Raw genomic sequence first — 276,303 nt, 5'->3', positions numbered from 1 at the left:
AGGAGGTCAGTCAATATACCTTTGGAATCCACATCTTTGTCCTGGGTACAAGGGGGAGCAGCTTCAGCCCTTCAGAACTATGAATTTTTAAAGTGAAAGTAGCACCAAAAAACACTAAGGCGGTCATTCCAACCGCGGCGGGCGGCGGTAGCCGCCCGCCATGCGGTTACCGCCGAATGACCGCACAGCGGTCCAAAGACCGCGGCGGCCATTCTGGCTTTCCCGCTGGGCCGGCGGGCGACCGCCAAAAGGAGCCCGCCGGCCCAGCGGGTGAGCCCCAGCAACGATGAAGCCGGCTCCGAATGGAGCCGGCGGAGTTGCTGGTGTGCGACGGGTGCAGTGGCACCTGTCGCGATTTTCAGTGTCTGCTTTGCAGACACTGAAAATCATTATGGGGGCCTGTGAGGGGGCCCCTGCACTGCCCATGCCAGTGGCATGGGCAGTGCAGGTGCCCCCAGGGGCCCCACGACACCCGTTCCCGCCATCCTGTTCCTGGCGGTATTTACCGCCAGGACCAGGATGGCGGGAAGGGGGTCGGAATACCCATGGCGGTGCTGCAAGCAGCGCCGCCATGGCGGATTCCTTGGGCCAGGGGTAAACCGGCGGGAAACCGCTGGTTGCCCTTTTCTGACCGCGGCTTTACCGCCGCGGTCAGAATGGCCCTGGAAGCACCGCCAGCCTGTTGGCGGTGCTTCATCGGTCCCCGGGCCTGGTGGTCATGGACCGCCAGGGTCGGAATGACCCCCTAAGAGTCAATGATAGTCTTCAGAATGTAGGCATAGAAGATGCAAAAGGCGGAAATGCATAGTGGAGTTTCTGAGGCCACTTGACCGTCACGCAATGTGGCAATCATTTTAGCAGCATTAACTTGTGGTACACATGCAAAACAGGCACTGGAAAAGCCAAAATTTCTCGCCTACAAAATGATGCAGATGTTTTTTTTTAATTTTATTTACCATTCAGAGTTGGATCGTTAAATTAAAAACAAAAAGTTGCAAGAAAGCGTTCTTCTTGTTTTTTTAGGCTTGGATGGGGGAAGCAACACAGCGGGTGTAGGTGGGACGAAGCCACACAGACAGCACAGGTGAGTGAAGAAGCGATACAGGGGGTGGGGGGAGGGGCAAAAAAATACATAGGCCTGTGGGGGAGCAGAAGTAACACAAAGTGCCCAGGTGGGAGAATCAATTAAGCAATATGGGCAAGAGAGGGAGATAGGAATGTGGAACATGGGGGAAAAGGAAGCACACAGGCCAAATAGAGGATGGTGAAGTTGTTGGAGGGAAGCACACAGGCAGAAAGCAACATGGGCCGAGAAGCAAACAAGGGTGATCAGAACACAGAAGGGGTGGGGGGAGGAGCACACAGGTGAGAGAGACCAACATGGAGTGCAGTGGAGGTGGGAAGAACAGTACATGAAAGAGACATCTGGAAACACATGCACTCTCATGGAGTGCTTAAATAATAAGAAAAATTAGCACTTCAAAATTGAGCAGTGTAATGACAGCAGACCTGACAATCAGCAAATAAATCTAATTGTGTGAAGCGATGTCGCCTCTGCTGAGAGGTACCTACGATGCACTCTGCCCTCCACCAACCCCACCACCTCTCTGCCCCATAAAAAACAAAGGGTCGTTGAGTCTGTTGCCAATGTTGTGGGATGTTTTCACACCTCTTAATGGACTTTGGCTGCTTACAGCTGCAAAAGATGAGCCGGAAATCCACTAAAGTGGCATTTAACTTTTCATGCACTATGTAATGTGGTCTTATAGGAAAGTTAAATGTGCCAATCAGATTTTAAGCCAATTTTGATCTGCTTTAGTGGTCAGAGTATATACTTTGGACACTGGATAGCAGTGTCACAATATGCAAAGTCCAAGATTACCACAGATGAGAACTGATGAGGGTTAAAATTGATGACCATCTCTTTTCACTGATTGTGGTTGGACAAGGGATGCCACAGAGGTCCACCCCTGCAGCGACCCTATTTAACCTATACATTGAGGCCTTTGGAGTTCTTCTTAAGAAGGCAGGGATTTTCTATAATGTATACGAGCATGATACAAAGATGTATCTAAAGGTCTCCTCACAAAACAATATGTCTCTGCTCGTCACCAGCCTAAACTCTGTTCATGATTGGATGACCTCTCATAAACTATAGGAAAACCCTTCTAAAACGTAATTTCCCCTTATCTTCAAACTCAACAACTCTACTGAAATCCTAGATGAACACACACAATATCTTCAACAGTAAACCCACCTTTGTTGACATTGAAAGTGTCTGGGAGTCATCCTAGACAAAAAACTCAACCTACAGTCTCAAATCAGCGCTATGGCCAAAAATGCATGCTATAAACTATGTCTGCTGTGTGGAATCTGCTGCTACATCCCAGAATTAGATCTTACATCTCTTACCCATACGCTGGTGCTCACCAGAATAGACTATTGTAACTCTCTCCTGACTGTTCTCCCAAAAAAAAACATCTTACCCCCTGAAAACGATACTTTACTGGGAGCACGGTTCGCCTACAGGGCCAAAAGAAATGACCACTTCACCCTCATGCTGATCACCCTCCAATGGTTACCAGTTGCAGCAAGGGCTATCTGCAATCCTGCCTGCATCCATAAAGCCCAGCACACATCCTTTTCCTGCTACCTGGCACACAAACTCCTGCAGTTCCAGGCCCTTGTGACACGCTGAAGCAATGCTCCTTGAACCCTCATCCTTTGAAAAGGAATGACTGATGGCACAATCCTTCTCGGGCAGTGTAACCAGAATATAGAACCCAATGCCTCCAAATCTGTGCACAACTACCTCACTGGGAACTTATGAAGGGAATGTGAAAGCCCTTCTCTTCCAGCAGTATTTTAGCTGAGACACTACAGTCACCTCCCGCCACAGACCTTTACACTACCTCACACATTTCACTGCTGTACATACCCCCTGTACATTCTGTTTTATGCAATGATCCACTATGTTGTGTTCTCAAACTTTATAATTAGTTACAGTAGCATTTGTTCATCTTAAACCATCTGTAACTTCCGATATATATATATATATATATATATATATATATATATATATATATATATATATATATATATATATATATATATATATATATATATATATATATATATATATAAATGAAAGTTGCCCTTGGAGTCTGTCTTCTAGTCCCCCGAGACCTCAGGCGCTTCTTCCATTGGTCCCCGTGTAGTCATTTTTCTCTTTCCATTCAGCCCTTTGCCCTCCGTGGCCGCGTCCCCGTGTCATCTGTGAGGCGCGCGCGCTCGCTAATCGCCTCCCTCAGAGGGCGGACAATGCTGCGTGACCCTCGCTGGAGAGAGTCCAAAGTATCGGCCATCTTAGAACAGGGCTTGTGTCCTTGTAAAGAACCAACTGATACAGATTTCACACATCAGCAGACGCATATCTGAAAAATAATTAAACCATAATTCATATTTACACAAAACGCTCTGTTAGTGAGGATATTAGTGATTCAACGTTAATAATTAGTATACTAAAAAAATCGTTTTTTTTTGCATTTGGTACATAAAACAATTTCTAACCTGTGTGAATATAATATCGCTTTTAAGAAAAAATTAAAATGCTGCTTGTGTTCTGTCCGCTTCTGTTCTGCGCGGTAGGGACGGCGTCCGTTCCAAGATGGCGGGCGGTCGTGCGTCGGCCGCCAGGGGGCGGTGCTCAGGGGCGTGCCTGACGTCAGTCCGTCATCGCTGTCTCCCTTCCATGGCCCGCCGCTGTCACCTTGCCGCTGTCCCCGCGTCACCATGGGTTCCCCGGCGGAGAGCGCGAAGCCCCGGACCTCCCCCAAGGCCATCAAGTTCCTCTTCGGGGGCCTGGCAGGGTAAGGCACGCCTGGGATGGAGGGTCCTCGAGGCAGGGTGGACTGCACCCCAAAATGCTGACCCCCCAATACTGGAGTCTGTGACCCCTGTACCCAGCCTAGAGGGGCTCACACTGTCCGCAGGGTCATGCACCCCGCCCCCCCCCCCCCTCCCCGGGTAGTGTGCGCACCCCCAAATGACTGTACCCCTAGAACCCCTAGGAGACAGTGCACTGCACCTCAGGGCGCGTCTACCGAGCACCCCACATTCTGCATGCACTGGTACCCTGGGCAGAGCCCGCTGCCTCCTACTGCTGTATACTATGTGCACCCCCAGAAGACTGTACCCTAAGAAACAACCCCTTGGAGGCAGTCCACCGCACCCCAGTACACACTCTACTGCTTCCTCCACACTACTGCATGCACTGGTACCCTGGGCACAGCCTAGTGCGGGATACTGCGTGCACCCCAGAAAACTGTACCCCAAGAACGCCGAGGAGACAGTGCACTGCACCTCAGGGCGCGTCTACCGAGCACCCCACATTCTGCATGCACTGGTACCCTGGGCAGAGCCCGCTGCCTCCTACTGCTGTATACTATGTGCACCCCCAGAAGACTGTACCCTAAGAAACAACCCCTTGGAGGCAGTCCACCGCACCCCAGTACACACTCTACTGCTTCCTCCACACTACTGCATGCACTGGTACCCTGGGCACAGCCTAGTGCGGGATACTGCGTGCACCCCAGAAAACTGTACCCCAAGAACGCCGAGGAGACAGTGCACTGCACCTCAGGGCGCGTCTACCGAGCACCCCACATTCTGCATGCACTGGTACCCTGGGCAGAGCCCGCTGCCTCCTACTGCTGTATACTATGTGCACCCCCAGAAGACTGTACCCTAAGAAACAACCCCTTGGAGGCAGTCCACCGCACCCCAGTACACACTCTACTGCTTCCTCCACACTACTGCATGCACTGGTACCCTGGGCACAGCCTAGTGCGGGATACTGCGTGCACCCCAGAAAACTGTACCCCAAGAACGCCGAGGAGACAGTGCACTGCACCTCAGGGCGCGTCTACCGAGCACCCCACATTCTGCATGCACTGGTACCCTGGGCAGAGCCCGCTGCCTCCTACTGCTGTATACTATGTGCACCCCCAGAAGACTGTACCCTAAGAAACAACCCCTTGGAGGCAGTCCACCGCACCCCAGTACACACTCTACTGCTTCCTCCACACTACTGCATGCACTGGTACCCTGGGCACAGCCTAGTGCGGGATACTGCGTGCACCCCAGAAAACTGTACCCCAAGAACGCCGAGGAGACAGTGCACTGCACCTCGGGACCCCCTATACTGCCCCCCTCACACTGCTTGCACTTGTACCCTGGACACAGCCTGCTGCCACCTACTCGCGGATACTTTGTGCACCCAAGAAGACTGTATCCCAAGAAACAACCCCTAGGAGTCTGTGCTACTGCCCCTTCGACACATACTGCATGCACTGGGACCCTGGACAGAGCCTACTCCCCCCCCCCCCCCCCCCTACTCCTTGATGCTGCATGCAGAGTACCCAGGAGGCTGCCTACTGTGCCCTAGAAGAGAGGACTGCTCCAAACCTAATGCTTCACGCGCAGCACTCAGGTTACTACGCACTGCCCCTGAAGAACATATTATAGGGACCCCTAGGAAGCAGTACATTGCACCCCAGAACATCCTCGGCAGACACCCCCCCCCACACACACTACATACACTGGTATCTTGACACAGCCTACTGCCTACCTGCTCCTGGATACAGCATGCACAGCACCCAGGATACTGCCTTCTGCTCCGTAGAAGACAAGACTACCCCTAATCCCAGAGCTTCAGGCATGGTCCCTCCCTAGAGTGCTGTCTACTAAAGAAGATCGTCCAGTGGCCCCTACTCTTAACTCCCAATACGCCATGCACAATACCCTACGCTACAATTCCCTCTCCACATAATACTCTGCCCGCCTAGAGTGCACTGTTCCCTAACTCGTTACGTCATGCGAAGCCCCTAGGAGTCTCTGTTTCCAGCCCCCAGTACTGAATGCACAGCCCCCAGCACAGACTACTGCCCCTGAAAACCTACACATCTCTCCTTTTCACACCAGGACTCAGAGTACTCTCTGTACTCCATTCCGTCCTCTGCTTCAAGGTGAAAATACGCTGCCTTTCCCAAGTACTAGACACTGCCGTGGGACACATTCTGCTGCTCATGGAATTAAACAAAAGTAGTAGCATCTGTATCACCAGCCTTTGTTATGGACGAGGGTTTACAGGGCCTCGAAGCACAACACCCTGCAACAAGGCGCGTTCGGAAAGAGTAAACAGTAGATGTTATTAAAACCAGGAAGGACACTTGGACAAATAATATGTGTTCAAATGTTGGAATCTGGCTGCAGTTCACAGAATAACAAAAGCATACAAGTGTCCTTCAGTGCCAGGGCGAGCTGTACAGAATTAGTGATGGGGTGTCAGTGTTACAATAAATAGAACATGTCCAATTTGCTTTAATTCACATTAAGCTGCAACGAGGTTGTTCTACTAAATTATCGACTGCGCTTCACTCTCTAAAATTTGGTGGAGCCTGGAATGATCTGATCTAATCTACCCCTCAAAATCTGTCATACTTTACAGTTCATTTCTGGCCTTTAAAGACTTTTCAACTTTGACCTTCTTCCAGTGTCTTCTTTACTTCAGGGGGACATCAGCACTGCCCACCCGCCCCCTTGTTCGGAGAGCAAAATGTGACCTTATGCCCTGCCCTTCACAGGCAGCTGTCGTTGCAGGCTCAGTCCCCTTTGCCCAGCAGTTTTTAGTAAATGGCCACTGGAGGACCTTGTGAATTCCTCGCAGTTGTTGCCTTTTGCTCTGTTCCCCCTCGGTCTGCCCAGCTGACTCGTTAGTTTCGGCTTCTTGCCTTGTACCCGCGGAGCGTCTTGATTGTGGGAGCATAGGGATGTTATTTTGAAGATTGACAATGATCCAGGACACCACACAAGCAGGCCGTCCTGGCCATTCGACCCCTGGCCCTGTGCTCACTTTAGAAACCAAACTGATCGTTGGTGTTCAGTCCCTTTAAATCCAGCATCATAAACACACGAAGAGACCTTGCCATCGTCTTTTACATTACTACTCCAGTCCGGCAGTGTCAGCCTTCAGGTACCATCTCGTGAACTTTGACCTTAGATTGAATAAAACATATAAAAATGTTTGTATTTTTTTTAAATAAATAGGGCGAAGCTTCACCACACCTCGCTGCGTCTCCTTGAGAGCCAGTGAGGGGGAGTGTGATTGCATGCCAGTGACGTTACCTTCTGAAAATGAGCCCCCTGGCGCGGGCTGTCATTGTGGCCAGGGATTGTTACTGTCTCCAGCTTCTGAAGGAGCAGCTGGCTGTCCAGGCTGCATTGTGGTGGCGCCTATGTACCGTGACATGGGGGGTGCAGATGCCCTCATAGACATACATATAACACGATCAATAAATATGTAGTGCGGACTAGATCCCAGCTAGGGCGACAAAGCGCATTGTAATAAGGCCGACATTTTTACAATAGCTAGTGATAATTAGAAATGCTTCAACGTACTATTAAAACATAAACGAGAAAGCATAACCTTAAATACCAAAACACAAAGTATCAGGGCATCTAACCTGGAAATGGAAAGCAGTGATGCAGGAATGATGCAGATTAAAATGTGTTTTTATGGCTGTGTAATCATGGATCTGTGGTGTTCATGCATGCACAGGAGGTATTTTTAAGTATTTCTTGAAGAGGGCATTTGAGGTGGGTAATGCTTTACATATTTCATTGCACGTCCATAGAAAGAGTATTTTAGGTAGAACTGCAGAGAAGAGTGTGGTGGACGTTGTATGGAAGGATGCATGTATTCCAGGGAGCCACAGACATCTGCATTTGATGATGGTGAGTCTATCTGCAGTGTTCTGTACAAGAGAGGGATTACAGAAGAGTGCAAGAAACAACGGGTGTGGGGGGGAGAAGGTGAGAGAGGGCAGAGCGGTTCACAACTGTGATTGCACTGGGCTTTGGGTGGGTGGCAGGCGGGTGATTACAGATGAGATGAGGGAAGACATTTACAGGGGGCGCTGGGAGATGCTGATCAGGTGCCTCCGCATGAGTAGGTAAGAGTAATAATGTAACTCTGAGTTGTCAGTCGCGTTGATAATGCTATAAAGAGAGCAGAGCGCTCTCCAAGGTGGCACAAGTAACCCTGGAGTTACACAGTGATGATCTGCTTCTAAGAGCAGGCTGATGGGGAGAAAGGATGGGGCGCGATGCATGTGGACTGGGGTGTATTTCCAACCCCTGGGCACAGGAGGAGATTGCTTGGCTTCTGGTCGTGGTGGTCTTGCACATCTGGGATTCCAGCCTGGTAGTGCTGATGTGCATTTTGCATGCCCCCAGAAGGACTTTGTCTTGTTTCCTGGCACGCTGGGGTTCCAGATGGCTTTGTAGATGGTGGAGTTGAATGTGAAGCAAACCGTGCAGCATCAGGGCCTCATAGACCTTTGAACAGATGAGCTGCATCATGCAGGATTCTAGTGAGGTCCGGTGGGTCTCTGGTATCCCAGCAAGTGGTGTTTCTGCTGTCAGAGTGGCACTGGGCTTGTCACAAGCAGTCATCGCAATGTCTCCTGGTACGAAGGGCTACCAGACCTCATGATACTGATGAACACAAGTACATCAAAGTGGTGGTCTAAGAGTGGTGTGCGGTGTTGGTATGTTGAGGGTCTAGACTTGGTTCTCCTTCACCTCTGATATCCTCCTCCTCTGATTCTGAGGTATTTCTCCCAAGAGCTTTAGTGAGCTATGTTAAGGAGTCTGTCTCGAACTCGCTCTACCTCTGTTGTCTCAGAACATACTAGCGATAAACAGTGGTTTTCCACAAGAATGTGATTAGCTGGTCTGGGGTTGAATTGCCAACTAGGCTTTGGTTCATAAAACGTGCCCTCTTCCAGGACTCACCTTAGCTCCCTCTCACCAAGTGTTCCGGGTTACACACATGACCCCGAGCAGTAACTATGGTGGCTAGATGCCACAAGCACACATTAATTCCACTGCTACCTTGTGCTAGTGACCATGCAGAGAAAGTATGTATGCAGCTGAACTTTTATTTGATAACAACTATGCTGTGAACAAGAAAACCTGCTCAGGTAACTTTGGGGAAAGGGGCGGAGACCCCCCTTTCCACAGAGAAATAAAGACAATGGCCCTCATTCTGACCTTGGCGGGCGGCGGAGGCCGCCCGCCAAAGTCCCGCCGTCAGGTTACCGTTCCGCGGTCGAAAGACCGCGGCGGTAATTCTGACTTTCCCGCTGGGCTGGCGGGCGGTCTCCTTCAGACCGCCAGCCAGCCCAGCGGGAAAGAGGCTTCCACGATGAAGCCGGCTCGGAATCGAGCCGGCGGAGTGGAAGCTGTGCGACGGGTGCAGTTGCACCCGTCGCGTATTTCACTGTCTGCGCAGCAGACAGTGAAATACATGTAGGGGCCCTCTTACGGGGGCCCCTGCAATGCCCATGCCAGTGGCATGGGCACTGCAGGGGCCCCCAGGGGCCCCGCGACCCCCCCTACCGCCATCCGGATCTCGGCGGTCCGACCGCCGGGATCTGGATGGCGGTAGGGGGGGTCGGAATCCCTGCGGCGGTGCAGCAAGCTGCGCCGCCGCGGAGGATTCAATGGGGCCGCGGTACACTGGCGGGACCCCGCCAGTGGTTCCGGTCCGACCGCGGCTTTACCGCCGCGGTCGGAATCCCCATTGGAGCACCGCCGGCCTGTCGGCGGTGCTCCCGCGGTCCTCCGCCCTGGCGGTCAAAGACCGCCAGGGTCAGAATGACCACCAATGTTTTAATACTCAAACGCACCCCCTGTCGGTAAAAGACTAAAATGGTGGTATGTAAAAAAAAAAAATGCCATCCGGATGACCCCAGGCACATTATGAAAAACAAAAAATGCTTTACGCTACCCCACAAATATATAAGTAGAAAAAATTAGAAATCTGAAATCCGCTCTGCAGAGACTTTTCTTATGACACTACAGATCTCATCCGTTTTGCTGATTTAAAAAAAAAAAAAAAAACACTCCGTAAGTGGGGTGCTAAAGAGAGATCTTCTCTTGGCTCCACAGTACCCCTCCCCCTGAACAGGTATTCAGAGGTTTTTATTGGTGCCTGAGGGAAAGGAGTTTGTTTTTTGTTGTGACGACCAGGCGAACCTGTTGTGCTGTAGCCTGGCTGCCTACCTGTTTTTCTCAGTAATTGAGTCCTTGTGTCAAAGTAACTTGGTATTTTGTACCGGCAAAGCTTGTTTGTGATGCATAGCCAGAAATATGTGATGTGGCCTGTAGTCAGGAGGGGGGCGGTGTGCGCAGTGCTGACACCGGAACGACGTCTGCTTGAAGGGAGAGTAGCTCTTACAGTAGAATCGGTGTGCACCACCCGGAAACAGGCCTCGTCCTCACTATAACTGCTGTGTTCACTTATGGTTTTCAGTTGTAGTGATTGCATCCCATCGTGTCTGCGGCTGACCACAAGATTCTTTACCTCCTAATGACACACTGGCTCTCTCACTTCTCATCCTCTCTAGTGCTGTGTTTTTACAGATTTTTACAGATAAGTACAGAAATTAATACTGAAAATTGTGCTTCTAATGAGCGAGTTTCCATGCGGTCTGTTGGGAATTTCAAGACAACATATAAGCAGACAGACCACACAGAGAGTTAAAAAACAGACTAACATAACTTTAAATACAGGCATATGTTAAAGTATATTTGTAGTAAATTGCTAATAATTATCAGTGAGTGTATTGTAGTACATTTGGCTGCTGAAATTGCTAAAAGGCGACGGGATTCAAAATAATAGTACGTTTATCATTGAAATATATGTAGAAATATACCATCTTTAAGTCCACTTGTTGGCAAACCACAAAATAAATACTAATAAGATGACCAAAAGAAGGATATATGGATAAATACAGACTGACATATTAAAAAATAACTTCCATAAAAACGGGAGCTGTAAACATAATGCATCTGTTGGTAGCCCTGGATGCTTTTGTGTTGGGCAGTTATTCGCATCTTTGTCAAGAAGGAAGAGCAACTGTTGAGCCAGTCATTTCTGAGGGCACTGACTTCTCATTTGAGGTACACTACTGTTGTGCAGATGGGTTACTATATGGAGCGCCACATAAGTGTACTCTACTCAGATGAAGTTACTGAGACCCAATGGAGAGAACATATGGACTGGCCAAGAGTTTGCTTTCAGCGGGTGGGGAGGTCGAAGGATCAGATGTGACTCTAGGATGAGAGCACCCTCAAGTCCTGAACCTTAGGAGAAGGAGCAGCATCCCCAGGCACCACCGCAGAAGCTGCTGTCGACCCCAGAGTAACAGTCGGAGGCACCTGTGTTGAATGAGCCCAACAAGGTGACGTTTATACCACACAGGTTAAACGCCAGCAGGTCACACAAGAAACGAAATATGAGAACTAGCGAGCAACATGTTGGGAGGGATTTTAAATATAAATGAAAACATTTAATAGAGATACTTGCGGGTGGTGCAGGAGGAACTAACGAGGGGGGATTGATAGAGGAGAGTCCTTCTGCCCAAAGGCAGATGACAAAGCAGGGTGGAAGATGGGTGGAAGATGGGTCGGTGCGCTGACGCCGTGATGTACATTTGTTTTCTGACCGGGATGGAAAGGGGGCGGTTTGTGCTTCAGAGTCTGGTGACTCTGTCCACGACTTCCAACTTGGTGACTGGGTGGGGCAAGAATGACGGTGGTGGTTCAGACCCACCTCAGTACAGATGTGGCGGGATCTTTTTGAGAATAGGTCTTCTACACGGGCCACTGTTGGCAGAGATTAGGGATGTTTTGTGCACGCTTACCCCCCCCGTGTTTCATGGAGACCGAGGTTGCACCAGAAGCCTGCTGGCAGTAGCCAGATTGATGTTTAGGGAAGTGTCATATGTAAAATCTATTTTGCATAACAGTTGATTCACTGAACATCCTAAGAGCGCTTGTGGCACTCTGAAGATGTTTCCCTCTAGCGTGTTCTAATAAAGATCTTTCCTGAAGAGTTTTTTCGTCAGATAATGCCTTGTGAGATAGTTCTGTTAAGTAGTGGAGGCTTTAGATGTGGAGCGATCTCTGATCTCAAGCGATCTAAAACTGGGAGTGAAAGATCAGGACGTTCAGAGGATTTCTGTGCTGATCTCCACGGATGGGAGACATGCTCTAGGCACCTTTCTCGTCGTAGTATTGGAGCTCGGTAGTTTCTAGTTATTTAATGCAAAGTAATTGGCTTAAGATTCACTGAGCGTTGCCCAAAGAGCATCAGAGCAGAAACTTGTATAGTGAGGCTACTGTCAGATAGCAATCATGAAATGGACATTTCAGAAATGTTCCATCCAGGTGGGTGGTAGAGAGCGGTCTCCCAGGCATTGCAACAATCTCATCCCATTTCTCTGAACCCACTTATTTTACCTGTAGCTCGTTTGGATTCTGTTTAAGACACTTCCACACGGATGCACTGGTAAGTGTTTAAACACCAGACCATGTTTCAAGACTCTTCTGTGGAACCATGAAGGACCTCGCAATCTGTTGTCTCGATGTAACTGCAGCCTTCCTGCTGTTATATAATTTCTTCCAAAGGTCAGGCTGTGCAGACGCAGATTGAAGAATAAACGGCTTACTCTTGCTGTAGCTGTCTGGAGGGAACAGTGACTTTATTAATACTGATGATGAATGTGTGCGCAGATGTCCAAACAGGGGCTGAAGAAGTGCGAGGCTCGTAAGGAAGGGAGGCTGTGGTACTGTAGGATGCCGGCTGAACATGGAGAAGAGGTAAGGGGGAGAGGAAGGGCTAGACTGGTGCTCCAAGGTTCAGAAAGGTGAAGAGGCAGGAAGGGAATGCAGGGGTATGGATGAATTTGCAAGAGATTCACTCATCACTTCGCTGCCCTCGTGTGATCATCCTTTCCCTTCAAACATTGATTCCCTGGTTAGCTATCTATTCACTTGAAATAGAGAAAGTGGCTGTGAAAGTAATCCCATGGTTCCTTTTTTTGGCAGCGATGCGATGTTTATACATCAACAAGTCAAGAAGCAGTAATTCACTTGAGTATTGTATCCAAGGCAGGGAGTCTCTGCTCGTGTTCCTCTGGTCTAGGGTTGTGAAGGAGGTAGGCAAGCAAATTTAGATTCTGGACTTTCTTTCTGCCAGTGTCCACAGCGTACATGTTGAGTATAAGAACTGATGACAGGCCGCCTTTATGCACATTTGGCTAAATGCGTCAATCAAAAGCAAAGCAGGGTCAACCACTTTTAGGAATGGTCTTGCTTGTGTTTGGGAAGTCTTGTATGTGAGATTGTACTTGGGGTGCTTTCATTGAAACATATTTGGATCCTTCCAGATTCTTTGTCTGGCTCCTGCCTAATCTACGCCCTCAGGACACCTCTTAACCCAGCTGGCCCTCCCGGTTAGTTTGTGGTCTTCCGACGCTCCAGCGTTGACGGCAGCAGATTAGGTTTCTGTGTCTGGGTGGTTAGTACACTTGGGGACTGTTGTATTTGTGTCAAGAGCTTCTGATGCCAAGAGAGATTGAAGGACAGCAAATGTAAGTGGTTTAATGTGTCTTCCGGACTGTTGGACACAGGGTAGTAAAGATTAAACCTGGAATGAAACATTTGAGCTGAAAGTAAATCCAGTTCAATAGCCTTTCTAGAACTCACCCCCCTGCTAAGGACGGAGGGCAGTTTGAGACATGATAAATAAAGGTGCAACTGGATCCTCGTCTCTCTTTAGAAGCCCATTGCCATGTTGGCAGTCCATGCTGCTTTATTGGTGTGAGGTTATCAGGTGCTGATTCTGCGTGCTGTCATAAGGGTGTGAGACATCTGCTTTTGGTCCTGTTTCAATGCTTTTACTGGTCATCTAAGTTAGGTAAATAGTGGTGATTTCAAATGGCTGCTGTCAGTAGATTGGAGGCTGTGAGTTTGGGTTATAAGAAGAAATCTCTCTTATACTGTGTCTGAAGTCACAGGACCCAACCCTCCTCCAAGAAGCTCGTTATAGCAGCATCCAGTGCCTGTAATCCATCTTCGTTCAAGGCGGACCCTATGTCACTGGCGGCGGGCAGTGATGTTGTACTCTGGCTCTGTCCGCTGGTCCTACAAGCCATCATGCCCACTGGGTGTGCACCGAGTAGAGATTGCCCACAAGTCGTTGCTGGTGGATAGGGGTGGCGGAAGGTTAATGATGGGTCTGGCATACAAATTATGGTGCACCCATGTTGTGTGCATGCAAAGAAGTCACTGCTGGAGATCCTGGGAATATGTCCTGGCTGGGATGTGATGTATACACCATGCAGACCTGACAGCCAGGCACACACTGCTCTGAAGCTGCTGTTCTTGGGCAAGGATTGCAGAGGGCCAGAACTTGGCTGGGCATGTGACAAGATCTACACAACATCACCCAGTTGTGAGTTGGCACTGAGCACAGGCTGACCACGTCCTTTCTGATGGACAAGGATTGCCAAGTGCTGTGCTGGGTGGAAAGCTTTCTTATGTCATTTTCCTGCGACAACAGCTTTTTTTGCACAGAGCCCTGCATAGGTGAGCTTCCTACTTGAGCAAGGATAATTAAGAACAGTATTGAGCAATTCTTCATTTGAACCCCATGAAGATGCAGGAGACCAAGTGCCGCCTTTCTGCAAAATTTTTTGAACTGGGGATGAGCAAACTCAAGTTTAATGGAAAAACTGAAATTGATTTTACATCTCCAAATTATTCATTTTACAGAGCCGGAAACCCCTAATATCAAACATAGTAGATTTTAAAGTGGCGTTTGTGGAGCTTTTTGGTACTGTGTAGCTCTTCTCTCACTTCTGGAGGCTCCATGAAGTTAATTCCATGCAGGTGGGTCTCTGAGCCAGAGCGCTATTAGCCAGAGGCCCAACAACAGCAGGCCTTCCCACAGCAGACTCCTTTGGTCAGTACGAAGTTGGGTCATGTGTAATACAACATCCATCTCACCTGGTGGGACATCTACGGAAGTACTTCTTGTGTAGGTTGTGTGAGACATCAGGGGATGGTTGTGAGAAATTCTCTGGGTGTTGTCAATGCATCTCCGCATCTTCCCCATCTTTGTTGTCCGTGTTAAGCAAGCTGGGTTTCCACTGGCTGTGATCATTGTTCAGATGTTTCCATGGTTCGTTTTGGTTATCCCTGCCCCAGAGGGTCTTCACTGTACAGAGATTCTGTGACAAGGAGATCCAGGGAGGGAAATATTCCATCAAACTGTGATTTTTGGCTTCTGCCTGAGGGTACCGTTTTCTTGGCAGAACAGGTACAGCAGCAGCTCTGCTGCAGCTCCACTCCCTGCTGCAGCGTTGTTCAATGTAAAGCAAAACAGGTGGCTGTGGGGTCGCCTAGCCGCACTGTCTAAAGCCCAGAGTGTGTACTGAATTGTCAGAGCAGCAGACATTGTAAAACTTTATTTGCAGTGACTGGAGCTTTGTTCTGTGCAGGTCAAAGCATTTGGTTTCTTCCTGTTTTGTCAAGGCCCCATAAAGTAGGGATCCGTCGGAAGCTCTAGTTCCACTAGGTTTCCACAAGCGACCGGCAGCAGTGACCAGCATGGCCATTCTGAGGTGGGCACTGGTCTCCTCTTGCACTCGCTGTTGGACCGAGGAAGAAGGCCCGGGGGGCTTTCGCTGCTAGCGGCTTTTAGGCGCACTCTTTCACCACTGGTGATCCAGTGCCCCATGTCAGTCCCTAGGGTGAGTAGTGAAGCCTCACTCTGGGAAGTGGCAACAGGCTTGTAAATCAAATACAGGGGCCACACTAATAACATGTAATAAGGTCCATTTTCCAATCAGGGATACACCTATAAGCAAGAATGGCTTTACCTACATATTGGAATCAAAAGGAGGTGGAAATGAGGAACAGCACTGAAGGTCCGGGCACGTTTAGTGGCTAAGTTCTAATCCCGAAACACACAGTGAAGAAGCTGCAGTTCTAGTGATAGGCCTCTGGTGGCGGAGAGAGGCCTCTGTTGGCGGTGAGAGGCCTCTGGCGGAGGGGACAGGCCTCTGATTGCAGTGATAAGTCACTAAAGATGATGTCAAGCCCCTGGTGGTGGTGACAGGCCCCTGGTGGTGTGAAGCTGAGGAGCAGAGTTTTCTCCTATGCCACTATTTGCAGACGCAGTCTGCTGCGCTACAGGTGTGAGGCAGTATCATAAGAGGTATTGCTTAGGCCGCAATGTGTCTGCCCTGTGCTGGTGTCTCAGCGCCCAGATGTGGAAGCAGGAACTGCCTACTTTGTGACCAGGCCTCTTGATTCTTTTAAAAATAGCCCAAGACCCAAAAATATTTTCAAGTGGCCAGGCACTCACCATGTAACAGAGAGCAGGGATTTCTACACACAGGAATGGTGATGGGCCAAGGGTGCCACAAACTGAGCTATAGTCAGAATGTATGTGTTCAGATAAAGGGACTCCAGTGGTTGGAGACAAAGGAGGCATTAGCAGCAGTTTGATGTTCAACCGGTTGCCGCTCCATGTTATCTCCAAAGTCTGGGCTATAAACAGACGACTCCTGGTCTTGGATGTAGGCTGATCGAGGTGGTAAGAGCCCCTGTCTCATGACAGTCTGATAGCAGCATACATCTTCAGCCTGAAGGGCTAGGTAGAGGGATCTTTCCCACAGTTGCAAGTTCAGTGCAGTCAGGCTTCATACAGGTGCAGAAATCCTTGTTCCCTCCACCATATAAAAGGTTCAGGTTGATGCAGGTTCACCACACTCAGTCGTGGAAAGTTTCCTGCTGACCCTTGATCTTCTTGCAGGGTCAATGTCTTTATTTTTGTTCTGGAAAGCTTAGCTGCAAGTTCCGTGTGGCTCCTAGATGTGTCCCTTGCTGAAGACAGTTAGCATGTAGCCTTCGTCTCCTGGCGACAGGTCATCTCCTTTCCTTGCACCGGGTGGGAGTGGACCGCTCTTTCAGGCAAGCATCCTGCTCTGGGCCAGGTATTCTGCTGGCTCGGAGAGTTGAGCTTCTCCAGAAGTCTGTATTAAAACAACCTACTATCTCAGTGAAGTAGTTCAGAAAAAGTGGTGGTACTAGTGGTAAGCCATGGCTATTTAAATTAAGAGTACAAGGCTCACAAATGGCGTCCTCATCGGACCAGTGGAGAGAATATTTTCCCGTTTCTTTCCAAGGTTTCCAAGGCGAAGGGTAGGTTCTAAATGGACCACAAAATGTTGCTTCCAAGAGAGACACTGCGGGCTCCTTGAGTTGGCTTCTGCTACTTCCTTCCAAACAATCCTTGGCACAACACAAACTGAGGAGACCACAGAATGCCACAGGATGTGGACACCTTGCGCAGGCTGGTCAGTTTGACTCCATGAAGATCAGCAGGCACTGGCGCTGATCAGTTTTGTGTTCTGGTGCGGTTCTTGTATAAATTGATGTTTTACTCCCACAAGACAGGGTGAACTTTTTATGAAGTCGCTGGGGTGCTGAGGTTGACTGATCTGTTAACAAGAAACTAGTTTCTTACCCATCACCTTAGAAACAGAAGTTTTCCAGCAAGCAGTATGTCTTTGGAAAGGGCACCAACCATGCCACATGAGGTGGGTACATATGTTAACCACATGTAACTCAAAACATGAGCAAAAAACACTCAAGCATGGTACATGACACAGCCCATCACAGATACGTGGGAGTGAAGGGAAACCAAATGGATTTGAACAGGGCTTCCTTCCCCCGCTGGGGTAAGAGTAGAAGGCCTGTGCCATGATTTCCTGGTTACTCACAACCAATCACTGGTCTCCCATAACCTCTCTTCCTTTGGTTGAAGGTCCCCTCTCCTGTGCTCGAGTCCATGCTTGGGATGCACCCTCTAGCCTGCAAAGCCTGGAACGTTGCTTGGGAATGTCAGTAAACTCACAGGTATTCATGCACACCGAGAAAAAATCGGGGGGGGGGGTCAATTAAAAGATCCTGCATCAGTACAAGGACAACACCTGTAGCTCTCTGTCTGTTTTATTATTCATATACCTTGGCATGTCTGAGGTGAGTGCTCAGTATATGCAGTTGCTTTCTTTTCTTAAAGATTAAATATGCTGCATTAATGCCCAAAAAAGCTTTAAATGTTTTTAAGCTTGAGTGTTTGAAATGCTGTCAGTACACCATACTCCAAGCAACCTGATGTGCACATTATGCACAGTAACAGAAATGCTCTTTGCGAGTCGCCCACAAACTGAAAGTTTCTTTTAGCATAGTTCACTACCTACATTCAGGAGGAGTGGGGGATCTCACTTATAAGGGACCTTTGTCAGGGGGTGGTAGCGATAGGCCTCGAGTGTTCAGTCTCCCATTAGCCCGATTCTAGGGGGCAGGCACTAGACTACACTGTGGTGCAGTGGGGCATGTATGCCCTCTGATATTTCCCTAAATAATATTTATATTTTCATGCCTGAGAAAGTATTTAAGTTAATTGTTAAGCATTAATTTGTATTAAAGAGGGTCACTATGTCCTGGCCACAGGACTGTGCCAGGAAACTAGGTTCAAAGCAGCCGACATTCTCTTTGTGAGAAGGAGTGAAATTTCAGGCTTCATGTAGCTCCCCACCCCAGGTCCTTTTCTTTCAAGTTGACACACAACCTTCTACATACACACGGGAACTGGGTAACCCAGATTGTAATTGCTTACAAGTTTTCCAGGAGGGAGGGTGTTAATCCATACTTACAGTGCACGCTGCAGTTTACAGCTTGTTACGAATAGGCGAAATATCTGAAGCCCTGAGCACCACCCTTCTCACACCAACACAATAGTTTTCTCCTGCTTATCCATGCCAGTGACAAGTGCAATTGTGGTTTAGCCAGTTCCACTGCTACCAAAAAACTAAACTTCTTTCTTCCTTTATACCAAACCTTATGCTCCCTGTGGCGTAGACCTTTCTCTCTGGCAGGTGGTAAATGAGGGTGTTACTTTTGTACTCCACTGTAGTCCTGGTTTCAGAGTCTTGTCTGAATCAACAGTTGTGAGAAGGTGTAAAATTATAACCGTCCCAAATAGGAGGAGAGAAAAGGTTTACTTTGAGTTAGTTCCACATGTCATCTATTACATCTGTAATCCAGGAGAGGGAGCCCACTTATATTTTTTAGGAAAGCCTTTCTGTGTAATCTAGTCGGGACAACCCTATTTTGTTAAATGGACCATCGCCTACTACGGTTAGTTAGTAGCATGCTTCATCGGGTTCTCACCCAGGGTATCTTGTCTACCTTTGGGGGCTCAACATTATCAGAGCACTTTGTGGGTTTTCTTCGGGTGGGATCTAGGATTAAAATTGCATTTAGGAATCCAATATGTCTAAACCTTTATTATTTTCTAGATCGCTTTGCAAGAATTAGTTTGGGCTCCTGCATCATCAAGGAGCTACATTTCAGCCACTTGTTTAATGCCTTGCGGTCAAATGGGTTCTTCAGGACCAACAAGAATAATAGATCCCCACTTCTGCTGCCATTGATGGGGTTTATGTGAATCCCACACTATTGGTGCTTGATCGTTCATGCATTATTCACACTTCCATGCCATGCTTGCAGACCATACTGCATATTCTTGTCGGTTGGTAAGGTATTCTTTTTTAGACAGATACTTCGTTAAAACATTATTTCATTGTATAAGTCTTTCTTTTTTATGTGTTTTTGTGTTGGGCACTGCACACTGCTAAATCGTGAACTCGCAGTGATGCGCATGCATTTTCCTTTTCTTCAAGACTGTGTTTCTCCAACTCTGAATCTTTAAGAGGTTCTTATTCTATCCTCCTATATTGGTGACATGGTATTTCCAACTTGTGTCCAGCTCATGCGGTTTTACCCACCCATATCACATACTTTCTCAAAACTTATATTCAGGTCTCTTAGAAGCCTTAGAGGTGAGACGACCTTCTACTTACACTATGCGGGATACCAAGTTTGAGAGATTTCGAAATTAAATGAGACCTCAATTGCAGGGGTATGCTAATTATTATAACACCCCACCACTTAGTATTTCACCGGCAAATGCCTTCCTAGGACCTACTTGCAGACGCTGCATGTGCCCTTGTTTGCAGCCCAGCTCTATTTCATTGTCTTCTGGGTCACATGATCCAGCAAGACGTGTTCACGTCATTGCATTTGTGTTTATTCCATGCCTTACGTTCTGTGGCTTTGCTCGTTTGAGTGAAAACATTGTATTTTCCCAGGACAGGGAACTTACATTCAGGATACGCCAGTTCTTCTGAATTATCTTTTTCACCTGATTTACGTCTATGTTGTAATTAGTGACACATATCAGTCTCTGATCGTGGTTGTTCATAAAGCTTCTTTCCAAAAGTGCATGTCCGTTCTGGCTCTCTTTTTAGCTTTCTGTATAATCTGTTCCGGGTAGCGGGTCATTGTCTGTGTTCTAAAGTCAGAGATCCTGCTACAGTTCCTTCTTATTGGTAAAAAAAATCCCTTATGAAAAATTATCTCACGTTAATCTCTGGTGAAAACTATCACATATCACTAGGCTGTCTTTAAATCTGGGTTTATGATGTATGTCCGTGTACAGGACACTTGGTTCTGGGAAGATCTGCACTTAGAAAGAATGTAAGAGACTAATTGCTGACAGTGTAAATGTAATATGTTATCTGCAGTTATTTAATCATTGGAAAAAGGGGAAAGCCGAATCTATATTACCTTTCAAAATTAGCAAAATGTTGTCTTTGTTCCTCTTCCAGGTGACTGTTGGTTCTGAAAGGATTTGAGGCATGCTGGATAAACTTGTTCAAAATCACCCACAGACAGGTCCCCTCCACCCAGGGAAGTACCATACCATTGTAGATATTATGTGCTCTTGTACTATTCTAGTAAATGCTAGTTTTGCACACTCCATCATGAAGTCTGGTGAGGTGGAATAGTTCAATTTCGCAGAACAGATAATTTATTTTATGACACCTAGTATCTACTCCTGGGGAAGGCTTGTATAGAGACTTTCGGTGTCTAAGCTTATAAGGGACTTTCTGCTAGAGCAAAATAATGTCATTCAGGAGGATCAAAAGATTTTTAGTATCCTTTAAATGGCCTAAGGTCCCCTCTACCATGGCTTTAGAAATAAGTCACAGAACCGAGACAAAGGTTTTAAAATGGACACTACTCCAGAAACTATCTGGCATCCCGGGGGACTTAAGTTAGTTTGTTTTATCGAGGTAAAAAAAAAAGTATGGTGTTCTTGGGTTTTTAGTTATCAAGAAGTCTCACTCCTGTTTAGATATCTTCCCATCTGTTTCCACTTCCCCTATCATTGCATGGATCTCCCTTGTCAGCTGTGCGTGTATTTTTGGCTGACATTTTTCCCATTGGAGTTTTATGCTTTTATTCCTCCTGCCTCTGTATCCCTGTCCTCCTCCTGAAAATAAAGTCTAGAATTCTAAGTTGAACGTCAAGGGTAAACTTGTATATCTAACTTGTGAAAAAATGTTGGGTGTGATGCCATCTTTAACCAGGAATGGTCAATTTTGGTAGAATTTGTTGGCACAAGAAACATAATCCCCATCATTTTGACTGAGCAGCATGGGAAAGAGACACAGATGCAGCAATCTTTTATTTATTGGGATGAATGCCATCCAGGAGGACCTTTGGTACATCTCGGGTTGACCCCTCCCTCCTTTTAGTGGAGAAAGTGGCACCAGACAGGTGTATAAAGACTTTCTGGTCATTCATTGGTTCACCCAGTGAGAAAATTATTGAGCTACTAGTGAAAAATATGTAAATGTGTAGGCAGCGACTTTGTTCCACAAATTGGATGTCTCCGTGCAAAGATATGTTCAATTCCTGTAGAGATGGGGCAGCCTAAAAGAAAAGCTCACCAGTACCCTGAGACCTCGTTTTTAAATGCAGATCACGGCCGGTGGTTGGTCACTCCAAGCAGTTCGTACAAGTATGGAAGAACAAAACACGGCGTATAGTTTGTTGTGAGTTGAGAAACCAGTGAACAGGCCAGTCTCAGGAGTTAATTGGATCTCTCTCTTAGGCCTAGGATAGATGGTAAGCTGAGTTCTAACTGAGGCTGAGATTTAGTCTATGGTAGAAGCCGCTTTGTGTGTTATCTATGGAACCATTGTACATCGCTTGTCTTAGATGGGATACATCGGATATTGCAACTGCCGGAAGTTTGCAGATGGTACACATAGCACATCTGTTCATTGTATGTCAGCGTGCAAGGGATATTGAATAGCTGTGAATTCCAAAAGGGAGCTGGTTTAGAAATCCCCCCCCCCCCAAGGGCATGAATACACACAGAGGACAGTGAGGCGGGAATAAAGTCCTCTTGGGCGTAAACGTGCTGGTGGTACGCTGAGTCCCAGATACTAAGACGCTTACTACAGAAGAAGCCAAAAATCCCATTAGTTGTAGCAAACTTGGAGCCAGATACTCTAGGCTGAGTGGGCAGGAGGAGAGTCGGTGCCGCCTGATGGCACACAGATACCCTGGCACAGTGGTTCCTAACCTGTGGAGTGGGGAACCCCCTCGGGGTCCACAGCGCCTACTTGAGGGCTCCTTGACTGCTTAGAAACTAAAATACTAACAGATCATTACAGTGTATATAAATAAAGAAGCAACGTTGAACATTTTAAACCGTTCTTTACATGTGAAGGATTTTGAAATTGGAGGCAAAAAATTAAGTTGCTATCCTCAGATTGATTTTGAGGAACAGTGCAGGTGCATCAAACTGAATATATTATGGACGATGAGTGGCTTTAGATATTTGTTAATTAAAAATAATATTTATTAATTTATGGGTTGTTTGTTTTGTACTAATGCTTGTTTTTGTAATTTTGAGTATTGTTTTCTGGTCCTAATCATTTAAATTAATCAGGCTTGGCCTCCAAATTCCAATAATGATTTAGTGGGGATCACCAGGTTCCAGTACTGAGTTATTTGAGGGTTCACAGGAGTGTAAGAACCACTGGCCTAGCAGAGAGGAAGGTTGGTTTTGAAAAACACTGCAGAGTTATTTATTGAAGGTTTTCTCTAGCTTGTTATAGACCTGGGGAGGTCCACTATGCTGACAAAATCTGTAAACAATTAAACATCGTGCACCAAAAGATTTATCTTTACAGAGTCTTTCAAGAGTAGTTCCTAGTATTGATTTCCATACAATTTATGAGAACAATATTGAGGTGTAGTAGTTTTAATAACTCTTTGGAGGGTCATGGGTGCAATATGTTTTTTTTTTTTTACTGCGTTCCAAGAGACGCCCACCTAAGAATCCTTTCTATGTAAGATTACTTTGGAACCTGTAATGAGCAAGGCAATCTGGAGAGCTGACCTGGCTTTAAATGGTGGTCGCTAATGTAATACCTATGTGGTTGGGTACATGTGCACAAAGGTGTGAGCCCCCTGTCAGCAGGTGAGCTGCTGCGTGAGGTAAGATCTGGAGATGAGTTGTACTCTGACTTTCAACAAACATGGCTTTGACACGCATGACTCTTACCAGAACCAACACTTGGCCTGCTTTTGAAATCCAGCCCTGGCCCGCATGTTTGGTATTGCTTTGCAACTGGAATAGAGCTGACCCATTTATTCATGTGGTTTTTGAAGAGCTTTGATATTTTCGGTATCACTCAGAGGTGACGACAAGGACGGGACATCCTCATTAGTTTCCTTCACATGATGGTCACGGTTGGGGGTGCAAGCAGCAGCAGTATTCCTGGGGTTGAGTTTTAGGTTGTTCTACCAGCGACCAGGCCCCAGACATGGGTTGAAATATTCAGTGTCTTAGACCAGCCAGGCTTTAAGACACAACTGTGTCATCAGCATAACCTGGATACCGAGGCTGTGGATTTGATACCAAGGCTATAGATTGAATACCCAGGATGTGAAATAAATAACCAGGGTGTGAGTTTAATACCCAGGCTGTGAACTTGATCCCGTAGCAGCTTCGAGTGTAAATGGAGGTGGGATGGAGAGTGTTCCAAGAGTTACTCCCCGGGCACAGAGATGGATGTGCAAACCTCATTGGCAACCAGAAAACATGGCACCTCATAGTCATTCGTATCTAAAGCTGCTTGAAGACATTGATTATCAGATCAGTCTGTTGTGATGTAAGAACTTAAGATGCTGGAGTGCCCGCCTCTTAGCTGCTGGTGTTTGTGGGGCATGTTCTAGCGCCTTAATAGCACTAGAAATAAAAATAGAACAAAGCATGTTTTGTGATTGTGCAATTCCTTGTGGTTGGTTTTCAGTTCCCAGTGTGAGTGACCCTGGATATAATATCAGCTTTGAATCCCAGGATTGCAATCTGGACCCGTCCAGGTCTCCACAAAGCACCTGTATGCCTTGATTTTGACAAGACAGTGTACTGAACCTTTGCAACCACAGTCAGTGTGACAGGACACTGAAGGGTGACACGTGATGGGCTGTTAGAGAAGATTATTGTGGGGTTGATTCATTAAAACTAAATTACAGATACCAGGATGTTAAGATGTGATGGCAAGGCACCTACTTGTAACTGGAACAGTCCATATGCAGATGTTTCTGCTAACATTACAAAGTTAAACAACATTTTGAATTTGGGGGACATATATAAAAAGATTTTCACAAAATCGCACAATGTTTGATGAAGTGGTGAAAATAGGATGAGAAGATAAGCATCTGGCTGTGAGGTCCTTGCATAGCCTTACACGCCCATCCTGGTTTGCAGTGCTGCGCTCTCTAGTCTGGTGGCCACTTGGACAATCAAACTAAACCTGGTCATAGTAGAGAGTGACTCAACATGTGGTTGCTAGTGCATCACCTTGAACACTGTTCTTGTCCCAGCCTGTGGTTCATCTCACAACAATATATTTACTCTCCACAACCCTCATATTCACACATCTTCACAAATCCTCTATTATCGTGCCCCAGGTCTAGTGGTATGTCAGGGGGAGCCTGGGCTATGCCTTTTGTACACATGCATATCAGACCTTACATAAGGCATACCTGCAGAATCCAGGGCCCTGCCTGTCCTCAGATGCCACATGACTCCTGCAGCTCTCTAGGACATCCCTGAAAAATTCTTATGTGTGCTCTACCTCCAATCCTTGTTCTCTGTTCTCTCTGACTAATCTTCCCTCCTTCCATCTCTCTGACACAGGATGGCCGCCACCGTCTTTGTGCAGCCGCTCGACTTAGTGAAGAACCGCATGCAACTCAGCGGGGAAGGTGCCAAGGTGAGGGAGTACAAGACCAGCTTCCATGCAGTGGGCAGCATCCTGCGGAATGAGGGGCTACGCGGTATTTACACCGGGTAAGATGAGCTCTAGAAGACAAAGTCAAATGGAACCCTCCTCAACAAGCACCCTCAAAATGCGTATTGATGTTCATTGAAAGACATACATCAGACCGGTTGCTCTTAGGTTCTTTGTTAAAAGACAATATTCACACGAACTTGAGTGTGCTTTTATGGGGGCTGGTTCTCATGGGTGGAGGTTCTGGTATGACCTTTGCAAAGGACCTGAAAGTAACTGGGCCGCAGCATGCACTCATCTTTTTACAGCGGTCGTCCGTCATATGTAACTGTGTCACTTGAGATAAACCAGTGATATCATAAATGATGTCATTTTTTTTTAGTTCAAAACGTAAATGTTGTCACTGACACATTGGCTTAACTATAATGTAACTTTAACCTTTGTTTCGTTAGTAAATTTCTAAGGTTTTTCTTTGAAACCAAAAAAGATCTTTTTTATCACACCTAACTATAACGTTACTGTAACCTTTGTTTTTTTTTCCAGTGAATTTCTAGGGTCTTTTTAACATAAAGTAATATTTAATACCATACATAGAGCCAACACCCCGCCGCACACCGCCTTGGGCTGTGCACATGGGGGTGGGTGGGCTGGCCACAAGTCCTGGCCGCATAGAGTGGTGGGCAACACAAAAGGTTGATGGACAGAGTGGTGAAACTTATCAAACACTCACCGAGTCACATATCTGGGTTAAATTCATCATTCTTTCGCTCACCATGCCAACCCAGCTTGGGCCCAGCCATATGCAAATCAGTCTTGACCCTTCTCACCATGGGAACTGTCCAGCCCGAACTGCCAGGCCAGGTCCTCCGTGGAATGGAATCAAGGATCCTGGGACCAGTTTCGATGGGTATCGCCCATCATCAGCCAGGCTAGCTTGAATCCAGTGGCATAGTAAGTAAGGGAACCACGTCTGGGCATACCCTGCCACTTAGGGCCACCTTAGCATGGAGGGTGGGTCCATGTGGTGTCCTTTTCCGAGCCTCATTAGGCCCTTGGGACCCCATCCCACAGGGCCTTAGGTTTTTTAACGGTGAGGGGGCCAAGTGACCCCCCTCTCTGGCCCGAGCCTTACTAGGCCCTGGGGATCCCATCTCCCACCCCAGGACTTTTTTTTTCTCCCCTTTTTAAAGGGATGTGAGCCATGTGCTACCCCCACCCCTGAGCCTCATTAGGACCTGGGGATCCCATCCCAAGGGCCATTTTTTTCTAAGGGGAGGAGGGCTACATGCCCCCCCTCCTCGAGCCTGTTTTGGTCCTGGAGACCCCACCCCCTGGGACCCAATGGGATAATTAATGGGAGGGGTGGCCACACTGCCCCCCCCCCCCCCCCCCCCAAGCCTTAAAAAAGCCCTTCAGACGCTATCATCCCCAGGGCAGTTTTCCACCCCTAAGTAGGTGCAGGCTGTGTGACCTCGCCCCCCCCCCCCCCCCTCAATGTTTTATGACCCCAGTGACCACATTCCCAGTGGCCTGCACTTAGGTGGATGGATGCCCATCCATATGGGGCTGTGGGCGGAGCTCCAGGACCCCTGTGGCCCCCACCTGCATTGCTCCCACCACAGGGAGTAGCTACTTATGCTGCTCCCTCTGGATGGGACCAATCTCTTGATCTGTTTCTCTGTCCTTATCAGTACAGGTATGCTCCCCCAAGGCACAGCTAGTAAGCCGGCCCCCGCAGGGATGGGGTCCATGGGGCCACAGAAGGCTCAGGGAAGTCCCCCTACCCTTTAATGTGAATAACAGCCCTGGGGGGATGGGGCCTGGGGGCCTTTTAACGGCTCTGGGAGGTGGGTGTGTGGCCCCCTCCCCTTCTTGGAACATTCTGGCTCCAGAGGTGGGCTCCTCCTGGCTTATGATGGCTTGAGAGGGCGGCATGATGAAATTGGCCCTGGGGGATAGGGTCACAGGACCTCTGGAGGCTCTTGGTGGTGGGGTGTGCTTGGTTCCCCTCTCTTTACGCAAATTCCGTCCACATGGTGAGCTCCTCAGGGTCTTTAATTGTTCGACCATGCAACCCCGTCCCCTTAAATAAACAATGCAGCCCCTAGTGTGGGTTCCCTGAGGCCTTAAATTGAAGATTAAGGCCACGGTTGCTGTTTTTTTCCGATCCTGCAGGAGTACTAAGGGATCGCGGCAAAAATTGCTGTGTTTTTTTATTTTTTTATTTTGGTCCCAGGGGGTGTTTCTGTGGGTCCTCCACATGTGGCCTGTGGGGGCAGGGTATCCCTAACCTGCCCACTTATATTATTTTTTAATTTGCGTCAGAACGAGGGGCTAGGAAACTAAGTTCCAGAGTCCTATAATGGCTGCCAGCAACATTTTTCTCATGTCGAGTCTGGGAGTTGATTGTGTCTGCTACCATAAGCCACCGATTCCTGCAGTCTATTTTACCTTTACTAACTGTACTTCCCCTTCCCAGGCTCTCAGCAGGTTTACTGCGGCAGGCGACCTACACCACAACACGCCTGGGCATCTACACCATCCTGTTTGAAAAACTCACCAAGGCAGATGGCACTCCGCCCAACTTTTTCATGAAGGCATTGATTGGCATGACAGCGGGTGCCACTGGGGCCTTTGTGGGCACTCCAGCAGAAGTAGCCCTTATTCGGATGACATCAGATGGCAGGTGAGTCACTTGTTGGTTCTATGGGAGTTATACCACATGTAGGAAGGTGTGTGATCAGACATCTCTGAAAAACACATCCAGTGCATTGTTCAGGAAAAGTAGCATTCCTAAGTTTATTTTACCACTTTGATTGCCCTGGTCTTGCATCAGATGATGGTGATGGGTATCCCAGCTCTGGTGGTGGTCCCTGTGGGTTGATTTGGAGCCATTAGGTAAGATAGGGGCTGAGATGAATATTGAGGCTCGTGTTCCCTGGTTTTGGCAGTGAGCTTCCATGTATAATCTGGCAGTGGATATGTGATGGAACTATGTATGCTTATCCTCACGGCGGTCGCCTTCTGCGTCTATTCGTAGATAAGTACAGGAGGACTTGGAGGAAGTTCTAGCAAGATTGCCAAGAACGAACTGTAGGCACACTCTCAAATTCCGAATACTGAAAGACCTGAAGGTGTGGGGTGGTGTAGGATTAGAGGCCCGAAGACAGGGATGGGTTGCGAAGGTAGAATGCAGGAGGCTGAAGGCACAGTATGTATCTGAAGGCAGAGAGCCCAAGGCATGGGAGGAGACGTGTGATAGAAGGGGCTGGTGAAGCCCTTTGGACAGGCAGTGCGATACCCTTTGTGCACCAGATAGAGAACTAGAGGGGCATCAGCATTTACTGTGGTGGTCCAAGGATTTACAGAAATAATGACCATTCGCTCAGTTTGGGAAAAAAAATGATTTCTGTAATTTTGTTATGGAAAATAACATAGGTAACGAGAAGTCACCCATAAATGGTGCTTAAAGCAGAGGTTGTTGTATTGTTTGCAGTGTTTTAAGATGTTAATGGAACACATGAGGTGCAGGATTGAAGCTTTGTGTACTGATTACTTTATATTTAGTTTCTTACCAAACAGTTGTCCTCATTCAAATGTCACCGGGTTCCCCCTGGCAAAGTGTGGGGGTTATTACCCAATGTGCTTCCACCCCTCACTACTTGAAATCGCAGTAGAGGCAGAAAAACCTTTGAATCGTGATTACAAGAGAGCTCAGATCGGCCCAATTAGATGCTTATTTTTCTCCGCCCACTTCCACAGTTTAAATGATTTCTGTCAGTTGGGATATTTGTTTTTGGGCAAGCAATATACCCTCCCTGTAAGGTTCTCTATTTCTTCCAACAAACAAAGGCAGTTGATCACAGGCTAAACTTAGACTTTCTCATTGATGCAGTATTTCATGTTTGTAATGGTACAGAGGTAGTATTTTTTTAAGAGCTCATGCGTGCCCAGTAAAGTGCTTAAAGTCTAGGCACAGCAAGACAACAAAATGTGAGCTCTACTCCAGCGCGTAGGCATAAACATTTTTAATCATCAATTTGAAAGTAACATTTTTTGAAGTTTATGTTGCAGTCCATTCTTCCTCATTCTTTGTTGTGTCTACCTGTATAGCTGGCTAGTTGGTGTCAAAATTAGTCTGTTGGTAAAGCCCTTCTAAAATGAAGTGGCCAAGGTAAGAAGCTGGTCTAGCATCTTCCCATAGGTAGTCTTAACACCTTGATGAGGAGCCAGTGCTGATCGAGTGAAGATCCCTCCGCTCTATTGCTCAAATCCACCATAACCTGTGCTTCACACTTAGGAACCTACACAAGATGGATTCAATCATCCTCAAAGCTGAACATTGTTTCTTGTCCTGTAGAGACCCACCAGAGGTCAAACAGTTCTTTTATTTAGATCTGTTTTACAAGCCAACAATTAAGATGTTCTAATCCACAAAAATGTTATTCAAATGCCACTCTACTCTTGTTTCAGTTAGCCTACTACTCTACCCTGACAAGCATCATATTTTGCAAGTTAGAAATCCACTTCCTACCACTTTTTTAGGACAGTGCAGTTTTTTTTGTCAACAGGCTGTTCACCTAAACTGCAAAGCGTTAGAAAGCAAGAGAAAAGGGTTCTCTACACCGCTCTAATAAAGAAACATCTATGCTATGGGTCAATTTTCAATAGTATTCAGACCAATGTCTACATCTTCAAAGATAATGCAACGGGGCAGCATCCCAGAGCAAACATCTTTGAAATTCCTCCAGGAAGGTTAGCAGTGAAGTTGTTAGAATATTTTGATTTTGTGAAGTTCCTCTAATGGACTTTCCTTGCGGCCGTGGAAATTGTAAAATGATTGCTGTGACGAGAGGGGTGCAGTTGTAGTCTCCCTGGGAAACCCGTGTTTCATAGGCTTGCAGGAAATTTTCTTCACAAGGTTTCTTCTCTATCTTTGATGCCTAAGGCGATTAACTTATTCTGGATGGGTAGTCGAGATGCGGTGTATGATCTACTACTCTGAGACGTGCAGACAAGTTTAGTATTCAGATATTGTTAACCTCTCAAGTCTGCTGCTTTGCATCAAACTTCACTTGAGTGATGCCTCTATTCATGCGTCAGAGGGCGATTGATTGACTCCAGCCTGCTGCTTTATCCATGTCAGATTGGCCCCTGAAACCCGTAATACTGTCATCACGATTTCCTGCAGGATTCAATAAATAAACTGAATTTGCCTGGGTGTTCTTGCACTGGCTTGAACTATTGCACTGGCTCGGGTGTTCGTGCACTGGCTCGGGTGTTCGTGCACTGGCTCGGGTGTTCGTGCACTGGCTCGGGTGTGCACTGGTTCGTGTGTGCACTGGTTCGTGTGTGCACTGGTTCGTGTGTGCACTGGTTCGTGTGTGCACTGGTTCGTGTGTGCACTGGTTCGTGTGTGCACTGGCTCGGGTGTTTGTGTGTGCACTGGCTCGGGTGTTTGTGTGTGCACTGGCTCGGGTGTTTGTGTGTGCACTGGCTCGGGTGTTTGTGTGTGCACTGGCTCGGGTGTTTGTGTGTGCACTGGCTCGGGTGTTTGTGTGTGCACTGGCTCGGGTGTTTGTGTGTGCACTGGCTCGGGTGTTCGTGCACTGGCTCGGGGGTTCGTGCACTGGCTCGGGGGTTCGTGCACTGGTTCGTGTGTGCACTGGTTCGTGTGTGCACTGGTTCGTGTGTGCACTGGTTCGTGTGTGCACTGGTTCGTGTGTGCACTGGCTCGGGTGTGCACTGGCTCGGGTGTTTGTGTGTGCACTGGCTCGGGTGTTTGTGTGTGCACTGGCTCGGGTGTTTGTGTGTGCACTGGCTCGGGTGTTTGTGTGTGCACTGGCTCGGGTGTTTGTGTGTGCACTGGCTCGGGTGTTTGTGTGTGCACTGGCTCGGGTGTTTGTGTGTGCACTGGCTCGGGTGTTTGTGTGTGCACTGGCTCGGGTGTTTGTGTGTGCACTGGCTCGGGTGTTTGTGTGTGCACTGGCTCGGGTGTTTGTGTGTGCACTGGCTCGGGTGTTTGTGTGTGCACTGGCTCGGGTGTTTGTGTGTGCACTGGCTCGGGTGTTTGTGTGTGCACTGGCTCGGGTGTTTGTGTGTGCACTGGCTCGGGTGTTTGTGTGTGCACTGGCTCGGGTGTTTGTGTGTGCACTGGCTCGGGTGTTTGTGTGTGCACTGGCTCGGGTGTTTGTGTGTGCACTGGCTCGGGTGTTTGTGTGTGCACTGGCTCGGGTGTTTGTGTGTGCACTGGCTCGGGTGTTTGTGTGTGCACTGGCTCGGGTGTTTGTGTGTGCACTGGCTCGGGTGTTCGTGTGTGCACTGGCTCGGGTGTTCTCGCTCTGGCTCGGGTACTCTTGCATGTAGGAAGCAATGTGCAGAGGGCCCTGGTGGATGGGACACTTAGGAAAGAGGGAGGGTCTTCACATGGATGGTGAATGAGGGAATGGTCTTTTCGAGCTTGATTTCTGTAGCGTCTGCACTAGAGAATCTGATAAAGTGCTTGTAGTGGAAAGGACATGAAAGGACTCGCTGTTTGCCCCAAGGCTTCAGTTTTCAAAGCAAATGAAGAGTGGAAGAGCTGAGAAAGTTAAACCTTTCCTGAAATCTCAAAATCCGATTACGTTGTTTTTAGACACTTCGCTGCGTAGATGAGGAAACTGAAAATTAGCACCAAGGAGCGGTGTTGTGAGGAAGTAAATAATAAAAGATTGTCTCTGCCATACGTTTGTTCTTTTCTTAGCAGCGAAGGAGCAGATAGTGAAAATCCTGAGGGACAGTTCACCTGCAGTGTTCTACACTAGATAGAAAGGAAAGGCCAGACAAATATCCTTTCCAAAGAGGTCCAATACTCTGACCGCATACAACTAGAGCATCTCCTAGTGCTTTGCAGACTCGCCCAGGAGGAGTATCCTGGCCTTTCAACAATGGGAAACAGGCTCTCAGCAGTCCTACCAACTGTTCAGTTCAACAGGGCACATTGACCATATCTGTTTTCAGCAAATGCAAAACATCAGAGAATGCTCACAGTTGGCAGCAGATGCAGTCAAGAGAACTTCCTGAGAAAAGCGTTTTCTAAATTCTCTTCAGGGAAATGTATTTACCGACCTCTGATTTGATGAGACACAATTAAGACAAATGCAGACTGTTGCACCTTGACTTATAAGGCTGCAGCCTTTCCCCACATCACATGATCTTCACTAATTTCAAACAAGCGTGGGGATGAAAATGCACCCTCATTTGCTGACCAAGGAGAGGGGCTGGATTCTCCATATGAATTTAAGTTTGCCTAGGATCTAACGAGCGCTCAAATCATATCTTACCCACGTCATATTTATATGGCTGTTCAAGGTATGGTGATCTATGAAAGATGCTGTGCAGAAGGTGGAAAAGGCACTTAGATGTATTGACCAGTCCTCTGGCATTGGCGTGTTCCACAGATTTGCAGCCTCCTCCGTTAGGAGGGTAATGTAATTTGCAATTTGAGCTCTGTATTCGAAGATGGCCTTTGTAGTGGAGAGGGTGAGCGAGTTGGAAGTGGTTCCTGGGGAGTAAGGGACAGATGAAGGGGAGAGGAAGAAGATCTTAAGGGCCATCAACGCTTGATCTGGGGTTGAAACACATCTGTGAAGTAGTTGGATTACTTGAACACTGCTTTAATAATAATGAAAAAAAATCCGCACCTATTCCCAGCCGATTGATGAGGAACTATTCAAAGAATTTAAACTACGACAGATTCTGAAAAACTGTAGTTTTAAGTATCAATGTATCTGTTCGCAGACCCCCCTTGAGTTCCTAGACCTGCTCGTTCAAGAAGCAGTAGCGTAACAGCAGGGTCTTGATAGTTCTTTATGAATTTCCAAAAGGAATTCATCTATGGGGAGATTTTTCCACACTTGAATTTGCTTTATGGCTCATGCTAAGGTGGTTCAAAGTACCCTTGAAAGTTCTTTGTGTGAACAATGATTCATCTGTGGCCTCTTCTCTTGAAACTCACTGTGTGGTCTTCTGGCCTAACACACCTGACTCTAAAGAACATCTGATACTGGGGAAGAAACTGGTAACAATGGTGCTTCCTGTTACAGTCACTTGTCCTCACCCTTCAGAATGTGCTAGGGTGCCACCCTATCAATCCTTTCTTCATAATAATATCTAAGAAACAAATACTGTTCAAGAGATTTGTTAAACTTATTGTGGTCATTAGAGCCTAAACAAAGCATCACATCCTGAGCCTTATTCCCTAGCCTTTATTATTAAGGCCTCTTCCTGGCCTCATAGGTGAAGAATATTCTCATAGGTGTGTCTTCCAAAGAAGCTGCCCATGCAATGACTATTGTTAGTTGTTATTCTCATAGGTAGGAAGGCGGATTCTAGAATAAAATTCATAGTGATCGTTCCAGGCAGATCTTGCACATATTTGTGACTAATTGCTTTGTTTTTCTCCTTCACAGGCTTCCTTTGGATCAGCGGCGGGGTTACACCAACGTCTTCAATGCACTGATCAGGATAACACGTGAAGAGGGCATTACCACCATGTGGCGGGTAGCGTAGAATCTATACTTTAATTACCTTGGATGCCTTTAATGTGATTGCTTACACTTGGAAACAGATACAGTTTTTTCCTTTCAACCCAGGAGAATAACATTTGCTAAATTTGAAGACCTCTTTAATTACCAGAAAAGCTAGCACAAACCGAAGCCTTCATTCTCTATACACGCGCACCTAGCAAATGCTCAGAACCTCTACAGCTAGCCCACTCTGAGCCCCAGGCTGAGTTCAAGCACATGCAGCGCACACACTCTTAATTCAACAACAGCTAGTTCAGGTTCAGCCATCCTCTCAGTACTAACACAAACTTAGTACCTCTCTCCCATTACACACACGTAGCACATGTTCAACCCCATTAATCTCTTGCACTCATAAAGTGAATGTTTCCCTGTGAGCATAGCTGTATTTTTGGCATTAATGTGGTATTTTAAAAAAAAAATCTATTCCGATGTTGGCTACAAGGCATCATCAGTTCACTCTTCTTCTTGAAGCAACCTCTTGTAGTGAACTGGAAGACCTGAGACAGCTTTGAGGTGTGGGTGTGGGAAACCACTCCTTGGCCCACCAGGAGTGTTCAGGAACAGCCTTCCAGGAAGAAGGCAGTTGTGGTGCAGTGTTGTGCAAAGAAAGTTTTTGGGTCCTTCTATTTTAGTTAAGGAGTTGGGATCACCCGGGTTTCACTGCACTGCTGCCATGCAGATGGGAGTGCTCAGTCACCTGTTTACTGAGTGTAAAGACCACAGATCACCCTTGTGGGAAGGTCCTGTATGAAGAGATGAGGGATGGCAATGAAGGAAGGGCCCTTCCTGCCTTCCTTCTGTGTCTTCCTTGGTTCTGGTCTGTCTTTGAGAGCTTCATCTCCATTAGGTAAGTGGTTGTAGTTCATAAAAGAACACAGCTCTGTCCTGAACAGTAGCACTTTCCAAATCCTCCTTCAGGGAGTCTCTCCACTCCTTCTGTCCTTACATCTGAGATGCACCTCCTGGATAAAAGGCTGCAGGGAAACGGGGTGGGGTGACAACCTTGTTTCAGTATGATCCACTTCACTGTCTGTACATGATAAAGGATTATATTTTCTTGTACTCTCTGTACCGTTTACGTTGTTTGACGCTAGCCACCTCTTGTGATAGGAAGCTTCTGACATGTATACCCTATCCCTCGCCGTCCACCGTTACCTTGAGTACCGTGCTTTCGATGACTGTGGCCATGTCTTTTTCAGGGTTGTGTTCCCACCATGGCACGAGCAGTTGTGGTGAACGCGGCTCAGCTGGCCTCCTACTCCCAGTCCAAACAGTTCTTACTGGATTCAGGTAAGCCCCTTTATGCCCCTTTATTCATCTCTCAATGCACCAGTGGGATCGTTCGCATGTGATCCGGCTCAGGTGGACTCATGATCTGGGTGGGAGTGGGGCAGGGTGGACTCATCCTTGGAAAGCATCAACGAGTGCTAATCAGAACAATAACCACAAGGATACTGCTTTCTGTTGTAGATCAGCCTGATTGCTTTGGATTACAAGTGAGCCTGTGAAGAGCAGAGTAACAGAAAGGGGGCTTCTGTAGTGTTCCCTTTCTTGTCAGTATAAGCTAAAGCTCCGGCTTCTTGTCGGCATTACAGCTGTGATAAACCATTGAGCCTCTTTTTAGGATTTTGTCGGAGGATTCTGTGTCAAGGGAGCTTCCACTCAAGATGAAGGGTTCCCAGAGAGTCTGCTTTACTGCACTGGGTGCTTGGCCGGGATACTTGAAGACCAGCTAGACCCATTTCCTGGCTCTGAATCATCGAAATCTACACAGACTGGCAAGCTTTCTAGGCAGGATCCTCGCACAACTTGGAGGTGTGCAGAGACCATAGACACTAGAGGCATACTTGGTGGGAATCTGTCACAGACATCTGTGTATGACAGTCCCTACAAGGTTTAAACCCTGTGGTCTTTAGAGTAGACCTATTCCCTTGCGCACTGAGAGACAATGTTTAAAACAAACTTATCAGGCGAGAAAAAGTTGACGGGGCAAGTTTCAGATCAGTGCCCAAAGATGCATAAATAAAGTAACGGACAGCACACAGGGGTGGCGCATATATGTGGCTTCGGTGTCACTTCTGGGGTGTGGAGGAGCTGCCCAATGCCAACTTCCAGCAAATGGAAGCAACGCTGCAAAAAATCTCTGGATGCAGTTTGGTGCCGGGGGGGATGGTGGTTCACAAGGCGAAGAATCTATGGTTTAAGTATCCGCCAGAAAGAGATTACCGAAGGTAAGATACTCGTTCTTCATGGCTGTGGGTCCTAGCTGTAATGTAAAATAGATTTGCAGAGCACTGCTTGTCGCCCATGAGGGTATCCAGGCCCTGAGCAGGAGAGTGTAGCTCTGTGGTGAGACTGGGCCCGAGTACAGTCTTGATAGTCTTGCAAGAAACGAATTGAAAAAACAGGTCTTCAACATCTTGCAGAATTCAAGAAGTGAGGAGGAGACCCTGATGTGTTGGGGGAGGTTGTTCGAGGATTTGGCAGCTTGGTAGGAGAATGATCGCCCCACTGTGCTTCTGTGTCGGTGGGGTGTGTGCGCGCAAGTGGGAGTTATGTTGAGCAAAGTCGTCTGGTGGGTTGGTGGAAGTGAAGCCGGTATGCGGGTCCTGTGTTCTGTAGAAACTTGAATGCCTGTGTGAAAAGTTTGAACTGGCAGCCCTTGTGGCTGGGGAGCCGATGGAGATCTCTAAAGCGCGGTGTGGTGTGAGTTTTGCATGGGAGATCGAGGACGAGTCTGGTAGCAGCTTTTTGGATGGTTTGAAGTCTGTGAAGAAGGTGGTTTGGGATGCCGGCGTATAGTGTTTTGCCATTGTCCAGTCTGCTTATGATTAGGGCCTGCGTGACGGTGCGTCTGGTTTCCAGTGGGAGCGGCTTTGACCTGCGACTTCATGGTGAGATTGATGTCCAGAATTAGGCCTTTGCTCTGTGCGTGGTTGGGCGTTAGGAAAGCCACCAGGTGGAGTCCCAAGTTGAGCTTTTATTCCCAAAGATAAGTACTTCTGTTTTATCTGTGTTGCGCTTGAAGCAGTTTTCTTACATCCACTTGGCCACGCATTGTTTGAAGTTTCTCTTGGTGGTGGCGGCGTCATCTGAGAGGGAAAAAATGAGCTGGGTGTCGTCAGCGTAGGAGATATTGATTCCTTGGAATCTGACGATGTTAGCCGGGGGAGTCATGTACATCTTAGAGTGTGGGGCTGGGTGATGATCCCTGTGTGGCTCCAGAGAGGAGGTCCTTGGGTTCTAATATGATCAGCACAAACCTGACTCATTGTGCTCTTCAGGAGAGGAAGGAAGCTCTCCATTTGAGTGCTGGTCCTTGTATTCCTGCTGTGTGTAGTCTGGCGATGAGTGTGTGGTGGGAGACGGTGTTAGAAACGTGGCAGAGAAGTCGAGGACCAGGAGGATGGGATACCCAAAGAGTGGGGTGAGCCTCATTTCATTGTCGTGGCTGCCTAATAAGATATCCAGAGACCTGTGTGCCTCTTCCATGGTGGTGGGTGACTATCAGGATTCCCAGAGACCGATGAGCCTCATTTCAGGACTGAGGGAACGTAGCTGGGTATACCAGAACATACAGCTACATTTGACTGCTGTAGATACCCATCTGGGTATACAGAGACCAGTGAGTTACATTTCATGCATGTACATCAGTAGCGGTATAACCAGAGATGATGAGCTTCATTTCATGGCTGTGAGTGCCTAGCAGGAGATGCATAGACCGGTGAGCCTTATTCCGTGGCTGTGGGTGCCTCACAATATACCAAAAGACCGATAAGCCTCATTTAACGGCTGTGGGTGCCTACCTTGATTGCCAAATATTGGCGAACCTTACTTCATGGCTTTGGATGCCTAGCCCAGATAAACAACTGATCACGTTGATTGCTAACTGTAGAAGGATCTTACAAATCCCACAAAGTCTGAGTATCATTTGTGTGCATTTGAAACGCCAGTCCATCAGTCGACGATGGAGGGAATTACGTACATGGTAACTAGAAAGGGTGAAAGAGCATAGCCTTGTGTAAAAATACTGCACAGAGGGTGGACAACTGATCAAAAGTGACCACACAGGACACACTGCATTGGGTCATTTGAAAATGAATGGATCCAGTCCAGGGTTGTATGTTGGAAGTACGCATGCATTTACTACGCATGCCTTAACAAAGTGGTCTGAAGCACAAATATGTCTTTAAAACGCATTCCTTTATCACGCATGTCGTCACAATCACTTACCTAAGTGAAAGCTCCAGACTTTGGAATATTATAATTTACTATTCCAACTCCAGACTGGCCGCAGTAGGGAAAGTACTTAAAGTCCAACAACACTTTCCTTAAGGAAGTCGTTGCAGTCACTTGCATGGTAAAGAAATGCCTTGTAAAGACGTGGTTTGGACCACATTGTTATGTCGCAGTGGGTTTCGAGCAGCGTTGTGAAGAGTTTTTTTTCCCCCCAGTCCAGTGCTCAGACCCCCACTCTTACCTCAGTCTCTAGTCTGCACACACCAGCCCGTGGTCAGCGGTGTCCCATTCAGGATCACTGCCGCAGAAACCCCCTATGAATACAGCCGACGAATGACGCTTGTTTCCCAGGGTTGCTACCATCCAGAGGACTGGCGACTGATAGACAGGCAGCAAAGATCAGATTCTTCTCACTGTAGTTCTATATCTGATTTGTTAATTTTGTTTCTGCTAATTTTCCCCCAAAACTGGAAATTCAAAACAGGCGTACTATTTTGTGGTAGCTTAGGGACAAGTCTAGGCTTTTATTTATTGTTTTACCAACCGTACCACTGTCTCTTTTTTTTTTTTTTTTAAATAAAGTGGGAAAGTCTCCTGGTTTGAAAATAGCATTAATCCAGATGGAAATGTAATCTGGGAATAATTTGATATAGTTTTTGTTCAAAGCATCATCTAAAATGTTCCCACGAACATTTAGACCTTTGTTTGTTTGCATTATAGTGAGTATCGTGGTGACTGCGCAGTAGTGCTCCGTGCTTGCGGTGTGTTGTGCACTTACCCCTTGGTCTGGCTCCATCTCTTCCATTCATTTGGAAGGATCTTCCAATTTAAAATTACATTATAAAAAGAAAGTGTGCAAATGGAGCGTTAGTGACTGAAAGAATATATTGTTAAAAGCAATATTAGCCACAATGCCTTTATTCAGCTAACTCATATTTTAGATTGTCCACTTTCAAGATCATAGATGTCCATTTCGCAGGCAGTTCCATTTTATGCCCTAAAACATGGAATATGAGTGCTTTCGCCCCTTCACCGTCCTGCAAATGTCTGAGGAAGAGTCCTAGGTGGTCTTGGCAGCTGGTATTCTACAAATGAGTTGGTTCAATAATGGGAATCATCTCTGCTGGGTTGCAGCCTATCTTTTTGCTTTAAGAACCTGGATTATATCTGTGACGGTTTACTGATTTTGAATAAAATACCATTCATTGTTTGCTCCAGTACATATCTCAGAAAAGCAAGCAAGATCTCAGGCTAATACAATTTATGAATTGCAAAGGCCCTCTGTGGAGCAGAATTTAAAGTGGAGTGTGCTTCCAGAGTTAGAAGCTGTCTGATAAGTTTGCACAGAGAAAGGACTAGTAGGAAGTTTGTGTCTTTCTTTTTTTAGAAGTTCAGAGTTGTTATAGGCCAGTGTGGCAGAGGTGAGCACTGACAATCTTAATTCTTTGTGTGCAGGCTACTTTCGCGATGGCATCCTCTGCCACTTCTGTGCCAGTATGATCAGCGGGCTCGTGACCACAGCGGCCTCCATGCCAGTGGACATTGCAAAAACGAGGTGAGTAACTGAACGCGCCCTACAAGAGAGAGTGGTATTTATGGCTGACAAAGCCCCACAGTAAAAATAGATATTTTTGTAAAGAGCTAGCTTGGTTCATGGAGACTTGTGGTGCTATAAGTTTGTTCCTGAAGTAACTTTATTATAGAGATAAGACAACATGAAAGAGAAAGCAAGCTTCAGCAGAAGCAGGCTGCTGTGGAAGGGTTTGCGCAAGAAAGCGCACCCCGAAGTCTGGGAACTATCTTACTGGAAGGACACGGATCCGAGGTTTGAAGGCAAGCAAGAGAACTTCAGACTGCACATGTAGTGAGACTCCATCACCTTGGTCCAGCTGCACCATTTGTAAGATTGCAACAGCCTACATCACCCCTTTTCCACCCTGAGAAGGTCTTGAGGGGTTTTCAACCCCCCCCCCCGCCCTCGGGGGCTTGACTGAAGCTGATGCTTAGATTTCAGAACAGTTTGTACCATTTTTTTAATCATACGGTTCTGGAGCGATTGTGGTCAAAGGATAAACGACACAACTCAAATTCAACCCTAAATTCTTTCTCCACCATTTCTCCTGGGAACTGATGGGCCCGCTTGCCGCCTGAGGTCCTGTGGATGCCCCCATAATCCAAAAGGTGTTTACTGCGCCAGCACTTCATGAAGTAATGTTCCAACACTGTCTGCTGCTCCATTTATGTCATCAATATACAAGTCCTCACCATCCCCTGGGTCGGGAGATCATTTTCTACAGTTTGTGTCCATCGAATTATGACCCTGCCGTACAGCATCTCACCCATCATGTCAGTACTCCTTCTAAATTGACTGGAAATTTGGCATTTTCTTTTCTTTCAGTGTGGATCCCAGTCTTTCTTTTTGGTGACGTGTTTTGGGCTTGGGTTTTTGATCACATTTTTGAGGATTTGCTGACCCTTAGAACTGCCACTTCCACCAATGTTTCACTGAGAAATTAGGATAGAGGGCATACGTATCGTAGCATGTTACATGCATTGATAGCACGCGGTCTGGCACTTTCAGATCCAGTGACTGGGACCTGTAAACGTCCCTAGTGAGAGAATTGAGACCCAAGTGTTTCTGAAGCCAGCCAGGATCTCCCAATCCTTCCCCCAGAATAAAGCATTTCACTTTGACCACAATGTTCTTTTTATTGTAATGAATATTTTGGGTTATTTCTTGGTCCCAGTAGTGTTAGAACCTTGTAGTTTGTTGTATTGATTACTGTCTTAATGTATCAGAGTTCCTGGCCTACTGACAGCTTATAGAATAAGCATTGGATTTTTTGCTTAGCTACCCTTGGAGAAAGTGTGCGAGGAGAGTAGCTTTGTTCTTCATTGGAAGTGCAGTAGTAACTGGGGCTCCAGGGCATTTACAGGACTCTGAGGCATCCATAGCTGCAAGGGGGTCGGGTATGGGGGCGCGGTCATTCACGAGTGCACCACGTAGGACCACCTTCTACTATGAGCTTCTAAGGCTCTGTTCCTAGTCCTGCCATTGGGTATCGTACAACCCCACGTACTAATGGACAAGCGGGCCTAGTAGGCATGCACAACCAGATGCACTCTGGAGAGTATCACACCGAAATCTGGATATAATGAGTCCATTTTGAAAACCCAGCTGTTTGCAGATTTGCTAACAACTTACACTGGAATAAATCATAATGGCAAAAATGAATACCCAATGACTCAAATGATTTTTCAACAACACTGGTGTTCGCTGTTAAATAACAAGCTGTTATGTAGCAGAGTTCTGTGATATTCTATTTTTTCTGCAAGTGTTTAAAAGTAACAGTCACTTCGTTTTCTGTTTATTACTTACCTTCAGTCTTTCATCCTTACACATCTTTCCCTTCCTGGTATTTGGCGTTGTCTGTGGCCCCTTTTGAACTCTGATGGATTCTGCATGTCTGCACACATCAGGATGTTTTCAGTTGTATTTCTAGTGCTTCTGTGCACTGGTTCTCCAGCACTGCACCTACTGTTTTTTATTTTTTACGCTCGCATCTTTGACTGTGCACTGCAGGGTTCAAGAAGTGAGTAAGCTGGTTTTCCCAGGAAGATTCCTTGCTTGGTCTGCATGTGTGTGTGCCTTGGTTATTAGTTTTTCCATCCTATTGGATTGTGTGTGATTCTGTACATACTCTGTCTGTCCCCCTCTGATCCTATTTACTACTGTTTTTTATTTATTTCCCAGAATCCAGAACATGAGGATGATTGATGGAAAACCGGAGTACAAAAATGGACTGGTGAGTGGCTTTTCCATGGAATAATTGAATGGAAATTCAGGCAGAATATTATATTTCTGGGTATCTCAAGTGGACATATCACATTCATTACAGACATCCCAGTGCACAAGGAGTTTTCTCGTCATACCATAGACATTCAGAGCTGGCATTTGGTATAATTCCTGCGAGCTGTAGACCTGCACGGCCCCTTGGAGCTGCCTAACAGCACTTGGAGGTTACAGATGGGCAGCTCAGAGCTGCAGTAAGAGAGTCACTCATGTCTGCTTCTGCTTGTTGGTACGAGGCACGGTAGTGCGTGCCTCAGCAGCATAAGGTTTGGAGTGCTGGATGGGAAAGTAGTTGGGACAAACATTGGGTGAAGCTTGGCCGCACCCTATTGAAGTGCTCCTTATGCCAGCTATTAAGCACATGCAGCATCCCCAGTCAATATCTCTTATACTTTTCAAGAGTAGCTAACCAATCAATGGCTACCGAGGTATTCAGTATAACTGGTGCCCGTAGACCACTCTACGCATAGCCAGCATGCCTTCCTCCCATCATGTTACGCAGTCCCCTTCTCATGACTCTTTGTAGATCTGAAAATTATTGAAGCATCTCTCGGGACAGTCATGATTTGCTGCCCATCCCTCCCCCATTAAAGCGGGCTACATTGGTAGCAGAAACAAGAGAAGTGAGTCTGAAGTGGAGCACCACAAGGTGAGTAGATGAGAGCAAGGAGGGAAGTTGCTTTGGAAAGACCCTAACTGAAATCCTTCTGATGCAGGGATTTTGGGGGGCTTAAGTGGAGTCTAAAGTAAGATTCTGAAGAAAAAAGGAAAGAAAACAGCTGTATTCAAGAGGCCGGCCCAGGCATCATGTCAAATGGACCACTTCATCTTAGGGCTCAGCTTCTCAGGACAGGTCATTGGGAATCCACACAAGTCCCACCAGCAAGAGTTCAGAAAAGCAAGAAGGTTCTGCAGCGAGTTAAAACTTTGTGTCAGAGTATATCAGAAGTAAGGGAGGGAAAAGTTAGGAAGATGTAAAGCAAAATCGTTTGTATCCATTTGCACCTTATCCCCTCCCCCTTTGCTCCCAGACTTCTGCAGCTCCTAGTTGAAGGTGCATCCCAGAGCTGTGAGTGGTTGTTGCTTTCATTGTGTTTCTGTGTTTGCCTACTGAGCCCTTGCGGCCGTCTTCCTTGAGGCCACAGGGAGGAGCTCTTGTGTGACATTTGCTTGGTCTGACTGAGAATGGTAGCACTGGAAACAGTGAGATCAATTTTTGTTCATGTTTTGCAGGATGTGCTGATGAAAGTCATCCGTTACGAAGGCTTCTTTAGCCTCTGGAAAGGATTCACCCCTTACTACGCTCGACTGGGACCCCACACTGTCCTGACCTTCATCTTCCTCGAGCAGATGAACAAATACTACAAGAAGTTCTTCCTGAGCGCCTGAGGAAGGCCAGGCACTGAGCCATCTCCAGCCACGGGCCGCCTGCCGACACTCCTTACGCTGGATTACAACCACTGACACAAACACTGACGGTAGAGATGCGGTCATCAGGCACTTGGGGTGGTCGAGAACACGAAGCGACCAACCAGTGTGGGCGAACGTTGGACCCAAAAGTAGTCACTTTGAGGAGCTTTCCCTCGAGTAGCTGCCATGTGTGGTTCTCCGCGAGGCTTCGCGGGGAGGCTCGAACAGAGTTTTTGACCATCATTTTCCTTGAGGAAGAGTTTCATTCTTTGCAACTGTTAAAGGCGTACCAGAGCTTGTGATTGCAGTGGGCTACAGAGCAGGGTGAGAAGGCGCGATGACCAGCGCATGCTAGCTTCGCACTCCAAAGGCCCCAGAGCTTTTGGCAAAGGCTCGTGACCACTTCACGAAACACACTCACCAAACGAGGAACGAAAAAGCACTTAACTTTCCAAAACAGAACCGCATCAGCTTCCGCGCAACAAGCTGTAGGGTGCACAGTTTCAGATATAGGCTTGTTAATCCTAAAGAGTGGAAGACTCCATCTGAACATCATGGTCACTGATCACTGGTCACCATGAGCCTCCATTAAAGCAACTTTTTTTTAAAGGCTTGTGCACTCCCCTTGCGGGCCACGGCAGCAGTTAATTTTATGTATAATGTTCACACTCTGAGAAGAATAACCTCTAGCGACAGTCAAAGAAGAGCAACAAAACATATCAATGACTAGATGAGTTGTAAACCGCTGCCTGGCCTGTTATCTGCAGGTGTTGTTAATTTAAGAAACTCACAGTGCAGTGTGCATGGCCTGGCTGCAATAGCTCCTATGTACAGATACCGAATGAGCTACCTCTGTTTATTGGTAGACACCTTCTCTACTGGTAGATGCTCGTTGGGCTTTCAACAGTCCTTCATCTGTAGACATAGCTGACTTGGATTTCCATTAAATATTCACTGTCGTGTGATGCACGACCCGTGTGGGCTTTCACCGGGTCCATGCCTCGCCATGCTTCTCCCTCCATGTGCTGATTGCTGATGTTGTTCTGTTGGTCAAATGAGCCTTTGCCTTGAGCCGACCAGGGAAGGACTGACAGTCCTGTACAGCTCTTAGACAATAATGCTTTTCTAGAAAGGGGCTTAACACCATTTCACTGCAGCTCCTGGACCTTGGTACGATAGGCCATTCCGCTTTAGGAGACAATCCTCGGCTGAGATGCCGCTCTAGCGTTTCCACGCATTACGTCTTATCCCCAAGAGTGCTGGTCTTTACCATGCCTAATTTGACATAACTTAATGTCCTCTGCCTCGCCTCCCATGGCTCTTTCTACCCAGAACAACTATGTGCCTGGGCACCATGCCTGGAGCATCCTGGGGCAAGATATACATCTTAGGAAGAGATGCCCTGAACATGCCCCTTCCTAATACCGAATCACAAACCTAATTTCGGTCCGGTAATAGATGACTGAATCACAAATGGGGCTTGGTACATCAAAAAAAGCTTTGTACATCTAGCCCTAAACTCTGATTGTGAAGCTCTCTCCTTCACTCATCGAAGGTTTGGGGAAGGATAATTTAAATGCCAAGCTGTTGAGTCAAAAATACAGGGCAGAGAGCATTCTGGGTAATTATGTGGAGAGACCAGACACACACTGGTCATTAACGAACTAGAAAAAAACTGATGCGTTAGATCCTGGATATTTGGTGGTTCTCCTAAAACAAGAGACTTCTCTTATCTCTGGACTTGGGTTTTGTGCATAATAGACGTTTTTTGTTTACTCATCATTTTTTTTGTTTCTTCCTTCCGGAGGAAGTAACAGAAAGATGGTATTTTCCCATCTGCCTCCTTGACACCCACTGGTCCAACCTTCACACGCATCATGTGAGCACAGTGTGTAGCCTCTGTTTGGCTGCATTTTATTTTTTTCTTGGAAAAGCTATTTTCTCTGTAAAGATTTCGTCCCAAGCTCTCCACCTCCTCAACGATCATTTGCAGTCCTTATACTCCCCTCCCTGTGTGTGTGCTATTGGTTTTCTTAAGTGGTGGAATTGCAGTTTGAAACGTTTGGTTCATGGGGTGGAAGATACTTTGGAGATAAAACGCACACCCAGATTGGGGATGCGGAGGTCCGGCATTAAAACAATTTCAAAGTGTGCTGCGGCCACAAAAATGACGACGTAAGCTACTATACACAAAAATACTTTATTAAAAGCATACTGTAAAACCACTTTGGCTGTGTTTGTGTGTCTTGGTGTTTCCAAATGGGTCAGAATGGATGAGGTTAGTGGGTGAACAAAAACAGGACTGAAGTTATAATGTGTCGGCAGATTCTGCTCTGTAATTATCGTAGTAAGGCTGTTGGTTTCCTTAACTTGTTTTTGATCCAAAGGTAGGTGGCCACATTTGTTTAGATAATAAATCAGAGGCAACCTAGAGTTCCTTTTACGCCGTCGGTGTTAAAAATTCACTAGGTCATGGGCCCAGGATTTAAACTTTTTGCTCAGAAATGGGGTTACATTGTGTTTTTTTTTAATGTTTATCATAGCAGGTAAGTACCGCACTAATAAAGCTGGTCTCTGGTTTTTGCTCGTGTTGTCACAGGAAACAGGGCTGTTGGCAAATTTGAGCATCTGATCTGATGTTCTCCGCTAGCCCAGTAATTCACGACCGGTGTTTCGAGGTCCTTAAATTTTGTGGGCTACAATCTCATAGACAAAATTGAAATCTTTCCTTTTTCTGTAAATAACCCTGCTGGGCATTTTATGCTTTTGGTTCAAGGTATTTTGGTCCCGCATGTGGACGCTTCACGGTCATCCGGGCACGAGAGGAAGGGGTACCGCAAGATTAAGTCAGGGATATGACCTACATTATGCGCTGGCCTTGGGCAAGTTATTTCTAATGCAGGTCAGACAGGCCAAACTTTCTGGTTGGGCATTTGCCATTCATTGGCACATCTGGCCCATGGCTCATTCAGTAGGGCATTTACTGCCAATAGAAGTCCTTTCCCCCTTTAAACGGGGCATGCTCCTTACTAGAGCGTAGCGCTGTTATTCATTCATCCAGGTGTCCTTACCCCCTTAAACGGGGCATACTCCTTACTAGTGCGTAGCGTTGTCATTCATTCATTCAGCCAGACTCGGTATACATTTCAGCACTGCATTAAAGCATCTCCATTGAAATTTCGTCCATCAGAAAGCCGAAGCATTAATGACTGAGCAGGCACGAGGATATAATTAGATTTTTAATACTTTATCAACTCAGTGGTCCTCATTCTCTGTGGTGCTAATAATGATACTTCAAAGTCCTGACCTCCTTAGGATTGTATGAAAGGTTTTCAAACACAGAGAGTTGTTCGTCTGTAGTACAGCTAAATAGAGCATAGTTTCCAGATAGTTAAGTCTGGATAAAATGGAAAACTTGCCACATGGTGTTATGTTGCATATCCAGATTATGAAACATAACATGAGATCAGTTTATCAGTTTCACAATTCATAGATAGCAAATACACCACCAGCGCTCAGTGCCTCGAAGATACAAACGGTAAGACTGCCCAACTCAGTGTTTCACCTCTGCACCATGGTAGAAAAGTGTCTGGTACCAAATCACCACGTGAAGCGAGAGAGCTGTTTCTTTGGTAGAGGGTTTTCTCGTCTACAGGTCTTGCATTGCAGTCATTGAATGCCAGTTGCCATCTAGGATGGTATACGCAAGCCTTATGGGACTCCCCTACCCTAGTCTCGCCGGTCATCCCAGATGAGGCTTGTGCCGTAATTTCGTAGGCCATCCAGGATGGGTATCACGCGTCTAAATTCACGATTTGTTCTGGGCGTGGAACCACCTAATCTGTGGACAGTCATTGGCACCAGTGTGGCCATCCGTGTGCATGACTGGATGCAATCTATTGGATTTTAGGGAGATCTTCAAGCTGGCCTGATGGGCATGCAGTTTGACAGCTCCCGTCTGTTTGATGGTAAGGCAGAATTGGCTCTAGAGCTCTTTAACGAAAGGAGGGCCACATTGCCTTCCTCGGGCCCGTGTCCTCCACCAGTGCCAGCATCCTCAGTTTCGTCCCCTTCTTGGCCATGGTAGTGGCTTTTCACATCTCCAGCAGGGGCTACCAGCTCCACATTCTCCTCGGCCCTTTCATGGCTGCCTCGCTGTACCCACAGCTATCATGGTCATTGAGGCAGCGTACCGCCCAGATGCCCGCCCTTCCAGCTGCCCTAACCCCTAAGAATTGGTGTGTCCTTTGCGGCACACAGCTACCCTGTCTCTGGCAGGATCTACCATTTTCTGACCAGGTGGCAGGCTATCACTTTGTACAAGTGGGTGTTGCAGATTGTCCGATGAGGTTACACTTTACCTCTGCTCAAAGCCCCACCACCCTTCCCACCATCCTCAGAACAGCTGACTGAGAACAGTTTGTCCCTTTTGTGGCAGGACATGAAGGCTCTTCGGCCAAAGGAGCCATAGAGAGAGTGCTGATGCCAGAAGCACATTGTGACTGCTGCTCCCGCTACTTTCTTTTGCCAACAAAGGATTTTACACCTTCGCTCTCCCTCTCAATGGATTCCTCCTGAGGGAAATATTCAGCATGCTCACCCTGACCCAGGTCTTCTCTGCCGTCCACCCTGGAGACTGGGTGGCAGCGTTGGCCTGAATACCAGACAGACACTCTTCTATTTTCAGGAGTGTGCTTTCATTACTTTCACATATGCAAATCAGACCTAGTCCTGCTCCAATAAGAACAATCCAGCCCGAAATGCTAGACTATGTCTAGGCTAGACTTGGAAGCTGAAAGCAACCCTGGAAATGTTTTAATCTCAGTCCTTTGTTGCACTGAGCAAGCACAGCATGGCAGCCTGACACTCTCCCAGAAGGTTTGTGATAGCCACCCACCATTTGAAAGAAATCTGGGGCCTAACTATTCATGCCATATCACAGTTTTATTAAAAAAATAGTTTTTGGACATAAAACTAATTTCTCCAATTTAAAAAGCCACACTCTCAGGTTTCGACCTCTCAAGGGTCCTGTACCCCTTGGTCAGCTGAACCCTCTACCTTGCCGCCCACCGCCTCCATACCTGTAAGTAAGATGCCCCTAATAGCCAGAGATGGTGTCCTGTATCAGATCTTTGGTTGTGTGTGGCTTTAGTACTCCGAAGGAAAGGGGCTTTTGCTCCAATCCCACAACTCCTTTCCTTTCCTTATTGATAATGTGTGACGCTATGCATTTCTCTTTGTTTGTTTCCTACCTCTAAAAAAGTGAGATTGCAGCGGAACAACTGAGCATTGGTTTAAAGTACTAATTAAAAATGGAAGCCAGTGTTGACCTTTCGTTCAGAATCAGTTCTGCATTGACCTTCCCTCGGAATCAGTTCTGCACTGACCTTCACTCGGAATCAGTTCTGCACTGACCTTCATTCGGAATCAGTCCTGGAAATGGTGGCGAGAGGTGGCTGATTTCCAGCAGGGACATTTCCAGGTTCCTGGGCCCCTGCCAAGCCCTGTCTGACAGGTACATGCACACTTCGCTGTGTTTGAGAGCCCGGCTCCCACCTCTTTCTAGTGACAGGAGAATAGGTCGCTCTAATCTAGAGCTTTCCCTCAAGGCTGTCCCTACACTCACTCACAGCTAGCGCTTTACGTGGAATTATAGAAGTGCAGGTAATCAGTTGTTGGGCCCTCATTCTGAGTGCTTGGCTGGGAAATTTTGATCGCAGCTTTGAAAATCCAATACCACGGGGATCGGAATTTAAAAAGTGAGATAATTCTTGGTGATTACACGTTATTCTGTTTAAAATGAGGCATACCCAGTGGAATCGAATTTTACCACCCCAAGTACTGCATGTTTTGACTTTTTATGGGCCTCTCCCCCGATACGTTTCGTCAGGTTTGACCTGCTGGAATTTATCAGAGAAAAACTCCGAGGGAACAACTTGTAATTCCAGTCCTTGTGCAAACACACGTTTGTGAAGTGCAGGTACTCTCCCATTAAATGTACTGCAGCAGTGCTGAAAGCGCCAGTACTCTCCCATAAGTATGTCTAAGCAGTACTGAGAGGTGCTGGAACTCTCCCTTTAACTGTACTACAGCAGTGCTCTGAAATGCCAAAACTCTCCCATTAAATGTATTGCAGCAGTGCTGAGAAGTGCAGGTACTCTCCCATTAAATGTATTGCAGCAATGCCAAGAAGTGCAGGTATTTCCCCATTAAGTATATTGCAAAGGTGCTAAGAAGTGCAGGTACTCTCCCATTAAATGTACTGCAGCAGTACTGACAAGTGCAGGTACTTTCCCATTAAATGTACTGCAGCAGTACTGAGAGGTGCCAGTACTCGCCCATTGTGTGTTTCAGCAGTACTGAGAGGTGCCGGTACTCTCCCATTAAATGTACTGCAGCAATGCCACGAAGTGCCGGTACTCTCCCATTAAATGTACTCCACCAGTACTGACAAGTGCAGTTACTCTCCCATTAAAGGTATTACAGCAGTGCTGAGAGGTGCCAGTACTCTGCCGTTAAGTGTATTCCAGCGGTGCTGAGTACTGCTGGTACTTTCCCTTTGAAATTAGAGAAGTGGAGGTACTCCCAGTGCTTAATTTGTGCTTCTTGTTTCCGGTGCTGAGCACCGGCACGTGTTGTGGGGGGCCGACGCTTATTCCTCTGCCTCAAGCAAATGCTGCGGGCAAAAGACACAAATGGGAAAGGCGGACGAAGACAAAAACGAAAAAGTGTCACAAAGGGAGAAAGCTGTAGGAGTGAGCTGCAGGGACAAGGAGTGGCTTCAAATGGATTAAAGAGGCCCGATATGGTTTTAGGATTACCTGCCTCAGTATTCCGTGTTCCCGCATTTGATTGCAGCAGCCGCGTGTTTAAGAGAAGGGGTCAGAGCACCGGCACGTTTTAATTTACAAATGAAGCACAGGGTACTCGTACCGGACAGCACCGGCCTATTTAAAGCACTGCTCGCGTACATCCCTTCCCGGGTATCCTGGCATGTGAGCGGTGTGTAGTATTTCAACAGACCAGCCCTAGACCGTGGACATAGTATACTCTGGCGAGTGGCGTAACTCCCGCCTCTGGACCTGGCGGAGTGCCTTTTCCGGTCCTAGCCGTGGCTACATGTCCTTTGATAAATACTTCAGGGCGTTCACTTTCAGCCATGGGTTTGGTCCCCAGGGTTACATCCACCCCTTTAAGTCGCTCGCACCTCCCGCCAGCCTTCTTTGCAGCTGCAATCCCGAAACTTGGGAGCTCCTCTATTGGCTTGTGTTGGGATATGTATTAACAAAGTGTTTTTTTGTTGTTTACAGTTATATATAGCGCGAACTCGACCCGGGGTTATTGGAGCGCTTTACATGGCACCAGTCACATTACTCAAGGTCACATTCGTTTTAGTAGGGGGGGGGATTAAGTGATTTGCCCAGAATCACAGGGTGTTGAGCCGACGCCGAGACTCGAAGCTGGCAGCTCGGGCCCTGAGGTCCGTGTCCTTGTGCCAGCAGAGGGCAGGCATGGAGCTGTGGAGGGAGGGCTGCACCACAGTGGCAGAGAGCTGTGTCAAAGTGTGAGATCTTAGGACCAGGGCCTGTAGGAAGGGTTCGGCCTACAGCTGGATCACTAGCCGGCCTCCCAGCATGCTGGTGCCCGGGTCCTGCCAGACACCGATGGCACGAGGTCACCCCTGCCCGCTCCAAGACCAACAGGTAGAGCCGGATGTGAGCCTGCAGGGAGAGGGCAGCTGGGCAGCAGTGGGTGGCACGCACGAGGGGTGGGGGCCCCGCTACACAGGGTCACACATTCTGTACCTCACCCCGGGGCCGCCCTGCAGCATCTCTCTGGGGGCCAGACTCGAAAGACACCAGTGTCCAGCTGGAACAGGACAGAACCCACCCCCGGTGGAATGATTCTGGTCTTTAGAAAACTCAAGAACTCTATTCACCAAAATGCCATTGTGCGACCTTTGACCCACCCTCTCCTGCCCTGATGACATCAGGCAGGGACATCACATGAACTTCCACCATGGTTACCCCACAGACAGTATGTCACATGACTAGTGACATCACCGGAAGCGACATCACAGACGTTAAAAACAAAATACACAAGTGCAACATTAATAGAAACAAAAGCAGTTATAAATGCAGACGCGAATATAGTTTACAATTAATGAGGTTGCTGCCCCTGTTGGCATGGGCTCAGACTTCTAACAAAAGTATTACAGCGAACAGAATCCTGAATTACAATGCGGCTGAATATTGTTGGCAAAGGTGACAGTTCTTACATTGCCTTTAGTATGTGAACTTTGCATAACTTTTCCTTCAGGTACATTTTCCAGCCAAAAAAATAGTTTCTTGGGTGAAAATCCTCACAAAATTCTTCTGAGACATGTCTTGCTTAAAGCAGATTTTTACATCTTCTCATCAGCAACGTCACTTTAAGGAGGTTTTTTTCACCCTCTATTCTTTAAAACTCTGGATACTTAGCGCAGTCCTGGGTTTCACCTGCCCCTGGTTAAGACTCCACACCCCTCCTCATCGCCAGTCCCCAGTAGCTGTGACAGACATCCGGGAGAGCCACCGCGCCCCAAACTTTCCCTAATTCCATCACCGGTCACCTGACCCTGGAGGCCGACCCCTGACCACATGAGGTCGCTGTTGCAAGGTGGGGAGAGTTCTCTGTGTCATGGGGGCGTCCTAACTCAGCCCCTTATTGGTGATTGGATTGACCTGGTCTATGTGCTACTGCTCTTCAGAAACTGTCCCCCTCAAACCACCCTCCTTACCACATCATTTCCATCTTCTTGCATGCAAAACTCCTGATTAAGCCGACATGACTGCCACTCCCCCGACAAGTAATGCTTGAAGTCTTGGTGCTAATTGTCCCGTTCCAGGAAAGAAGCATTTCCTTCACCTTGTTGCAGTCTGTGTTGGACTGTGTTACAGGTGAGATGTGGGCAGCAGGTACCACCGTCCTGTCCGCACTTAAACATTTGCACGCTTGCACAGTATTGAGCACTGAGTGAGGAGCCAAGTACCTTAAGGACCGGTCCTACAGAGTGGACAAGGAATATTCTCTGACGTTGGTGGCCAGCGGCTGGAGTTCTGCCTCTGGACTTGGGCTAGAGTGTCTCTTCCGGTCCTGGCGAGCGCCCGCTGCTCCTCTGAAGCTTGAGAACGTTGGCCTGGAGGTGCCCGTCGCGCGGGCCGGCGTTCGTTGCAGTGACCCCTCTTTATTCAGCAAAGTGTAGCGGACCAGCCAGATGTTGGGTGGTTTCTGCACATAGACCTTGGTGGGCTTGTAATATTTAACATAGACCCAGCACATCCAGATGAGGAGAACCAAGATCTCCACCAGAAGGACCAGGAGGCAAATCAGATACAAGATGAGATGCAGGAAGCAGCAGTATTTCGCCACGTAGGCGGCGAGGGTCCCTAGTTGTTTGTCATGACTCCCAACCACCGAGAAGACATCAATGGTGTCCAGGAAACCAGTGGTGAAGCCAGTTGGCTTCATGGTGCTCATGTGGACTGTTGCTTCCTCATAAGTAGAAGCTGTTTGAGTGAAGCTTGTGTGTTGTTGGGTGGTGGGTCTCGTTTTTCTCTGGGTGGTGGTGGTGATTGAGGTGGTGGTTGGCCTCACGGGTCTGTGCGTGGCTGTCTGTATCATTATTTTAATGGTAGTTGAGAATGCAGTTGTCAGTTGTGTCAATTTCTCAGTAGTAGTTGGGAGTGCTGTAGTTGGCTTTGTCGTAGTGGTATATGGGATTGCAGTGGTCGGTTCTGTGGTTGTTATAAGCCGCATGGTCTGTTCAGTCAGTCTCTTTGTTGTGATGGTAGTGCTTGATGTGGTCACTTGATCTGTTGATATGAGCACAGTGGTTGTTCTGGATGTGGTGGTTGGTTCTGTCGGTGCAGTCGTGGGCACTGGTCGTCTCTCAGTAGTTGTGGGAAGCACAGTGGTAGGTTGCGTTGTGATCACAGTAGTGGTTGGGAGATCAGTGGTAGGTTCTTCCTGGTGTACAACTTCACCATCTACGGCTTTTCTGCAGTGATCGGTAGAGAAGTCTATGACCGGTGTTCCCTTCAGCTTGCGAGGGGACGAGCATTTCACACTTTCCGGTTCATTCTCTGTGCGGGTCCCATTCATGATGTAAATATTAAAAGAATTTTCTGTAACCCACTTTTGAAAATTCTCCAAGGCACAGTTGCAGTTCCAAGGATTGTTATGCAGGTAAACATAATTCAAGGCGTCCAAGCCTTCAAAGAACTGGTCTGGGAGCTCGGTCAGGCGGTTCCCGGACAGGTAGAGCTTGTCTAACGCCTGTAGGCTACTCACCAGGTGCCTTGGGAGGCTCCTCAGCTGGTTGTAAGACAGGTCAAGGGTCTCCAGGGCATGCAGGTCCTCGAAAACCTGGTCAGAAAGGAAGGCAATTTGGTTCCACTTGAAGTCTATCTCCTTGAGTTTGGCCAAGCCCCGGAAGCCATCGTCTGGAACCTCTGTAATTGAATTGTGAGCCAGCAGGATCTGGGTCAACTTCTTAAATCCAGTGAGGTTGGGGAGTTTAGTGAGAGAATTATTCGAAAGGTTCAGCTCCTCCAGCGGGAGCGGGTAACTGGTGTCCAGCTGGGTCAGCTCATTGTTTGAGAGGTCCAGCTTGGCGAGCCCTGGGAATCCTGCGAAGGAGCTGGTAGAGATGGATCGCAGATTATTGAAGCGTAGAAGTAGTGTCTCAGTACCCTTGGGGATGGAGGACACCGGGACGTCGGAGAGGCTCTGTTGGCTGCAGTTGGTTTCACTCTTTCCATGCTCGTTTGTGTCGGTCCTGCACAGGTCCTTCACCTCTACAACTCCGATCATGGCAGAAGCAAGGAGGAAGAGATGGAACATATTCCACTGGTGGGGAGCCATGTTCTAGAAGTACGAAAAACAAGAAATGAGATATCATTGATTCGTTCTGTCAGTGGATATTCATCCCTGACTCGCGCCCTGGACACTTCATATGATTTGAAACCAACATTTGGCCATCTCCATGAGAAGTAATTACTCAAGGAGCCACGGTTGGTGAGACCCTACTAATTGTATTTGTCATTGTATTTATATACTGCTTACTACCCCTTTTGAGGCGTCCAAGTGCAAGTAGCACGCTGCTCAGGAAACCAAAAGGATTAGTGTTGGATTAGTAGTATGAGTTAGAGTGGTGGACATGTGAGTCTGTAGGTTGGATTGAACCGGATAAAGGAGGGTTAGAAGAGGGAAGAATCTAGAAAGTGTTAATTGGGAGAACATAGTAGTAAGATTAGGTTTGGGATGAGCCAGGAGGGATGGCGTAGAGAAGAGTCTAGAAAGTGTTATTTTGGAGATCATAGTAGTAAGAGGAGGTTTGGGATGAGTCAAAGGATGGATACATGAAGGGAGAGTTCAGAAAGGGTTGTTTGGGAGATCATAGTAGTAAAATTAGTTTTGATCCAAGGAGGGATAGAAGAGGGAAGAGTCTAGAAGGTGTTATTTTATAGAAGTAGAAGTAGAGTCCTGTTTGGGATGAGTCAGAGAGTGGAGATTTAGGGTAGATTGAGAGAGGTATAGGGTGCGAGTGATTTTTTTTGGGGTGTATGCTGAGGGTGCCCCGTTCTTGTGTGAGTTAATGGGCTGGTTAAAGGTCTCAGACATGGGAAAAGGTTTGGTGGGACTTCACAGAAGAAAGCTTGCAGGTTTGGGAGCATGGAGCTGCTCAGGACTGCAAAGCAGCATAAAACAAATCACAGACTGGGCTCACTGCTCATCCACAGAAAAGGCTGACCACAGAGCCATCCATTGTTGTCGTTCTGGACCTTAGCGGTTATTGACTCCATCACAATTTACGAAGTGGTGGAAACTACGCAATCAATAGGATTGGGTTCTGATTAGGACCCTTCTCCCCATTGCAAAGTTTTGTCCAATGCTACCCTTTTTAGTGCGCATTTAAGTAAGCTTTTCAACTTGTCTCTCCATACTGCCGACTTCCTGGCCGCTTGGAAACAAGTATCTCGCCCTAGTCAGAAAACCATCCACTGGCCTTTTCAACCTGTCCAATTCTCAACCTATTTCCTTAGTCCCCTTTCCAGCCAAAATGTTTGAAAAACATGTAAACGCCCGTCTAACGTCATATAATTTTATGGATCCTTCACAGTCCGGTTTTAGGGCCGCTCACAGTACTGAAACCACCCTGTTGGCAGCAACTGACGATACTAGGTTAAATCTGGTCAGTGACCCTCATCCTACTTGACCTCTCTGCAGCTTTTGATGCAGTGTCACATGCAATATCAGTCAAAAGCCTGCGTGAGATTGGCATATACTGGAAGGCGCTTCAGGGCTTCCAGGCCTTCCTCTCTGGGACATCCCAGTCCATCCACCTCTCTCTGCTCAAATATCACTCAGTATCCTCTCCTTACGGAGTCCTTCAAAGTCTTCCCCATGTAATAAAGTACCCTCTTTCTTGGCATGTTTACCCCCTTTTTCTGCCTGATTTCAGTGTGCTCGACTGTGTTCACTGGGATCCTGCTAACCAGGACCCCAGTGATTATGCTCTTTCTCCCAAAACTCTGTATTTAACCCACAGTTGGAACACTGGTGCCCCCTTAGAAGTCCCAAGTATATGGTACCTAGGTACCCAGGGCATTGGGGGTTCTAGGGGATCCCTATGGGGCTGCAGCTTATATTTTGCCACACATAGGGAGCCCATGCAAAGGGTTCTGCAGGACTGCCATTGCAACCTGCGTGAAAAGGTGCAAGCACCCTTTCACTGCCATTCTTCACTACACCAGGCCACTTATAAGTCACCGCTAAGGTAAGCCTTCTGGCACTGAGGGCAGGGTGCAAAGTACCTGTGTGTGTGAGGGCACCCCTGCACTAGCAGAGGTGCCCACACAAACTCCAGGGCCATTTTCCCAAACTTTGTGAGTGCGGAACGACATTTTAGGCGCGTACTGGACATAGATCACTACCTATGTCCTGCTTCATGTTTGGGATCAAACATGTTGGAATCATACCCCAAGGCTTTCACGAGCATTGGTTGTATGATTCCATGCAATCTGGGGGCTCCTTAGAGGTCCCCCAGTATTGCCAATTCAGCTTTCTGAGGGTTTCCAGGCAGCCCAAGCTGCTGCCATCTCCTAGACAGTTTTCTGCCCTCCTGTTGCTTGAAAAGCTTGAGCCCAGGAAGGCAGAACAAAGGATTTCCTTTGGGAGAGGGGTGTTACACCCTCTGCCTTTGGAAATAGGTGTTACAGGCTTGGGAAAGGGTGGCCTCCCCAAGCCACTGGAAATGCTTTTGAAGGGCACATTTGGTGCTCTCCTTGCATAAACCTGTTCATACCGGTTCAGGGACATCCAGTCCCTGCTCTGGTGCGAAACTGGACAAAGGAAAGGGGAGTGACAACTCCCCTGTCCATCATCACCCCAGAGGTGGGGCTCAGAGCTCCTCCAGAGGGTCCCTGAGTTTTGCCATCTTGGATTCAAGGTTGAGACGTCAGAGCCCCCTCCTGATAGATGGTCACTCATCTAGGTAACAATCCCTCTTTCAGGGCTATTTAGGGTCTCCTTTGGGTGGTTTCTCAAATTCGGATTGCAAGACTCCAGCAGGAATCCTATGCATCCTCCACTATGACTTCTCACTGAAGAAACTGCATCTGGACTCTTCAGGACCCCGGAAGCTGCAACAAAGAAGCAAGATGCCTTCTGCAACTTTATAACTCCGGCTCCTTCTAGCAACTGCAACATTAGCCAGGTTGTGCAACCTCAGAGGACAGCCCGTCCTCAGACACCATCTGAAAAACAAAGGATTCTCCCTTGGGATGAAGGAGTCACTCCCCTGCTTCTGCAGGCACCAATTGCGACGACGACCAGCTGCATGGATCCCCTCTTCTGCTGAAGTGCATGGATCCTGCATCACGGGTGGTGGACTGAAGTGGTCCCAACGGTCCTCTCTTCCAACTGTCCAACATTGGTGGAGGTAAGCCCTTGCCTCCGCACGAAGACAGTATCCCCGTGCTCCACGTCTTTTGCAGCTGCCAAGGCTTGTTGGCATCCCTCCTCCAAAATCTTAATGCACCTTGAAGCTCCAGCCCCCAGCATTCTTTTCATGCAATGCACAGCTCCCTGAGTGGTTCTCTGGCGGCATGGGAGCCTTTTTTGTAGTGCTGCGTGGGCCTGTTCTGCAACTTTCATGTCCCCGTCCTGTGGGACTTCTGTGTGCGCTGCTTGGTCTTCTATGGGCTCTCTGTGTTGCTGAGGGCCCCCTCTGACTCCCCCTCCTGGGTAGAGTCCACCCGGTCCTTCCTGGTCCCTGGCTGTGCCACTTTCCACTAACTGTGAGCTTTGAGTGTGCCAAGGTTTGCTGGTGGACTCCAACAACGCAAACCCGACTGCTATCCTCCATCCGGTGTGGGACATCACCTGCACCCTCCAGGAACCAGACTCCATCTTCTTGGGTGCAGTGCTGACTCTCTTCCTCACCGGTGGTTCACCTTTTGCACCTTCATCCTGGTGGGTAGGGGCTCCTGCACTTTCTGCCTCCTCTGTGCTTCTTGGTCCCCATCTTCCACACGTCTTCTTGTCCAGGAATCCACTGTTGGTGTCTTGCAGTCTCTTCTGGGTTTTGCAGTATTCTTTACTGCTCTGTGTTTGTTCTGGGAAACTTACAGGGATTTACTCCTGTTTTTATGGTCGCTGGGGTGGTTTGTGGTACTTAGCTTTGGATATTCTTAGTATTCCCAGCTCCCCTCTACACACTACACTTGCCTAAGTGGGAGACCGACTTTCGTATTCCACTTTCTTAGAAAATGGTTTTTGCTCCCCAACCCAGGCCCATTTCGAACTATTGCGATTTTCACTAACTATTTTTATGCCTATTTCTGCATACTAGTGTATTTAATTTGTGTATTACTTACCTCCTAAGGGAGTCTAGTCTCTAAGGTAAAGTACCTTTATTTTAGTAACATGTGTTTTCTTTCATGTGTGTGAGTACTGAGTGTGACTTCAGTGGTATTGCATGAGCTTTGCATGTCTCCTAGATAAGCTACCTCTAGAGAGCTTAGCTTCTAGACTCTGACTAAACAACACTAATACGGGATAACTGGACCTGGTATAAGGTGTAAGTACCATAGGTACCCACTACACACCAGACCAGCCTCCTACACCCTAGCTCTACACTTTTTAAACATTTATATGTCCCCTCTTTCAGCCATTGTCAGAAGTTTGGTTTTGCATTGCGTCATATGCTGATGATACACAATTCATCTTTTCCATCGCTGATAATGTAGAAGTGACAAAGTGGACTGTTCGAATAATGTTGCCGTCTGGATGAAGGACAAAGCCTTAAGCTGAATGGCCATAAGAAAAAAGTCATTCTGCTTGACAGAGCTTTCCTCATATGGTCTGCCAATGGGTGGCCTAGTGAACTTGGCTCTACTCCCACTCCGCTCAGAGCCCCGAGGAACCTTGGCTTCATCGTAGCCAACACTTTATCCTTGAAGGAGCAGGCTACAGCAGTGTGCAGAGCCTGCCATGGAATCCTGCACAATGCTGTGCACATAGTTTAAGCGGCTCTCATTTCAATGTTGTAAAACCATCACTCCAGCTCCTATAACACCTCTGTTGGAACACAGAAATGCCTGATATGTGGGCACTGCCGATTGTCTCCTTAACTGACTGCAGACTACACAAAACACCACAGCTCGTAGGAAGTGCAGTGATGCTCCTACATCCCCATCTCTTCCCATGCTAAGAGCTCCTCATTGGCTCACGGCTTGCAAGCGCGCCATCTTCAGGCTTCGCCGTCACTCTCATAAGGCTCATGACTCTTCAGTCCAGTCTGTCTCTGCAAGAGAGTACCTTTCTGAAGGCCGACCAGAGCCCTCAGGTCGTCGACTCTGCTTGGCACAGACTCATCAAATCTAGCACGCCCGAGCACGGGGCCACTCTTTCTCCCATCTGGTGGCCCACCTCTGGAATACTCTCCCACTGTATCTTCTCACGACCTTCAGTTTTCCCTTGTTCAAGCAACTACTCACAACTTGGCTGTTGTAATGTCTCTGCTCTTTGCTAGGTGTACATATTGAGGCGTAGCTCCTCTGTTTTTGAGATGCTTAGCCCCAGGATACCCCTTCAGGGGCAAGTTTAGTGCTTTATAAATCTCACTAACATAACATCAGTTACCCATTGATTCCACGTTGGCTGGTAAATGAGGTGTCTGCGGTGCAGGGATTTTTACCACGCCAGATCCAAACATAGTTTGGAGCATTATCGAAAGAAGGACCACGTTGCACCAGGAGCCACTCGGTGCCAGGGCAATGCTTCTCTCCGATTGGAGGATCTCCTTCAGCCTGCAGCACTCAATAAATTATACACAGATGTTCTGCTGAGGTTTGAGGGATCTTCTGTTGATTGTGTGAGGGGTGTTCTGGTGATGGTTCGAGGGATGCTGGTGGTGATGGTGTGAGATGTCTTCTGTTGATGGTTTGAGATGTCTTCTGTTGATGGTGTGAGGAGTGTTCTGTTGATTGAGGGGTGCGCTGGTGAGGTTATGAGGGGTGTTCTGCCGATGATTTGAGGGGTGGTCTATTGATGGTTTGAGGGGTGTTCTGTTGGTGTCAGGGTTGTTCTGTTAGTTGTTTGAGAGGTGCATCGGTGAGGATTTGAGAGGTGCTCTGTTGATGGTTTGAGGGGTGTTCTGGTGAAGGTTTGAGGTTGTTCTGATGGTGGTTTGAGAGGTGTTCTGTTGATTTTTCATTTATCACCTAGTTGCGGTACCGTTCAGCATGTATCCCTCTAGTGGTTAGCTGATAAGCAGCACGCACTTTAAAATATTAAACAGCAGCCCGAGTTTATTGCACAAACCTCGTGCAGAGGCAGCACTGCAAGCTTCTCTCCCTGCATTTCTGAAATATGACGGGGAGCAGCACATGGAGGAGCAGGGCTAACCTTCCACAATGACTGCTTATGTAATACAAGCAAAGGATGGGCAAAGTCATCTCACACAGAACAAGTACAGCACACGCGGCAGTGGCTCTGGGGTCTTACAAGGACCAGGTACTGAATATCACCAGCAGCGGCAGCAGTGCAAGCTTCCCTCACACATGAGATGGTTGGTGAGCATTGGTGCAAAAGTCACACACACAGACCAGGTGCAGCACGGGCATCAGAAGCATAAGCTTCATTCACTTATTTGACACACAGCAAAAGACGTTTTATCTCACACATGGGACCTGTACGGTATTGAAATCAGCAGTGCAAACCTCACATAGTGCAGACATAACAGACAGCAGCAGTGCAAACCGTACTCGTACGTGGGTCGTGTGCAGCATAGACAGCTGTGGTGCAAGTCACACACAAAACAGGTTCAGCATTGCAACCTGCAGTGCAGACTTCACACCGACCAACCGTGCAAGCTTATGCCACACGAGGCATGTACAGCATAGTCAGTAGTTGTGCACTCATCACACACAAAAGAGGTGCAGCATTGGAAATGGCAGTACAAGTGCCAGACGTAGGGAGCAGATATAACACATACAGCGACAGTGCACTTTTCCCCCACAAATGCAAAACGTTGAGCATATACGGCAGTGGTGTAAACTTCACTCAAACACAAACCAGGTGCAGCATTGGAGACAACGGTGCAAGCTTCAAACACTCAGAAGAGATACAAGGGCAGGAGCAATGCAAGCTTCCCTCTCACATGAGACATGTACAGCATAGATAGCAGTTGTGCAAGCGTCACTCATGCAGAGACCACGTACAGAACAGGCAGCAGGAAAGCAAGGGCCCATCACACACTTCTAACCGCTACATTACAGGCAACAGAAGTGCACAAACACACTCAAACTAGGTGCAATATTGGAAGTGAAAGCAGTCACAAACAAAATAGATGTAGTGTGATAAGTGTGCAATGCAAGCTTCCTTTACACATAGAACAGGTATAGCACAGACAGTAGCTGTGCAAGCTTCCCTCACACAAGGAACGGGTACAGCACAGGAAGCGGCTGTGCAAGCTTCCCACACACACAAAACAGGCACAGCCCAGGTAGCAGCAGTGCAGGCTTCCTTCACACACAGAACAGGTACAGCCAGGCAGCAGCTGTGCAAGCTTCACTCATCCAAAGAACAGGTACCACACAGGCAGAAGTTGTGCAAGCTTCCTTCACATGTAGAACAGGTACAGTACAGGCATTAGCAGTGCAGGCTTTGCTTACACAGAACAGGTACAGCCCGGCAGCAGCTGTGCAAGCTTCCCTCACAAATAGAACAGGTACAGCCCAGCAGCAGCTGTGCAAGCTTCCCTCACATAGAACAGGCACAGCACAGGCACCAGCTGTGCAAGCTTCACTCACACACAGAACAGGCACACATATGCAACAGCAGTGCAAGCTTCCCTCACATAGAACCGGTACAGCACAGGCAGCAGTGGTGCAAGCTTTCCTCACGCACAGAACAGGTACAGCACAGGCAGCAGTGGTGCAAGCTTTCCTCGCACCGAACAGGTACAGCACAGGCAGCAGTGGTGCAAGCGTCCCTCACACACAGAACAAGTACAGCACATGAGACAGTGGTGAAAGCTTCACTCACATAGGACAGGTACTGCACAGGCAGCAGTGGTGCAAGCTTCCCTCACATAGAACAGGCACAGCAAAGGCAGCAGCTATGCAAGCTTCCCTCACACACAGAACAGGTACAGCACAGGAAGCAGCTGTCAAGCTTCCCTCACATACAGAACAGGTACAGCACAGGAGGCAGTGGTGCAAGCTTCCCTCACATAGAACAGGTAGAGCACAGGCAGCAGTGGTGCAAGCTTCCCTCACACAGAACAGATACAGCACAGGAGGCAGTGGTGCAAGCTTCCCTCAAACAGAACAGGTACAGCACAGGCAGCAGCTGTGCAAGCTTCCCTCACACACAGAACAGGTACAGCACAGGCAGCAGTGGTGCAAGCTTCCCTCACATAGAACAGGTACAGCACAGGCACCAGCTGTGCAAGCTTCCCTCACACAAAACAGGTACAGCACAGGCATTAGCTGTGCATGCTTCCCTCACACACACAACAGGTACAGCACAGGCAGCAGCCGTGCAAGCTTTTCTCACACATAGAACAGGTACAGTACAGGCAGCAGTGGTGCAAGCTTTCCTCACGCACAGAACAGGTACAGCACAGGCAGCAGTGGTGCAAGCTTCCCTCAAACAGAACAGGTACAGCACAGACAGCAGCTGTGCAAGCTTCCCTCACACACAGAACAGGTACAGCACAGGCAGCAGTGGTGCAAGTTTCCCTCACATAGAACAGGTACAGCACAGGCACCAGCTGTGCAAGCTTCCCTCACGCACACAACAGGTACAGCACAGGCAGCAGCTGTGCAAGCTTCCCTCACACACACAACAGGTACAGTACAGGCAGCAGCCGTGCAATCTTTTCTCACACATAGAACAGGTACAGTACAGGCAGCAGTGGTGCAAGCTTTCCTCATACACAGAACAGGCACAGCACAGGCAGCAGGGGTGCAAGCTTCCCTCACACACAGAACAGGTACTGCACAGGCAGCAGTGGTGCAAGCTTCCCTCACGCACAGAACAGGTACAGCCCAGGAGGCAGTGGTGCAGGCTTCCCTCACACAGAACATCTACAGCACAGGCAGCAGCTGTGCAAGCTTCCCTCACACACAGAACAGGTACAGCACAGGCAGCAGTGGTGCAGGCTTCCCTCACACACAGAACAGGTACAGCACAGGCAGCAGCTGTGCAGGCTTCCCTCACACACAGAACAGGTACAGCAGCAAGTAGCAGTGGAACTGAATCTTACCATTTAACGTCAAGCCTTAGTCTTCAAGGCACAAGACTGGCCTGCTGCAGTCTGAGGATCACACAGATCCGTCTGAAGTGCTTTTTGTGCCCAGAATGATGTACATCCAGCAGGGACCTCCAGCAGTCCAGGAATCTCACATACAAAAGTTGTTTCCTCTCGCCGAGTATGGCACACAAGAGAGGACTGGTCTCCAGTGCTCAGTGTAAATACAGTGTCATGTACAGGACTGGCCTCCACTTGTGCGTGCCATTAATATGTCACACAGAGGAGTGGCCTCCTACAGCCAAAGGATGTCACACAGGACTGTCCTTCAGTGCTCAGTGTCCTTAACTCGTAACAGAAAGGCAGCTTTCAGTGATCTGTATTACACGCAGGACTGGCCAGCCTAAAATGTTATGTGTCCTTAGCATGTCACATACAGGACTGATTTAAATGGTCCGTGCCAGGACTGGCTCCAATGCTCCGTGCCCTTAGCATGAAACAGAATTAATTCGAGTGGTCCCTGTCACATGCAGGACTGGCCTCCCATGCTCCGTGTCCTTAGCATGAAACAGAATTGATTTCAGTGGCCCTTGTCACATGCAGGACTGGCTCCAATGCTCCGTGTCCTTAGCATGTCACATACAGAACAGCTTTCAGTGGTCCACGTCACACGCAGGACTTGCCTCCAATACTCCCTGTCCTTCGCATAGCACATACAGGACTGGCCTCCAGCGCTCAGTGTCCTTAGCATGTGACAGCACTGGTTTCAGTGTTCCTTTCAGTGATGCGGGTCACACGCAGGACTCCAATGCTCCGTGTCCTTAGCATGTAACAGACAGAATGGATGTAAGTGGTCCATGTCACACGCAGGACTGACCTTCAGCGCTCCACGTCTCTAGCATGTCACACACGATGGCCGTCCCTGATGCCCACTGCTGCAATGTCTAGCGGTCTCCGGGTGGCTCTGGTCTGTGCTGGTTTCCTTTTCACTCCCCTCTCCTTCTCACACGCCATCCTCTCACGCCCCTCTCCTCCCTCACACGCCCCTCTCCTCCTCACACGCCCTCCTCTCCTCCTCACACGCCCTCCTCTCGCCCCTCTCCTCCCTCACACGCCCCTCTCCTCCTCACGCCCTCCTCTCCTCCTCACACGCCCGTCTCCTTCTCACACGCCCTCCTCTCACGCCCCTCTCCTCCTCACACCCTCCTCTCCTCCTCACACGCCCTCCTCTCCTCCTCACACGCCCTCCTCACGCCCCTCTCCTCCCTCACACGCCCCTCTCCTCCTCACGCCCTCCTCTCCTCCTCACACGCCCGTCTCCTCTTCACGCCCCTCTCCTCCTCACGCCCTCCTCTCCTCCTCACACGCCCTCCTCACGCCCCTCTCCTCCCTCACACGCCCCTCTCCTCCTCACACGCCCTCCTCTCACGCCCCTCTCCTCCCTCACACGCCCCTCTCCTCCTCACGCCCTCCTCTCCTCCTCACACGCCCGTCTCCTTCTCACACGCCATCCTCTCACGCCCCTCTCCTCCCTCACACGCCCCTCTCCTCCTCACGCCCTCCTCACGCCCCTCTCCACCTCACGCCCTCCTCTCCTCCTCACACGCCCTCCTCACGCCCCTCTCCTCCTCACGCCCTCCTCTCCTCCTCACACGCCCTCCTCACGCCCCTCTCCTCCTCACACGCCCGTCTCCTTCTCACACGCCCTCCTCTCACGCCCCTCTCCTCCTCACACCCTCCTCTCCTCCTCACACGCCCTTCTCACGCCCGTCCCCTTCTCACACGCCCTCCTCTCACGACCCCATCCTCACACGCCCCTCTCCCACCCAGAGACGTTTTAATGCGTGGGGACGGCGGGCTGTGGCCCGGGGTCCCGCCCTTCAGGGTCCCCGACAGAGCAGCTCCCTTCTGCAGACTCTTGCCCTGGTGACTTTCAATAGTTCTTAAACGGGTTGTTTTAAATACCGTTTACCTTTAATTCTTGTTCAATGTGTGTCTATTACAGACATTCCGCAGAGATATGTTGTGTTTATGTTTCATACATCTATGAAAAAAGTATTTTTTTTAGCTCAAACAGGACCCCACATATGAGAAATGGGAGGGTGTCTCGGAGATTATTCGCAGTAATTAGTGAGCGGCTGCGGTGTTACAATATTGAGAACACAGCCTTTGTACTAGGGTGTCTGTGTGAGAAACCTGGTACAGCATGAAGGAGCTGAAATTGGAACATAAATTCAAAGCTGTTCGAAAGGGGGTCCCAAAATACGTTTGGCCCCGTCCCCCCAAATCCTTAACATATCCCTGCTCTTGCTCTGAAAAAGTTGCACAAGCTCTTATCTGCCTGAGGTCCCTCCACATCTTCCGGTCTTCTCTTCCCGCCACCATGGCTCGAAGCCCCTCCTAGGAAGGGGGCCCTGGGGTTTGTGCCAATTCTTATCGTCAAAGGCCAGACCCTGCCAGAAGTGTGTGGTGTGGGGTGCATGGCTCCCAGGGGATCACAACGGGGTGCCCGGCCCTGCCCTGTGAGTTCGCCTTAATTCAAAGGAACAATTAAACAACATGGTCACAGTTAAAAGTCCACATTGGCGGTCCCTTGTCCTATTAGTAACGTTTTACAACTTCAAACAATTAAAAAAAATGTACCTCGTTGTGCATTTTACATGTAGTTAGAGCACTGCTGACCAAAACTGGGCGGAATGCCAGGGTGAGGTGAGGATGACACTGGTAGAGACAGGATGGGAAAGGAGTCTTCAAGCAGTCAAGAGTCCAAAGGAGCCTTGAGGGTCACCGGAGGCTGGGCCTTAAACTCTAAAGTCCAAAGAAGACTTGAGGATACCTAGAGGCCGGGCCTCAAACCTAGAGTCCAAAGGAGCCTCGAGGATTACTGGAGGCTGGGCCTCAAACCAAGAGTCCAAAGGAGCCTTGAGGGTCACTGGAGGCTGGGACTCAAACCAAGAGTCCAAAGGAGCCTTGAGAGTCACTGGAGGCTGGGCCTTAAAGTCTAAAGTCCAAAGAAGACTTGAGGATACCTGGAGGCTGGGGCTCAAACCAAGAGTCCAAAGGAGCCTTGAGAGTCACTGGAGGCTGGGCCTTAAAGTCTAAAGTCCAAAGAAGACTTGAGGATCACTGGAAGCAGAGCCTCAAAGCCAAGAGTCCAAAGAAGCCATGAGGGTCTCTGGAGGCTGTGCTCACAGAGCTCAGATGGGAGTCTGTGCCTGAGGAGTTTTGGGAGTATGTAAGAGTATGCTTTAATACTTTTTTTTATTTTAGAGGTGAATTTTATCGTCTAGTTTCATGCCAGGAGGAAAATACACTGATGGAACAGAAGAATTTTTTCACAGGTGAATTATATAGCAAAAAGTGTTTCTAGTGCGCATTAATAAAGTAGAGTATGTACTCGAAGACACAAAAAAACATTGAACATTTTTCAAATGGTGTCTTCTTCGTGGGCTTAAGATGTTGAAGCAGCTTTTAAAAGAAGCTTTGTTTTGGATGCGTGCAGGCTGCAGGGAAGCCCCTCTTGCTCAGGAAACAGCAGCCTATCTGCACCGGGTGTCTGCTAATGCAAGGGAGGGCCAGGAAGTGGTACCAGGCTTGGGACCTCCGATAGGGGGGAGCGGTGCCTCAGCTGAGAAGAAGGGCCCGGTTACTTACTGGTAATCTGCACTACCCCGAGTCCAGGTTTCCTCGACACAGTCCTAACCATAGTGGTCACAGCAAACTCACTCTTCTATGCAAGCACAAAAAATTAATAATGAAACAAAACAGAACATTACAAATATATAATTATGTACATTTGAAGGTTTCCCAGGAGGTAGCAACCTCCTAGTTCACTGTGAGTATGAGAGACGTTTTAAGTGCTGGGCAAAGTGGGCTCTGGCTTGGGGCCCCAGCCTTTCAGGGGGTCCCCTGAAAGAGCCAGCTCTGTTCTACAGAGAATCTTGCCCACAGGACCTTTAATAATTCTTTAACAGATTGTTTTATATACCGCTTTCCTTTCATTTATTTTAATGTGAGCAATGCGTGAAAGTCTATTACAGGCATTAACAGAGAAATGTTGTGTTTGTTTCGTGCAACACCACTAAAGGAAACTTTCTTCTAGATCAAAACAGGACCTCACATGTGAGAGATGGGGGGTGTCACAGAGATTATTTGCAGTAATATTAAGGAGCTGTTGCTGTGTTACAATATTGAAAACACACATCAGCATCCCTGATAGATGTTAACACGTTTAGAATTTGGACCAGTGTGTCTGTGCACTGTCAGTGACCTGACCAAAGAGGGCCTGAAAGAGCTGAAATTGGATCATAAATCCATAGCTCTTCAGAAAGGGGGGGGCAAATACATTTGGTCCAGGGTACCCAAATCCCTTCAGATGTCCCTGGAGAGTAGGCTACCTTATGGAATGCTCTGTGTCTGGGAATGGCTGACCTGTTTACCTGAATGAGGCAGCTAGACCCACACTGTGCCTAAATTCAACCCACTGGCCTCGACTATGCAAGCAGGCCGCATTCTAGTTGCTATGTTATGTTCACAAAGCACTATACGATTCTGGGCCTGCCATCCTATGCGATCGAGTGCCTTTTTATGAGGCTAGATGAGCACTAAGCTCTGGAAACTTAACTCTGGCAAGCACTAGGCACTCTAAAAAAGCCAGAATGGGTGGCCGCCCTGTCTCTCAACTGGCAGCCATCTGCCGGCACGATTCGCCCACAGATCTTCCCCTGACTTCGGACCTCCTCAGGTTTCAGGATTGGTTGAAAACCTGGCTTTTGCACTCATAACTGGATTTTGTGGAAGGGTGCAATATAGTCCTGGATGTAGCACCGTGATATCCCTATGGGGATGAGCATAGCGCTTTACAAATACAGTAAATAAATAAACACGTTGATCGACCCAGTGCAGGACCCAAAGTTCTGCTTTTTCTGCATCACAGCCAGCAGAAGCCATAAGCTGGAGCCTCAGAGTTGGTGTAAAATGGAAAAACAACCTTGATTTTAAGAATCAAAACTAACAGAAAGAGCATCAGAGATACGGAAAAATGCAGCGTGGTGTAAAGATATAGGCTGTGTCCTATTTTCATTCTGAATAAGCGACTTCCTTTCTTCTTCAGAAGTTGGTGAAGATGAAAATCTGACAGTACCAAGTCCTGTGAGCAATGAAAATTAGCTGGAACCTTGAGAAGAAACTTTGTTTGAAAAAAGATGGTAAGAAAGGAGAAGTGGAGAGAAGGGAAACCTATTGTGCAATGTTGAACAACCGACCACCAAACATAGTGCTTAGGCAGATAAATATTTCACGTGCACCCCATACAGTGATTGTAAGTGAGCACAATGAAGTGATTGCAACACTAAGGGAGGATCCCAGGGCGGAACCGGAGAGTGGATTCTCAGAAAACACCTTCCCAGAAGTCCCTTCCAAGTCAGAAATTGAAACCACTTCTACAAGCCTGGAAAGCCACCCACCGGCTTTTAACCGTGGAAGGTACCACACCTAGGAGAAGTCATAACTAAAGTCAGTGGACTGACAAGAATCTTTGTGAAGGTTGCTAGGCAAACACCAGGGGCCCTAATATACATAGGGTGCCCTTTCTCTGTTTGCACCACGGCCCTTCCCCCCTTCAGAGGGCTGCCATCAGGGGGAGCATTATCAGTGTGCCGCTTGATATCATTGCCTCTGCGTCTGCTTCTATAATACGGCGCGGATGAAGAGGCAAAGGGTTTACCTCACTCGCATGGGGCTGCGCCCCCATGCAAATGAGAGAACATCCTCCGGTAATAGCAATGGCCCTATATGTGCATCAGCGTGAAGCGCCTGCGGTCCTTTCTGTAATACCAAAGTGCTCCGGGAGCGTGCAAAGCGGGTGTAAACGTCTGTTGCGCCCCTCAGGACACTTCTGAAATACGGCCCCAGGACTCCAACTGATGCCAGTATCAAAAGTAAACTTTGTGTTGCTGGTTGATGGGACTGTTGAATGCACAATCCTACCTCATTCAAAACCCTCCAACCCTAAGTCCTAGCCTTTCAGTATCCATTCCCTCAGACCAGCTCTACGGAGCACTGATACTAGGAGAAGGGGGACTCTGCGAGGAGATGGGTGGACTGAAAATGCCCAATGATGCTCGACCGTCTTCTCCACAAGCGAGGTGCACTATGGGCAACAAGGCAAGCATGGGGCAATTACAGTGCTTCTACTTGGTCATGCCCAGGGCCACTGGAATTATGCGCCAGAAGAGGGCCACACTATGCAGCTGAGTTCAGTAAATTATGCGGCAAGAAAAAGCTAATTGTGTGCCATAATGGGGTACATTTTGGTATAGTATTCCTTCATTATTTTAGTCATTTTAAAAATTGGTAACCCTATCTGGGCCATGGTAGCACCTCATTAATACAAATGTAATGCCCAAATAGACTAATAAGCAACTGGAAGTGACCAGTCAAGCTTTGTGAAGGGCCTTCCACCACACAACAACACATCCCACTTCATTTTTAGTAACTTTTGCTTTTGAGCTAGAAACATTTGTTGTGTTAATCTCCATATTATGTGGGAGATGATGGGTTATGTGACAAGTGAGGCAAATCTATAAGTATGCGAAAATCGCCACAGCCACGCAATGGCATAATTCCAGTTGCCCTGGTCATACCTCCTATTTTGCGTTACCTGAAGTATCAACAGGAGTAATGGAGGGGCATAAGCCAGTCCTGAGGCCACTGGAGGGTTAAAGCATTGAACCCTCATGCTGCCACTGATGGAGTCAGCATGCAATACCTGGGAAGGACAGTATTTTCCACCATTGCGTTAACATGTAGCAAAGGATATCCGTACTGTGTTGTCAGTTTCTGAACAGCCTAGGACTTTGACACAGATCGAATGAGGAGGGGAATATTCAAGTCATATGAACCCCATGCCCATTCTCTTTCTCTGGAAGTCAGATACCCATCAGACTGGACTCCACCTGGTGCACATATCCCTTGGGCTGGGGAACGCAAGCTGAAGAACCTCAACGGAGAAGAGTGACAGCCCCATGGTTGCTATTTTGAGAAGCGTGGTCCCGGCTGTCTTGGCTTCTGCAGGGATTATTTCATGGTCTCACAGGGACAGACCTGCTTTGGATGTTGTCATGAGTGAGATCCCCAAGCAGGTTGCCCTTAAAGTTTGAATGGGCTGAATACTTCACAGGAGTCAGAATCTGCCCAGCTGGCAGTATTTTGATTTGACCTTTATTGAACTGTTTGAGATTCTGTAAGTATGGAGAGTCTTAGAAGTTAATTCAGTCCTGAGGAATCTGCAGTAATGAAGCAGCGAAACATGTCAAGATATGTTTTTGCTTCTAATTACGCGGTGCTGGCACACTAGGGCGTGATAGGCAGGGTCACCCCTGTATTGGGCATGGGTTAGAACTCGTAGTTGCGTAACTTCACTATAAGGTGACAACACCACTCAGCAATAGCAAGACTGGGGCCGTATTAGCAGTAAGTTGTAGGGTAGGCCACGCATAGGACCCTCTCCGTTGTGGTACAGCCATGCCAACTGAGCTTTTCACTGATGAAGAGAAATCAAGAAGCCTGAAATGTTTAACAGGTCTTCTATCTGGTGCTCCTCTGAGGTGTTTCCTGACTTTCTTATCTTCACATCTGTTATGCCTGTAACATCCCTTTACAATCATCTATGTGCAGTACATAGGATCCACAGTGATACACCAGACTCTGGATTAGTGAGACCCAGGCCAAGCTGCCAAGTGGCCCTGAACTGTTAGCCAGTCCCCAGTTGTTGACTCTTTGACTTAAAAGAGATCATAGCCTGGATATTAATTTTAATCTTCTTGCAGGAGGCAAGTACTCCGGCCCCAAGTCTGTCCTAGGAGGCAGCTTCAATAAACTGTAGATTTTGTATGGGTGCCGGGGGAAACCTCTGAGGGTTGACAAGAAGTTCAGAGTCCTGCTGCGTTCTGGTGACTTTCTCTACAACTAAGGAAGCCTTAGAAAAAGTAAAGGCACAGATCGGCCAGTCATCTTTATACGGATAACGCTGTAATCCTGGAGAATGTAGCACACCTACCAGCGCAACCAAGGCTTGTTGTTGGGACTGATGAAAGTACAACTGAGAGAACTTGAATCTGATAATGTCTCCTCTACACGCACAGTCTGAGGTAGCTTTGATCCAGAATGAATGGGATTGGGTAAGCATGCATCTGAAAAGTCCAGACAAGCAATATGGCATGATCACTAGGATGATAGACTCGAGTGTGGCAATCTTAAAAGCCTGAGTAAGCACAAAAGAATTGACTGTGTTAAAGTCCAGTACTGGACGATAGATCCCCAATAGCTTTTGGATTAGAAGTAGGATTCAATAACATTAATGATTTAGTTTTGCAAAAGGTACTGGACTAATTAATGCCTTTCTTAACTAATTCTGAATCCAAGATGTTCTTGGTGGTGATGAGAACCTGGGACATTAAAATAAATCCTGAATGGGTCTAACGGAATCCGCAGATAGTCTTGAATTTGAAGGGGGAGACACTTGAGCAGCTGAAATTTGTCTGGACTTGTCTGAGAAAGAGTCCCTTAGCCACAAATCCTTACCCAGAAGCGTAGAAACCTTAGATGTATAAGCAAGACCTCAGAAATTTCTTGCACCAAACACCTTCCCTCTTCCTGATAGAAGAACTTGTGCCATGGGTTTTTGTGTTTCTTCTTATTGTTTGACTGTGTTCTTGAGCCAATACCAAAAAAGGCTTTTTTCCATTAAAGGGAAGTTGCATCAGACTTCTGAGATGCATCATCTTTCTAAGGCTGCTATCAAATCTGCCTTCACGGTGCTGAAGGTGATCCATAAGCAGCTGCGGCACCGCACTGTCCCTCAAGAGGAACGTGGACAAGAATCTAACTTGTTGCTCCGTAATAGAGAAAGTGGCCGGACAATCCACTCCCTGTTGGTTTTGTTCTGACAAACCTTGAAAGCCTCTTACAGTGATGGTGCTGTATAAACTGCATAAGTGGATAATATTAACATGAAGATACATGCTGAATATGCTCTTTTTATAGCTTCTACTACTTTTTTTGTCTACTGGGTCAGCAGGACTGGCTGCCTTCAAAATGAGGGTGCTGCTGCACCAGAGGAGAGTGCTTCACTGGTTAGATGTACCTTGAAGTGTGAAATGTGGCTTGAGATCCAATGTCCCTGGGTAGAGTTCCAAGCAGACCCCAATTTCTTTGTAAGTCGAGGTTGTCGAGGTCTCTGCTACCTGTTTCCTAGAAGTAAAAACATTTCAGGGTGTTGCTGCAAGCACAGTACCATATACAAGTGGTTAACAACCTCATATTGTCAAAGTTACATTATAGTAGGGCTGTATTCTTAGTGGATTTCTTCAAGATACTGAAAATGATATTTCTAATTTTTAAATAATGGGTGCTTAACACCTCAAACGTTTTTGAGTTAAAAATAAAAACACTGCACTGTGCAAACAGTGTGTTCCTGTGCATGGCCAAACTAGGCCAGAATTAGCCCTGACTCCATTTTGAATTTCAACGCAGCCTTAATGTGTGCTTTCACGTCTCCTCTCATTGCTGTAGTGAAATGTGCACTGTTGGCATGCTGTTCTCGAAGAACTCCGGAGGAAAGCTTGCGTCCCTTTCTTTTGCAACGATTCAAGGTCCTTCCTGCCTCTGCCACTGTAAGGCTGTTTGTTATACGAGTCTGTCGTTGTCGTGAAAGTAATTAGATTTCTACTGTCACATTCAATGACAATAGATCAAAAGGGGTGTATTAATATTAATTTAGGGGATAATATTAGAGTTAGGTTAGCTGTTGCTTCATTACAATCTGTATTCTGATTTGTTAAACCTGTGTCTCAATTTGATTACCTTAAGCTAACACTGCGATTTTCTCTTTGAATTATATTACTAAAGGACTCCTTCCAGAAGATGAAACAAGTCTAGTTTGTCCCGTCTCTTGAGAACAGACCCTTGTCAGGCTTTTGCTTACTTAAGACTTAGAATATTTTTTCCTTGAAACTCAACTTCATGTCGGACTTTTTGCTGGATTTGATTAAGCCTTATGCTAATTCCTTATTTGATTTGTCTGGCTCATAATTAAATATATATGATCTATTATCCCCTTTCCTGGAGTATGTGAACACTCTTGGTTCCTATGTTCTGTCCAAGTTGCTGAGTTATGGTGCAACTCATATTGGCTGAGCCTCTCTGGTTAGGCTCTTTACTAAATATTGGTATAATCCACACTCTAGACCTGTAGTTTAAGATTTGTGTCAATGGTGCATTGTTTGCCAGATGAACAATGCTGGGAAGAGAATTTCAATGACAGTGAGTCCCACAGGCAAGTTTGAGGGCCATTTTACTAGGGCTCAATTAGACTTTGTGGATATGCCCGCTCATAATGGTTTAGGTACAATGTTGTGATTCCGTGCTTGTTTTGCAGTTGGTTGGAAGCTTACCTAACTAGGCGAGCCAACAGCATGATAGCAGTCATATTATTGATGAGTGAATCAATCCCTAGATTTGGTTTGCCAACTTCTTTAGAGTCAGATAAATGTACTTGCTTTAAGAGTGAGGTGATGAACCTTTTGTGCACAGCCCTGTGAAGTGAGCATTGAGTTCCATCGTAATTACAGACAAGAAATCTCAGGAGTTGTGGAAAAGGTTAATGGCACCCTGGAATCCAAATTAGCGAAGTCTATTCAACGTCACTGAAATGGTTAGGTGCACTTTCATTTGTGCTAATCAGCATCAGATATGCACAAAATAAAAAATAGGTCTCTCCTTCCGCAAATTTCTCATGGGGAGAGCCATGAGGATTCTTGTCATCCCTTCACCTGCGTTTGTGTCTATAAGTGATCACATTATACTGGATATGCAAAGTCTGGCTGATGTTGTTCGCTTTGTCTCTCATCTGGTCAGCTCTCTAACACCTTTGCCAAAAGAAGAACTCTGCCACATCCTCCAGAATGGGGATTGGGTTGTGGTGAAGACATATGTAGGAAAGTGCTTCTTTTGACAGGGTAACCCCCCTCCCAACTTTTTGCCTGGTTTCTTGGGTAATTTCAACAAAAAGTGCACTGGGTTCCTGCTAACCAGGACCCCAGTGCCAGTTCTTTTCCCCCCAAAACTGCTCAGCCGTTTTTCCCAATTGGCAAAACCTTTAGCACCCATTGTTAGTCCCTAGTAAATGGTACCCCTGGTACCTAAGGCCTGGGGTACTAAGGAGGGTCCCAAACGGCTGCAGCATGAACTGTGCCACCCTAAGGGACCCGTTACCAAGCACACTACAGGCTGCCTTTGCAGGCTACGTGTATTGGTGAGGGCAAAAGTTAAAACATGACATGGCACACAGTCTGTGTACCATAGCCCCTAAATACTGAATGCAGTATATGTAAGTCACCCCTCTAGCAAGCCTTACAGCCCTAAGGCAGGGTGCACTATGTAATGCATGTGAGGGCAAATCTGCACCAGCGGATATGCCCCTGCAATGTCTTTGTAGATTCTCAGACATAGTAAATGACCAGGGAAGCCATTTTAAATGCATGTGCTGGACACTGGTCACCACGAGTTGCCCAGCTACATGATGGCTTCTCTATATATAGGGATGTTTTGTATCAAACATCTCAGATTAATAAACTCTCACTGATGCCAGTGAGGAATTTATTAATAACTGCACCCAGGGAGCACCTTAGAAGCTACCAGCTACTAGTGTGTTGACCGACTGACTGACTGGTCTTGACCAGTTCAGCCAGCTTATACACATTTCTGGCACCCCTAGTGTGTGAGCCAGCGCTCTTGAGGGCCGAAGACAAAAGCCTGCATTGGGTGGGGGTGTTAGTACCTCACTCAGGCAGGATGGACATTCCAGTTTGGGAAGCTTCAAAGGCCTATCTGCCTTTGTAATGCAACCCATGTCTCTCCAGTTGGTGGAGATGACCGACCCCACCCTGTCCTGAACCCACTGGTGGTGGCAGAACAGGTGGGAAAATTAGTCAGATTGGGGAGTGTGCACGCTTCATGCCAGTCCCGACTCTACGGTGGACGAGCTGAAGTGGACACTACTTTTTAAATTCCTCCATCTTGTTAGGAAGGAATTATGCCACTAGGGTTACGGTTATGCCCACTTCCCCGCCTTCCACAAAGACTCGGACTCCTGTGCGCAGCAGATCTGATCTGCAACAAAGTCTCAAGAAAGGAGTCTGCAGCCTCCGACCAGCATAGACCCAACACCCGAAGTGACCTCTGCAGCTGACATCCATGACCCTAGGTGAAGCCATCCAAGAGTGCAATCAAGATTCCCCAGCGGTCCAGAGTCCAAGTCGAATCAGGTTTCAACCCTCTTGGACTCCCCCAAGTTGCCTGAAGGCTCTGCACACAGGCCCCCTCTCCCGTGGCCTAGTGGTGAGAGGAAACCCAACACCTCCAGCAACCACTGCACCTGTCGCCTACAACCCAATCTGATGAAGGTCACTGGTGCCAACAATGTCCCCGCCTCCCCTGAGCTCAGGTCCATCCTGGGTCCGCCTTTGCTGGACTCACCGATGACACCTGCAGCCTCAACACACAGGACCACCCGGCCCGCGAGTGCTCCCGACAGAGAAACCTGATGCCTAAGGACACCCCTGGACCCTGGAGAAAAGGACCAAAGGTGCACCTACGTCCACTAGCACCCCAGGTCTATTACCGACCTGCCTGTTGCCCATGACTGGCTTCCTTGCCAAAGATTAAGTCAAAGTCTGTCTTCACGAAGACCAGTTCCTGATGAAAACCTGACGCCTTGCTGCACCTCTACACCTGGCCGCCCCAGTGCTGCCCGGAAGGACCTACTGACGTGGTTCTTATCAGTGCCCAGTAATATCATAACTCTCTGTGTTTGGCCTCATCAGTTGTTGTTAACCATGTGTTTGCTGAACATTCTTTTCCTCCATAGGTTAACATTGAAGAACTCAGAAATTGTGTCGATTTTCGAAAATAAAAAGTATTTATGCTTAAAAGTCTACTTATCTGATTATGAAGTTTGGGTTTCAAGGTATTTATAAAAAGAATTATTTTTCTAAATTGGTCTCAGATTTATTCTTTGTGTGTTTCATTTATTGTCTCTGTGAGTATAACAAATTCTTAACACTACCCTCTGATAAGCCTAACTGCTCACCCACACTACCACAAAAGAGCATTAGTCATATCTACTTTTACCTCTGCAATACCAGTTGGGGGATCCACTGGACTCTTTGCACAGTCTACTTCATTTTAGTGCACTATATTGAGAGCTTCCAGCAACGTACATTTGAAACTCTTGTTTGGAGCCAAAGTGGACAAGCTACCAAGTTATCCTTGTGACTAGCAATGTTGTAAAATGTGTTGGGTCCACACAATCTCACACGAAGAGAGTGAAGACGGCAGACGAAGAAGTGGTGACAACAAGCACTGATTCACAGTGTGAAGCTCAGATTCACCGCAGACATCCAGAAGGGGTGAATATCAAGTTCAAAATCAGGCTGAACACAAAGATCGGGCAGAAGATCAAACAGAAACACAAGAAACTCCGAATCAAAGAATGAAGCTGAAAATTTTAGTTTCTAGATCTCCTAGGGAAAGGAAGTTGCTGTGGAAAGAGAGAATAAAACTGTTCCAGACAGAAGTTTGAACCAAGTGGCAAGTGAAGATGAAAATACAGCAGCAGTCATAAGACAATCTGAGGAAATAAGTGGCCTGAACCTGTGAGAGGAAAAACAAAGTGTACACGTTTAACGGACAGAGACAATCAGAGAAGAACCAGAGCAAGAAGAATTAGATTTTTGTTACAGAAAAAGAGAGCAGCCATTTGTTAAGTCACCAACAAGAGTGTGCCAAAAAGACCATAAAAAGACCATATGCAGCTCCTGTATGGCCCTGCTAAGCAGAAGTTTAATCGGATGTGGAAGATTATGATCTGATGAATTGGCAATTTGATTTTAGGTTTAAATCTTTTTCTTGATTTTACCAGAATTTCTAAAACAGTACAAAACACTCACCTACAACCTCTGGTCGGGAAAGAACAATAGAGAGGAGAGATAGAAATAGTTAGAGGCAAAGAGGTAAAGAATAAAATACCTATTGCGCTGAGTAGGTGTCTACAATAGTGTGGCTTGTATGTAAAGCTAAGCAGGTACTGATTCTGTGAGTGTAAGATGGAGTACCTGCAAATAGGCAGGGCAGGTATGTTTCACAAATTCTTGTGAGAGGTAGGACAAACAAGGCCCCCATGTTTTATCAAATTGAGGCAGTCTTTGTTCACCTGTGGCCGTCAGTTTCTCCATGCCTATTAAGTCCCAGGGTCTATGTAGCCAATCTAAGTGTGTGGGTATGGTGTTAGTGCCCCACTGTGTTATCAAAACTTGCTTAGCTGCACAGATAGCCAGGGTAATAGTCCGTCCCTTTGGTGGTTTCAAAGGGTTGTTTAAATCATCCGGGATTGGGGTGTAGCAGGTCCCCAAGCCCTGTGAGTTCTGTCCAAAATGATCTCTTTGAGTGCGAGTTCCAGTACGACGTGGTGAAAAAGTCTGCGGACATATTCCTCCAGATTCCCTCTGGCTGCTTGCAACGGAATTCCCTTAATTCTAATGTTGGCCGTCCTAGACATATTTTCAGGATCTTCCACCTGATATTGCAGTTCCGTGTTTTTGTCTTGCAAATCCAGTATTTTGTGGCAGTGGGCGTCCAGTTCTTCTCCCTGCGTTTCACAGGTTTGTTCAAGGCTAGCCTCTCGGTCTCCCAGTTCATTCATGTCCTTCATTCGGCCCTTGATATCCGTAGTATTATCCTGTTTAATTGTTGCGCTATCCATGGGTAAAGCTCCAAAGAGGGTCTCCAGGAAGGCGTGTAAATGGTTTGGCCCTTTCGGTTGTTCCCATGGCATCGCCTGCTGTAGCTGGGGGTGCCGGCTGGGTGACCTCCTCATGCTGGTCTACTTTTTTCCCCTGTGCCTTTGTTAGTAAATTGCTGATTGTGGCGTCTTTCTCATGGGAGAGGGGGCTCACCATGATCCCCCCTGTAGTAGGCTCGTACCTGTCTCCAAGGTTCTGCAGGGGGTGATTCCATCAGCCACCAAACGATGGTCCACCACTAGCGTCCTGGAGCCGTCGCGATCCCCCAGCCACCTCTTAAGTGTTCACTCAGCTGTCTAGCAGGTCACTCCGAGAAGTCTGGTTCGCCTAGCTCATTGGCTGCAGCTATGTCGGACTGTTCAACTCACCGGCATGCAGGACTTATCACCCAGCGTGTCCGCCTCAACCCATGTGCCCACCATCCACCATGAATGTGGGCCGCAGCAATGCTGCCGCCAGCTGAAGATGCGCAACCCCCGGGATCCCAAGCAGCGCTTCAGACCATCCAGTCACCGCTGCGTCTTATGGGTGCAACTTCCTGGTGTCACTCGAAGGTGGCTCCCATCGAGCGAGGCCTCATTATTCAGCACCGCCAAGGACACACTGTGCCCCACCAGTGGTCCCCAATGCGGACCCCCGTGCCGCCGCACGAGGCCCCGTCTTCAGGGACCAGACATGTCTCCTATATGTGGTCAGGAGCCCTGTGGGGTGGTGTTATGTAGATTGGGGTCCTTGGCTTTGGATGATAGAGCCCTGTGAAGCCTGCAGGCCTCTGCTTGCAGTCAACTCTAGCCGGCTGCCATTTTGAAGTCAGGTGGGCCACGGAGTGCGCCATTGAAGCCTCAAAATGGGGGCTCAAGGCTCATTTTCAAATGTTCTTGCGCTCCCCCATCCGCCAGCGATGTACTAGACTCCTCTCCTCCGGTCCTTGGTGCTGGGAGGCCCGATCTCCGCCACTATTATCGGCCCGACGGCGGAGCTCCGAGGTTTCACCCCGTCCAGGCGCCATCTGGCAATTTCATTTTAAGGAAAAACCACCATGAAGTAATTGAATAATAGAAAAACCAGAGTTTATTCTTTTGGATCAATTAGAATTTTTGTGCATTGAATTTTATCATAGGAAGTCTGTTGTGTTTTGTACTTTAGGTTTCCAGTCGAACTCTCAATATATAGACTAAATCAAAGAACTGAACTTTTTACTTGAAAGGTTTTCTGAAGTTTTTGATTTGTGTTGTACCTTAAAGCTAGCTGTTAGTTTTTTATTTCTGATTTTTGTTTTGTTGGTTTTTTTTTAGAGGTATAGGACTAGCAAGCAAAAATGCTGCTCAAAATTGTGCAGAGATCTACTAGTTTTATCAGTAATATTTCTAGTTGCCTTGCTCTTGTGTTTTGCTTCACCGGTTGGATTCGATGATTGCCCCACAAATAGGACTGAAGAATGAAACGACCTCCCACAGCACATCTGAGCCCCCTCGCCGCTTCTTGAGCTCTGCAAGAAGCCGAAGTCCTGGCTTTTTAAATTAATTTTCCTTAAGAGACTGCCTACCCTCCTGTGAAGCGCCTGGATTACCTGATGGGTGATTAGAGCACTATACAAATAGGCACAACATAACAACATGTGGGCCACTAAAAGAAATACCTTCATGGTTACTTGTCTTTAACCTATTGTGAGAGTGGAATCTTGGAGCACATATTTTAAGTTCCCTTTTAGGTCGATCCTAGCAAACAGCACAAGCTGTCTGGTTGCAGAAGATCTATGGTAACTTTACGGTGTGCTTACCATTGGTTGGTTTTATTGTCACTCTCATGTGCTTGCTTCTTATTCGATGGTTTACCTTCCTCTTCTGTTTTCCCCTCCTTGGAGCATATTATCTTTGTAATCCTTTGATTAGCTAACTTGTATCTTTTCACCACTCTCAGTTAAGGAGCTACTTTTTTTTTTTTAATTCAGCACTCCATGAGAATGCATGTGTTTGCCAGCTGTCTCCCTCATGTGCACTAAGGGCCATATTTATACTCTGTTTGCGCCGAATGTGCGTCAAAATTTTTGCCGCACAATCGGCGCAAACCCTGCCCCATATTTATACTTTGACGTCCGACGCCGCGGGCGTCAAAGTTCCACCATGTGCGCCATTTTTTGGAAGGGGGAACCAGCCTTGCGTTAATTATATGCAAGGTAGGCGTTCCCTTCCAAAAAATGACTTTAAGGCCTGTGCCCCATATTTATACTCTGACGTCATTTTGACGAACAGGAGGGGGCAGGCCTTAAAAAACGGCGCACAGCCTGATGGGCGCCGTCTTTTAACGCCTGGGTCAGGGCAGGCGTTAAGAGACCTGTGGGCTCAGAAGGAGCCCAGAGGTGCCCTCCCATGCCCCCAGGGACACCCCCTGCCACCCTTGCCCACCCCAGGAGGACACCCAAGGATGGAGGGACCCATCCCAGGGAAGTTGAGGCAAGTTGGGGTAAGTATTTTGTTTCGTTTTTTTTTTTGTGGCATAGGGGGGCCTGATTTGGCCCCTCCTACATGCCACAATGCCCAATGACCATGCCCAGGGGACATAAGTCCCCTGGGCATGGCCATTGGGCAAGGGGGCATGACTCCTGTCTTTGCTAAGACAGGAGTCATATCAATGGAGGTTAGGCGTAAAAAAAAATGGCGCAAATCGGGTTGAGGCCTGAATTTTGCCTCAGACCTGACTTGCCCCATTTTTTGACGCCCAACCTCCATTTTCCCATACGCCGGCGCTGCCTGGTGTGAGTCATTTTTTTTGATGCACACCAGTCCACAGCGCCGGCTAACGTCATTCCATAAATAAGGCGCCCGCATGGTGCGTTGGAATGGCGTTAGCCGGCGGTAAAAAGTTTTACGCACAACTGCGTTGGCGCAGTTGTGCGTCAAAAAGTATATATATGGGCCTTAGTCTCTCCCCACCTGCGTTGTGTTGCTCCCCGCACCTCCCAGCTTGTCTGAAAGCACAACAGGGATATTTTTTACAGGGGTTTGGCTTGGACACACAAAGGCTTTCATGGCACTGAGGCAAGAAGGATCAGGAGGCCAGTAGATCTCCTCCTTGGGATAGGGCAGAGTAACAAAAAGGCTGAAACCTGTGAAAAGTCATTTGTTTTGAGAAGTGTTTTTACCTTTACATTCTGTTTTTAAGCTTTTTAAATTCTGTTCAGAGGTATTTGATAGAAACGTTTTTAAGCTGTCATAAAATATGTTTGCTCTTCCTCTAGTATTTTGAAATATTTTTTTCTTTTGATTTTTTGAAAAACGCTTTACAGACAAATACGTTCAAAGCCAACAGATCGGCTCTCTCATTATAAAGGCAAGACCTATTGTCTTTGCGAGTGCCTAATTTAAAGTTTGCAGACTTTGGCGGAAGAAATTTACAGATTTGTGTAGGAGGAATACTGACAGCTTCATACAGCCTTCTTGTGTGACTGTAGGAGAGCGGATTGTAGGGTTCTTGCCCCCCGTGACCCCATGTTCTGTCGCCTGGTAACTTTTACGCCACCTCCTGAGGCCAGGGGCATCCGTGGGCCCAGAGGTGGCTGAAAGGAGCTCTCCCTGTGCTGGCACCCTCTGAAGACTGGAATCAGTGGTACCAGGGTCAGTGGAAAGAAACTGCCTCACAGGTAACTTTTCTGAAACTTGAGAGTAGAAAGGCCAATAGTCCAGATTCCGGCGGGAAACTCCCGATTTTTGAAGCACAAAAATAAATGTTTTGGCCCATATTTATACTTTTTGACACAAAACTGCGCTAACGCAGTTTTGCGTCAAAAAAATTAGCGCCGGCTAACGCCATTCTGAAGCGCCATGCGGGCGCCGTATTTATTGAATGACGTTAGCCGGCGTTAGCCGCCGGCGCCGTCTGGTGTGCGTTAAAAAAAACGACGTACACCAGGCAGCGCCGGCGTAGGGGGATATGGGGCTTGGGCGTCAAGAAATGGGGCAAGTCAGGTTGAGGCAATTTTTTCGCCTCAACCCGATTTGCGCCATTTTTTTTTCACTCCCAACCCCCATAGAAATGACTCCTGTCTTAGCAAAGACAGGAGTCATGCCCCCTTGCCCAATGGCCATGCCCAGGGGACTTCTGTCCCCTGGGCATGGCCATTGGGCATAGTGGCATGTAGGGGGGCACAAATCAGGCCCCCCTATGCCACAATTTTTTTTTTTTTAAACTTACCTGAACTTACCTTGATGTCCCTGGGATGGGTCCCTCCAGCCTTGGGTGTCCTCCTGGGCTGGGCAAGGGTGACAGGGGGTGTCCCTGGGGGCATGGGAGGGTACCTCTGGGCTCCTTCAGAGCCCACAGGTCCCTTAACGCCTGCCTTTTGCAGGCGCTAAAAAACGGCGCAAAAGCGGCCGTACGTCATTTTTTTTGACCCGCCCACTCCCGGGCGTGAATTTTGCCCGGGAGTATAAATCCAACGCACATGCCTCGGAGTCGATTTTTTAGACGGGAACGCCTACCTTGCATATAATTAACGCAAAGTAGGTGTCCACGCTAAAAAATGACGCTAACTCCATGGACTTTGGCGCTAGACGCGTCTAACGACAAAGTATAAATATGGAGTTAGTTTTGCGTCGGAATTGCGTCAAAAAAAAGACGCAATTCCGGCGCAAACGGAGTATAAATATGCCCCTTTATTTTTGCTGACTCGCGCCTGAAACTGCGTGTCCTTCAACTGAAGTCAATGGGAAAAAGATATTCTTCCGTCTATTATGTTTTTTTAAATAATCTCCCACTTTCCTCTTCTTAAATGTGGACATGTGTGCGAGAGAGAGATGGGGAGAGGGGGGACAAAGCATTGCCCTGACCAGTAACTTTTTCTGAGTGTGAAAAGAAGACGCCAGGGAGAGTAAAGGGAGAGTAAAGTCGAGGAGTACATGGGACCCCCCCCTACCCCGGACCTCCCCACCCCCCACTCCTTCCTGGTACTTGTCTAACTGAGACCGGGGGTGGCAGGGCCCCTGATAACTCCTCTGTGGTTTCAGGGAGAATGAGTGTGGAAAGCTGATCTGCTGGGGTGCAGATAAGGGCCAGCCCTGCAACCTCTCCCCCCCCGGGTACGTGCTGTCTCACGCACCCCACATCCGTCGCTCCCTCGCCGATAAGAGCCCACGTCCGCCCGTGAGTGACAGGCGAGTGTGAGGCCTCTGAAAGATGAAAGTCTGAGATGCTCCCGCACCGTGAGCAGGGCCTGTGCGGTGTAGAGACTTCTGATGGATTAAAGGCTGAGCGGACCCCCCACCGTGAGCGGACAGGCACAAGCAGGGCAGACCTCTAGTGAAGGATGAAAGTCTGAGCTGCACTGACTCCCTGAGCGGAAAGGCACAAGCAGGGCCTGTGCATCATCCTGGGAACGTGCAAAAGACGTCTTCCAGCAAACACACGGAATATTAACTTGTCTTATGTAGCACAGTGCAGCGACCTTTGAAGGATGAAGATTTGAGCTGGCTCTGTTTGGACTGGAACATGTGACCCGCAGGTTACAGGCAGATCTGACCACTGAGTGTTTTACACATGGTGCAGAACTATAACACACTGGAGAAAATTAAACATACACGGTGAACATATCAGCAACAGAACTGGAAAGGGAAATATGTCCTTTTCAACCTGTCACCGCAGTGAGGCCCACGGGCTCCCGCCCTCTAAAGTTCCGCTGCTGTGTGCTTAACTCACCCTTGGCCTACATCAGTTAGCTATGAAGTGCTGCGCAGTGTGTGCATGGTCATTGCATGTACTGGTTGTATAGTGGTGTGCAGTGTGTGCATGGTCAGTGCATGTACTGGGTGTATGTGTGCCTGCGAGGAGTGCGGTGTGTGCATGGTCATGTACTGGGTGTACGTGTACCTGCGAGGAGTACAGTGTGTGCATGGTCAGTGCATGTACTGGTTGTATAGTGGTGTGCAGTGTGTGCATGGTCAGTGCATGTACTGGGTGTATGTGTGCCTGCAAGGAGTGCAGTGTGTGCATGGTCAGTGCATGTACTGGGTGTATGTTTACCTGCGAGGAGTGCAGTGTGTGCATGGTCAGTGCATGTACTGGTTGTATAGTGGTGTGCAGGGTGTGCATGGTCAGTGCATGTACTGGTTGTATAGTGGTGAGCAGTGTGTGCATGGTCAGTGCATGACTGGTTGTATGTGTGCCTGCGAGAAGTGCAGTGCATAAGGGATATAATGGTGTGCAGTGTGTGCATGGTCAGTGTATGTACTGGGTGTATAGTGGTGTGCAGCGTGTGCATGGTCAGTGCATGTCCTGGTTGTATAGTGGTGTGCAGCGTGTGCATGGCCAGTGTATGTACTGGGTGTATAGTGGTGTGCAGCATGTGCATGGTCAGTGCATGTACTGTTTGTATAGTGGTGTGCATGGTCAGTGCATGTACTGGGTGTATGTGTGCCTGTGAAGAGTGCAGTACATAAGGGATATAGTGGAGTGCAGTGTGTGCATGGTCAGTGCATGTACTGGTTGTATAGCGGTGTGCAGTGTGTGCATGGTCAGTGCATGTACTGGTTGTATAGTGGTGTGCAGTGTGTGCATGGTCAGTGTATGTACTGGGTGTATGTGTGCCTGCGAGGAGTGTGGTGTGTGCATGGTCAGTGCATGTACTGGTTGTATAGTGGTGTGCAGTGTGTGCATGGTCAGTGCATGTACTGGGTGTATGTGTGCCTGCGAGGAGTGCGATGTGTGCATGGTCAGTGCATGTACTGGGTGTATGTGTACCTGCGAGGAGTGCAGTGTGTGCATGGTCAGTGCATGTACTGGTTGTATAGTGGTGTGCAGGGTGTGCATGGCCAGTGCATGTACTGGTTGTATAGTGGTGTGCAGTGTGTGCATGGTCAGTGCATGACTGGTTGTATGTGCGCCTGCGAGGAGTGCAGTGCATAAGGGATATAGTGGTGTGCAGAGTGTGCATGGTCAGTGTATGTACTGGGTGTATAGTGGTGTGCAGCGTGTGCATGGTCAGTGCATGTCCTGGTTGTATAGTGGTGTGCAGCGTGTGCATGGTCAGTGTATGTACTGGGTGTATAGTGGTGTGCAGCGTGTGCATGGTCAGTGCATGTACTGGTTGTATAGTGGTGTGCAGCGTGTGCATGGTCAGTGTATGTACTGGGTGTATAGTGGTGTGCAGCGTGTGCATGGTCAGTGCATGTACTGCTTGTATAGTGGTGTGCAGCGTGTGCATGGTCAGTGCATGTACTGGTTGTATAGTGTTGTGCAGTGTGTGCATGGTTAGTGCATGTACTGGTTGTATAGTGGTGTGCAGTGTGTGCATGGTCAGTGCATGTAGTGGGTGTATGTGTGCCTGCGAAGAGTGCAGTACATAAGGGATATAGTGGAGTGCAGTGTGTGCATGGTCAGTGCATGTACTGGTTGTATAATGGTGTGCAGTGTGTGCATGGTCAGTGCATGTACTGGGTGTATGTGTACCTGCGAGGAGTGCAGTGTGTGCATGGTCAGTGCATGTACTGGTTGTATAGTGGAGTGCAGTGTGTGCATGGTCAGTGCATGTACTGGTTGTATAGGGGTGTGCAGTGTGTGCATGGTCAGTGCATGTACTGGGTGTATGTGTGCCTGCGAGGAGTGCGGTGTGTGCATGGTCAGTGCATGTACTGGGTGCATGTGTACCTGCGAGGAGTGCAATGTGTGCATGGTCAGTGCATGTACTGGTTGTATAGTGGTGTGTACTGGTTGTATAGTGGTGTGCAGTGTGTGCATGGTCAGTGCATGTACTGGGTGTATGTGTGTCTGCGAGGAGTGCGGTGTGTGCATGGTCAGTGCATGTACTGGGTGTATGTGTACCTGCGAGGAGTGCAGTGTGTGCATGGTCAGTGCATGTACTGGTTGTGTAGTGGTGTGCAGTGTGTGCATGGTCAGTGCATGTACTGGGTGTATGTGTGCCTGCGAGGAGTGCGGTGTGTGCATGGTCAGTGCATGTACTAGGTGTATGTGTACCTGCGAGGAGTGCAGTGTGTGCATGGTCAGCGCATGTACTGGTTGTATAGTGGTGTGCAGTGTGTGCATGGTCACTGCATGACTGGTTGTATAGTGGTGTGCAGTGTGTGCATGGTGTGTATGTGTGCCTGCGAGGAGTGCAGTGCATAAGGGATATAGTGGTGTGCAGTGTGTGCATGGTCAGTGTATGTACTGGGTGTATAGTGGTGTGCAGCGTGTGCATGGTCAGTGCATGTCCTGGTTGTATAGTGGTATGCAGCGTGTGCATGGTCAGTGTATGTACTGGGTGTATAGTGGTGTGCAGCGTGTGCATGGTCAGTGCATGTACTGCTTGTATAGTGGTGTGCAGCATGTGCATGGTCAGTGCATGTACTGGTTGTATAGTGGTGTGCAGCGTGTGCATGGTCAGTGCATGTACTGGGTGTATAGTGGTGTGCAGTGTGTGCATGGTGAGTGCGTGTACTGGGTGTATGTGTGCCTGTGAGGAGTGCAGTACATACGGGATATAGTGGTGTGCAGTGTGTGCATGGTCAGTGCATGTTGTGGTTGTATAGTGGTGTGCAGCGTGTGCATGGTCAGTGCATGTACTGGTTGTATGGTAGTGTGCAGTGTGTGCATGGTCAGTGCATGTCCTGGTTGTATCGTGGTTTGCAGTGTGTGCATGGTCAGTGCATGTACTGGTTGTATCGTGGTTTGCAGTGTGTGCATGGTCAGTGTATGTACTGGGTGTATAGTGGTGTTCAGCGTGTGCATGGTCAGTGCATGTTCTGGTTGTATAGTGGTGTGCAGTGTGTGCATGGTCAGTGCATGACTGGTTGTATAGTGGTGTGCAGTGTGCGCATGGTGTGTATGTGTGCCTGCAAGGAGTGCAGTACATAAGGGTTATAGTGGTGTGCAGTGTGTGCATGGTCAGTGTATGTACTGGGTGTATAGTGGTGTGCAGCGTGTGCATGGTCAGTGCATGTCCTGGTTGTATAGTGGTATGCAGCGTGTGCATGGTCAGTGTATGTACTGGGTGTATAGTGGTGTGCAGCGTGTGCATGGTCAGTGCATGTACTGCTTGTATAGTGGTGTGCAGTGTGTGCATGGTCAGTGCATGTACTGGGTGTATGTGTGCCTGCGAGGAGTGCGGTGTGTGCATGGTCAGTGCATGTACTAGGTGTACGTGTACCTGCGAGGAGTACAGTGTGTGCATGGTCAGTGCATGTTCTGGTTGTATAGTGGTGTGCAGTGTGTGCATGGTCAGTGCATGACTGGTTGTATAGTAGTGTGCAGTGTGCGCATGGTGTGTATGTGTGCCTGCAAGGAGTGCAGTACATAAGGGTTATAGTGGTGTGCAACGTGTGCATGGTCAGTGCATGTACTGGTTGTATGTGTACCTATGAGAAGTGCAGTCCATTTGGGGTGTGGAGTTGTGCAGTGCATGCACGGGTGAGTGCGTATACTGGGTTTATGTATCTCTGCGAGGAGTGCAGTAGAATGAAGTATATAGACTGAAGCCAACAAGTACCCTAAGGGAAAGTTGAAAAGAACTCTGGACAGTTCAAGAGGGCGAGAAACAGTCAAGAGGTGAATCGGTGGGGTCTGTGCAGTAAGGATTCAACATGGAGGGAAGGTGGTCGCCTGGGAGGGCGCATCGCTACAGCCTGCTCGCAACAGCTTTGCCGTGTCTACGGGCCGAGGGAGATTCAACCCCCTCCGCACCCTTCCCCAGCAACCGCCCCTGGCCCCCCCTTGAGGTGTGCGGACTGTGGTCACTATGCCCCTGGCTGCATCGCTCTGCTGGGCGGGGAGGGCTACGCTGGGCACCAGGGGTCTGTGGCAATGTTGTTACCCACCTGGCCCATCTTGAAACACACACAAAGGAGTCCAAAACTTGTGTGAGTCGGAGGGCCGAGCAAAATTACGGAGCTCTCCCTATGATACAGAGGGACAGTGCACAGCCCTGGGCTCTACCTATGATACAGAGGGACAGTGCACGGCCCCGGTCTCTATGTATGATACAGAGGGACGGTGCACAGCCCGGGGCTCTACCTATGATACAGAGGGACGGTGCACAGCCCGGGACTCTACCTATGATACAGAGGGACGGTGCACGGCCCAGGGCTCTCTTCCTATGATACAGAGGGACGGGGCACAGCCCAGGGCTCTCTTCCTATGATACAGAGGGACAGTGCACAGCCCAGGGCTCTCTTCCTATGATACAGAGGGACGGGGCACAGCCCGGGGCTCTCTACCTATGATACAGAGGGACGGGGCACAGCCCAGGGCTCTCTTCCTATGATACAGAGGGACGGTGCACAGCCCAGGGCTCTCTTCCTATGATACAGAGGGACGGTGCACAGCCCAGGGCTCTCTTCCTATGATACAGAGGGACGGTGCACAGCCCAGGGCTCTCTTCCTATGATACAGAGGGACGGTGCACAGCCCAGGGCTCTACCTATGATACAGAGGGACGGTGCACAGCCCAGGGCTCTCTTCCTATGATACAGAGGGACGGTGCACAGCCCAGGGCTCTCTTCCTATGATACAGAGGGACAGTGCACAGCCCAGGGCTCTCTTCCTATGATACAGAGGGACGGGGCACAGCCCGGGGCTCTCTACCTATGATACAGAGGGACAGTGCACAGCCCAGGGCTCTCTTCCTATGATACAGAGGGACGGTGCACAGCCCGGGGCTCTATCTATGATACAGAGAGAAAGTGCACAGCCCGGGGCTCTACCTATGATACAGAGGGACGGGGCACAGCCCTGGGGCTCTACCTATGATACAGAGGGACGGGGCACAGCCTGGGGCTCTCTACCTATGATACAGAGGGACGGTGCACAGCCCAGGGCTCTCTTCCTATGATACAGAGGGACGGTGTACGGCCCGGGGCTCTATCTATGATACAGAGGGACAGTGCACAGCCCGGGGCTCTACCTATGATACAGAGGGACGGTGCACAGCCCGGGGCTCTACCTATGATACAGAGGGACGGTGCACAGCCCGGGGCTCTCTACCTATGATACAGAGGGACGGTGCAAGGCCCAGGGCTCTCTACCTATGATACAGAGGGACGGTGCACGGCCCGGGGCTCTCTACCTAAGATACAGAAGACAGTGCACAGCCCGGGGCTCTACCTATGATACAGAGGGACGGTGCATGGCCCGGGGCTCTACCTATGATACGGAGGGACGGTGCACAGCCCAGGGCTCTACCTATGATACAGAGGGACGGTGCACGGCCCAGGGCTCTACCTACGATACAGAGGGACGGTGCGCAGCCCAGGGCTCTACCTATGATACAGAGGGACGGTGCACGGCCCAGGGCTCTACCTACGATACAGAGGGACGGTGCGCAGCCCGGGGCTCTACCTATGATACAGAGGGACGGTGTACAGCCCAGGGCTCTCTACCTATGATACAGAGGGACAGTACACAGCCCGGGACTCGCTACCTATGATACAGAGGGACGGTGTACAGCCCAGGGCTCTCTACCTATGATACAGAGGGACGGTGCACAGCCCGGGGCTCTACCTATGATACAGAGGCACAGTACACAGCCCGTGGCTCTCTACCTATGATACAGAGGGACAGTACACAGCCCGGGACTCGCTACCTATGATATACAGAGATGGGGCACAGCCGGGGCTCTACCTATGATACAGAGGGACGTGCACAGCCGGGGTGCTACCTGTGAAACAGAGGGACGGTGCACCGCCCGGACCTCTACCTGTGATACAGAGGGATGGTGTGCACAGCCCGGGGCTCTACCTATGATCCAGAGGGACAGTGCACAGCTGGGGCTCTACCTATGATCCAGAGGGACGGTGCACAGCCCGGGGCTCTACCTATGATACAGAGGGACGGTGCACAGCCCGGGGCTCTCTACCTATGATACAGAGGGACGGTGCACAGCCCGGGGCTCTCTACCTATGATACAGAGGGACGGTGCACAGCCCAGGGCTCTCTTCCTATGATACCGAGGGACGGTGCACAGCCCGGGGCTCTACCTATGATCCAGAGGGACGGTGCACAGCCCAGGGCTCTCTACCTATGATACAGAGGGACGGTGCACAGCCCGGGGCTCTCTACCTATGATACAGAGGGACGGTGCACAGCCCAGGGCTCTCTTCCTATGATACCGAGGGACGGTGCACAGCCCGGGGCTCTACCTATGATCCAGAGGGACGGTGCACAGCCCAGGGCTCTCTACCTATGATACAGAGCGACCGTGCACAGCCCTGGGCTCTCTACCTATGATACAGAGGGACGGTGTACAGCCCAGGGCTCTACCTATGATAGTGAGGGACGGTGCACGGCCCGTGACTCTACCTATGATACAGAGGGACGGTGCACAGCCCAGGGCTCTACCTATGATACAGAGGGACGGTGCACCGCCCGGGGCGCTACCTATGATACAGAGGGACAGTGCACGGCCCCGGTCTCTATGTATGATACAGAGGGACGGTGCACAGCCCGGGGCTCGACCTATGATACGGAGGGACAGTGCACAGCCCGGGGCTCTCTACCTATGATACAGAGGGACGTTGCACGGCCCTGGGCTCTCTCCCTATGATACAGAGGGACAGTGCACATCCCGGGGCTCTACCTAAGATACAGAGGGACGGTGCACGGCCCTGGGCTATACCTATGATAGTGAGGGGCAGTGCACAGCCGGGGCTCTACCTATGATACAGAGGGACAGTGCACAGCCCCGGTCTCAGTGCACACAGTGAACGTGCCCTGAGGACGCCTGCTCACAGCGCCATCCCTCCTCCCACTGATGAGCTCAGGTTATATTTATATTAAACCGGGCGTCAGGGCCTCTCTGGCACCCATCTCACTTCCTCTGCACCGAGGGGTCCCGCTGCCAAGTAGAGCAGTGTTTGTAAATCCCAGCGCATGCTTCCTGTGGCAGCCTGTGTGCCATTCCTCACGGCGGCGTCACTTCCTGCAGTTCCAGGTCTTGTGAGCCTGGCAACAGGTGTCTGAGCGCCCTGCTCCCCCTCCCTATTCAGCTGAGGCATTTACCTAGGAAGCTACCAGTGAGACAGCTCTGTGGGTCGAGTACCTGCTGCAGAAATGTCAGCGTGGGAGCCAGGTTCACCGAATGATTGGAGGGGGCCAGCTTCATGACATGCAAAGAGCTCTATGAGGGGGGTGGGCTGGGGAGAGTGCCCTGCACTGGACACCCAGGCTGCCTCTCCTTTAAAACTAAGGAAGGAGTGCATAAAGAGATGGGAGCTAATTAGCACAAGCAATTATGTCACACCGTCCAAGGGGGGGCTCACAACCTTATCAGGCCTTCTTTTGCAGACATCTGCACATATATGTTAGGTGTATGCTTTTATGTACCAACCAAACATTTGTGTTCAGCCCTGTGTCACTGCAAAGCAGTGAACATGTGAGGCTGCAGACGCGCCTGCATATGAAGAATAATTCATTCATCGACAAACATTCAGACACACCTGCCACGCAAGAAAACATTAACTAAAGCGTGCGAATGTGGCTTGAAATAAACTCCTGCACTGCCTCCAGCCTTATATTTCTGGCTCATCTAGGTAGTGTTGGTGAAGACGTATCGTGTAAAATGTCCTTATTTGAGACTCATCATAGAAAGCGTGCCATCGAGCAGGAGTACTGTGTACATGCAGGGAAAGTGTTAAAAACATTAAAAATAGGCTCGACCCAACTATTGTAGTTCCAGCATGAAATGTATTTCTATCGATGGGCTTCTGTAAACCAAATCAGAAAAATAGAGAAACTGTTAATAAATAAGATAAAACCACATAAATCCAGTCATTATAACTACAGATATGCAATTTCAAAGTTTTAGGTAGTTATATCGCCTAAAGGTACAAAGTGCCTGTTGAAAATGTCCCTGCAGGTTTTCCCCTGACTTTTTGCCTCTAACCTCCTGTGTTTTGATCCTGTGCTGAATTTAGTTGTTGCTTGCTTTAGGACTCGTGGGTACTTTACCACTGCTGACCAGTGCCAAAGTGCAACTGCTCCCTGTCTAAAACATATTGGTGATTGGTTTATCCATGCTTGGCACATGTGATTTACTGGTAAGTCCCTAGTACAGCGCACTAGAGGTGCCCAGTGCCTGTAAATCTAATGCTACTGGTGGGCCTGCAGCACTGGTTGTGCCACCCACCTTAGTAGCCTGTAAACATGGCTCAGACCTTCCACTGCAGTGTCTGTGTGTGCAGTTTTAAACTTCTAATTCGACCTCGCAAGTTCAACCACTTGCCAGGCCTAAACCTTCCCTTTTGGTACATATAAGGCCCCCCTAAGGTAGGCTCTAGGTAACCCCATGGGCTGGCTGCAGTGTATTTAAAAGGAAGGACATGTACCGGTGTGTTTTGCAAATGGGATAGTGAAATACTGCTAAATTCGTTTTTCACTATTGCAAGGCCTCTCTCACCCATAGGGTAACATGGGGATTACCCCTGCACAACTGAAGATTCCATGTGATGCCTGCAGGAAGGTACCCTCTTTTTAGCATGGTTACCCCCACTTTTGTCTGCTGTCAGTGTGCTTTTGACTGTGTTCACTGGGATCCTGATAACTAGGACCCCAGTGATTATGCTCTCTGCCTGTAAATTTGGTTGCTTAAACAACACACACCGCACATTTGGCATACTGTTACCTCTTTCTAAGTACTAGGATATGGTACCCAGGTACCAAGAGCATTGGGGTCCCAGGGGATCCCCATGGGCTGCAGCATGTATTATGCCACCCATAGGGAACCAATGTAAAATGTGATTGGAGGCCTTCCATTGCAGCCTGCAGCAAAGTGTGCATGCACCTTTTGACTACAGGTCACTGCACCAGGTCACTGTAAGTCACCCCTGTGGTTGGCACACCTAGCCCAGAGGGCAGGGTGCAAGTACCTGTGTGTGAGTGCACCCCTGCATGAGCAGAGGTGCCCCCATGAACTCCAGCTCCATTTTCATGGACTTCGTGAGTGCGGGGACGCCATTTTACCCGTGTACTGGACATAGGTCACTACCTATATCCAGCTAAATAATGGTAACTCCGAACCTAGGCCTGTTTGGTATCAAACATGTCAGAATCATACCTTAATATTGTTGCCAGTATTGGTTGTTTGGTTCCATTTACTCTGGGGGCTCCTTAGAGGACCCCTAGGTTTGCTCGTACCAGTTTCCTGGGTTTTCCCAGGCAGACCGTGCTGCTGCCATCCCACAGACGGGTTTCTGCCCTCCTGCTGCTTGGGCAGCTCAAGCCCAGGAAGGCAGAACAAAGGATTTCCCTTGGGAGAGAGAGACAAAACCCTCTCCCTTGTGGAATAGGTGTTACATGGATTGGGAGGGATAGCTTCCCCAAGCCACTGGTCTCTTTGAAGGGCACATTTGGTGCCCTCCTTGCATAAACTGGTTTGCACCAGTCCAGGGACTCCCGCTCCTAGCTCTGGAGTGAAACTGGACAATGGAAAGGGGAGTTACCACTCCCCTGTCCATCACCACCCTAGGGGTGGTTCCCAGAGCACCTCCAATTGACCAGTGATTCTGTCATCTTAAATCCAAGGTGGGCAGAGGCCTCTGGGAGTATCTGAGTGGCCAGGTCAGGCAGATGACGTCACAGCCCCCTCCTGATAGGTGACCAGTGCCCCTTTTAGGGCTATATAGGGTCATCCACTTGCAAGATTCCAGCAGGACTCCTCTGCAACATTTACTTCAACTTCTGACCACTGGAACCGCAACTGACCTTCACAGGAACCTACAATCTGCAGCTCCATCAGGACTTCGCTCTGCAACATTGTTTCTCCATCTCCTACCAGCAACTGCAAATGTCCCCGGCTGTGCATCCTCTGAGGGCAACAAGTCTTCAGTCTGACCAAGAAGCAAGAAGGAATCTCCCTTGGAGTGAAGGAGTCACTCCCCTGCATCCGCAGGCACCAACTGCAATGACAACCGGCTGTGTGGGTCCTCTCACCTGCAACTCTGCGTGGATCCTGCATCACAGGTGGTGGTCTTGAGTGGTCTCCTTGGTCCCCTCTATCAGCTGTCCAACTTCTGAGGTGGTGAGTCTTTGCCTTTCCTTACAGGACCGTAACCCTGTGCACCCCAACTCTTGCAGCTACCAAGGCTTGTTGGCTCTTCCTTGAAGGCATCTTCAGGCTCCGTGTAGCCCCGGCCTCCAGCACTCTTCTCTGCAACGAGTAGTTACCTGCCTGCTTCTCCAGCGACGTGGGACTCCTCTCCAGGTGTGCTTAGTGGACGTCACAGTATCTCCTGTGCCTGCTGCCTGTGAGTTGCCTGTGGGGAGCTACATCCTTGACTTCTGTCTCTCCTCACTGCTGAGGGTTACCTGGGACTCCCCTCCTTGGGTTGAGTCCCCTCGGACCTTCCTGGTCCGCAGCAGCTCTGCAACTCTTCATCTACGACTCTTGCCTTTGCCAAGGCCTTTTGGTGGTTTTTCCACACCACTGATGGACTGCAACTCTTTTTCTGGCATGGGACATGTACTGCATCACTTCTGGAACTCTTCTTCTGCTCCGGTGCTGCATACCCAACTCCTGGTCTTCACCGTCGACCTGGTCCTGCATCCACAGAAGGGTGGGTAGTGGCTCCTGCCCCAACCGGACACTCCACCTGGAGCTGGACATGGCCCCCTTCATTTGCAGGTCCTCTTCTGTCTGGATCCATCTTCTGTTTCTTCCTGTCTTGCTTGGATCTTGCACAGTCCTTTTGCAAAGTTTCTCTGTGGGTTTGGGAAAAAAACAGGTACTTACCTCCTCTCTCCTGGTCGCTGGGGGGCACTCCGCTACTTAACGTTTGGGTTCCTAGTTCCTCCATGCCCCCTCTACAGATTCCACTTACCTGGGTGGAGGCCTGCCTTTTGCATTCCATTTACTTAGTTTATGGTTTTGTCCCCCCAATGTCTCTATTATTTACTGTTATTTCACTGTTCTCATTGCTTTCTATGCCCATTCCTGATTACTAATGTGTATACAATAGTGTGTTTACTCGCTTGCTAATAGAGTATTGCCTATATAGTATTTTAGTATTTGTGTCACAAAAATAAAATACCTTTATTTTTGTACAATTGAGTGTTTTCTTTCATGTGTGTAAGTGCTGTGTGACAACAGTGGTATTGCATGAGCTTTGCATGTCTCCTTGATAAGCCTTGGCTGCTCATCCACAGCTACCTGTAGAGAGCCTGGCTTCTAGGCACTGCCTACATTTCACTGAGAGGGGAGATCTGGACCTGGTATAAGATGCAAGTACCATAGGTACCCACCACACACCAGGCCAGCTTCCCACAGTGCCCATTGACCCACCACCAGACCCCCCCTGCCTCACGCTTGCAGGCTCCTGTTACCCCTGCCTTCTACTCTTGTCTGTTTTTCCATCTTTCTCTTCGTCACGTCTCTCCCACTTTTGTCTTTTTCCGTTCCCTGCTCTGCTTCAAGGGCTGTTGAATAAGGCTGGTCCCCAAAAGTAGCTGTGTCCCGCACTACTTGAGACCCGATCCCCCTCATTTTCGCTGTCTAAAGGGGCCCCTGACCTTGCCTGGGAAGAGGTGAGTCTGTCACACACTCTCTCCCTCTTCTCTCTTCTGTCTCTCTCTCTTCTCCCTCTTCTCCTCTCTCTCTATCTTCTCTCTTTTCTTTCTTCTCTCTCTCTCCCTCTCTCTCTCTGTCCCTCTCTCCTCAACACTGCCTCGAGGCGCCCTGGCCTTGCAGCAGCTCCAGTGATACTTAAGGGTCTCTGGCAGCAGCTGCAGGGAGCAGTGGGGGGCTGGGGCGGTGGGAGGGGGCCCAGGGCGAGGGTCTGGGACGCAGGAAGTGACCAGGGTGTCTGGTGTCCGCCAGCCCTCTCCCACTCGGAACTAACGCCCTCAGACGGAAATAGCCCCCGAGAGAGACGCCACCAGGGAAGGGAGTGAGGGCCCCCGAGGCTAGGAGCCCCCCGGCCTCTGCCAGCATGAGGATACCGGCCCTGCTACTCGCCCTCCTCTCAGCAGCCCTCAGCGGTGAGTACTGGGCCCTTGCAGGGGGCGGGAGGACCGGGGCTGCGAGTGAGACTGCTGTGCTGTCTCTTCCCAGGTGGACTGGTTTACTGCCTGTTCCCAGCATGAATGCTGTGCTGTCTCTTGGGGCACTGTCTCTTCCTAACATGACTGCTGTGCTGCCCCTTGGGGTACTGTCTCTTCCTAGCATGACTGCTGTGCTGTCTCTTGGGATAGTGTCTCTTCCCAGCATGACTGCTGTACTGTCTCTTGGGATAGTCTCTCTTCCCAGCATGACTGCTGTGCTGTCTCTTGGGATACTGCCTCTTCCTAGCATGACTGCTGTGCTGTCTCTTGGGGTACTGTCTCTTCCTAGCATGACTGCTGTGCTGTCTCTTGGGGTACTGTCTCTTCCTAGCATGACTGCTGTGCTGTCTCTTGGGACACTGTCTCTTCCTAACATGACTGCTGTGCTGCCCCTTGGGGTACTGTCTCTTCCTAGCATGACTGCTGTGCTGTCTCTTGGGGTACTGTCTCTTCCTAGCATGACTGCTGTGCTGTCTCTTGGGACACTGTCTCTTCCTAACATGACTGCTGTGCTGCCCCTTGGGGTACTGTCTCTTCCTAGCATGACTGCTGTGCTGTCTCTTGGGATAGTGTCTCTTCCCAGCATGACTGCTGTACTGTCTCTTGGGATAGTCTCTCTTCCCAGCATGACTGCTGTGCTGTCTCTTAGGATACTGTCACTTCTCAGCGGGACCTCTGTACTGTCTCTTGGGATACTGTCTCTTCCCAGTGAGACTGCTGTCCTGTGATGGGCGTGCTCTGCATGGGCCATTCTCAGAGCATGGGATGGGCACACGGCTTTGCAATGGTAGTACAGGCACTGCTCCTCGAGGCTTTGCAATGGTAGTACAGGCACTGCTCCTCGAGGCTTTGCACTGGTAGGTCAGGCACTGCTCCTCGAGGCTTTGCACTGGTAGGTCACGCACTGCTCCTCGAGGCTTTGCAATGGTAGTACAGGCACTGCTCCTCGAGGCTTTGCACTGGTAGGTCAGGCACTGCTCCTCGAGGCTTTGCAATGGTAGTACAGGCACTGCTCCTTAATGGTAGTACTGGCACCTCTCCTTAAGGCTCTGCAATGGTAGTACAGGCACTGCTCCTCGAGGCTTTGCACTGGTAGGTCAGGCACTGCTCCTCGAGGCTTTGCAATGGTAGTACAGGCACTGCTCCTCGAGGCTTTGCAATGGTAGTACAGGCACTGCTCCTTAATGGTAGTACTGGCACCTCTCCTTAAGGCTCTGCAATGGTAGTACAGGCACTGCTCCTCGAGGCTGCTGTTGTTTTTATGCTCTAGGTACAGAACCAGCCTTGCAAGTTGAGTAATAATAACCCGCTGCCCTCTGCCAGGAGAGGCCGTTATGTTTGTTGAAAGCTGCAATTAGACCGGGCACTTGTCAGGGCAGCACTGACAGCCGTCAGCAGGGGCACCTTACCTTTACCAGGCTCCCCAGCGCCCTACAGCGCGGCTGCTGCTGCCCTCTGGGGCCGGCACGCGTCAGGGCCCCCTCCCTCCATGGATAGGTGCTGACACCAGGAGCTCCTGCACTGAGCCTCCGGTGGCCTGAGTGCCCGAGGGTGACTCTGCCACCTGGTCCGGAGGCCTCTCCCGGGCACGCGGTGCCGCCGGAGTCTGTCAGTGCCAGGCCCGTGGGTGCCCTCAGAAACCAATCTCCCCTTCCCTGGAATGGGGGCCGCAGGGACCCTCGCATCTGCCTCTGTCCATCAGGCTTCCGGCCAGTGCCAAGGACAGGGGCGTCTTAAATGCAGCGCCAAGGTCAGGCCTCTAGCAGCCTTGATGGGTAGCATGCGCCCACATCTTTGCCGGGGGCTCACCTTGGTTTGCAGCAAAATCCATCTTTAAACCCCGCCTATGTGGAAATAGTGACACAGCCTTTATAGAGGGGTTAAAGTACCCCCTGCCCCACATTATAAGGATATTGCAAGTCACCCAAGAGTTCCATGGCCCTACAGACGAAGGAGGGCGAAGGTCTCGTTCCGTTATAAAGTAATGGAATTCCGAAGTGGCTTGCAATATCCCTATCATGTGCGCCAGGGGGTACTTTAACCCATATAATACATGGCCACACCATCACCTGTTCACAAACCATTTTAAACCTTGGTGCGTAGCTCTTTCCTATGAAAGGGAGAGCATGTTTGCAAACATGACGAATGAAAATAGAACTTCTAATGCAAATTTAAACACATCAAAATACCTGTTACATATTTGTTGCAAACAGATATTAGAAACAGTTCACTGCAAGTTCGTTTTTTTTAAAGGCTGCACTAGTTTGGAATGTGTAGAAACCTGCAGAAAGATTCTAGCTTTTCTCTAATTATCTAAGGGGTGTGAAAAATAAACATGTTCTCTCTGCTTCTCGTGAGCTAAAAATTTGAGCAGGAGAAACAAAATTAATGTTCCATTTTTTGTACTCGATGGTAATAACCTATAATATCTGAGTTCTCCCATCTTTGAGACTCGATGCTTCAGAACTCACCGACTGTAACCCAATTAAAGACTGACGATTATGCAGGTATTAGAGAATCCCATGTATTACATATAGAATTATAGATGTGTTACGGTGAATAATGGTGTTTTTTTCACCAAGGGGTTCTGAGTGATATAAAATATACAACTAGAGCAAATCTTGCGTTTTTTATGATGTCACTCAGAACCCTGAGGTGGATAACATCCCCATAATTCACTTTTCCCCATCTGTAATGGGGTAAAAAACAAGAAAATTCCCAGCCATCCTCGACCAACCCCCTCCACATTCCCTGCCTTCCGCCCCCTCAAGCAGCTGTATTTTCTGCTTCCATTCAAGGCTGACAAGCAGTGCTCCTGGCCTGGAAGGTCTTTTTGGTGAAGCAATGGTGGGTAATGCATTTTGTACGAAATCAATGTGTAACCTGCAGGTTACAAATGTGAACACTAGTAAAATAGCTCAGTGAGTTATGCACCAGCTGCAAAGATCTGCATCCAACCTGCATGGCTTATGTTTCACCTCTCCAGTCCTGCCTCAAACTTTCAATCTTTTGAGGGCGTTTAAACGAGTAAAGTTCTTTCTGGGAGTTTGTGAAAGTTTTTGCAGAGCTTTAAGTGGGCAGGTAGAGTCAGTTACTGATTACCTGCACTGCTAGATTTTGAGAAGGTGAACTAATCATATCATTGAGTCCACAAGCTCTTGGGTTTGTTTTTGTTGTGTCTGGTCCTCGCCTCTCAGGAAAGGGAGCACAGAAGCTCCCCGGAGGTACCTCTACCCGAGGAGCACCACTGATGCTACTAGCAGCATCTTTCTTTCAAGATGTTGTTTTTTAGTTCCAGGGGGCTTCATTCTTATCTTCACCAACTTAGCACTGCTATGAGGCAATGATGACCATCCCGGTGGTGCCACTATGGGTCCCGGGGTGGGTGTCAGCCCTCTGCCCTGGTCCCGACTGGATGCCTAGTGCCTTAACATCTTATTCCGTGGTCAAGTGGTTGACCCTGTAGAGTGCTCCACTGTCTTTTGACTAGGTTTGCGCTACAGAAATACCACATACATAGATACATACATCCAGCCTTGTTTACTTTCTTACTAATGCATGAGCCAAAGATGACAGTCCCTGTACCCTTTAGCTGAAATCCACTACGTGGACCGGGGGGACAAGTCCCTCCGTCTCCCCTCATTCACCCTGTCTTTGTAGGGTTTTTGTTTACCCCGTGAGCTCAACAATCAGGCGAGCTAATCGAATGACTCCCTGATACACACGAGCTGTGAAGTCGAGGGGGGCCACAGTGCACTCCTCTTTATGTGGGCACATTATAAAACAAAATCTGCAGGGACCGCAGGAAAGCCTTTGAGGGCACCCCTGCAGTCCCAGCTAAAAAAATATGTATTAAAAAAATATATGAATGCTCAGGTGTGAAGGTCACAGACCTTCACCCTGAGGGTTGAGGGTTTGAGTCCAGCCGCAGTCACTTCTCTTCTTTATTTTTTTTTAAAGATCAAATGTTTAAGGCTTATACTGAAAGGTGCTCGTACTGGTTTTCAATGACAAATTATTCTTTTCAAATTGTGCAGCAATATCTCATTCTAAGTATATCATTCATGAAACCTAAAAACCTCTATCTCTCTCCCTCTCACTCCCTTTCTCTCTCTCGCGTTCAATCTCTTTCTCCCACTGACAAACCCACTCAGACAACTCACGCACCCACTCACAGACCTTGTCAGACACGCGCCCACTCACAGACTCATACAGACCCTTGTGCACCCACTCACAACACCAGTCAGACTCCCACGCACCCACTCACAGACCCACTCAAGACTCACACACCCTCTCACACCCTAATGCACCCACTCACTGTGGCCGAACGCTGCTTCGGCGGTGGTTGAATTAACGAACCGTAATGAAAATTAGTACGTTAAAAAAAAAAATTGAAATTTGCTGAAAAATCAAAGGTTACAGGGGCATTATAGTTAGGAAATATAATTTTTAAAAAACGAAATTCACTTAACAAAACAAAGGTTAAAGGGATTTTAGAGTTAGGCTCACATTTTAAACGTACAAAGCAATTGAAATTCACCAGTTATATTTAGAGTTATCTCAAGCAATTATAACTCGGGCCCTAAGGTATAACTCCCTCTCTCGCAATGCACTGCTAATTAACCCACAAAATCTGGCACTCATGACATCTTTGACAACACCATTGATAATAACAATGTAAATTGTCCAGTAAAATGTTTCGCAAAAAAACTGTGTATGGTGGTGGTGCGAGTTATAGTTACCTTAGGGGAGGAATTATAGTTACTTGAGGTAACTCTAATTATAACTGCTGAATTTCTATGGTTTCCTACATTTAAAATGTGAAATTAAATATAATGTCCTTGTAACCTTTGTTTTTTAAGAGAATATATATATATATATATATATATATATATATATATATATATATATATATATAGATAAAGCTTTGTACCTATATCTAATCTAAACAATATATGTGGTTTATTTGTTTAAATGTGAAGAATATTTGGAGATTACATAGTACCACAGTCTCAATTTTTAGCATGATTAAACCACTAAAAGGAAAAGGTGCTTAGTAAAATTATTTTGGGCCCGATTTGGAAAGTTAAAGATAGACTTTTGGTGTAAATTTAGACTAAAAGTCTAACTTTACGATGTTTTGGTATTCTGAAAGGTAAGATACGAGTAGTATCTTTACGTCCACTCTCGGGGTGCCCTGAGGGCAGAGATTCCGTCCCGAGAGTGGACGTAAAGCTACGACTCTATATCTCACTTTTCAGAATACTGAAAAGTCATAGAGTTAGACGCTGGGTCTAAAAAGTCTATCTTTACCTTTGTGAATCGGGCCCTATGAGTTGCCTGTGTATAATAAGTAGGACCTGAGGGGGTGGCACATGGGAGCTGCGGCGACACCAGCCTCACGCTCCCTGGGCGGGTGGCACGTGGATTCAGCAGTGACGTCATCCTCACCAGACTCCCTCGGGTGGTATAACTGATTCTTTGTCCTTCTTTACTCCAGTGAGGGCGGCCACCGAGGAGCTACAGCTGATCAACGACTTGTTCGCAGACTACGACAAGAGCACGCGGCCGGCGGCCAAGGTGGACGACATCATTGCGGTGCAGATCAAACTGACCCTGACGAATCTCATCTCGCTGGTAAGCTCCCTTTGTAAGATACGGCAGACCACGTCCCTGGGTTGAGGGTCACAACCACATATGATGGGGCAGGGGTGACCCAAGTCAACCTGTGTCCCTGGGGGCCGTGCATGGTCTTTTCTCGAAGGAGTCCATGGGAAACGCTGCTTGACCCTGCTGGGTGTCACTGATGGCCTACACCTCTGAACTCCAGAGGCCGTATTATGTAAAGTGCCCCGGCGGTGCCACGGACATGTGCACCCGCTTTTAGTTCCCCTGGGCATTTTGGTATTACAGAAAGGGCCGCAGACGCTTGTGCTGCCCTTTCTGTAATACAGATATCACTGGTGCACGTATAGCGCCAGAGCTATCCCAGACCTGCCAACTTGAATACAGATCTCACCATGTGAGAGAGGATGGGCCCTTGGAGGGGGGCGGGCCTTGTGCAGAGTAGTACCTAAGCTGCATTTTTGCCCCCACCCTACCCCTAAGCCCCTCCGAAAAAAACAAAAAAAACAAAGGTTTGCTGAGGCTGTTGCCGATGTTCCAGGGTGTTCTCACACCCGTTAATGGTCATCAGTTGAAAGCATCCGAAAACGAGCTGAAAACCATTGCTTAGAGTGGTTTTCAGCTCTCTTCCCTGCCACCGTGTGATATCAGCTCCTCAAGGGGTGACCGTGTGATGGGAGCTGATATTGTGTGTCAACCGGTGGCACGGTGTGAGTTGCCAGGTGTGCTATTCACAGAGGGTGTCCCCACATTTGCATGGGCCGGGGCCGCCTGGTAGGACAGAATGGCTGCTTCAGAGCCGCTCCATATTTCACTTGAATGCGCTGCCCCCAGGGCAGGGGTGGGTCGCGGCTTCCCTGTGAGTCTAGCATTCAATCTAATAGGGCGCCCTTTGCCTATTTGCGCTCGGCGCTCTTCCTTTAAGGTGGGCCATAGTGCAAACAGAGAAAGTGCACCCTATTTGTAATAGGGTCCCAGGGGTCCCGTGAAGAGGGTGAAGGGTCAGATTCAAGCACAGGTGCAGCTCTGGCTGGTCTGAGGCTTCTGTGCCGAGAGAAGGTCTGTCTGGTTAGTAGAGAAGCGAGTGGACCTTCTAAAGCTGGGTCCCGGGGTGAGTGCTGCACCTCACTCAGTTTGTGGGGTGCAGTGGAATCTGGAAGACTCATAACTATTCCAGATTAAAAGTAAATCCAGAGAAACGCTGAAGCCTGGGTCGGCGACTGCTGCTCCTGTCGAGGCTGCCCCCGGGTCTCTCCCAGGCCAGACATTAGGTGAGCTCCAGGCCTGTGACGCCAGTTCCTTTAACATCTCCACCCACTCCTGGACTAAAACACTGCAATCGATTGCTCAGTGAAGGACAGTTCACAAGAGAATGACTAGGGGGGATGCCCCGGTCTAGGAACACAACCAGTCGCACCTGAGAGGACAGCTTTTAAGCGCTTAGAATCCTAAGTGGCAGCACATAGCACCTCCACCCTACAGGGTGTGCCTCCGCGGTGGTGAGAAGGCAGGAGTTCTTAGCCGGGGCTTAATATGTGCTGGTGTCTTCTGGAGCTGGGCGCTTGTACTTATTTGTAAACACCGGCACATATTTACGAGAAACCACCACAAGGTGGCAGTGTGCGCGTATTTTTAATAAACATTAATCAGTAGAGCATAGGACTATTTAATATGTATTCAAACAAATGATAAAATCTAAACTCAATAAAGTGACGTGGGTTGTGCCATCCACAGTGGACCAGTAAGTAATACCTTTGGCCCAGGCACTTACTTGTTTACAAATTAAGCACTGTTCTTAGCCCACCCTAAATAATGTGAAATAAGGCGCAGTGCGGGCATCCTCTGCGCAGAGAAGGGACTGTGCAGGTGAAGAGAGTTCTGGCGACACCTGTTCTTTGTGTCAAAGTTCCAAGAGACAGGAGGCCAGTGACTGGTGCCAAACCACTTGTTGAACGTGCCATATGAGTTTTAATTACTCCAAAGAGCAGCTGAGATCACGTGCCGGAAGCTTCAAAGGACCGGTGGCACCCTTCCATGCCAGGCTGGCATTCTCTAGGATTCGGACATGGCACATTCCCCAGTGACAGCCATCTGCGTGAACGCCCAGAGTGGACTTGGGCAGCGCTGCAGGCCCCTGCATCGTTGGCAATGCTCCGTCCTCTTCACACACCCGAGCAGGGGAGGGCACATCAACAGGTGCCCGCTCCGCAGCGGCCTTCCCCGGCTCATTCGTTCATCGTGGACCCCCGAAGTCCAGCCAGGACTCATGAGAACAGACAGAAAGTCTCCCCGGAACCTTTGAGTAGCCCACGCCCAGCAGGGCACTGTTGGTGCCTCCGCAGGGGAATCCTCCTGTGTGATTGTATGTCTTTAACTGGTGTTAGGCACAACCTGCAGCCCGGCCAAGTTCCCCAGGTCCATCTGCAAGCCAGGTTTTTTCTTTGAATTCTGGGACTTGTAGTCCTGTTTATCCCATTATAAAACATGACTTCAAGTCCCAGAATTCAAAGCAAAAACCCGGACTGGAGCAGCGCGTCACATTTGGACCTGGGTAACTTGGCAGCTGTGTCTGGGTACATCTGGGTACCCCCTGGAGGCAAGTGAAGGGCGGTCGCTCCCGGCTGAGATGGGGACGGAGGAGTGTGGTGTGACATGGACAGTCCAAACAACCTCTTTATTAGGAATTAAGAAGATTTCTGCGAAGAACACAAGCGTATCCGTGGTAGTTTGGCACAAGCAGCCTGGCCACCCAAGAACAAACTGCATGCGACAGAAAGACAACTCCAAAACAGCATTACAGTTAAGAAATAGGTTCTAATTCATAAACCAATTTAGATAAAAATAATACCAAATGATGATAAAATGACAGCAAAAAAAATACCATAATGCGACGAAGGGAACAGAACTGATAAAACATCGAAAAACATCAAGCATGGAAGTCTAATAATCTAGTGTAATCCAATGTGGTGCGGTTGACAGGCCCTAAGCACCCTCCAAGGCCACCCATGAGGAAAGGAAGGGGCAAGTTTCACTTTCTGACTTAAGACCTCATTTGCAGGTGACAACTGAGCTTCCGCTGTCAGAACTCTCCAGCTGGCAGCCCTGACACTGCTGCAAGCTACAAATGAGTCTCAGGGCCGCAGGTATCCTTAGGACCAGTTGCAGTTCGCACCACTGACTGCCGGTGTCAGCGGCCTGGACACACTGCTATTATTTTTGTGTAGCGTGCTCGTCCCTGGTAAACTGATGTGCTCTGCTGAAAATAGGCAGACCGCACCACCATGTGGTAGACTGCCAGAATACAGTGCTGGTGTTAAAAATCAAGCGCCGCTGCCAAGCACCAGCAAACAGTAGCACCACTTAAACACTGGCTGACACCCAAATGCCAAGGCACTGAATTTCCCTGTTTCCATTTGGCATGGCTGGCTCAGTAGCTACAAACAGATAAATATTTCCAAAACCAAGGAAGAAAAGTCCCTGCCTAGAATGAACAATGCCTTGTTTTTAAACAACAAACAACTTTCTGAAAAACAAAAAAAATGCCAAGCAGGCCATGATGTGGTGACCTGCCTTGCACTGCGGCCCTGGAGAGGACTGACCGTGCCCCCTAAAAATATGTGTCCTATTAGTGGGGATCTCTTACATGTAGGATTTACCGCCACTTAGGCAGAGCCAAGGCCTCTGTCACCCCCGCACTTTAACGCACCATGTAGGATGCTCCAAACAACACATGTCACCGGGACAATGTGAAGAGCTGAGCCATAGTAAGGCTCTACAGGCGGAAATCTTCAGATTTTGAATCTCTGCTCTGTTGGAGCCTTGGCCTTCACTGCAACGAGCTCTGAGTTTGACAACCCAGAAGATTATGCTCGCTGAACTAGCATCTTCGGGTAGACGTGCACCTTGACCTGGCTCTCAAGAGATGGACACTTTTCAAAGTCACATCTCTTCTGTAAGTTTTGTAGCTTCGCTCTTGTTGCTCTAAAAGATCTAACTCTTTCATGGAAAGCCTCTTGGACACTAGTTGGTGCTTTAAAATAAGATCAAGATTTCGCTCACTTCTTTGTCTTGTGTCGCAGCTGCTAAGCGCACTCTCCACAGACCTGGACCACCTTTGTCCTTCTGTGGTCAGCAAGAGGTTGTTTCCTGATGTCCATAGAGATGGCTTCTGCTCCCAGGGATTCAAGGCAAGACAGAAAGCATCCATCCTTAAAACTTCAGGTGAGGTTTTTTCCCTGCAGGAGGTGGCCTTCAGTCTTCTCTTCCAGTCACTACTGATCTTTAAGAGTGGATGCATCAGTCCCTTTAGGCTGCGGTCAGCTGAGTGGGAAGTCACCCTATATAAACCCAGCTAAAGGTTCTGCACATTTCCCACCTGCCTTTTGCTGCACCATTACTAAGTACATATACAAACAGATGACCTTCCACCAACCAACCAAACACCTGCGATCCTCCTCCCTCTTCCTCGCAGACACTCCCAGGATCCGCCGATCCAACAGCGGAGGGCACTCGTCCTCTCATATGGCGACCAAATCCTGGAACAGTCTTCCCGGTGCACCACAGGAACACTGCATCGCTCCGGGAATTCAACAAAAGGACCCAAGACATTGCTGTTTGAATAAACAGAGCACGGCGAAGCTGCTAGCAACTCCGGCACCTTGAGACCCTCAAGGGTGATTTGCCACACTTTATAAATTGTGATTGACTGGCTGATTGATAAGTTCATGTGTCTCACAGCTGATCAACTGCATCCCTCCATGCCCATTTTTCAAAACGACAGAACTGGGCTTGGTCTATGAATACCTCTTTCCACAAACCCCCACCAGAGCCAAACCATTTTGAGCCCTGCAGGAGCAAAATAAAACCCCACTCTCCAAGTACATCTGCATCCCCCACCTGGAGAAAGAGGTTATTTCCTGGATGCTAGATTCCTTCTCTCGAGGTAGGCATGTATCCTGGGTCCCATGGTCATGCACGTGTCAGAACAGATGGGACTCGAAGGGCAGGAAGCCTGAATAAGAGAAACTTTGATTCAGTGTCACTTGGTGTCCTCATCCATTGCATGAGGAGATGTGAATGGCCCTAATTATAACAAGCCACAGGGGTCTGTACTGCAAAGAAGGGAGGGAGGCCACAGCACGGTCTGATGAAAGACAAAACAAACCTTCGTTGGCTAAAGATTTAAATTTTCCTTTTGAAAGTGATACCCTTTCTGGCTGTTTCCCAACTGGTGTTAGCAAATAATCTGCAGGAGTTTTAAAAGACTGCAAAGCCCCTGTTACTGTTCCCCTAAAGCACAGAAGTAATGCCTAGATGTGGTACGCGGACCACACCCCCTATTTCCGCCGCCTGTTTCACTTGAATGCAAATTTTGAAGCCAAACCATATCAGTGCATTATAATTGGCCCAGCTTTGTGACGAAAACTACAGGCGTTTGTGCAGTTTTACCCCAGACATGCCCTCATGTGCATGAATTAGTGCCTCGTGGGGTAGAACAGTTTGGAACTGGGCAAGACTCTCCCTGGGTCCAGCAGGCTGAGTGTCACGCACGAGATGCTGGACGCCCTTCTCTCCACACCTGAGCAGCAAACACAGCTTCGAGAATCTCCTCGAAGCAGCTTAAAGCCAAAATCAGGCTAACATCCACAATTCTGTTGCAGACTATGGGTAAGTTGAGGGTGTACAAATATTGACCATGAATACTTGTACAGAATAAGAAACCACAGAACGTGCTGTATTGTGTTACACGAGTGTGAGTCTCTGAGGCACCAAACCACAGCTGACATCTATCCTTTGTGTTCACAGAATGAAAAGGAGGAAACCTTGACGACCAACGTATGGATTGAGATTGTGAGTGTGAACATCTTTACGGTTGTGGGTCGGGGGGCTGAGGCAAGGACGGCGCTCGGCGACAGAGCTCCCAAAGTGTCGCTTGGATTGGAGGCGAGAATAGGGCAGTAAGGTGTGTCAGAGACCGCTTACAAGATGTAGCAAATGTGCTTAGGGTAAAGTGACGTCACTGTTGGTGATGGAGCATAACACTATAGATGCAAAAAAGACCCTGGCACTGTCCAGTGGTATAGAGGATAATTGTATGAGACTACAGCGACAGCGGCAGAAGGCTTTAGTGGCAGGAGTTGCTTACAACCAACCAACCTAAATAAATAGAGGTAACACAGTTCATAATGCTTTATTAAATAATATATGCAAGCAGTGAAAATGTGGACAAAGACAAAGGGCCTGATTTAGATAATGGCAGATGGGTTACTCTGTCACAACGGTGACGGACATCCCGTCCACCGAAACCTAAATCCCATTATTTATGCATACTCTATCTTCTTGCAGACTCCTCCCCTTTGATTATCCCAGCACCCGACAGGACCCGCTAACTCTTCAGTAGCTCTTCCTTGCAGTCAGGGGGTCTGACTCCATGTAAGTGCCAGACACCCACTCATCATGACATCACTGGGGGTCATAAAGAACCCACCCAGGTGACCTGACATCAGTTTCTCATCCATTTGCTCCACACCCTGTAAGGTGAACAGGGCGAGAGTGACAGGGTCTGTTAGCACACTCCTAAGGTCGTTAGAGCGTTTTTTACATCTTAACACTCTAAAGCTTTTTATAGGCGCTAAATTTTAACAGAAGCAGTAAATAGCAAACTTGTGTTTCCTATTTCTTAAGATGGACTGCACAACATACCTTTTTGTGCTAGAAACTTAGCAAATCAGCTATTCTCTATCAGAGAGTTGTACAGGAAATGACAAACCGGTCTGGCTGAAGGCCACTTAGAAACCAGTGTGACCTCTGCCTTGATAGTCCTAAAGTAAACTCATTTAAGCCTGTGGTCAGTAGCTGGATTTTTATAGTATCTGAATGCCAATCTCGTCATTATATTTATAAAATAAAGCTGTAGTTGCTGATGCTAAAGAATCAAAAAGTCTAAATACGATGGCTATAAATGTGTCATCTCAAATCACTTGTTGGTTGTATTCTCCTGTAGCTAAAAACAATAAAAACCTGTCAACTACTACAGAGTGCATCCATGATATTATGGCAGCGTCCAAAACTGAAAACCATAAAATATGTCAGCCTAGATAGTAAGTAAATATAACGCTAACATTTGTCCGCATGTCTAGGAACTTCACACTTTCTAAAAAGAGATAAAATACTCTGAAAGCAGACATAGGATAAAAAACATAGAAGCGGCATAAACGGGAACTCTCATGGTGGTCACAACACCTGCTCAGCGGCCGCAAATCTCAAGTGGAGGGGTGGGCCCGGGGAGGGACAGGATTGGGGGATAAAAAATAATAATAAGGAAACAAAAGTACCTGCTCCTGTCGCTGCCGCCGGCCACCTCGCTCCATTTTAAATCAAAGGGCCTCCTTGCACTTTGCTACACTAGAGTCTACATTTTTATGTTAAGTGTAGCTAAGAGCAACAATAGCATAAAAAATGTTGACACTATTTTTCTAACTACTGCCACGGTGCGCTGTATCTTAAACACGGCACACACGTGGTGGCCTTAGGGGGCGCAAGAAGAGTGGCACTGCATTGAATGCAGCGCCACTTTTCTTAAATTCGGCCCTTAGGAGCATATTTATGAGTGGGTTGAACATGCTTGCAACACGCAAGGGGGTACACGTGTGGCGCAAACCACTAAGTCATATTTCTGAAGCCATGCAAAGCCGCTTTGTGTGGCTTTGAATGGCTTCAAAAAGTTGGAGTAAGGCAACGCAGCACAAATCACTGCGTTGTCTTGCTCTGCCCTGGGTAGGTGTGCCATTGGCGTTGCGGTGGGTGATCCCACGCAACTCCCATGGATTTTGATCTATTCCCAGGCACTTGTAAACCTGGGAATGGCCAAAATCTTCTGCCTACCCAGTAGAGGCGTAACAAGAATTATCTTTATTCTGCGGCACACATAGTCAGGCGTGTTTTGTGCAGGAAGATGCCTATTCCTGCATACAAATAATCCTGCCTGCAACGTAGGCACCCATGCACCACACTGCAAAGGTGCCTGTGTTGGCCTCAGGCTGCCAATAGGGCACTAGTGCAGGGGGAAAGGACAGGAATGCACCGTGTTGGATATATACAGTGCATTTCTGCCCTTTCCCTGTGACTCAGGGTAGCGCAGCACGGTGACTTGCTGGGCTGCCTTGCACCGCAAAAGCCTGTCCTAAAATGGACCAAGTCTCGAGACAGAATAAGATACTGCTGTAAAATCAATGGACAGCATGTGAATCTAGAAGATTCACTTTGCAAAATAAAGATTTCTTACTGATAGAAGTTGTTTTGAAGCTTGAAGAATTTTCTGAAGTAGAGTTTACAACAGAGGACAAAAAGAGCAAATCAAACACAAAAAAGTTGCAAAGTGGAAAAAGAATCTGAAGATGGCGACTACGTCAGAGTGTTTCTGGGGTGTACGTCTGATTTCATGCAAGTAGGGAAATAGCACCATATGGTCAACAACTCCACGATGCAGGCTCCAAGAAAAAGTGGAATAACAGAGTAAAAGAGACGATTCCAGACTCAGCCACTAGATTGCAAAATAATGCACAGCACGTGAATCCAGAAACTTCTTCATGCTGCGGTACACTTTTTGCTACAGCTTCTTGGATAAGGTGTTGGAGTTTTAGAGCTTTAGAGCATTTTTAGTAAAGGACTCAGCTGTTGCGCCAGAGTTGCTTGAGGGACCAGAGTGTATGCCCTCTGTGTTTTTAAACAGGGCAAGGGCAAAAGGGATCTCAAATGTAGGTGCTGTAAGGCTTGTGTCTGTATCATTATTGAGGTCGGTACTTCATGCCATGTAGGTGTCAAGCAACAATGTAAGAGCTGGCTCTGACACGCTGGCAGCGAGCTGTCGCTCCCGTGAGATTGTTAGGGGCCTATAGGAGTCATCGCATCCGGGCCATGAGCCGCGAGATGAACCAGCATGCTTTGGAGAGGTACTACCAGTGGCATTTCAAATACCCAAAAGCCTACCTGCTCCCTTCTGATGAAGAAAGTCAAGAACCCAGAAACACATATCCCAGGAATCCAAGCACTGATTATTCCCACACTGGCTTTAATCATTTCTATACCTGTGATGCAAAAACACTCTAAACTGCAACTACCACAATGCATTGGGAGAGCTTGTACTGATGTGCTGGCAGTCTGTTCCTTCTCCCATCACAGTGTTTGTTGTGAGTAGTAAAATAAACTTGGGGAACAACTCATAAGGGAGTCCTATTATTCAAAACCTGTTGGCTTAAAACATAGGAGTTTATTCCAGTAATAATAAGGGATAAGTGTGCTGGTTTCACTTCTGGCAAGAGGCAGAAGTGTTGGTGTCACTTTTGGTAACACACTGGACCTGGTGTTTAGTGTGTCACAATATTGAGTATCGTCTTTGGGCAAAGCTGCCTGAGGCACAAATGAACAGCCAGGGTACGTTTAGTTCCCTGTGCTACTCTCTACCTAGCTTACGTATTCATTCATCTGAGCCTGTGTGGTTTGCTTACCAAAGCACTAGAGTGAATCTTTACAATATGCATCAGACAAGGGTCACCCCAATGCGATTCATTTGGGCAGGATATGATGTTTCTCGAGCGTAGTACTTTGTTGGCAGAGAAATGGAGGGTTGTCTTAATTGCCAGTAACTCCTTGTGTATTTCTGGCTTTCTTCAGCAGTGGGAGGACTATCGCTTGGCCTGGAATAAATCGGAGTACCATGGCGTCGAAGTAATTCGAGTCCCCTATGACATGGTGTGGCTCCCGGATATCATCCTGGAGAACAAGTGAGCAGCTACTTGGTACTTCTTGTACACCCAGGCATGCACTTACCCATGTTGATTCAATGTGATCTCCTTTAAACACTTTTTGGGCTATTCACAAAGGTAACCTGAACTTCTCATTAATGCACGCGTGTAATTAACTCTGACACTTTTGAGTAACAACTACTTTTGGCCGCTCACAAACTCAGAGTGTAAAGTTCCTCAGTGGTGTAGAAATACATGTCCCCATATTTATGAGTGTAAGTTACTACTGCCAAAAAAAAGAAACAGTATAAGCCGAACACCACAATCACTGGTATCACAACACCCCCCGTAGCACACTAAAGAGTCAGGGACTTAAAATAAAAGCTCAAAGAAACAATTCTTATGCTCTTCTCCTCACCACTCTCAGCATCGATGGGAATTTTGGAGTCGCCTACTATGCCAACGTGCTGGTCTACGAGAGCGGCGCCATGTACTGGCTCCCGCCCGCTATCTACCGGAGTACCTGCAGCATCGTGGTGACGTACTTCCCGTTCGACTGGCAGAACTGCTCCCTGTCCTTCAGGTAAGGCCGGCACTGTGTCAATGGTGTTTTTGTTGCATTTATTTGCAGCCCCACCGGTTAACTCCTTCATTCCTGTTTCTTGTGAATACCTTTGCCAAGGCAGTGGAAGGCTCAGGCGCTTTGGTAATTTTTCATAGTGATAGGTCTCTTTATATTCTTGAAGCAGTGGAAGATTTTGGTAACCATGGCTGTATGAGCACTAGGACCCTTGGGGTTCTGGGCAGACTTTAAACAGGAACCACGTGATATGAGGGAAGGTGTCAGGGTGTGGTTTTAGGAAGTATGATGTAATGGGATATGTGTGAATGGATGTTGGAGAATAAAGTCAGGTTCAACTGCAACTCCAGTGTGTGGCATCGTTTATATGCGTGCTCCAGGGCTGTGGTAAACGCTACAATGGTTATCAGAATATCTGCTTACTACGCATATTTGACACAGGGGTAATCACAGTTAGTGGTAAGGCTGATCTCTTAGAGTACTTGAGGATGCACAAAAGAGAAGCTGTTTGGTAAACATCTCTAGCAGCAGGCTATCGCTCACTGATTTCATGAGACCCTGGTTTGATAATCGTCAGTAGCAGCAGACAGCTTCTCACGGTGTATTGGAGGCAAATGAAGTCCTGAGCCTTTTGGTGCCATGGTAGCAGTTACCAGTAGTAAGTCTTCTCTTATTTAGGAGCATATGTACGGAGCATTTTTCGAGTCACAAACAGAACGATTCACAGAATCGTCCCGTTTGCAACTTGAAAAATGTTTTTTTGGGATGCACAAAGCCCAAACTACATTTTGGTAACTTGTTACCGAATCGCAGTTTGGATTTTGCAATTCGGTATTAGGAAGGGGCGTGTCAAGGGCGTCCCTTCCTAATACCGTATCCTAATGGTATGCATGATTGTTTTGTGATCGCGAATGCGGTCACAAAACAATTGCAGTTAGCACCAGTTTGAAACTGGTGCTAACCCATTAGCAAACGGGAAGGGGTCCCCATGGTACCCCTTCCCCTTTGTGAATGGAGGCGAAAATATTTTTTCAGAGCAGGCAGTGGTCCTACAGACCACTGACCGCTCTGAAAAAAAATGAAAAGAAAACTTTACATTTTTGAATTTGAAATGCCTCTCGTTTTCCTTTAAGGAAAACGTGCTGCATTTAAAAAAAAAAAAAAGCTTTATTTAAAAGCAATCACAGACATGGTGGTCTGCTGTCTCCAGCAGGCCACCATCCCTGTGAGGGCAGCCATTCCCAATGGGGTCACAAATTGCGACCTACCTCATGAATATTCATGAGGTAGGTCATTTGCGACCCCATTGGGAATTGCAAACAGTGTAAAGTACATTGTTGTACATCCGGTTTTGCGATTCGCAAATTGCAAGTCGCTAAGACTCGCAGTTTGCGAGTCGGAATACCGGATCTTTGTACATGTGGTGTGGCCTTCAATGTCTTTAGGCAGAGGAAAACTTGAACAGGAACCACAGGGCTTAAACCCCATGATTTTGTTAACGGAAATCATACACACAATGGGAGACAAAGCCTGAAAACTGAGCTCAATAAAATGCCGAATATAAGTCAGTCACAAAAATTACTGGAACTATCTCCCTTTTCGGATCTGTGCTGACTGCCGCCGAAATAAATGATAGTGCGTTGAGGGCACCGCTGTAGGCACCATGCATGCACTTCATCGTAGATGCCGCCGAGCTGAACCATGTCCTCTACCGACGCGCACAGGTACTGCTCGAAAAGTTTCCAGAGCCATTCTAATGGGGCAGCGACTTAAAATAAAACCCCAATCGGCAATATTGTTAAAACAAATTAATTTATTTTGACATGTTTTTTTTTTATTTAAAAATAAATGTAGGTTTATTTTTTTTAAAGTTAAAATAATTTAAAGTAATACTATTCATAACTTTTGGTAATTTGTGATACATAATAAATAACTATAAACATTTTACTTTAGGTGAGATTATTTAAATTAAATCATTAGCAAAATAGCTTTAAATCAATTAAATGTTTAATTCAAACTGTAGGATATTTACTACAAAGTGTAAGAGTAAATTCACACATGATGATTTACTCAAGTGTAAATTTATCATTGTGAATAAGCCCTATAGTTGGTAGCTACCTACAAGTGCTGCTGAGTCCTTTTCTCACAGCACCAAAGGGTATGCACTGTTGATGGCCTACAGAACAATTCTCAGGCAGTTCTCACCATCATATGGATGGTTCTGGTCCCAGCTACCTTACAGAGTGTTCCCCCAAAGAATATTCTAAGTGTTCCTGATCACCTGGGGAGACTCTGTGCAGTACACAGATGAAAACCACCATCCAATCGATTCTTGAACAGCTGCAGTGTTCTGGGTTTGCTCCAGATCCCATGGCCTAGCTACTGCTTCCCAGTAAGAGTCTTTGCTCAGTTTCTTCCTGTTACTTCTTCTAGGTCCCAGACGTACAGCGCCAGTGAAATCGATATGCAGCTGACACTGGATCCAGACTCACAGTTGCCCATTGAGTGGGTGGATATAGACCCGGAAGCCTTTACAGGTGAGAGGCCAACAGGTGGACTTCTGCCGCATTAGTTGTGTTGCGGTTTCTGCAAGAATGACTTTCCATATCACAAGGAGAAATAATGAAGGCCCACAGGGGCTCTTGGAGGATGGGACTGTAATGTCATAGTCTCCCCTCATGCCAGCACTCACTCTGCGTTTGACAAATAAACTGAATGTGCCCATTGTTGAGTGGCATCCTTTTTCCAGAAGGTGTGGAAACAAGAATGTGTTTTCAGCTGGAAAATACACCTTGGTGCATGCAAATCCCAAATCCCTCTCTTGGACACAAACACACTTGTGTATGTCTGCAAAACACTTATAAATAATTGTTAAACACTTTCTTTCCTAATGGCATAGGGAATCCAAGGCTCACCTCTAGCTGGTTACCTTAGTGTGCACGGAGAAGTCTGTGGAGGGGTTGATGCAGCTTGTTACAGAAGGGAGCATAGCGGGGACTGGGCATAGCCCGGAGAGGGCACCCGGCTCTCTTATAACCAGGGAATGGATTTCTAATTTGAAAGAAACAGCCCAGACTACCAACAGAGAGATGTCCTAAAGTGCAAGATAAGGCCTCCATCTTCCAAACATCTGCTTATGAAGTGGTTAACATAAAACACAGAAGGCCTCTAGAGCAATGCTTTGGCATGTCTATTTATTGAAGATCAGTCCTTTCTATGTCCTTCTAATTCTCCTGTCCACCTTCGCAGAGAATGGCGAGTGGGCCATAAAGCATCGCCCGGCCAAGAAAGTCATCAACAAAAACTTCTCTCCGGATGACCTGGAGTACCAGGAGATCCTCTTCAACCTGATCATTCAGCGGAAGCCCCTGTTCTACATCATTAACATCATCGTGCCGTGCGTGCTCATCTCCTCCCTCGTGGTGCTGGTCTTCTTCCTGCCCGCCAAAGGTGAGTCGGTCCAGTGGACAATCAGATGCATCTGCCTGTCGCTGAGCTTTCTTCAAGGCACAGTCCTCCAAGGTGTCTCTAGTAACCTGGGCCTTCTACCAGGCCACTATGACCAAAGAGTTGAAGCAGTGGGCTTCTCAAGGAGAGGCTGACTTGGTCATTTACGGCCTGATTTAGAGTTTGGCAGATGGGGTCACTCTATCACCAATGTGACGGATAGCCCATCCACCGTATTATGATCCCATTATATCCTACGGGGATCGTTATATGGCGGACAGGATATTCATCACGTTTGAGTTGGAGTAACCCGTCCGCCAAACGTTAAATCAGGCCCATAGTTCTGCTCAGAGATGGGGAACGGTAACTGTACTAATTTTAGCAGTTGTGCCCATTAGGAAATGAGGGCAAGTCAAGCGCGCCCCCATGCCTGCATAGTGTCAGGATGCTGGTTTGAAGGTAAGTCTCCCTCTTAGTGTGGTTGGATGCGAGAAAGCAGAACATTAAACCCACTTGCACTGAGTGGATTTCTGAAAAGGAAATTCTGGTCGTCATCACATAGTGATGGCGTGGACTAAATTGAGATTGTACATGTTGAGAACGCACTGTATGGCAGAGCATGGGCAGTGAACTACAAATCCCAGCAGGCCACAAACTCTTGCATATCTAGCAAGATAGGAGGCACTTTGTATCCTCAGATATAACTGTCCTCAGGATGGCATCCTAAGTGATACAGTCTTGCTGCCAGGACCTCACTGAATGGATGCTGGATTTCAACTATCAAGGCCAATTGCTTCCTAATGCTGGGGACATTTTGTTTTACAGAGAAGAAGCTTAAAGCCATTTGTGACTGAACATAAACAATTTTTTCTAATTTATTTTTAACTCTGAAGTCTTGGTTGCTCCTAAAAATTGGATTATTTGTTCCGCTAAAAGTTCCTGAGATGGAAAGAACGGATTCCTAAATGATTACACATGCATATATATTAATAATGTAAATTGTGCACAAGGTATTAGATTTTCAGCCTGTGTACATATTAATAAGAGTAAAGAACTATTGGATATTACTGATGTTCTTTATTGTGCAATTTCACAGAAGCCATGATTTCTTTGGAAGAAATAACCTTCAAAGATTTAGATTTAGTTTGCAAAAGTTCAGATTTAGTTTGCGATAAAGGCCTCCACCACTAGATGTCACTGTAGGGCAGTAATTATGCCTGTGCAGACTATGCTTAGTCTTCTTTGAAAAAGTTATCTGACTCTGAAACCCATTCCCAGTCACTGGTTCCCAAACAGCTGTGTCTTCAACTGCCAATGCTTCCTGCCTTGATGAGGGAACTGGGGCTCCAGAAGAGTAAGAGGAGTCTTATTGCGGGCAATGCGATTTCGACAAGGTGCTCCTCCAGGCAGGTGCTAAGGCGCAGAGGTTTGCTTGGATGGCAAGCTGTGAGGCAGCGGAGCAGTGTGGTTGGTGCTGTTCCAGCACCCGCAAATCTCCCTCTGAAGTGGAGCCACTGGCAGCACGCATGAACTGATGCTGTTAACCGGCGACTGTGCAACATAAACATGTAAAGAATTAGCATGTTTTTTTCACAACATATTAGTTTGCTGTCTGTTCCATAGGTTTTCATTACTGACAGCGGATCCCACTCGATTTCACAATTCTGGTCTGTCTTGTGTTGGGAGATGCATATGTAGGTGCACCTCGCCACCATCGTATCTTCCTCAAATGGCTGGGCAGAATGAAAGATTGAATTGGTGTGTTCAACAATATCCGAGATATCAGGTCTTGGCACAGCAGGATGATTTCAGCAGTATATTATACATGGCAGAGTTAACATACCAAAACACACAGCGTTCAACTTATTTCTTTGTATGTATGGTATACATGTATCCGTGGTTAGAAAGAGTATCCAGCAGACAGAGCATTACCAAAAGTAAGTAATTTGTTTTTCTGATGGATACTTGTAACTGCAGATTCCTAAGCTTGTGAGTAAATACCAAAGCATTACAAGCCCAGGTGGTTGGTCTGTGGAATGGTTCCGATCAGGAAACCCTGCAGCACAGATCAATGCAATGGCAACAGCGTTTGTTGTGGAAGAATGAGTGCAAAAGCCTTTCAGAGGATGTTTCTCATCCAATCCATAACATGTGTAAATTGGGTCAAAGTAACACCCGCAAATTTTATTTCCAACATGACCTATTTCTGCTTGGTCGTTACTTCAGAGGAGAGGGTCTTCCTACCAGACTATATGTATGTGTTGAAATAACAAATTATTTACTTTTCAGAAGGGTGCATCTCAAAAGACACTATTTCCATGTTTCGGATCCCACACACCTTACAAGACCTTATGTAATCACCACATAAAGACCTTAGGCTCCACCCACATCTTGATCTTCCTCGACCAAGCAGATGGTGTGTGCTTCCTCTGAAAAAAATAGTCCCTATATTATTATAGTCAATAAACTGCTTGGAGTTGGTTATGGTGACAAGTCGATGATCAGGGCAAGAAGCCTTAATGGTTAATTGGGAAAAGTGATTATATGTCATAAGCCTGATTTGCTCGTTATGAAAGGTTATGACAAAGACAATAGGCTTGACCTATTTAATGTGAAAAGCAGATGTGGATTGTTATTACACTGTGAAAGCCTGCAGAAACGTGTTACGTTTGGTGGACTCTCACAAATTACTGTAGCAGGCAAGGGGTTTGATGTTGGTAAACTCCTGACAAACCTTGAAAGAAGGTGTGCAGTATGGGAATTCTTGTTAAGCTGTTTTAGAAGGGTTGCACAAAGTTTTACCTTGTCATAGGATTTCACATAGTTTGGTGGCTGCCTTGTCATATTCCTTATGCTTAATACAGTAGACAGGAAGCTGTGTCTGAATTAAAATACCTTTTACACCCATTATGATTATCAATAACTATTCATCAAGCATTTGTAATAAAAATACTTCTCTAAAAGAAAAAATACATACAACATTAGCATACATAGAGGGGGATTCGGGTCAGCCCTCTTCAGCGATTGGTCTGTTTGAGTGTCATTCACATTCTGCATCCTCCCATGGTTGCTTTTTGCATGTGGCAATGGGAGAACCCATTATTACCAAGCAGCGTCCCAGACAGTGTTAGTGGGTTGGTCATGCTGCTAATTTCAGTGCAGTGTGCCACATGACAAGTCTTGGTAGCAGTGGGTTTAGCCGTCGTGTTGGCTTTTCCTCTCACACTGATGTTGGGACTTGAGTGTCCTTACTCAGATGCCCTTCTTCCAAAATCAAAATGAGTCTTTCAGAGTACCTTCCTTTCTCTCCTTACTAGATTCCCCAATCCAAAAGGGTGGATCCATTTCATGTGACTCATTCTTCCTGTATGGAGAGTATAAAAGCAGAAAATATTGGGAATGTGCTGCAATGCAGCCGAAAACTGTTTTTTAGTTAGGTTCACCCCCACTCTTTCAATATTTTCCCCCCGAATTTTTATAGTTTTTCAGTTTTTTATCTAGAAATTTTAGAGATTTGTCGAATTACTATTAGGATATTAAGAATTCTTCGATATTCCAGTTCCTTCTCAGCTCCTGAAGGGCTGTTCAGTATCTGGCACCTTTCTTCTGTAATCCTCAATCAAGTTTCACCTTTCCTAGATGTTTCTTTTTTATCATTTCCTGCTTTTTCCTCCTATTTGAATCTTTCCAAGAGACAGTTTTTCACGTGTACTTGAAACATGTTGAGACAGTGGCTACTGAAGGGACTCTATTTTACCTTGTGCAAGGGAACAAGGCTTTAGCGCTCCTCATATTGACAAACTGACCGCAAATAGGACAATTGCTTTTCTACCGCCTGTCTTAATTTTTGGTAGGTTACGAACCACCCCATCCAAATTCTATGTCTGCCTCAAACTGTCATCCTCGAAGAGAGCCCCACCCTGAAAGTTTACCTCGATTCAAGGCATAGTGTTCCACCCAAGGCTGGGTTTCTACAGCTCTGAACAGCTTTCTTGCAGAGTTTTTACAAAGGTTAAGAAGCACCCCCCCACTGAGACTATCTGCTCCTCTAGGGATGCTCTTCAAACAGTCACTACCTCCAAATGTCCACAATGGCTTATTTTTGTAATTGGCTGTCTCTACTGCCTGTTCGGAGCAGACAATTTTGTTGGACAGTGTGCTATCTTCTGCCATCTCTGCTCAGTGTGTGCCTTCCCTTTCTTTGTGGCATAGGGCCATCAGGTGGTACCTAGATGGCTTGCATGTGGTCAGGGTGGAAGGAGAAAGGGGGGATGTGTATGCATGTGTTTTATCTTATCACTGTTCAGTATATTTCCTAAATTCCCCATGTTTTTCCTTCTTCTCATTGCCAGCTGGAGGTCAGAAGTGTACAGTGTCTATCTCTGTGCTCTTGGCACAGACTGTTTTCCTCTTTCTGATTGCACAAAAGGTTCCAGAAACCTCCCTCAGCGTACCACTCATTGGCAAGTAAGGGCTGTGGCCGGTGTGTGCATGCCAAGCTGATATTCCTTACCAAACCCTGCAATGCCTTAGTTACTGCCCAGCTCCAGCCACAGCACCTTGGCACACTGCATTTTCATGGCGCATTGATCACCACAAACAACAACTTTCAGAGGTCCCACACTTGAAACCCAGGGGTCTGTCTGATGCTGCGGTTTTGAGACATGACTGTGGATATGCTACCAAACCCCATAGACATCTATAACAGTGGTTCCCAACCTTCTGACTTCTGTGGATCCTGACTTTATCATTACTGGGACCCCCACTGAACATTATTGGAATCCGAGGACCCCCTTCACTGAGTCATTACTGGAAACCGGGGAGCCCGGCCCAAACACCGTTCATGATTTGAAATGTAAAACAACACACACAAAATACAGAAACATGCATTCCATCAAACACATACACAAACAATAACTCATTTTATTTAATTTGCAAATAAATAAATCTAATAGGAAGGTTGGAGATTTTCTATAAGCAACTGACGCATCACATCGTCCAAACTATATTATATTTGTTGCACCTGCATTGCGCCCGCAAATCAATCTAAGGACACTAGTTTAATTTTTAGCCCCCATATTCAAATTCCTTGAAATTTACAGTACGTTTTAAAAATGCCAATTGTACATTCAGCCACAATATTTATATACACTTTATTAATCTGTTAATATTATTACATTTTCTAAGCAGTCATGGACACCATGAGGAAGTTTCGCAGATTCCCTTCAGTACCTGCATAATAGGTCGGGAACCACTGATCAATAACAATATTCTGCCCTTAGCCGGGCCTCGAGACAGCCTCAGTATGGCATCCCTTTCTGTCGGTCTTCAGGTTAGCAGTGCATCTCTGTCAGATCCCAGTGGCCTCAGGCTGCGGTGCATCTCTCAGATTCCAGCAGTCTGAGGCTGCAGTGCATCTCTGTCAGATCCCAGTGGTCTCAGGCTGCGGTGCATCTCTGTCAGATTCCAGCGGTCTCAGGCTGTAGTGCATCTCTGTCAGATCTCAGCGGTCTAAAGGCTGCAGGGCATCTCTGTCAGATCCTATCGATTTCAGGCTGCAGTGCATCTCTGTCAGATCCCAGCAGTCTCAGGCTGCAGTGCATCTCTCAGATTCCAGCAGTCTCAGGCTGCAGTGCATCTCTCAGATTCCAGCAGTCTCAGGCTGCAGTGCATCTCTGTCAGACTCCAGCAGTCTCAGGCCGCAGTGCATCTCTCAGATTCCAGCAGTCTCAGGCTGCAGTGCATCTCTGTCAGATCCCAGCGGTCTCAGGCTGCAGTGCATCTCTGTCAGATTCCAGCGGTCTCAGGCTGCGGTGCATCTCTGTCAGGTCCCAGCGGTCTCAGGCTGCGGTGCATCTCTGTCAGGTCCCAGCGGTCTCAGGCTGCGGTGCATCTCTGTCAGATTCCAGCGATCTCAGGCTGCGGTGCATCTCTGTCAGATTCCAGCGATCTCAGGCTGCGGTGCATCTCTGTCAGATCCCAGCGGTCTCAGGCTGCGGTGCATCTCTGTCAGATTCCAGCGATCTCAGGCTGCAGTGCATCTCTGTCAGATCCCAGCGGTCTCAGGCTGCGGTGCATCTCTGTCAGATTCCAGCGGTCTCAGGCTGCGGTGCATCTCTGTCAGATCCCAGCGGTCTCAGGCTGCGGTGCATCTCTGTCAGATTCCAGCGATCTCAGGCTGCAGTGCATCTCTGTCAGATCACAGCGGTCTAAAGGCTGCAGGGCATCTCTGTCAGATCCTATCGGTTTCAGGCTGCAGTGCATCTGTCAGATCCCAGCGGTCTCAGGCTGCAGGGCATCTCTGTCAGATTCCAGCAGTCTCAGGCTGCAGTGCATCTGTCAGATCCCAGCGGTCTCAGGCTGCAGGGCATCTCTGTCACATCCCAGTGGTCTCAGGCTGCGGTGCATCTGTCAGATTCCAGTGGTCTCAGGCTGCGGTGCATCTGTCAGATTCCAGTGGTCTCATGCTGCAGTGTATATCTGTCAGATTCCAGCGGTCTCAGGCTGCAATGTACATCTGTCAGATTCCAGCGGTCTCAGGCTGCAGTGCATCTCTGCCAGATCCCAGTGGTCTCAGGCTGCGGTGCATCCCTGTCAGATCCCAGCGGTCTTAGGCTGCAGTGCATCTGTCAGATCCCAGTGGTCTCAGGTTGCAGTGCATCTGTCAGATCCCAGTGGTCCCAGGCTGCAATGCATCTGTCAGATCCCAGTGGTCTCAGGCTGCAGTACTCCTCTTTAAGATTCTAAGATTCACAGGCAAACACTGGCTCTGCTCTTAAAGATTGTCCTGTTGGTCAGCTCCGCTAAACAATATTTCCAGATTTTCAAAAGTCAATAGAGGCTTTTCTATGGGATGCTAAACTTCATAGCATTGATTTTATTTTGTGAAACAATACGATTCTCAGGTCGTTTAATCACTATGTTTATTTTTGGTTAAAAATTAACCATAAAAACCCAGATAAAAGGTTTTACAAATATAAAATCTTACAATAAACAATTGCTTTTAGATATATAGATTCAGCCTTACAACTTACTTTGGTTATTAATACCATTAATTAAAATCTGCTTCAAATTGTTTTCTTCATTCCACCTAAGAAACGACCCACACTAATATTGTAAATAAACAGAAAACCTGGTCTACCCGTCATAAAGATCTCACACTGGGCCATTGGTCGAAGCAATGTAATGTGCCGGCAAACAAACAAAAAATAAACAAAGTGCATCATTGTCAAGCGATATTTTGGTGGGACAGAGGCTGGGTACTTCTCAAAAATTCCAGAATTTGGGCAAATAAAGAAGCTGGTAGACAATTTCCGTCCAAAATCTTGTAAAACGATTACGCTTAAATGAGGATATCAAGATTAAATTTGGTGATTCTCAGTTAATATTGGGGTTTCCTTGGGACATCTAAAATGATCAGGAAATTGGTTGCTGTCTCCGTACAAAATTCTGTGGCTTCATTAACTAAAACTGCATAATTAATTGCTCAACATTCAATTATCTGTGGTTTCCAGGATTCTCAAGTGTGTTCTGTCCTCTACATGAGATTGCAAAATTGGCAGGTGTTTTGCTTCACTGCTGACCGAACCAAAAATACACACACACTGAAAAGAGTCCAAAAAGAATCTCTGGAATGTACCTCTTAATTTTAAGAAGACATTTATTAAATCACTTTGCAAGGCTCGTAATGGAAGGCCAACAATAAAGTGAGAACATGTACAAAGAATATTCAATCTATAAACAGCAAATATATACATGCAAAAATACAGATACCTATATTTATATATATATATATATATATATATATATATATATATATATATATATATATATATATACATACATACCATGGGGCCTATCCGGTGCTTCTTCTTTCTCTCACTAACTTCAAGCCGTAGACTCCAAGATCGGCTGCAGGAGAGGGAGAGGGGGAGGGAGAGGGGGGGGTAGGGGGAAGTGGAGGGAGAGAGAGGGGGAGGGGGAGAGAGGGAGAGGGAGAGGGAGGGAGAGGGAGAGAGAGGGAGAGGGGGAGAGGGACAGGGAGAGGGAGAGAGAGAGAGATCTATCTACCCTTCTAGGGTGTCAGGCTTTCGACGTCAAAATCCTGACCGAAGTCGCTGGATCTCCCACTGTCAATCCTGGGTCTCTTATATACTTTAAACAAGCCAGAGGGGAGAGTTCTAGAAAACCTCCCCCACTCCCTCCTTGTTATTCAGAAATGCTGGCTACTTCTGTTAGTTTTGAAAGGAGCACGTCAGAATTGGCCAAGATCCCAAGGTGCCCTCTCTCAAAACAAAAGCGTTACCTGCCGTACCATAAACATCATCCTAGTACATTCTCATCAGCCTAAGCCATTGGTGAGAAAGAACACGCAGAATAAAAACATGAGCAAAACACGCATTGCATAGCATGAGCATGGAAAAATACTTGCAGCTTTTAACATGGCGGTGGCTAATGCCAAAATAAAGTCAATAGGCAAAATAAAGCTGGTGGTCACTAATGTGACGGTGTGGTGCTAGGCTAAATGCAATGTGGAGTCAGTGGTCAAAACACAAATATCATTACACCAGGTCAGCATTTATGCCTCTCTAAGATGTTCTGAATGTCACTCGCACACTATTACCTTTGAAACACTGCCGGTCCAGCCTTGTGCCCTCCCACGCGCTTTGCATTATGTGATTCAGTGAGTTCTGTTAATGAGTAAACTGATTTATGTGTACAGTTGCAGTCTATAATTCAGACCATCCTTCTCCTGGCAGGTACCTAATATTTGTCATGTCTGTGTCCACGCTGGTTGTCCTGAACTGTGTGATAGTTCTGAATGTCTCCCTGAGGACTCCGAACACGCACAACATGTCTGAAAAGATCAAACGTGTAAGGAATACGCATGAAGTGTGGAGTTGAGCAATTTCTCTGCTGTCGTAAACACTCAGGAATAAAATTGTTCTTAGATGAGGGAGTCTGTTATCCCTAGGAGCGTACATATCTACAGCTGATACAAGACAGTGTTTGGTGTGGGCTTCTCTATCCTGTAGAGTCTGCCCAAACACAAGCCATATGGACTAAGGATTAAGGAGGAGTTCATTGCAGAGCTTACAATAACTAGCCATGCAGGCACAGGAAGTGAAGTGAATATTTTATTGGCGTCTGCCCGTTTGGCTATTCAAATTTACTATTTATTGTACCAAATTTTCTGTAAGACTAACAAAGAAAATGGAATGACAATTCACAAAATGAATTGTCCTTGTTCTAGAAGTTAACTATTAAACAGTGGAGTCCCAGAAAAGTTGAGCACTAAGATATTATAAACACTAGCACCTGTGCACTTTCTTCTAAGTTGGTGATTCATTTTCATATTTTCTGTAATTTAGCTGTGATTAGTTCTAGAGACAACACATTTTTTTGCACAAGAACAATAACTACTATGCTGGGCAATGTAAGTTGCATTGCTCGTTCAATCAATTTTGTATTTTTTATTTGCGCTATCTTGAATTATTACAGAGCTGTAATATCTGTGTTAACAACAGAGGTACAGACTATAGAGATGGTAAGAGCGAGAAAGCCTTCAAGTGAAGCAGAGAACATTTTAAAAATGTCTGCATCAACTAAAAAGCAAGTTCTGTAGATTCTTCTGTCACCATGCTTGAATATCTATCCCTGCTTTTGTGCTGCCCTACTGCACTGAGTTTTCTCCATAGGTGTTCCTGGTGGTGTTGCCTCATTACCTGGGGATGCACCTGGAGCCCTCCGATGATCCTTGGGATGCCCCAAGACCACGCCGGCGGAGCTCCTTTGGGATCATGCTGAAGGCGGAGGAGTATGTTCTGAAGAAGCCCCGCAGTGAGCTGATGTTTGAGAGGCAGAAGGAGAGGCACGGCTTCAAGCGATCCTTCCTGGACAAGTATGGTAGGCCAGCAGTGCTTTATGTGTTCAGTCTATGACTGTGTATGCCACACTTTAGCAAGGGGTTTGAGCTGCAAATGAACCACTGGCAGAGAAATAACAGAACTATACAATTTTATGAGCATCTAAAAAACAGTGTCAGTTATTAAAAATATTTAACCAAAAACTATAAAATTCCATGGAAGGATTAACAAGGTACGTTTTGCAATTTTCCGACATATTTTCAAGGACTTCCAAGGGATTTACTTGTAAATCATTCCTTAATAGTGGCGGGCAATCAGTCTTAAAACAATCTCTATTTGACTAGAAACCTTTGACTTATGGAAGCTATGACTATCTAAATCCACCCCTGAGTTATTCACAAACCTTTCCCCCAGAACTAGGTAAAGAACTGTTGAAGGGAAACCATCGCAAAGGTACAATAGCTACAAAAAAAGGCACTCATTTATGCGTTATTAATGTATTGTATCTACAGAGTAAAATGTGCCTGTTTAAGGCTAGAACAGCAGACACATGTTCACTTCTACTTCAGAAGTTATTTTTCCATTTAAAGATATTTTCCCTAACATATTAGTTTTCTTCACAGCTCCTCAGTAAACTAGGGCGATTTCTTTAACCAAAGTAACTATGCAACTTGTAGCATGTGCCGTACAAGACCAAATAGGCTCCAGGCACATCCAATGGTGGTACACAAAAGTGAAGAATAATAGTCAGGGCTCCCGGTTTTATGGTATTTATTTTTCTAAACTGTCCATCTATTTATCCATATTTTTTTTTTTGCCATCTTATCTGTGTTTATCCGTATTTATTTTGGGTACGTTGAGCAAATGAAGTTGCAAAATGGTATATTTCCTTATTTATTTAACCAATAAACGTGCACTCGCATTTTGACGTCCATCGTGTTTTAACAGATTAAGCAGCCAAATATAACATAACAATAAACCCACGGGTAAATATTAGCATTATACTGTAAATGGATGTTGACACCTGTTGTAATTTAGGGAAATCTCACCCTGATTTTAACTCCCCACACTGTCTATCTGCTCAGCTGCTAGCCTGGGATTGATGAAAGACAGTATAAAAATTGACTCAAAAGAAGGACAATCTCCTGTATTTTTCCATTGTTTTTAGATAAACGCAGACAGGAAAAACATTGTTTTCTGTCTGTATTTATCTTTAAAAATGGAAAACGGAGAACCTTAATTATAGTTTAAAAAAAGCTTCAGTGCTTTCTGAAAGTCAGGAAGGAAGAAACAGTTCTTAGAGAATATGGGAGTTGGTTCTATTAGTACAATCACGGAGAAGTGAGTCTCTTCATTCAGATTTTGAGGCAGGGCAGACAAGGAGGGAATAGTCCAGATGCATGGCTCAACACACAACCTCATGCAATCCAAAACATCATACTTTGTGTAGGCAGTGATACAATCAAAGCATATCGTGGAAAATCCTAGGGGGTAAAATAATTCTAGTCCACCCAAAGGTACCTATGTGCACAAAATGAGCACTCCTAAATCTTCTGATTCACTAGAATTGGCTTGGTAATCTTTCTGGTGTGTGGAACGTACATGTAATGCGTCTAACTGACCAAATATAATCTTGTGACTTTTAACCTAAATTAAAATAATCCATCGGACACTTTTCTCTTAAAAATCTTCTACATCCCATCAACCTGCAATACGTTTTGAAAGCTCTAACTCACAACAAGGTACATTTTTGGAGACTTAATCAACCATGGCCATGACACCATTCCACTTCAGTGACAACCGCTTATAGAAGTAGACTGATCTGACCGTAACATGATTCCTCTGACATTTGTATTACCTGCCTTGTTCTTCCTCAGATTGTCACACCAAAGGCAGTCTACAATAGATAGTTCAAATGAATCTGATTTGGATACTGGTAGTATTCAACATTTTCAAGGTCAGTACCATGATGGTTCAGTACCATCTCTCAAGACGGCAATGCTTCTGTTGACAACTATTATTTTGATTTATCAAAAGGGATCAAATACCTAGATCCCATCAAGAAAAATCAAACACTTTAACAAGCACTGCAACACCTATCTCTCAGATGCTGCCTTCTTCTTGAGAAAAGATATCTGTAAAGTTTATAGTCTCTGTTTCTCACATGACCTCCAGTTTTCTGCCCAACATCTGCAGGATGCAACTGCTCGCTAGAAGTTTTGGCAGTCAAAGCTCAATTTATTCAGGATAAAATAAATAACGCTCTTAATTGCACTCTTAAACTCTTTTGTGAAGCTCTACTTTTCAAAAGAGCCTGCTAATTCAAACCATTAGTTCCAACTCCAACACAAATTATTTTTGAACCTTTTCAGGAAATCTGACTTAGTTTCTCCTTACTAGCAAAAGGCTGGGGAAGTTTAATATCGATCTTGTAGTCCAATCTTGCACTTATCTCAAAGGTATCAACCCTTACTTTTTTTAAATAGTCAATCTGACTCACATTCCTAAAAAGAACTTTGAATGCTTCCCCAACCTACTGTGCTGTCTAACTGAGCAATTATTAATACCAGGTGCTTTTCTCAGGTGTTCCAAAAACTGGTCACATCTTGCCTCTGAGATTTAAAAAAAAGCACTTTGGCAAGGCACTGTGCAAGAGGCACATACTTTTCATCCTCAGTACCCTTGATCCGGCACCAGTAGAAACAGTCTGGCTCGAACTGCTGGGCAGGTCCTCTTAGAACCTGAATAGTTGATACCCCCACTGCCTTGGCAAAAAAGCTAATGGATTTTCCACTGCCTGTGTGGTGGAGGATTTAGGTCTGACATGGTGGCAGACAGCAATTCCACCAACAAAGTTGTAAATGATTCTATAAATGTAATGGGAAGGATCTACTGTTTCTTCTCCAGTCACTACTAGTTACATTCCAGCTTCTCGTACACTCTGTTTCAGACACTGGTAAAGCATTTTATCGGAACAGGAACAAAAGTTTGTTGGAAGGAATCAAGTTGTCCTCCCTCACTTTCATTTGCATAACTGGGCAGTGACAGTTAATTCTAATATCATCTTTTTTAGATCTTTTCTGGTTAAAATAAAAATAATAATGAATGCTATGTGTTTCTATTGCAGAGTTGTATACAAACGCCGGCTTGCTCACACCATTACAGAGAACCCAAATGTGCATGAAATCATAAGTTTAACAGTGACCAAAGAAGTAGGGGGGTGATGTTGCATTGAAGATGTTATTTGAGGGTAGAGGGATGCTGTATTTTGTATGAATCATTATGTAATAAAAGGCACCCAATGCAAATTACTTTTTTTACAATAAGGTGAGACGAACCTGCGTTTCTAAACTCTCTGCAATACAAATGGTTTAACATTTACCATGTCCTTAGTATATGTCAAATCCATCTTAAGATGTGCCCCTGAATCAAGCTAAGAAGAAAATGAAACAGACAGCTGAAAAATGACTCAGGAGTTAATTTTGCCATAATTCACACTAAGTGTTAAACTGTATAATAACACTGCCAACATTACAATAAAATAGTGTAATGTGAGTTGTTGTCCTCACCACATTTCTAAACAATTGTTTTGAAAAGAAAGGGCACGTCAATATTTTCGATGCCAAAACTCAGTCACTCCTATCATTACAACTATGTCCTATTTTGGAAGCCTCTTAGTTGGAGGAACTTTAAAGCATTAATTATATTGCTACATATGAGGCCCCATATGCAGTACTTGGAACATCAAATATTGATTTGTCTCAGCACTCCGCCATCTGGTTTTACATAAGCTCCATTGCCAGACACTTCATTCTACACAATTAGAGAAAATATTCATCATATTTTAATCAGTGGTGGAAAAGCTAATCTTATGCTACAGACATGAGAGAATCGTGTTTGATATCTATCATAAAACCATGAAGTCTTTCAACGACTTCTTGAAGAGAGTTTTCTATTACATTTGAAGTATATGTGTTTATGAGATCAAATATACTCTGTTTCTATTTTTTGTTTTTCTTTTATCCTGTTCATACTATAAGTGTCTATCTGGTGTCTCTGTATATTATTTGCTGGCATAAGAAACTGTAAATACAAAGTAATACTGTATTTTCTGTTCATTACGCTGAACACGATTTGTAAAGACTTCTCTCATGGGTATGCATAACTTGAGACTATGCGAAGTTGAAAATAATAAGTGTCAAAACTTCTTAAAAAGATCATTCATTATCCTTACTTGTTAATGATGTGAAGTTCATTCATATATAAGAGTTTGCAAGGAAGTAAATAACAGTCTGATTTCCCAACAGGCCATGGCAACATTGATAGAGCTGAAGAATGTTCCCATCTCCATTCTGCCAGCTTACAAAACCTATTAGTAGCTGACTGACAATAATGAATTGTTAAGGTTATGAAAACATATTAAATTCAGTTTGTAGTATGCTTAATATATAAGTAGTAATTACAGGAATGGAAGATGATCTAAGTGGCGAACAATTCTAAAAAAAAAAAATGTTTTTAAAAAACACCTTTATGCCACACAAATAAAAGATACAATAACTAATTTTGCAAGTGATTAAGCCTGCAGTCAATCTCAGAAACCAGAGAACCATGCTTAGCACAAGATACAAATACACAGATTTACATAGGAAACAGATGCATGAAAGATCCGGGGATTCCCCCCATGCAGACAGTAATCACAGTATTGGGAAAATAATGTATTAAAAGAGGAAATGTGTATATGAACGGTGTCGATAGCCCTGTGCATACATTGGGAATGTGCCCAAAGTTACTATAAAAACACAGAAGGTGGCTACATGCAGTATGTTTAAACTATAATTTACAATGTTAAAGACACAGTAGACTTTCCATCAGATAAATTCAATTGACATTTGTATAGATTTTGGTGTGAAGAGAATAGGGCATTAAAACTAAGTAAACTGACATTTAATCTAATATCAGTTTATTGAATTGTAGTTTAGAAGTATGACCTTTTGTGGAGTGACTCTCTTTAATGCAACTTAAACTACTTTTAACTAAATCAGAGATGCATGTCTTCTTTCGATGTCCATACACATATTTAAAAATGTGTGTTATGTGAATATATTTCATCAAAATGGTTTTCATGTTTTAAGACCTACTTTTTAACCAGATAGAAAAATTATTATTAAAAGAATCAAGGGACTGTTGAATTTGGTTCAGTGATGCTGATTACCTTTCCAGACACTGGACCATCATACAGCCTGGTTTAGGGACCATAAACACTTTTGAATGAGATCTGAATGTTGCCTGATGATATCCTTCTGTAACCTGTTAAAATGAGGCGTCGGCCAATCTCATCTCCTATAACTGCTCCTCTCCCATGCAGATTGTATTGACATTGGCATCACCTCCACCCTGTACAAAAATCTGGCCAAGTGTGCTCCGGACATCAAAGAGTGTGTTGACGCCTGCAACTTCATTACAGAGAGTACGAAGGATCAGAACGAGACTGGATCTGTGAGTTCCCTCGTCTTTACATCAGCCGTAGAGAGTTGCGTACAGATTAAGTTTCTAAGTCTTTGGGGAAGGGTGCCTGACGAGTATTTTATCAGGACTCTTTTTAGGATTCGCAAGGGTAATCGTGAAATGCAAGATTTCAGTGATGAGACACAAAAGAAGTTATACAAAAATTATAATAGCAAGTAAAGCAAGAGCAAAGGGTGAAGCAAAACAGAACAAATAATGGAAAACTGAGAAAAGAGGGACAACAAAATCATAATTTAAAAATCATTTGTATGGGAAGAAGAAGGAAAAATAGAAAATAAAACCAGCAAGAAAAAAAATGTAAAACAAATGATTGACAAATGGGCTGAAATGATACATGGAGGAAACAAGGTTATTTGCAAAAGGAGGGAACAACGATAGTAATAAAGGAAATATGGAATTCAGAAAAGTAAGGAGTGAAACATTAAGAAAGGAACGGAGTGAGAAAAGGACAGAAAAAGGAATTAAAAAGATAGGAATGAGATTTTTTTTTTAAAAGCCAGTAATTAAAGATGGGAACGAGAAATTGGGAAAAGTGGGGAGTGAGGAAAAAGAAGAAGAGAAATTAAAAATGACAAATTCAGAGAAGGGAAGACCGATGCAGGCTCCTTGGGGCACTCCTGTAAGCCTAGGTCTGTTACAGTAGTTTACCATCCTGAGGCAGAGCCCGTGGTGGAGGGTGAAGAACCCAACGATGGAGAACTAGGATTTCAAGTGCCTTTTCCATCACTAGTGTGAACTCTTATGTTGATTGTAAAACATTTCATTACAGTAGGAAGGTTGTTCCTAGTAGAAAGCGGAGAAGCAACAGGATGGCAAGAAGCTGTAAACAAGAACATGTTGAACACACAGGCTCCTGAGAGTGGCCAGAAACACCTAGGTATCTGACCTATAGTCTGAAACAATATTGTATGGGGAATATATACACTCATTTGCAAGCTAATATTTTCCAAATTCCAGCTACATAGACATTTCTCAATAAGGCTGCGGCAGCGTTTCCCCTTGTGGAACAAACATTGGCTTTTTGATGCAATGCATTCTTTGCTTTTTGATAGCATAAAGCTGTGCAGGACACAGTGTCTAGAAATTGATAGTGTTGATATAGGGAAGCTGTCTGACTGGGCGTGAAACGCGGAAAGACATGAAAAACAGAGCTTAATTTCAGGAGAAAGATTTGATGTCTTCTCATCGACAAAGACTTAGTGAAAGGAAGTACTGAGACTCGAGAGAAGACATTAGTTTAATTTCACTAACTCAGCAGGCCTAGATGATTTCAAAGAAGCTTTCCGGAAAAAGCAGTGTAAGGAAGCCTTATGGAAATGCTCTAATGGAACGCCCATAAACTGTACCACAAAAATATTACATATCCTGAGTGAAAACAGTCTTAGCCAGAGGAAAAACCTTTTAAGTGAATTTCACAAAATCGTTAATCAATGGAATTGTTAATAAGGAAACCTGGTAAGGGTATTCATATGCGGGGAAAAAGCTGACCGGGGTAACTTGCTGCAAGAAAAATGCCTATCCAGTTTGGTTTAATACAACAGCCATGGCAGAACTCAATTTGTGTTCTATCAGACCAGATACAAAATAGCTCCCATTTCCCTAAACAGTCAAACCCTGTTGAAAGGCGACTCGTCTCTTTTAGAACGCCTATGGATTCCACAGGAAGATGCTGGTGTTATTGGAAGATATTGTGTGATCATAAGATATTGTGTGAGCTCAGGAGTCATTCTACCAAGCTCTGCAGTAGTAGGGTGGGGGATTTTTTTTTTCCCAAAGCCTGGAAAGCAGGTTCAGTTTGTATTGCATCTCCTTTTGAGACCTCTGAACAGGGCCCTGACGAACACCATCCACTCAGGAGTCCCTCAGGCCAATATCCCCACTTCACATGCAACCTTGGAAGAACCAATCTCCCCCCGCACTCACCACTATCAGCTACACCTGCATAATCATCCCACCTTCCCGTCTTGCTGGTAAAATGCGCCAACCACAGTATGGAGACAGCCTCTTTACAGCCACGATAACATCAGAAGCATCTTCGACTGAGAAGAAACAGCAGCACTCATCCTCCTCAACCTCTCGCAGCTTTTAATACGGTATCCTACAACTAACTCGTCAGAAATCTTCAGCACTTGGGTATCTGAGAACCGGCCCTAAAGTGGATATCCTCCTTCCGCACAGACAGAACTCAACGAGTTAGACTTCCCTGCTACTGCCCAGAACCCAAGAACCCATCTGTGGACCACCATCATCCTGGGTTCATACAATTGGCAGGTAGAAATTGAACATTTCTTGTTTTGGGATGAGGTGAAGAGGTTTTTCTGGTGGGAGAAACTACAGCTGAAACAGACACTTTGCAGCAGCTCGTACTCTAGGACTCACTCGTACTTCTGTAGGAAGAACCAGCTGAGGGCATCTGCGCCGACATTTTCCATGGAAATGCCCTGGAATTGAGTTTCCCTGCGATCAGCTACCTCATGGGGCTTGAGGTTCTAGAGATAGGATTGTGGATCTCATAACCTCTTGCTTGTGCAGATGGGAAATTATAGTGGATTCTCTAAATGGGAACAGATGTCATTAGCGAGGGCTTGAGGGCTGTTCGAACTTCCCTGAGCTGCAGCCTTCTGATGTGGTAGTATGATACTTTTGGTAAAGTCATAGTACCGCAATGAGCTTTCCATCCTGTGAGAGATGCCTACTTCATGATGGTGTGAGAAATAAAATCCTGACGGAACAATACTCTCGCCATGAGGTATTTTGGATGGGACCATCATGAGAACGTTGGCAGTGCAAACTGAGACAGACCATTTGGAACAATGCAAATACAAGACACCATGGAGTGCGGGGGTACAAGATTTGCCAAACCATTGGAAAGTTGAATCCCTATCAAGAATTTTTTTTTCCTTTGAAGGAAACGTTTTTTCTCCGTGTGCGGAGAGCTGCCCTTAAGTAACGTAAATGTGAAGATTATGAGTAAACTTTGGATAGACTGGTAGAGCCTTTATTGGTCAATTTTCTGGGTAAGAGTAAAGGATCGCAGAGGTACCACCATGCCCTTTCAGAATGTAGATGAGGCTAATTTGAAGCCAAAAGGGCGCACATGGTGTTAGTGTTCTCCTACCACAGATCGTACGAACACTCAGTGTTTTCTCGCAATTGGAATTTAAACATACAAGTCTTCTATGCAGATGAAGCTAATCCAGTCTTGCAGGTGCAACTCAATATAAATCTGATTCAATTTTAAATTCCTGATTTTTTTCTGAATTTACCTAGTTTGAGGACTAAGCTGCGGCAATATATAATTTTTCTTCCATATGGACCCAATATTGCAGCTTTTGTGGAAGCTACCGCTCATCCGCAAACTTTCTGCAAAAGGCATCTTAGGTGTTTGCTCTTTGTGTTAGGTGGCATGAAAGTCAAGGGGGCCTATGGGCGTCTCTTATTGCCAAAGCTACATGTCTGGATAGGGGCTGACTCTCATATAGGCCCAGTGTGTCAGTACCTTAAGATACAATTCAAGTGCTAAGTGTACATGTAAAACAATATGGAAACCGAGCCATGGTCTTACATACCTTTGATCTACCATGTAACCGTTTCTTCGCCAACTGAAATGCAAATGCTACACAAGAAACTTCCCATTTTGTTATCAATTGTTTTGTATTATGCAAACCAGTTCTTACTGGCCCATAATTTATGAAAGGCCTATCTGATTTTTTTGGGCCTCTATTTTTGTCAAAATAGAATTTCACCACCTTAGATACATCAAGGGAGACGAGAGATTTCTAAAAAAAAAACAACAACAAAAAGAAGTTGGAGGGCTCAGAAAAAAAAAGCGGGCAAAGAAATCGTTTGATTAATGTGGAAATCAGAGACCACTTTAGATAGAAAACTAGGAAGAGTTCTCATTACAACTCTGTTATTGTGAAAACATGTATATGGTTTGTTTGCATACAGGGTTTGGATTTCACTCAATCTGCGTGCTGAACTCATTGCGACTAAGAAAGATGTTTACACGTACAGTGTTGTAAAGAAGCCTAATGAATAGGTTCAAAATGATGATCCATTAATTTAAATAAAACAGTGTTAGACTCCAATGGGAGAGAAGGAGTTGTAATTAAAGGGAAAACCTTCTTAATACCCTCTAAGAAATCCTTAGCTACAGGAATTTTGAAGAATGAGGCTTCTCAAGGGTATTTCGTAGAGGTGGTTATGGCCACCAGGTGCACCTTGATAGATCAATAATGTATATCAGCTTTTGCTAGATGAAGCAGGTAAGGTAACAACACAAACATGACAATTAAATGGATCAAAATTGTATCAAATACACCAACGGCAAAACCTATTCTATTCAGAAGTATGGGAGTTTCTTGTTGAAGGACACTTGGATTCTCTGAAAATATCTATAAGGTCTTCTGGTAGCTTTAAATGGCCATATTGTAAGAATTTAGAAGCTGCACAGCCAGTCTCAGCAATAGAAGACTGGGATGGAGAATCTGACCTCTTAACTTGCAAAGGAGATCCTGCCTGCACGGGCACCTTTTAGGGAGGTGCTTGGAGAGGTCAAGAAGGTCCGTGAACCACAAATTAACTAGGCCATTTGGGTCCTATCAGTATCATTCTGCTCTTTAAATTGTACAACTTGAGCAAACCTGCCGTAATAAGAGGGACAGCGGAAGAGTGTAGAGAAATGTACTTGACCAGCCGATCAAAACGGTATTCCCGTACAACCTCAGTTGGAAAAATCTGAAAACAAGTCTATTTGGGGTTAGCTCCATTCTTTCCTCCAGTGCTTCATTATTTAGAACCCAGTCGTGGTTATCTTAAAAAATATGACAGAGGGAATCTGCTTCTGTATTCTGAACACCACCATGTACTGCTTTAATTGTTAGGTTTCTCGCTATCAGTCATTTCCAGATGGTCTGTGATTTGAGGGACAGATGTCGGGTGTGTGTGCCTCCCTGTTTGTTTAGGTGATGCATCGTTGCAGTATTGTCTCTCTGGACCAACAGGGAGTTTGTCGTTATCGCAGTAAGGAAAGACTTCATTGCACATGTGAGGGTGTAGTTCAACTAAGATCCCCTAACACAGACACAGTCCTCTTTGTATCACAGATATTCTGTGCATGCCTCAGTATATCTGCTAAAATGGGGCTGTCACGATGTACATCTGTGCATCCCCAAGGCCAATGGGGATCCACAAAGAGCAGCAGGGGCAGGACCCCGAGCACTGTCCCAGCTTCTAGCAGGGCTCTGCTCCCCGTCCTATCAAGAAACTGGGAGCGGGTTGAGGTTGGTCTTTTAAAACCTGGCCCGCTGCTCTCTCTGGCTCCTCGGTGAGAATCATGGCTTGCTGGTTCCAAAGTCCAGCACTGGATTCCTGCTCTGCTGAGATGCCATCAAAGGCAAAAAGGTGAGGAAAGATCAGTGTTGTTGCTCTGTGTGTTTGAGTGAAAGTATGTTTGTGAGTGGCTGAGAGAGAATGATACTGAGTGTGTGTTCGTTTAATGTATTTCATAATGTCAATCAGCATGAAAGAGTGAGAACTGATCAGTGAGTTTGGAAAAGGGATAGTGAGGGAGTGAGTAAAGCTATGCAAATGATAGAATGAGTGAGTGAGGAGGGGATTATGAGAGGGAATGGAAGTAAGAGGTGTCTATCAATGGTGAAACAGGTGCAGTTGCACCGGGCTATGGAGGCTCTGACAGAAGTGCTGCACTATTAGGGCAGAACACCTGTACCCCAGGGGGTCAAATCAGAGCCCCTGTACACTAGTAACTGTGCGTTAGGGTCAAGGATTGTGAAAGTGTGAGTATGTGTAGGTTTGTTTGTGAGTGAGAAACAGTGCATGGCATGGGTACATTTTTGTGTGAGGGCACCCAATCAATGAGGTGAGCACATGGCAAATATTATGCTCCCCCCACTTGCCAGACACCACTGGCAGGCAGTCCCTTCCAACATCCATTTTGCACCCAATTCTGTCTTACATCACTCATTGCTTTGACAACAAATGAATTATTTTACTGAGGGTCCACCAGAAATAAAGCAACACATGTTTTTTAAATGGGATGTTCCCATCAAAGAAGAGCTTAGGGAGCCATATGGCCTACCCGCCCCTGCCTCTCCCATTGATGCTCAGGCAACACAAGTTTCAAAATGTTCCCTACTCTTGTTACCTGTAGGAAAGTACCCTCTTTCTTGGCATGGTCACTCGAATTTTCTGTCTGTTGTCAGTGTGTTTGACTGTGTTCAGAGGGAACCTGCTAACCTGGACCCCAGTGATTGTGCTCTCTCCTTTTAAACATAGTTGCTGGAACCTTTTTCAATCCACATTTGTCATACCGGTGCCCCTATGTAAGTCTCTAATATATGGTACCAAAGTACCCAGGGCATTGGGTACCAGCGGATCCCTATGGACTGCAGCATGTATTGTGCATCCCATAGGGAGCCCATGCACAGTGTTCTGCAGGCCTGCCATTGCAGTCTGCGTGAAAGGGTGCATGCACCCTTTCACTACCATGTGACTGCACCAGGTCACTGTAAGTCACCCCTATGGCAGGCCTTCCTAGCCCAGAGGGAAGGGTGCAAGTACTTGTGTGTGAAAGACCCCTGCACTAGCAGAGGTGTCCCCACAAATTCCAGTTCGATTTTCCTGGACTTCGTGAGTGCGGGGATGCCATTTTATGTGTGTACTGGACATAATGGTAACTCCGAACCTAGGTTTGGTATAAAAAATGTCGGAGTCATACCCCAGTACTGTTGCAAGTATTGGAAGTACGATTCCATGCACTCTGGGGGCTCCTTAGAGGACAGTATTAGAATACGAAAATATGAAGGAGCTGGGGGTTTGTGAAAGGAAAAGCTACCCATTTAGTAACTCTAGTGCTCCAGCTATACAGACTGATTCACATTACCTGCAACAACACAGTTCCCTCACTGGCTCAATTTTTGGTCACAGTCTTTAAATTCCAGAGCTACCTGCTTTTATGAGCTATGAAGGCAAGGTGTAGAACAGTTCCAGTAGTGAGAAGTACTGTGCGTAAATTGTGCACACTTTCAATAGCACAACTCTTTCTGTGCGACTGTGTGTGTTTGTGTGTAGGGCAGTTCTCTCGAAACCCCATTTATTTATTTTGCACAGCAAAGCCTATGACCTTAGACTACAGGTCTTTATAGACAATTTCCTCATGCTTGTATCTGTTCCTTTTCAGGAAATGGAGAACTGGGTCTTTATTGGGAAGGTGGTTGACAATCTGTGCTTTTGGGCAGCCATCCTGCTCTTCGCCATCGGCACCTTCAGCATCTTCATCATGGGCCACCTGAACAATGCCCCGGACTACCCGTTTCCAGAAGAAACCAAGCTATACCGTCCTACTTGAGCACCACCCATGCTGGACTCTCACTCTACACTTTACTTGTGAGGAACATGAACCGTGGGGAAAGAGACCAATACTCTCTTACTGAGGATGGCTCAGCTAATGGTGCACATCCGGCAGCTGAATCCAAGTCTTCCACTCGTGAAAGTCAATAGACAGATGTAGGGTGGGCTTTGCAACTCTACAGCTGATATGAAGCCCTACACCTATAAGTTAAACCAAAATAACTGAGTTTGAAAAGAATATTACTCAAAATGTCTGAATTCTGGGCACAAATTTGTATTACCTTAACAAGTAATGTCACTTCACGCATTCAGTGCATGTGATACACCCTGAATATGGCTCGATGCTTCGCGACATCTCTTGTCACCCTGCAAAAGGCAGAGACATCCTGACCACCTGCATTCTTCCTGATGGTGTTGTAATTGGAGAGCTCCCAAATATGTATATAGTTGTTGTGAATAAGTTAACTAAATGCTTTCCTGTTGGTTTTATTACCTGGGCAGATGCGGTGTGGGGATAATTAAATGATGTACATGATGCTGTGCCATCACTGAGTTTATATCTTGTGTTTACAGGTTGTAGTGATTACTCATAAGACTAAGATAGGTGTTGGTCCTCACTGGGAGTACAAGGCATAGAGGGAATCTATAGCACATATTGCAGCCTTACGTAATGCTAGGTACTCCGCATCAACAGGCCCCAAATACATTTGTGGTTTGTCCAAGACAAATCAGGGTAACCATGGTTTTTAATCTGGGAGGTGAACCAATGACCTATTAACTCAAAATCTAGACCTCCTAACAATGCCGGAGCACCATCTCCTAGGTTGTCAGCACACAAAGACCTCAGGGGTGAAAACTTGCAGAAAGGATTAGATTGGCCAGCAACAGCTGATGATTTGCTGAGAGATATTAGAAACGGCAGGATCTAGTCAAACAGCATGGAAAGGGAGGCAGTCCTAGGGGTCTGTGCAGTGGCATAACAGAACTTGAGAGGCGGGGGGCTTGCAAAATACATGGGGGAAGCCCCCTACGCTCTGGATACAGTCATTAACTCATAGGTCAGTGCCTTCCATGCGCCTGTGCAGAGTGCAGGATGGGGACCCTGGGAGTTCAGGGTCCCCCGCACTGCAGGCGCTATTGTTATGCCAATGAATACATCCCACCCTACAGCAATTCACTTTCTTGTCAAAAGCATACAAATTCTTTCCTAAACTATTTTTTCCTCCTCACATCTGAGACTGAACTGGTGACAGACTGCCTTACTTACACAGTCCTTCAGAGCATGCACCTGTTGGAATTACGTTTGGAACGCCCAGGCGGAGAGGTATGCCGCCTCTTAATTGGTGGCTTGGGAAAAGGGAGGTGCGGGAACCTATCAGAGAGGAGATTGTACAATGGTTTACACTTAATCAGTGCTCAGAAGCTTCACCTACTACCTTATGGGAATCCCTAAAATGGCTCCTATCTAAAGTGATGGAACCTACAGGACAGAAACTATGGACCTAAAACAGTGTCCAAGATTACCCTTTCAAAGCAAACTTGCACAAGCCCAAATGATGTAAGTTGCAGCACAACCAATCACTGTTTTGCATTGTGAAACTGTGCTGGTGTACTTCTCAAAGACTGCTCTCAACACGGTAATAAAGAGGATTATGTTAGTTACCCTGTAAGCATCTGTTCGTGGCACGTAGTCCTGTAAATTCACATTCTCAGCATAATGCTGCGATCTAGTGTTGGGTTCATAGTGGTGCAGGTTGTTTTTCCTCATCCCAGGTATCCGTGACGATGGGGAAACAAGTTACCCAAACCGAAGCAATTGGTCAACTCTTCCCCAATATTAATCAGCAACTATACCATGTGAATGGTCCACACACAGATGACTCTTCTAGAGTTTATGGGAGACTTCCCTTTTATCCAGCCTTTTCTTCTCAACTGTATTTTCCTAGAAAGGACATCACAGTAGATAAAGTATCAGATGCATTGGTCAACTCAAAACACATGAGACCCAGTGACTTCCCAATCAGATATTCAAGCCTACTCATACTTGGTACCCAAGCCCATGCATCAATCTCTACTTGAGATTTACTGGGGCTCTCTCCAGGATCTCTGCAGACACTATGTCTGTATTATTGAAACCAGGCCACCTAGCCTCAGAACCTGCCTCATGGAGTCAAATCTCACTTGTTAACAGTGAAGCAAAAATCCTTGCTAAAATTCTCAATATCACCGTCTGACAGTAATTAACACAGATTAAACCTGACGACAGCAGCTTTATGCTGCAAAGATCCACCAGGCACAACCTAAAAAGGATTAGTAATACCATTGCCCTCTCACAAAGGCTGAAACCCCCCATAGCACTGTTCCGGAAGGACTTTAAAGCATTTGGATCTGCTGGTATACCTATTTCTCCTTCTTTGATGTCTAAATGTTGGTAACAACTTCTGCGGCTTTGTCAAACTCCTATTTACAGATGTGACGGCAAACAGATGAGTTAATGGATTCTGGTCTCCTCCCATCCAGATAAACAGGGGTACTCGCCAGGGTTTCCCCTTTCATCCTTACTTTTTACCTTGGCCATTGAGCCCTTGGCAGAATGGCTCTGCAACAACAATATTTATGGAATTCCGGTGGACTCTGGACATGGTCTTGTGAAACATGTACAAACTCCTGCGTGTTTTACGCCCTACGAAAGTGTGAATCCTGAGTTCAGACTTCATTCTGGACTTTTGCAAAATGGAATACGTTTTTTTATCTTCCAGTTAAATGAACATCGAAATGGAGCTCTCAGACCTCAGTCCAAATGCCTAGATACTCCTTTAAATTTCTGGGGAATGTAGATCACCCATAACCCCCATCTCCCTTTGCTTTAACCAAAAATATAACATCAATGCTTGACTGCCTATATCAAAGACTCACCTGTGGGTCCTCTCACTTATGGGTCAAGTCTGATTTATAATCAGTATGATCGTAGAAGTTCCAAGACTATTATATATACTTCCAACTACCACTTCCACAATGGTTTTTCACTTGGCTGACAGCCACCTTACAGTCCCTTTCATAGCAAAATCATGCTGGTTAAATATCCATGCTTAAAAGTTCTAAAGAAAATGCTACTTACCCAGTAATCATCTGTTTATGGCATGTAGTGCTTTAGATTCACATAAGCATAATCCTGCCAACTAGTGTTGGGCTCAGAAGTGTGCAAGTTGTTTTTCTTCGAAGAAATTCTTTTGAGTCGTGAGGTAAAGTGACTCCTCCACTTGCTGGTAATGCACATGATCAATAACTCAATGGTTAGATTGCTTTCCCACAAGACGGGTGAGAATGGAGTGTGAAATAGAGCGTAGTATAATGAGTTGCCCGTGCCGAAGGAATATGTGATAACCTATAAAAGTAACTGCAACAACCACAGGTGTCTGGGGAGGAGGTTGGGCGCATGCGAATCTACAGCACTACATGCCCTGAACAGATGCTTACTAGTGAAGTAACATTTTCCAACCAAGGCATGTGTGGCTGCAGATACACATGCTTGGCACTGACTCAAAACTATTACTCGTCCCTAAGCGATGACTAACTGGGGTGGGGGGCCGGGGCCTAGTGCAGTTGTTTTAAATCATGTCCATATAACGTCTTGGCCCACATTGCCTTGTTGACAGGCCAGCACATGTATATGGTGTAGACCAAGTAGGTAGAGGTATATTTCTTAGGAAGGCCATTGAAGCTCCTTTTTTTAAAGTGGAGTGAGCTCGAGAAGAGATAGGTAAAGTTCTTTTAGCTTGTTTGGGTGACTGACAGTCCAACATGCAATACCTGATTTAGAAATGGCCCTTCCTTTGTGTGGTTTTGAAAAGGCAACAGAGTTGCTGTTTTTTTTTCACTAAATGCTTTGGTTCTATCAATATAATACATGAGAGCTTGGTTGATATCTAAGGTGTGCAGAGCCCTATCCGCTACAGTCCGGTTGGGGGAAAAAATACTGGCAATTCAATAGATTAAGGTGGAAATGAGATACCACTAGTGGAAAACATTTTGGATTGGTACTTAATACCACCCTATATTTATGTAGTTGGAAGAAAGGTTCTTCTAAAGTGAATGCCTGAAGCTCACGGACACATCTGAGTGAAGTGATAGCTACTCGGAATAATACTTTCCAGAATACGAACTGGAGGGTGCAGGAGTGGAGGGGCTCGAATGGAATGCCCATTAATTTTAATACAATATTGAGATTCCAGGTGCGAGCTGGTGGCACCTTAGGAGGAATATTTCTTTTAAGACCTTCCAAGATCACTTTAATAACTGGGATTCTGAATAAGGAAGCGTGTTTTCTGTTTGTGGCTAGTGTTGCTAGGTGCAGCCTTAGAGATATAAAAGCTAGACCGGAGATGTGTAAAGGAAAAAGATAACGGACAATGTCTTTAACATTAGGTTGCAGAGGATCAATTCGTTTGGAAAGACAGTAGTGGACAAATCTTTTCCACTTTGCAGCATAACAAGCATGAGTAGTGGACCTGCATTCTTCTTTAAGGATGCCCATACAGAGTTGTGGTAGTATCTAATAAACCTCTAGGGCTTCAAGAGTCAGATTGCAAGGTTGGGGTATCTGATTTCTCCACGGTTCTGCGCGAGACGGTCCTGCCTGTTCATCAATATCTCATGGGGAACTACTGAGAGTTCTAGGAGTGTGGTGAACCATGGTTCTCCCACCCATGTGGGAGCTATTAGGATGAGGTTAGAGATTCCTTCCGAAGTATGCAAAACACAAACAGAGGCAGAGGGAGTGAGGTGGAGAAGCGTAAGCAAACATCAGTGACCAACGTATCCATACTGCATAGCCCCTGGACTGGGGGAATCTGGAGGAGAAGCTTGGCCATTTTGCATTTTCTGCTGTGAAGAAAAGGTCCCTTTTTGGATGATCCCCCAATGCCCGAGGTATGGGAGGAGGACTTGCAGGTGGATTTCCCACTTGTGGACTTGTTGGAGCCTTCTGCTAAGGAGATCTGCAAAGCATTACCCACTCCTGGAAGGTACTCTGCTAACAGCTTATGACTATAATGGAAAATCAAAGAGAGAACTGGAGTTACAGGCAGGAAACTATTCCTTCTCTCATAGTGGATTTCCATTTATAGTCATATGCCCTGAATAGAGTAGCAAGCCCATCCCTACCTGAGGTGGAGAAGAGGACAAGGAACAAAACAATGTCATTTAGAGAAAACAGATTCCTAAGGGAGGCCCGCCCTTCTTCAGTGTCTGCTTTGGCATCTGAATCTAAGCAGTAGTGTTTGGTAAATGTGTGGACAGATCTCCAGACGGCTGCTTTGCAAATCTCTGGGATAGGGCTATTTCCTAATAAAGTAGCTGCGGCTGCTTTACCTCTAGTGGAGTGTGCTTTAGGCTTAGCTGACAGTGTTTTATTAGCATTTGATAACATAAGGGAATGTAAGAAACAATCCATCAGGAAATGGACTGTTAAGAAGAGACAAGCCTGTATGGCTGCAGGAAGTTGGCCTGGTGTGTGGTGAGCATGTATGGTGTTATCACCTTATACCAGGTCCAGGTATCCCTTATTAGTGAGGTATAGTCAGTGTCTAAAAGACAGCCTTCTCTAGAGGTAGCTGTGGGTGAGCAGCCAAGACTTATCCTGGAGACATGCAAAGCTTATGCAATACCACTGTAGTCACACAGCACTTACACACATGAAAGAACCACACAGTTTTACAAAAAATAAAAAGGTACTTTATTATGCTAACACAAATACTAAAATACTATACAGGCAATAACCCATCTGGAGGTAAACACAACATTATATACACATTAGCAATCAGGAAATAGCATAGAAAGCAATAGGCTTTGGTAAAAGCAATAGTAAACAGTGAAGGCCCTAGAGGAGGGCCAAATCATACACTAAAAAAGTGGAATGTGAAAGGCAGTCCCCAACCCAAGGAAGTGGAATCAATAGAGGGGAGCTGGAGGCAATAGAAACCCCAAGAGGTGAGTACCAGAGTGCCACTCAGTGACCAGGAGAGAAAAGTTAAGTGCCTTGTTTTCCCTAAAACCAACAGGAGGACTTTGGAAAAAGACTGGCAAGACCCAGGCAAGACTGGAAGAAACCAAAGGTAGACCCTGGCAGGAGAGTCCAGTTTGAGCAGTGTCCGGTTGTGGCAGGAGCCACTAACCACCCTTCTGTGGACCCAGGACCAGGTCGACGAAGAGTCAGCAGTGCAGCACAGGAGCAGAAGAGGAGTTTCAGAAGTGATGTCCCATGTCAGCAGTCATGGTGCAATAAGTCAGTGGTGCTGGAAAACCACCAACAAGCCTTGGAAAATGCAAAAGTGAGAGAAAAAGGTTTTGCAAAGCTGAAGAGGACCAGCAAGATCCAGTAGGCTCGACCCAAGGAGGGGAGTCCAAGGTGACCCTCAGCAGCTGGGACAGTCACAAGAAGAGGAGGCAGCCCCCACTGGCAGCAGGCACAGAAGTTGCAGTGAGGCCCACTCAGCACACCTGAAGAGGAGTCCCATGTCGCTGGAGCAGCAGGCAGGAGTCTCTTCTTTGCAGGAAGGAGTGCTGGAGGCCGGGGCTACACGGAGCCTGAAGATCCCTTGGAGAAGGAACATATAAGGCTTGGTGGCTGCAAGTCCTGTCCTGCAAGGAGAGACAAGGGCTTACAGCGTCCCAAGTTGGGCAGCTGGTAAGGAGGACCAGGGGGACCACTCCAGGCCACCACCTGTGATGAAGAATCCACACAACATCAAGTGGCCACCTGGAGCAGCTCTGGGTGCCACCTGTGGGGTGGTGGACAAGGGAGTGGTCACTCCCATTCATAGGAAATGCCCTCTTTCTTGGCATGGTTACCCTCATTTTCTGCCTGTTGTCAGTATGTTTGAATGTGTCTAGTGGGTTCCTTCTAACCAGGACCACAGTAGGTTTGCTCTCTCCTCTAAATTATACCCTTTTCTTCCCACAATTGGCATACTTGTCCACCCACGTAAGTCCCTAGTATATGGGTACCTAGGTGCCCAGGACAATGGGGTTCCAGGGTATCCCTTTGGGCAGCAGCAGTTATTCTACCACCCAAAGGGAGCCCATGCAAAGGGTTCTGCAGGCCTGCCATTGCAGCCTGCGTTAAACGGGTGCATGCACCCTTTTTCACTCCACGTCACTACACCAGGTCACTGTAAGACACCCGAATAGGAGGCCCTATCAGCCCAGAGTGCAGGGTGCAGGTACCTATGTGTGAGGGCAACCCTGTACTAACAGAGATGCCCACACAAACTCCAGATCCATTTTCCTGGACTTTGTGAGTACGGGACGCCATTTTACGTGTGTACTGGAGATCGGTTACTACCTACGTCCATCTACATAATGGTAACTCCAAACCTGGGCATGTTTGGTATCAAACACGTCGGAAGCATACCCTAGTACTGTTGCAGGTATTGGAAGTACGATTCTATGCACTCTGGGGGCTCCTTAGAGGACCCCCAGCATTGCTACCACCAGGTTTATAGGGTTTACTGGGCAGCCCAGCTGCTGCCACCCCTCAGACAGGTTTCTGCCCTCCTGCTGCTTGACCTGATCAAGCCCAGGAAGGCAGAACAAAGGATTTCCTGTAAGAGAGGGAGGTAACACCCTCTCCCTTTGGAAATAGAGGTGACTGGCTTGGGAGGAATAGCCTCCCCAAGCCACTGGTTTGCTTTGGAGGGCACATTTGATGCCCTCCGTGCATAAACCAGTCCACACCGGTTCAAAGACCACTAGTCACTGATCTGGCGCGAAAGTGGCAATGGAATGGCAAGTGACCACTCCCCTGTCCATCACCATGCCAGGGGTGGTGCTCAGAGCTCCTCCAGAGGGTTCCTGGGTTCTGCCATCTTGATTCCAAGGTTGGCAGGGAACTCTGGCAGATTCTGAGTGGCCAGGACAGGCAGTTGACACCAGAACCTCCTCCCGATAGGTGTTTACCTGGTTAGGTGAACAATCCCCCTTTCAGGGCTATTTAGGGTCTCTCTCTTGGGTGGGTCCTCAGATTCGGCTTGCAAAATTGCAGCAGGACTCCTCTACAACCTTCACTTCGACTTCTGGCCTCCGGAACTGCAATTGAAACCACCAGGAGCAGAGAAGCTGCTTCCAAGAAAAAATACTCTTCAGCAACATTGATTCCAGGGCTCCTGCCAGCTTTGCAACAATTTGCTCACTGTGCATCCTCAGGAGACTGCAACTCTTCAGCCTGCACAAGAAGAAGGAATCTCCCTTGGAGAGCAGGAATGACTCCCCTGCAACCATAGGTACCTATGAAAAGCGATGACAGGCTGCGTGGATCCCCTCTACTGCTGAGCTGCGTGAATTCTTCATCACAGGTGGTGGTCCAGAGTAGTCCTCTTAGTCCTCTCTGCGAGCTGTCCAACATTGGTGGAGGTAAGCCTTTGCCTTCCAAAGCAGAACAGTACCCTTGTGCACAGTGTCTCTTGTAGCTGCCAAGGCTTTTTTGCATCTCATCCAAGGGACATTCACACGACGTGTAACTTCAGCCGCCTGCACTCTATCCTGCAAAGCACAGCCTCCCGAATGGTTCTCCTGCGGCGTGGGATCGTTTTTTGTAGTGCTGCATGGGATCCTTCAGCGACTCCTGTGTCCCCGTCCTGTGGGACCTCCTGTGGGTGCTACCTCTGCTCCTGTGGACGGCCGACACGGAGGTTCCCTTGTGACTACCCTTCCTGGTCCCCGGCAACACCTCTTTACCACTAACCACAAGTCTTCCTTTGTCAAGGCTTGTTGGTGGAAATCCTACACTGACACCCATCTGCAATCTTCCTTCCGGCGTGGGACACCTTCTGCATCCATCTGGAACCCTCCACCGGCTCCTGGGCTGCAGTGCTGACCTGTTCTTCAATAGCATCTACCAATTCCTGCATCCACAGCTGGGTGGGTGGTAGCTCCTACTCCTTCAGGACTTCTCTGTGACTCCTGGACTTGGTCCCCTCTCTCCACATGTCTTCTTTCTTCAGGAATCCACCGCTGCTTTTCTTGCAGTCTTCTCTGGGTGTCTTCTTTTACTCCTTTTGGGTGGTTTGGGGGAAAATCCAGTGTTTTACTCCTGTATTCCTGGGCACTTGGGGGGGGGGGGGGGGGGGGGGGGGGGGGGGGTGAAGAGAAGTACTGTGTTACCTATCTTTGTGGCTCTATAGTACTCCCAGCTCCCCTCTACACATTTTACTTGCCTAGGTGGGGGTACCTTGTTCGCATTCCATTTTTTAGTACATGGTTTGTGCTCCCCCTAGGTTCACTATTAGTTATTACTGTTTTCTAACTTTTGACTATGCCTATTTGTGATTTCTAGTGTGTATATTTAGTGTTACTTACCTCTCAAAGGTGGGTCACCTGTTTAGACTATTTGGGTGATTTGTGCCAAAAAATAAGTACCTTTATTTTTGTACAACTGAGTGTTTTCTTTCATGTGTGAAAGTGCTGTGTGACTACAGTGGTATTGCATGAGCTTTGCATGTCTCCCAGATAAGCCTTAGCTGCTCATCCACAGCAACCTCTAGAAAGCCTAGCTTCTAGACACTGCCTACACTTCACTAAGAGGGGATACCTGGAGCTGGTGTAAGTACCATAGGTACCCACCACACACCAGCCCAGCTACCTACACCCTTTCGTTGTCCAGTTTTGTGGCAGAGCAGGGACCGGGGGTCCCTGGACTGGTGCAAACCGGTTTTGAAAGGGGGCAACAAATGTGCCCTTCAAAGCATACCGATGGCTAGGGTAGGCTATCCCTCCCAAACCATGTAACACCTATTTCCAGGGTAGAGAGTGTTACATCCGTCTCCCACAGAAAATGATTTCTTCTGCCCTCCTCTACCTGAGCTGGTCAAGCAGGAGGAGAGCAGAAATGTTTGAGGTGTGGCAGCACCACGGGCTGCCCAGAAAACCCCAGAAGACTGGCAGGTGCAATGCTGGGGATCCTCTAAGGAGCCCCCAGAGCGCATGGAATCATACAACCAATACTAGCAACAGTATTTGGGTATTCCAACATGTTTGATAGCAAGCATGCACAGGTTCGGAGTTCCCATTATGTAGCTGGACACAGGTGTTCAGTACACGGGTAAAATAGCTTCCCCGCCCTTCCCAAGACCAGTGTAGAGCTGTAGTTCGTACAGGCACCTTTGCTCATGCAGGGATGGCCTCACACACAGGTACTTGCACCCTGCCCTTTGAGCTAGGAGGGCCTGACATAAGATTGACTTACAGTCACATGGTGCAGTGATCTATAGGAAAGGGGGCATGCACCTTTTCATGTAGGCTGCAATAGCAGCCCTGCAGACACATTTTGCATGGGCTCCCATGGGTGGCACAATACATGCTGCAGCCCATGGGGAACCCCTGGTTACCCAAGTACTATATATTATGGACTTATATGGGGCACTAGTATGCCAATTGTGGAGTTTCCTACGCAACCAAATTTGGAGGGAGAGAGCACAGTCACTGGGGTCCTGGTTAGCAGGATCCCAGTGAACAGTCAAAACACACTGACGGCAGGCAAAAAGTGGAGGTAACCATGACAACTTCCTACAAGGACAATAGTTGATAAACAGTTGGTTCGAACTTCGAATGTCTTGTGTCTTATCTAGGTAGAATTTTAAAACTCTTCTTACATCCAGGGAATGGAGAGATTTCCACTGGAGTAGAGGGATTCTGGAAAAATGTTGGAAGAGATAGGGTCTGAGTAACAAGAAAATACGAAGTAACCTTAGGAAGGAACTTCGGATGAGCTCTCATAACCACTTTGTTGGAGTGGAAGACTATACATGGTTCGTGAGAAGAGTGCCTGGATTTTGCTAACCCAGCAAGCCGATTGTTATAGCTACAAGGAAAGCTGTTGAAGGGATGCTTTGTGAATAGGTTCAAAAGGATCATGCATTAGAAGATAAAGTACAATATTAGGCTCCCAGGGAGATGATGGACACCTAATGGGAGAGAAAACCTTTTTCAAACCTTCTAGAAAATCCTTGATCACTAGGATTTTGAAAAACAGAGGTTTGTGAAGGACATTTTCTGTAGGCACTAAGGGCTGCCAGATGAACCTTCAAAGATGAACGTTGCAAGCCAAATTTTGCCAGATGGCGTAAGTATGACATCCTCCTGGCAAGAAGTGTGGTCCACATTCTTGGAGGAACACCAAATGCAGAATCTTTTCCATCTGAAGAAATGTGCGGAATGGGTGGAAGGCAGCTTAGCCTCTTTGAAGATGGTCATGCATTCTTTGGCAGATTCAAATGTCCATACTGTACTATCTCAGAAGCCATGTAGCTAAATTAAAGGAAAAGATTGGGTGTAGTACCTGGCCTTGGACCTTTGTCAGGAGGTCTGTGAACCACCATTGACGTGGCCATTCCGGAGCAATTAAGATGATTGTGGGTCTTGGGTAGGACAGCTTAATGAGAACTGGTATTGGGGGAATCAGTGAAAAGATGTAAAGAAATCTGCTGGACCAGTCAATCCACAGGGCATTGCCCAGAGTTCCTGGTTGGTATTCTCTCAAGGCGCGAAGCTTTAGCATTTTGTTTTCTGCTGTGGCAAACAGGTCGATGGAAGGTGTGCCCACAGATGAAACAAGTCATAGATGATGTCATCATGCAAGACCCACTCGTGATTTTCTTGAACAATCTTGCTGAGTCTGGCTGAGCATTTTGCACACCTGGAAGGTGTGTAGCGGTGATTGTTAGATTTGTGGCTATGAGCCATTTCCATATTGCCTGGGCTTCGTGTGATAGAGTTCTTGACCTCGTCCCTCCCTGATTTTTAAGGTAGTACATGGTGGTCATATTATCTGTCTGGAGAAGCAGGGAGTTGGATTTGAACGACGGGTGAAACTATTTTTAGCGCTAGATTGACTGCTCATAATTCCAGAAGGTTGCTTTGGTATGCGGACTCCCTCTCTGACCATGTGCTCTGAATTTGCAAGCGGTCCATGTGAGCCTAGTAGTGAGGTGTCGGTCCCTATTGTTTAGGTAGGAACCTCCTGATCAAAAGGCATCCCCCGAAGCAGGTTCTTTGGAGAGCAAAAGCAGTTCAGTGACAACTTTGCATGAGATAGTGTTATCCTGTCCTCCCAATTGTCTGTCAGCTGATCCCACTGGCCCTCTAGACATTCCTGTAAAGGTCACAAGTGGAGACGAGCATTTGTTGTGTGGAAGATGCAGGATGCCATCAAGCCTAGGAGAGAGGATATTGTTCTCAGCATTGGAGAGCAAGCTGTCACAAGAGTGTGACATTTCCTAAGGATCAATAAAAATCCACCACCATACACTTCAAGAATGTTCTGGGTGCGGACTTAGACCAAATGTAAGGACTTAGTATTGGTAGTGGTCTTACTACGAGCCTTAACAACGTGCGGTTCCTTCTGGCAATTGGACTGTGAAAGTATGAGTCTTGAAGGTTGATGGAATAGAGTCAATCCCCTTTGTGTAATTTGGGATAAATATGATGTAAAGACAGCATCAGGAACTTTTGTCGCCAAATCCACTTGTTGGCTGACTTGAGGTCGAGAATGGGTTTGAATTCATTATTGTCTCTCTTTTTCACCAGGAAGTACCTGGAGTAAATACCTGTTCCTCATTGGTGGTGAGGGACACGTTCCACCACTTGTTTTTGGATGAGGATGTTGACCTCTGATCGTGATAGAGGGAGTTGAAAGCTGGATGGTCTCGGAGGGCTCAAAGGTGGAGGACTGGAGGATCTTAAACTATATCCATTTTGTACAATATTCAGAACCCATGGGTCTTTTGTTATTTTTTTTTGCCACTCTGCCAAAGGAGATGATATGTTTCCCCACCACTGGGGTGGGTAAAAGAAGAGGGGAAAGTAACTACTCAGGGATTGGAAGCGGATGGTCATTTTCTACCTTGAGTGGTCTGCTGGGTGGATCTACCCACTAGCTTCTTTTCTCTGGCACTGGTGGTAGAGGCACTGTGGCTGCTGTTGGGCACTGCTTTGGGTGTCGTCCACACTAAGGGGTTTGAACCCTCTGGGTATAGTATCTTCTGTGGTAGGGTCGGAAAAATATAAGTTGTTCTCTGGATCTTTGCAGGCCGACAGCTTTCAAGGTCTCCATCTCAGCCTTCACCATCCCCATCTCGTCATCGGTATAACTTCTGAAAAGAGTTGTGCCAGAGAATAGAAGATATAAAATTCTCTGTGGAGCCTCTGGTTTCAGAGAGGTAAGCTGAAGCCACGCATGTCTTCGGAGAGCGATCTAATGGCAGTATTCATGTGATGCATGAGTAAGTCGGCCATGTCACTAATTATTGTTGGATATATTATGAAATGCTCTGAGGTCCCCACATGTGAGCAGGACTATTCAATGCCAATGACTATAATAGAAATTAACCTACAACAGAACTGGAGTTACAGGTAGGTAAGAAACTATTCCTTGTTTATTACAAACCTGAGGTATCAGCGATGTACCAGGCAAATAGGGTTGTGGAAATAGGCATCCTTCAGATCAAGCGCTGCCATGAAGTCACCTGGTTGTGGTAACAGGATGTCATCTTGAAGTGTAACCGTGTGAAAATGCTCTCAGAGGATACATTGGTTTAGGGGTCTGAGGTCCAAAATTGGTCTCAAGGACCTGTCCTTTTTGAGTATAAGGAAGTAGAGTGAATAGAGTCCTGTGCCTTGATGGAGTATTGGCCCCCTTTCTGAGAAACACCTGAACTTCCTACTTGAGCAACTGTCATTGTTCTGAGGAGAGTTTGTGTTTGCTAGGTGGCATGTTTGAAGGTGTGGAAATGAGCTCCAGACAACAATAAACATGGTGGATAGTATCCAATACCCGCTGGTTAGAGGCGCTGTTCTGCCAGGAGGGAAAGAACCCTGGTATTCAACCCTTGACAGGTTCTGTGTGGTTGGGGTGTGTGTGTGTGAAGGGTTTGGCGGAGGCGGGGGGTGTTTGGTGAAAGCACCCTTGACTTTGTTGTAGCTAGTGGTGTTGTCCTGGGAAGACTGCTTTGCCGGGTAAAGACTGGGGTCTGTGTCAGTAGGTAGGTCCATGTCTAAAGTGTCCTACAGGTCATCATGTGGTGGAAAAGAGTACTGATCTCCTTCAAAACGTGGTGGTGGTGGTGGGATGGAACGTGAAAGGCCAGTTGCCTTGTGAAGCCTCCTCAAAACTAAGTTGTCTTTTTGCTGGTTGTGCACCAGCATGGGGAGGTCCTGCAAGGATACAGCCAGTGTTCGAGTAAATGACCAAGTGTTTCTGGCAGAAGTGTATTTCCTCCTGCAACCGTTGAAGCACAGATTCAAACGCGTGCTTTGCGCAGGAGTTCGATTTTGACTTCGATGCAATCGTTGATGCCGAGCCTTTTGACTTAGAGGCTTTCGATGCCATGGGTCATGGGTCTGTGTAGATAATGGTGCAGAGGTGGAGTGGTGTTTGGGCACCGACACTCTAGAGTCTAATGTTGAGCGCGACTTAGATGATGTGTGAGTCAGTTTGAGTGTGTTTTTTTCTGGCACAGAGCTGGGACCGAGTCGTTTCAGATACAGTGGCTCAGTGCCAACTATGGCCCAAGGGCAGTGGTGGTCGAAATGAAGATCTTGGTGGTCCAGACCCTTTGGAACGGGTTGCTGGTGCTGGGGCCAGGATGGAGGAAGCACTGCAATAACAGATTGTACTGATGTCCAGTCCTGCATTTCGGGCTTGGAGCATGAGCTGGTTCCAGGCTAAAGAAGCCCTCACCTGCTGCCGATACCCAAGTGTTAACTGCCTCCTGAGGGTCTGACTCCAAAGCAGTCAGGTGTATACTCAGTGCTGTGGTGGGACATCGAGTCATCGAGCTCGACCCTGCAGCGTCTTCTTGGACTGAAAGGATTTACAGGCTTCGCAGGTGACTTCCTGATGATCCGGAAAACAGGTACAAGTTGCACATCTAATGGAGATTGGTGAGTGGGTACTTAGTGTCGCACTGAGGGCAGAAGCGGAAGCGGAAGGGCATTCGTTATATCACTTGGTGGACATGCTGTGGCGACTACGTGGAAGATAAAGTGCGCCCGAAAAGCGAAGGCCCACCAGGGCGGCAGCCAATTAGAGTCACCATCCAACAGTCGACGTTGATTCAGACGAGGGGGACTGAGAAGAAATGCAATTGAAAACAAGATGCACAAATAAATGAATCAAATGACAAAAGCAAAATAAAGGCTGCTGGAGGTTGGGGAAGCGTTGATCCCTCAATGGACCGGATGGAACAACCAGAACAATAAATAAAGGCATGATCCTAACAACATTTTTAGGAAATATATTTTTATTTATAGCATTCAAGACTAAACCCATAATGTTCCGACTGAAAATAGTGTATATTGATTGCTTTGGTTTCCAGTTTGTATTTTGTCATCTTTACAAGAGAGGCAATTCTGACGGTCTACAGAACAGCTGAGACCACTAAATTCTATTTAAGCGACTGTTTTGGGGAAAATGTGAGCTGGCTCAGCCAAATAGAGGAAATCCACTGAGGGAAGGAGACTACAACCAAACACACACACACCCTCATTTCTTCTCTCAGCTATCTTAGATCTCATTCTAAGTGTGCCTAACCTGCTGAGGCAAGTAATCTGCACCAAAATGATCTGGACCTGCAGTCGCAAAATAAAAATGCCTTACCACCAAAACAATCATACCATCAAATATTTAAAAAAACAGTGTCAACATTTTAAGGATGGGTCTGACAAAATGTACAGGAGGTCACTGTTTGCCCTCAAAAACCCCAAGGCTGTAACTTTCTTTAGAAGAAGTGTTTTTTTTTTCATTCTGATTGAAGCAGAACTTTCACAAACACCTGCATGTGGACAGCAACTTGTGTATGTTCAAAGGTGACCTAACAGTACATGGTAAGCGAGGTGCCCAAATTCTCAGATCTGAAGTCCAGCAGACAGTCTCTTACAAGGAGTATTAGCTCCAGGAGCCCACAGAAGGGTTCAGCTTCCATTTGCCATCACTGCTGAGGTCACGTGGTGGTTTGCCAGATTTATTGTCCACCTCGGAAACTCTGGAAGGCGGCCGGAACAAGTTGATTTTCCTAGAGGGCAATCTTTGTGTTGCGGAAGCTGGAGTTATCTCTGGAAAAAAAATAATTAACACTGACAACATTTCTGGTGGAGCCAAATTAACTACTTCATTCTGTGACTGAAGACCAAATTTTAGACGAGTTGTGAAATGGCAATAAAAAGCCCTGGGGTGTTTAACCTTTTACTTACCAGAGCTTGGGAACATGCTGGTTATATGCGGCTTGCCTGGACCCCTAAGGAAACGAAACACATTATCTCATAGGGCTGTCCTAGCCAATATGCTTTAAAATATATATTTCTGGTGACCCAGAGAAAAATTGCAAACAGGCAAAGTGACCCAACTCTAAATGCTTACTGGCCACCCTCCCACCTCCCTCCCAGAAAAGGCAGCAATCCCTGGATCAGCACAGTAACTTGTTCAAATATTGGGCCAACTGCTTTTGGATTGACACTGTCAGTGCAACAAATGAAGTGCCAACAAGTACATTGGACAAAGCCTTCAAACACAAGAGGTCAGAGTTCTTCGCAGAATACAGAGCTTTTGCAGCTACTAAAATCTCATTTAGAATTGCTTACAAGCTGAAGTTTATTTTGTTAAACAAGCCACAAATTACCTTGCAGTAAAACCAACTCCTATTGGGATTGACCAAGGAGAATGGAGGCACTTCAGACAGGCTTTGGTAATTTTCTGAAACCCTTTAAATAAGAAAAAAACCTACAGCACTGTAGTGGTTAGGCCAATCAAATGTTAACCCCCCACCAAGTCTCTCGCACATGGATCTGTGACACAGGCCAAAATATGAATAGCCTAACCATTCTTTTCCAACAAGGCAACTAATTTTAAAAGGAAGTGGTGGGCCACGCAATCCATGGAACATTTTATCCAGGAACCAGAAGTCCTAGGGCAGCCGACAAATATAGCCCATACCCAGATTTGGGTGCAGGTTTCCGTGGCCTGAACCAAAAGGGGACTCTGGTTACCCTTTCCATCCATACAGTCTTTTTATCATACTAGAAGACCAGGTGAAAACTTATGCAGCTGGAATAGATTAATCAAAAACAGCCGTCTCAGCATGACAACTGAGAGAAGTCAACAGCACAAAAACACTTGAGGTACATCTAGACCTGTCTCTTATCTGGGCATTCCAAATCTAGGAATCATAAAATGTGCAGAAAGTTTGCAGACTGTTTATTCAAAACTTTTCAAAAGCAGTCCAATGTACAATAACCTAAGTGCTTTAGGGAAAAATGTTTCATAAACCTTTTTTGCAGGAATTTTCGCCCACAGGCAATATTTTGGAAAATTTGCAAAACTCAATTGTTTTTCAACAATCCCTCCTTAAAAGACCAGGCATTACTAATGGTAGCATTAGCTTCTAGACAATTTAAGAGTTGTTTTGTGAAGAAAAAAAAAAAAAACTGTACGGAAAGCTAAGGTGCTCTAAATTGAACTGCAGCTCACAAATAACTTGCAATATTAGTATACTTTAAGCACCAAAGGATGCTGTGAGGAGACAAAAATAGGGCATGATAAAGGCAGGAATATGTTGTGTGGCACCAGCTTGGCAAAAAGAAAGGGGAGATGTTTATGTGAACTGCTTAAAAAAAAAAAATGCTTATTAAAATTACCCTCAAAAAAGCTGTTTCCACATCACATAGAGGCCACAAATAGTCTCATTTTGGAACTTTACTACCTGAAGAGTTAGTGCAAAATAACTCTGGATCAGGGCAATCACAACACACCTAAACTATAGGGGCCTGGATCACTTTACTGATTTTTAGAAATCTCTTACCTAATTAAAAATACTCACCTGTAACCACAGTTCTAAAGTGGTAGTATCTTACGTAGAATCACATGCTGTGATTAGTATGTCGCCAGACTGGGAATCCAGGGGCATTTGGGATAGCAGCAGGTCGTATTCACTTGAGTTGATGCAGTACAGTGTGACAAGCTTATATCCACTTCCCCATCTGGTGGCAAACTCCAGCCACTGAGGCAGAGGCGTTCTGAAAATAATTCCACTCGATGGCCTTCATGTGATATGTGCAAGTGTGTAAGGCATCAAGAAAAATAATTTCTCTAAGAAGAGATTCGGTGGGGATGCATAAGAGTCGATCATCTCAAACAGCAATTATACTTTAGTTACAGGCAACTCGTTTTTTTCCAGCTTTGGATCCCTCATGATCGGTAAACAGGATGCTCAAAAGACAGAGGTTGGAAGAAAGCTCATGGCAGCAGCACCAGTCACTCCTGGCATGAAGATCTAGACAACAATGCATAGCAAGTTTTGGCTGGCTTCTATGAGGTAGCTTCACATATTTCAAATAGATATGCTTATCTTTTCAGCCCATACATAGCAAATGGTCTGAATAAATAATTCTGCGCCTGCCTTTGCTAGAGTGTGACGCGTAATCTGGAATTGTTAAAACGTAAAGTTACTCTTACCCAGGCTTTAGCACCGTATTTTGGGTAAGACTCACTATTGTAGTTTCCAGGCAGTGCGAACGGCAGCAAAAATTGTTCCTGTTCAACTGGAGCAGCTTGGCGCTAGAAAACTTCTCCACTTTCTTCAGATGACGATAATTTCTGGGCATTAAAAGCTATTAAAATAGCAGCGGTGTGCAGGGATTGAGGGTCAAGAAGTGTAGGAAAAATAGGACATATGCGGCCCACTGGGAGAGTGGAGCTCAGAGTTCAACCAATCACTGACTGGGGGGGTGTGGTGCTGATAGTTCTGCAGTGCAATGCACAGCATGAATACTTAGTACTGCTTAAAATGTACCTGGGAATCTCAGCATGGAGGAGGAGGCAATCAAGCACGAAAATGTACGAGAGATCCACCGCTGCAGAATTACCAACCACACAAGCGGGAGACACCTAAATAGCACTTTATGGTGCAGAAGCAAGTCACCAGGACCTACGATGAGGCAGAGCTGCAGGACAGTGCTGCACGGAAAGTGCTGTGGTGAAAAGTGCGGAGACGGCAGGTGACTTGGTGGACTGTCAATGTGGAGGTACTGCAGCAGGGGCTCACCTGCATGGGTAAGAGTGCTGAAGGAGCACATCACCACAAGCCAACAGTGGGGGTACGGCAGGCAGGAGCAAGCCACCATGGGCTTTTGGGGAAACCGTGCTGTGGGAGTGAGTTGACCCAGTGAGCGGACAATCTTGGGGGACAGCGCTGCAGGCGCAAGTCACCAGGGGCTTTTGGGGAAACAGTGCTGCAGTAGCTAGTTAACTATGGAGCTAGTCACCATCCGTTGGTCCGCTGTGCGTAAGAGTGCTGCTGGGGCCAGTGTCCATGAAAACTATCCCGTGCTGCAGGAGCTACTCACATCAAGAACCGTAGCAGCGGATGAGGGTAGTGCAGTACGAGCCCATCAGCACAAGAAAGGAAAGACTGCTGAAGGAGCAAGTCAACATGAGATGACTATGAAGATACTTCTGCAATAGCCAAGGGATGGGTCAAAGTGCTGAAGGAGTTTATCACTTGATCTATGGATTTTATTGCTGCAGAAGCCAATCACAATTTAATCTATGGATTATAGTGTTACAGAAGCCAGTCACCTGATCTATGGATCACAGTGCTGAAGGAGCCTAACACCTTGTCTTTGGATAACAGTACTGCAGGAGCCAATCACCTGGTCTGTGGTTCATAATGCTGCTGGAGCCAATCACCTGGTCTATGGTTCATAATGCTGCTGGAGCCAATCACCTGGTCTATGGTTCATAATGCTGCTGGAGCCAATCACCTGGTCTGTGGTTCATAATGCTGCTGGAGCCAATCACCTGGTCTATGGTTCATAATGCTGCTGGAGCCAATCACCTGGTCTATGGTTCATAATGCTGCTGGAGCCAATCACCTGACCACTGGATTATAGTGCTGAAGGAGCCAATCACCGGACCTGTGGATTGTAGTGCTGAAGGAGCCAACATGCAGCACATTCAGGCAGCCTGGGCTGTAGCGGACACAGTCAGTTATGAATGTATCTTACATAGCGACTAGGGAACTCTTTGCTCTAGTTCTAAACTCCTTTAAAAAACATACTTATATTTTGTTGAAGTCTAATTGTTAATGCTTTTAATGAAAGAATAAGACAAGAACATCATTACCAGTTGTAAAAACATGTTGTTTCAAGAACCTACATTCCTCAGACTTTTTTTTAAAGGAGCTAGACGCCACTTCAGCTCCTCGTTTATTCTTGTTAAAATGTAGCCAGAGGCAAGTTTATGTTAAAAAAAAAAAATGAAAATCTGCACTTATACCTACAAATATAAAGTATGCCTTCTGCTGTAGAAGCCGCCTCCCAAAAACATACAAATATTTTTTGATAAACTGGGACACACTGGTGGAAAATACCGTGAATTAGTATACAATCTGAAGCCTGTGGGCAGCGAGTGAAGACTTGGCAGAAAAGCCGATATTGGACTTATGCGGAGACCCTAGTCCACTAAAAAAGTATGCCACACGTATCAAAATTGTGCACCACAGAGGGAGCATCTTGTGTAAACTCATCTTACCAGCTTTAAAGCTGCACTTTCACTTTTGTTTGTAAATAGGACAACCTTCCAAAAACAAATCTGCCCACACAAAAGGGTTCCCAGTCTGGCTCAAACAATGCATTGACAAATCGCGTTTCACTCCTCCTTTTAGTTACTTAAATCTTTGATCTACCAAAGAGGAGACAGTAACTAGCTTAAGAAGTGTTATCTAACGTGGTTTTTAAAGAAAAATCCAACAACAGTAGGTCTGCTAGGTCAGAGCTTGTTCACCGTTCTTACTCTGCTCCAAGAACTAATGCTCGACTGAAGATCTTGGAAGGCAAAGTTGAGAAAACTAAAGTGGAAAAGATTTGCAAGGAATTAGGAGTGGTGGGCGAGGGGAATATCAAGCTTTACAGACGAGCAGTTGCTTTTGTAAAAGTTGGAACTTTGTTCAAATCCTTTATTCTAATATTCTTCGAAAACTGAGTGATGAAATATGCCATAGGCTAAAGAGGCAGTGATTTTACGAAGGGGTGACGGTAAATTCAAGCACAATTACTTACAGAGAGAGCAGTGAAGGACTTCAACATACTACCCAGGGTCTCTGGAGAAGTGAATGTCAAACTTAACAGGTGCAGATGGGTGGTATTATAGACCGGCGCCGATCCAGGGATTTACTCACTGCCTCTTCTCAGTGGGAGGTGAAAACTTTAGAATTAACACAACTGGGTGATGCAGTGCCTGCTAGACCCACTCTTGATCACCAGAAACATATGCCTCAAACTCTGGTTGCTAAGATGGAGAAAGCAACGGGCTTTGCCACATACCTTAATCCTAAACCAAGATCCGTGTAGTATGTGAAGCCTTCATCTCTGTGCAGCTCTGAAAGAGAAACATCCTGCCTTTGTCTAATCAAGACCGATGAGCCCACACATTGCCCTGTGGTACACACCTGGACTAGATCGGCAGCACTTAGTTGCCCCTAAGCACGGCACCTTTTCATTTACAATGAGTTTGTGGGCAGACTCCTCGACTCTCCCATCTCCAGCTGCATCTGCTCGAGTGACTACAGATGCAGGAAGGGGGACAGAGCAATAACAAGAGTTTCTGAAACGCACTGCATGCTTCTGTGTCCTCCATGACACTGCTGTACAGCCCAAGAAGTGAGAGGCAGAAGAGTGTGGTGGGACATCGCCAAATCATCCTGGGTCTCCTTCCCTTGGCTGCTGGCAGCTCTTAATGGAGAATTTAAAAATCGACAGAAGTTGAGACTAAATCTGTGTTAGGACCGGAGGCTCTGATTATGCTTCTCTTTCTATGCTTTATTCTTTCCAGCAGCCAATAAAAATAAAGTTTATTAAATCACTACACATCCCAATACACCCCCTTTTCATCACTTGACCAGCCATAGAGACGGCCCTCTATGTAAGTTACTGACTGCAGAACACTTCCTCTTTCTTTGCTGCTCCTGCAGCCAGTGAAGTGCCTTTACCGTCTTATGATTCATGTGTTAATTCTCTTGCAAATGTGAGCGCGCTTCACGAGCTGCTTATCGCTGTCGCGCTAGCGCTGTGCTTCACTGCCTGTTCTTGCCTTCCCTGCGCACTAGAGCGCGATCGTTTTGTGGAGTGGGAGCGGTCTGCGGCCGCAAACGCAATCCTATTTCTAGTCCCACATTGAGACGGAAAGCACACGCGCGGTCGGCTCAATCTCCATGCGTGTCATTCAAACATGGAAGTGATCGGCGCCGGATGAATTTTTTTTTATCCCTGAGGCAGTGTTTTCTCTTGAAGGACCAGAAAGAGAGAATAGCAATCCGACATCTAAATACTTGTGCCCAATACATTTCAAAGTGCTCTTAATGCTCCCCCACGCCCTATTGAAATCAGATGCACACAGGGTTGTAACAAATTGCACAAGCTCTGCCTAGAGGGCTGCCGGCGGCTCCCTCCACGCTCTAAAAATCTGTATTACCGCCTACTGGGGTTGTGCACTCCCCCGATTGTAGCCCTTGGCTGCCTGATTGAATAGTAGTCCCCCGGGACCACTGATTGATTAGATTTGGCTCAATCATACACCTATGAAGATGACTAATATTTTGGCGAGGACGCTTCTTTGGAAGCGAGCCTTGTGGAGCCCTTGGACAATAGTGTCCAGTTATTGGTAAATAAAGCCTTGGCGAATGCATTGGGTCCCCTTACCCACCATTTTGAGAGCTTCGCTCGCCAAAAAGGCTGGTTACCCCCTCTTGCGCCTTCAGACGAGCATCAAACTGACCAAACTAACACTCCAAAGGGTAAAACAAAAGAAAAGCCCCATTCGGACATCTTTGAACAACTGTCGGAGACAGTCAGAGGGGACCACTGATATAGTGCCTCGCAGACCCAGAACTGGCATGATGTAGGGCACCACTCTGACAAGTCAGATTCAGACGGCTCGTTCGACCCAAAGACGGATTCCGATCAGGAAGATCGCCCAGGCCCGAGTAAACGGAAACGGGCAGAGAAGTCCCAGATTCAAACCGCTAAAGCACCTAAAGTCCTACGTTTTAATCCAGAGGAAATCGAGCATTCGCGCTCCTCCAGTTGGATGCCACACCGGAGGTAGCGGAGTATATTCAAGATCATATTAGGTTTGACCAGGAAGTGAGGCCAGGCTGCGCGCATAGTGCCCAAGACCTGAATTAGAGGGGAAAGTCACTGGACCACTTGCAAAGACCTTGGAATTCAGGTAGGATGGGCTCAATGAGGAATTGTCAACTGGGAAATACCAATGTGGCGATTTCTACAGAACACCAGCGTTCTATTTTGATGAGGACCGACCCACAACTAAATGATCTAGCCTCATCAGAGGTAGGCCCTGTGGTGCAGGGACTTCTAGTCGGAGCTTCCATTATTAAAGACCTGTCCACTTCGTGGCGACGTTCAATTCAATGGATAAAGCACAATTGTCGTTGAAAGTGTTTCACAACACAACTTTTCGGCAGGCTGGACTAATGCGAGGGTGATCGTCAGCCCGTTTCTATCAGAGCCTCTTGTGTGATCCCTCATCCCGCGGCCATGACTGGGGACAAACTCCCGAATGCAGTTTCTACCCACCCACTATTGGGGAGGATGTCAACACTTCTACAGAAATTGTGGCAGAGGTCAGCAAGGAACCTCTCGAGATTCGTCCTCTTCAGGATAGAATTATTCCTTATTCGTAGGTAACTTTGGTCAGCAGAATACGCTAATTTCTTTCAAATCAGCAGGAGATAACCAAAGACCTGTGGGGGTTCTAGAGACGGTCCTGGGCTTTAAGCTTGAGTTCAATCACTACCCCTCTCGGGTAACTCCTCCCTCCCAACTCCAATTTTCCAGATGAGGCCAAGCGGTTATTTCAGACGAGATACTATCTCTCCTATCCATGGGGGCAATATGCCGTACCTTCCCTCACCCCCAGGGGTTTATCAGTCTCATATTCTTGGTGGACAAAAAAGAGGGGGATCCGGCCCAGTCTTAAACCTAAGAATTCAATTCCTGGGTAGTTTACAGGCATTTCAAGATGTAAAGGATCCACTTTCTAAAAGATATTCTGCAAAAGGAGGGGGAGGGTAAGAGATAGGCATCTTTTGGGTCTAAAAGGACCATCCTAACTGACAATTCTGATTTTTCCTCACCAGCGATTTCTCCAGTTGCTTTGGTTTGACCAATGTTTCGAGTTCCAGGTTCTCCCCGCCTGAGTCTCTTCGGCCCCATGGTGCTTCACCATATTGCTGAGACTACTGGTGGAGCCTCTTCGCGCTTGGGGGGTGAGGATGATTGCTTACCTTGACAATTTGATCTTCCTGGCGCAGGACCCAGCGGTGACGAACACGCACTTGTCTTCGACAGTTCAGTTGCTTCAGGACCTGGGGTTTCTGACCAACTAGGTCAAATCTTGCATAAATTAGTCTCAAACGATGGAATTCCTGGGGTTCCAGATAGACTCAGTGAGGTCTCAGTTCATTCTTCCTGCACAGAAGGTGCACAGCATAAAGAAGGAATTATGTCTCCTTCTGGCGTTCTCTATCCAAGATATATCCCTGGGCCCACTTCACTACAGAGCTCTTCAGCTACTCAAATTTCGCACCTCCAGACGGGATTGCCGTACTCAAAGAAAATTCCCCAATCAGAGGAGGCCAGAGCAGAGCTGACATGGTGGTTCAAACACTTGGATGCCTGGAACAGCAGGGCGATTTTTGACATTTTGTCCTGGAGTCGGATGCCAGCAGATGGGGCTGGGTGGCCCGTTGTGGGTCCCTGACCACAGGGGGTCATTGGTTGGAGAAGGAACTCCACATAAATGGACTGGAGCTGCTAGGAGGCTCGTTTGCGATTAAGAGCCTTTCACCCTTTCGGACGGATTGTTGCATTTTTACTGCGAACGGACAACATCTCGGCAGTGAGATATGCCAACAAACTGGGTAGTTTGAAATCACGGCTACTGACTGAGATTGTCAAGGATTTTTGGCATTTTTTACTTCAGCACCGGATTTCAGTGATTGCGGAATATCTTCCGTGAGCAAAGAACTCGGTGGCGGACTGGAATTCCAGCCTTTTCTGGATTGCAGCGATTGGAAGCTGCATCCACAAGTGTTTCACTGGGTTGATCGGTGGGGTACATAATCAATGGACTTATTCGCCTCAGTCTGAATCCCCAGTAAACCAGGTATTTCAGTTGGAGACCAGATCCAGAGGCACCTGCCACATATGCATTTCTGCAGGATTGGTCCAACCGTCTGGGTTATGCTTTCCCACCCTTCAGTCTAACCCCGCCAGTTTTGGCGCATGTTCATTGGCTGTAAGAGGAGATCATTTTGGTGAGTCCTCTCTGGAGGGCACAACCATGGTTCCCTGTAGCTCTGGAACTACCTTGAGATTTCCTAGTTGTTGCTGGACCCGTTGAGGAACCCTCATCCATTGATCTTGACGGGCAGGTTACGCTTATAAGCATGGAGAATTTCAGGCATCTTTGCAAATGCCAGGCATTTCTTCACACGCTACCTTTTACATTAATCAGGCAAAGGCATCTGGCACCCTTAAACGATATGCCTATGCTTGGAAAAGATGGGTGCACTGGTGTTCAGAACGGGATTCCGATCCTTTTAAAGCGTATGTCAATCAGGTGATTAACTCTCTGGTTTCAATGGCAGCCTCCAGGATTGCCTACTGACCATACCAGTAACAGAGTAGCAGACGCAGAACACTCGACTTGGCAGGCAGAATATTTCTCCAGAAGGGGTTTCTTTCTCAATTTCTAGACGTACTAAAACTAACATTAGAACGGTTTCTTATCCAGGATTTCCTCATAACTTTAAATAGTGTGTGGTTCAATGTTTAAAAGGGTATGAAGTGGCTACAAATGAATTCAAGAGAGATCCTGGCGGACAGGTGCTCACTGCTCTTCAGAAACCTTTTAACACAGTGGCGGCTGCCACTATGGATTGAAGGATACTCGACGAAACTGGATTTTACATTTACATTTTTTGATCGCATTCAGCCAGAGGAGCCATGGCATCTAAATCCTTTACTTTAGGGGTCTGATTGGAGGATATTATGAAGGTGGCTGACCGGTCAACGTAGTCAACCTTCAAAGCTTTCCATTACAAACCCATTGCGGATGTCTCTTTGGTGGGGATGGATCAGCTTTAAATAAAAATTATCAGACTCTCCGATCCTGACATAGAATGAGAAATTTTCTAGTTTACATGAAAGAATTTTCAATTCTAGTTAGGACACAGAGACAAGGATTATTCCACCCTAAGGCGTATTGCAGTTCTTTGTATAAGTTAAGTACGGGATCTTCTTGTGTATTAGATTATATTTGTTAACCCACCCTATATTGAGATGCATTTTAATAAGAGTTTCATCTGCATTAAGGTTGTTTACATCATGGTGGATATTATGGTTTCTTAATTTTTTCTGGATTTCCCGGTTACAATCAGAAAAAGAAAGGAAGAATCCTGTGGTTGGATGGGTCTACTACGGCGATGGTCCTGGGATCGATCTTTAAGTGAACAGCGGTTTGGATTGGTCCAATGGTGAAGACAACCCATGGTTTTCTCTTAAGGAGCCACATGGGGGACAGTGAGCCACATGGGGGACAGTGAGCCACATGGGGGACAGTTGCTCTGGATTTCCTGTTTAGGATTTAGACCTACGTCCAGAAACTAGCTATCACTATGGGTTTTCTTGTAAGAGCTGAAGTTATTTTTCTTGTTCAAAGATTTTGGACTTGTGGAGTTTTTCTTTGTTAACTGTCTCTCTCATGAGCAAAGAAAGAGAAGTGTTCTGCAGTCAGTAACTTATACAGAGGTCCGTCTCTATGGTTGGTCATGTGATGAAAAGGGGGTGTTCTGGGTTGTGTAGTGTGCTAAAAAAACTTTCTTTTTATTGGTTGTTGGAAAGAATAAAGCATAATCCTCACCTCAGTTAATAGAACTGAAAGTTCTTGACACAAAGCTAGAGAATTTGGACATAAATATAGCAATAGGACCTGCGAAAGGACAGGAGGTCTGCCACTACATCTAACAGGCTTCAGTCTTCTTGTGCGACACCCACAGCGAAGTTGGTGTGAGAAGGGACAGTCAAATGAGAGGCACAAGTCCTCCACATTCCACACAAAAAGCATGAAGGCAAGAGGACTGCCTCAGACTGGAAACCACAGCTCATCAGTCAGATGACCCTAAACTCAGCTAATATTGAAGAGTTTAACCTACAGAGGGTGTGGCACATGCGCAGTGAGAGTACATGCGTAGGTGTGGGTCAGAGGACGGAGTAGGTGATCAAGGCTACATAGGTTAGAGCCAACTAAGCCTCTACATAGAAGCAAGGGGAGCAACCCATACAGGTATGGTTGCTAAGGTTTGCTACGAGTTTAGTTACCAGGAAACTGCACATTTTAAACATACCCCGAGAACAAACTGGTTAGGTGGCAAAAGGCTCAAATACGTGTAACCTAAGACTATGGAAAGTTTATTTTTTAATTTCATTCATTTTTTTTATATTGAAAAAGATCCTTTCCACCATTCCCCACCCCTAATTAGTGTTTCCAGGTGGACCTTTCTGACAACAGTCACACAGTTGCAGTGTTAGCCCAGGGGAAACCAACCAAGCGGATAGAATTTCTGAACTAGTATGCAACAACTGGGATGGTTTCAGAAAGCACAGTCAGCCACTACAGTCATCAGCTGTTAACAATGTACAGTGAACTTGCAGTAACTGCCGTGCCTTGCCATCTTGTAAGAGGGGGTAGTCCTTCCTTACACAAACTACGCCAACATAAAAAGGTAACACTGCACGAACTAGCCATAAACGAGGTTACCTTAATACACTAAAGTTTGCCCATTTATTGCTCACGAGAAAGCACCAGACATAACCCCACTGTCTGCCAATACAGTTTGCATTGATGGCGCTCCCCTTAGGTCAATCGAAATGAAATTAGTAAAATCGAAGAATTCTCGAAGTTGTGACACCTTCCTATGTACAACTGTTTGCATGCAGTGAGAAGTGGCAAATAAATGAATCTCAGCAGACCGCTTTCAGTTGCGATTCTCCCGGTAGGAGGCTTCCCTTTGCAACATTAGTCTCAGCTGAATGCAGGGCACATGGAGCTGTATCAGATCATCCAGAACAGGATTTGAATTAACTCTGCTGCTCTGTTTACATGTCAACCGGTGTCCACAGAACAGATCATTAAAGAATCAAATACATGTACCATTTGCAATCTACAAAAGCAGAGCAGCGATGGAAATGCTGCCAGTCTACAACCACACTGACGTAGGACATTTTCTGATCAGTAACACTGTTCCCTAGAACATTGTACTCTCATTCGTAGACACCACCCACAGCCTGTACAACTGGATAGTACCAGACGGTGGTACAGTAGGACATACCTAGCAGCTGGCACAACAGGACACAAGCAGGCAGTACCAGCATCCGATACAACAGTACAGTGCCAACAGCCAATACAACAGGACAGAATGAGCAGTTGTCAATCCCAGACTACGAAACAAAAGATTGTACTCCCATTTATGGGCACCATTAGCAAACACTACAACTGGACACCGCCAGCAGCCAGTACAGTAAAGGCACTGTCAGTAGAACATTCAAACTATGAAACAGAAGACCATACTCTTAGTTCTGAAGACTACAAGTAGTCAGTCCAACAGGACCGCACCAGTAGTCACTATACTAAAACATTCCTAGCCTACGACTTGTGGATACCAAGAGCAGCCTGTACACCGCCAGTAGTTGGTGGTTACAATCTACTACTGCCAGCAGTCACTAGAACATTCAGTATGAACAAAAGGACCCCGCCGGCAGTCAGCTGGCACAACAGACACCGCCAGCAGCCACTAAAACCTTGTACCTCCAGTTGTGAGCACCACTAGTAGACAGTACAATAAGGTACCATCAGCAGTTAATAGAACATTCCTGTCCAACACACAGGAGATTGTACTCCCAGTCAAACACCAGAAGCAGCCGGTACACCAAGACCGCACAAGCATCACTATAGCATTCTCAGTGCGAAACTTATGAGCACCACTATCGGGGCATATGCTGCCAGATGTTGGGTGGCTACAATCGGCCACTGCCAGCAGTCACTATAACATTTCCAGTTTGCGATAAGACACCACTATCAGTCAGGAGCCTCAACAGGACCCAACACAAGTCACTAGAGCATTGTACTACCAGTTGTGAACACCACAAATAGCCAGTACAGTAGGACACAATCAGCAGTTAGTGGAACATATCCAGTCTACGATTCAGCAAACTGAACTGCATTCCAAATCTTGGCCACCACAAGCAGCCTTTAAGCACTTGATTTAATAAAGCACTGCCAAAAGGCCACAGAACATTCCCAGTTGACAACTACACACTATTCCAAGAGAAAAGTAGATTCCATGGCCAGAGGGTGCAATAAAAATCTCCTCGGTGTTCTCAGAACCACAAAAATGTTTTTGGGGCACAGACTTGAAAAAATACCCAGGACTGAGCACAGTGTGAATTTCTGGATTTGGGCATCTGCTGTAGGCTGAGCCTTGATAGAATCAGCTTGTAAATGCTATGCGTACATGACACACATCTGCAGTGCAGCTCTGCGACTGTGGGCTATCCTAGCATGAACTAGGTGCCTAGTTTGGCACAGACAGGTACTTTAAATTACAAATTAGCATATTGTATACTACATGTCCATACAATGTAAACTATATCCCTGCATATGGCCAGTCCAGTTACGTTAAATCAGGGCATTAGGCTCTAAAAGAAGATGCCAGATAAGGAACCTGAGACTGGGGAGATGGAGGAGTTTAATCCTCTTCCCAGAACACCACAATCACTGTGGAGTAGTTTTGAAGAGATAACAAAAGGTAGGGTAGGTGCAGGGGAACTCACTGCTTAAGCAGTGAAGTGGCAGCCTGTCAGAAGGCACGTGTTGGTAGTAACCATGGAATAAACTTACTTGAGGAGTTGCAAGTCTGCTTTGGCACATACTTCTGCAGCGTGGAACTGCCAGCATGGAGAGCACCAGAAGGTACTTACTTGAGGCTGTCATTGTGAGTCTTGTACTCCATGATGGTATTTGGTGGCAGGTTCAACACACGCCGCAGTGTGTCTCTTATGCGTGCTGTTGTGTGCTGGTCATTTGCGGTCTTGTTCCAGATGGAGAGGATGTCTTCCTGTGGAGAATATATATTTTTTATTACATTATAAAAAGTGCTGTACTTCATTTTATAAAATATCCAAGTCACTGTAAAATCAAATCACACACCTACGAGCAAGGAGTCACCCAACCACCAAGGAAACAGTATTTTGAATACAGAAAATTGACGAAACCCCCCCACACATTTTTCACAGGAAATTAAAAGTAAATGAATTGGGGGGGGGGGGGGGGGGGGGGTGAGGGGGTTCAAGGAGGTGAGCTAATGATGAGCACCTTTAACTGATGCACATTTTAACTGGCTACCTCTGACTAGGAAACAATGGGGCTGAGAGGAAGTGAAGCGGGATGGACTCTGAAGGATTCAAATGAACAGCAGAAGTGGGAGGAGACTGACAGCGAGTCATGGCGTGAGAGGATTAAAGGCCAGCCTCATAGAACGGTACACCAGGGAGAGGCTTGCAAGGCTTTTTAGACCTAGTGAAGGATTCAAAAGAAAATTGAAGTATTATTGGGGGACTGAGCAACAGGGGGAAGCATGGTGGCAGTGGTATAGGAAGCTCGGGACCCACATCTGGGCAAAACTGTCCCACTTAGGGAGTCACACTGAACAATAACAATAAAAAGTGATGGATGGAATGTCTGAATTCATCTCAGCCTATGGTTATTTCTCTGGGCCACATCCCAGTCCATCGTTATTTTGCACCCCATGCCACCTCAGTCAAGACCCAGGTGTAGGAAGTTGGCTCTGTATATACTATATCAAAATGAGATATAGTGTGCACAGAGTCCAGGGGTTCCCCAGGGGCTTAACAGAAGCAAAAGTATATAATACGAATGCTCTCTTTTGTGGCAGTGTGGTCCGGCAGTTAGGCTTATCAGAGGGTAGTGCAATGCATTTGTTGTACTTACACAGACAATAGAAGAAGCACACACAATGACTTAACTCCAGACCAGTTGTTTTTATAGCAAAACAATATTTTGTTAATTTATTTCTATAATCACAAGATTTAAGTTGCAGGTAAGAACATACATAGATATTTCACTTATTTATCAATACCACTTTGAATGGAATTGGTAAGTTGTGCAGGTTTTGAAAACAGTTCAATCTGTTTTAAAAGTTGACAGTTCAATTTTCTGAACAGTTCCTGGGAGGAAGAAAAGTTACTAAGTTTTACAGGTAAGTACAAAACTTACAGTTACAGTCTGAGGGTTAGGAAGTCAACAGGTTGGGGTTCAAGTTAACCCCAAACACCCACCAACACCAGCAACAGGGCGCCGGCCAGGTGCAGAGGTCAAAGATGAGGCAATTTTAACATGGTCTCGTATGAAAACTAGGGGCACTCAAAATCAGGTACTCCTAAACCCCTTCGGAGGGCAGACCTGGGGGTTTAGGGGGAGCACCAGTGGCAGGTGGGCTATAGGTCAGCACCAAACAAACACCTTCAGCGGGGTGAGCGAGTGCAGGGTGCGCAAACAGCATCGGGCTCCAAATGGTTTCCTATGAGGGGGACCTGAGGGTCACTTGCATGCAGGCTGGGTCCAAGGGGTCGGTTCCGGAAAACCACAGGCTGGACAGGTAGGAGGGCCGTCTGCTGAATGTTGCTGCACCGGAGGTCAGTTTCCCCAAGGCCAGGGGGTAGTGGGTGCAGTGTACCTTTTGGAATCGGGTATCTTCGTCCTGTGCTGTCGCGGTCAGGGGGGTCCTCTGGATTCACACTGTAGGCATCGTCGTGGGGGACAGGAGAGGTCAACCCAGGGTGGGCACTTGCTTGGAATCGCCTGGGCATCCATTCTAGTCGGTTGGGTTATCTGGACACGGGCTGTGGGTGCAGAGTGGTCAGGGCTTGCAGATTCAGAGAGGCTCTGGAGTCCTTGGATGGTGTTTCTTGGACAGGGCCGCTGTCCACGGGAGTTCTTGGTTCTCTCTGGTGCAGACAGTCCTCTGGAAGCTTGGCAGAGGTTGCTGGACCCGCAGGATGCATAGCTTTCTTCTGCAGGGCTAGTAGGGAGTGCCCTGGGGAACAGTAACAAGAGGCACGAGCCTTTGAGGCTCAACGCCAGGTGTTACAGTCCCTGCGGGGAAGGGAGGTGGAAGCAGCTCCACCCAGGGCAGGCTTTGTTTTTGGCCACCGAGCACAAAGGTTCTCACCTCATGTGGTCAGAAACTTGACAGACACTGGTCAGTCTAGCACTAGCAGTTTGGATAACAGACAGGTGTAAGATTATGGGTGCATTTTTCAATAAATCGCACACTGGCATCAGTGTGGGTTTATTGTGATGAGAAGTTTGATACCAGTATTCAGTGAAGCCATTATGGAGCTGTTGAGTTCGTAACAACAAAATCCCAGATCATATACTCAATATGGCTACACTGCACTTACAATGTCTAAGAATGGACTTGGACACTGTAGGGGCATATTTCTAAGGCCTGCTAGAAGGGTGACTTACCTATGCCACCGGCAGGGGTTTGTGGGCATGGCCCCCCCGAGAGCGGTGCCATGTCCACTTTGCGTTTTTTCTCCCCACCAGCCCACACAAGCTGCAAAGGCAGTGTGCATGTGCTTAGTGAGGGATATCATAATGCACGCTGTAGCCATTGGGGCCCTTCCCTGCCAAAGAGCCCTTGGTACCATAGGTACCTTTTAGAAGGGACTTGTCTGGGTGCCAGAGGTGTACCAATTGTGTAAAAAAAAAAAAAAGTACAGATTTTGGGAAAGAACACTGGTGCTAGGGCATGGTTAGCAGGATCCCAGCACACTCTCAAAGTTGGCATCAATGTCAGGCAATTAGTAAGGGGTGGGGAACCATGCCAACAAGGGCACTCTCCTATACCAGGCTTATGCAAATCAGTCTCAACCCTGATCAAGAAGTAATGGGTAACAGTCCAGCCCAAACTGGCTGAATGCAAACTGAGGTGGCATGGTGTGCAAAATAAGGTGTACAAGACAACATAGGTTACAGAATTCTGACAGTATAAGACCATTTCCTCTGTCATCAATGGTTGTTTTTTGCAATGAGGAGGAGTTTGATTGTCAAAGACAGGCAACTGTGTGGAAGGGCAGACAAGAGAGTGTCAGGGTTCTTCTGGATCTGCACAAGTGAAGGAGACCATTCCAGGTGTGGGGCGGGTTAGGGTTTGGGCACACTGCAGTAGAGTGTGTATCCGAGTGCTGTATTTGTTCTCCAAACACTCTGTTAACTTTCCCAAATTAAAGTGAGGAAGAGGATGTTTAAAAAAATACCAGTGCCATGAAAACGCCTAGTTGTTATAGAGCTCAGCCACAATGTGCACACTTTGAGAAAGCAGAATGGACATTTGAGTACCTAAAATATTTATTAAAATATTAGCTAAAATAAGAAATGTAAATGACGGGATTAAACATACCACTGAGGGCATGGTAAAGATCAGGCTAAGTGAAGCGTAAGGTTTATAAGTTAGAGTTGGAGCCTGAAAATCTTTACAGCAGCTCGGTTTTAAAAGTCCCAATATTTATTTAAAAAATTAAAAAATCATGAATTCTTTTCTGTAAGGGTTTGTCTGCAAACATTACTCCACAACATTTAACACTAGTGTTTTTCCTAAACAGATATTCTTTGTAATGGCATTGATCCATAATATACCAAGAAAGATCAGTAGCCCCCATCTAAAACCCAAAGACAGCCCGGCATGGCTACCAGCTGCTCTGCAGATACACACCTGGAATCGGATGGATACTACCACTCCACAGATCTCCTCTCCCACCATGAACTGCTCCCCCAGCATGGCCAGGATGATGTTCTCCCAGAAACGTGAGGCAAGTCCTTTACGCAAGCGAATGATCCACTTTCCCCCATTCTTGTTAGCCTCATCCTAGGGAAAACACAGGAGAAATAATCCCTCAGCAACTTAGTATTGAATTTATTTATGTCAAGTAAAACCAATGACCATCCTCCGCTTCTATATATGAAAAAAAGCTCTGGAAGCTGAATACAAACTGTGGCTATCCTCCAATCTTATAGAGGAGCTACGAGTGTCAAGTACGAGCACTGGCCAGCAGTAAACATTAACACAGGATATCCGTCATCACTCCCTACTCACAGGGCTCGCACGGCTGCAACTCATCCTCCTTACCTCCCACATAGGTTTGATGCCTTCCTTGAATAGGTGGAAGTCGCTGTAACCTGTGAGATCTCCTGGCCTCACCAAGTGGCTGTACACCTTCCAGAACTGCTCCACCTTAAAAGAATAAGATGAGAGGTACAGATGTATCTGTGAGTGGAGTGTAAGCATGCACAGTCACTCCACAACAGAGGCGGCAAAGATTTCCCGGTTCAAGTGACCAGTGCTACATATTATGTAATGACAATATTCCTCCCATGTCAAAATTCAGTATTGCAGGCTGGTTAAATGTAGCGGAGACCTCGTTTCTCCACCCCTAAGGCAATGATCGCAACAGCTGATTCCCAAAATCTTACACACAGATGGGACTCTAAGAAAAAAGGTCTACTTGGCGAATAATCAATTTGAGATAAAGTAGAGTTGCACGTAGAACCAGGGCATGATGGTTAAATACCGAAGGTCAAAATCTCAGTAAAGCAGTTTTAAGACAGTGGGTAAAACCTTAGTACAGGTGGTAAAAGGTAAGAAAATGTGGTATATTCCTACAAAATGTACCCTCCAATGCAAACAAAACATATTAATAAATAAAAAAAATTAAATATCAAGATATTTCCTTTCTGTGCAGTCTTTCTATCAAACCAAGAAGATATCATGGAGGCCCAAGTGGGAAGGGAGCAGCATGGAGCTGTGTCCAATAGAAATGGCAGGGAATGGTGAATATTTAAAAGAAATGGCAGTGAAGAGAAAGTAAACTGGCAGTCTTAACATGTTATGAATGGAAGGAGAAAAAAAAAAAACAAACTGGTGCAATGGTGGAGAAAGGAATAAGAGCTCTGAAAGACCCGCACCAGTAAAACATAAAAGTAAATAAAATGGAGATAGCACGGGGAGGGGTTTGCCAACCACTCCATCTCCCACACCACAGTAAAACCAGAATCAAACAAGTCGGTCACGGAAACCGGCCCAGGCTCCCTCCTTTGAAGCACTGCCTTCAGGTTGTCTCCCAGAGTCCCGGCAGACATGCAGCATAAGCCTCTTCCAAGGACAGCTGTACTAGTCTAGATATTTTTTTTTTTTACACATTTACTTAAATCCATTCAAGACCGGTCGGAGTGGATGGTTTGAGCGATAACAATAAGGAAAGTTTTTGTAATGTATATAAATGCACAATTCCTTTACACACACACTGTACTTTATAGAGACAAGTGCACTTTTGTAACAATCAATGAGTTTTAGACCGGTCCAATTCTGTATACAGGAACACTCGTAGCATTTAATTACAAATGTAGTTTGTCTCTCCCCGTTGCCAGAAGACAGACTGGTTCATAGCGGATACTCTGTACTGTTTTGAGAAGCTGGAAGTATTAATACTGTGAAATGGTCCAGTTCTTGCAACACAGACTTTAATCTTGCAGTTGTTGGAAGGCAGACCTGACATCTACAGGCTGCCCCAGTTGAAACTGCTTGTAAATGCTGCACTTAAATGTACGGTTTCTATGCAAGGATCAGATACACTAACCTGTTTCAGCGCTCAGTTAATGTACGCAAGACCTTGCAATTGCGTGGATCTGCTATTTCGGCCCCCTCTCGCATCTTTAATAAAATGTTGTAAGGAAATGCCTCCTTGGCATGGTTGCCCCCTGACTTTTTGCCTTTGCTGATGCTATGTTTACAATTGAAAGTGTGCTGAGGCCTGCTAACCAGGCCCCAGCACCAGTGTTCTTTCCCTAACCTGTACTTTTGTATCCACAATTGGCAGACCCTGGCATCCAGATAAGTCCCTTGTAACTGGTACTTCTAGTACCAAGGGCCCTGATGCCAAGGAAGGTCTCTAAGGGCTGCAGCATGTCTTATGCCACCCTGGAGACCTCTCACTCAGCACAGACACACTGCTTGCCAGCTTGTGTGTGCTAGTGAGGACAAAACGAGTAAGTCGACATGGCACTCCCCTCAGGGTGCCATGCCAGCCTCTCACTGCCTATGCAGTATAGGTAAGACACCCCTCTAGCAGGCCTTACAGCCCTAAGGCAGGGTGCACTATACCATAGGTGAGGGTACCAGTGCATGAGCATGGTACCCCTACAGTGTCTAAACAAAACCTTAGACATTGTAAGTGCAGGGTAGCCATAAGAGTATATGGTCTGGGAGTTTGTCAACCACGAACTCCACAGCACCATAATGGCTACACTGAAAACTGGGAAGTTTGGTATCAAACTTCTCAGCACAATAAATGCCCACTGATGCCAGTGTACATTTTATTGTAAAATACACCCCAGAGGGCACCTTAGAGGTGCCCCCTGAAACTTAACCGACTATCTGTGTAGGCTGACTAGTTTTAGCAGCCTGCCACAAACCGAGACATGTTGCTGGCCCCATGGGGAGAGTGCCTTTGTCACTCTGAGGCCAGTAACAAAGCCTGCACTGGGTGGAGATGCTAACACCTCCCCCAGGCAGGAATTGTCACACCTGGCGGTGAGCCTCAAAGGCTCACCTCCTTTGTGCCAACCCAGCAGGACACTCCAGCTAGTGGAGTTGCCCGCCCCCTCCGGCCAGGCCCCACTTTTGGCGGCAAGGCCGGAGAAGATAATGAGAAAAACAAGGAGGAGTCACTGACCAGTCAGGACAGCCCCTAAGGTGTCCTGAGCTGAGGTGACTCTAACTTTTAGAAATCCTCCATCTTGCAGATGGAGGATTCCCCCAATAGGGTTAGGATTGTGACCCCCTCCCCTTGGGAGGAGGCACAAAGAGGGTGTACCCACCCTCAGGGCTAGTAGCCATTGGCTACTAACCCCCCAGACCTAAATACGCCCTTAAATTTAGTATTTAAGGGCTACCCTGAACCCTAGAAAATTAGATTCCTGCAACTACAAGAAGAAGGACTGCCTAGCTGAAAACCCCTGCAGAGGAAGACCAGAAGACGACAACTGCCTTGGCTCCAGAAACTCACCGGCCTGTCTCCCGCCTTCCAAAGATCCTGCTCCAGCGACGCCTTCCAAAGGGACCAGCGACCTCGACATCCTCTGAGGACTGCCCCTGCTTCGAAAAGACAAGAAACTCCTGAGGACAGCGGACCTGCTCCAAGAAAGGCTGCAACTTTGTTTCCAGCAGCTTTGAAAGAACCCTGCAAGCTCCCCACAAGAAGCGTGAGACTTGCAACACTGCACCCGGCGACCCCGACTCGGCTGGTGGAGATCCAACACCTCAGGAGGGACCCCAGGACTACTCTGATACTGTGAGTACCAAAACCTGTCCCCCCTGAGCCCCCACCGCGCCGCCTGCAGAGGGAATCCCGAGGCTTCCCCTGACCGCGACTCTTTGAATCCTAAGTCCCGACGCCTGGGAGAGACCCTGCACCCGCAGCCCCCAGGACCTGAAGGACCGGACTTTCACTGGAGAAGTGACCCCCAGGAGTCCCTCTCCCTTGCCCAAGTGGAGGTTTCCCCGAGGAGCCCCCCCCTTGCCTGCCTGCAGCGCTGAAGAGATCCCGAGATCTCTCATAGACTAACATTGCGAACCCGACGCCTGTTTCTACACTGCACCCGACCGCCCCCGCGCTGCTGAGGGTGAAATTTCTGTGTGGGCTTGTGTCCCCCCCGGTGCCCTACAAAACCCCTCTGGTCTGCCCTCCGAAGACGCGGGTACTTACCTGCAAGCAGACCGGAACCGGGGCACCCCCTTCTCTCCATTCTAGCCTATGTGTTTTGGGCACCACTTTGAACTCTGCACCTGACCGGCCCTGAGCTGCTGGTGTGGTGACTTTGGGGTTGCTCTGAACCCCCAACGGTGGGCTACCTTGGACCAAGAACTGAACCCTGTAAGTGTCCTACTTACCTGGTAAAACTAACAAAAACTTACCTCCCCCAGGAACTGTGAAAATTGCACTAAGTGTCCACTTTTAAAACAGCTATTTGTCAATAACTTGAAAAGTATACATGCAATTTTTATGATTTAAAGTTCCTAATGTACTTACCTGCAATACCTTTCAAACAAGATATTACATGTTAAATTTGAACCTGTGGTTCTTAAAATAAACTAAGAAAAGATATTTTTCTATACAAAACCTATTGGCTGGATTTGTCTCTGAGTGTGTGTACCTCATTTATTGCCTATGTGTATGTACAACAAATGCTTAACACTACTCCTTGGATAAGCCTACTGCTCGACCACACTACCACAAAATAGAGCATTAGTATTATCTATTTTTACCACTATTTTACCTCTAAGGGGAACCCTTGGACTCTGTGCATGCTATTCCTTACTTTGAAATAGCACATACAGAGCCAACTTCCTACAAATGTTTTTTACCACGGTCACCCAGACACTCTGCCCAACGAAATGTCTAATCTTCCCTGGCCAACCCTCCACTCTCTGCCCTTGCACAGCCACGTCAGACTGCAATTGAGGAAGATTGAGAACTTAAGATATGCGCACAATTAGTTTGCAAGCAAACATGTAATATGCCACAATTAAGCTTGCATACTCTAAAACTGTCCCTTATTAGTATTTTATGATTTTAATACTTGTGTTTGTGTAATGGTTTTAATTAACTGAACACTTAAAATAAAAATCGACTGCAATAGCACACCCATATATACCGCAGTAGATAGCTACCCCTATTTACTGCAGATTCCTACAGATACTGTGGCTTCTCAGCATCTTCATTAGACAGTCAATCACTGATCCTTGAAATTCAGGGAGCACTGGGATTTTCTCCCATGCTATCTACTCCTGCCCTCGCCAACAATCCTGTCCTCACACTACACATCCTGCAGGTTGTCACAAATGCATGAACACTCAGGCCCGATTAACCTAGGGTGCCAACCTTTCCAAAGGCCTCATACAGACTGTACTCCAAGCACCACATCCAAAGCGACGCTCCCAGCTAGCGAGCTATCCCCTGTGTCAGCACTTGCAACTGTAATAAACGTGATGGTTTAATGAAGTTAGCAAGCTTCTGTTATGAAGTTTTTAATAAAATGTAGTTACATTTGCGGAATCCCTTTTAAGTGTTTGAAATGAATAGTTGCAAACTAATTGTACTGTAGCTGGGTCGGTACTTTGCTTTTCAGGATTTTTTAAAAATAAAAAAAATCGGTGCTATGCTGTGCATAATCGTGCAGCCCAATGATTTTGCTTGAAACAGGATCTTATTTTAGTGAAATTGTAATTTAGAGCCAGTGACACTGGATCCTTAAATCACTTACTTGGAGATAGATTCTGAAATCTGCAAAGCCCACCACCACAATTCCATCTTCATACTGTATTTTCAGATTCTACTGTCCCCATATGTGGTTGACATGTTTAATGATATAAAATAAAGTAGAAAGCATATTTCTACTGCTGGGGAAAGATGAGACCCAGTCATATACATAACCTGAGCACTGTGGTCACCGGTAAGTAGCTTAACTCTTGATGCAGGAATTTTCCAGGTTTGTGAGCTGAACACCATCTCAGCAGCGGTGTTCTTACTCTCAAGAGGCTAATAGCAAACAGCCTTCATAGCTCTGCCTTCCCCATGACTGATCCTCATTTCCAGTGTATACCCATGCAATGATGCCACTTGCAGAAAGGGACAGAAAGCCATGCACTTGCCTTACATACACGCTTTACACTTATTTTGCCCCGTTTGTTGGTAAGATGCATCCTAGGTTTTTGCCTTTTAAAGCTAACTCACAAGTCTGACCGCAACTATGATCCATTCAGCAATGACCAATTTCAGGCCTAAATTTACAAGGAGGATTCTCACCGAAGCTACAGTCCCAAATTGCTTGATGTTCTGCTCATAGTTGGTGGTGCTGGCTGGTCGGCTGGGGGTCCGCCGGGAGTACCAGAACGTGTAATTATACTGAAGGGGGTGTTCACCTGCTCCTGGGGTCACAGCCTAGAGAGTAAAGGGAGAAAATGTTACTCGGCAAAGCAGCAGAATTTATATTCAGATTTAAAAGCGACTAAATAATAAAATACAGGTTTCTGAATGAATGTTCAACACTCGCCAATAGGCATCATATCTGCCTTTGCCCCAGATCAACAAAATCACAAGTATGCAGCAATTATACTGCTGCCTGAAGAACAATAACAGACAAGTGCTGCAGTCTAAGGCACAAATCAAACATTAGCGCTGCCACTGGACAAGCCATGTGGACAGGAGAAGGCATGAATCATATATTACAGCTGGAGAATTAATGGAAATAGGCATTTTTTGGGAAGATCATAGTCCCTTTGGAGCAAACTTTGGACTACATCCCACAGCGAAGTGAACATACATTGGCACACTATGTGCAATAACACATAACAAGGGAACTTGCAACACCAAAAAGAGTGAGAGAGCGAGCGAGATTTTGGAATCATCAAAAGAACGCCCTCGTGGGATGCTTAGGGAACCCGATTTAAATATAAATGTTTGGGGGGAGTGACCAACAACATGGCCGACAGGAGGCCCTCTTAGGAAACTCCACCAACCAACCTCCCAAATCCTGAAATATTCAGCAATTAATGGCGCTGGAGACCACGAACGTTGGCCTGCCAGGGGATGTTTGGACTCTGGCGCACTGTCGGCGGTTGAGGCCTGTGCGGAGGCCTGGGGGGTAATGAGTCAAGTCTGTGGCGTATAAGACTGGAAGTGACAGGGGTAGGTAAGCGTTCCCCTGCAGTGAGCGAGAGATGGTGCTGCTGGAGATGCCTGGAGCGGCAGTCGCTCTGCTGGAGACTGGGCTTTGCTGTGCCCCAAGGCGGAGTGAGAACAGCAGTGGATACTGCTATGAGGGGGGTGCGACTGCAGTTCGCCTGAAGATTGGAGGCCAGACAGGGACACTGCTTGCCTCTGAACTGGATGCAGCATCGGAGCACGAAGGCATGCTGGGGATCCCCACCAGAGACTGGAGACCGATTATGGGGGCGCTGAGGTGTGGCATACAGAAGAGAAGTGGATGGTGCCTAGCGACGCTTGTTGCGGCGGCAGACACACTGAGCTGGAGCGGTGACCTGTGCAGATCACAGACTCCGGGAGTGCTAAGGGGAAGACAAGGGGCCTCGGAGAAGCAGCCCGATCTATCGAAATCGATGGGGCCTGTTGCAAAGGGCCTCTTGAGGAGGCATGAGAACCGCCTAGGGTGGAGCAGTGTGGAGCAGGATAGAAACAGCGGGCGCCAGCTTTGCCTCAGAGACTAGACCACCAAGCCTGGAAATCAGAAATACAGCAACCCGTAATCGACATTGGGAAGCTGCTATACTTAAGGGCTATTGGGCTGACACTAGATAGCACATATATTACACGCAACCAATAGACTAAGCACAAAATGAAGACGTAGAGAGATCACGAGGAGAGCAGAGGGAGACTTGGGCTGCCTCAATTATTCAATACAGACTGGCAGCTCTTACACCTGGGCGCACTGGAGGAGGGCCCAGAGCGAAGGTTAACAGTGAATAGCTGAGATTAGAACTGCGACAATGAACGTGGTAACAGCATTAAATGATTGCAAACAATACAAGGATAAGTGATACAGCTTGCCCCTCACTGCTGAACACTAATTGGCTCAGATCGAAGTACCTACAGTTAAAGTAAAACATGGGGAGAGACCTGGCGCAATGCCAGGCTCAGGGCAACACCATCAATCCATACACGCTTCTGAGACATGCAGCGCCTCCATGGGCTGATCCGGGATGCTTTGGAGGGTCACCTGATACTCAGCAGAAATCCTCAGGGGCAGCACTTTTGGAGGCTATACAAGGATCACGAACAGCATCGGAGGAGGAAATTGCTGGGGTATCAGTGGAGTTAATCCTCGACAGCGGGCCCATGTAATCTTGCGGACAAGTTTTCTGAAGCAGAGACCAACATTACGAGGCTACATTCTGAAATTCAACAGCTTAAAAAGCAGATGACGCAGGTGACCATACTCAACTCCACCCTTGAGGAGTGTATGGATGATGCTGAGGGAGGCTCCTTGAGGAATAATCTTCGACTTCTGGGGTACCATGAAGGGGCAGGAGGTGGAGCGCTTCCTGGAGCAATGGATACAAGAGGAGCTTAAACCGGAAGTGCTGTCGCCATGCTTTGTGATAGAGAGAGCGCATGCGGCGTTGGCCCTGAGACCGCCGCCGGGCTTTGATGACCCAAATCTTAAACTACAGGGAAAGAGACGTTATTCTTCAAGCAACGAGAGAGAAGGCCACTCCACAATACAAACGCTGCAATAAAGCGATTTACCCGGATTACACTCGTAAAGTGCAGGAACGCCGCAAACTGTTCCTTGAAGTTAAAAAGTGCCTTTGAGTCATGCACATCAGGTACACGCTCCTCTAGCCAGCTAAGCTAAAGAATATGCATGATGGCAAGATGCATTTCTTTGAACAGCCAGTGGAAGTGTGGACAGGACTTGATGTGGCGAAGGTCACCTGACTGTGTCTGCAGAAGTTGCAGCGAGAGTGTGCTGGACGGAGTGGATAGCGGCGCTGCTGCTCGGATGGCTGCTCCTTGACAGCAGAGGAGGGGGAAACCTGACGAGTGAAGATCTGCAAAGATGGCCAATGACCACCACAGACCAAAGAAAGAACTTGGCATACAATATGGAACAGCCATCACAGGAGGAGACTAGCTCCGCGACACCCAGCAACAGGAAGGCGAAAATTCTGACGTTGCAGATGGACACGAGGGCTACTTCAGTGATCCGGCCTAGGGATCGATGCATCATCCTGGACTTGTATATATGAGGGACTATGGCAAGAAATACGACATACAGATCTGAAAGATGGACAAATGAGCTGTACGAGACTCATGGGGTTATCTGCACAAATATGAATATTGCAATGTTTCTGGATATGGGGAAAGCAAAGTGGAGGGAGATCTGGGAGACGAGCGCCTTAGACGAGATAACAAAATATCATGCAAACACTTCTAGCGCGAAAATAAAAGAGGGCTCTCTGCCGTGGAGGATGATGATTGGTTGGGGCATTTAACTGCATAAGTCACTTAGACTCGGGACTGTGTGGGGGAGGAATGCCGGAAGCACGTACATGATGATGGATGGTTGATAATGACTGGACTCTGGACTCCTAGTGAAAGAAGGAGTAGTGCTACAAAACAAGGGAGGGAAGTGGCTCTGGAAAGTAATCACAGACCCTAGCGAGGGCGGGGATTGTTTGGAAATTGGGTAGCACTAGGGAGGAGGGGATGATGATGCAAGTCCTGGCACATCAGAACGTCTGGACGAGAACACGTTTGTTTAATTCTTCCTTGTTGGTGGGGGCAGGGAAAAGGAAGACACTTGTTCCTACAAGGCAGGTTAGCCTTCCTGAACACATATGGGCTAAACATTGATGATTGTCAATTTTATCGTATTTTGTTGGAGGTAGTTGCTCAGATAGTAGACATTAAATTGGTCTGGGCTGGGGACTTTATTTTATTATTGTTGGGGACTTAGACCGTCATCCATCAAAACAAAACACTAAGCCACATATGACTGCACAGCTACGGAAGGTCATGACACACATGTCCCTTCACAATGTGTAGAGGGAAAAGCACCCAGGGAGACAGGAATGTACGTGGCCCTCACCCACACATGGTACATTTAGTAGAATGGATAGAATATAGATCTCATATGAACTGGCCCCCAAAGATGCTTGGAGCGGAACACTTCTCACGTTATTTTTCAGACCACACGGGGTACAGAGGGCATAAGGTCCCTTGGTACTTGGAAATTACCAGCCGACATATCACAAGACACTCACGGAAGGAAAATGATAGCGGAGGCTCTTCAGCACTTCTTTGCAGAAAAATGGCAGGGAACAAGTAGCCGAGCCACGAAGGCAGTTATAAGAGGGCAATGTATAGGGTTCATCTGCGGAGTACATTAGCCTTATAGACAGAACTCTCCCATACAGAGGAACAATCTGCGGCCTTGCAGGGATTACACCCGGAGGAGGCACAGAGGGGAGGAGATGGGGTCATCCTACAGAGACAGATAGTGGAGGTGAAGGACAGACTTCTACATTATACACTGAGGTTGTAAGGAAATGCCTCCTTGGCATGGTTGCCCCCTGACTTTTTGCCTTTGCTGATGCTATGTTTACAATTGAAAGTGTGCTGAGGCCTGCTAACCAGGCCCCAGCACCAGTGTTCTTTCCCTAACCTGTACTTTTGTATCCACAATTGGCAGACCCTGGCATCCAGATAAGTCCCTTGTAACTGGTACTGCTAGTACCAAGGGCCCTGATGCCAAGGAAGGTCTCTAAGGGCTGCAGCATGTCTTATGCCACCCTGGAGACCTCTCACTCAGCACAGACACACTGCTTGCCAGCTTGTGTGTGCTAGTGAGAACAAAACGAGTAAGTCGACATGGCACTCCCCTCAGGGTGCCATGCCAGCCTCTCACTGCCTATGCAAGTATAGGTCAGTCACCCCTCTAGCAGGCCTTACAGCCCTAAGGCAGGGTGCACTATACCATAGGTGAGGGTACCAGTGCATGAGCATGGTACCCCTACAGTGTCTAAACAAAACCTTAGACATTGTAAGTGCAGGGTAGCCATGAGAGTATATGGTCTGGGAGTTTGTCAAACACGAACTCCACAGCACCATAATGGCTACACTGAAAACTGGGAAGTTTGGTATCAAACTTCTCAGCACAATAAATGCACACTGATGCCAGTGTACATTTTATTGCAAAATACACCCCAGAGGGCACCTTAGAGGTGCCCCCTGAAACTTAACCGACTGTCTGTGTAGGCTGACTAGTTCCAGCAGCCTGCCACACTAGAGACATGTTGCTGGCCCCATGAGGAGAGTGCCTTTGTCACTCTGAGGCCAGTAACAAAGCCTGCACTGGGTGGAGATGCTAACACCTCCCCCAGGCAGGAGCTGTAACACCTGGCGGTGAGCCTCAAAGGCTCACCCCTTTGTCACAGCACCGCAGGACACTCCAGCTAGTGGAGTTGCCCGCCCCCTCCGGCCCCGGCCCCCACTTTTGGCGGCAAGGCCGGAGAAAATAATGAGAATAACAAGGAGGAGTCACTGGCCAGTCAGGACAGCCCCTAAGGTGTCCTGAGCTGAGGTGACTCTAACTTTTAGAAATCCTCCATCTTGCAGATGGAGGATTCCCCCAATAGGATTAGGGATGTGACCCCCTCCCCTTGGGAGGAGGCACAAAGAGGGTGTACTCACCCTCAGGGCTAGTAGCCATTGGCTACTAACCCCCCAGACCTAAACACGCCCTTAAATTTAGTATTTAAGGGCTCCCCTGAACCTAAAGATTTAGATTCCTGCAACAACAAGAAGAAGGACTGCCTAGCTGAAAACCCCTGCAGAGGAAGACCAGAAGACAACTGCCTTGGCTCCACAAACTCACCGGCCTGTCTCCTGCCTTCCAAAGAACTCTGCTCCAGCGACGCCTTCCAAAGGGACCAGCGACCTCTGAATCCTCTGAGGACTGCCCTGCTTCGACGACGACCAGAAACTCCCGAGGACAGCGGACCTGCTCCAAAAAGACTGCAACTTTATCCAAAGGAGCAGCTTTAAAGAACCCTGCAATCTCCCCGCAAGAAGCGTGAGACTTGCAACACTGCACCCGGCGACCCCGACTCGGCTGGTGGAGAACCAACACCTCAGGGAGGACCCCCGGACTACTCTACGACTGTGAGTACCAAAACCTGTCCCCCCTGAGCCCCCACAGCGCCGCCTGCAGAGGGAATCCCGAGGCCTCCCCTGACCGCGACTCTCTGAAACCTAAGTCCCGACGCCTGGAAAAGACCCTGCACCCGCAGCCCCCAGGACCTGAAGGACCGGACTTTCACTGCAGAAGTGACCCCCAGGAGTCCCTCTCCCTTGCCCAAGTGGAGGTTTCCCCGAGGAAGCCCCCCCTTGCCTGCCTGCAGCGCTGAAGAGATCCCTTGATCTCTCATTGACTTCCATTGCGAACCCGACGCTTGTTCTAACACTGCACCCGGCCGCCCCCGCGCCGCTGAGGGTGAAATTTCTGTGTGGGCTTGTGTCCCCCCCGGTGCCCTACAAAACCCCCCTGGTCTGCCCTCCGAAGACGCGGGTACTTACCTGCTGGCAGACTGGAACCGGGGCACCCCCCTCTCTCCATTGAAGCCTATGCGTTTTGGGCACCACTTTGAACTCTGCACCTGACCGGCCCTGAGCTGCTGGTGTGGTAACTTTGGGGTTGCTCTGAACCCCCAACGGTGGGCTACCTTGGACCAAGAACTGAACCCTGTAAGTGTCGTACTTACCTGGTAAAACTAACAAAAACTTACCTCCCCCAGGAACTGTGAAAATTGCACTGTGTCCACTGTTAAAATAGCTATCTGTGAATAACTTGAAAAGTATATATGCAATTGAAATGATTCAAAGTTCCTAATGTACTTACCTGCAATACCTTTCAAACAAGATATTACATGTTAAATTTGAACCCGTGGTTCTTAAAATAAACTAAGAAAAGATATTTTTCTATACAAAACCTATTGGCTGGATTTGTCTCTGAGTGTGTGTACCTCATTTATTGTCTATGTGTATGTACAACAAATGCTTAACACTACTCCTTGGATAAGCCTACTGCTCGACCACACTACCACAAAATAGAGCATTAGTATTATCTCTTTTTACCACTATTTTACCTCTAAGGGGAACCCTTGGACTCTGTGCATGCTATTCCTTACTTTGAAATAGCACATACAGAGCCAACTTCCTACATTGGTGGATCAGCGGTGGGGTACAAGACTTTGCATTTGCTGGACTACTCAGCCAATACCTGATCACACGACAAATTCCAAAATTGTCATTAGAAATTCATTTTTGCAATTTGAAAAGTTTTCTAAATTCTTTAAAGTCCTGCTAGGGCCTTGTGTTAGTCCCTGTTAGCATTTCTTTTAGAGTTTAAAAGTTTGTTAAAAGTTTGAATTAGAACTTAGAACTAGTTTTAGATTCTTAAAAAGTATTCCAACTTTTAGAAGCATAATGTCTAGCACAGATGTGAATGTGGTGGAACTCGACACCACACCTTACCTCCATCTACAGATGAGAGAGCTAAGGTCACTCTGTAAACTAAAGAAAATAGCAATGGGCTCCAAACCTACCAAAGTACAGCTCCAGGAGCTTTTGGCAGAGTTTAAAAAAGCCAACCCCTCTGAGGATGGCAACACAGAGGATGAAGATAGTGACTTGGAGGGAAATTCCCCCCCTCCAGTCCTACTTAGGGAGAACAGGGCTTCTCAAGCCCTGACTCCACAAATAATAGTCAGAGATGCTGGTTCCCTCACAGGAGGGACCAACAACTCTGAAATCACTGAGGATAACTCCAGTGAAGAGGACATCCAGTTAGCCAGGATGGCCAAAAGATTGGCTTTGGAAAGACAGATCCTAGCCATAGAAAGGGAAAGACAAGAGATGGGCCTAGGACCCATCAATGGTGGCAGCAACATAACTAGGGTCAGAGATTCTCCTGACATGTTGAAAATCCCCAAAGGGATTGTAACTAAATATGAAGATGGTGATGACATCACCAAATGGTTCACAGCTTTTGAGAGGGCTTGTGTAACCAGAAAAGTGAACAAATCTCACTGGGGTGCTCTCCTTTGGGAAATGTTCACAGGAAAGTGTAGGGATAGACTCCTCACACTCTCTGGAAAAGATGCAGAATCTTATGACCTCATGAAGGGTACCCTGATTGAGGGCTTTGGATTCTCCACTGAGGAGTATAGGATTAGATTCAGGGGGGCTCAAAAATCCTCGAGCCAGACCTGAGTTGACTTTGTAGACTACTCAGTAAAAACACTAGATGGTTGGATTCAAGGCAGTGGTGTAAGTAATTATGATGGGCTGTACAATTTATTTGTGAAAGAACACCTGTTAAGTAATTGTTTCAATGATAAACTGCATCAGCATCTGGTAGACCTAGGACCAATTTCTCCCCAAGAATTGGGAAAGAAGGCGGACCATTGGGTCAAGACAAGGGTGTCCAAAACTTCCACAGGGGGTGACCAAAAGAAAGGGGTCACAAAACCTCCCCAGGGGAAAGGTGGTGAGACAGCCAAAAATAAAAATAGTAAAGAGTCTTCTACAGGCCCCCAAAAACCTGCACAGGAGGGTGGGCCCAGAGCATCTTCACAAAACAATCCTGGGTACAAGGGTAAAAACTTTGATCCCAAAAAGGCCTGGTGTCGTAGCTGTAATCAGCCTGGACACCAAACTGGAGACTAGGCCTGTCCCAAGAAAAGTTCCACTCCAAACTCCAATCCAGGTAACACTGGAATGGCTAGTCTCCAAGTGGGATCAACAGTGTGCCCAGAGCAAATCAGGGTCCACACTGAAGCTACTCTAGTCTCTGAGGGTGGGGTGGATTTAGCCACACTAGCTGCCTGGCCGCCTAACATGCAAAAATACAGGCAGCAGCTCTTTATTAATGGGACAAGTGTAGAGGGCCTGAGGGATACAGGTGCCAGTGTCACCATGGTGACAGAGAAACTGGTTTCCCCTGGCCAATACCTGACTGGAAAAACCTATACAGTCACCAACGCTGACAATCAGACTAAAGCACATCCCATGGCAATGGTAACTTTAGAATGGGGAGGGGTCAATGGCCTGAAACAGGTGGTGGTCTCCTCAAACATCCCAGTAGACTGTCTGCATGGAAATGACCTGGAGTCCTCAGCATGGGCTGAGGTAGAACTAAAAACCCATGCAGCCATGCTGGGTATCCCTGAACTGGTGTGTGTAAAAACAAGAGCACAGTGCAAGGCACAGGGTGAAAAAGTAGAGCTGGAGTCTGGAAGAAAGGCCCAGCCTACCAAGAGAAAAGGAAAGTCAGTTGGGAAACCAACTGCAACACAGTCAGAAAAAGAGAACCTCTCTTCTCAGGAAGAAGTTCTGCCTTCTGAGGGAACTGAGCCTTTGGAGCTTGAACCTTATCAGGTTGAGCTCTTAGGCCCAGGGGGACCCTCAAGGGAGGAGCTGTGTAAGGGACAAGAAACCTGTCCCTCTCTTGAAGGCCTTAGGCAGCAAGCTGCTGAAGAGTCCAAGGGCAAGAAAAATGGAACACATAGGGTCTATTGGGAAGATGGACTCCTGTACACTGAGGCCAGAGACCCCAAACCTGGTACCACTAGGAGAGTGGTAGTGCCTCAGTCGTTCAGAGAGTTTATTCTGACCTTAGCCCATGATATTCCCCTTGCTGGGCATTTGGGACAAACCAAGACGTGGGAGAGGTTAGTCAACCACTTCTACTGGCCCAATATGTCCCACAAGGTTAAGGAGTTTTGCCTCTCCTGCCCCACCTGTCAAGCCAGTGGTAAGACAGGTGGGCATCCAAAGGCCCCCCTCATTCCACTTCCAGTGGTGGGGGTCCCCTTTGAAAGAGTGGGTGTGGACATAGTTGGTCCACTAGAACCTCCCACAGCCTCAGGAAATATGTATATCCTAGTAGTAGTGGATCATGCTACTAGGTATCCTGAAGCTATTCCCCTTAGGTCGACTACTGCCCCTGCAGTAGCCAAGGCCCTCATTGGTATCTTTACCAGAGTGGGTTTCCCTAAGGAGGTGGTGTCTGACAGAGGTACCAACTTCATGTCAGCATACCTAAAACACATGTGGAATGAGTGTGGGGTGACTTACAAATTCACTACACCATACCATCCACAAACTAATGGCTTAGTTGAGAGATTCAACAAGACATTAAAAGGCATGATCATGGGGCTCCCAGAAAAGCTCAAAAGGAGATGGGATGTCCTCCTGCCATGTCTGCTTTTCGCTTACAGAGAGGTGCCACAGAAGGGAGTAGGATTCTCACCCTTTGAACTTCTGTTTGGTCACCCTGTAAGGGGACCACTTGCTCTTGTTAAAGAAGGCTGGGAGAGACCTCTTCATGAGCCTAAACAGGACATAGTGGACTATGTACTTGGCCTTCGCTCTAGAATGGCAGAGTACATGGAAAAGGCAAGCAAAAACCTTGAGGCCAGCCAACAGCTCCAGAAGTTTTGGTATGACCAAAAGGCTGCAATGGTTGAGTTCCAACCAGGGCAGAAAGTCTGAGTTCTGGAGCCTGTGGCTCCCAGGGCACTTCAGGACAAATGGAGTGGCCCTTACCCAGTGCTAGAAAGGAAGAATCAGGTCACCTACCTGGTGGACCTGGGCACAAACAGGAGCCCCAAGAGGGTGATCCATGTGAACCGCCTTAAGCTCTTCCATGACAGGGCTGATGTAAATCTGTTGATGGTAACAGATGAGGATCAGGAGGCAGAGAGTGAACCTCTCCCTGATCTTCTGTCATCAGACCCAAAAGATGGCTCAGTAGATGGAGTGATCTACTCAGACACCCTCTCTGGCCAACAGCAAGCTGATTGTAGGAGAGTCCTACAACAGTTTCCTGAACTCTTCTCCCTAACCCCTGGTCAGACACACCTGTGTACCCATGATGTGGACACAGGAGACAGCATGCCTGTCAAAAACAAAATTTTTAGACAGTCTGACCATGTTAAGGAAAGCATCAAGGTGGAAGTCCACAAGATGCTGGAATTGGGAGTAATTGAGCGCTCTGACAGCCCCTGGGCTAGCCCAGTGGTCTTAGTCCCCAAACCTCACACCAAAGATGGAAAGAAAGAGATGAGGTTTTGTGTGGACTACAGAGGGCTCAACTCTGTCACCAAGACAGACGCCCATCCAATTCCTAGAGCTGATGAGCTCATAGACAAATTAGGTGCTGCCAAATTCTTAAGTACCTTTGACTTGACAGCAGGGTACTGGCAAATAAAAATGGCACCTGGAGCAAAAGAGAAAACAGCATTCTCCACACCTGATGGGCATTATCAGTTTACTGTTATGCCCTTTGGTTTAAAGAATGCCCCTGCCACCTTCCAAAGGTTGGTGAATCAAGTCCTTGCTGGTTTGGAGTCCTTTAGCACAGCTTATCTTGATGATATTGCTGTCTTTAGCTCCACCTGGCAGGATCACCTGGTCCACCTGAAGAAGGTTTTGAAGGCTCTGCAATCTGCAGGCCTCTCTATCAAGGCATCCAAATGCCAGATAGGGCAGGGAACTGTGGTTTACTTGGGCCACCTTGTAGGTGGAGGCCAAGTTCAGCCACTCCAACCCAAGATCCAGACTATTCTGGACTGGGTAGCTCCAAAAACCCAGATCTCAAGTCAGGGCATTCCTTGGCTTGACTGGGTATTACAGGAGGTTTGTGAAGGGATATGGATCCATTGTGACAGCCCTCACTGAACTCACCTCCAAGAAAATGCCCAAGAAAGTGAACTGGACTGTAGAATGCCAACAGGCCTTTGACACCCTGAAACAAGCAATGTGCTCAGCACCAGTTCTAAAAGCTCCAGATTATTCTAAGCAGTTCATTGTGCAGACAGATGCCTCTGAACATGGGATAGGGGCAGTTTTGTCCCAAACAAATGATGATGGCCTTGACCAGCTGTAAAGAAATGGCTCCCTGTTGCAGTTACCCCCCACTTTTTGCCTGATACTGATGCTGACTTGACTGAGAAGTGTGCTGGGACCCTGCTAACCAGGCCCCAGCACCAGTGTTCTTTCCCTAACCTGTACTTTTGTATCCACAATTGGCAGACCCTGGCATCCAGATAAGTCCCTTGTAACTGGTACTTCTAGTACCAAGGGCCCTGATGCCAAGGAAGGTCTCTAAGGGATGCAGCATGTCTTATGCCACCCTGGAGACCTCTCACTCAGCACAGACACACTGCTTGCCAGCTTGTGTGTGCTAGTGAGGACAAAACGAGTAAGTCGACATGGCACTCCCCTCAGGGTGCCATGCCAGCCTCTCACTGCCTATGCAGTATAGGTAAGACACCCCTCTAGCAGGCCTTACAGCCCTAAGGCAGGGTGCACTATACCATAGGTGAGGGTACCAGTGCATGAGCATGGTACCCCTACAGTGTCTAAACAAAACCTTAGACATTGTAAGTGCAGGGTAGCCATAAGAGTATATGGTCTGGGAGTCTGTCAAACACGAACTCCACAGCACCATAATGGCTACACTGAAAACTGGGAAGATTTGGTATCAAACTTCTCAGCACCATCAATGCACACTGATGCCAGTGTACATTTTATTGTAAAATACACCACAGAGGGCACCTTAGAGGTGCCCCCTGAAACTTAACCGACTATCTGTGTAGGCTGACTAGTTCTAGCAGCCTGCCACAAACCGAGACATGTTGCTGGCCCCATGGGGAGAGTGCCTTTGTCACTCTGAGGCCAGTAACAAAGCCTGCACTGGGTGGAGATGCTAACACCTCTCCCAGGCAGGAATTGTCACACCTGGCGGTGAGCCTCAAAGGCTCACCTCCTTTGTGCCAACCCAGCAGGACACTCCAGCTAGTGGAGTTGCCCGCCCCCTCCGGCCAGGCCCCACTTTTGGCGGCAAGGCCGGAGAAAATAATGAGAATAACAAGGAGGAGTCACTGGCCAGTCAGGACAGCCCCTAAGGTGTCCTGAGCTGAGGTGACTCTAACTTTTAGAAATCCTCCATCTTGCAGATGGAGGATTCCCCCAATAGGGTTAGGATTGTGACCCCCTCCCCTTGGGAGGAGGCACAAAGAGGGTGTACCCACCCTCAGGGCTAGTAGCCATTGGCTACTAACCCCCCAGACCTAAACACGCCCTTAAATTTAGTATTTAAGGGCTACCCTGAACCCTAGAAAATTAGATTCCTGCAACTACAAGAAGAAGGACTGCCTAGCTGAAAAACCCCTGCAGAGGAAGACCAGAAGACGACAACTGCCTTGGCTCCAGAAACTCACCGGCCTGTCTCCTGCCTTCCAAAGATCCTGCTCCAGCGACGCCTTCCAAAGGGACCAGCGACCTCGACATCCTCTGAGGACTGCCCCTACTTCGAAAAGACAAGAAACTCCCGAGGACAGCGGACCTGCTCCAAGAAAAGCTGCAACTTTGTTTCCAGCAGCTTTAAAGAACCCTGCAAGCTCCCCGCAAGAAGCGTGAGACTTGCAACACTGCACCCGGCGACCCCGACTCGGCTGGTGGAGATCCGACACCTCAGGAGGGACCCCAGGACTACTCTGATACTGTGAGTACCAAAACCTGTCCCCCCTGAGCCCCCACAGCGCCGCCTGCAGAGGGAATCCCGAGGCTTCCCCTGATCGCGACTCTTTGAACCTAAAGTCCCGACGCCTGGGAGAGACCCTGCACCCGCAGCCCCCAGGACCTGAAGGACCGGACTTTCACTGGAGAAGTGACCCCCAGGAGTCCCTCTCCCTTGCCCAAGTGGAGGTTTCCCCGAGGAACCCCCCCCTTGCCTGCCTGCAGCGCTGAAGAGATCCCGAGATCTCTCATAGACTAACATTGCGAACCCGACGCCGGTTTCGACACTGCACCCGGCCGCCCCCGCGCTGCTAAGGGTGAAATTTCTGTGTGGACTTGTGTCCCCCCCGGTGCCCTACAAAACCCCCCTGGTCTGCCCTCCGAAGACGCGGGTACTTACCTGCAAGCAGACCGGAACCGGGGCACCCCCTTCTCTCCATTCTAGCCTATGTGTTTTGGGCACCACTTTGAACTCTGCACCTGACCGGCCCTGAGCTGCTGGTGTGGTGACTTTGGGGTTGCTCTGAACCCCCAACGGTGGGCTACCTTGGACCAAGAACTAAGCCCTGTAAGTGTCTTACTTACCTGGTTAACCTAACAAATACTTACCTCCCCTAGGAACTGTGAAAATTGCACTAAGTGTCTACTTTTAAAACAGCTATTTGTGAATAACTTGAAAAGTATACATGCAATTTTGATGATTTGAAGTTCCTAAAGTACTTACCTGCAATACCTTTCGAATGAGATATTACATGTAGAATTTGAACCTGTGGTTCTTAAAATAAACTAAGAAAAGATATTTTTCTATAACAAAACCTGTAAGGAAATGCCTCCTTGGCATGGTTGCCCCCTGACTTTTTGCCTTTGCTGATGCTATGTTTACAATTGAAAGTGTGCTGAGGCCTGCTAACCAGGCCCCAGCACCAGTGTTCTTTCCCTAACCTGTACTTTTGTATCCACAATTGGCAGACCCTGGCATCCAGATAAGTCCCTTGTAACTGGTACTTCTAGTACCAAGGGCCCTGATGCCAAGGAAGGTCTCTAAGGGCTGCAGCATGTCTTATGCCACCCTGGAGACCTCTCACTCAGCACAGACACACTGCTTACCAGCTTGTGTGTGCTAGTGAGGACAAAACGAGTAAGTCGACATGGCACTCCCCTCAGGGTGCCATGCCAGCCTCTCACTGCCTATGCAGTATAGGTAAGACACCCCTCTAGCAGGCCTTACAGCCCTAAGGCAGGGTGCACTATACCATAGGTGAGGGTACCGGTGCATGAGCATGGTACCCCTACAGTGTCTAAACAAAACCTTAGACATTGTAAGTGCAGGGTAGCCATAGGAGTATATGGTCTGGGAGTCTGTCAAACACGAACTCCACAGCACCATAATGGCTACACTGAAAACTGGGAAGTTTGGTATCAAACTTCTCAGCACAATAAATGCACACTGATGCCAGTGTACATTTTATTGTAAAAATACACCCCAGAGGGCACCTTAGAGGTGCCCCCTGAAACTTAACCGACTATCTGTGTAGGCTGACTAGTTTTAGCAGCCTGCCACAAACCGAGACATGTTGCTGGCCCCATGGGGAGAGTGCCTTTGTCACTCTGAGGCCAGTAACAAAGCCTGCACTGGGTGGAGATGCTAACACCTCTCCCAGGCAGGAATTGCCACACCTGGCGGTGAGCCTCAAAGGCTCACCTCCTTTGTGCCAACCCAGCAGGACACTCCAGCTAGTGGAGTTGCCCGCCCCCTCCGGCCAGGCCCCACTTTTGGCGGCAAGGCCGGAGAAAATAATGAGAATAACAAGGAGGAGTCACTGGCCAGTCAGGACAGCCCCTAAGGTGTCCTGAGCTGAGGTGACTCTAACTTTTAGAAATCCTCCATCTTGCAGATGGAGGATTCCCCCAATAGGGTTAGGATTGTGACCCCCTCCCCTTGGGAGGAGGCACAAAGAGGGTGTACCCACCCTCAGGGCTAGTAGCCATTGGCTACTAACCCCCCAGACCTAAACACGCCCTTAAATTTAGTATTTAAGGGCTACCCTGAACCCTAGAAAATTAGATTCCTGCAACAAGAAGAAGGACTGCCCAGCTGAAAACCCCTGCAGCGGAAGACCAGAAGACGACAACTGCCTTGGCTCCAGAAACTCACCGGCCTGTCTCCTGCCTTCCAAAGATCCTGCTCCAGCGACGCCTTCCGAAGGGACCAGCGACCTCGACATCCTCTGAGGACTGCCCCTGCTTCGAAAAGACAAGAAACTCCCGAGGACAGCGGACCTGCTCCAAGAAAAGCTGCAACTTTGTTTCCAGCAACTTTAAAGATCCCTGCAAGCTCCCCGCAAGAAGCGTGAGACTTGCAACACTGCACCCGGCGACCCCGACTCGACTGGTGGCGATCCAACACCTCAGGAGGGACCCCAGGACTACTCTGATACTGTGAGTACCAAAACCTGTCCCCCCTGAGCCCCCACAGCGCCGCCTGCAGAGGGAATCCCGAGGCTTCCCCTGACCGCGACTCTTTTGAGCCTAAAGTCCCGACACCTGGGAGAGACCCTGCACCCGCAGCCCCCAGGACCTGAAGGACCGGACTTTCACTGGAGAAGTGACCCCCAGGAGTCCCTCTCCCTTGCCCAAGTGGAGGTTTCCCCGAGGAATCCCCCCCTTGCCTGCCTGCAGCGCTGAAGAGATCCCGAGATCTCTCATAGACTAACATTGCGAACCCGACGCTTGTTTCTACACTGCACCCGGCCGCCCCCGCGCCGCTGAGGGTGAAATTTCTGTGTGGACTTGTGTCCCCCCCGGTGCCCTACAAAACCCCCCTGGTCTGCCCTCCGAAGACGCGGGTACTTACCTGCAAGCAGACCGGAACCGGGGCACCCCCTTCTCTCCATTCTAGCCTATGTGTTTTGGGCACCACTTTGGACTCTGCACCTGACCGGCCCTGAGCTGCTGGTGTGGTGACTTTGGGGTTGCTCTGAACCCCCAACGGTGGGCTACCTTGGACCAAGAACTAAGCCCTGTAAGTGTCTTACTTACCTGGTTAACCTAACCAATACTTACCTCCCCTAGGAACTGTGAAAATTGCACTAAGTGTCCACTTTTAAAACAGCTATTTGTGAATAACTTGAAAAGTATACATGCAATTTTGATGATTTGAAGTTCCTAAAGTACTTACCTGCAATACCTTTCGAATGAGATATTACATGTAGAATTTGAACCTGTGGTTCTTAAAATAAACTAAGAAAAGATATTTTCCTATATAAAAACCTATTGGCTGGATTTGTCTCTGAGTGTGTGTACCTCATTTATTGTCTTGTGTATGTACAACAAATGCTTAACACTACTCCTTGGATAAGCCTACTGCTCGACCACACTACCACAAAATAGAGCATTAGTATTATCTATTTTTACCACTATTTTACCTCTAAGGGGAACCCTTGGACTCTGTGCATGCTATTCCTTACTTTGAAATAGCACATACAGAGCCAACTTCCTACATTGGTGGATCAGCGGTGGGGTACAAGACTTTGCATTTGCTGGACTACTCAGCCAATACCTGATCACACGACAAATTCCAAAATTGTCATTAGAAATTCATTTTTGCAATTTGAAAGTTTTCTAAATTCTTAAAAGTCCTGCTAGGGCCTTGTGTGTTAAGTCCCTGTTTAGCATTGTCTTTTTAGAGTTTAAAAGTTTGTTAAAAGTTTGAATTAGATTCTAGAAACAGTTTTAGATTCTTAAAAAAGTATTCCAACTCTTAGCAGAATAATGTCTGATACAGAGATGAATGTGGTGGAACTCGACACCACACCTTACCTCCATCTTAAGATGAGGGAGCTAAGGTCTCTCTGTAATATCAAAAAAATAACCATTGGCTCCAGACCTACCAAAATTCAGCTCCAGGAGCTGTTGGCAGAGTTTGAAAAAGCCAACCCCTCTGATGATGACATCACAGAGGAAGAAATTAGTGACTTGGAGGCCAATGTCCCTCCTCCAGTCCTAAATAGGGAGAACAGGACCCCTCAAGTCCTGTCTCCAACTGTGTTAGTCAGAAATAGTGAGTCCCTCACAGGAGGGTCCCACATTTCTGAAATCACTGAGGATGCTCTCAGTGAAGATGACCTCCTGTTAGCCAGGATGGCCAAAAGATTGGCTTTGGAGAGACAGCTCCTAGCCATAGAAAGGGAAAGACAAGAGATGGGCCTAGGACCCATCAATGGTGGCAGCAATATAAATAGGGTCAGAGATTCTCCTGACATGTTAAAAATCCCCAAAGGGATTGTGACAAAATTTGAAGATGGTGATGACATCACCAAGTGGTTCACAGCTTTTGAGAGGGCTTGTGTAACCAGAAAAGTGAACAGATCTCACTGGGGTGCTCTCCTTTGGGAAATGTTCACTGGAAAGTGTAGGGATAGACTCCTCACACTCTCTGGGAAAGATGCAGAATCTTATGACCTCATGAAGGGTACCCTGATTGAGGGCTTTGGATTCTCCACTGAGGAGTACAGGATTAGGTTCAGGGGGGCTCAAAAATCCTCGAGCCAGACCTGGGTTGACTTTGTTGACTACTCAGTGAAAACACTAGATGGTTGGATTCAAGGCAGTGGTGTAAGTAATTATGATGGGCTGTACAATTTATTTGTGAAAGAACACCTGTTAAGTAATTGTTTCAATGATAAACTGCATCAGCATCTGGTAGACCTAGGACCAATTTCTCCCCAAGAATTGGGAAAGAAGGCGGACCATTGGGTCAAGACAAGGGTGTCCAAGACTTCAACAGGGGGTGACCAAAAGAAAGGGGTCACAAAGACTCCCCAGGGGAAGGGTGATGAGACAACCAAAACTAAAAATAGTAAAGAGTCTTCTACAGGCCCCCAAAAACCTGCACAGGAGGGTGGGCCCAGAGCCTCTTCACAAAACAATGGGTACAAGGGTAAAAACTTTGATCCCAAAAAGGCCTGGTGTCATAGCTGTAAACAGCATGGACACCAAACTGGAGACAAGGCCTGTCCCAAGAAAGGTTCCACTCCAAACTCCCATCCAGGTAACACTGGTATGGCTAGTCTCCAAGTGGGATCAACAGTGTGCCCAGAGCAAATCAGGGTCCACACTGAAGCTACTCTAGTTTCTGAGGGTGGGGTGGATTTAGCCACACTAGCTGTCTGGCCGCCTAACATGCAAAAATACAGACAGCAACTCTTAATTAATGGGACTAGAATAGAGGGCCTGAGGGATACAGGTGCCAGTGTCACCATGGTGACAGAGAAACTGGTTTCCCCTGGCCAATACCTGACTGGAAAAACTTACACAGTCACCAACGCTGACAATCAGAGAAAAGTACATCCCATGGCAATGGTTACTTTAGAATGGGGAGGGGTCAATGGCCTGAAACAGGTGGTGGTCTCCTCAAATATCCCAGTGGACTGTCTGCTTGGAAATGACCTGGAGTCCTCAGCATGGGCTGAGGTAGAACTAAAAACCCATGCAGCAATGCTGGGTATCCCTGAACTGGTGTGTGTGAAAACCAGAGCACAATGCAAGGCACAGGGTGAACAAGTAGAGCTGGAGTCTGGAAGAATGGCCCAGCCTACCAAGAGAAAAGGAAAGTCAGTTGGGAAACCAACTGCAACACAGCAAAAGAAAGGGAACCTCTCTTCTCAGGAAGAAGTTCTGCCCTCTGAGGGAACTGAGCCTTTGGAGCTTGAACCTTATCAGGTTGAGCTCTTAGGCCCAGGGGGACCCTCCAGGGAAGAGCTGTGTAAGGGACAAGAAACCTGTCCCTCTCTTGAAGGCCTTAGGCAGCAAGCTGCTGAAGAGTCCAAAGGCAAGAAAAATGGAACACATAGGGTCTATTGGGAAGATGGACTCCTGTACTCTGAGGCCAGAGACCCCAAACCTGGTGCCACTAGGAGAGTGGTAGTGCCTCAGCTGTTCAGGAAGTTCATCCTAACATTGGCCCATGACATTCCCCTTGCTGGACATTTGGGACAAACCAAGACGTGGGAGAGGTTAGTCAACCACTTCTACTGGCCCAATATGTCCAACATGGTTAAGGAGTTTTGCCTCTCCTGCCCCACCTGTCAAGCCAGTGGTAAGACAGGTGGGCATCCAAAGGCCCCCCTCATTCCACTTCCAGTGGTGGGGGTGCCCTTTGAAAGAGTGGGTGTGGACATAGTTGGTCCACTAGAACCTCCCACAGCCTCAGGAAATATGTATATCCTGGTAGTAGTGGATCATGCTACCAGGTATCCTGAAGCTATTCCCCTTAGGTCGACTACTGCCCCTGCAGTAGCCAAGGCCCTCATTGGTATCTTTACCAGAGTGGGTTTCCCTAAGGAGGTGGTGTCTGACAGAGGTACCAACTTCATGTCAGCATACCTAAAGCACATGTGGAATGAGTGTGGAGTGACTTATAAATTCACTACACCCTACCATCCACAAACTAATGGCTTAGTTGAGAGATTCAACAAGACATTAAAAGGCATGATCATGGGGCTCCCAGAAAAACTCAAAAGGAGATGGGATGTCCTCCTGCCATGTCTGCTTTTCGCTTACAGGGAGGTACCACAGAAGGGAGTAGGATTCTCACCCTTTGAACTTCTGTTTGGTCATCCTGTAAGGGGACCACTTGCCCTTGTTAAAGAAGGCTGGGAGAGACCTCTCCATGAGCCTAAACAGGACATAGTGGACTATGTACTTGGCCTTCGCTCTAGAATGGCAGAGTACATGGAAAAGGCAACCAAAAACCTTGAGGCCAGCCAACAACTCCAGAAGTGTTGGTATGACCAAAAGGCTGCACTGGTTGAGTTCCAACCAGGGCAGAAAGTCTGGGTTCTGGAGCCTGTGGCTCCCAGGGCACTCCAGGACAAATGGAGTGGCCCTTACCCAGTGCTAGAGAGGAAGAGTCAGGTCACCTACCTGGTGGACCTGGGCACAAGCAGGAGCCCCAAGAGGGTGATCCATGTGAACCGCCTTAAGCTCTTCCATGACAGGGCTGATGTGAATCTGTTAATGGTAACAGATGAGGATCAGGAGGCAGAGAGTGAACCTCTCCCTGATCTTCTGTCATCAGACCCAAAAGATGGCACAGTAGATGGGGTGATCTACTCAGACACCCTCTCTGGCCAACAGCAGGCGGATTGTAGGAGAGTCCTACAACAGTTTCCTGAGCTTTTCTCCCTAACCCCTGGTCAGACACACCTGTGTACCCATGATGTGGACACAGGAGACAGCATGCCTGTCAAGAACAAAATCTTCAGACAGTCTGACCATGTTAAGGAAAGCATCAAGGTGGAAGTCCACAAGATGCTGGAATTGGGAGTAATTGAGCGCTCTGACAGCCCCTGGGCTAGCCCAGTGGTCTTAGTCCCCAAACCTCACACCACAGATGGAAAGAAAGAGATGAGGTTTTGTGTGGACTACAGAGGGCTCAATTCTGTCACCAAGACAGATGCCCATCCAATTCCAAGAGCTGATGAGCTCATTGATAAATTGGGTGCTGCCAAATTTCTAAGTACCTTTGACTTGACAGCAGGGTACTGGCAAATAAAAATGGCACCTGGAGCAAAAGAAAAGACAGCATTCTCCACACCTGATGGGCATTATCAGTTTACTGTTATGCCCTTTGGTTTAAAGAATGCCCCTGCCACCTTCCAAAGGTTGGTGAATCAAGTCCTTGCTGGCTTGGAGTCCTTTAGCACAGCTTATCTTGATGATATTGCTGTCTTTAGCTCCACCTGGCAGGATCACCTGGTCCACCTGAGGAAGGTTTTGAAGGCTCTGCAATCTGCAGGCCTCTCTATCAAGGCATCCAAATGCCAGATAGGGCAGGGAACTGTGGTTTACTTGGGACACCTTGTAGGTGGAGGCCAAGTTCAGCCACTCCAACCCAAGATCCAGACTATTCTGGACTGGGTAGCTCCAAAAACCCAGACTCAAGTCAGGGCATTCCTTGGCTTGACTGGGTATTACAGGAGGTTTGTGAAGGGATATGGATCCATTGTGACAGCCCTCACTGAACTCACCTCCAAGAAAATGCCCAAGAAAGTAAACTGGACTGTGGACTGCCAACAGGCCTTTGACACCCTGAAACAGGCAATGTGCTCAGCACCAGTTCTCAAAGCTCCAGATTATTCTAAGCAGTTCATTGTGCAGACTGATGCCTCTGAACATGGGATAGGGGCAGTTTTGTCCCAAACAAATGATGATGGCCTTGACCAGCCTGTTGCTTTCATTAGCAGGAGGTTACTCCCCAGGGAGCAGCGTTGGAGTGCCATTGAGAGGGAGGCCTTTGCTGTGGTCTGGTCCCTGAAGAAGCTGAGACCATACCTCTTTGGGACTCACTTCCTAGTTCAAACTGACCACAGACCTCTCAAATGGCTGATGCAAATGAAAGGTGAAAATCCTAAACTGTTGAGGTGGTCCATCTCCCTACAGGGAATGGACTTTATAGTGGAACACAGACCTGGGACTGCCCATGCCAATGCAGACGGCCTTTCCAGGTTCTTCCACTTAGAAAATGAAGACTCTCTTGGGAAAGGTTAGTCTCATCCTCTTTCGTTTGGGGGGGGGGTTGTGTAAGGAAATGCCTCCTTGGCATGGTTGCCCCCTGACTTTTTGCCTTTGCTGATGCTATGTTTACAATTGAAAGTGTGCTGAGGCCTGCTAACCAGGCCCCAGCACCAGTGTTCTTTCCCTAACCTGTACTTTTGTATCCACAATTGGCAGACCCTGGCATCCAGATAAGTCCCTTGTAACTGGTACTTCTAGTACCAAGGGCCCTGATGCCAAGGAAGGTCTCTAAGGGCTGCAGCATGTCTTATGCCACCCTGGAGACCTCTCACTCAGCACAGACACACTGCTTACCAGCTTGTGTGTGCTAGTGAGGACAAAACGAGTAAGTCGACATGGCACTCCCCTCAGGGTGCCATGCCAGCCTCTCACTGCCTATGCAGTATAGGTAAGACACCCCTCTAGCAGGCCTTACAGCCCTAAGGCAGGGTGCACTATACCATAGGTGAGGGTACCGGTGCATGAGCATGGTACCCCTACAGTGTCTAAACAAAACCTTAGACATTGTAAGTGCAGGGTAGCCATAGGAGTATATGGTCTGGGAGTCTGTCAAACACGAACTCCACAGCACCATAATGGCTACACTGAAAACTGGGAAGTTTGGTATCAAACTTCTCAGCACAATAAATGCACACTGATGCCAGTGTACATTTTATTGTAAAAATACACCCCAGAGGGCACCTTAGAGGTGCCCCCTGAAACTTAACCGACTATCTGTGTAGGCTGACTAGTTTTAGCAGCCTGCCACAAACCGAGACATGTTGCTGGCCCCATGGGGAGAGTGCCTTTGTCACTCTGAGGCCAGTAACAAAGCCTGCACTGGGTGGAGATGCTAACACCTCTCCCAGGCAGGAATTGCCACACCTGGCGGTGAGCCTCAAAGGCTCACCTCCTTTGTGCCAACCCAGCAGGACACTCCAGCTAGTGGAGTTGCCCGCCCCCTCCGGCCAGGCCCCACTTTTGGCGGCAAGGCCGGAGAAAATAATGAGAATAACAAGGAGGAGTCACTGGCCAGTCAGGACAGCCCCTAAGGTGTCCTGAGCTGAGGTGACTCTAACTTTTAGAAATCCTCCATCTTGCAGATGGAGGATTCCCCCAATAGGGTTAGGATTGTGACCCCCTCCCCTTGGGAGGAGGCACAAAGAGGGTGTACCCACCCTCAGGGCTAGTAGCCATTGGCTACTAACCCCCCAGACCTAAACACGCCCTTAAATTTAGTATTTAAGGGCTACCCTGAACCCTAGAAAATTAGATTCCTGCAACAAGAAGAAGGACTGCCCAGCTGAAAACCCCTGCAGCGGAAGACCAGAAGACGACAACTGCCTTGGCTCCAGAAACTCACCGGCCTGTCTCCTGCCTTCCAAAGATCCTGCTCCAGCGACGCCTTCCGAAGGGACCAGCGACCTCGACATCCTCTGAGGACTGCCCCTGCTTCGAAAAGACAAGAAACTCCCGAGGACAGCGGACCTGCTCCAAGAAAAGCTGCAACTTTGTTTCCAGCAACTTTAAAGATCCCTGCAAGCTCCCCGCAAGAAGCGTGAGACTTGCAACACTGCACCCGGCGACCCCGACTCGACTGGTGGCGATCCAACACCTCAGGAGGGACCCCAGGACTACTCTGATACTGTGAGTACCAAAACCTGTCCCCCCTGAGCCCCCACAGCGCCGCCTGCAGAGGGAATCCCGAGGCTTCCCCTGACCGCGACTCTTTTGAGCCTAAAGTCCCGACACCTGGGAGAGACCCTGCACCCGCAGCCCCCAGGACCTGAAGGACCAGACTTTCACTGGAGAAGTGACCCCCAGGAGTCCCTCTCCCTTGCCCAAGTGGAGGTTTCCCCGAGGAATCCCCCCCTTGCCTGCCTGCAGCGCTGAAGAGATCCCGAGATCTCTCATAGACTAACATTGCGAACCCGACGCTTGTTTCTACACTGCACCCGGCCGCCCCCGCGCCGCTGAGGGTGAAATTTCTGTGTGGACTTGTGTCCCCCCCGGTGCCCTACAAAACCCCCCTGGTCTGCCCTCCGAAGACGCGGGTACTTACCTGCAAGCAGACCGGAACCGGGGCACCCCCTTCTCTCCATTCTAGCCTATGTGTTTTGGGCACCACTTTGGACTCTGCACCTGACCGGCCCTGAGCTGCTGGTGTGGTGACTTTGGGGTTGCTCTGAACCCCCAACGGTGGGCTACCTTGGACCAAGAACTAAGCCCTGTAAGTGTCTTACTTACCTGGTTAACCTAACCAATACTTACCTCCCCTAGGAACTGTGAAAATTGCACTAAGTGTCCACTTTTAAAACAGCTATTTGTGAATAACTTGAAAAGTATACATGCAATTTTGATGATTTGAAGTTCCTAAAGTACTTACCTGCAATACCTTTCGAATGAGATATTACATGTAGAATTTGAACCTGTGGTTCTTAAAATAAACTAAGAAAAGATATTTTCCTATATAAAAACCTATTGGCTGGATTTGTCTCTGAGTGTGTGTACCTCATTTATTGTCTTGTGTATGTACAACAAATGCTTAACACTACTCCTTGGATAAGCCTACTGCTCGACCACACTACCACAAAATAGAGCATTAGTATTATCTATTTTTACCACTATTTTACCTCTAAGGGGAACCCTTGGACTCTGTGCATGCTATTCCTTACTTTGAAATAGCACATACAGAGCCAACTTCCTACAAAACCTATTGGCTGGATTTGTCTCTGAGTGTGTGTACCTCATTTATTGTCTATGTGTATGTACAACAAATGCTTAACACTACTCCTTGGATAAGCCTACTGCTCGACCACACTACCACAAAATAGAGCATTAGTATTATCTATTTTTACCACTATTTTACCTCTAAGGGGAACCCTTGGACTCTGTGCATGCTATTCCTTACTTTGAAATAGCACATACAGAGCCAACTTCCTACATTGGTGGATCAGCGGTGGGGTACAAGACTTTGCATTTGCTGGACTACTCAGCCAATACCTGATCACACGACAAATTCCAAAATTGTCATTAGAAATTCATTTTTGCAATTTGAAAAGTTTTCTAAATTCTTAAAAGACCTGCTAGGGCCTTGTGTTAGATCCTGTTTAGCATTTCTTTTAGAGTTTAAAAATTTGTAAAAGTTTGAATTAGATTCTAGAACCAGTTGTAGATTCTTAAAAAGTATTCCAACTTTTAGAAGCAAAATGTCTAGCACAGATGTGACTGTGGTGGAACTCGACACCACACCTTACCTCCATCTTAAGATGAGGGAGCTAAGGTCACTCTGTAAAATAAAGAAAATAACAATGGGCCCCAAACCTACCAAAATACATCTCCAGGAGCTTTTGGCAGAGTTTGAAAAGGCCAACCCCTCTGAGGGTGGCAACTCAGAGGAAGAGGATAGTGACTTGGAGGAAAATTCCCCCCTACCAGTCCTATCTAGGGAGAACAGGGTCCCTCAAACCCTGACTCCAAAAATAATAGTCAGAGATGCTGGTTCCCCCACAGGAGAGACCAACACCTCTGAAATCACTGAGGATAACTCCAGTGAAGATGACCCCCTGTTAGCCAGGATGGTCAAAAGATTGGCTTTGGAAAAGCAGCTCCTAGCCATAGAAAGGGAAAGAAAAGAGATGGGCCTAGGTCCCATCGATGGTGGCAGCAACTTAAATAGGGTCAGAGATTCTCCTGACATCCTAAAAATCCCCAAAGGGATTGTAACAAAATATGAAGATGGTGATGACATCACCAAATGGTTCACAGCTTTTGAGAGGGCTTGTGTAACCAGAAAAGTAAACAGATCTCACTGGGGTGCTCTCCTTTGGGAAATGTTCACTGGAAAGTGTAGGGATAGACTCCTCACACTCTCTGGAAAAGATGCAGAATCTTATGACCTCATGAAGGGTACCCTGATTGAGGGCTTTGGATTCTCCACTGAGGAGTATAGAATTAGATTCAGGGGGGCTCAAAAATCCTCGAGCCAGACCTGGGTTGATTTTGTAGACTACTCAGTAAAAACACTAGATGGTTGGTTAACTGGAAATGAAGTGTGTGACTATGTTGGGCTTTATAATTTGTTTATGAAAGAACACATTTTAAGTAACTGCTTCAATGAAAAGTTGCATCAGTATCTGGTAGACCTAGGTCCAATTTCTCCCCAAGAATTGGGAAAGAAGGCAGACCACTGGGTCAAGACTAGGGTAACCAAAACTTCCACCGGGGGTGACCAAAAGAAAGGGGTTACAAAAACTCCCCAGGAGAAAGTGGGTGACACTAGAAACAAAGAAAAAGAGTCCTCTGTAGGCCCCCAAAAACCAGAACAGGTGGGTGGGCCCCAAGACACAACCCAAAACAAAGGTGGGTACCAGGGTAAGAACTGGGATGCCACTAAGGCATGGTGCCACAACTATAAACAGTCTGGGCACCACACCAAGGACACTTCTTGTCCCAAAAACAAACCCCAGAACAAAATTCCAGGGGTAACCAGTGTAGCCATTGGAGAGGACTCCTCAGATGAGGAGGTCTTCATAGCTTTCAACTGGAAAATGGGCCCAACAGGTGAGTTGGAGATTCCAGAGGGAAGTAGACACTTCCACCACCTACAGGTGAATGGAATCCCAGCCACTGCCCTGAGAGACACTTGTGCCAGTCACACTATTGTGCATGACAGGCTGGTGCTCTCAAACCAGTACATCCCAGGTGAGATGGCCAGAGTAAGAGTTAGCCCAGACAGGGTCACTAATAGGCCTGTGGCTCTTGTGCCCATAGAAGTGGGTGGAACTTTTAGCTGGAGAAGGGTGGTAGTCAGTACAGACCTCCCCCTTGATTGTCTCCTTGGAAATGACTACCCAGAGGTTAGTCAGAGCCTAAGAGAAGAACTGGTCCAGGGCCAGTCCTCTCCCAAGGATTCTGGAGTGCCTGCCTCTGCAGTAAATGCAAGTAGGCCCCAGAGGAAAAAGAAAAGGAAACAGAGAAGGAAAGGTGGACAACCTTTAGCCAAGGTTCCAGCAAGCCAAGGAGATTCTGCTCCAGTAGGGGAGAACTCCAAAAATGGCTCTGATAAAGTCCAACCTGACCCACAAGAAGTCCTGGCTAGTCAGGCAACTGTTAAGCCTGAGTGGGTGGCTCCTCAGCTAACAGAAGAAAGAGTGGAAGAAGGGTGTTTACTACAAGATGTGGTAACCCCCCACTCTAATACAGCAGACAGGCACCCTGAACCCAAAGAAGCCTGTAACTTAGCCCCTTCCCTTGTAGGTGAAGAGCTAAAGGTGTGGTTCTGGGCACTGACAGCTGTCAGTGGCCTCTGCTGGGTGTTAGCCTTTATGGCTGCACTATCCTTGGCATGGTGGTCTGACCCCATGCCAAATAACAAGTTAGGCCCCCTGACCCTGTTGGTCATGGTGGGGTTACTCCAGCTCTGGGTAACCTCTTTGGGTAAGCTAGGGGTGACCCTGGCTAAGATAAGATTAGCAGAGGTGGATACCTCTGACCTCAAAATAGAGAGAATGGGTGAAGACATAAAAAGCACAGACAAGAGGCAGTTCAGACTAGGTCCTATCACTGTGGAAGTGGGTCAGTTCCCCAGAGGGAATGACCTGAACAGGAGGATGTAAGGCAGAGTAGGCCCTGCAACAAACCAGCCATTTCCTCTACTCTTCCTCGCCTGACAGACTAGGAAGACTCTTCCAGCGTTGGCTGAGTCTCCTGGCCTGTGGGCTGGGGGGGGCTTGTGTAAAGAAATGGCTCCCTGTTGCAGTTACCCCCCACTTTTTGCCTGATACTGATGCTGACTTGACTGAGAAGTGTGCTGGGACCCTGCTAACCAGGCCCCAGCACCAGTGTTCTTTCCCTAACCTGTACTTTTGTATCCACAATTGGCAGACCCTGGCATCCAGATAAGTCCCTTGTAACTGGTACTTCTAGTACCAAGGGCCCTGATGCCAAGGAAGGTCTCTAAGGGATGCAGCATGTCTTATGCCACCCTGGAGACCTCTCACTCAGCACAGACACACTGCTTGCCAGCTTGTGTGTGCTAGTGAGGACAAAACGAGTAAGTCGACATGGCACTCCCCTCAGGGTGCCATGCCAGCCTCTCACTGCCTATGCAGTATAGGTAAGACACCCCTCTAGCAGGCCTTACAGCCCTAAGGCAGGGTGCACTATACCATAGGTGAGGGTACCAGTGCATGAGCATGGTACCCCTACAGTGTCTAAACAAAACCTTAGACATTGTAAGTGCAGGGTAGCCATAAGAGTATATGGTCTGGGAGTCTGTCAAACACGAACTCCACAGCACCATAATGGCTACACTGAAAACTGGGAAGTTTGGTATCAAACTTCTCAGCACAATAAATGCACACTGATGCCAGTGTACATTTTATTGTAAAATACACCACAGAGGGCACCTTAGAGGTGCCCCCTGAAACTTAACCGACTATCTGTGTAGGCTGACTAGTTCTAGCAGCCTGCCACAAACCGAGACATGTTGCTGGCCCCATGGGGAGAGTGCCTTTGTCACTCTGAGGCCAGTAACAAAGCCTGCACTGGGTGGAGATGCTAACACCTCTCCCAGGCAGGAATTGTCACACCTGGCGGTGAGCCTCAAAGGCTCACCTCCTTTGTGCCAACCCAGCAGGACACTCCAGCTAGTGGAGTTGCCCGCCCCCTCCGGCCAGGCCCCACTTTTGGCGGCAAGGCCGGAGAAAATAATGAGAATAACAAGGAGGAGTCACTGGCCAGTCAGGACAGCCCCTAAGGTGTCCTGAGCTGAGGTGACTCTAACTTTTAGAAATCCTCCATCTTGCAGATGGAGGATTCCCCCAATAGGGTTAGGATTGTGACCCCCTCCCCTTGGGAGGAGGCACAAAGAGGGTGTACCCACCCTCAGGGCTAGTAGCCATTGGCTACTAACCCCCCAGACCTAAACACGCCCTTAAATTTAGTATTTAAGGGCTACCCTGAACCCTAGAAAATTAGATTCCTGCAACTACAAGAAGAAGGACTGCCTAGCTGAAAAACCCCTGCAGAGGAAGACCAGAAGACGACAACTGCCTTGGCTCCAGAAACTCACCGGCCTGTCTCCTGCCTTCCAAAGATCCTGCTCCAGCGACGCCTTCCAAAGGGACCAGCGACCTCGACATCCTCTGAGGACTGCCCCTACTTCGAAAAGACAAGAAACTCCCGAGGACAGCGGACCTGCTCCAAGAAAAGCTGCAACTTTGTTTCCAGCAGCTTTAAAGAACCCTGCAAGCTCCCCGCAAGAAGCGTGAGACTTGCAACACTGCACCCGGCGACCCCGACTCGGCTGGTGGAGATCCGACACCTCAGGAGGGACCCCAGGACTACTCTGATACTGTGAGTACCAAAACCTGTCCCCCCTGAGCCCCCACAGCGCCGCCTGCAGAGGGAATCCCGAGGCTTCCCCTGATCGCGACTCTTTGAACCTAAAGTCCCGACGCCTGGGAGAGACCCTGCACCCGCAGCCCCCAGGACCTGAAGGACCGGACTTTCACTGGAGAAGTGACCCCCAGGAGTCCCTCTCCCTTGCCCAAGTGGAGGTTTCCCCGAGGAACCCCCCCCTTGCCTGCCTGCAGCGCTGAAGAGATCCCGAGATCTCTCATAGACTAACATTGCGAACCCGACGCCGGTTTCGACACTGCACCCGGCCGCCCCCGCGCTGCTAAGGGTGAAATTTCTGTGTGGACTTGTGTCCCCCCCGGTGCCCTACAAAACCCCCCTGGTCTGCCCTCCGAAGACGCGGGTACTTACCTGCAAGCAGACCGGAACCGGGGCACCCCCTTCTCTCCATTCTAGCCTATGTGTTTTGGGCACCACTTTGAACTCTGCACCTGACCGGCCCTGAGCTGCTGGTGTGGTGACTTTGGGGTTGCTCTGAACCCCCAACGGTGGGCTACCTTGGACCAAGAACTAAGCCCTGTAAGTGTCTTACTTACCTGGTTAACCTAACAAATACTTACCTCCCCTAGGAACTGTGAAAATTGCACTAAGTGTCTACTTTTAAAACAGCTATTTGTGAATAACTTGAAAAGTATACATGCAATTTTGATGATTTGAAGTTCCTAAAGTACTTACCTGCAATACCTTTCGAATGAGATATTACATGTAGAATTTGAACCTGTGGTTCTTAAAATAAACTAAGAAAAGATATTTTTCTATAACAAAACCTATTGGCTGGATTTGTCTCTGAGTGTGTGTACCTCATTTATTGTCCATGTGTATGTACAACAAATGCTTAACACTACTCCTTGGATAAGCCTACTGCTCGACCACACTACCACAAAATAGAGCATTAGTATTATCTATTTTTACCACTATTTTACCTCTAAGGGGAACCCTTGGACTCTGTGCATGCTATTCCTTACTTTGAAATAGCACATACAGAGCCAACTTCCTACACCAGCCTGTTGCTTTCATTAGCAGGAGGTTACTCCCCAGGGAGCAGCGTTGGAGTGCCATTGAGAGGGAGGCCTTTGCTGTGGTTTGGTCCCTGAAGAAGCTGAGACCATACCTCTTTGGGACTCACTTCCTAGTTCAAACTGACCACAGACCTCTCAAATTGCTGATGCAAATGAAAGGTGAAAATCCAAAACTGTTGAGGTGGTCCATCTCCCTACAGGGAATGGACTTTATAGTGGAACACAGACCTGGGACTGCCCATGCCAATGCAGATGGCCTTTCCAGGTTCTTCCACTTAGAAAATGAAGACTCTCTTGGGAAAGGTTAGTCTCATCCTCTTTCGTTTGGGGGGGGGGGGGGGGGGGGGTTGTGTAAGGAAATGCCTCCTTGGCATGGTTGCCCCCTGACTTTTTGCCTTTGCTGATGCTATGTTTACAATTGAAAGTGTGCTGAGGCCTGCTAACCAGGCCCCAGCACCAGTGTTCTTTCCCTAACCTGTACTTTTGTATCCACAATTGGCAGACCCTGGCATCCAGATAAGTCCCTTGTAACTGGTACTGCTAGTACCAAGGGCCCTGATGCCAAGGAAGGTCTCTAAGGGCTGCAGCATGTCTTATGCCACCCTGGAGACCTCTCACTCAGCACAGACACACTGCTTGCCAGCTTGTGTGTGCTAGTGAGAACAAAACGAGTAAGTCGACATGGCACTCCCCTCAGGGTGCCATGCCAGCCTCTCACTGCCTATGCAAGTATAGGTCAGTCACCCCTCTAGCAGGCCTTACAGCCCTAAGGCAGGGTGCACTATACCATAGGTGAGGGTACCAGTGCATGAGCATGGTACCCCTACAGTGTCTAAACAAAACCTTAGACATTGTAAGTGCAGGGTAGCCATGAGAGTATATGGTCTGGGAGTTTGTCAAACACGAACTCCACAGCACCATAATGGCTACACTGAAAACTGGGAAGTTTGGTATCAAACTTCTCAGCACAATAAATGCACACTGATGCCAGTGTACATTTTATTGCAAAATACACCCCAGAGGGCACCTTAGAGGTGCCCCCTGAAACTTAACCGACTGTCTGTGTAGGCTGACTAGTTCCAGCAGCCTGCCACACTAGAGACATGTTGCTGGCCCCATGAGGAGAGTGCCTTTGTCACTCTGAGGCCAGTAACAAAGCCTGCACTGGGTGGAGATGCTAACACCTCCCCCAGGCAGGAGCTGTAACACCTGGCGGTGAGCCTCAAAGGCTCACCCCTTTGTCACAGCACCGCAGGACACTCCAGATAGTGGAGTTGCCCGCCCCCTCCGGCCCCGGCCCCCACTTTTGGCGGCAAGGCCGGAGAAAATAATGAGAATAACAAGGAGGAGTCACTGGCCAGTCAGGACAGCCCCTAAGGTGTCCTGAGCTGAGGTGACTCTAACTTTTAGAAATCCTCCATCTTGCAGATGGAGGATTCCCCCAATAGGATTAGGGACGTGACCCCCTCCCCTTGGGAGGAGGCACAAAGAGGGTGTACTCACCCTCAGGGCTAGTAGCCATTGGCTACTAACCCCCAAGACCTAAACACGCCCTTAAATTTAGTATTTAAGGGCTACCCTGAACCTAAAGATTTAGATTCCTGCAACAACAAGAAGAAGGACTGCCTAGCTGAAAACCCCTGCAGAGGAAGACCAGAAGACAACAACTGCCTTGGCTCCAGAAACTCACCGGCCTGTCTCCTGCCTTCCAAAGAACTCTGCTCCAGCGACGCCTTCCAAAGGGACCAGCGACCTCTGAATCCTCTGAGGACTGCCCTGCTTCGACGACGACAAGAAACTCCAGAGGACAGCGGACCTGCTCCAAAAAGACTGCAACTTTATCCAAAGGAGCAGCTTTAAAGAACCCTGCAATCTCCCCGCAAGAAGCGTGAGACTTGCAACACTGCACCCGGCGACCCCGACTCGGCTGGTGGAGAACCAACACCTCAGGGAGGACCCCGGACTACTCTACGACTGTGGGTACCAAAACCTGTCCCCCCTGAGCCCCCACAGCGCCGCCTGCAGAGGGAATCCCGAGGCTTCCCCTGACCGCGACTCTCTGAAACCTAAGTCCCGACACCTGGAAAAGACCCTGCACCCGCAGCCCCCAGGACCTGAAGGACCGGACTTTCACTGCAGAAGTGACCCCCAGGAGTCCCTCTCCCTTGCCCAAGTGGAGGTTTCCCCGAGGAAGCCCCCCCTTGCCTGCCTGCAGCGCTGAAGAGATCCCTTGATCTCTCATTGACTTCCATTGCGAACCCGACGCTTGTTCTAACACTGCACCCGGCCGCCCCCGCGCCGCTGAGGGTGAAATTTCTGTGTGGGCTTGTGTCCCCCCCGGTGCCCTACAAAACCCCCCTGGTCTGCCCTCCGAAGACGCGGGTACTTACCTGCTGGCAGACTGGAACCGGGGCACCCCCCTCTCTCCATTGAAGCCTATGCGTTTTGGGCACCACTTTGAACTCTGCACCTGACCGGCCCTGAGCTGCTGGTGTGGTAACTTTGGGGTTGCTCTGAACCCCCAACGGTGGACTACCTTGGACCAAGAACTGAACCCTGTAAGTGTCGTACTTACCTGGTAAAACTAACAAAAACTTACCTCCCCCAGGAACTGTGAAAATTGCACTAAGTGTCCACTGTTAAAATAGCTATCTGTGAATAACTTGAAAAGTATATATGCAATTGAAATGATTCAAAGTTCCTAATGTACTTACCTGCAATACCTTTCAAACAAGATATTACATGTTAAATTTGAACCTGTGGTTCTTAAAATAAACTAAGAAAAGATATTTTTCTATACAAAACCTATTGGCTGGATTTGTCTCTGAGTGTGTGTACCTCATTTATTGTCTATGTGTATGTACAACAAATGCTTAACACTACTCCTTGGATAAGCCTACTGCTCGACCACACTACCACAAAATAGAGCATTAGTATTATCTCTTTTTACCACTATTTTACCTCTAAGGGGAACCCTTGGACTCTGTGCATGCTATTCCTTACTTTGAAATAGCACATACAGAGCCAACTTCCTACAGAGGTCATACAGAATTGTTTTGAATATAGGGCATATTAGGGATATAGGGATATTTTATCCGAGAAATATATTGTGATGGAGGTGAGCAAGGGATAGGAGGGAGGCAGTGTGCCCCTCCTCTTACTTTTCATGTATTACCTGTATTGATGTTAGCATGCTGGGCAGCAACTGTAAAAACAAGTGTACTATCAAGTAATGGATACCTAATGCACATAAGAATATTTGTATGGTGAACTGAAGTGCCTGTGATGCTTTTGCAGCTATATGGAAATTAAGCGCTCCAGCTCAGGAAGTTATTTATATGGAACTGTGCATTATGGGAGTTGGAGTTTGGTTATTGAAGTCACATGACTGTAATTAAAAAGCACTGGCTCACTCACACCTGCTTTTACTTACCTGTGAACAAGGCATGCCGTTGCCGAAACGAGTCAGGATTTTTTGTCATGCTGCTCAGAAATGCTATTAAATGGTTGGATTTTAACATGGACTGGTGCCTGGGCTTTTCGTGTTTGGGAGATATTTTCTGTGGGATGCTTCGCCCCAGTAACCCAGGCTGCCCTACAAGGTATATGGCCTCTTACAAAGCAGGAGGTAACAATGATATATATCTATATCTATAGCTGCTTGTGTATGTGCTGGTGTTCATGATGGTGGAGATAAAGAAAGATGACCATAGAAACACCACATTAACCAGTTAAGATTATCATTACCCTAAATGCATTATTCTGTTTAAGTAAGATTTCACAGTGAAGCATTGACGTGTAGCAGTAGATAAATAGGGTGGATATAGTTGATTATAGGCATTATAAGAGGGTTGTATAGGTAGATTTTGTGAATTTGTTTCATGTTCAGAAAATACTTGTTTATCACATATTGATTTTATGAAGGTTACCTAATATTCTCTATTTGCATACCAGAGATATGCATAAAAGCATTGTTAAAACACAATACATTCAAGATATAAAACCCAATAAGAGTTTTATATCCCAATAAAAGCAAACAACATCACAAGTCGGTTGTACTGGCAAGTCAACAATATTTCATCGCCAGGATATAACCCTGCATGAACAGTGTCTGGAAGAGGCAAGGGCGGCTACAAATGTGTAGTACAATGTGTTCACGAGGCAGTGGATGGTGAAGATGCAGCCAACAGATGTACTGGTCTCCGAATGGCGCAGTGCTCCCCGCAGGGCATCAGGTGCCGAGGACGGAGCGAAAGGAGAGCGCAACAGCACTGAAGTAAATAACTGAGGGGTCCTATGCAGCGTGACCAGTGCAACTAGCAGTGGCATCAGGATGCAGGAATAATGCCTCATTATTCGGATTTCTAGACAATATCAACCCAAAAATTTGGAAGATAATTTTTAAAGGAGTGAAAAGAAGACAAAAGCTGGAGAATGGCCCCGTTCCTAGGAATGAAGGAAGGAAAAAATCTGAAGGGTTTGTGTCTGGTGCAGAGATGCAACAGTGCCACTCTCTAGCTAGTAACACTTACCATAGCCTGAAAAGCAGCTGCCGGGGAAGATTTTGACATGGAGCTCTATTTCTCCAGAGAACGACCCTACAAGGAAGGGCTTTACCAACCAGTTACTAAGCAGAGGCTGAGACAGAGCTGTTCAAGCTCAGATGTGCACGAGTTGCCGCAAGTAGGTCTCCATATATAGCAAACAATGCAGCAACCACAGTTTCTCCTTATCTGCTTCCAACACAAGCACTGAAGGTGTTCCTGGACACAAAGACAGTTGGAACTGGAAAAACAAGAGGGTCAAGGGTTGCAGTCTTATGGAGGTACAGCAGACTGGGGCTCTATATTCTTAGACTGCACCTTCAGAACTGGATTGGGTCACTACTCCTTTCATGTGGCCTGCAGACTCTGTCTTTGCCGAGAATAAAGCTTCCCACTGCAGGGTCATCTGTAAGCTGTAGCATCCACAACAGATGCACAAAGAAACATAAGTATTGTGCACCGGACTCTCAGCAGCAAAACCAACAATCTGAACTGTGGCTCCAGTCCTTGCCTACACTAAATTGATGTAAACAGAAAGAAGATTCAGCAGCTTTTTACAGCAAAAGGACCTCATTGAATTATTAATGGGAAGCCTGTCACCTCTTTCCCAATTTCCGTGTCTCTTGGAAAATAACCTCACCTCAATATTCTGCACATGATCAGTTTCCAAAATGTAACCCATAAACCAGATCAAACCCCAATTCAGTGTACCACTTTCACCTAATCCTTACGGACAGAGGCAAGACCCTCTTAATTAGAATTTTTCCGTTGATTTTGGGCGGCAGGGGATTCAAAGTTATCTCTGGATGTCAGAATTTCACTTTTATTTAAAAGCAGTCACAATCATTTCAGATCTTTCCTGTGAATACGAATTTCTGAGAACAGGCTCCGATTCCGGGGACAAGAAAAACTCCAATGTAGAAAAGAGTTTTAGCACTAAATAGCACCCTACATTCCACTGTGTGTACAATTTTAGTTCTTTATCTTGTGTTCATTTTACACAGACACAAGGATGTTTTCAAGGGGAGAAATCTAGTGCCATGTTAAAAGTCCTCTCGCTCTTCCTACTTTTCACAACTTCAGTTTCCTGAGCAACGTTTTCAATGTACTAATAAGATCACAAGATTATGGGACGAGACTGATGGGAGCTCAAAAAGAAAATATGTATGGAGGTGTTAAGGTCCGTTAATGTGCTTCCAAGCTTTGATCCTGTCAACTCAGATATTAGTGCTTTCCTCCTACTTTTTCATAATCAAACCAGAATTTACACTCTCACTTCTCCTGAACTCCACATCAACAGATGAGCAATAATATGAATAAAATAAAAAATAAGGAGTTAAGTGTTTGCTAGGAAGCATGTCCACATAAAAACAAACTAAATAAAGAGAAAAGAGTCCAAAAAGCACTTAATTTATCTGTACAAGATTTTTAAAAGCAGCTGCCTAGTTACAGAGCAAGATCAATTTCTGATGAACACCATCCACGAAGATGGTAATCACACAGGCATGCAGAGGAGTAGCCACCCTAAAGTTACAAGCTTCCCAAGAACCACAGTCAACATTTGCAGAGCTCACTTAGACACGATACTTGTAGTGCTAAGCACTGGTGATAAAGACTCCACAACCACTCCAGGTCTGCAAGTTCTGACCACTCTGCACCAGACGCCCACGGCCCGTGTCCAGGTGGCCCAACCGAGCAGAACTGGTCCCCGGACGATTCTGAGCAAGTTCCCATCCTGGATTGACCCCTCCTGTCCAACATGAGGACGCCTGCAGCCTGAATCCAGGGGACCCCCCTGACCGTGACAGAACCGGACAAAGATTCCACGATGCCAAAATGTACGCCTGGCCTTCCAAACAGGCGGCATTCCTCCTTGCCCAGCCTCTGATTTACCGAAACCGACCACCTGGACTTCACCTGCAGCCTCTTTGTGGCACCCCGGGGTGCACCTATAGGAAAGCATTGGGAGCCCTATGCTGTGTTTGCACCCTGCACCTGGTCGCCGCTGAGGGTGTGTGTTTGATACTGACCTGTGGCCCCCGCTGGTGCTCCTCTAAACCCCCCAGGTTTGCCATTCTGAAGACACAGGTACTTACCTGCAAGCAGATCTGATTCAGAGTGCCACCAGTCTCCAAAGGAGCTCATGTTAAATCGACCTTAACTTTGACCTCTGCACTCGGCTGGCCCTGTGTTGCTTGTGGTAGGTGTTGGAGGTTAAATTGAACCCCAACCTGTGGACATCCCAACCCCAAGAGACTGGAACTTTAAGTCTTGTACTTACCTCAAAACCATAATAACCTTTCTTCCCCCAGAACTGTTTCTGAAAACTGCAATGTCAGCTTTTAAAACATATTATTGGTATTTATTTGAAAACCGTATAACTTGCCAATTCCAAACAACGTGGTATTGATACATGTTGCATACTTACTTGCACATGTACTTACCTGCAACTTGAATCTTGTGGTTCTAGAAATCAAGTAGCAAAATATACTTTTGCTACATAAAAAACGTTGGCCTGGAGTTAAGCATGGAGTGTGTGCTTCCTATATTGCCTGTGTGTGTACAACAAATGCTTTACACTACCCTCTGATAAGCCTAACTGCTCGACCACACTACCACAAAATAGAGCATTAGTATTATCTACTTTAACCTCTGTTAAGCCTCTGGGGAACCCCTGGACTCTGTGTACCATATATCTCATTTTTAGGTTAAGCACAGCAGCGTGCAAGCGCTGCTTTTCAGACGTGTTGGTATGTATCTGGGCTTTTAACCACACTGACCGCGCGCCCATCACTATCACTAGTTCATGGGCTTGCCTTTCAAAAATCCTTTTTTTTTTGTTGGTAACTGATTTATGTTTGTCCCTCCTTGGGGCGGTTTTGTTACCGCCTTGGCCATTATCCTGTTACATGGATAACTGCACTTTTGTCGATAACTCCGACTGCGAGCAAACTTTTTCCTTTTGTCTCACTCTTCACGCTCACAGCGGCACTTGAATCGGCTCACTTATGTCAACTGTTTTACTTTTTATTTTCAGTTTGTGTGGCAAGAAAAGTCCAGTTAGGAATTTACAATGCAAATAGCTCTACCTTGAGCAAACACGAGTCCATTCCATTGCAGATGCTTGTTATATAGTATATACAGATCCAGGTTCCTACACTAGGGCTCTCAGTTTTACAGTACTTTTTTTTTTACATGTGTATTTAGACATTTTTAACTTTTTTTATTTATTTTTTACTAGTGCTAATATAGTGTCTAATTGGCACACTTCACTGGCTTTAACTGCTCAAAACCAGGAAACTTTATTGCTACTTGCACAGACATGGTTTAGCATAACAAAAACATTACTTGCATTATTTTTATTTTTTTAGTGCTTGTTAATGTTTAAATGTAAAACTCACTAACTGCAATGAGCAAATAAAGATATTGAGGCGTCACAATCCGCGCATCTGTATTTAACCACACTGATGGCACATTTTATGGCACAAACTGCAAAATACTTTTTGTACATTTATTATCTATGTTGGGATGATTAAAAGGCGACATAGCTGTAAATCGCATATTATACAACATTACAGAAGACTGCAAATATAGTGGTGTAGTAAAATACATTTAAATGTATACATTCCTAGGTAACCTGTTTTCAGTGCAACAAGCTGTCATTAGTCCGAAATTCATGACTGATACCATGGGAGAAAACAATATTGTAAATGTAGTAGTATTTATACACCGCTTACTACCCTTGATGAGGCGTCAAAAGCGTTTTTCGGTGAGTAGCACGCTACTCCGGAAGCCAAAAGGATTAGAAGTGGATTATTATAGGGAAATATATGTACGCTATTAGTATTGGAGAGGTACAAGTTAATTTCAACAGAGGACACAAGAGTCTGTTAGTTGATTTAAACAGAATAATGAGGGAAGAATCCAGAGGTGTTATTTGGGAGATCTTAAAAGTAAGATGAGGTTTGAGATGAGTAAAGGAGAGGTGGAGTATGTTAGATTCTGTAGAAAGGTATTAGGGATTTCATACTGGTTAAATGGGGTTTGGAGGAGTCAAAGGAGAGATAAATGAAGGAGAATTTAGTATGGTTTTTTGGGAGTTCATTGTCTTAAACTGAGGTTTGGGGTGAGCAAAGAGGGGTAGAGGGGAGAAGAGTCTGGGAAGGGTTATTTGCAGGTCATAGTAGTAGAATGATTTTCCGATGAGTCAGAGAGTGGAGATAAAGGATAGACAGACAGTGGTATAGGGTGATTATCAGACAGAGTAAAGCTTTTGAGAGAGTAATTTTTTTAATTTATTTATTTAAATATTAACACAATGGGTCCGACTGTTGCAGAATCTCTAAGATTAGCCTTTGGCCAACTGGCTTTGTGCTTAGACATACTTTCTGCCGAGTGTTTGTTTTCCCAAGTTCAGGAGTACGCATACAAAAGTCTATTTTCAGTAAACACCAATTTGCTGCATCATTTGTACATTTTGTATTTGCAGAGGAGTGGTTAGTGTATGGTGCATACAGGCTGTAAGTGGTGGATTTAATCAATCTGGTTAAGCAGGTTCATGGGGCAGCATCAATAGGAGGGCATCAGATTGCCACTGCAGACAGAAAGTATGGCCCCATAGGTATGGGCGGTAGTAGGAGGGGGTCAAAGATCAGTTTACATGGAGTGGCACTGATCTTTGCACCAGCTTTTTTGTTGAGCAGCTTAATCCAGTGCACTTGTGAGATTTCTAATATTGAATGGACCCGGCGACCGTATGATTGACCAAAACACCAACACAACAAGCCTGAAGCAAAGAAATTATTTTTGGCTAGCAAGAAACTTCTCGGGTCATATTCAATATAAAGGAGATTGTATTGGGCTAAAACATATTAAAAACAAGAAAACCTGGTATACGAGGCCAGAGGATGCCCGAATAAATATGACAGGATATGGGGGAAGTGGGAGGCCGCAGCAGATGCCTAGGCAGTGTTTGACCTTACTTATACTGTGTTGCCTGGGATCTGGGACTCGGGACTGACCAATGTTAGGCGCCATGTTGGCACCTTGTTAAAAATGTTTGTACCATTGACCAATTTTTTTTTTCCCGAAAATTAATAAAATGTCTATCAAAAAAAAAATTAAAAAAAGAGAAAACATAATTGATTAACACACTGTTACAAATCTGTTAATTTTACCCCAATACAGAGTACACTAGTCAAGTAAAGTCCTAACTAACCATCAATCCCATACATATTTATATTTTTGTAAACTCATGGTCCAGTCACTGGCTAATTTAAGCCGGTGGTTTTTCGTTGCTTGGCACTTAATTGTCAACAAAGAGACTTGTGACTGCCAACCACATGGTGGCGCTGCTTGACCAATTTTGTGATGAACACAGCCACAGTTGTTTAATAATTCTAAATACATTAAAATGACCAATACAAAGAAGCCCCTATTGGCACTTTTTCTGTATTAAAAATACATACTGGAAACAGATCATTGTATGCCCATATTTATTTAAAAGTAAAGTTTGAGCAGAGAAGCAGCAGCTGAACACCAGAGTCCAATGCAGAGGATGCGGTACCCTGTGTAATACACACTTGGTGGCAGATTCTAGGTTGTCTTTAACACGAGTCTTTGGGGGATGCAATTCATCCCTAAGGCCGTACCTTGTGTTTTGCAGTAGTCTCTACCGTTCCAGTGCTGCACGTCTCCGTCTCACTTTGTGGTGGTACTTCAGAAGGATCTTTACTCTCTTCATCTTGCTGTCTGCGAAAGAAAGAGGAAGTGAAACAAAGTCTTTGTAAATTAATGAAGTGTGCAAGCAGGTGTAAAGGTTTTATTTTAGTATTAAGAGTACACAAACTCCCAAAGTTATCTGAAGTACAGAGCGTGACTTCCACAAAAAAACAAACAAAAAAACACGTAGACCCTCTTGACAGGAATCAGGACTTTCAGACTGGTCGGCAAAGGATGTCAACGTAGGATTCTTCTGGGACCAAAGTGTGGTATTATACATACACTCAGAAAGGGGAGTTTGGTGGTTATAGGCACGTCATGCCCTTACAACCAAAGATCAGTGGTGTGGAGTTTAACAACTAATCGACTTGTCCATGGGACAGGTTGCTTCATAAATCTACTTGTCCTGTAACAAAATCCATTGTCCCTTTGATGCCATGTAGTGTGGCAATATATTATGGCAGCTATTTTACTATATAAGAGCTCTGATAACAGCATCTCTGATTATGCCAGGGCTCATAGTATAGTAGGGTTTGAATATTAGCAATCCCCGTTTTGCCACAGATGCTTTCCACAGATGTATATACTGGGACTAGAGGTAGCAGTACGACAGGAAAAGGGCTGTAATGCCCTTTAAAGTCGGTGTAACTTGCATGTTTTAAGGACGTTCACCAGTCCTTCTCTCATTTTTTTCCATACTTAGAAAGCTTGGAAATGTATTCCTGACAATGGCTGAATTAAAATTTCTTCCAGGGTTGGGAAAACAGTGGATAGATGGAAAGCAAGTTTGTTAACGTTCATCAGATTTTCTCATGAGCAAATCTACACATACATATTTGTGTGCAAAAATGCAGTTCACAAATATTTTCTTGAAGTACCATTTCCTGGCCTACTTCAAATTTTTGGTAATTCATGAAAGCTGTAAATCTGCACTAACGCAATGACATAAACCATGAGTGCACTTTTGTGACTTTCTTTAAGAACTGGGCCCCTGGTGTTAACCAAGACATTTTGTTTTTATTAAGATTCTGTCTCTTTTTCGATCTATTGGCTGGCTCAACCTGTAACAACTTGGTCCCAATCCTCAAGTAATCTTTAATGATATATGTAAGACAGGAATAACATAGGTAATTGATAACACAACTGCTCCCTTACTACTGTAGCCATGCATTGTTAAAATCTGCAAATCATTCAAAAATCCTCCTGCACAGAAAACATAAGAATCTTAAAGGTTCTGGACGAAACCGCCTTGCTCTTGCAAGGTACTTGTGAAGTTGCACTCCTCCGATGGTGCAATCCATGAAGTGCGGACAGAGGTGTTGCTAGTATCTACACACAGTGCCCAGATTGTGTACCCATGTCAAATTAGAAGCTAACATTCTGCAAGGTTAAACCACTTCGGTGCCGTGGGCGTTTTAACATTTACGTCCAGTGACACAGCACTTCTGTGCTATGTATTTAAACATTACGTTCTGGCACCGACCCACCAGTGGAGCACTAACACTCCCCACATGGGCCACCCACCACCACCCCAGACAAGTAAGTTGTCAAATGAAAGCACAGGTTTAGAAAATGTCCCTTGGCCAGTCTCGCAGTCTGACACTAACACAGATCGAGGACGCTCCTCACTTCCTGACAGTATCATAGCCCGGGGCCCTTGTCACTGACTGACACTCAGCCTGAAAGCTTGCCTCGCTACCAAAAGCAAACACAGAGGGCCTCGTCAGTGTCAAATGACAGTGTTTTTGTCCTACATACGAAGTGTAATGCATGTCACTTACTGTGGTGTTAGTGAACAAAAGAAACTACTTTTTCCAAGGTCTGAGATCATATAATCCCACTACATATGATATAATCAATTACAATGCTTTTTACTTTTTTTCTGCCCAAGATTGTGGATTCTTTCCCACCCATTCTCTAGGATCCAACTCTTCTGCACCGCACTTGCTGCCTCTGTATCCCTGGTCCAGTCAGTACACCCCTCTGACTCTCTACCGGCCACAACCCACTCTCTAGGACTATAACTGTCTGACCCTATACCTGTACCCTCTGCGACCCCACCAATCTGCCCCATACCTGCCTCCTGTGTGTCTGCTCCAGGCAGCATCTCCCCAGTCATCCTGCCCTGCACACTGCCCACTCTCTAGGACCCTAGTCCTAAGCTTCTTGCTACCCCCATGGACCCCACCCTTCTGACCTATACCTAACCCCTTTACATCAATACTCCAGGCAGCACACCCCAGCCACCCACCTCTGCACACTGCCCACCCTCCAGGTCTCCAGACCCCTGCCCCTTGCTACCCCCAATGCCCTAACCCTTTGGCCCATACTACCCCTAATGCCCTGCCCATCTGCCCTATACTACCCCAATGCCCTCTACTTCTGCCTGATACCTGCCCCTGTACATCCCTGTTCCAAGCAGCACACCCCAACCTCCAGGTCCCCAGCCCTCTGTCCTAAACTTCCCCAATGTCCCAACCCTTCTGCCCAATACTACCCCTAATGCCCCAACCCTTCTGCCCCATACTACTCCAATGAACACACGTTTCAGCCCCATACCTCGCTACTGCACATCCCTGCTTCAGCCAGCACTCCCCGGCCATCATCCCCTGCACACTGCCCACCTCTAGGGCCACAGCCCTCTGCCCCTTGTTACCCCCCAATGCCCCCACATTTGCCCCCTACCCTCCCTCCTGCACATCCCTGCTTCAGCCAGCACTCCCCGCCCACCCTCCCCTGCACACTGCCCACCTCTGGGGCCGCAGCCCTCTGCCCCTTGCTGACCCCAATGCCCCCACCCTTCTGCCCCATACTACCCCTAATGCCCCCACCCTTCTGCCCCATACTACTCCAATGAACACACCCTTCAACCCCATACCTCGCTCCTGCACATCCCTGCTTCAGGCAGCACTCCCCGGCCACCCACAGGGCCCCAGCCCTCTACTCCCTCCTCTCTGCCCCTCACCTGCCTGTTCTGCGTCCGTGATGGAGACTGATCTCCCCACCCCCCTGCTCCCCTTCAGCCTACACTCACAGTGCCTCCCCTCCGCTCATGGCCTCGGTCCTGGGGCCCGGGACAGGCCGCTCTGGGGGCCTGGGGCCCGGCAGCTGCTCCGCTTCTCAGAGGCGGATCTCGAGCTCAGCCAGGCACGACATCCGGGGCTTCCGCGCCTGCGCACCGAGGAACACTTCTGCGCAGGCGCCTCACGCGAGTGTGCATGCGCACAAGACGTTACTCTTCTGCGCAGGCGTCTGGCCGGGCGTGTCTTGGCACTGGTCACCAACTGCACAAACGCCTCCAGCCTGTCTCTTTCCCGAGCACGTGCTTTGAACTATTACGCCTGCGCATTAGGGTCATACGGATAACCTACACGCTCCCTGTTACGCATGCTCAGTCCTAAATCTCCCTTCCCAAAGTTATTGATCTGCGGCGGCGCAGTGGAGATAACTTGAAACTAAAGGAGGACTATTTGTAATAAACATTACAACTAAACCGGCAACCTCTTTTAATAAATGCGCTCACACTGAGCGCCATATTGCCGCGTGCATTTTACCAACTACACTCTGTACCACAGCAGTTTTTAACCTTTTGGCTTCTGAGGACCTCTTCTTAATCATTATTGGAAACCAGGGACACCCAGTGAATTATTATTGGGCTTGGGGACCACCTCACGGAGTTTTCCTGGAAGCAAGGGTACCTGTCCTAAGCATTTTCAAGGATCAGAACTGCTGAACCATACACAAATACAGAAACAAGCATTTATAAAACAAATACACAACTGCTGAAATAATTTATTTAATTCACATTTAAATATAACAAAAATCAATAATGTAATTTGAGTTGGAGTGTTTCTAAACTCAATTGCCACCACTCATCATCCATATCCTATTCTGCATGATGCACTTGCAGTTCTCTCACAAATCAAACTGAGGATACTAACTTAATTTTTAGCCTCCAATTTCACATTTCTTCACATGTACACAACATTTAAATTTTTGAAATTGTACATTTAGCTTCTTTATTTATCTAATTGTTATTAATCAGTTAATATTATTTATTTTTTAAGTAGTCGTCGCCATCCTGCGTTGGCTTCTTGGACCCCAGGTCCTCAGACCGCAGGCTGGGAATCACTGGCGTATCATATTAAAGATATAGACGCGAAACGAGAGCTCTAATACTAAGAAAAGAACATTGGAGAAGCCCTAAAAAGTTCTGCATCGCATTTTAGCCCATGCATGGATATTTAATTCCATCAAAAGTCTTAAAACAAGTTTTAAACTCAAATGTGCATTCATTGTAGTTTTAATAGCCACCAGATTTTTGCATTTCAGAAAGGATTACCTAAATAATCAATTTCTTTCTTCTGTGGTTTGACAATTTTTGCCACGACTAACGTACTGGTAAAGCAACTAAAATGCTGAGATACAGTACTGTATTGGCCCCCTGCCCTGGGCAGGCACTGCATACATGCCAATAGACCTGATTCAGATGGGAGACTCCTAATTTTGTAAGCCGAAAATTGCTTTATTTTGGCTGCCTCGCTCCTGAAATTGACTCAGCTTTAATAGAAGTAAATGGGAGAAATGCATTCTTCCGATTATTTAAGTGAAAGTTCCCACTTAAGTCTTCTCAAATTTTGGCAAGTATGGCACTCAGTGGGGTGTCACTGCCCCGACGTGCCAGAGGCTGTAGACTCCAATAAGTAATAGGGGAAGGCCTTGCAAGTAGCCACTGCAGCAATTTATTTAATTCAGTTTTTGTAAAATGCAACATTCATACTAGGATATCACAGTGCTATAATTCGCCACGTACCCTCTCAGGAAACTCTGGGTGGATGCAAAAGCCAGTGTTTGCTTTGGAAAGAGCCATGTTTTCAGCTTCTTTCTAAATTGGAGATAATTAATTGTGCAGCAAAGATCTAGGGGCAATTGATTCCAGTATGATGCAGCCAGGTAGGGGAAGGAACGGCTGCCTATTCCTACTTTTTTTGCACCCCTATAGTTTTGGCCAGGGCAAGATCTACAGATTTCAAGTTTCTCCTAAGAGTATAAAACTCAATTTTAGATCAAAGAATCACAGGGCCAATGTTATGAAGGGCCCGGTGTGCATGACATAAAAGTTTGAATTTCTCCCTCACCCGGGTGGGCAACCAATGGAGTCTTAAGACAAGCAGAGGCAGACCTATACCTATCTTTAACAACAAGTGATGGACGGAATGCTGAACATTGTCAAACACTCACCCCCAGTCACAGATCTGGGTTTAATCCATCGTTCTTTTGCTCACCATGCCACCCCAGTTTGGACCCAGCCATATGCAAATCAGTCTTGACCCTGTTCCTCATGGGAACAGTCCAGACCGAACTGCCAAGCCAGCTCCTCACTGGACCGGAAACAAGCATCTTGGGACCGGTTTCGGGGTTTCACCCCTCATCAGCCAGGCTAGCTTGAATCCAGTGGCATGGGAAGCACGGGACCCACGTCTGGGCATACCCTTCCCACTTAGGGCGACAAAGCAAAAACAACAAGTGATGGACGGAATGCTGAACATTGTCAAACACTCACCCCCAGTCACAGATCTGGGTTTAATCCATCGTTCTTTTGCTCACCATGCCACTGGATTCAAGCTAGCCTGGCTGATGAGGGGTGAAACCCCGAAACCGGTCCCAGGATGCTTGTTTCCGGTCCAGTGAGGACCTGGCTTGGCAGTTCGGTCTGGACTGTTCCCATGAGGAACAGGGTCAAGACTGATTTGCATATGGCTGAGTCCAAACTGGGGTGGCATGGTGAGCAAAAGAACGATGGATTAAACCCAGATCTATGACTGGGGGTGAGTGTTTGACAATGTTCAGCATTCCGTCCATCACTTGTTGTTTTTGCTTTGTCGCCCTAAGTGGGAAGGGTATGCCCAGACGTGGGTCCCGTGCTTCCCATGCCACTGGATTCAAGCTAGCCTGGCTGATGAGGGGTGAAACCCCGAAACCGGTCCCAGGATGCTTGTTTCCGGTCCAGTGAGGACCTGGCTTGGCAGTTCGGTCTGGACTGTTCCCATGAGGAACAGGGTCAAGACTGATTTGCATATGGCTGGGTCCAAACTGGGGTGGCATGGTGAGCAAAAGAACGATGGATTAAACCCAGATCTATGACTGGGGGTGAGTGTTTGACAATGTTCAGCATTCCGTCCATCACTTGTTGTTTTTGCTTTGTCGCCCTAAGTGGGAAGGGTATGCGGTCCCGTGCTTCCCATGCCACTGGATTCAAGCTAGCCTGGCTGATGAGGGGTGAAACCCCGAAACCGGTCCCAGGATGCTTGTTTCCGGTCCAGTGAGGACCTGGCTTGGCAGTTCGGTCTGGACTGTTCCCATGAGGAACAGGGTCAAGACTGATTTGCATATGGCTGGGTCCAAACTGGGGTGGCATGGTGAGCAAAAGAACGATAGATTAAACCCAGATCTATGACTGGGGGTGAGTGTTTGACAATGTTCAGCATTCCGTCCATCACTTGTTGTTTTTGCTTTGTCGCCCTAAGTGGGAAGGGTATGCCCAGACGTGGGTCCCGTGCTTCCCATGCCACTGGATTCAAGCTAGCCTGGCTGATGAGGGGTGAAACCCCGAAACCGGTCCCAAGATGCTTGTTTCCGGTCCAGTGAGGACCTGGCTTGGCAGACTGATTTGCATATGGCTGGGTCCAAACTGGGGTGGCATGGTGAGCAAAAGAACGATGGATTAAACCCAGATCTATGACTGGGGGTGAGTGTTTGACAATGTTCAGCATTCCGTCCATCACTTGTTTTTGCTATACCTATCTTTGTCACAGATAAGTTTAACCGCCATATTTTGCATCACCAGTAGGCGGTTGAAACAATGGTCCGGCATACCTACATATAAAGCATTTCCATAGATCAGTCTACTAATCACCAGCACTTGTACAATGGTTCTACGCCACTCTACAGGGATCCAGCGGGATAGTTTCAGTTTCAACAAACCATAGCATTTGTTACATGTGGCAATGACTTGTTCCTGCATGGTTAGAGACTCATCAATCAGCACCCCTAGATTTCTGACAACTTTTTTAGGCTTGGGGCAGATAGAAGGGATGCCATATATCATGATGTCTCCCAAATGTTATGGGCACACCCTAGAAACAGAATCTCTGTTTTTACAGCATTCATCTTTAAACAATGCAGATTCATCCAGCTTACTACTTCCTCTAGACAGCTGGATACATTCTGTCTGATTTATTCGACTTTCTCACTTAGGGGGATGACCAATTGTGTGTCCTCAGCATCGAGCAAGCTTCAAAGCTCCACTTGCGCACCAACTTTGCATGGGCTGCAACATAAACATTAAACAGTGTCAGGCCTAGTGATGAGCCGTGTGGCACCCCACAATTAGAACTGTGGGGAGTAGATCTTATGGATCCCTGCTTAGCCAATTGAGATCTATTGCTCAGAAATTAGGAAAACTAGCACAGTGCTGTCGAGTGAATCCCAACTTCATGGAGCTTCTTTATCAAAAGGCTGTGTGCAATCATATTAAATGCTGGAGATAAATCGAGCAGGATCAGCTTTGCAATGATCCATTCTTCTTATGTTATCCAAAACAGCCAGAAGGGTAGTTTCTATACTGGTCCCAGATCTGAAACCTGTCTGGGAGGAGTCTAGTATATTGTTATCTTCCAAGAAAAATGTCATTTAACTATTGACAAGTCTTTCAAAAACTTTAGACATACATGGAAGAAGGGAAACAGGTCAGTAATTTGATAATACTGATGCCTCAATTCTTGCCTTCTTTGCCAATGGAAAAACCAAGGCTTGCTTCCATATGTTGGGAAATCTAGCATTTCTCAATGAAAAGTTGAAAATTAGAGTGAAATGCAGACTAAGAATGGAAGACAAATGAAGAGGGGACAGCAATCAATAAGGAGAACCCGATTTAACTTCCACCATTGCTTCCTCCACCTGTTCCCTTGTTAGGTTAGCAAATTTCCCTAAAAATACTCTTGCATCCTGGTGTTGCCCTAACTGACTCCAATCCAAATGGAGTAAGGAGGGTTGGGGGACAAAAGTAGAATAAATATTATTGACTTTTTCTGCAAAAAAGTTGGCAATGTCTTCACAATGTGATGTTGGGGGGGGGGGGGGGGGGGGGGGGGGAATAACTTGTGACAGGCTGGTGGGCTGCGAGGGCTCTTTAACAATCTTAAAGAGCTCTTTGCTGGAGCCTGTATTGTCTTCCAGTTTCCTCTAAATATACTTTTTTTAAAGGTGTCATAAGCGCTCGATGGTATGTATTTAATTGCTGTTTATAAGTTTGGCAATTGTCATAGTTTTCTGTGAGACGCCACTTTTTGCTCAGCTGATATACACTTTATTTTGTCAGATATAACTCCGACGAATACCATGCCTAAGAAAGATTCTGTTTAAGAGATTGCTTATTATTGTGTGACACACCTGTCAAGAGATTTAGAGACAGCTAACTTAAATTTGGCTAAGTAGGTGTCCAAAGCGGTATCTGGATTGAAGTTTGGCAGAGAAAAGTGTTCAGAAAAAGAATCAGCACTGATTTTTTGCCAAGGCCTCTCACGGGCACAAGAAGTATTAGGAGCCTGTCTTTGCAAGCTAAAAAAGAAATAAAAAACTGATGCTAGAATGGTCTGACCAGGTTATACAGCCCAAACTCAATATTTTGTATGATCTCAATGTTTGAAAACAGTAAATCCAGTGTGTGGCCTGTTATATGCGTGGGCCCTGAAATTCTTTGTCAAAGGGGTCATCCAAATTCTCAAAATGAAAGGTAAAATCAGCAATCACTATATATTGCTCATGCTTTAATGCTAATGGGGAGAGCCATAATGGATTAAATGGAACCAGAATCCAAGTCTTTGAAAATTAACGCTAGCCCCCTGTAGGAAGTTGGCTCTGTATATACTATTTCAAAGTAAGAAATAGTGTGCACAGAGTCCAAGGGTTCACCTTAGAGTTAAGAGAGAGGCAAAAGTAGATAATTCTAATGCTTTTTTTGTGGTAGTGTGGTCGAGCAGTAGGCTTATCAGAGGGTAGTGTTAAGCATTTGTTGTACACACGCAGTCAATAAATGAGGAACACATACTCAAAGACTTACTCCAGGCCAATAGATTTTTATATTGAAAAATATATTTTCTTAGTTTATTTAAGAACCACAGGTTCAAGATTTACAGTTAATACTTTAAGTGTAAGGTACTTCACTTAGGTACTTTAGGAACTTTGAATGAAAACAATATCATGTACAGTCTTTGTAAAAATGGCAATAAGCTATTTTCAAAGTGGACACAGTGCAAAAATCCACAGTTCCTGGGGGAGGTAAGTAAAGGTTAGTATTGAAGGTAAGTAAAACACCTACAAGTCTCAAGTTTGGGACATAGGCAGCCCACCGTTGGGGGTTCAAGGCTACCCCAAAGTTACCACATCAGCAGTTCAGGGCCGGTCAGGTGCAGAGGTCAAAGAGGTGCCCAAAACACATAGGCGCCTATGGGGAACAGGGGTGCTCCGGTTCCAGTCTGCCAGCAGGTAAGTACTTGCGTCCTCGGGGGGAAGACCAGGGGGGTTTTGTAGAGCACCGGGGGGGTGGGGGAAGGGGGGGGGGGATGAGAAGGCACACAAAGTACACCCTCAGCGGCACAGGGGTGGCCGGGTGCAGTGAGCAAAGCAGGCGTCTGGTTTTAGATTGAAAACCATGGAGGGACCCGGGGGTCACTCTAGCGTTGCAGGGAGGCAAAGGGGGGGCTTCTCGGGACAGCCACCACCTGGGCTAAGCGGAGGGTCGCCTGGGGGTCGCTCTTGCACTGAAGTTCGGTTCCTTCAGGTCCTGGGGGCTGCAGGTGCAGTGCTGGTTCCAGGCGTCGGGTCCCTAGTTACAGGCAGTCGCGGTCAGGGGGAGCCTCTGTATTCTCTCTGCAGGCGTCGCTGTGGGAGCTCAGGGGAGTCGTTCTCTGGTTACTCACGGGCTCGCATTTACCGGGGAGTCCTCCCTGAGGTGTTGGTTTTCTGCAGGTCGAGCCGGGGGCGTCGGGTGCAGAGTGTGAAGTCTCACGCTTCTGGCAGGAAATGTGCAGTCTTTGGAAGTTGCTTCTTTGTTGCAAAGACGTTGCAGGTTTTGAACAGGGCCGCTGTTCACGGGAGTTTCTTGGTCCTGTAGTCCAGGGCAGTCCTCTGAGGCTTCAGAGGTCGCTGGTCCCCGTCAGATGCGTCGCTGGTGCAGGTTTTCGAAGTTGAAGACAGGCCGGTAGGGCTGGGGCCAAATCAGCTGTCGTCTTCCTCCTTCTCTGCAGGCTTGTAGGTCAGCAGTCCTTCTTCTTTCTTCAGGTTGCAGGAATCTGATTTCCTGGGATCTGGGAAGCCCCTAAAGACTGAATTTAGGGGTGTGTTTAGGTCTGGGAGGGCAGTAGCCAATGGCTCCTGTCCTTGAGGGTGGCTATACCCTCTTTGTGCCTCCTCCCTGTGGGGAGGGGGAGCACATCCCTAATCCTATTGGGGAATACTCCAAACTCAAGATGGAGGATTTCTCAAGGCAGGGGTCACCTCAGCTCAGGACACCTTAGGGGCTGTCCTGACTGGTGGGTGACTCCTCCTTGTTTTTCTCATTATCTCCTACAGCCTTGCCGCCAAAAGTGGGGGCAGTGGCCGGAGGGGTGGGCATCTACACTAGCTGGGATGCCCTCTGGGCGCTGTAACAAAAAGGGTGAGCCTTTGAGGCTCATCTCCAGGTGTTACAGTTCCTGCAGGGGAGGTGCAAAGCACCTCCACCCAGTACAAGCTTTGTTCCTGGCCAAGAGTAACAAAGGCACTCTCCCCATGTGGCCAGCAACATGTCTGGTGTGTGTCAGGCTGGCAGGAACTGGTCAGCCTACACTAGAAGTCAGGTATGTTTTCAGGGGGCATCTCTAAGATGCCCTCTGGGTATATTTTACAATAAATTGCACACTAGCATCAGTGTGCATTTATTGTGCTGAGAAGTTTGATACCAAACTTCACAGTTTTCAGTGTAGCCATTATGGATCTGTGGAGTTTGTGTTTGACAAACTCCCAGACCATATACTCTTATGGCTACCCTGCACTTACAATGTCTAAGGTTTTGCTTAGACACTGTAGGGGCATAGTACTCATGCACATATGCCCTCTCCTGTGGTATAGTGCACCCCGCCTTAAGGCTGTAAGGCCTGCTAGAGGGGTGACTTACCTATGCCACAGGCAGTGTGAGGTTGGCATGGCACTCTGAGGGGAGTGCCATGCCGACTTAGTCCTTTTCTCCCCACCAGCACACACAAGCTGTGAAGCAGTGTGCATGTGCTGAGTGAGGGGTCCCTAGGGTGGCATAAGACATGCTGCAGCCCTTGGAGACCATCCCTGGCATCAGGGCCCTTGGTACCAGGAGTACCAGGTACAAGGGACTTACCTGAGTGCCAGGGTTGTGCCAACTGTGGAGACAAAAGTACAATTTAGGGAAAGAACACTGGTGCTGGGGCCTGGTTAGCAGGGTCCCAGCACACTTTCAAATCATAACTTAGCATCAGCAAAGGCAAAAAGTTAGGGGGTAACCATGCCAAGGAGGCATTTCCTCACACCCCCGCCATCCTGTTCTATTACATTGTAGCATCTTGTATCTAGCAATGAAATAGCAATATCAGGTAGGGCATGTTATTTTAGCCACATCTCAGTAATAAGTACCACATCTGGCGCTGACTGTGTAATAACATTCCAAATCTCCATGCAGTGTCTAGGCAATGACCATGCGTTAAATTACAGGCAGTTTAAAACAAGAGGTGCAGGAGGGCTTGGAAGATTTTCTGAGCTGTAGGCGATTACTTTAGTGATCACATTTTCCCATTTACAATTCTTACAGGCACTGGGCCTTCTAACTGCCCCGCCTGCCCACCAGACAGTCTTCTGAAGCATGAACTGTCAACTTTCCTAAATCTAGAAGCATGTCACATGCATAGCAGTGCTTTACCTTGTCATTTGAGCTGATTTCTGCAAGGGTTCTGGTGTCGTCCAGGCTCGGACAGGTGCAGACAGGCTTGCCTTCAGCGCGCCTGCTGCACTGCCATGCCGCAACCCTATTTAAATTGCGCTTGGCCAAATAATGACTAGAGTAGTGTGCGATTTGCACTAACAAAAATTCATCATAAAAATACAATTTCCTAAGTAAGGAACAAACAATGTGCACATTGAAGGCAAAGAACGTTTTGTGCCGAGCAGCAGTTATCTCAGTCGTAGTGCTTGATCAATTTCAGAGATGCAAATGTCAAAAACCATGGCCACCCTGCGCTTCTGTTTCAATGGCTCTCGCCCATAGAATGAGTAGACTGCTAACTCACGATGGTGAAGCCTCTCCCTCTTCTACCTCAGAGAACAATGAAGCTGACCCACGTATCATGAGCAATGACACAGAAACACACACCGTGGTTTACTCTCAGCAGAAGCCAAATGTGCCTTCACGTCTGTTTATACTCTCAGCATCCACCTTGCGCGAGTTGCATGCTTTCATAACCACCCTGCCAGTACAATCCGGGTGGTCTTCTACAAGTATAACAAGAAACGTGTGACGTTTTCAAAACTAAAGTGACCTTTGTAAACTGCATACAAGGCAGTAAAAATACTTTCTAGCTATTGCATCAAGAATTTTCAATTCTAATAAGAAGGAGGCGAGGATTATGCTTCTCCTTTCTTTACTGCAAACACAGCAGCAGATGAAAAGATTTCAAAGTACAAAATACCTTTCTTCTCACAACAGTAAGACGTTAGTATCCTTCCCCAAGCACCATGGATGTGACCCTGCAAATACGACACAGCATCTTGCTGCCGCGTCTGAGAAATCCTCCCTCCGATTGCATCAAGATAAAATCTCTCCTGTCTGTTCTTGCAGATATGGGCCTACGGCATAGACCATGGTATGTTGTTAAAACAACCTGTCTATGAATTTTGGGGGTAACCCTACAAATATGTTAAAATATGGTCTGACTGGCAAGGATCCAGAAGTATTACTCAGTGAAGGAAGAGACCTATGCAATATGTACAACACGGGGGTGGACGATGCCTGTTGTTTAAGATCATTTTCTGTGCCATGCCCGGGGGTTCTTCTCATGCTGCTAAGTTACAACTGCTACCACTGTCCAGTTTCTTTTCTGTAGGGGATGGGGTGGGACTACAATATAAAGGAACTTCATGTTTTGTTCTCTAAAACATTCTCATAATATTGTTTCATGAAAAATAAGATACATTCTCAATGTCTATAGAAAATTCAAGTAGTACCGTATAGCGGTCTCTCTGCACAGAGCTTGTTAACACTTGATGCCAGGTTTGCCTGAGGATTACAAGTCACATGTGCCTGATTCTTTCCTTCTTACCACCCCCTGCTAGAAAAATAGTCCCATCTAATAAGAACAAATTGTAGTTGTAGTGGAATGACGCCAAAGAGTGTTCCTTGGCCCAAATAGACATAAATATGCGCTTTGATAGGCTAAATAAGCTTGTTGCGATATTATGCAGAAAAAGGTGTTTGTAACCTCTGCAGCAGAAACATTTGCCTTACAAACACCCCATTCTGCATCTGAAATCCAAAGACTCCCACAAACACAGTTTCCAACCTATATTGCATACACTGCAAACGATTTTGCATTTATCAAACACTGTAATAATTACAGATTGTTGAAAAAATTGCATCTAGCTTACTGACTGGTTTTGAAGCTATTTTTGGAGTGATTCCAATTCACTGTTTTCAAGCCTTTTAGGTGGATTTTCAATTAAAATACTGAGCATTGGTTGTGCAATTAAAATTTGTATTCTAGTAAATAAATAAAAACCAGCACAAATTCCAGCATGGGTGGAAATAATATCTATCCAAAGGAGCAGCAATGCAGAGAAAAAACAGCATTTTACTTTGGCAGAGATTTAATGAATGTAATAAGTACTACTTTATCCTTTTGCAGGTTCCAAGCACCTCAAGTGAGACCTTCCTTTTGCTACATGAACTGTTTTGATACAATCTGCCCGCACATTCCGATTGCCACTGGACCATCAGCAGACCCATCAACCTGCCCCACCCAAGAGTTGACAGTTGTGATGGATGCGTCACTAATGGGCTGAGGAAGTCATCAAGGAGAAGAGGAGAACAGAGAACCCTGGTCTCCAGCAGAGACCCACCGCTACATCAATCTGGTGGTGTTGCAGGCAATTCACCTGATGTTGAAGCTTGTCCTGCCCTCCATCAAGGGATGGCTGGTGCACATTCTCATGCAGAACACCATAGCCTTTGGTACTGAAACAAGCAGGGCAGAGGTGTGGTCCTGTGCCGAGAGGGACTATGCCTCTGGAGCTGGTCGAATCACCAGTGGACTTCTCTGGGGGTACACCACCTGGTAGGATCTTTTTTTTTTTTCTTTTTTCTCAAAAAGGTTCGGGCAGAACAGATAAAAAAACCAGTATGCAGCACAGTACAATCAAAATTCAGAGTCAGAGATAAGGCACTTGATATTTTAGAGTCTTTCCTGGTTGACAGATCAATCACAGTCCGCTGCAGAGAATTCAGGGCTCTGCCTATTCAACTTTCCTGCGGGGTTCCACAAGGTTCATCACTTAGCCCCACCTTATTTAATTTATATGTGGCTCCCCTTGCCAGACCGAACCATTCATTTGGATTTAAAGTGGTTTCTTATGCCGATGACACCCAGTTGATTGTACTGGTTAATCAGAACTGGGAGGAGGTGGCAGATAGATTTCATACGCGCATGAACGAAATCAATAAGTGGATTAGCAACAATTGGCTGAAATTAAATGGAGAAAAGACAGAAATTCTCCTTTTTGGCCTAGATACCAATATATGGGGTGCTCGTTGGTGGCCTAAGTCCTGTAATGAATGTCCTACTCCAAGCTCCGTGGTAAGAAACCTCAGCGTTTTGTATGATAGGACTCTCTCCTTCGAACATCAAATTAACAGCACAATTAAAAGTTGCTATTGGTGCCTGAAAATATTAAAGAAAATCTTTCCCTTTCTTCAAAGGGAACTTAAAATTCCGGTGACCTCAGCATTAGTGATTTCTAGACTTGACTATTGTAATGCACTGATGCTTAATATCAAGAAGGTCTCTATTAAGCGACTACAATTGATTCAAAATGCGGCAGCTCGCTTAATTCTGGAACTACCAAGTTCAGCATCGGCTAGTAGCAGTTTAAGACAGCTGCACTGGTTGCCGGTGGAAAAACGGGTTACATTTAAAGCACTCTGTCTTACTTATAAGGCTTTTTATCAGGTAGGCTGTAATTATTTAAGTTCTACTTTACGGCCTTACCAACCAGGACGTCAGCTTAGATCTTCTGCATTGGAAATTATATGTATTCCTCGTTGCCGTACGGCCAGATGGTGGGATAGCGCCTTCTCACTCACAGCGGCAAGACTCTGGAACTCTCTCCCACTTTCCATCAATTGGAGGAGATGTACTTCCATTTTCAAAAGCAGCTTAAAACTTGGTTATTCTCAGATTAGATTAGGCACTCCTTTTCCTGCAGCCCTTTCTGTCTTTTCTTGTGCTGTACTCTACTGAGACCCTAGCCTTTTGGCAGTCTTTTCTTTACTCCTTTTTATTAGATTTCCCCTTTCAATGTTCGCTAGCGCTTCGATGCTATGGCGGGAATGCGCTCAATAAATATCTTGCAATACAATACAATACAAGAGGACCTATGCCTTTGGAGCTGGTCGAATCATCAGGGGACTTCTCTCGTGGTACACCACCTGGTAGTTTTTTTTTGTTGTTTTCTGTTGTATTTCAAAAAGGTTCGGGCAGAACACATAAAAACAGTACAATCAAAGTTCATGTTGTAATGTTTCCCATGAGGTACATTATTCGACTTAGCAGTACTGTTTGATTGCATACCGAGTAGGGGTTTGGGGATATGAGGGAGGGGGAAGAAAAAAAGGGTGGGAGCCCACTCAGCATATAGTAACAAGTGCAGGACTCAGAAGTCTAGTTTCTGTAGTTAGTCTACAATCATAAGTTGGCGGTCTCGGTGTGTCAGGACCCAGCTAGTCATCTAAAGAGCATGGCCAGCAGTGATAGACGGCTCCAGTGTATCACTTACCTCAGGGGTCACAGCAGCTACTGTGTTCTCACTTTCCGTGTGAGCTTTGAGGTACAATTCCAAGGGCAACCACATATGTTTGGGACAGGATCCCATGGGTATCAGCTCCCAGAAAAAAGTGAGCTGTTCCTGACAATAAGCCGCATCTCGCAGCCAGCAGGCTTTCTGCGATGTTGGGCGCCGGGCGCAATGCATCACCACCTGACGTTTTGCTGGTAAAAGGAGGAGGAGGGATGTCTGTGGGGATGTCCTTCACATAGCCTAGTAACGGATTGAGCAGTGATGGCTGGAGAGCATACCCAGTGATTTCCTCCACTACGTAAAATGCTTTGCACCGAAAGTGTTGCACACCAGGGCAATGCCACACAAGCTATAAGAAGTCAGCGCTATGCACAGCACAGCTTGTGTCCTCAATCAGTCCCATTCTACGCATCCTTTCTGATGTGAGGTACAGTCTATGAACTTTTCTAAAGTGCACCAATCACAGTCTATAATTGGGGGATAGTGCCTGGGGATTGAGTGCAGCAATACTTCCACTTGTCCTCCGTAAGTGGAGTGGTGGGTGGAGGTTTTGCCAATTCAGCAATTCACACCTGCTGGGGGCACGCACCAGTGCGGTTCCCTGCATCCCTGCATGAATTCTAGTGACATGTTTGCACAAAGGAGGATTCATCTGGCAGGATTTTTTTTTTAAATCGCCAGGGTGTGTTAACTCAGCAGGTGTTGCCTAGTGGATCACGAATGGCAATTACACCCAGAGGTATCCATTGGCCAACCTCCACACCAGTGCATCTTCTGCCTCTCGCTGGATCCTGACAACAGCCACTGTGACTGCTTCTTGGCCTTATGTCAGCACTGAGATAAACAATAGACACACAATAGGATGGCCCAGTTGACTTGAGAGACACCTATCATCTTCGGTGAAGCTGATTCCCTGGTCATCAAAGAACAGCAAGAGGCAGCATTGGGCGAGTCAATATAGCTCCCGACCCACCAGTCCAGCTCCTAATATATCAACTCTGAAACTTAGGAGTCTGGCGAGGAGTTCTTCAAGGAGGAGGAGAAGGAAGACCCATCCAAGCATTCTCTAACCCCCTCAGTCAGCTGCGAGCCATGTGTTAAGACCACACTACGCATGGGTACTGTTGGAGCCCCAGTACTGGCCAGTCATCATAAGTGGCTACACGTGAGAGCACGGCATCACTCCTCTGGGGACAGGCATCGAGGCCACTGCCAAGCCCTGGCCGACACCAAATCAAGGCTTCAGAGCCGAGGACAGACCCAGCCAATGCCCTCGATCTTGTAGACACCCATCGACATTAAGGGCCCAAATCGACTGTACCTTTGAAGCCAAAGACTCCCAGGCAACAACTGGCTTTGCAGTCGAAGCCTCCCTCTGCGCCCAAACTATCGCCGGGGCACAAGCCATCGTCGGCACTGAAGCCGGTCGCCCTCGATGTCGAGGAACATCACATCTTCAGCATTAACTGTTTGAGAGACACAGAAACATTTTCATCTACCCATGTACAGGCAAAACAGCAGCACTTGTCAAGATTCTGCCCCAGAAAAGCAAGTTTGCTATCGTCGGCACTGAAGCCGGTCGCCCTCGATGTCGAGGAACATCACATCTTCAGCATTAGCTGTTTGAGAGACACAGAAACATTTTCATCTACCCATGTACAGGCAAAACAGCAGCACTTGTCAAGATTCTGCCCCAGAAAAGCAAGTTTGCTGTTGACGAAGTCGAGCCATCAGACACTCTTGCCCCCAAGATGTCTAAGGACAAACTTACTCCTCCTCCTTCATCACCATCCCACCTCCACCTCCCTCTTCTTTTAAGATCTCTCCTCAAACATCCCTGGAATCTTACTCGGACACTAGTATTACAGATTTTTGTTCGCTAGCGGAGGATTCTGCACCTGTGTAGGCTTACAACGTGGAACCCCTCGCCCACAGACCCTGATTTTGAACATATTCATGTCACGGCCTCACGCGAGATGACACTATGACGTACCACAGCATTATCCAATGCGCAGCCACCTATCATAAGGTGGACATATACATCACTCCTGAGGAAGAGGACATCCTTCTAGAGGCACTCTCGAAAAGAAAGTGTTCTGTTCAGTACCTTCCAATGCTTAAGGGATGATCTACGAGATCTACCCGTGACACATTTAAAGGACAAGTCAAGTCATGCGTGGCTATGCCACACATTGAGAACAAAATACAAACCAGCTCCCTCCGACACCCTCTGCATCAGGGGTCAGTTGTCACCTGACTTACTAGTGGTCACCACCACTAGGAAAAGAGCAGCATGCCAGGCCACCGCGGGACACTCCACGTCCTGACAAGGAGACCAAGTGAATCGATGAGGCAACAGCACCTTGTAAAATCTGCTATTTGATGTCAACCACCTCTTCGGACCTTATGTTGACATATAGATTAAAAAAGATTAAAAGATACACTGAGATCGCCAAAACAATGGGCACCTTGTACGTCCCCTTCAGCAGGGTCTCTCTTTGAAGGAAATAATCCAGTTGATACTTCCAAAGCCACTTCCCCAGAACCTTCCCATTCCGCCTGGAGGCAGCAACAACGACATCGCCAGCAGGGCAGCGGAGGTTTCACACAGAGCTATTTTTAGAGGGAACAGCACTAAGGGTAGAGGCAGAGGCACCCACAGCAAGGCAGCATCTACCTCCAAAAACTGACTTGCCCCGCATCACCACCCCACTAATCACACAACACCTGTCCATGGGAGACTTCAGGGATTTCAGCCCGGTTGGGCGATCACCTCTGACCGGTGGGTCTTCCCATTTGTCAAGCATGGCTACTGCCTACAGATCTTTACCAACCCTACCAAACATGACCCCTTCCCGCTGCCACAACCTAAGCCCTGAACATCTTGCACTGCTACAGTAAGAGGTTCAGATGCTCCCGTGGAAAGGACCCATACAGCCAGTACTCCGCCAACACCACAGCAAAGGTGTCCACTCCCTATACTTCTTCATCCCCAAGAAGGACGGATCCCTTGGACCAATCCTCGACCTCCATCCACTCAACAGATGCATCCTGGCAAGACCAAACTCCTTCTGCAGCAAAAAAAAAAAATCACAGGCATTTGACATGGAGGAAGCCTACTTCCACACCTCAATTCCTCCAGCTTGTTGGAGCTAACTCCCCTTCCTGGTAAGTGGTCACCACTACCAGTTCAAAGTGTTACCCTTTGGAGTCACCAGAGTATGCTATATCTCTCCACAACAGAATTAATTCATCATAAAACACAGAATTATTTGAACAACTCCTGAATGATACCTAGGGGCTCCAGCCTATGTTGAGCACTTTTGCTCCTTATGCAGGTTTGTGCTTTACAAATGCAGAGATACACAAAGGCACACATTTACAGACTGCATAGTGACCATACAAGTATTCTGTATGTTTAGATAATCAGATGCTAGTGAGTGGACAGAAGGTGACATACTGGTGCGATGCCCATGATAAATAGTGATAAAAGAATATGGTATAGAAGTGGAGGGCAGTACAAGGGAGAAGAGGTGGACAAAAGAGATGTGAAGGTAACAAGGAATGTAGGAGGGTGGCAACAGAGGTGTAATGGCAAGCAGAAGGAGGAGAAAAGAAAGACCAGGATGGGTATAGACTGAATAAAGGACAGCAACATAGTGGGGGGATGAGAGAACAGGAGAATGGAAGATAGGGAAGAGACTTATAGAAGGGAGGACAAAAAGAGGTGTATAGAAGGAAGAGGCATGAGGCGTGTGCTGAAAGTATCTGAGCCTTCAATGATGCAGGACTGTTAAATCTGCAAGGCACCTAAAATATCCCTTTTCGATGGCGTAAGCTTAGGCAATAAAGCAGTGGCAACTGTCTCTATCTGGTGCTGTGGAACTTCAATAGGTTTTTACATTCTGTAACAAGGTCACATGGGTATCTTCAACTGACACCAATGAATCAATTAAGTGGCATGACTCTGGGAAGATTGCATGTGCAGATTAGAGTTTATGTAGTGCCTTTCTGGGTTTGACAGAATGCTTGCTTGACTCTACGAAGGAGGTAAGGAAATAAAACCACCAGCAGCAATGTATGTGTTTATTTAACATGCCAATCCACAGCCAGGGTTGGAGCCTGGATGAAATGCATGACGTAGAAATGCATGTTGTTTTTAAAAGATGACGAGATGATTATGCTGGAATGTTCATTAGAATCTAAAAACAGTGAATAAGCAATACTTCATTCAGCGTAAAAGAATGCCTGCGCTCCTCTTTGTAGCAGCTGTAGATGTGCTACGAGATTTCCGCTGAACTGCATGCTTGCCGCTACAGTACTCACCAGCTCCTAAAACGTGAAATGTGGCACTCATTAGGCAGTGGTTTACCAGCTTCTCCAGAAGAGTGAGATGGCCATCGACTGCCCACTAGTAAGACTGTCCGCATGGGTACAGTTGAACATGCGCAGTGAATCTCCGTGGTTTCCATTCAACTTGTAGAGTGGATGTTTGTATGGTCCATTCAACCTGTAGAATGGATCTCCCTGGGATCCTTTGAACCTACAGTAGATCTCTGTGGAGTCTGATGAATCTCTGTAGGATCTGTTGAATCTCTAGAGATGATCTCTGTGGGTCTGCTGACCATGTAAAGTGGATTTCCATGGGGTGAGGGCAACTTGCAGAACTGATCTCTGAAGTGTCTGTTGAACCTGAAGATTGGATAACCATGGGATCTGTTCTACCAATAGACCTGGTCTCCGTGAAGTCTGTTAGAAGGAGAGATAATTCCTGTACTTTAGGGGCAAAGGAACTGGTTTATGAAGAAACAGCACAAGCATGAATTCTCATGTATCGAGTGGGTGTAGAAAGGTTGTACTGAGTTACTGGTTTTCCACGTGGCGACTCATTACCAATGGCAACTTCTACAGCATTGTGAACACCCCACACTCTCAGCTCATAGCAAGTCTGCTCCTCCGGCTGGCATTCAGGTGCAATGATCATCAAAAGTCTGAAATGTCTAGCAAATCAACAAAAATCACTTTGAAAACTAAGTCAAATGCCTGCCCAAATGAAGACCAGTATTCAGATGGCTGTTGGTGTGAAGCTGCTGGTTACAGTCCTTATCTGTCAACTCCAGGGTTTCACTGTGTAAATTCGCTTTGCAGGGATCTTATGAGCTGACTTCATCCCAATATGGCACTTAAAGTGACAGGTGTGAGCACATGAGGGTAGGAATCACCCTGCCCTACTCTCGTCTAACTTTTTTCTGTTTTTTCGGGTCACAGATGCTAGTACCAGATCACAGTATGTTCTAAAATCTGTATCCACAGTTAGAGAAGAACGGCACGATATGAAACCTCTAGGATGTTCCTGTGGAGCGCTGCTGGACTTTCACCCAACCTTCAACTCTACATCATAAGTGTAAATGAAGAAACATCTGCATATGCACAAAATAGCACATCTACGGAGAAGAGCCAAATATTGTGCCTGTGAAATATTTGACCAAAACACCTTATTACATTGCAGATTTTATGGCACTGAAAGCTGAAGGTTAGAAGACACCCATCTCTCAAGTGAGAAACAGATGTCTACTTGCAACCAACGTAAGCATATGCCCTTATTACTCCTGCTTGGTGTCCAATGTCCCCATTTAAAGATCCACCCCTCATGTTAACCTCTGCCCTCAAGAAAATCCTGAATACGTCTTTAGAATGGAAGTGGAAACTGACCACTCCCTGAAGTTACCACATTTACTCTGCTATGGTCCCAAGCAGTGTAGCCTTCAGCATTCAGGTTAATAACTCGCAGAAGGATCTGAAATCACAGCTAAATGCAGTTTTTCAACGGCTGTGCATTCCTAAAGGAATATCTCTGATGGTTTACACCAGTGATGCAGCATTCAGCATCTAAGAAATACAACAAATCTTCACAGTCCCTCTTACCGACACCCTACATGGCTTTGCTGGAATTCCCTAAGCTGCTGTCTTGCAAGAAAAGGAGGTAGGAGTAGGGTTACGAAGGGAGGAGAGACGGAGTCTTTTGCCTTGCTTTCCTCCTTCCAGTTAAGATCAAACCTCCTCCCTAAGGCTCAGTCCCTTCTGGAAACTAGAGAGAAACTTTGGGGACACATGAGGAAACAAACCAATCACAAATCCGAATCACCTTTTAGTAATGTCATGCATGAATACTGGAACGCCCCTGCGCCTGCCGGCAGCCCCAACTGGCTCTCTACTCTTCCTCTAATATATGCTCCTTTCAATTACTGAGGCTGTGACTCACTTAGGAGACCATGTTACAAGTTACAATTCCTAGGCGCTGAAGACAATTCTGACATCATGTAGAATCAATCCAAATGTTTAATGTGCGGCTCTGAGCAGAATTGATGGAGAGGAAATAAAAACAGCTGACCATTTAATGTGGCCGCTGGTCCAGCCTCTGAAATGAGTGCTGGACCTCAGTGCACTGTGGGGTTTATAATTGCTCTCTTCCAATCATGAGTCAGGATTGTAAACTTTCAACCTCTAACAGCGTTTTGGAGAAGACATGCTTTCATATACCTCAGTTTGAGGTAAGGACCATACAATAAATGTTGCCTCTTATTACAGGGTCTGGCTTCTTCCATGGGCTAGTTCATGTAACAGCTGTACCTTGGATCTGGATGGGGCGAGACTGCTGTTGGAAGGATTCAACAACTTTGCCAAGGGTGAACGTACACCTGCATTGCTGCTGCCGCCACTGCCACTGCCCCGGAGCGTTTTCAGATCTGGCCGTCATCCAGACAGGCACCGCAGATCATGTACCCAGAAATGGAATTGGAGTAAAAAAACAAATGGCTCAGGTACAACAGGAAGCACACCTACATCCTCACAACAGGCACATGATTATTGCCTCCATGACTCGAAGTTCAAATCAATTATTTTCCTCCTCCTTCCCAACAATGGGTGCTCCTAAATTGCAAGCACCAATGGTTAAAGAGTAAGACTTTGTTGGCATCCCCGGTGACCGAGTGGAATATCCCAGACACAGTGCTCAACGCAAGGTCACACTGGCAACTCTGGACTTGGTCTGCCGTTTATTTCTTTCAGGTGGTTCATGTTCAAGGATTACGAGTTTGCTGTGATGGTCATAGAACTGACCGGTCCTCCACTAGGTGTCACCCTTGAAGAAACACCATCGTCAACAGCCCTACAAATCAAACCAAAAAGGAACAGTCAGGACACAAACAATGGGACAGATTACGTTGAGGTTTGCTTCGCCTCTTTTGTAAGAATTGTCTAGTCACACACCTATTGATCTCAGTAGCACATTCAATCAGGCATTTCAAGGATTTCTACAACCTCATCAACAACTGGACCGTCCACAGGCAAATTATTCACAGCTGAAAACTGAAAATTTCAACATGTTTTTTTTGTTGATAAATGTCATGAGGTTGTGCTCAACTACTTCCTGATCATGGGACGGTACACGCCTTGAAGCAGCTAGTTGCATGCATAGCAAGCAGAGTATACATGGATAAAAGTAACGATTCTGAGAACCTCACCATGCTACTTTCTGCTTCAGCTTCCCCTAAAGACCTCTCAATACCTTTGCCTAGCTTCTATAGTGTGCCCATCCCTACCCCGTCTCTTAATCCGGTATGTCCATTTCTATTCCACCCTGGCATGCCTCCCACTTCAAAGTCCTCCTCCCTGCTGTATCTCTGGTGCCCTCTTTGCCCCCTGTCTTTTAGGTTGCACATTGTGAATTTGGCGTGGCATCTTTTAGAAGAACATCTACTACACCCGGGGCCTTTTTTTTAGTAATAAGAACCTGTTGAAAATTAACAACTTTATTTTCAAAATCACTGTTTGAACTAAGAACATGATTTGAACAGTCAGGTTCTGATTCCAAAAAGTAAGATTCAGCTATTAAACGTGCAGACTCCTCTTCTTCAAACTGTTTTCTAAGAGCAAGAAGATACTACATGGCATAAACATTAGGTGGAATGAAGGCCAGAAGATACTACATGGCATGAACACAAGGCAAAATGAGTCCTGAGCAGATACAACATAGTATAAACACCAGGCGGAATGAGGGCCTGAGCAGATACTACAGAGTATAACACCAGGCGGAATGAGGGCCAGAGCAGATACTACATAGGATAAACACTAGGTGGAATGACGGCCAGAGCAGATACTACACAGTATAAACACCAGGCGGAATGAGGGCCAGAGCAGATACTACACAGAATAAACACCAGGCGGAATGAGGGCCAGAGCAGATACTAAACAGTATAAACACCAGGCGGAATGAGGGCCAGAGCAGATACCACATAGTATAAACACAAGGCGGAAAGAGGGCCAGAGCAGATACAACACAGTATAAACACCAGGTGGAATGAGGGACCGAGCAGATACTACATAGTATAAACATCAGGCAGAATGAAGGGCCAGAGCAGATATTACATGGCAAGAACACCAGTCAGAATGAGGGTCAGAGCAGATACTACATAGTAGAAATACCAGCAGAATGAGGCCCAAAGCAGATACCACATATTATAAACACAGGCGGAATGAGGGCCAGAGCAGATACAACATAGTACAAACATCAGGCGGAACGAGGGCCCGAGCAGATCCTACATAGTGTAAAAATCAGGCGGAATGAGGGCCCGAGCAGATACTATACAGTATAAACACTAGGCAGAATGAGGGCCCGAGCAGATACTACATGGCATGAGCAGATACTTCACAGTATAAACAACATGCAGAAGAATAGATATTCCACGGCATGAACACCAGGCGGAATGAAGGCCTCAGCAGATACTGCATAGTTTCAACAGCAGGCAGAATGAGGACCTGAGCAGATACTACATAGTATAAACACCAGGAGGAATGAGGCCTGAGCAGCTATTACATATTATAAATGCCAGGCGGAACGAAGGCCCGAGCAGATACTACGCAGTATAAACACCAGGCAGAATGAGGGCCCAAGCAGATACTACACAGTATCGACACTAGGTGGGTTGAGGGCCAGAGCAGATACTACATGGCATGAACACCCAGCAGAATAAGGGCTAGAGCAAATACTACACAGTATAAACACTAGGCGGAATGAGGGCCAGAGCAGATACTACATAGGATAAACACTAGGTGGAATGACGGCCAGAGCAGATACTACACAGTATAAACACCAGGCGGAATGAGGGCCAGAGCAGATACTACACAGAATAAACACCAGGCGGAATGAGGGCCAGAGCAGATACTAAACAGTATAAACACCAGGCGGAATGAGGGCCAGAGCAGATACCACATAGTATAAACACAAGGCGGAAAGAGGGCCAGAGCAGATACAACACAGTATAAACACCAGGTGGAATGAGGGACCGAGCAGATACTACATAGTATAAACATCAGGCAGAATGAAGGGCCAGAGCAGATATTACATGGCAAGAACACCAGTCAGAATGAGGGTCAGAGCAGATACTACATAGTAGAAATACCAGCAGAATGAGGCCCAAAGCAGATACCACATATTATAAACACAGGCGGAATGAGGGCCAGAGTAGATACGACATAGTAAAAATACCAGGCGGAATGAGGGCCAGAGCAGATACAACATAGTACAAACATCAGGCGGAACGAGGGCCCGAGCAGATCCTACATAGTGTAAAAACCAGGCGGAATGAGGGCCCGAGCAGATACTATACAGTATAAACACTAGGCAGAATGAGGGCCCGAGCAGATACTACATGGCATGAGCAGATACTTCACAGTATAAACACCATGCAGAAGAATAGATATTCCACGGCATGAACACCAGGCGGAATGAAGGCCTCAGCAGATACTGCATAGTTTCAACAGCAGGCAGAATAAGGACCTGAGCAGATACTACATAGTATAAACACCAGGAGGAATGAGGCCTGAGCAGCTATTACATATTATAAATGCCAGGCGGAACGAAGGCCCGAGCAGATACTACGCAGTATAAACACCAGGCAGAATGAGGGCCCAAGCAGATACTACACAGTATCAACACTAGGTGGGTTGAGGGCCAGAGCAGATACTACATGGCATGAACACCCGGCAGAATAAGGGCTAGAGCAAATACTACACAGTATAAACACTAGGCGGAATGAGGGTCAGAGCAGATACTACATAGTATAAACACCAGTCAGAATGAGGGACCAAGCAGATACTACAGAGTATAAACACCAGGCAGAATGAAGGGCCCGAGCAGATATTACATGGCATAAACACCAGGCAGAATGAGGGCCCGAGCAGATTCTGTACAGTATAAACACTAGGTGGAATGAGGGCCCGAACAGATACTAAACAATATACTGAAACACCAATATCCCTTTGTGAACACAAGTTATGTCTTTTTAAATACTACTTCATGTTGCACTTCTGCCAATTGTATACTCTGTTGATTTTCATATTAACCTATGTGCACTACTCAATTTATTGAAGGATGGAGGACCAAGCCAGCCTTGACAGATTTCAAAATTGCAAATTGGAGATCATAGTACATTGTAGTGGCTAGATCCACTTCAGCATACGCCTATATCCTTACAAATGCCATTACCTGCATAAAGCAAAGTCTACTAACAAAACCAGTGCTACAACAAATCATCAGTGGCAATATCAGAACTTCTTCTTGAAGGTTTGCCGTACTGACCTTTTCACAAACCTGTGATTCCTCAAAAACCTTTTCTAAAACTGGGTTCATATTCTGATTATGGATATGGTATCTTTACCAGTAGTGAGAAGCCCTTCTTAAAAGCGGGTATACTCAAGAAAAAAACCTGATCTTCAGGACAAAGTCTTCGCAATTTCTTTGTCTTCGCCATTCCATGAACAACTTATGGAAGATAGATGAGCTAAATAAAAATTTAAGCTTAAAAAACTGACTTTTCTAAAGAAGTGTCAATCAAAAATAGGTCACATTTGAGGAACATTCCATGCAGTACTCCAAAGAGTATGGTTGAGTTTCCATGTGGCCAAAAGTGTGGGTGATGGAGCCAGGGGAGCAAAGGGCCCTACAAGACTGCTGGTCTGGGCCTTGTGAGGTGAGGGAGATAAAAGGAGAGATCACTTACCTGGTGGACCTCAAGAACCCCATAAACCTCTAAAGGATCCCCCATGTTATTCTGTCAAGCCTCATTATGTAAGATTTGAAGTCACTATGCTTGTGGTGACATAATGAGGTCAAATAAGACAGTGAACCTCTCCCTGACCTCCTGTCTTCCAATAAGGATGGGTTGGTAGAAGATGTTAACCTCTCCACTAGCCTGACTCCAGAATAGCAGAGGGACTGTTGCCACTTGCTGGGGCAGCTTGCCTCCTTATTCTCACTAACCCTGGGGCTGACTCATCTGTGTACCCTTGCTACAGACACAGGGGACAGAATGCCTGTGAAGAATAAAATGTACTGGCTGTCTGACAAGGTGCGAGCCATCATTAAGGAGGCAGCGCCTAAGATGGAGTTAGAGGTGATTAAACACTCCAATGGCTCTTGGTCGAGTCCAGTGGTGTTGGTACACAAAACCGCTCCACAGGGCCCCACACCAGAACGCAGGTTCTGTGTTGACTATAGGGGGCTCAATGGCTCAATTATCACCCGATCCCCGAGCTGATGAGCTTATAGATAGGTTTGAGTCTGCCAAGTTCCTAAGTACTTTTGACTTGACTTCTGGGTGCCGATCATTTGTCCTAACCGAGAAGGGGGGGGGGGGTAAGGAGAGGTCAGTATTCCCCACCCTAGAGGGCCACTTCCAGTTTATAGTAATGCTCTTTAGGTTAAACATTGCCTCTGCCCCAACTCCAGAGGTTGGTTAACAGGGTTCTGACTGGGATGGAGGCTTTCAGTGCCGCCTACCTTGATGACATTGTATTTTTCAGGTCTACCTGGGAGGACCAGGAGGTGGTTCAGGCCCTGCAGCATTAAGGCCTTACTATGAAGGCCAGCAAGTGCCACATAGGGCAGAGATCTGTGGTGTATCTGAGGCACCTAGTGGGAGGGGTCAAAGTGAAGCCACTCCCCCTTCTCCCCCCTGCACCAAGAATGAGAATATCCTGACCTGAGACACCTCGATCCACTTCCCCCCACCCTGCAGGACTGAAGAGAGGGCCTTACTAGCCCTCGCTTTATATTACAGGAGGTTTGTAAAAAGATCTGGAGCCATTGTTGCCCCCTTGAGAGAGCTGGTATTAAACAGCAGCCCAAGAAGGGGATCAGGGCAGATGTATGCCAGAAAGCCTTTGTTGACACCCTGAAGGCAGCCATGTGTACATCATCAGTACTCAAGGGGCCTGACTTCTCCAAAAAGCTTACAGTACAGACAGATGCTTCAGAACATGGCATAGGGGCTGTGCATTCACAGCTAAATGAAGAGGGGCTAGACCAATGTGTAGCCTTCACAGTAGGAGCTTACATCCCATGTAACAGAGGTGGAGTTCAATTAAGAAGGATGTTCTTGCTGTGGTCTGGGCACTGAAGAAGCTGAAATTGTACTTGTTATGGACTCCCTTCCAGGTTCAGACAGACCACAGGCCTCTCAGATGGCTAAAGCACATGAAGGGTAAGAATTCCACCTGTTGAGGTGTTACATCTCCCTACGAGGAAAGGACTTTAGGGTGGAACACCATCCTGGGAATGACCACTTCAATGCTGATGGTCTTTCCAGGTTCTTCTGCCTTAGTGAAGATGTAAGGAAATGCCTCCTTGGCATGGTTACCCCCTGACTTTTTGCCTTTGCTGATGCTAAGTTTTGATTTGAAAGTGTGCTGAGGCCTGCTAACCAGGCCCCAGCACCAGTGTTCTTTCCCTAACCTGTACTTTTGTTTCCACAATTGGCACACCCTGGCATCCAGGTAAGTCCCTTGTAACTGGTACCCCTGGTACCAAGGGCCCTGATGCCAGGGAAGGTCTCTAAGGCATGCAACATGTCTTATGTCACCCTGGGGACCCCCTCACTGACACACTGCTTGCCAGCTTGTATGTGCTAGTGAGGACAAAACGAGTAAGTTGACATGGCACTACCCTCAGGGTGCCATGCCAACCTCACACTGCCTATGCAGTATAGATAAGTCACCCCTCTAGCAGGCCTTACAGCCCTAAGGCAGGGTGCACTATACCATAGGTGAGGGCACCAGTGCATGAGCATTGTGCCCCTACAGTGTCTAAGCAAAACCTTAGACATTGTAAGTGCAGGGTAGCCATAAGAGTATATGGTCTGGGAGTCTGTCATGCACGAACTCCACAGCACCATAATGGCTACACTGAAAACTGTGAAGTTTGGTATCAAACTTCTCAGCACAATAAATGCACACTGATGCCAGTGTACATTGTATTGTAACATACACCCCAGAGGGCACCTTAGAAGTGCCCCCTGAAACCTTAACCGACTATCCGTGTAGGCTGACTAGTTCTAGCAGCCTGCCACACACCAGACATGTTGCTGGCCACATGGGGAGAGTGCCTTTGTCACTCTGTGGCTAGTAACAAAGCCTGTACTGGGTGGAGATGCTTATCACCTCCCCCTGCAGGAACTGTAACACCTGGCGGTGAGTCTCAAAGGCTCACCCCCTTTGTTACAGCACCACAGGGCACTCCAGCTAGTGGAGTTGCCCGCCCCCTCCGGCCATGGCCCCACTTTTGGCGGCAAGGCCGGAGGGGATAATGAGAAAAACAAGGAGGAGTCACTGGCCAGTCAGGACAGCCCCTAAGGTGTCTTGAGCTGAGGTGACTAACTTTTAGAAATCCTCCATCTTGCAGATGGAGGATTCCCCCAATAGGATTAGGGATGTGCCCACCTCCCTCAGGGAGGAGGCACAAAGAGGGTGTACCCAGCCTCAGGGCTAGTAGCCACTGGCTACTAACCCCCCAGACCTAAACACGCCCTTAAATTTAGTATTTAAGGGCTCCCCAGAACCTAGGAACTCAGATTCCTGCAACCTAAGAAGAAGAGGACTGCTAAGCTGAAAAACCCTGCAGAGAAGATGGAGACACCAACTGCTTAGGCCCCAGCTCTACCGGCCTGTCTCCCCACTTCTAAAGACACTGCTCCAGCGACGCTCTCCCCAGGGACCAGCGACCTCTGAATCCTCAGAGCACTGCCCTGCATCTAGAAGGACCAAGAACTCCCGAGGACAGCGGGTCTGTTCACCCAAGACTGCAACTTTGTAACAAAGGAGCAAATTTAAAACAACTTACGTTTCCCGCCGGAAGCGTGAGACTTGCCCCTCTGCACCGACGCCCCCGGCTCGACTTGTGGAGAACAATCACTTCAGGGAGGACTCCCCGGCGACTGCGAGACCGTGAGTAGCCAGAGTTGACCCCCCGGAGCCCCCACAGCGACGCCTGCAGAGGGAATCCCGAGGCTCACCCTGACCGCGACTGCCTGCTCTCAGATCCCGACGCCTGGTAAAGACTATGCACCCGCAGCCCTCAGGACCTGAAGGATCCGAACTATAGTGCAGGAGTGACCCCCAGGAGGCTCTCTGCCTTGCCCAGGTGGTGGCTACCCCGAGGAGCCCCCCCCCTTGCCTGCCTGCTTCGCTGAAGAGACCCCTTGGTCTCCCATTGCTTTCTATTGAAAACCCAACGCTTGTTTGCACACTGCACCCGGCCGCCCCCGTGCTGCTGAGGGTGTACTTTCTGTGTGGACTTGTGTCCCCCCCGGTGCCCTACAAAACCCCCCTGGTCTGCCCTCCGAGGACGCGAGTACTTACCTGCTGGCAGACTGGAACCGGGGCACCCCCTTCTCCATTGAAGCCTATGTGTTTTGGGCACCACTTTGACCTCTGCACCTGACCGGCCCTGAGCTGCTGATGTGGTAACTTTGGGGTTGCTCTGAACCCCCAACGGTGGGCTACCTTGGACCCAAACTTGAACCCAGTAGGTGGTTTACTTACCTGCAAAAACTAACCAACTCTTACTCCCCCCAGGAACTGTTGAAAATTGCACTGTCTAGTTTTAAAATAGCTATATGTGATTTATGTGAAAACTGTATATGCTATTTTGCTAATTCAAAGTTCCTAAAGTACCTACCTGCAATACCTTTCATTTGAAGTATTACATGTAAATCTTGAACCTGTGGTTCTTAAAATAAACTAAGAAAATATATTTTTCTATACAAAAACCTATTGGCCTGGAATTGTCTCTGAGTGTGTGTTCCTCATTTATTGCCTGTGTGTATGTACAACAAATGCTTAACACTACTCCTTTGATAAGCCTACTGCTCGACCACACTACCACAAAATAGAGCATTAGTATCATCTCTTTTTGCCACTATCTTACCTCTAAGGGGAACCCTTGGACTCTGTGCATACTATTCCTTACTTTGAAATAGTGCATACAGAGCCAACTTCCTACAGAAGAGAACTCCTATGAGAGTAGCTACTTTCAGCCAGGGGGTCTGTCATCCTTGGTGTTGTCTTCCCCAAGACTTTTGCCTTCACTCCTCCTGTTTTCTGAATGTTGTTTTTGTTGGCATTAGGACTCTGTGCACTTTACCACTCCTAACCAGTGCTTGTGCTATCTCCCTAAAACATGGTGAAATTGTTCTACACCCGACTGGCCCATTTAATGTACTTATAAGTCCTTAGTATATGCTACTGCATGGCACCTCAGGTCTGTAAATGAAATGCTAGTAGTGGCCCTTCAGCACTCATTGTACCACCTACTAAAGTAGCACTATTAAACATGGCTCAGGCATGCCACTGCAACTTATAGTGTAATTTTAAGCTGTCAATTCAAACTGACAAAATAAACCTTTTGCCAGGCCTAAACCTTCTTTTATAACATGTAGATCACCCAAAAGCTAGGCCCTAAAAAAAACATTGGGCACGGTGCACGGTATTGAAAAAGCAGGACAACCGGTTTTAAGTTTTACATGGCCTGGTAGTTAAAAACTAAATTTATTTTTCATTACTGAAAGTCATAGCTCCCCCAGTGTATAGCACTGGGTTACCTCATTACATTTAATAAGTACTAATGCTTGATTGAGGACAGTTAGGGATGTCAAGCTTGGACTCAAATGGATTGTAATTTAAAAACCTCTTTGACTGCAAAGTCGGAATTTAAGTCAAAATTCTGAAAATGCCACTTTTAGAAAGTTAGCAGTTTCTTGTCCTAACCATTTAGTGTCTGCTGTCTGTGCCCTGGGTCACATGACTCAATCAAAATGGCTGAATTATTTCACCATGAAGATATTTGCTTTAAGCAGTTCTGCAATGTAGCTATTTAATTTGGTGTGCTGCAGCTTTGAAATAAACAACGAAGGCTGGACTAGACATAGTGCGGGTAGATCTACCGGATCTAATGTACTACTGAGGGGGAATTCTTGGATGCATACTACTGTATTTTGCAGTGATGTTTAAGCACCAATGTTTGGCATATCTTTTGAAAGGCAGGGTTCATTTGGACAGAAAGCCAATGTCTGTGTAAAGTGATGTAAGCTGAGTCAAGACACAGCTCAGGCAGGGACAGGCTGGCCATTAAGGAGGTTCCACCGGCAGCATAGCTGCTTTATAGATTACAGTCACCAGGCTGCCCATAAATATCAGCCTCCCCAAAGTCAAATGCAGCAGGTCTGTCGTTCCTTCGAGGCTGGGGTGATGGTAAGGATGTCAAGTAGCAGCATCCACTGCAGCTCCCTTGATTATTGCAGACATGAAACCTGTTGAGTCCTTAATTAAACCTACCCAAGACTCTCCAATAAGGGGAACAGTAGCATCATTCTTCCAAACCTAGTCAAAAATACCCTTAGTTTGTTGGGTTGTACAGATTCGGAGACACGGATATTTTCTACCTAGTTTAGAAGAAACTCCTCATTGTCTTCCCAAAAATATTGCCACACACGAACATTGTAATGGAAGAGATATCCCCTAGAGAGAGGCAGAAGCTAATGTTCCTCAATCGCAAATAAGCAAGGATGAAACTGTATTTCATTACACTTCATAAAAGTTAGAGGCCTTTGTACAGTTCTATATCTGAATAAGTTGTAAAAAGCAGATGGTCAAAATGCTGATTTTGCATCAAGTCCTGAAGTCCAATTGGGAGTAATATTTCCCGGTTTCCATGAGTCTCCAGGATGGCTAGTTTCACGTACCAACCTTGGAAGAGCACAGGAAAAATCTAAGGTTTACTGTGGGAGATATCTGTGAGTAGTTCAAGGGTCTCTCTTTCCAGAAGCAAAGGCTGTGGCAATTGCTCACCTCCATCGTGGGGCCATTTCCCAGAGTCTGCTGGTGGATACCCAATTGGTGCGGGCTAAAAACCCTTTCTAGACGAGCTTCTGCACAAATTGTATCCAATGCATAGGAGTGATTCTGGATGCCAATTTGCTCAAGGCATTTCCTCCTCGGATCAAGTGGATTTATATATATGGGAAGGAATAAACAAATATGGATTCTCCTTACCAGACAGCGAAAGTCAGTCTCATGTCATCTTACTGGTTTCCGATTCCAAGGTTATGGGTCTAGATTGCTGAAAGTCCTTTAATTGGCTATGATGGTAGTAAGTTAAGCATGAATGCGAGCACACAATAACTCTAAATGGAAATCTTTGGTGATCATACATGGTTACAAGTCAGGAGGTAAGACTAACCCATACTGGGTCTACTCTATGTCAGGGGCTTGTTTCTACAAGATTTGTGATGCAACCTCTTGGGTTTCTTTGAGCTGTCCTGCTGAAGTAGATCTGTTTCCTGAATTTTTTAGTGTGATTTCAGACATATCCCCGATCAACCTCCAGAAAAGATGCTTTGAGAGTGGTTCAAATAAAATATGTGAAGTAGTAACCATCCAATAGAAGAACAAGTTACTTATGTTCTGTTATGTTCTTTCTTATGAATGATTCAGTTACCACAGATTCGATACGGCCCTCCTACCTCCCCCCTCAAGGGTTTCATTTCTAAAATGATTGGCTTACAGCATTAATAGCCATATCTCTAGAGTCTGCTGCACATCTGCCTCGACTAGGGGGTGGGAGGGAATCCAACCAGAATTAAGGTTGACTTCAGATCCAATGACACCAGTAAGCATTACATAAGTAAGGATAACATCAATATTAGAATATGTGTGGCTCCAATCTTCAGGAGCTGAACTCTTCAACAGACAGAACATTACAAACGGTAATTAACTTGCTATTCTAAAGGGGTCTGTGTGACATGCTCACAATCTCTAACAGCATAATGTAATCTCCCATGTTACTGCTTACATAACTGTAATTGTTTACAATCATTGAAAGATACAAGCTACACACTGCTGGGGCTCATGACTCATATTCCACCCTCATCCAAGGGGGTGAGCTTTCCAAAATAATAATTGCGGCTCACTTCACGAAGATCCCTGCCACTCCCTCTGCATATCCCTTCCTCTCAAGTTTTCCTTAGAACATTTACAATGTCAGGTGTGCTGAAACCTTTATGGCATTCCCATCAGCCTTACAGGAAACATGGAATGCAGCAGTAACACAAACATCCACAGCAGCAAACAGCTGGACTCTTACCCAACACGTAGGCAGACACCAGTTTCTGTATGACGGTGACATGGAAATTTTCTGGGACCAGAGCACTCATTTCACCCTGCAGGGGCAGCATCAGAAAGGCCATGCAGACCATCCCCACCAATATGTAGAGACTGAAGAGGGCGGGCGACAGAGGACGCATGGATGCTGTGCAGAAAAAGAAATGCGAGAGTGTGTGTGTCAGGGGCTCAATCCTGCAACAAAAGCGTTTGCCACAAGTAATTTTGTTAAATAACACAGAATGTTTAAAGGTGTATGTGATCCTCCAATTAAATATTTTACTGCTACAACAATAATAAATATATGTACCTTTTGATATAGAGAAATTAACCACACCATATGTTAACCACCGATTAAATACTCTCATGAAACAGAGGTTCAGTAACAAGTCTTATATGGGAGAAAGAGGCAACAGATAATTTCATCAAAATTAGTTCAAACCTTACACACCTGACTGCCACTCTTCAACTACACATTTCATGTCCTCCATGGCTCCTTACTGCTATGTATTGTGCTTTGATTCAATAGATAATTGACATTGTTTGAAAACGATGTGAAGTCTCTGTCTAAACTGTATACTACAGTGAGTCACACAGTAAAATTTTGATTGAAAGGGATTTTGTCTGAGCCACATTTCCAGCGTTTTATGATGCAGCACCCAAAAAATGAGGGAGCAGGGGTGGGTAAAATATTTTCATGCCTGAACAACAGAATAGGGATTATGTTGCTCATAAAAAATGCTATGCTCAAAGCCCAACATAGTTGCTTTTAGGAGCACTGTGAGGGGATGTGCAAAGTAATTACCTTAAAGTTAACTGCATGGCATGAGCCACTGGATGTGCTCTGGAAAGGAACTTCCCCAGCATGGAAGTCTGTAAGCAGTGCCAGCATTCAGGGTCTTCTGGCGCAAATGCCATCCACAACGTCACCGCCAGGGAACTTGCTTTCATGTTGACAGGGCAAGGCAGCATCATTTACCAATGTACTTACTATCGGGTTAATTACATTGCCCACTCCCTAATAGTGGAATATTTGTGCCTTTTTTCAAATTTAGAGAAGATGGACACAAAACGAGAGAAAACATAAATTACCTGAGATTTCACATGTGCTTAGCAGAGAATGAAAAAAGCAAAAAGCACCAACCCATACATGGGATAACCAGGGGTTGGTGTAAGATGATTGGAAAAGTTGGTATAGCTTACAACTGATTTACTCTTTTCTAACGGAGAAGGGGAATTTTACTGACATGGCTGGTTTCTTACCCGGAGAAGCACACGCACCAAGCAAAACACTGTTATTTCCCAATAAAAAGGTCAAAACCACCAGTCCTGATCCTGGGAAGACATCAGTGGTTACAATAGTCCTACACTCCCCCTCCGTTCCCTCTTGTGAGGGCATTCTAAACAAAGCTGACGGTTCATAAAGCGAAGTTGCTGAAAGCAGGCCACGGTTGCATAAACTCCAAAATATTTGAATGAGTACAATGCGTTAACAGGGCAGGCTGGGCATCATGATATAAACTGATTTCCTTACCAAGGTGTGAAAAATACCCCTTGACTATAACAGTGGAGTTTCTTAGGAAGGTGGACGTGGCCCTGCTTTAAGGTAGGCGCCCAGCACAAATAGCACCAACTACTGCACTCCAGGTCTACTTACGACAGAAACTGCCCTTTCGGACCTAAGAAAGTATTATTGGGCATCACAGTTGGTGGGGGTGAAAGAGTAGGTGTTCTCTTCATATAAGAAGCCATCTTTGCCCACTGATAGAAATGCACTTTTGGTCAAAGGCTACCTTAAGAGTATTTATGGGAAAAAAGTTGGGGAGAATCTTCTCATATCCACAGTAAAGTTTACAGAAACACCTGAAGAGTTTGGGACGGCAGGATCACAGTGAAGACCACCTTGGGGGATAGCACTTTGCTGCAGGAAGTGGGACGCATGACTGGCTTTAGGAAATGGGAGTCTATGCGTGTAGCTACAGTGAGAAAGGTTTGGGACTGAGGGAGAGATAACATTTCTAAAGCCCTAAAAACTGAGTTTTCTGTTCAGGAATCTCAAGGTTATAAAAGTATTCAGCTGAAGCATGTCCTGCACAGATAGAACAGTAAGTGGATAGCTCCCAAATACAGTAATAAGTGTTAAATTAACCATATTTCTAAAGCAATATCCAAAATATATAAACTATTGATGCATAATGCCACTAAGGTGCTGGGGAGCTGAAGGGCAATTGGGATAGGAATGTGGGAATACTGGAGAATACTGAATGGGAATAAGCATGTGTGCATCACAGGAGGTGGTAATACATTCGGGATTCATGTTGCTGCAGCTAAGAATCCTGCATCCTATTTATTATACACAACAGCACTGCATGTTGGGAGGACCATGAATAAAAAGTGCCTGAGAGGGTGTGGAAGCAAAGAACATTCTTCCATAAGACATGGTAATGTCTTCCAATACAGGCCTTCAGCAATACAGTGGGAAGTACCTGTCCAAGGTGATTGAAACCACTGTAGATTTAAGGACACGCTTGGTATGTCCACAAATGTGGGAAGATGCATGCCAAAGTATAGTAAAAATGTGTAGGAAATATGGTTGGTGGTGGCCAGAATGGACACTGAAATGGCTGTGGGGTGCACAAACAGCGACTTTGACACTTGGTACAGAACTAGTGTATGACGACAGCGAAAGCTGAAATTTTGAAATGAAGGAGTTTAGTTCTCATAATCACACAAGCGTATGGTGACCGTGACCATAGAATATCACAGTCTGGCACCGAGGTGCGGTTGTTACCATTCTAAACATGTGATCTCAGTCCACTAAGAGGAATGAAACATCCTGACTTTTCCAGGGTCTTAACATGTCTAATAGACAATGCTTTTGGCCAATCTGCATTAAGGCTATAAAGACAGAATTTTCTATGAACCCTTAGGACATATCTCGCGGTGCCTTGAGACCCTACAGGTTAGTAGTGGGCTCTAAAAAAGACTGACTGATATGACAGTGAGATTGTCAATGGCTCAACCCTTATGCGATTGCTAGCTGTGCGACTTACACTCAATAGTCAAGCAGAAGGAAACCGAAGTTATAAAGTTGTTCAGTTTCATATGAATTGTTGTATGTGAAGCACCCAGCGGCCATAAATCAATACAAATAAATAAACCTTTAAATGGCTACTGCCCTCAATGAGTGCTGTCTGTTTGTGCTTTACTCAATAACCTCAACAATAAAGGCAGTTTGAGTAACTACAGTCTGTGATTCTCACACTATGCACTATGAATGAGTGCTGATGGCTCTGCTACTTTCATACACAGAATGCCTAAAAGATATTCCTCTTTTAGACTCAGAGCCATGAACAGTGTCTGGCTGGTCTTACACACTTGAGTCCCTTGTGCCGCTGTTGTGTTAGTTTTGGGAATGCAACAGAGGTGCAAACCTTAAAATCATATCTATGAGGCAATGCAAAGCCACTCTGCGTGGCTTTGAAAGGCCTCATAGATCTGAAGTAAAGGAAGGCAGTGCAAATCTTGGGCACTGAGATAGTTGTTCCCACAAAACATCCATGTATTCTGACACATTCCCAGATTTTAAGGACTTGTAAACCTGGGGATGCGCCAAAACCTTGCGCTTCCCCGGGGGAGGCGTAAAGAGGAGAAATACCTTTATTTCCCTTAATTTTTTCCTCTATGTATGCTGCATTCTGCAGCGCACACAGAAAGAGGAAACCGCTTCCAGAATTGTTTTTGTGAAGGAAGATGCCCCTTCTGGAACAAAAGCAACCCTGCATGGAACGCAGACACCCTAGCACAATGGTGGAAGTGTGCCTGATATGGTGCTGGGAAGCTGATTGTGCGTCAGTGCAGGGGGAAAGGACAGGGATGCACTGTATGCTATAGATACGAGGTGGCTTACTTCGCTGCCTTGAGCCAAAAGCCCATAATCATGGGCCTCATTTCAATGAAAGGCTGCTGCCTCTGCTACTCTCAAACTCAGAATGCCTAAACGATATTCCTCTTCTGCACTCAGACCATGAGCGGTGTCTGGCTGTTCTTACACAAGCAGTTCCATGAATGGCTGGCAGCTTTGTTTATCTAGCCCTTTGCGCCTTGAATGGTGTCCAGCAGTTTGAGCTTTTCTCACGGAGTGCCCGAAGGCCTGCTGCGTGAGATGCTCTCACACTCAACACAATGACCAACTGCTGCCTGTGATACTTTGACAGAGCTCTCTGTTTGCGTACTCTTTCTCTCACACTCTCTCTCCTAGCATCCTGAATGGACGCTGGGAGCTTATTCCATCAGAATCTTCACACTGCCTAGAAGGCCGTCATCTGCTCTCCTTTCGCACTCAGCACTAAAACTTCAGCTCTCTGCATGACTGCTTGTTTTTGCTTCTTTCATTTGCCATACACTGAATTCCTGTAAGTAAGCTTTTCTTACATTCAGCACTCCGAATTTATACATGCTATTCAACTTTTACACTCCACTCAATGAATAGATGTTGGCTATACTCTGATCCCTGACTAGAAGCTGACTGTGCTCATCACACTCCATTCTCTGAATTGCTGCAGGCTGTACGCATCATGCACTGTGCTCGCTGATTGGCTACCAACTGTGCTTATCACACACTCAGTTCTCTGAATGGCTGTAGGTTGTACACATCATGTATTGTGCTTGATGCTTGGCTGCAGACTGTACTTATCACACACTCAATTCTCTGAATGGCTGTAGGCATAATGGATTGTGTTTGCTGATTGGCTGCCGGCTATGCTAACCACACACTCAATTCTCTGAATGGCTGTATACCATACGCATCATGGATTGTACTTGCTGATTGGCTGCTGGTATGCTTATCACACACTCAATTCTCTGAATGGCTGTAAGCATCATTCACTGTGCTCGCTGCTTGGGCTGGCTGCCGACTATGCTTTAAACGCATTCAGCGCCATGTATGGTTGAAAGCAGTGCTGCTCCCACTGACTATGCTTACTTTGCTGCACTGGGAGAATGTGCTGTGCATGCCATGGTACACTGTCTCTTAGAGGCCTTCCCTGAATGGTGGGACTCTGCTCCCTCTTCGTCGGGTGAAGAACTGAGGCGATCTCCTTCCGGCCCACGTTCCTTCGGCTTCCTTCTTCAGATACTTCTATTCGGAACTTATCTGTAGTGCCATAGTAGCGGGCACTAATGTCCTTGTGCCGTACAACACTGTGGGAGACAACAGAGAGTTATTTGTTCCGTCAGTGTTAACATATTGTGCTCCTCCAACCCTACACTGAATGTGTCTAATCGGCATACACTAACACTCAGCAAATGGATTATTTTACGATAGGGTTGTCTTTCCCCCTAAGAGAAGAATTATACAAGCATTTGAAAAGCAACAGGTTTCACATTTTCTTGAGCTAGAGCTATTGGCATTGAAAATTAACTGGACTTTCTTTGCCTCATAAATTGATCAACCCTGCCTCATTAATTTCGTCTTTTCCTGCTATATAACTGCAGTGGCCCAGAATTTCACCAAAATACTATTTACCTTCTTCCTCTATCTTAGAACATATACAATTATCATATAAACCTTTATCAGAAATAAACTTTTGGCGTTAGTGTGTAATGCTCAACACACCATAACAAAAATATAATTTGGGACGGATTGGAGGGTGAAAGGAAAGAGTGAGTCAGAAGTAAAGATGGAGAGGACAAGTGGCGTAGAAATGGTGTCATGGGCCCTGGAGTAAGAAAGGAAAATGGTTGGCTGCAATTTCAGTAGAAAAATATGGCAGTACTTAGAGTTGATTGAGGTCCATAGGTCTCTTGGTTCCGGGGCCACTGCACCTTTTTCTCCATTGGTAACTAGGCCTCAGGAGAGAAAGCGGATGGGGAAGAAAAAGAAAAGTGAAAGGAATACAACAGACAAAAGAAAGAGAAGGGGTTGCAAAGAAACAAAAGAAGGAAGGGAAAGAGAGAATGAGAAAATGAAAACACAACCAAGAGAAGAAATAGAGCAAACGTGTGAGACAAAAGAACAAAGCTAAGGAAGCTAGCGAACGAAAGATAAAGAGGAAAAATAATGAAAGATGTGTGAAAAGAAAGAGAAAAATGAACATTAGAGAAAAATAGAGATGGTGAGAGAAACAAGCAAAAAAAGAACCAGGACATTTATGTAGTGACACATTTCCCACAAACATAGAATGGGATAACCGCTTTGACACTTCGTGAAGAGACACACAAAAGGAAAAAGAGGTTTGTTTGCAGTCAAACTTATTGGCAAAAGTGCAATTAGCCGTAACAGGGGCGATGGCCAAGGTGGTAACAAAACCTCCACAAGGAGGGACAAGGGTAACCCATTTACCAATGTCATCAAAGGATTTCTGAAGGGTAAGCCCACGAACAAGTGGTAGTGATTGACGTGAGGTGGCGTGGTTAAAAGCCCAGAAACATACCAACATGTCGCAAAAGCAGCGCTTGCACGCTGCTATGCTCGACCTAAAAAGGGAGACGAGTAGAAATAAACAGTTGAAAGAAAGAGCTAAACTATTAATGTGTGGATTTTAAGAACTGGAAAGAGAAAAGAGAAGGGAAAGAAAACAGTTAGAGTAAACAGAGTAAAGGAAAGAACAGAGTGAGATAGGTGAAACAGACCCTCACAAATAAAGATGGCAGCTAGAAATAGATTTAATTGGCTCCCCCAAGTCCTCAAACAGAAGTCAGTGTGGAACAGCAGGGGGCACTGCAGAATAGCAGGAGGTGCATTAGCAGAGTTGTATATGAACTCCAATGCAGCAGTATTGGGGTGCTTAAGATCAGGATTGGGGGTATAGACACAGCTGTGTCCCGGTCTAGTGTTGAAATAACAGAAAGGCAGTGGGTTAGGAATGAGAAACGGAGCGTTGTGTAATTCCTGGTATTGGAATAATGAAGGTTAGGGTTGAGGTGCACTCACTGGGTATGTGTGTGAGCCTTAGTACTGAGACAAAATGTGCACTGAATGTTAAAACTGATGGATTCTGCCGGAGCTGTGGGGGTTTCCATCAACAGTGGCGTTGGATGTTAGACTTGAGGTGCACTGGCTGAGCTGTGTTTTGCTCTTTTGCGTCCAATATTGGCTTGGCAGTGGGACTGAATATTAGAATTGAGCTGCTGTAATGGAAATGTATGTGAGTGGGGTCCCAGAATAGGAAAGGAAGTGACCTCGCAGGGGTAGAACTGAGGTGCACTGATAGAGCTGCGCCTGAGGTCCCAGTACTGGAGCAGCAGTGTGTACTGACTGCAAGAACTGAGGTGCTCTGGCAGACAGCGTGTGTACGGTTTCTGGCACTTGCACAGCTGAGGGCTTGGACAGTGTGAACTGAGGTGCACTGATTGAGCTGCGAGTGGGATTCCAGTGGGTACTGTCTCTAAGTATTGAGGAGCCCTGGTAGAGCTGGGTGCCTTGGCTATAAGCATTTAAAAGTGATTATCTGCCCTTGCTCTGAGCTCACAGGCAGGCACACTTGGTAAAGAAAAGCCAAGGAAGGGCCAGAGCCAGGCAGCTGAGAGAGAGGGTGCTGAGAGCCAACAAAGACCAAATGTGACCAAGATAACAGCCTGAGTTATAGCCTTGTTTACAGCTAAGCTGAGAGGAAGAATGCTCTGCAAATGAAACGGAGGCTTCCCTGGACAGAAGCAGGAAACAAAGTAAAACAAAAAAAAAGTCCCCTGCAGACCAGATTAACAGAAAAAAAGCTTAATTATACAGTAGTTGGTCCCTGCTCCCACACAGACAAAGAGGGACAAAGAGGCATGACAGACCACTAGCAAGCAAGAATTTTTAAATGACACTGAAACTAACACTTGAGATAGCTGGAAGCCCACAGAAGAAGTGTACTTAAAAGGAAACAAAAGGTCGTACGCTTAACCTAAAAAGGAGGTTGTTGCTATACAGTTATTCAATTAACTTTGCTTTAGTCCTAATAGGAATAAATTTAAACATAGACATGAATATTACCTTTAGTAACCATTCTTTTAAACAGTATTTTTAAAAGGGAGTTTTCACTTTGAAAAGCATTCTGGGATTCTTGACATTGGCAGAGATATTCCATGTTTATTAATAATAATAATATAGATTCCATGATGAAACACTTGGTATGCAGTTGTTAGCGTGGAGATATACTGAATGAATCCCAGCAGTGCATTACTGGGTTTATGATGGTTGATTGAATCACATGTAGGTTTTGGAAGCAATCGGAAATGACTTAAAACATACAAATGAAGTACTGAATCTAAAAGAGAAAACAAAAGGTAACCCTGTCTGATCACCCTACTGAGCCACTGGCCCTTATCATGAGGTATGGGGTAAATTCCAATCTGTGAATTAACAGGAATTTGAGTAAGGATTGGAATTCAGAGTAATGCAGTAATTACTACACCCTTCAGAATTTTCCTCTGCCCTATTTAGGGAGGTAAAATCAGCCAAAAATGGTGGAGAAAAATGTACAGTTAATTCAAATTCATGCAGAATTAGGTACAAAAAAAAATCCCAATTCTGCATCTAATGACACATTGTCCACAGCAAAAATTTGAACATGAGGTATTCATCTTCCCTGGTGAACACCGAACCCAGGGGTGTCGGAATTTACCATGTGAAGTGAGTACCTCACCATTTACCTCACAATCAGGGCCCCTGTGGTGTTCTGGTGACAGAATAAACCACAAGACTGGAAACTGACTACTATCTAAATGTCAACAGAACTAACAGCAGGCTTTCCATAAACATAACAAAAGATCAGATTGTTTGTATATTAGTTTTAAATTACAAAAAAGATTTCTCTGTTTTTAATATTTTTCAGAGGTTGAAAATCCACGATTACTACAGATAAAGTAATCTCTTTGAATTATGTGCAATGACTGAGAGGAAAATTATCTCCATAAATTACACACTCCCTCTGTATCGCGTCCACACCTATCTGCCCCCCTTAAAAACTAAGTATGTGACTACCGCAGGCTCTGCTTCTAAAGTGAAGCTTGCATAGTTTACAGGCCTAAGAAAAAGCGAGATGCATTCTTTCTAAATTTGGCTTTTTGTAAAATATCTAAGTTAGCATAGATACACCTTCATTGATATTTTAAGTAAATTTATTGGACATCCAAAAGTGATTCTCAAAGTCAAGAACAGGGCTTGCGGTTAACAGACAAGGACCTGATTTAGATGTCGCGGACGGGTTACTCTGTCACAACAGTGATGGAGTAATCCGTCCGCCAAAGTCTGACTCAGGCCCAAAGTCCGAATATACTCATCTGCAAAATCAGAACATGAGGGCCACAGAAAATTAGACACTGACAAGGACAGAAAATGAGGTTCACGGGGAAGATTAGAAAAGGAGGATCACAGGAAATGATAAAAAATGAAGGTCTTAGGCAAGAGAGAAACTGAGGGCAACAGGCAAGCAAAGAACATGCAGGGCCACAGACCACTTCCTCACAAAGCCATGTCAGACTGCAGCTGCCCCCTAAGGCCCGACTGAGTGCAGACTCACATATCGATGCAGGACTGAGGCTTCACAAGTCCCTCTGCATCCACCACGGTGTACCTGGAAGGAGCTGTAGAAAGGACTGAGAAAAGAATACAGACGTGGGTTAGACAATTCCTTTGTTTGGCCCTACAATTATTTCTAGTAAAAGCACTCCTAACTGAGAAAATGAGTCTAGAAAGCATAATACTCCCATACAAATGAAGGTGACACAATGACTGAGCCGCCTGGCGCAATTTACAAGTACCAGCTTTTGGGCTCTTTGAAAATAATGGACAGGAATGCAAATGGACACCCAGAGAGTGCTACGGTCGTATCAGCAGCCCTTGGTGATGAAGTTAAAAAATGCTGTGCATTTGATGGACTTAATCAAGGCTTGGTGCATGAGTAATTTGTAACCCAACAATAATGGTTCAGAGACAAATTAAGTTATGTGCCATGTTTATTTGTGGGGCACCTGCGTCTGACTTAAAAAAAAAATTAAGATAAGCCAACAAGAGTGGTCATCTTAGGACATCACTGCAAGCAATTGTTGGTGTTTGCGCCGTTCCTCAAACACATCAGCAAATAAACAGTTTTTATTGGTCAGTACACCCTTTAAAAGCAACCAACCTGGGACATCCTGAAGCTTTTGCTGTACTAGCAGCCAGACAGGTGTTTAGGTGTGCTGCAGAGCGGCAGGCTTACAGATTTACGATTTGAGCAGCTAAGGAAATATAATTATCTGCTAAAACATTACAGTTCAGATTTACTCCTGCTCTTGCTGCAGGGTCTACAACAGTGTGTCTTGGAGCAGGGAGGGGTAACCAAAGGAGAACAAGCATTTGCAATGCAATGAGTCTCGCATTTGCTTGAGTTTGAATTATTGGCATTGTAAATTCATAACTGGACTTTTCTTGCCACATAAATTGGTCAACCCTGCCTTATAATTTCATCTTTTCCTTCCATATAATTCCAGTGGCCCTCATAACTAAAGCACTTCCATTTATCTTATTCCTCTATCTGGAACAAAAAATTAAAATGTTGCCATTTAGCACCCTAATTTAAATCTGCTTTGTTAATTCCAATAGAATACCACTTTCACCACCCCACCATCGGTGTTACTGTCTGGCTAACAGTATTCCCCAAAATAAGACACAAGACAACCACAGAGGAGAAATAAACAAGAAGGGTCACCCAAACACATCAAGAGTGTTGAAACAGTCAAAGTGTAATAAGGATGTTAAGTTGTCCGGAATCATGGCCATAACTGTAATAAGAAGAGATTATTAAAATATAAAATTATCATATAAACCTTTATCAGAAATAAACTTTTGGCATTAGACTGTAGTGCTCAAAACAGCCCCTAGAGGGCACTGTAACAGAAATATCATTTATAAGAGACATGGTCATGTAACCATATTGTTAGCCCCTAGAGGGTATAACCCTATGAATAAAACAGAAGAAAGTAATGCAGTGTAACCATATACTTAGCCCCTATAGTGCATTTAGGTCTATCAGGCCTACTCCAATGATATTACAAATAAGGGCTTTAAAACAAAACTTCCCCCAGCTGTAAAACAAAGGTTCTAGCCATGAGAAAGCTTAAAAGACACTACAAATGGTGGGAGAGGGGGTCTTTATTTTGGGGTCCCCACTAACTTAGTGTGGGGACCTAGAGATGATGTAGACAGAAAGTGCATTTTGACGGTGGGCACATTGTCCCAGGACCACAGACTGGTATGATCAAGAATATGTTGTTAAATTAGCGCCATGCAAAGCATTATGGGGTTAGTTTTCGTGCTTCAAATATTATAGTACATTGATTGCAATGCTCAGAACAGCTCCACCACAATAAAAATAGCATTTGCAAGAAACATGGTCATGTAGCCATATAGTCAGCCTAGGAGAGCATAAGCACATGACAAACAGAATGGGAGAAAATAATGCAGTGTAACCACATAAGCAGCCCCTAGAGGGCGTGGTGCATTACACATTTTCAAGGCTAGCAGACTTATTGCAATGGTAATACAAGCAATGCCCATAAAACATAACTTCCCCAGCTGTAAAACAAATGTTTGGCCATGAGAGAGCTTAGAAAGATAATGAATGGTGGTAGGGGTTATTATTGTGGAGTCCCTACTAACACAGTGTAGGAACCCAGGGATGATGTAGACAGAAAGAGCACATTGTGGTCAAAGATTTGAAGGCGTTCCCATTGTTCTTTCTAGGAGCACCACAGGATGAGTTATGAGCAAAAAATGTTTTGCAAAGCATTATGGGGCAAGTTTCCATGCACGAATATTTTAGTATGTTTATATGACTGTAATGCTTAGAACAGCCCTTTAGGGGACACCACAATGAGAACAGCATTTGTAAGAAACGTGGCCATCTAACTATATAGTTAAACACTACAGGGTATAACCATACAAAATGAAACTGGCAGACAGTAATGCACTGTAACCATATATTTAGCCCCTAAAGGGCGTAGTGCATTACACATTTTCAGGGATTGCAGGCCTATAGCAATGATATTACAAACAAGGCCCTTAAAACACAAGCTAGTCCAAGCTGTAAAACAAAAGTTCCAGCCATGAGAGCGCTTAAAAAGACACTGAATGGTGGGAGTGGTTATTATTTAGGGGTCCTCACTAACCTAATTCGGGCACCCAGAGATAAAGTACACAGAAAAAGCATGTTGTTATGAACGTTTCAGTGGTGGTCCCATCGTCCTTGTACCACCACAGGCTTAGTTATAAGCAAAAATATTTTGTAAATGTAATACCCTGCAAAGCATTATGGGGAGAGTTTCCTCAGTGCAGTGAATATTGTAGCATCGGCTCTCTGCTGTGCCGGGAGAGTCGCTTTCACTTTGAGGATTTCTGTTTTACGTAAAGCATTTATCAATTTCAAGTGTTTTAAGGGGAGAGCCACAAGAAATTACTCTGATTAGGTAACTGTGAACAATTTGACCAGTGCTCCAATACCGCTGATCGAACTCACGCTGTTTTGCCTGTTCATGCTGTGTGCGCCATGGCTGCCAGGCAGCACGAAGGGGAGAAACAAAAGAAAAAAATTGTTTGGCCACAATGAAGTATATCATCAATTGTGAAATCATCCATTTAACGGGAGCAGTCTGGAAGGCGTGACAAAAACGGCCTCAAGGCGCAGCAAACGAAAAGCATTTACCAATGACATCAAGTGATTTTTGAAAGGCAAGCACACAAATGAATTGGGTGTCAGGTGGGCGTGATCAAAAGCCCACAATACGTACAACAGGTCAAAGTGCTTACGTGCTCAACCTAAAAAGGAAGAGACTTAAAAGAGCAATCATTGTGGAGCAAGGCATTCCCACGTCACCCCTCACTAATTCCAGAGCAAAGAACAGTATTCCCAAGGCAGAACTATTACTAGCAATCTCTATTGAAAATATACACTGACCTATGTCACCAACATTTTGTCAATGGTTCAATGCAGGAGTCTTGCTACTGGCTAGGACCAAGCAACAGACATACCAAATAGATCAATCTGTGTAAGCATTTTAGTACACAACTCCCCCCCAAGCAAATAGGCACACCTGCAGTCCTGGGATTATTCCAGCTATTGCTGGTTGTATATTCACAACATTTCCTCATAGCCTAGAGGATTTCTATAGGGTGGGGAGTTCAATATGCAGAAATATATGGTGCAGCTGTCAGAGCAGCACAGAGGTCAGCTTGAAGGTGCAAGAAATGCTTATGGCACTAGTCGATGATCACACTTTAGGAAGTGATGTGTGCCGACAAAAGATCTCACAACCGAAAATAAGTTTACCCTAAGTAAAATACACAGTTTTAGAAGACTACAGGTGCTAGAAATAACTTCTTGTGGCTCTTTACCTTTGAACTTCAGCACTGACAAGAAGGGGTTGTAGAGGGTGAGCACTTGCTTGTGGCTGCTTTGGTCATCGGCGAAGAAGGCAAGTTCTGCAGGAAACACAAAGACTGGGATTACTCCCACTGTGGACGAGGGAAGGGTCTGTGAAGCCAAGGGTCCGCCGGGATCCTGACGCCTCCTCCGCCGCTCTTCTTCTTCTCTTTCCAGGTGGTGCTCATTGCCCAGGGGCTGGAGAACCCCGCGGCGCATCTGGTTCTACTCAGTGGGAGCATCTGCAATCATTGGTCCCTTGGGCTCAGGAAAGGTGTCCATCGAAGCATCCTAACAGAGGAACAAAACCAAATGATGTTCAATAAGAGACACTCTTCATATTCTTGGTGTAAACACTAACTTGGGATTGTTCAGTGCTGTCACTTGAAACATGCACACTGAGTGCACATCTATAGTCTGGTAATCTGAAGAAGGCTGAGAATGAACAGCCACAGTACTGAAAGATCTCTGCTTATAAGGCATAACCTGTTCCACTTTACAACACACACATACACTTACTCTTTAAGAAGAAAACTCATGATCTAGTGCAGTCTGGCATGCTTGGTTCTATATTGGAAATATAAGCCAGAGGATGCATAAATAAATAAAAAACTATGCTGGTTAAAGGGAAATTGAATATTCGGCATGAGAGATTGAGAAGAGGGTGAGAATGTTTGGATCACAATACAAGGCCCACTGACAGCGGACGGTTTAACACTCAGGGCCAAAATCAAGGCTGTATTTATTGTCACATCTTGCTCACTTGAGAGCTGCGCATGGATCCATGTGAGCCACATGGAAAATATGTAAAGAAAACTGGAATGAGGATCTATAAGACTAACAACAACACAGGCTAGCTAAGGGCCCAATTTAAATATTGGTGGTAAGGATACTCCGTTGTAATGGTGGCGGAGTATCCTTACTGCCGACATAATGGTCCATCCCCCCGATTTAGAAGCGTAAGGCCCTTTGGTGTAGCCACATCGGAACCTACTCTATCGCCACCATGATTAAACCCCTTCGATGGAGTAAGGGCCATCGGGGGCTGACCTATATGTCTGCTCTCCTAATTTATATGGGAAGGCATACAGGTCAGTTTCCATTACCTGTCGACAAACAGAAAAACCCTGGCAGGAAGGGGCAGTGAGAGCTGCTCAATGCCCCACTTGCCGTGGGATGGCACTCCAATGGCGAGGGAAGCATTTTTTTTCCAAAAAGAAAATTGCATTTCACGATTTCCCTTTAAGACAAATTCAAAGAAAAGTAAGTTTGATGGACAGCTCCATTATGTTGACGGAGCAGTATGACAAGCTTAAAAAAGCATTAACAGGAATTGCGGTGATGGTGGTTCCTGACAATACTTTTGACATGGCCCCCACATTGGCGGTCATTTCTTAATTTAGCTGGTGGTCGTTAAGCCCTCTACTAGACTGACAGAGAAAACTTCACCCACCAAAACTTAAATTGGCCCCTAAATGTTCTTAACAAAATGCTTCTGCCATCCGCCTGAGAACTGGGCTGTGTTTCTTGTAATATTTTGCAGGAACAAAATGCCTAGTCTATTCTCAAGAATCAGAGTTCTCATCCCCTCGGCTGTTTGGACTCTTTAAAAGGCCTTGCGAGAGTGAAAACCGAAGTTAGCTGTATTTCACTATAAGGACATATAAAACACACCAGTACATGTCCTACCTTTTAAATACACTGCACCCTAACAATGGGGCTGCATTGGGCCTACCTTAGGGGTGACTTACATGTACTAAGAAGGAAGGGTTGGGCTAGAAGTTAGCAGCGCTTGCCTAGTTGAAATGGCAGTTTAAAACTGCACACACAGACACTGCAGTGACAGGTCTGAGCCACGTTTACAAGGCTACTGAGTGGGTGGCACAATCAGTGCTGCAGGCCCTCTAGTAGCATTTAACTTACAGGCCAAGGCCACACATAGTACGCTATACTGGGGACTTACTAGTAAACCAAATAGGCCAATCATGGTTAAACCAATCAGCAATACAATGTAGCCAGCGAGCACTGACACTTTAGCACTGGTCAGCAGTGGTAAAGAGCTCAGAGTCCTAAAACCACACACCCAGACACTTAGGTCTCAATTAAAATCGGTAATGGACACAAAATCACCTGCAAGATTCCCACTTACACCGGCCTAAAGCAGGGGTGTGTGTGAGACCACTGCTTATTCAACATTTACATTGCTGACCTTGACAGCCAACTATTTGAAGTGGTGTGTCATTCCCCCAAATTTTCAGGTGAGACGCTCAGATGTCTCCAATATTCCGATGACACTGTTCTATTAAGCCAAGCTCCGACCGGCCTCCAGTGTTAGGTCAACTTGGACTTGGTCCACTACACTCAAATGATGGGGTTGGAACTAAACCACAACAAAACAAAAGTGGTCTACTTCTCTACCAATACAAGGTGCATTAACCCAAGCTTCAGCTGGACAGCTTCCGGAAAACCTTTAGACTGGTTAAATGATACAAATACTTAGTGGTAATGGGTGCCCGATTATCTTTCAGAGCGCACCTCACTCATAGTACAGCCCTAGCCAAAAAACTTCTGTTTGCATTTTAAGTACTACAAAACAAGATCTGCAGCACATCACAACATTATCTGTTATAGGTCATTAAAGCAAAATTCCTTCTATCACTCACGTATGGGTTTGAATCCTTAAAGGGGAGAGATGCTACCACCCTAAACCTGCTTCAATCGTCCCTCTTCAAACCCCTTTTCGGCTTCCGCAACACACATCCCAATCTCAGGTCAGACTGGAGTAGCCTGTCCATAGTCGCCCAGTCATGAATGCTGCCCTTCTAAAAAACTTTGCTGGAAGCTTAGGGCAGCCCCACAAGACTCACTGGCCGCCATCTGTTTATTAGAAATGAGGAGACAGTCCAAACATACAAACTCGTAGACAATGGTTAATGCCTGGAACTCAACATGGGTTTCTCTGCCTTTATAAATATCAGGAACAAGGAAGCAAACCAACAATCTCCAATCACTGAAAAGGCAGAGTTTGCGCAAAAACAGCCAGCACTCCTACGCCTCCTGGAGACCGCAACTTTATCTGAAGACTCGCATTGCAGCGCCCACTCAATACTCATTATTATTTTGAATGGGCGCTTTCCCTCAAAGGTCTTGGTTCCCTCCTGGAAGCAGTGATGACCGGACAGAAAATGTCACCTGTGCGGTCACAGTCAAGAAAGTTTACTTCATTTCTTGTGCGCGAGACCTGACGTCTTACCTCTCGGATAGAAGTTGGTGCGCCCAGCTTTGAGGGCCCTTCAGATCAGATCACACCGTCCACCATTATGGCCTGTATAAACGGTCACAGCATACAGTTATGCAAGCCCACTAGGTTTTTGATAAACGTAGCAAGGCTGCTCACACAGTAAATACGGCTTCCCAAAATTGAAACTGATGAACACTTTCAGCAGGCAGCAGCCTCGGCCCTACCATGATCACCCTACAATGAATATTTTGTAGCTAATTTTTAATGCAATCAATTTTAACTTGATTTGCCACTCCCTATACTTCACTTTTTCAAAACATTTGAAAATACTTATTGTCAAAACTTATCCAGCGCTAAATGTATTTATGTTTGTTTATATGCAATGATTTTCATTCATTGCCAATAAAGAATTTACTTACACTCCAATACGGGCAAAGCTAGGCTGTTTAGATGTATCTCCCCATTTTGGGCTTTTTCAAGACTCCCTTATGTATTGCATTTGAAATCCTATGAGATTGTTATTCTATACGAAGGCCAACACCTTACTTTCAATGTCCTTCAATGTTTTTCAGGAAAAAAACAAACAAGTGGTAACGATTGAGCACATAAGATAAACTAGGAAATGAGTTAAATTTTAGACTTGCAACCTTGCTAAACAAGGTTATTTCAAGGTTTCATGAAATATACAGATCTTTGTACAAAACAGCTAATAAAGGCAGAACGTTTGGGATACGCATATATATATTATACATATATATAAAATTTAGTTAGGACCTATTTTCTATAGAAAAGGCGTTTTTTTTACTTGCCTATATATTAATCACTGGTTGATGAATTTTCACAAAATTTCCCCCCAAAAAAAATTGTTGCTGCCTGGAAAGTTTCAGGATGATCCATCAAACGAGGGACGAGAAAAAGGAGCTTTTTTCCCCTATTCATTTTTCCATAGGGATTTTGAACAGCGATTGAGCCCAAACCACTGCACAGAATTCCACCAAATTTGGCAGAAAGGTAGCACTTGGTCCAGAAAGCAAACTTTTAGTTATTTGGTGTAAATCCGTTCAGTAGTTATAGAGAAACTAAAGAAAATGCAAGTGTGTATATATGAGGATGTAAGCCTTCGCACACCCTCCTAATCTTGTGCTGAGATCTGATTGGCTGCCAACTCTTCAATGAAGTGTTGGCAGCCACCCTGGGATTTGGCTTCAGCCGAGTCTCACAAAAAAAAGATGTTCAAAAACTAAAGGGGCCAGGGTATGGACACCCTGACCTCTTAGCTCTGGTCCACTGCTAATTACCCCATAAATTATAGCACTCACAATATCTTTCATAACATCATTGATAATGTCACTGTAACATCTGCAGTAACATTGATCACATAATTGTGCACGGTGGGGGCGCAAGTTATAGTTACTATATCACATGAATTTTTATATTTTAAAATGTGAGCCTAACGATAATATCCGTGTAACCATTGGTATTTTTAGTGAATTTCTATGTTTTTTTTAATTCTAAATCCTAACTATAATGTCCCTGTAACCTCTGTTTCTTTTAAGTGAATATATATGTGTGTGTGTATATGTATGTATGTAACAATCGAACATTAACCCACGTGGAGGTTGGGCACATGGCCTTGCACAAGTACCTGCCATGCACAGGGTTTGGGGCGGGGCCTGGCTGCAGGCCAGGCCCTGTGGCCAACTCCCTGCCACGCACGCCAATGCGCAGCACGGGACTGGATGGATGTGGGGCATTGGCTGTAGAGCTTTCCTTGGTTGTAGGTCACCTGACTGCTTGGGATGGAGCTTCCATGGGTCGTAGTCACCTGAGTGCTTTGGACAGAGCTTCAATGGGTCGTAGGTCACCTCACTGCTTGGGATAGAGCTTCAATGGGTTGTAGGTCACCTAACTGCTTGGGATAGAGGTTCCATGGGTCGTAGGTCACTTGACTGCTTAGGACAGAGCTTCCATGGGTCGTAGGTCACCTAACTGCTTGGGATAAAGCTTCCATGGGTCGTAGGTCACCTTACTGCTTGGGATAGAGCTTCCATGGGTCGTAGGTGACCTGACTGCTTGGGATAGAGCTTCCATGGGTCCTCGGTCACCTGACTGCTTGGGATAGAGCTTCCATGGGTCGTAGGTGACCTGACTGCTGGGGACAGAGCTTCCATGGGTCATCGGTCACCTGATTGCTTGGGATAGAGGTTCCATGGGTCGTAGGTCACCTAACTGCTTGGGACAGAGCTTCCATGGGTCGTAGGTCACCTAACTGCTTGGGATAAAGCTTCCATGGGTCGTAGGTCACCTTACTGCTTGGTATAGAGGTTCCATGGGTCATAGGTGACCTGACTGCTTGGGATAGAGCTTCCATGAGTCATAGTTCACCTGACTGCCTGTGATAGAGCTTCCATGGGTCGTAAGTTACCTGACTGCTTGGGATAGAGCTTACATGGGCCGTAGGTCACCTGACTGCTTGGGATAGAGCTTACATAAGTCGTAGGTCACCTGACTGCTTGGGATAGAGCTTCCATGGGTCCTCGGTCACCTGACTGCTTGGGATAGAGCTTCCATGAGTCATAGTTCACCTGACTGCCTGTGATAGAGCTTCCATGGGTCGTAAGTTACCTGACTGTTTGGGATAGAGCTTACATGAGTCGTAGGTCACCTGACTGCTTGAGAGAGAGCTTCCATGGGTCCTCGGTCACCTGACTGCTTGGGATAGAGCTTCCATGAGTCATAGTTCACCTGACTGTCTGTGATAAAGCTTCCATGGGTCGTAAGTTACCTTACTGCTTGGGATAGAGCTTACATGGGCCGTAGGTCACCTGACTGCTTGGGATAGAGCTTCCATGGGTCCTTGGTCACCTGACTGCTTGGGATAGAGCTTACATGGGCCATAGGTCACCTGACTGCTTGGGATAGAACTTCCATGGGTCCTTGGTCACCTGACTGCTTGGGATAGAGCTTCCATGGGGGGTGGGTCACCTGACTGCTTGGGATAGCGCTTCCATGGGTCGTAGGTCACCTGACTGCTTAGGATAGAGCTTTCATGGGCCGTAGGTCACCTGACTGCTTGAGATAGAGCTTCCATGGGTTGTAGGTTACCTGACTGCTTGGGATAGAGCTTCCATGAGTCGCAGGCTACCTGACTGCTTGGGATAGAGCTTCCATGGGCCGTAGGTCACCTGACTGCTTGGGATAGAGCTTCCATGGGCCGTAGGTCATCTGACTGCTTGGGATAGAGCTTCCATGGGCCGTAGGTCACCTGACTGCTTGGGATAGAGCTTCCATGGGTCATAGGTTAGCTGCCTGCTTGGGATAGAGCTTCCATGAGTCGTAGGTGACCTGGCTGCTTGGGATAGAGCTTTCATAAGTCGTAGGTGACCTGGCTGCTTGGGACAGACCATGGATCGTAGGTCACCTGACTGCTTGGGCTAGAGCTTCCATGAGTCGTAGGTGACCTGACTGCTTGGGATAGAGCTTCCATAAGTCGTAGGTGACCTGACTGCTTGGTATAGACCATGGGTCGTAGGTGACCTGACTGCTTGGGATGGAGCTTCCATGGGCCGTAGGTGACCCGACTGCTTGGGATAGAGCTTCCATGGGTCGTGGGTTACCTGACTGCTTGGGATAGAGCTTCTATAAGTCATAGGTGACCTGACTGCTTGGGATAGAGCTTCCATGGGCAGTAGGTCACCTGACTGCTTGGGATAGAGCTTCCATGGGCAGTAGGTCACCTGACTGCTTGGGATGGAGCTTCCATGGGCAGTAGGTCACCTGACTGCTTGGGATAGAGCTTCCATGGGTCGTGGGTTACCTGACTGCTTGGGATAGAGCTTCCATAAGTCATAGGTGACCTGACTGCTTGGGATAGAGCTTCCATGGGTCGTAGGTCACCTGACTGCTTGGGATGGAGCTTCCATGGGTCGTAGGTCACCTGACTGCTTGGGATAGAGCTTCCATGGGTCGTGGGTTACCTGACTGCTTGGGATAGAGCTTCCATGGGTCGTAGGTGACCTCACTGCTTGAGGGTATGGCTTTCTATGGCGTTTAGGTGACCAGGTGCTAGAGTTGGAGTTCCCACTGGACCCATCTAGAGTCTCAGCACTGTGGCATGCTGGCGTTCGCAGTGGGATAGTGGCGCTAGCGTGACGTGCTCGGTGATGTCATCAGCATGTACTGTTACCAGCCTGGAGTGTTGCTATAAGGCCAGGGACAATGTGGAAGGTACTTTTTGTCTTCAGCATGGGGGGGGGGGGGGCACTCAGTGTGTCGGTCTGTGTTAGGTCACAAGCAGTGTGACTTACAGTCTAGCTTCGGTATTGAAATTTATTGTCACCAGTGTGACGTAGACTATGACGTAGTAAACAGCGTGACCTGTTTTACGTCATCGCAACGAGGCGTGCTCTGATGCCAGCAAACCAACAGACTGCTCTCTGATGACATCAGGATAGAGGTGAGTTTAACTATCTGCGTGACGTCACCGGAAGTGACGCCATAGGGCACAACAAATGTCTATATTCTGAAACGAGCACCTCAAGTAAACCGTCGGTGACTTAACAACCGTCCTTTCTCGGGCACAGCGGCAGCTTCCCTCACCATCCCGGTACCTGCTACTGACACCTGCGGTGCGGACCCCAGGTCCCTCGGCCTCCCTCTCCCTGCGCTCCGGGCACTGAAACAGCAACACAACACACCCCGCCCCCGCCCTCCGTTGGCTGTCTGTCACTCGCCTCCCGCCAGCTGTTGGTCATCGCTCCTGTCAGTCACCAGGTCCTCGGACGCCGGAAGAGCAACAGCAGCCACCCACCTTCTTCCCGCGCACCGATTGGACGCAGCGACTCACGTGGCTCCTGCACGGTTACAGTTGACGGCGGAGGCTCTTTATGGGTGACGTCATGTAACGTGGTTTTATTAGCCACCGTGACGTATTACGTCATCTGCCCTCAAGCTGCAGGGGCTGAGAGAGGCGGTTGGAAGGTGCTTTGAACTTGGGGAGAGGGCGTCAAGGCGCTGTGTAAAGCACCTGCACCGATGACGCCACACACAGATCATGGCGGTCATGGAGCTGGTAGGGTTTAGTGGGAGCTGCGGACTGGAAATAATTTACCACAGCGGACAGGCCCATAGACCCGGTTCAGGCGGGAGACTCCCGATTTTTAAAACCAAAATTGCCACATTTTGTTTGACTTGCACCCCAGAATGCCACCTCTTCAACATAAGTCACTGGCAGAAGTACTTTCTCCCCACTATTTCTGTAATAATCTCTCCCTTTCCTCTTGTAAAGTGTTGGCGTGTGCGCACCAGAAATGTAAATGTGAGAAAATTCAGCTAAGTGCTATAGAGTGAGGGAAAACATAAGACTGAGGTCACAACCGCTGTCCAGCAACGACATATTTGTTTCTTTTAACAAGCGGTTTTGAGGTAAAGAAAGACAGGGTGGAATAACCAATTTCATTTAGTACCGTCAATGAAGGAGCCCATCCACGTTCACCCCCTAACTGCTGAGGCATTTTCAGTCCAGTGCTGAGCCCTTTTTGGCTATTTGGAGTAGTTCGTGCTTAGGGCTCCATAACTTTTTTTGTTACTTAAGGTAACCTCACCAAATGAGTGTCCTTCGTGGCTAAATATTTGGGGATTCTAACGATACCCAGGGTTTGTGGATTCCCTTGGCTGGACGCTGTTATATGGCTAAATGTGACTTTTCGGAACAAAAGAAGCATTTGCAATGCAACGGGTCTCGCGTTTGCTCATGTTAGAGCTGATTGCGTTCTAAACTATTATCGGCTACAGTGCATTTATGCACGTAACCCGAAAAAGTGCAATTAACTATGTAAAGCGCTCGATTTCTGCCAAGCGAAATCGCGCTAGTAAATTAGAGAAAAAGTAGTCCACGAGCCGGACAGAAAAAAACGAGCCTTGCATGTTTTCTGTACTTGGACGATGCGCTCGAGGAGGGCTAGCCACCGGAAAAGGCATGACGTATGCATGCCTTCGACTAATGAAAGCAAGCAGATTTTAATAGGCAAGCCCACGAACCAATGAAAACCACTGACATGAGGTCAACAGGGCTCCGAGCCCTTTTCTAAACACTAAAGCGTCTCGCTGCGATACGCATGCGCGAGCGCATGCAACGCAGGCTCGACCCTAAAAAGGATTCAGTAAAAAAAATTGCCTTTGCCTAAACATGGCATCAACGAAAGATGTTTTTACCCAGAAACCTTTGCAAAACACAAACCTTCACTAACAACACACATTTTTCTCACATTTCTGTGATAAAATATGGAATCTGCAGGTAACCACAAATTTTACACCACCAGGATTCCCCATAGTTTGATGAAAATGGTATCTCACTTTTATGGTTAAG

General features: G+C 46.8%; 5 protein-coding genes across 10 annotated transcripts; 2 read left to right on the top strand and 3 right to left on the bottom strand.

Moving 5' to 3' along the window:
• Positions 1-3,737: 3,737 nt before the first annotated feature.
• On the top strand, positions 3,738-45,439 carry SLC25A11 (solute carrier family 25 member 11). The gene is made up of 8 exons (XM_069215671.1): positions 3,738-3,869; positions 25,052-25,204; positions 27,625-27,831; positions 33,596-33,686; positions 34,912-35,002; positions 39,407-39,506; positions 41,706-41,757; positions 43,038-45,439. Exons 1-8 carry the CDS (start codon positions 3,793-3,795, stop codon positions 43,191-43,193), a joined length of 927 nt encoding a protein of 308 aa, XP_069071772.1. The 5' UTR covers positions 3,738-3,792; the 3' UTR covers positions 43,194-45,439.
• Positions 45,440-52,169: 6,730 nt separating this feature from the next.
• On the bottom strand, positions 52,170-63,164 carry GP1BA (glycoprotein Ib platelet subunit alpha). The gene is made up of 2 exons (XM_069215669.1): positions 63,034-63,164; positions 52,170-54,122 (listed from the first exon to the last, which is right to left on the bottom strand). The coding sequence occupies exons 1-2, from the start codon at positions 63,034-63,036 to the stop codon at positions 52,260-52,262; spliced, it is 1,866 nt and encodes a 621-aa protein (XP_069071770.1). The 5' UTR covers positions 63,037-63,164; the 3' UTR covers positions 52,170-52,259.
• A 32,474-nt stretch (positions 63,165-95,638) lies between these two features.
• On the top strand, positions 95,639-138,612 carry CHRNE (cholinergic receptor nicotinic epsilon subunit). Of its 2 annotated transcripts, none has more exons than XM_069215668.1 (12): positions 95,639-95,831; positions 101,395-101,531; positions 107,325-107,369; positions 111,195-111,301; positions 111,690-111,845; positions 114,276-114,379; positions 115,092-115,292; positions 119,642-119,756; positions 124,049-124,163; positions 124,988-125,195; positions 130,521-130,651; positions 137,886-138,612. In XM_069215668.1, exons 1-12 carry the CDS (start codon positions 95,783-95,785, stop codon positions 138,051-138,053), a joined length of 1,536 nt encoding a protein of 511 aa, XP_069071769.1. In that variant the 5' UTR covers positions 95,639-95,782; the 3' UTR covers positions 138,054-138,612. The 2 variants fall into 2 exon arrangements, with proteins under 2 accessions (XP_069071769.1, XP_069071768.1); XM_069215667.1 differs by having other exon boundaries at positions 95,640-95,831; positions 111,192-111,301.
• A 14,717-nt stretch (positions 138,613-153,329) lies between these two features.
• Positions 153,330-221,877, bottom strand: LOC138266916 (eukaryotic translation initiation factor 4E type 2-like). Of its 2 annotated transcripts, XM_069215664.1 has the most exons (8): positions 221,722-221,877; positions 218,618-218,717; positions 178,124-178,258; positions 172,390-172,494; positions 171,976-172,128; positions 168,158-168,294; positions 154,298-154,341; positions 153,330-154,159 (listed from the first exon to the last, which is right to left on the bottom strand). In XM_069215664.1, exons 1-8 carry the CDS (start codon positions 221,739-221,741, stop codon positions 153,993-153,995), a joined length of 861 nt encoding a protein of 286 aa, XP_069071765.1. In that variant the 5' UTR covers positions 221,742-221,877; the 3' UTR covers positions 153,330-153,992. The 2 variants fall into 2 exon arrangements, with proteins under 2 accessions (XP_069071765.1, XP_069071767.1); XM_069215666.1 differs by lacking the exon at positions 154,298-154,341.
• A 17,013-nt stretch (positions 221,878-238,890) lies between these two features.
• On the bottom strand, positions 238,891-274,772 carry MOSPD3 (motile sperm domain containing 3). Of its 4 annotated transcripts, none has more exons than XM_069215663.1 (6): positions 274,670-274,772; positions 266,668-266,986; positions 262,817-262,892; positions 258,295-258,512; positions 253,294-253,458; positions 238,891-241,986 (listed from the first exon to the last, which is right to left on the bottom strand). In XM_069215663.1, exons 2-6 carry the CDS (start codon positions 266,912-266,914, stop codon positions 241,955-241,957), a joined length of 738 nt encoding a protein of 245 aa, XP_069071764.1. In that variant the 5' UTR covers positions 266,915-266,986; positions 274,670-274,772; the 3' UTR covers positions 238,891-241,954. The 4 variants fall into 4 exon arrangements, with proteins under 4 accessions (XP_069071764.1, XP_069071762.1, XP_069071761.1 ...); XM_069215661.1 differs by lacking the exon at positions 274,670-274,772 and adding an exon at positions 274,547-274,639; XM_069215660.1 differs by lacking the exon at positions 274,670-274,772 and adding an exon at positions 274,472-274,631.
• Between the last annotated feature and the right edge of the window lie 1,531 nt (positions 274,773-276,303).

Source organism: Pleurodeles waltl, chromosome 12 (genome assembly GCF_031143425.1).
Source record: "Pleurodeles waltl isolate 20211129_DDA chromosome 12, aPleWal1.hap1.20221129, whole genome shotgun sequence".
NCBI lineage: Eukaryota > Metazoa > Chordata > Amphibia > Caudata > Salamandridae > Pleurodeles > Pleurodeles waltl.
Note: the sequence above shows the minus strand (reverse complement) of the source record. Positions and strands in the feature narration are given on the sequence as shown.

Excerpts from the sequence above, each read along its gene's own strand:
- LOC138266916 (XM_069215664.1), bottom strand. The coding sequence starts at position 221,741 with ATGAGCGGAGGGGAGGCACT. Across the intron at positions 218,718-221,721 it reads ATGAGCGGAGGGGAGGCACT|ACAGCAAGATGAAGAGAGTA; the intron begins GTGAGTGTAGGC and ends TTTCTTTCGCAG. Across the intron at positions 154,160-154,297 it reads CAGCATGTTCCCAAGCTCTG|AGATAACTCCAGCTTCCGCA; the intron begins GTAAGTAAAAGG and ends TTTTTTTTCCAG.
- CHRNE (XM_069215667.1), top strand. The coding sequence starts at position 95,783 with ATGAGGATACCGGCCCTGCTACTCGCCCTCCTCTCAGCAGCCCTCAGC. Across the intron at positions 107,370-111,191 it reads CCAACGTATGGATTGAGATT|CAGTGGGAGGACTATCGCTT; the intron begins GTGAGTGTGAAC and ends GGCTTTCTTCAG. Across the intron at positions 114,380-115,091 it reads AGACCCGGAAGCCTTTACAG|AGAATGGCGAGTGGGCCATA; the intron begins GTGAGAGGCCAA and ends CCACCTTCGCAG.
- MOSPD3 (XM_069215663.1), bottom strand. The coding sequence starts at position 266,914 with ATGCGCCGCGGGGTTCTCCAGCCCCTGGGCAATGAGCACCACCTGGAA. Across the intron at positions 262,893-266,667 it reads GTCAGTGCTGAAGTTCAAAG|TCCTTTCTACAGCTCCTTCC; the intron begins GTAAAGAGCCAC and ends TTCTTTTCTCAG. Across the intron at positions 258,513-262,816 it reads CCTCAGTCCTGCATCGATAT|TGTTGTACGGCACAAGGACA; the intron begins GTGAGTCTGCAC and ends TGTCTCCCACAG.
- SLC25A11 (XM_069215671.1), top strand. The coding sequence starts at position 3,793 with ATGGGTTCCCCGGCGGAGAGCGCGAAGCCCCGGACCTCCCCCAAGGCC. Across the intron at positions 33,687-34,911 it reads GCATTACCACCATGTGGCGG|GGTTGTGTTCCCACCATGGC; the intron begins GTAGCGTAGAAT and ends TGTCTTTTTCAG. Across the intron at positions 39,507-41,705 it reads GTGGACATTGCAAAAACGAG|AATCCAGAACATGAGGATGA; the intron begins GTGAGTAACTGA and ends TTTATTTCCCAG.